The sequence below is a fragment of the Desmodus rotundus genome, chromosome 11 (genome assembly GCF_022682495.2).
Source record: "Desmodus rotundus isolate HL8 chromosome 11, HLdesRot8A.1, whole genome shotgun sequence".
NCBI lineage: Eukaryota > Metazoa > Chordata > Mammalia > Chiroptera > Phyllostomidae > Desmodus > Desmodus rotundus.
Genome location: NC_071397.1, coordinates 12,424,773 through 12,693,062, shown reverse-complemented (window position 1 = coordinate 12,693,062; position 268,290 = coordinate 12,424,773). Strand labels below are relative to the sequence as shown.

Sequence of the window (268,290 nt, the reverse complement as noted above, 5' to 3'; positions counted from 1 at the left end):
TTCATGTATAGAAAGATTTAATATTGTCATGATGTCAGTTCTCGCCAAATTGATCTACAGATTTAATGCAATCCAAATGAAATCCCAACAAGTTATTTTGTGGATACGAGCAAACGGATTCTGAAGTTTACAAGGAGAGGCAAAGACCCAGAATAGCGAACACAATGCTGAAGGAGAGGAACGAAGTTGCAGGTCTCCGCCAGAAAGCTACAGTGATCGGGACAGTGCGGTCATGGGTGAAGGAGCAGCCAGCAAACCGGTGCAACGGCTGGGGGCCCAGAAGTAGACTCAGCCAAGTGTGATCGGCCGGCCATTGACAACAAGGCAAAGGAAATGCAATGGAACAAGGATTATCTCTCCAGTGAATCTGCACACAGTTATTTATAGCAGATTTATTATAACTGGCAACACGCCTTTAAAAATGACAATGCTCAGAAAAAACAGAGAAAAAAAACTGGTAGCCTTGTGGCTGGCTGGTGAGCATCCAACATTAAACGTTTTTAGGGGACAATTTGGTCACATATATTAAAATGTACCAAAATAAACGTAAATTTGGTTTAGAAATATCACTTTTAGTAATCATTTTAACAAAATCATAGATGTGGAAAAAAGATTTATTCTCACAATTATAGTATTGTCTATAATAGCAAAAAAAAATCAAGAACAACTAAATATGCAACAGAATCGGGTTGGAAAAATAAATTAGTTGTAGGTCCAAATAATAAAATACCATGATGTCATTAACATTCAGATAAAGTTGTAAAACCCCCCAAAACCGACTATCAGCAGTGGCTATGTGTGACGGGCACGGTGGGCTGATCTTTCTTTTCTTGGGAGCCTCCTTCTCCTCCTCTGACCCTGAAGCGCTCACACTTGGATTTGGCACCTGCTGCTCTGTAATGTTGCCTTTTTACATCGGAGTGTTCTGCTTCCCAGAGCTGTCGCAAGCTAAATAAGTAAGAGATATAAATGGGCTGCCTGATCGACAATAGGTCAAGGCCGATTCCAGGTCAAAGAACTTTAAAAAAAAATTGAGACAGAGAGCGTAGGGGTGGTTGTCTCCCTGTGGTGGGGCAAGGGAAGCAGATGTAAGTGGGAGACTGACCGCTTCAGTAAGTCCGGACACTGAAGTAGTTCAGAGCACAGGCCCAAAGGCCGGCGGCTCGGCCCGTGGAACGGCCTTCCTTCTCTTATGTAAAGTGAGGGTAACATCAGTGTCCATTTCAAAGAGCTGATGTGAGAATGAAACAAATTGATACGTGCAGAGCACCTAGAAGAGGGCCTGTCCACCAAAGGTTAGTTCTTATTGTGAAGAAGAGTATGTTTCTTTTCTTATAGTGAAAGCAATACGGAAAATTTGGGAAGTAAGTGTAAGAAAAAAATAAGGGATTAAAAATCTTCCATTGCTCAATGCTCAGATATAAAGTTCTCAGATATAATCACTGTTAATATTCTGATATACATCTTTTTCAATGTGCTTCTCTTTCTTTTGTATGTATTCGTATGTTTTTATTAAAAAAGGGTTTCCTACCCTAGTGAACTTTATAAACTTGTTTTTAGTACTTACTATATGGCGAACACTTTTTTATGTAATAAAATATATATATGAACATTTTAAGATGATCTAGTAGTACTTGAAAAACAACTAAACCAACAAAGGCAGATCTGGCGTTTGAAGTATCAAATTCTTTCATATGAACCAATCAAGAGAACAAAACATGAGAAAAATGTAACTTTCTACTCTAAATGTTCAAACAGTAAAATTAGGAAACGTCAAGAGATTGTGCAGAGAGCTTTTAAAGTGCTAAAAATAGTACTAAGGACATTTAAAAATCTAGGCATGTTCTCCATTTAGGAGGAATTTGTTACTTAATTTTATAAAATAAAGTATTAAATTATTTTCCCTCATGTTTTATTTCCTGGATATTTATAGAAAAAGAAATAGTTGTACATTATTCCAAGAACACAGAGATTTTGGAGCTCATGCTTTGAATGCTTTTACAAATTTAGCCAGAACCTGACGAAAGCAAATGCATTCCCCCAGCTCTTAGGGAGTCTTGTCCCAGCTCAGGGGTGTGGATGCCATGGTCACCCACCCACAGAGGAAATACTCTAGTGGCATTTTCTGGGGAAGGAGAGCCTGGTTAGACGACTGGGGGCAGGGGAGGTGGCAGCTGCAATTCTGGTTTGTATTTGGGCTCCATGCCAGGCTCAGGAGCCAGGTGCCTGGGGTCCAGTCCTGCCACTTTCCTAATTCTGTGACCTCAGACAAGCCATTAGCCTCTGGGTCCCTCAGTTCCTCTCCACTGGACCTGAGTTCCAGGGAAGACTACGTGGAAAGTGCCCAGAAAAGGGTCTGGCGTACTGAACTGTGCACTCGGTAAGCGTTAGCTATCACCATCATCCATCCACTCCTTATTACTGTTTTATGATCTGCCAAGGCTCAGCGGGCCGTGCTCTGCTCTGGATTCCCCTGGATGAAAAAGGCAGTCAGCAGGTAGGGAGGCCCTGGACCATTAAGCTGTGTGTGTCACAGAAAAGAGCGGAGGAAAAGCAGCATTCGTTGGCCCCTTCCGCGCTACCCCACTACCGTATGCCCAAACACTTAAGTAACATCACACAGGAAATGAAATGAAGACACTCTAAATGGCAAAGAGCAGAGATGTCAGCAATGGTCAGTGCATGAACTTCCTGGGGACCACGGGGCTCGACCGACTGTGTGTGAATATGTGAAGGGATGTAGGTTGACTGTCAAGCTACGCAGATGAGCCTCAGGTTTATATTCACATCAATTGCTTGAGCCTCTTCTCATCAGTGCCCCCCTGAGACATTGCCTAGAAGTCTGGAGCCTTGGAAATGCCCCCCTTTTTCTGTACCCTGAGGTCCAGAGGAAAGGGAATTTTCAGCTGAGGTGCGAGGAGGGGGGCAAGTAAAGGGCAAAAGATCCAACACTCCAATTTATAACAACAAAAAAAATGTGTGTGTGTGTGTGTGTGTATGAATGTACGTACATATATATTCGCCAAGAAAATGCTAGAGATGTCAGAAGTTGATATTATCAGCTACTTAAATTCTGATCCATAAATCAAATGAGTTTATATCTGGGTCATGTAAAGACTGCATGTTTTGCCCTGGCTGGTGTGGAGTAGTGGACTGAGCACTGGCCTGTGAACCAAGAGGCCACCGGTTCAATTCTCAGTCAAGGCACATGCCTGGTTTGCGGGCCAGGTGCCTAGTTGGGGCACAAGAGAGGCAACCGATCGATGTGTCTCTTACACGTCAATGTTTCTTTCCCTCCCTTTCTCCCTGCCTTCCCATCTCTCTAAAATTAAGTAAATGAAATCTTTTCTAAAAAACTGGAAGTTTTGTGTGAAGACAATTTTTAAGACATATGGGTCCAGTCTCCCATACTTTAATGATGCTACTCTCTGTGCCTTTGACCTGAAAGGTGGTTTTCTTCCCCCTCCTCTTCTGAACTCCTTGTCCCAGAGATCCCCTTCTCACTCTTGGCTTCCAGATGCCCCCTCTCTGTGTATAACTCCAGAATCAGCTTTGATAACTAGGTTCTTCCCTCTGGTCTCAGGTGTCCAGCTGCCCTGGGTATATCCCCCACTCTTGAATATCTGGATGAGGACTTAACCTTTTAAAAACAGACCCCACTCTCTGATTCAAAACAATTTCATTCTAAAAATGGTTTCTGAGGGCAAAACACCTGTCATCCAATTGCAATCCCTAGTTCACTCATTTACCTTGGTCTTCCCCACCAGGTAATGAATGTAGGACCTGTGATTCTTTTTTACTTTGTAACTCCAGGGTCTATCACAGTGCTTGGTAGTGGGTGGGTAATAAGTAAATACTTTTAGAATGAATGGTTGAATGAATGAGTGAATGAATGAATGAAGAAAATGGTATGAAGATGAATGCCAAGCTGCACCTGCCCTCCTCAGGCTCACCTTTCCCTTTGGAAACATAAAATAGGCTGAGACCATGTTGTAATGGAAACACCTGGGAAAAGGTCCAGGAGAACAGGTGAGGGAATATGTTCCATAGAATGGTAGGGTGAATTGGAGAAAAGGAGAGACTTAAACCAGCTTTGAAACACTGGTGCGACCTTTCTCTAATTGCCCACGACTGTCAGTGACACCACCGAGATGCTACTGCAAAATAACATGCTTCCCTAACACTCTTACCTAGACATTCTGGAAACAAGAGTGCTTAGAGGTCATCTGGGCCTGTTCTCCCACTGAGCATATTAATCTTGCCTATAGCATCTGGGGCTGGGGGTTATGGAATCTCAGACCAGACTGTAGTTTACAATTCCAGACCTGGGACTGCAAAAGGAGGCCACGCGGGAGGTGACGATTGTTCTCTCTCTGCTTTAGGGAACTCTAATCCTTGTCCTTCAAATCCAGATTTTTTCTATAATTTTTTTTACTCAAAATGTCTGTGGTACAGTGTTTCTTACAGTGGATAAGTCTCTGTGCCTTTGAACTATGTGATGATAATGAACTGTTTTCTAGTGTAGAAGTGAATACGTATCTTATTTCTAACTCTCATTGAAAATCTACAAAATATATATTTCTGTATCTGTTAGGGCCCTTTATAACAATGATATTCCATGTAATTCCAACTTTATCAAGCAAAAAGAGAGCATTTCTTGGCTTAAAAAATGAAAAGCCCAGAATTTGTGGAGTGCAGGCATGGCTGCATCCAGGGGTTGGGTCAACAAGCTCTTTGGCATCCTGTCTCTCTGCTTTTCCTGATTCTCCTTTCTTTCTGTGTTGGATACAACAAAAGCAGATGCTCTCTACGTTTGTGACCTCCAGAAGTTTGATTCTTAGATCTTTGTAGTTTCAAGTCTAGGGGGAAAAAGAACCCCTTTGCTCAAAAGACCTCAATCTTAGACAGTATCTCATGGGCTCTGATTGGGTCATGCAGTCATTCTGGATCTAATCATTGTTGCCAAGTGATAGGATGCTCTTATTGGCCATGTCCTGGATACACTCCCAGACACATGCTCAGCTCATTGGAATTGTTCCCTCCTTCCCGAATATAGGGTGCTTTTAAATAAGGGATAGGGCAGAGACCCAGGCAACACTTGATAATAACAAATTTGATCTCATTTTCACAAATGACGTATCTAAGACTCAAAACAATTAAGGTCACACAGCGAGAGCAACTGTACCAGCCAGAATCTGGCAGGAAACAGCATCTAGCTCAGGTAGAGGCTAATATGAACTTAGGGGTGCAGACAGAGTGAAGGGAACCAGAGAAGGCTGTTGAAGAGCTGGGAATCCAGGCAAAACAGGGTCAATTTGAGGTCTGAGGTGGATCCCAAGAGGAGAGGCCAACACACAGGAGCAGTACTGGTGGAGGCACACCACCACTGCTAAAAATGCAAAGTGGAGAGGGAGCCTGGAATGGGAATGAGAATCCTTGATTTATCTCCTCTACACCCTGATCTTCTTCTGGGCCCTCCCACTGGGAACCAGGAACCAGCCAGCATGGGATGCAGCCAGGGCACAAGTAGGGCAGAAATGGATGCAGAGGGAAAGAGGGAGAATAATTAAGCAAAATACCACAGACAGCGACGTCAATTTCCAAACCCAGTGCTAACTCATCCAAAAGTTAATATAGTTGATATCTACTCCTCCACCCACCTTTCACATTTATGAGGAGTGTGTGTGGTCAGAGACCTCCAGGTAAGAACCTCTAGATAAGATGCTGCTCCCTGCAAACCAGATTGACAACTCTGCCTTGCAGCTGGCTCCCAGATGCCTTGAACCTGCAGTTTCAGCTGTTTGCCCCTGTGGCGACCCTTCCCCTGGTACGGCTCCTCTCATCATCCTGGCACTGAGGTTAAGAACATTTTTATTTGTTCAGTGCTTCACCAGAAAAACTGCTTGGACTAGGAGTGTTAGCAAGGACACTCCTCAGATATGATCCCCTTTCTTTCATCTGAAGGAGGGTGAATTATCCTTGGGGAAAACTCTGAGATCTGTGCTCAAGTGAGGGCAGACTAGTTGGCTATAGGGACCAGCATCTTCAAAATACGAGACGCTAGGGCTTAAGTTTAAGTACGAAAGTGAAATCAGAATTCCGACCATCGAAGTGAATGGCCACTGCTGGCTAACCCGGGACTCCTGTTCTCCTGGGAGTACTGACACCACAAACGGAATTCAACAGCATGTGAGCTCCCTGAGCTCCTGCGCGATAGGTGCGTGGAGGGTATTTGCATATTTTGACAGGTGTATGGCTAAGGTACCTTTTGCTTCTTTTAATTTCTGAAAAACACTTTGTTTTCTGCCTCGCCAAGGAAAATTACTTTGGGGGAACTAAAGCACATTAGCTATTGGCAGTCTTGATTTGTGTCTTCCTGCTACCAACTCTTCTTGGCATTCCCAGAGGTCTGCACCTGGATGGCGTGGACGGCCAGCCCTGAACCTGGTCTGGAGCTGGAGGGCACACTGAGGTCATCTGGTCCATACTCCCCGAAGTAGGCTGCCGTGTGTTTCTGCCTGAAGGTTTCTCAGAGGTGGAGCTTTCCAATTCACACGGCAGTGCACTAATGCATTTTAAAAATCCCTCTTTTTTAAAAAATCAAACTGGAATCCCTTCCCCATTACTCTGACTGGTGCTTTCCCTGCCTTCTACGTCAACATTGGATAAACAGAGGCTGCCTTGACCGCATTTCGTCTTTCCAAATCCTGAAGATAGCTGTCACAAGTCTCTGGTTTTTGTAAAAAAGCCCAAGCTAAAAATGTCCATTTTTCTCCTGACTGCTCCTAACGTGACTTGACTTCTAGACTCCTTCTGTCCTGGTTTCCCAGCAACAAACTCTTTCTAGTTTATTATTTCCTCCAGTAAAATGTGGCTTTTGCTCCATGAGGCCTGACCTGTGCAGAGCACCATGCGGCCGTGGCCTCCAGTGATTGGCTAAGATTTTGTTTTGTCTTGTTTTGTTTTCTAGCTACTGTGTCATGGTCTTGGCTCACACTCAGCCTGGCTTCAATAAAACCCCTGGATCTTTTCGTAGGGACTCCTGCCAAACCACGGCTCCTCCCTCAATATTTGTGAAATTGATAGTTATAAAAATAACATTCACTTTTTCTTTTATTATATAAGCAATGCACAATAATTGGAGGAAATTTAGAAAATGCAGTTAGCTAATTTGCTGATTTAAAAAAATAAATAACAGCAACAATCTCACTATCCACATTTATCTGCAGCAAATACTTTGGTCTTTATTAAGGGTGCAAACTAAAATGCCAACAGGGCCCCAGCAGCTACTGCAGATTTGGGAAGCAGGCTGAGAGTGAAACAGCAGGGCCTGGGCGGGCTTATTGTCGACCTAGATGGCGGCCATTGTTAGCTCAGGTTACCTACTCCTCTCCACAAGAGAGAGCTCCAGAAAACTAAAACAAGATACTCTGATTTGTTTTCAACAGACACCAAAAATGCAGACTTTCATGAGAAATCTCCTTATGAAGTGTTAGCAACTAATTTATGTTGGACAAAGAACTCATGGCTTTGGCCGCTCTTGGGTCCTCGAGCTGCTGGTGAGATGGCTACTCTCCCTGGGGGATCCTTCCTCTTTGCCTTCTTTCTTCTATCTCTCTGCGGGGAAATGGGCTCATTCTCTCTAGAAAGCAACCCAAACCCCACTGTGGTCAGCTAGGCTAACTCTGGCCCTCTGCTTTAGTGTGCTGCTCCTCATGGAGGCCCCTCTCACTGCGCTTTTGCTCCTCTCAGACTCACTTCTTTCCCATCCGCCACACACTCCTCATTCCCACTGCAGAGCCTGTGCTGGGTTCGTTCTACGCCTGAGCTTCACTCTGTTTTCAGACCTCTCACTCCAATGCCAGCATTTCAAAGATTTTTGTCCCCCAACCGCCTTTCTTTGCTGTACTAACCACTTTCATGCTGGACAAGTTCAGCCTTTGGAATTTGAACAACTTGGATTCAAACCTTCATCTACACTTGACCGGCTGTATAACTCTGGAAAATTGCTTTCACTTTTGTGAAACATTTTTCACTCAGTCATAATTTTGAAAATAATAGTACTAACCCTGGAAAATGCTTTAGAGGACTACTAACAACATATATAAAATGCCTCGAGAAATCATAGCTGTTGTGATACCATTATGCTTGGTTTTAATTATCAGTGGATGCTTATATTAACTGTTCTCCCCAGCTTGATTAGGAAATAGTAGCTACTTTAAAATATTCATTGAATAAATAAGAGAATGAGTAAGATGAAAAGCTATAAGTAGGCTGGAAGATCTAAGTTATTTTTAAAGACAGAGATACAGCAAAGCACTCTAAACCGAGAAAGGAAGGAAAGAGCTTACACTTGGTGACTGGTTCTTTCCCATCCTGTCTTTTTATGTTCCAAAGATATGTTGGCATCAAATCAAGTATCTCGTCAGACTGGTTTTAATAATTAATTACTAAACAGCTGTGGACTCTGATTTTTCAAATATGTGGGGAACAAAAGTCTCCACTCAGACCTCTTGCAAATACTTTATCTTACTAAAGACTTGTCCCTCAGTTATCTAGTGGCAGACCTGTCCCTGAACAGTGGCAGCCCCTGGATAGGCGCCCACCTTGCTCTGCCCTCTGGGAGCTCCACCCACACACTGAAGCCAGAAAATGCCACAAGGTCTGTGAGTGTCTGGTAGACCCAATGCATATTTTTTGAATAAAATAATGGACCAAGAAGAAGTTCAATGGAAAGAGATAAAAGTCTTTTATTCACTCCCTTCTGACTCTCTTCTTTTTACCAGCTGTGTAGCACTGTGGAAAATCACTCTAACCTCTCTGACACTTAGTCTCTTCATGCCTAATACGGGGAATAATGATACTCGCCTCTCACTCTCCATGACCTCCAATATTAGTTAGGTTGCTTTTGGCTACAAGTAAAAGAAAACCTACTAAAAGTGGCTGAAACAATCAGCAAATTTATTATCTCACACGACAAGGTGTCCAAAGGTGGATGGTTCCACAGCTCAGTGATGTCTGGGCTCTGAGGTGGCCTCCCTACAGTTCTCCTGGCTCCTTTCAAGGCCACGTGATGGCTGCCGTCACAACCCCTCGTGACAGCATTAAACACAAAAAGGAGTCCCTAGAAGCTACCAGCATATTTTCCTTTAGGTTCCATTGGCCACACTCAGCCACATACCCATAGCAGTCCTGGCTCATCCCCTGGCTGTGGAGGAGAGAGTCTCCCATTCTCTGAGCACCCTGCATCCCCATATCCAAACCACATGGGATGCTGAACATCCGAGAAAAAGAGGAAATGCTCACTGAGTATTAATGGCTAACCGTGATAGTCTTGAGTGCAATCTATATGCCAAGCACTATGCTAGAGACTGTATCTGTGTGAATTCCTCATCATGCAGCTTTTATCACATCTTATACATAGGGAAACAGAGGCATGAGAGGTTAAATCAATTTCCCTAAGGCACACAGGTAGCAAGCTGGTAAATAGAAAGTCTAGGATTTAAATCCAGGTCAATTGGCTCTAAAGTTGTAAAGCATACAAAACTAACCCTTCATCTATGCCAGCTTCGCACCGCCCCCCCTTCCCCCGGGGGTTTGCCGCCCTCTCCTTTGGGAAAGCAGTCCTGGACCCTCTAAAGTAAGGTCTTAGACACGTGAAGTGAGCACTTGACAGTTGAATAGGTGCTTGAGTGTGGTTGCCAGGGCACATGCCTAGCAGATAATTTCTAATAACAGCAAGAATCATAAAACCTGCCTGTTGACATTATCTCATTTGAGCACTTGATTATTATAACAGCCAACAAGTTTAGTATTGTTTCCCTCATTTTACAGGGGGAAATGAGTTTCAGTGAATGTGCCCACGTTGGTGAGAAACTAGGTTTGATCTCAGTTTCGCTTGATTGTGAGGCCCATACTCTTTCTCCTGCACTCCACAGCCTATAAAAAATTAGTAAATGAGTAGAGCTTATACCTGCATTAGTCAGGAATCAGATGGTACCACTAACATGGAAGGGATTCCACCTCTTCAATACCAACAAGGCTGAGGTGATGCTTGAGGAGGCGGGAATCGTGAAGCACGTTAATTTGTTAACAAGCGGATTTAATTGTGGAATACAAGGGTCAATATGAAGCTGGTCCCTAATATCAGGCTGACGAGAGTTTATTTCCAGTTCCGTTAGAACATTTACTATATTCTGGTCAGTTTATAGTAAGTTTGTTGCTGCTCTCTTCTCAGAATGAGATGGTAAGCTCTGGGAAGACAGTCCCACTTTCCTTATCTCTTGGTTGTCTGTGGTGCCTAGCACAACTTTGTCGTTGCTACACACTCCACAACTATGTGTGGCATTTTTAAAAATAAACTTTATATTTTGGATTAATTTTAGATTTATTGAAAAGTTGCAGATAGTACAGAGACTTCCTGTACAGTCCCCATTCAGTTTTCCTAGTGATAACATTTTATGTAACCTTCGTACATTGGTCAAAACTAAGACATCAGCTTTGCTACTAAATTATCTAAACTACAGACTCTATTCAGGTGTCACCAGCTTTTTCCACTAACATCCTCATTTGTTCCAGGATCCAGTCCAGGGCACTACACCTCACTTAGTATGTGTGATGTTTCATTTGAAGATTTTTCATTACTTTAAGTGTTTAAAGGTAGTAGCAAAAGAATAATATATGTATACACAGTTTCTGTGTATAATAATAATCTTAAAAATAGCCAGCACTTACTAAACTCTTACTATGTATCAGGCACAATTCTGAGTGGTTCCTAGACACCGTTTTATTTTTTCCTCACAAAAACTCTGTGAGGTAGGGGTCATTATTATCTCACTTAACAGGTAGAAAACAGGGGATGCTCATGCCACTTAACTTTGCAGAGCCATGATTAGAACCCAGGTAGTCAGGGTCTCAAGTGTTATATATAAATGCAATACTTGAGAATAAGCTGCAAAGATGTGAAAAATTATTAGGTGACTTGCTGTATTATTGTGTTGTAGTGACAGGTAAGAATGAAAACATTGTTGTTCCTTCCAGGTTTATTTTCCAGGTCTTTGAGTTTTCTACCCACTTCGTATAATGAAAGAGGGCAGCATGCAGGGGTCATGTGACTTGCCAAAACAGAACCGAAGGTCCCGATACCTTCCTGGAGGGCAAACTCCCTCCTTGTCTTATGTACTACAGTGTCATGTCCAAGCCCGGGATGTAAATGATGAGTGAATGTGGTTGGTCATCATTTTTCCCCATCAGGGATCTCAGCTGGAAGAGCAGAGGTGTTGAAAGAAGAAATGGGGGTGAATTGGCACAGTACCATGGAGAGGTTCGAATGGCAGGCTGGCGTCTCCCTGACGCGGGACGTTCTAAATGTGTCTCAGTTACAGTGACTCGAGCTCCTTTTAATTTACAGTGGGAAGACTAATAAAATATTGGCATGAACAGCAATGACAAAAAATCCAAAAAGATGCAAAACTACATTATTCTTTTTTTCTAGTTTTTTTGAGATATAATGGACATACAGTGCTATGTCCATTTTTGAGGTGTAAGTTTGAGGTGTCTAAGTTTGAGGTGTCTATGTCTAAGTTTGAGGTGTACAGCAAATGATTTGACTTACATATATTGTAAAATAAAATTGAGTTAATATCTATCATCTCATGTAGATACAGAAAAGAAAAAGAAAAGATGTTTTTTTCCTAATGATAAATACTGTCAGGATCTGCTCTCCTAACAACTTGTAAATATACCATAAAAAGTATTAACTATAGTCATCATATTGTACATTACATCCCTAGTACTTATTTATCCTTTTAAAGTGACACATAATTGGCATTGTATTAGTTTCAGGTGTTCCACATAATGATTTGACATTTGTATATATTGCAAACAATCACCACAACACGTCTCTTTAACATTCATCACCAGTTATAGTTTTTATGATGAGAATTGTTAAGATCTACTCTCTTAGTAAATTTCAAATATACAATACAGTTTTATTAACTATAATCATCATGCTATACATTACATTTCTAGGACTTATTTATTTTATAACTGGAAGTTTGTACCTTTTTCCCTTTTTTAGAAAAATCATTTTATTGTTGTTCAGTTACAGTTGTCTGCATTTACCCCCTACGACTCCCCAACCCCCGACCCCAGCCATCCCCGCCTCCCTCCCGTGATTCCACCCCTCCTTGGTTTTGTCCATGTGTCCTTTATAGTTGTTCCTGAAACCTTCCCCCCTTCCCCTTAATAACTCCCCCCTCTGGTTACTGTCAGTTTATTCTTAATTTCAATTTCTCATTGAAATTAATTATAATTTCAATGAAGGACATTGAAATTATATTTTTAAGCAATTATATTTTGCTTGTTTGTTTTGTTCCACTTTAAGGTGAGATCATATGGTATTTGCCCCTCACCACCTGGCTTATTTCATTTAGCATAATGCTCTCCAGTTCCATCCATGCTGTCACGAAGGGTAGGAGCTCCTTCTTTCTTTCTGCTGCATAGTATTCCATTAAAACTACGCTATTCTTTAAGCTCACAATTTTTCTCTTTGCTTTTATTCAACACAATAGTCTGTAGAATAACTTCCTGTGAAAATTCCTCTGGGGAGCATAAAGATTGATTGTATAGGTTTATAGTTTTGGTTAGTGGCTGACAAATTACTACATAATAAAATTATTTTTCCATTAATTATGGCGGTGGGACCAAGGAGTTAAGGGGTGGAGTGGTGTCAGGCCAGGAAAACAAGCGTCATTTGTCCACTCGTTTAACAGAATGCTCAGTCCCTTTATGGGCCCGTCTCAGATCACGACCTCTGCAGCTATAACTGGTGATAATCTGTGCTGTCATTCCTCTGAAAGAATTCCAAAGTGCGAGGTTTTACAAATTGGCAGTTATGACCCATGTAGCATGCACTACGTGAAAGAGAACACAGTAATGTTGAAAAATACCTGAGTCCATTGTAAGTAAAAGGATTCTTTGCTGAAACTTTCATTTTAGCAATATACAGGTTGTGTGTGTGTGTGTGTGTGTGTGTGTGTTCGTATGTCTTTATAAGATATGTTTCCTATCCTGGATTACAGTCAAAGTTTGAATATTTGTAGCATCGGTCCAAACTTCAATAGCAAAACAAAGGTGGAAGTGATAAATTTCCTCTTGAAACAGGAAGAGGGCAGATAGGAGGAGTTGCCCTGATGCCTGAGTTGAGTCTCAGATAATAGTGAGGGACATTCTGAACTAACAAGGGCAAAATGGGAAAGGCAGAGAAAGGCCCAACAGCCTGGAATGCTGTGGACACTACAAGTTCCTCCTTTCTTCTGAAATTTGAGAGCTAAGGAGCCTCTGGGCACGCACTATCAGGGGGCCAGAGAGAACTGCTATTCGTGTGTGCCTGAGAGCAGAGCTTCTCAAATTCAATGTGAATACAAATCACCTGGGGATCTTGTTAAACTGCACAATCGGATTCAGGAGGTCTGAATCCTATGTGGGGCCTGACCCTCTGCATCTCTAACAAGCTCCCAGGTGATGCTGACGCTGCTGGCCCAGGGACCCCACTGAGAATGAAGGCCTAGACTTCCGGAATAAGAATGAATTGTTTTGAGTGCCCTGCTTGTGTTTTTTTTGTCCTTAGGCTGTATGTGGTCCTTGCAATATTCCCAGATACAGGCAGGCTTCTGGTGTGTGAGAACATAGGGAGCTGCTGGCCCAAGTGAAAGTGCGGCCTCATAGTCATTGAATATGACCGTCCATGGGCACCGTTCTAAATCGTTATGTGTAGGGTCTCACTGAAAACCTAGAACAAGCCTGAAAGGTAGGCATTGTTTTTATTCCCATTTTATAGATCAGAAAGCTGAGTAACTTCCTTTAAGACACAGGCTGTGGTGGAGCAAGGATTCTAGCCGGAGGCTCTTTACAAGTGCACAGAGCTGGTTTGTGTGCCTAGGGTTGGGGTATATGCAGTTCTGCCTTTTTCTGGACCATCTGTTCACCCTCTTTGGATTTGCATCTTCTATGAATGGGAATATAAGGGCTTACTATACAAAGTGGAAACAATATAATACACACTTCGCTAGGTTGTCTTAAGGGTTGAATTAAAAAATGAGTGCAAAACACTCAGCACAGAGTCTGACACACAGTGAATAGAAAGCCTATAAAACATTATTATTTAAATTAAATAATTGGTTCTCAGACCAATGAAATTCCAAAGGTTCTAGAACTAGACTTTCTTTTTGCTCTACTCCAAACGCTTCTAAAAAAAATTCTCACCCAAGGATATATTTTTATTGATTTTTTTAGAGAGAGAGGAAGGGAAGGATGGAGAGACATGGGGGCTTGGGGGGGGGGGGAGAGAGAGAGAGAGAGAGAGAGAGAAAACAAACACTGATGTGAGAGAGAAGCATGGATTGGTTGCCTCCTGTATAAGCCCTGACCAGGGCTTAAACCTGCAATCTTTTGGTGTAGGGGACTATGCTCCAACCAACTGACCCACCCAGCCAGGACCCCCAATATTCTTATGCAGCTGACCAAGATGATGTTGGGGTTTGAGACATTTTTATTGGGTAATATTTGGGAAATTTTTGTTTTTGTTTCGTTTGTTTTAACTTGGATTTCTTTTTTCTAAGGGAGTGAAAGTAAAAGTTTCTGTTTTTTTCCAGGTCAGAGAACTGAACCTTATTGAAGATACATGGCAGGCAGAGGAAGCTCATTGGATCTCCTTGAGGCTCCTAATGCCAGCTCCAGGCACACCCCAGCAGACAGGGACACACTGCCCTAACAGCTGACAAGGAGTCGCGGGGCTTGAAGTCTATCAGATATCACCAACCCCAGACCATAACTGGGTATTAATAACCACGTCCCCTTACTTCCTTTTCTCTGCACAGTATGACCTTTGGGAAAAGGCATTCTAGAAAAGAAACAGTATATTTTGCTCTGAGCTAACGTCAAATCTATGATGGTTCATGTTAAATTTGTGTTGATTCATTTTAAAGCTTTTTCTCTGAAATAACTTCAAATTCTCTTAAATTATATATTTTTTCTCTTTTTGCCTTCCGTGTCAAAATTCTAATAATTATCATCATCTTCATCATTATTTTACCTCTTGGATCCTTAATTTGCCGTGTGCTAAGAAATGTCTGAACGCCTCAGTGAGTACAGGGCTTGAACTCAGTAAGCTATTGACCAAGTGAAGTTTGGCTGTGGGCAAGGAAGAATTAAGTAAAATAAATTAAATTTAATACAACTGAAACAAACTGTAACTTTTCAGCCTTGGTTCTTCTTGGTGCCTCTGCAGGCCTGAGATGAGATGAGCTCTCTGTATTTCACTGCCAAGTATGGAAAAGGTAGAACAGCTGGTGGACTGGCAAATCCTTTTACAAGGAAGAACAGGGAACCATTTTTATTGAATTCTAAAATATTAGATCTAGAAAGAGCACAGATTTTATAAACCATTCTCCTTCCCCAACATTTGAAAAATGAGGAAACTGAGGTTCACAGAGTCAAATCTGATACCATACCACTAATAATTAATGGCCAAAGGAAAAACTGGAAATTTAATCCTCTTTTACACACTTTTTTAGCAGCAATTTTGTTTATGGCTCTTATGCCAAAATATTATTCTAGGCATTCTAGGGAAGGCAGTTGCAGTTGTCCTGAAGTTAAACTTATACAGGTTGTGTAATATTTCCAAAATCGAGATAAAGCAGTATCAGAGGTGAGGATATGAGCCGATGGTCCAACCTGATCTGGGGGACTCTGAGGTCCGGGGCAGCGCCTGACCGCACAGGTGAAGGGAGTAAAGGTTTCACTGAATCCCAAGTAGTATTCCTTGAGTGACACTTTTGTCTTTCTTTCAAGTGACCAGTGGCCACTAAATTGTGCATATATGGGTGAGGTGGGGGAGGGGTGGGAGTTGAGGAAGGGAGGAGAGCCAGGCCGAGTCCATTATGCTGCCACAACCCAGTCTGACCCCGCAGTCACTGAGCTCCCATAATCCCCCGTTCCAAGCTGGTTGAGTGGGTCCCAGTCACATTTCCCATGGATGCCCATGTAGGCCATCTGAGCCACTATTTCTAAGACAGAGTGTTCTAAATCAGATTTTGTGTTTTGGCAGAGGAATGGAACCCTCTTTTCTAATATTACTTCTGTGGGAAAGTGCTTCTGGTTCCAAACAACTCAACTGATGAATACATTTTTGTAGTATGACATATATGTGTGTATATGAGTATGTGTGTGTGTGTATACACATACATACACATGCTGAGGACTGCCTGTTCCAGGCATAAAAAAAGGTACATGTACAGCTCGGTGAATGTACCAACTGCAGGCATTCCTTATATTGATTTTATTCAAGTAATAGCATATAATGTGTCTAAATTTGGAGTGTGTTCAGGCTTTCTTCCAGAAGTGTTGGCTACAGGCTTAGCAACTCCCATAAGGTAGGATGCTAAGGGTCCATAGAGCCCCCCTTTCTCCACTTATGCCCTCATCTCAGTCAAACTCTGAAATCATCAGTGCGAATTAAGACAGGACTTCTCTGTGTGCGGAATCAGTCTATTGGGAACAGTCTTTTCTTAAACCTGGCTCTTATTTTTGTTTTTACTCTTTAAAATACAGGCTCCCAGGCCCCCTTCTTGGACTCTGATTAAGCAGGAGAAAGTTAAGATTCTGGAAGCTGATTGTTTTTAAAGCCCTCTGGAAAATACTAGTCAAGTTACTTTTGAATCAAAACATTTATTCGTTCACACTGATCAATTCATTCAATTATTCTTCTTTCGCCACATACCACATTTTGCCGGTGACGGCTAGGTACTGGGTGCCGGGGAAAGAATGACAGGGAAACACAGGCATTCTACGAGAAGAGGGTGATATGGGAACTAGTGACATAGTGACATTTGGGCGCCTGGACTCACAAACGGCTTCACAGAAGCATTGATTCAGGAGGTAACAGAGCACAGGTGTGTGATGCACAGGTGTGCCACACAGCTGAGGTAACGTTCTTGAGCTGGATTCAAAGCCCAGCTCTGCTGTGCACCCTCTTCATACCTTGGCCAAGTTGCTTAAACTTTTTGTGCTTCCGTTTCCTCATCTGTAAAGTGGAGGCAACCTTTACTGACTTTAGAGTGCTCTTGTGAAAATTAGATGTGCCGATGTAAGTGAAGCACTTAGAATGGTGGTCTCAAGCTTCAGCAAGTGTCAGAATCCCCTGAAAGTCTTGTTAAAACATAGGTTTCTGGGTCCCAAGCTGAATTTCTGAGTTGATGGATCTGGTGTGGGCCTGAGAATTTGCATTTTAAACAGTTTCCCGGGGTGATGCCGGTGCTGCTGGTCCCGGACAACTCTTCGAGGATCATTGTCTTAGAACATGGTCAGCAGCATTGGTTGCTATTATTTTCAGTTCCTCTTTGGGGGAAGAATTTGAGATTGTCCCAATGCAGAGAGGGAACTGCCAGTGTATAGCACGGAAGACAGGGATGGGGATAAACAGGCTGGCAGAGACACAGGACAACTGTGGCCTCCAGACTAAAGAAACTGGCCCAATTGACATTATCTGAAAGTAACCAGAGAATTATCAGCCATTAGCGCCTTAGCACAAATTCATTTATCAGAGGAGTCTGTCACCTCGTCAGTCCCTGGAGGAATCTCCATGCCGGGCAATTTGGATGACCCACACCACACCAATGAGTCACAGGAATCCTGAGGGTGCTCAGTTGCCCAGATCCCTGTGGGGAGGCCTACCTCACCATGGGACTTTGGCTCTGTGATCACACCTGGAATTGGCCTGTTGGCACCTGCACACTCATTCTCCTGCTATCCAAAAGCATCGTCCTTTAATCTGTAGACTTAAAAACATACGGTAACATTGCAAAGCTTCTAATATAACATCATATCTGTGTATGTATGTATGTATGTATCTTATATTTTTCACAGTATGGGCTGCAAAAGACTTATTTATACACCCCTCTTCTTCTCCATGGACTGTCACAAGAGCATTAAAAATAAAGCAACCCACCCATGTTTTTGTTTTTGTGATTACTTTTCCACTTTTGGACAAACCAAGTAATTCATGAGTTTTAATTTAACAGATTTCCCACATTGCAGCCCCTTGCACCTTCTTCCTTCCGTGCAGGAAACACACACAGATCCACTTAGCTGCCTTGTGGCTATTCTTGTATGTGCTGTTCCATCAACACTTCAACTGTACAACTTTCCATACTCCACAGACAGAGCTGTGTGACCTGTGCGGAGGGTCCCCATGCTTGGTTTAATGGTCTGCTGTCATCATCTTGAAATTCTTATCACTTTTTAATCGAGGGGCCCTGTATTTTTATTTTGTACTGCCCCCTTCCCCAAATTATGCACTTCGACGTACCTGCACACATTTTTCTTGCTACTTCCTATGTCACCCTGCGCTGTGTTCGCATGGGAGTCTTCATAGCTTCAAGTATTGCCACGGTCATCTGACTTTTCTTGCCTTAGAGCAGAAGTCAGCAAACTTTTCCCATAAAGGAACAGAGAGCATTTTTAGCTGTGTGGGTCCTGAGGTCCATTGGAACTACTAACTGCTGTTGTAGGGAACGCATAAGTAGATGAGCGGTGTTCCAATCAACCTTTATGTAGAAAAACATGTGAAGGCAGGATCTGACCTGGGAGTCATAATTTGCTGACCCCTTTCTTAGAGCTTTCTCCTCTTTTTGATGATGATAATGCAGCTGATGATGATGATGATGACGATGACAATGATGATGGCTAAAATACATTGAGGCCAGACACTGGGTCAAATGCTTTATGAGAATTAGGGCATTCCATTTTCACAACAATGTATGACGTGTTACCAGGATCCTGAATTTACAGATGCTCGGAGGAGTACAGTGATTTATTTACTCAAGGACATCCAGCTAGTAAATAGAGGAGTTGAGATTCAAACTTCAGGCCTGTGCCAGGCACCAGGGTTTCCAGCCCTCCACTTCCCCCACCTGGGGCTCTTGACTCTTGCCTGCAGTTCAGTCCCATCCTAGTCTCTAGAATTGATCCAAACTTTAAATGAAAGGGATGTTGTAAGGAGCTCCAGCCTCACTGACAAATTTGCTATCAAGCTGCCCTTGGTTTCCAAGAACCAGTCCCCCACCTTTAGATTCTGGCAATAGGGTCTCTGTCTTGTCCGAGATTTCATTTCTCCAAGCTCTTTTTTGTTTGTGAGGATAAGCCAGCTTCTCTATGTGAGACTTGTTGATGGTAATAATGTGTTTAGACAGTTATTTCTGACCGCTGTAGTGCTCCTTTGGGACCACAATGAGTCTTTTGGACTGGGTTTGGCCCAGTGAGGGAGCCAATCTCTTTCTCCCTCTCCTCATGGATTCCCCATCTCCTTGCTCCATCAGCCCTAAGGGTGGATCTGATGTGGCTGCTGTCCCTCCTGTCTGCCCTGTGTTACAGTGGTTAATGGGGCCGACGCTCATCCTCTTCGGAGTTAGTGTGGTTCTCCTCACACGAAAGGTCCACCATCTTCTTATTTTCTTTTCCAAAGTCATTTTGGAAGCCTGCCCTGGTGCCGCCCTCTATAACATCTTCCTGCACCGCTCAGTACTCCCAGAACTTTCTTTCTTTTCAATGCCCATTGCAAGGCCCCATCTTTTATTTGTCTCTAGTTGTCTTGGGAGCTTTACACTTACTTATTTTTCTTTCAGAAGCTTTTTATAAAGTACTCATATTACTTTCCCTTGTTTTCTGCTCGTGGAAAAGGATGATGGTTATTACTGTATTAGGTACTAGATATTGCTGACCATCAGGGATTGTTGATGGGCTGATTGTTATGTGTGTTTGCCAAGGAAAGAGAGGGCTTATCTATCATAGTGACAATGTCCTAACAGTGAGAAAGAGAGAAGTGGCCCTGACAGTGATGATCTGCCGTGACAGGCACGATCAGCTTGGCTGTGGAGTTACCCTGTAAGTGATATAAACTGTTCCTTGAAACTTCCTAGGACTGTGCTAAACCGTGACAAAGCAAGATCTACAGTCATATCTCAACAGAGGCAAAATGTGAACATGTCCAACCTATAAAAATGACCAAACACTCCCCTATCCTGGCTAACAGGAATGGCTACTGCTTTTTTTTTAACCAATTATAGCTGTAGCCTTGATTCGTTCCTCCAGCCTTATAGATAAGATTTATTAACATTCCCAAGTGAAGAATTACACCTGCTTACTAACAGCATCCATCTAGAGCAAAGCATTGATTCCTCGAAACTTCCCCCAAAGCACTTACGTCCAAATGCTGTGATGGGTTCTTTCTTTTTTTTAAACCTTCACCCAAGGATATGTTTTTATTGATTTTAGAGAGAGAGGAAGAGGGAGAGAGAGGTGGGGGGTGGGGGGGGAGAGAGAGAGAGAGAGAGAGAGAGAAACATCAATGTGAGAGAGAAACATTGATTCTCGTATGTACCATGACTGGGGCTCAAACCCACAACCTCTTGGTGTATGGGATGAGGCTCCAACCAAATGAGCCACCTGGCCAGGGCTATGATGGGTTCTTTCTAATGTTCTCTTACTGCTGTGCCCACCATCTCCATGGCGCATTCTCCCTCATTGAAATGAGCAATAAACTCAACTTGTTTAATTACAGGTGTGTTCTTGGTGCTCTTTGGGTGGAGGATATTGACACCAGAGATTCCCTGAGCTACTAGAAATACGCTCAGTCATCTTGACCTTATTTTTCCCCCCTCAGGGAGTATGAATATTTTATTTTTCTCCTCAAGGAAAGTCTCTAGAACGGTGGAGAGCAACCAAGAACTTTGCCATAGTATCACCCACTCTGTTCCCTGTTTTGGTGATCTCTTTCCACCTCTCCACCCCACTCTAACTATTGTCAAGAGAAGAGTAAAACAAAGGAGCTTAGAATGTTTTAAGAAGTATTTCTTCTGCCTTTTACATTTCCATGACTTGATACAAAATATTGGGAACCCAGAGTGATATACACGGTACCCTCCACTTTCAGACCAGAATCTGGCCTGCTCTGGCTGATTTTAATTGAAAATCCAGCCCATTTTTATATTTGCCACTGCAAGTATGGACTGCTACATAAAGAAACATGCATCTTTCTGATGCGGCATTATAGCTAAACTAATTTAATAAGGAATAGCCTGAAATTTAGGTAAGCTACAAGGTACTGTTCTAGTAATTAATGTGGCACCGGGTGGGCCGGTTTGATGCAAAAAAAACCCCCATAACTTTAATTGAGACTGAGAAGACTGAAATTTTCATCTGAGCTATGTTCTCTAAGCTAAATTCCCTATCAAGAACTCAGCGTATATTGAAAGTACACGCCATGCCAGGCAGTAATTTGTAAACAATACAGTGATGTGTAAACCATGTGTGACAGGGACATACGGAGATGTGTAAAAAAGTGCTACCAGGCACTGAGGAGGCAGGCCTCGTTCACTCTGGGTGGTCATTAAAAATGACTGCATTTTCTTACATGGAAGACCTAACGTCTTGAACTAAGCTACTCGGGCTCCACTCTGCCTCATCTTACCAGAGCCAGTCAGTCTATTCGTGCCTTGGCTTCCTTATCTGTAAAATGGGAATAATAGTTGTACCCATCTCATAGGGTATTATGAGAACACATGAATTTATATACACAAACTGTAGAGAACAAAGGTTGGTGCTTAGTAACCACTTAAAATATACGTTTAATATTGTTGTTTAGCTTCGATTAGTAGTGATAAGTAAGCTTCAAATTTCCTTACACATTTAGACTCTTATAATCTCTTCCAGTGATGAAGCAACAAGTTGTAGATAATCTTTTTGAAAAAAAGATCTGATGGGGTGGGGTGGAGGGATGGGGAGAAAAGGCATACAACTGTAATTGAATAACAATAAAAATTTTTAAAAAAAGATCTGAGTATGTATCTTTGGGAAATCTGAAATCCTTATAGGGTCACAAGTGACTTTTCATAAAATTTACACTTAATAAATTAATTTTTTCTCTAAGCCAAGAATAAAGAATTAGGCAAAACTATGAGGAAAACATTTCACTAAAAAACATGTTCCAGGAGAACAAAGACTTTATCTCACTCAATGCTGTATCTAGCACCAACAGCAGCACAGGGGGTACTCAACAGGTATTTTTTAAATGAATGCATGAATATTTGCCACATAGACAAGTATCGTACATGTTTTAATTTTTTCTGTTACTTTGAATATTCTGTAAACAAAGAGTTCTATATAAAGAGTGCTAATTCTCAATCTATTTTCCCCAATGGACCTAAGAGATAGGATTTGCTTGTTATTAATAATGTTCAAATACAAGAGCACTGAGACTGGACTCGGCATGGAAGGGGAAGGAGAGAAGCATGGCTATCCTGGGAGGTAGGCAGAGCCACAGTGTGTGTGAGTGGGGGAGAATGGGTACTGTGGGAAAGCCCCCGGAGCTCCTGACTCACTCAAAGTGAGCGTAGCCCCCAACTGTCCTTTGACAATCACTGATGGAATCAGTGGAATCAATGGAATCACTTCCATTGACGGAAGTCTCAAGTGTTGGTCCCCAGGCTCTAACCTCGTTCAGTTTTATCAATGATTGGAATAAGGATATAGATATCTATTTTGAAAATTGGTCATTGGCACATATCTAGATGGGATAGCAGGTATTAAATACAGTGAAGAAAAAAACAAAGATCTGAATGATCTCAAGTAGTGATACATTTTAATAGAATTGTTTTGTATAAGAGTTTTACTATAGAGATAGAAAATGTGGGTGAGTTTTGGGGTGGGTATACAGTTTAACAGTAATTCTGAAAAATACAGACAGCCTGGTATACATTAAATTCAACATAAATCAACTGAGTGATCTGAAAGCAAAATAGCCATTTTGGCACTTAGTGGAAACTAGTACATATAGTACTCAGGACAGTGGGTATAATTGGCCCTTTTTACCCTGTTCTAATCAGACTTGACTTGGACATTTGTAGTCAATACTTTACTTAAAAGTCTGCTTCTTTCTTGTAGCCCGGTAGCTGACACACAGGAGGAAGCCTTTTGAGTGGGGCTGGTTCGGTAGGAGCTGAGGTAGAAGGAGGATAACTGACCGGGGCAGTGGCCTGGCAGAAGGTTGAACAAATAGAGAAATACATTGAGAACAACGGGAGCCATATTTTTCCCATTGTCAGAGGAAGGGAAAAACTAGAATAAACCTTACAATTTTAGTTTAGAATTGCAGTACTATTGTAAACCCATGGTTTTCAATCTATAGAGATAAATGTAGAAATAAAGATGTAAATTGGTGTACACAGACATGTAATTACATATATGTATACATATTTGTGTACACATACATAGACTCCCCAGCCCTCTGACTGAGAAGGCCTTGGATAATGGCACCCAAACAGCAACAAGGCACATCTAACATCTAGATCTTGGCTTCTAATTACTGTTCTCCACCAGCAATGAAGAAGAAGAACAAACCAGGAGCTCTCAGAGAAATGGCTGACTCCAAAGTTTGGATTGAGAAAGAGTAAGTCGAGCCTAGAATACCTTGCGCCAGGAAGTAAGAAAACATTCAGTTATGGGGATGTGTCAATGGATACAAACACCAGCTTGAAGAGGCTCCCACTGGCCATATCTGGGGTGATAAGCCTTCAACACAACAAATGATAGTAACAGATTATCATCCACTGAATACACTAGGAATCTGTGAGTGAACATTAATATTATTACATGAATAAATGAGAAGAAAAACTTTCTCACAGTAGAATCTCAACTAATTAGTGTAAAAATGATGAAAGTAGAAAAACATTAACAAATCAACATCACGTATCACACATAAGATACAGCAAGAACGCAGCGTGACTCCTGTGATTTGCTGGCCTACAACATGTAACCACACAGCTAACATACACGAGTGTCACTGTGGGCCAGGCATTATGCCAAGTGCTTTACATGTATTACTTCTCTTAATCCTCACGTGGGGTCTTGTTTTTCTAACTTTTCAAAATTTATGTAATAAATATATTACTTCTATAAGCAGGAACTTTCATTTACAAACACATTTACCAAATAGATCCTATTAAGATGAAAGTCTTCAGGTCAGTGGAGATTGCAGGAACCCCCGAGAGTGAGATTTTGTTTAAAGGCTTCAGGATGTTTTACGCAGAGAGGGGGCTTAGAGTGAGTGAGGCATGACATCCACCTTCACATATGTGAAAGGCAGCCAGTTGGAAAAGCAATTGGACTGTCTCCATGGCTTTGGGAATTAAACTAGAAGCAATGAGAGAAAATCTTAAGAAGGCAAGTTTGAGTTCAATATAAGGAGGCCCTTTCAGACAATTCTATCAGAAAAGTACAGTAGTCCTCCGTTATCTGCAGGGGATATGTTCCAAGATCTCCCAGTGGATGCCCTAAACCATCCATAGTACTGAACTTCATATACACTATCTTTATTTCCTACACATATATTCATACCCATGATAGAGCATAATTTATAAATGAGGCAATTCCATGGATCGCAGATTCATTCTTACTGTGGATCTTATCGATCTCAGCATAAGATTTGTTTCCCTTGCACCTTTTCACTTACAGTAAGCACTTTACATCTTCTCTCTGGCACATCGGAATTGCCAGTACCACTGCTCTTGCACTTGAAGCCATTGTTAAGTGAGGAAAGTGTTACTTGAACACAAGCACTGTGGTACCTTGACGGTGGGTCTGATAACCAAGCTGGCCTACTATGAAGCTAACCGTAGGTAGGGTATACCGCCAGATACACTGAACACAGGGATGATTTATGTCTCTGGGCAGCATAGAGCCTGCCAACAGATTTCACCAAGCTACTCACAATTTAAAACTTATGAATTGTTCATTTCTGGAATGTTCCACTTAGCATTTTGGAACGAGGTTGACCATAGATAATTGAGATGGTGGAGAACGAAACTGTGGATGAGGAGGGACTCTGTAACTCATCTAAATCAGTGGCTATTTACAAATGTATGCATTCAGAAGAAGTGGGGAGAGGAGGCATCTAAGTTCATTTTCAACGCTGAAATCCCATCTTTATTTATATTAATGCCGATTGATCAGAGACAAGAGCCACAGCCTACCTTTTTCCGTTGTTTGTTTTTTTAAGGATGCGTTTCTATATCAGCCTTGGGAAAAAAACAATGTGGTGTCTGAATGAGTGAAGGATAATTGTGAAACTTATAGATTTTCAATCCAATATTAATATTGTCTTAGGAAACAGAAAGGCATAAAAAATAAAAGGGAATAAGGCCTTTTTATGGGCAGTTAGGAAGATAAAACAAAACTGACAAATCTGTTATCATTTCCTCACTGAGATTTGTCTGCACTCTTACCTTCTTCCTTCAATTTTCCCCACTTTCTCTATTATGATCTTTGACATTTTCTTGCCAGGAGACTCAGCTCTGCCCCTATCGGTGACACCCATAAGCTCTGCCCCCATCGGTGACACCCATTAGCCCCTCCGGGCTCTGATTGCCTTATTTTGTACAGCAGACAGTTCTCTTGGGGTTAAGTTTTTTGAGCAACAGATCTACCCTAGATTCCATTTCAAATGCAGCCGTTTCCTGTATAATACCAGCTTCCCATTCCTTGGGTCACAAGCTCTTACACAATAGGAGTCCTTGAAGCCCTTCTGTCCCGTAGGTCTAGTGGCTGCTAATCCTGGCAAAGCTGTGAAACCCGCGCAGGGCACCTTCAGCCTCGTGGGCGGGGCAGGCGTAGGGCTCCAGCCAGAGGGCGCCAGCGCCCACCCTGCGCAAACGCCCCGAGGACCTTCCAGGGGCTTCCCGGCATTTACTCAGGTAGCGGGAGTTGGGGGGCTCGGTCCGCTGATAAGAGTCGTCTCTCTGCTAGTATTCCATATGCACCGTTTGCTTCTCGGCCAGTTTCTTGGCTGTTGCTGCCCAGTCACCCTGCGCTTCATATTCAGCGCCCCACCCCCACTCCAAACCCCAGGAAGCCCCCCAACCCGGCTTTGACCCCTAGAAGCCCCTCCTCGCCGAGGCCGAGACTTTTGTGGCCAGGTTCCTGCGCTGGGTCCCCAGAGGGTCTTCACCTCCTCTTGGGCACCCCCAGTGGAAAAGAGCGGGTAAGGGGCCGAGGGCGCAGTGGGAGCCCTGGAGGTGGAGTAGGCACCGGATCAAGGGGTGGGTGAGGTGGGGGGAGGAGATGAGAGGAGGCCAGACAGGGGCTTTCGGTTTCCTGGGGTCTGATTGGAGGTTGGCCCGATGAGTCGGAGCTGGGGGCGCGCCCATCTCCGCCGGCTCCAGCGAGAGCCGCCGGCTCGGCCCCTCCCCGGAGCCGCTTTGTCCCGGGTGACGGCGGTGGAGGTAGTGGAGAGGAGCAGGCTGGAGGGAGAGATTCACGGACCCACGGACCCGGAGACCAGGAGGCGGGGCGCGAGGCGTACGGCCCTACACCCAGGCCCGCAGGCACCGCGCCCCCGCCGGCTACGCGCGCTCTCACCGGCGGGCAGGTGAGCGGGCAGCGCCGCGCCCGCAGTCGCGGCCCCGGACGGACCGCTCGAGCCACCGTCTGTCTCTGCCCGCGCATCGCGGACACCCATCAGGTTGGTTATGTAACTGCGCCGGCCGGCTCTCCCCTGCACCCGGTCCTGCCGGGGCTGCGTGCGGCTCCGCGACCGCACCGAGGACCGTGGCAAGGGGCGGCCAGTCGCGCCGGCCGAGGGAGTTGGTGGGGGTGGGGGATGGTCTCTGGATTCAGTTGTAAGCCCCCGAAGCGGCTTTGGGGACAGAGGTCTCCCTTGACCCTCTTCTGGAGGGCGCGGGTCTCTAGGAGCCTCTTGCCCATTCTAGTGGCCCCAGGGTTCACCTTCTTAGGAGCAGCAGCAGCAGCAGGTGCATAAGTGGAGGATAAAGAAAGACGCCTCTGGTCTCCGGGACTGAGGTTTGAAGTGGTGGTTAGGGGAGGTGGACTGGACTTAGAGAGCAAAGGAGAAAACGGAGACACTCCTTTTCCAATGCTTAAAAGAAAGTGCTGGGAAGGGGGAAGGTGCTTTGAGGCGCAGCGGTGGGGGGTGGGGGGGGGGTTGTCCTCCCTGGGATTAGCCGGCTTGGGTCATCTAAAAATAACTTCAAGTTGGAAAAGTGAAATAGAAGGGAGCACAGTGTACTGAGTTCCTCCTGCCTGTGGGATGCTTCGCTGTGGAAGTCACCGGAGGGAACAGGCAAATCTCAGCCACCTGATCCCTCTGCTGCCTCCTGGTCTCACTGGTTTCCAAGGTGTCTGAGTTTGACTTTTAGTTAATGATTTATTCTCCAAGGCGCTGCAGTCTTTTTCTTATCCTAAAATGAATTATATAGCACAGTGCATGCTTTGAATTTTCTCTGTTTCCTCCATTGAGATAAAGTGTTTAGTGGACGCTTCAAAAGCCAAAGCTTTTTTAAGTATCGTTTTAGTGAAAACAAAAGTTTCTGGGCTTCCTTTAACATGCAATCCCACAACTGGAGATGACAGGATGCTAGACCATCCCAGCCCTTCTCCCTTCCTTCAGCTAGAATCCCACTTAACCTATCATATGGAGGGGAAGCTTCAGGAAAAGTAGGACATTTTAAGTAATGCAACTCAACTTTCACACATATTACATCAACTTAAAAACAGGACAAATGCATCACAGGCACAGGGCAACGCTTGTTAAGTGCCCCCTCCATTCTGGGGACACAAGGAAGTTGGAGAAGCCTAGAAGCTGGGAAGGATCAAGAAGCAGGTCAGCACTGACCAAGGACCAAGGCAGGGCTGGCTGCTTTTCAGCCTACACATAGATTTTCTTTAGCCATAGAGCTATTCAGTGTGATCAGTCATTTAGTCGAATTAGACTGAAATGTGAGTTGCGCTTGGCTTTCAAATCCACTGCAAATCAAATCTGCATTTATTGATCACCTACTGCCCCAGTCCAGTCCATAGAGTGTTGTGAGGGAAAAGTGTTCTCAACTAAAGCTACAGAATCCCAAGAGTTTTCAAGATGTCTGTGTGTACAGGTCCTGCAAAACTCCACTAAATCTGGAAGGGTGTGGCTCTCTGCAGTGAAGAACATTTAGCAGGCATAAGTGGGGACTTGAGAGCTTTGTCAATTGCAAGTAAATATCACACTTTGAAAAGCCATTGGAAAAATCATTGGCAGCTAGTCATATGTATTACAGAACTGCTTTGCCGAGACCAGCTTCGATGGTTGCCGTGGTCTCGTTCCCCATACTTCTGTACCATCCACTCAGTTTATCAACAGCTATTTGTTAAGCATCTACTGTGTGTTGTGTAGGCCTTGTGCCAGAGACTGAATGAATGAGTTCATGCCTTTTAGAAAATCAATCTAGCAATAAAAGATAAGAATAAATGATATGAGAATAAATGGTCAGCATGGTGAGTGTTTAATGGAAATAGGAACAGGTTCAGTGGGAGCCCAGGGAAAGAAGGGTGGAGAGAATCTGGAAGAGCCTGCAGAGCTCACAATTGGACTGGATCCCAGTAGGCACCGAGAGGTCTCTCCAGAAGGAACTAGCATTCCTCATTGAAGGAAAGGTCATGTTCAAAAAATGTCTAGATGTTCTGAAATGGGGAGGTGGCAGGGAAGTTTGGCAGGGGGCGGGGGCGTTCAGTTCCCCTGGGTTGTGCCTACACCTTGTTGAGGAGAAACCATGCAGTCTAATGGAAAAAATGATTTGACCTAATTTATATTTTCCAAAAGTGACTTTGGAGGTGATGAATAGGTGGGATTACGAAGAGGAATGAGCTCAGATTTTAGACCACTGGAGTGGTCTAAACCAATCCCCTTCCCCCAAAATGCAATGAATTTGCCTGAACCAGGGAGAATACGGAGAGAGAAGCGTGATCTACAGAGAGCGTTTCAGAGGGAGAGTCAGTGGCACGAGGTCATCACGTGGGTGGTGGTGTGGAAGGATAAGAGTGGACGTCTGGATGGGGTCAGGCTTCTAACTGAGTTAGGAAGGAAATGAGAACAAGTAGGTTTGAGCAACATGAGGGATTGCAACCGGAAGCTTTCCTCTGGATCGGGAACGAGGCGAGGGTACCCACTGCTACAACTTTGTGCAGTGTAGTGCTGGGAGTCCTGGCTACAACATTTAGGCAAGAAAAACAATTAAAAGGCATCCAGATCAGAGATAAAGAAGTAAAACTGTCTCTATTCGCAGATAACATGATATTATATATGGAAAACCCAAAAGATTACACATACAAAAACTGTTAGAACTAATCATTGAATTTAGTAAAGTTGTAGGATCCAAACAATATACAAAAATCAGTTACATTCCTATAACTAATAATAAATATTATATGTAATTAAATATATATTATATATCATATATAATGGAATATTATTCAGCCATTAAAAAGAAGTAGATCCTGCTATTTGCGACAACATAGATGGACCTTGAGGGCATTATGCTCAGTGAAATAGGTCAGAGAAAGACAAATACTGCATGATCTCACTTATATGTATGGTCTAAAAAAAAAACAACTGAACTCACAGGTATGGAGAACAGAGAACAGGTTGGGGTGAGGGTGGGCAGAATGGATGAGGAGAGTGAAAGGGTATAAGCTTTTAGTTGTAACATAAGCTCTGGCAACTGTAGTTAACAATACTGGGCTTTATAATTGAAAGTTGCTAAGAGATCTTACAAGTTCTGGTCAGGAGAAAAAAATTGTACCCATGTGAGGTGATTGATGTTAATTTACTATGGTAATCTATCATCTATCTATCTGACAAAATCGTTATGTTGTACACCTAAAACTGGTACATTGTTACGTGTTAATTGAATCTCTATAAAACTGGGGGTTATGAGAGAATAAGCAAGGAAGAATCATTTTGAGAAAGATGGGGAATTTGACTTTGAACATCAAATGAAAATGCTCAGCAGGCACTTTTATTTTCCAAAGGTGATTTCTTCATTCCTGGTGCTAACCTTCTACTCATCTTACTTTCATTCCTGAGATTGACTATGGCTGCCTTGGGAGAAGAGAAAGAGAATTTGATAGCAGGAAGTTTTTTCCTCCTTCTTTCCCAAAAGGGAAAATATTAACTGTCATTTTCTGAACTAGTAGTAGTAATAATAAAAATAATTTAAAGTATGATGGTAACATCTAACATGTATTCAGTGTTTGCTACAGGCAAGCACAAAGAAGTTAGAGCTCTCCTAGATTATCACATTGGATTCTCACGATAACCTTCTGAGGCAGACACTATTATTATCCTCATACAGTTGATAAGGAACTCGAGGCAAAGAGAGAACCTTATCTAGGCTATGCAGTGAGTAAGAGGTGCACCAGAGTTCAAGCTCAGGCAGTCTGACCAGCAAGTACCCTGAATTGCCAGAATGAACTAACAACATAGAAATAATTCCTGTGTAGCCTGGTTTTTTTTTTTTTTTTTTTTTTTTTTTTTTTTTTTTTTTTTTTTTTTTTACCCTCCTGCTTGAATATCTGTGGCTAAGGCTGTAAAACTGAGTCAGGAGTCCTGACTCTCATCTGGGCTCAAGCCTGATTTGTTGTGTGACCTCTGCAAAATCACATCCCCTCTCAGGCTTTCATTATTTTAAATCTGTCTGTTAATTGCAAAAGAGGTTGACCAGATGATCTTAAGAGGCTCTGCATTCTAATTGTCTCCCATCCTGTCTCAAATTTTACCACTGATTTGGGTTAAAATCAGGCTCACCTGATCTCCTTTAGACTAGGAACACTTATAAAACAATGAACTCAAATGGGGCTTGTCCTTATTAGCTTGATATCAACTAGTCCCTAGTGCAGGTGCTGCTGAGGGTCCGATGTTGGGGGGGAGCCTGCATTTCAGAGAGCGGAAACCCGGATGAGCAGTGAAATGGAGGAATCTCCGTAGTCACTGACCAGTTTCTTCGTTTTAGACAGGTCACTTAAATTCTATGAGACTTGGTTTTCTCATCTCTGAGCAATCGGAGGGATTAATATATGTGTCGTAGGGCTGTAAGGAGTGACACAGATAAAGCAGGCACAGCACACAGGTCTGCCTCATTGAAGTTGCTCAGTAAATGGGGGTCCTCACCCTCCGTCCCAGGGAAACAGACATGCAGAAGAGGGAGGTAGCTTCTGTGGGTGGCAGCGAACTCGGAGACAACGCTGTGAAGGCCTCAGCATGCTGCGACCACACAAGGTGGTGGGGTGCTGCCTGCCCCCTCATGCTGTCACACATCACCCCTCTGTAGCATGTGCATCTTTGCACCTAACCCTGTCATTGACAAGTCCCACTGATGATACGTTGTGTCTCATAACTTACGAAGATGAAATCTTCAGGGGAAATATCTACGGTGGCAGGTGCTCGAAAACCCCTCTTCAGGTGAGATCTTTGGCAATGGCTGCACTAGGCCTCCCCCAGTAGGACCCACCATATGCACCGGGGGTACCGGGACCTGACCACTGCGGGCCCCGTCACCCCGTGCTGCCGAGACTCGGGGGCCTGGCACCGTGTCCACACGCACTCAATTCAGAGCATGAAGGTGGAAGAGATTGGGGCCAGCAAACGCCACTGACCAGCAGTCAGGACTCCAAGATCAAGTTCCTGCTGTCCCACCATGTCCTTCTTACACGTGCAAGCCACACTTTACCACCAAGAGGCCCAGCACCTTCTTTTTGATGCAGGGCCCCCCTGCCCAAATAAACTCCTTGGGAAAACTGGGAAAAGGAAAGATCAAAGAAGGAAAAGGGAAGTAGAGATGTCTGAAGAAAAACTTCCTACCTCATGGTTTTGCTAAGGACCACCCATAATGAGCATCAGAGGAAGTATATATCGGAAATACAGAAATACACAGCATGTTAAATTGTGAACCTTCCAAATTGTGAACCGCAATTGCTCATTAATAAATTACCCTCTTAGATATAAACAAGAATCAACATTCCACAACACAAAGTTGTAAACTCTTTTTTTTTTTTTTTTTTTTTGGTCAGCTTGTAAATAGGCCAAGATTTCTGTAAAGAAATAGTATTGCCTAGGGTTGGTGACCCTGGATTCCATGATGATGGCATGAAATATGCAGCAGACGGGATGACTTCCTACTTTGTGTGTGTCCAGGTGCACGTGCTTCTGTCTTCAGGAGGACTTTCTGCCTTTGCCTGTAAACTGCTCATTGTCCTCCTGTCTTTTCTCTTGTTGCCAACTGCCAGGTGCCCCATGCTGTAGGCTATTAATCGGGTTGAGGATGTTTTTTAAAGATGGAAGCAGCTTTAAACCAAGTGTGGTTGAGAATGGTATTTTTTAGAAGTTAAAGAAAAGTTTCCAAATATAGCATATACTTCCTGCATTTCAGAATGCCCATAGACAATATTTTCTATAGTTAGAATGGAAAGGGATTTATTTTCTTACCTGATTTCCTCATACTCAACTCACTTCAAAACAAGGATGAGACAGGGGATTCCGAAGCTTTACAATGTATGCAGGAGAAAGTATTTTAGCGGTAGCTGTTGGACAAAAGAGTTGTGTATTGTGGGACCTGTATCCTAGTTTTTATTCCAGTTGCTTTAGTTCTTTGTGGAAATAACAGCTTTATTGTATGAAGTGATTGAGATGTGCCTTCTATAAAATATGAGTTCTTTGAGGACATGGGCCGTGCCTTAATACTGCTCTTACAGCGTTGGGAATAAAGTATAAAAAGCACGGACTTGGCATGAGAAGGCCTGGGCTCCTTTCCTGGCACTGTCACTTCCCAGCTATGTAACCTTGAGCTTCCCATTGACCTAACAGTCACAGGCGCTGGCATTTGTTGAATGCTGCTCCTGTTCAAGACACTGTGCTCAGCACACTGCGTACGTTATCTCCTGTAATCCCAACAACAACTCCACCCTGTGGGTGTTATCGTCACTATTTACAGATGAGCCCGCCTTGAGGATCAGGGGAATAAACCACTCAGTGCCGGGTCTCTGAGTGGAAATTTTCTTATCTGTACAATTAGGAAACTAATACGTGACCTTCCCCCCTTACAGAGCTGCAAGGCTGAAATGCTGTGAGTCTGGGAATGTGCACTCGAATTCACAAAATGGAAGGCTCCCCACGGATGTTAGGGATGGGTGCCACAGTAGGGACCTCCCAAAATATCACTTAGAGTTGTGCCTGGTTTAACACCAGGTCTGTGAGGGGAGGGAGGTCCACTGTATATGAAAGACTTCTGTAGAATGCGTTAAGAAAACTGTGTGTCTTTGCCCTATTCCTTGGTCGTTTGTCTTATGATACCTATTGCTTTCAAGGGTAACTTGTCAGAACCAAGACTCCATAGGCTGGGCCAGGGGAGGCTGACCTGGCCATGCACCTGGGTCTCGCTGGTGAAGCGGGGCGGAAGGCATGGTTTACAGAGAAGTGGTAACTGCCAGAGAGGTGTTTCGGTATAAACAGAGAAGGCTGAACGTCAAAGCCAAGATTGGGGAAGGCATAGGCATGATGCAGAAGGCAAGAAGTCATCCCTGTGGCTTACGTCTAGTGTGAGTGACAGGTAGGGCAAGGAATCTGCTCAAGAAGGCTAGGAGTATTTCTCCGTGTCTGCCGAGGTCTGTCCACTCAGCGAGAAAACTAAGAAGCCTACTTTTTGAATGGCTTCTCGGATATATGTGCGTTCTATAAATCTTTGGAAAACACAGCGTAGTATAAAAAGAGAAAATTAAAATCACACACATTACCATGAGCAAATGATAGTCACCATTAATATTTTGTTGCATTTTCTTTCAGTCTTTTTATATGCATATTTTTGTAGAATTGGGATCACATTGTGTTTAGAATTTTGCATCCAGTGCACTTCACCAAACATTTTAAATAACTTTTATGCACATCGAAGTCATTGAAGCCTGTTGAGCTACTATAGCCGACTTCAGGTAGAATGCAGCAACCTCTGCTTAAGTGAGAACTGCTTCACTTTGCCTTTCAAGTCCCAAAACATAATATTATCAAGTATGTGCGCTTATTTGCATTAGTTCTATTGCTGCTTTTAGCTCGTTGTCACTGGTTCCCCTTTGACTGCCGACAGGGCCTTTCGGGCAAGTATTAGACAGATACGTCTTTTTTCACCTTCCACAAATGAGATACAATGCAGCAAAAACCATGTTGAGCAAATAACTACAAATCACTGGAATGGTCATTATCATAGAGTTTTAATTGGATGATTAATCAGTCTCTCAAAAAAAAGTCTCTGCATTCCTTATTAGGCTACCACCCACTAAGTTCATTATATTGACCAACTTATAAGGTAAACAGCCAGTTTGCATTATTTCACCCCATAAAATTATCTGAAAGAGCTAAATTAATATAATTTATTTTATATTTTGACTTCTGCAGCTGTTAAAGATAAAAGCCTAGTAATGGAGTCTGGCCAGGACAAATTGGAGTTCAATTTATTCTTCTCTTTTGAGGTTTAATAATTAGTCCAGGAAAAAAAATATTTGTTTGATTACAGGTGTCATCACGAATTCTTATATAGAGGATGATAAATTTGGATCAATTCATGGTAGTTCAAACAAAATGCATTTGCTCAAGAGCTGAGTCCCAGCTTCAACAAGACAAGTGAAAGCCAAGTACTCATTCATGAAAGTGTTAATTTTTTTCCTGCTGTGGGCATTAACGATACTCATTTGATTTTTTATGACGCACAAGCAACCTTTTATAACAAGGTTAAATTTTGGCCATCAACTGACATATCATAAATGTGTTTATTTGGTATCCTTTATTTTCTTATTTTTCTGTCTCTTGGCGATTTCTCTTCCGTACACAGCTGCTGTTTGCATTAAACTTCAAAATTTGACAAGGTGACATTTAGGTGAAGCTCGGATTGGAAACATATGCTCGGTCAGATTTTTAAAGCGTACCTTCTAACCTCGTGTCTAAGTGTCACAACTCTCCGCTCCTCCATGGGGATGCTTGGCTCACAGCTGGACCTCGGTTCGATTTGGCCTCAAGAGATACATGGGTGGGAAGGGGGGATCTCCTTTCTCATTCTGGTTTGCAACTGCACTGGGAGGTCTGCTGTCTTTCTGGAAAGGCACGAGGGTTTTCATAGCCCCCACATGTGTGCAGACCGATTTGGAAAGGTTGTGTCCAGGTGGAAGTGAGGAAATGGAAACCTGAGCTGCTCTTGAGGCTGTATGAAAACCGCTCAGACCATTACCTGGAAACTGAGTACTGTACATGAAGACATTTAGGATGGCTCTAGATAGGCTCAGAAATGTGCTGGTGGAATCATCGAAAGGACATGGGACAGGCCATAGTGCCCTGTGAGAAAATGCAGATGCGTGTGTGGCTGTCTGCTCCTTCGTCCTTCTTTTTATTAACCTAGACCATTCTGGGAGGCCCATGGGCCAGCGCCATAGCGAATGACCCTGTGTTATTCATGTAATGGCTGTCAGGGTCACCCGCTATGGAAACCTCCAGATGGAGTAGCTTCTCATGAGGCTTCTAGTTTTATTCTTGCAAATGCTTTTAGATGTCCCATCGTTGAAGCCGAACTATACTTATCACAAAGGCTTTTGTCTTGGGCGAGAAGGACCAAACATAATACATGCTTTCGGTCTTTCCTCTCACCTTTAATTGAACCTCTTTATAGCTCACCCATTTGTTATCATAACCATACCTGGCTATTGTCTTACAATTCAAGCCAAGGTGTGATACTATGAGAAGGTTATTTAATCTGAACAAAGTTAGAAGTACCTTAATGGATATTAGTGAAAACTAATCCAAGGTATTTTTATGACAGTATAAATTTCAAGAGCACATTTTATAGGAAAGAACATCTGAACACTAATAAAGGTCAGAGACCCTTACCTGACACCAGGTGTTTGGGGCTGTTCCCAGTGTACCTGGCGGTCTGACAGGGCAGATTTCCCAACTGATTATGATAGCGCCCTATTTGCTCCCCCACGCCCTGGACCACGACTCCCTTTGAATTGTGTTATTTCCAGAGTCCTGATCCCAGATCTTGGCAGAATCCTCCCTCTGGCTCTGAATGAGGACTTTCTCTTTACAATCTGTTTTCTTTCCACACACCTTCATCTCAGTGATCATAAGGCTTTGGAAAGGTTAAGATAATACTTCTCCTTCCAAAAGAAAGCAAAAGCAAATAAAAGCAAAAAGAGAAAAAGGAGTTGATGTTCAGGTGGTAGAGTATAAACAATGACCTAAAGGATAATTTTTTAATGTTAAAATACTAATATTAAAACATTTTTAAATGAGCAGTAATCAATTAAAATCATCTAGATTTAAAAACATCTAGTAGAAATGGTTATCTAGTTTGGTAAGCAATCATCAGTGAGATAATAGCTTTCTTTTTATTCAGTTTTAATTATTTCTTTTTTTGATCAGGCCAGTACTTTTAAAGATTTTCTAATGTATCAATGAAATCTCTTGCTGTTAATTTCTACGTTTGAGATATTTATGTGCATCCTTTCTAGTACCCTGTCATTGCTTAAACAAACCAGTCCTATGCTGCCTTTATGGTCCTAGGGTTGCTAATGATTGCTGATGGTTTCTTTCTATACTGTGTGCTGATACTGCGATGAGCTTATCCTTACACTGTAGGACTTCTGTCAGTGATGTCTGTTGTGGATCATGCCAATGGAGATGCTGCCAAATATACACCTTTCTTTTCCTAATTGCTGAAGAACTTTTTTTATGTCTACTTATTTGAGGACCCCAGGAGACCAATAGCAATAATTTGGACATGGCTGCTAGAGCCCAGATATTATTTTTTCAGCTTCCTATTCGGATAAATAATTAACCACTAAGTTACTTATAAATAAATCAAAAGCTTTATAATAAATAACGAACTAAGAAGCAGTTGCATATAATTTACAGATATAGAATGTTATAGAAATGCTAGGCATAATAATAATCAAAATGAGAACTGTTTTTTTAATGATAACTAATTTAAAACATATTGCAATTATATAAAATTATAATTGGACGTTCTCCTATCTTTGCTTCTTGAAATTCTATTCTTCCTTCAAATTCTGTCTTTTCATGATTTCCTCAATCTGTAAGCCATCAAAAGAGCCATCAGTCTTATTTCAACCTGTATTTATAGCACATACATGGTCTAAACTTTATATCTCATTGATTCATATGTCAGTCTGTTCATTCATTCATTCACTCATTCATTTACTCCTACTGTGCACCAGGTGTGGTGCTAGCCACTGGGGTATAAAAAACAGAAAAACACAGTCCCCGTCTTAGCGAGTTAGAGTCCAGTAGACCCCAGCTTCTTGCTTGCTTAGCGGCACCTGCTCTGCGTGGAAAGTGCACTGAGGATGAAGGCCATTGTATGATCCATCCCATGGCCCCGCTACACCTCACAATGGCTTGCGTGTGGCGTGCACTCAGTCGGTGGTAAAGTGAACTGATTTTTATATCCATTCTAACTAATTCAGGAGCACAGACTGACAGTTTCAGCACCTTCAAATGTCTTTAAAGCCTTCGGTCTGCTCACACAGTTGCTAACTATAATACTAACTCCACCAGGTGAGTTTGTCTAGTTTTACTTACGTGTCAAAAGTCCTCTTCTCGGAATAGGATGTAGTGCCGCATCTCTATCATGCACCAAAGCACAGATATGAGGGGCAGCAGTGGCTGAACCTTCCTAAGTTAGACATATGGAAGGCTTTTGTCTCAGATTACGCTGAAGTGCTTCTGTTTTGGTGGGAAAGTGCATCCTTCCCTCTCTTGGGGAGCTTGGTTGTAAAGTAGCTGATCAGGAATAATAGTGGCTATTTTGCACTGATTAAATCCCAGGCATGGGGCTAAGATCTTTCCACATGTTATCACACATAGTCCCCTCAACAGCCCTGTGAGGTAGGGTCTATTTTTATCTCTATTTTATTTAGATGAGGAATCCCCGGTCAGGTAAGTTGATTAACTGGCCTAGGTCTTACAGGTAGGAAGTGGTAGCACCAGGACTCACTAGTGGTCTCTTTGCCTCCAGAGCCCACCACTCCTCGTCCACGTGGGATTTGTGGAGGTGTTCATGGGGAGGGGCATAGGACTTCCATATGATAGTGCTTCAATTTTGTGAGTTTTTTATTTCAGTGATAATCTAAAATAACACAAGCATATTCTGGATCATCCAGAGGACCACCTTATAATGAATAATACTGCCATGTGATTTTGTGCCTGAATTTGTGTTTTTTGTTAACAGTCGAGTTCATGCCAATGCAACTTCAGTTGCTGTGGACTTCCGGGGACGAACTGGTAGACGTAATCATGTACTTTGCTGTAAGTGAAGGCCACAAGACGGCGTGGAGCACTGCCCCGGTCCAGCAATGCTTAGTTTTGCTGTGCGTGCAGAAATGTGGGAGGAGGGTCCTGCCACAGAGTGGTAGGAACATTCTGAACTCCAGAACACCTGCGTTGGAGTTTTCAGTATCAAATTGCAAGTTACTTTTAATAGAACATCATCACCTGAATGTGAAGTCATTGTGGTCACTTTGAATTGGTTTGGCTTTTAAATTTCATTTTTATTTGGTTAGTTCATTTAGTCAGATTTTGATGGTTTTAGAAAGGAGTTAAAACCAAGAACTTAGTTTTTATGTGTGTATCATTACAATAAAAAAACATTAAGTCAGAATTCGGAGGAGACAGTATAATATTTTTCCTTTAAAAAGTGGTCTGCACATGTTTTAATTTTGAACTAACTAAATTCCTCTGCACTACATAGTGGAAACTTTCCTCTCCAGAAATGCTCCTCCATCCACCAGGGAGGATAAGTCTTTCTTCCAATAAAGCCTTGACATCTTTCAACCTGTCCGTGGTATCTGGGGAGGTTACAGTCTGACCTCGGCTGAAACTCTCTCTCCCTTGCTGAGGTTCTCTGACTGGCCCTGTCAACCACGGTGCCTTTGGTTCTCTGTCACTCTCTGTCCTCATTCTGATAACTGACAGTTGTATGCACAGCACCCATGGACGTAAAGGTTTGTCAGTGTGGGCTAGGAAGTGGTACCAGCCCCATCTAATCAGAGAAGATAATGACGATGTATTGGGATTGTCAAAAATGAGTGCATCGGTGATTCCTGGGAAAAGAAAAGGAGAGCCTTGTTACGTGCTGGCAATCAAAGGAAGTGGTCTTTGTGGCCGTGTATTTATCCCTAGCTCTTTGGTATTGCTTCCGGTGAGCTCCTGGTAAGATTTTGGAGCACTGGAACAGAAGACTGTGACTTCTGCTGCAGAGAGAGGAGAGGGTAATTTTGTAGCATGTGGGCTTGCAGAGCAGCTTATGGGCTGAGGGCTTGGAAGCCTGCAGGTAAAGGCTGGATAAGAGCAGCGCCAACCTTGGGTAGCCTTGGGGAGTCTTTAAAACAAAGGACACTTTATTTCTGTGCACAATTCATTGTCTTCTTAAAATTTTAATAACCGAAGTAGAAAAGTGTCGAACACGTGGACATATCCAGTAAGTGTTTTACTGTTATTGCTGTCATGATTATTGTTCCCCGACAGCCTGCAGGGCGCGGGGAGAACGCTGCAGGGGCAGAGTGGGGGAGTCAGAAGAGCTGGGCTTCTGTTCGGGTTGGTAGTGGTTTCCCCATGAGAGACGGCGCCTCCCCTTAGCCACTTTGGCCTCCATTTCCTAGTTTACGTCGTAGAGGGGTGGGCAAAGTGATCACCAAACTTCCTTCCAGCTCTTTCATTCTTTGTATATTCTAGTCTTTGCAATAGATCATTATAACATCCTGAGAGCTTGCGTTTCATTAGTGAGAATGACCACTGGTGGTTATTATTATTGTTATTAATGTTTATCTTTAAATGCAGGGCTATGGTTAGGCAGGGGCTATGGAAATTCTTTTGCCTTCTTAGGTAACAGAGGTATTCAGTGGCTTTTTAGGACATTATCAGGGAGAGCTTGAACCAAAAGCTCATCAAACATTTCCGTATGTTTAGAGTTAGGCACTGGGTGGTAGGAGCTGTGGCCATTTCTTTCTCTAAGGTGATTTTGACCATACTACCTTCTGCAGGGTGCTTTCATCCTAAGGATGGTGAGATGGATGGACCAGGTCTTCAACCGACTATGGGGAGAGCACTGATGTTGTAGGAATCATTAACGTTACCTTATTACTTGTACTTTGTCATGGTTCTGAAGATGTTACCTGGCAAATCTCTTTTCAGTAGATAATGTTTGTATAAATAGGTAATGCCTATCTACTGCTTCCTATGTGCAAGGTGTTGAGTCTTTTGCTCATAACATGACATTTTGATCTACATTTGACAGGTGAGGAAACTGAGGCACAGGGAGGTTTGATAACTTGCCCAAAGTCACACAGCTGGTATATGGAACAGCTGGGATATGAAGCCAGGTATAGTGCTCCAGCATCTGGGGTTTTGACCCTATTTGATGCTAGCTTCTATATGTGTGTATTACACAAAAATGTTACGGACAATGTTATCATTTTTATGAATTGAGCCTTAAAGAGCTCCCCAGGAAGTTTATCCTAAAGAGGATTAAAGTGCTCAGGCTTTTGTGCCCCTGCTTTCCTGTTTTTGGCTTTTTATGTCTAGTAAACAAGCTAGTACAAATCCGTGCAGTGCTTGTATCATTAAGTTTCAGAGTTGGAGAGAGGGGAAGGGGACGATTCTATGAAAGTAGGGATGCCCCTGAGCACTTACTGCAGCCAAGGCCTACTGTTGCCTTCCTCCTCTTCAGCTACTTTCATGCCTTCAGGGGCACAAAGGCCTGCACTGAGCCTGTGGCCAACTCATCGGTATTGAGTGCACAGCCTGGGCAAGGTAGGGAGCACAAGACTGAACACCTTCCACCTCCAGCGGCCTTACAGTCTTTGAGGGATTGTACCATGTTTTGTGATTCACCGTTGTGTCCACCGTACCTGAGCACTTTGAACATCAGAAGCCCTCCTGAAGTATCATTGGAATTTTTGGATTGATTAGATCACTTTTGAGAGCATTCTAGTTATGTTGTTACTGATATTGACTGGGTTGTTTTTTACCTAACTCATCACTATGTGTTTCATACGCTTTATGGATCCTTTGTGCTACCTCATGTGTGTTTATGTGCAAAAAATATTGTATTTTTACTTTACTTATTATTTGTGCCTGGGGAAATGAGAAGAATGGTAGGTCAAGATTCGGGGGATCTTTATTCTAGTTCTGATTCTGCTATTCCAGCTGGCAAACCTTGGGCAAATCATTTGACCTTCCTGAGCCCCAGTTTTCTACTCTATAAAATGGGAATAATAACAACTGCCCTGCGATCTCATAAGGTTGTGGAGGGTCAGACAGTGAGGTTGGTTTGGTGACAACAGATGAAAGGCCTTAACCTTTAGCATCACCCAGCAGCACTGCCCTGTTCTCCACTCCACACTCTCTAGTGATGCTGCTTAGCCCATCTTCTTACTCCTTCCTTCATTTGAAATTTTAAAAAGGAAGTCTTGAGAATACCTGTTCGATGAACACTGAATCGATAAAAGAGAAAGAAGACCCCTTTTTGAAAGAAGAGAAAGAAACAGACTCATAGATCCAGAGAACATTTTAATGCTTGCTGAGTGGGAGGGGGCTGGTGGGGGGGTGAAAATGGGGAAGGGATTAAGGAGAACAAATCGCCAGTTATAAAAACAGTCACGGGGATGTACAGTATAAGAATATAGTTAGTAATTTTATAGTACTTATGTACAGTGTCAGGTGGGTACAGGACTTACTGGGCGATCACTTTGTAAGTTATATAAACGTCTGATCATATGTTGTACACCTGAAACTATTATAACATTGCATGTCAACCATAACTGAAAAATTAAAAATAGTAAAATAAGTATGTAAAAACCACACACACACAAAAACGTTTTTACTGATTCACGACATCCCGGGGCGTTTGACTGTGAAAGGTATGATGGCAGAAGTCTTGGGTGGCTCAGTTTGCTTCGTTTATTCATCAAGCACATGGTAGACCCTTGGTGTGATGTTTCTGAGTGAATAAACAACGCCTGACATCCAGTATAGCGCTCGGCTCTGCCCGGGAGCAGGAGCAACTGTCATCAGCAGACCCTGGAGAGCATCTAGCAATTCAACTACACTGTTTGCATGTAAATACAGAAGCCAGCTGGAGTGGAGGGGACAAGTGGTTATAGCAAAATAAATTTAAAGTTGCAATGGCTAAAGAAGGTCTGAATTACAGTTGTTCTTCCTGTTTAAAGAGAAGGGAAGCCTTGCAAATCATCCTTTACTTCCCTTCAAGTCAGTTGACACTGGACAGGTAAGGGGTGGAGCAGACGGTCTGCCAGTGACCGGCTCTCCTCCTTGCCAAAGAAAGCACCCCCTCCAGCCCCAATGAACTTAACAGTTCGCCCGCCTGAAGTTAAAAATAAGCCACTGGGCTTTACTGTCAAGCAATTAGTCAGCCTGGGCAGAACGTGACTCTTGAATTACCAGAAGCATGCTCAAGTGGCTGTGTTTTGAAAAGGGCAAAGGGATGCTTCTATGACATCCTGTCCATGCTTACTCTTGATTTCTGTAGAAGCAGCTAGGACAGAGTTTCTCCCTCCTTAACTAATAGTCGTCGAGTCCTAAGGAGGACATCTCAGGTTTGTGCATAATGAATTTACCTCCAAACTGATTTCCAGGTGACCAGGTATTAGCAGGCGGTGGTTGACCTCCCTCTAGGACATGTGCTAGGTACTAGAGATGAACTGTGGGCCCAAACTGTGTTGACTCTATGGTCAAATGGGGCCTCTCCTTGTTGGAACATGGATGAAGCAGAGGTAAAAGAAATAGTTAGAAATAAACCGCTTGGGAGTTAATGATGTCAAGTGCCAGGGGGGAAACGACAAAGTCAAGAGCAGCCCTGTCTTTTCAGGCAGGTTTTGAGGTTACTCAATGTGGAATGACAGAGATGCTTGTCAGGGCTTTCTGAGAAATTACTTTAACATCAACTTCAATGAAATAAAGGATCTCAGATGCTTACCTGGACCAATGGGAAACATTTCCAAAGCTTCTGGGAGATTCTTAGGTAGAAAAACAGGAAAGTCATTTTAATCTAGTATTTGTCAGAAATTGAATAATATCACCCGAACAAAACAAATTCTTGGGAAATTCCCAATATTGCCTAAAAGAACTCCCTGCTTTACAAAAAAAAGTATTAAAACACCAAGACAGATATGTTTAGAGAAAAATCAGCCTTGACTTTCTCCTAAGGATGTGGCTGGGTTTTGGCATATCGCTTCTGGAAAGAAAATTCCACACTTTTTGCTGCCTGTGTTGTTTCCCAGCTACTCACTCTTTTCTCCTGTTCAATGTATCATCTGCTCCTCCTTTTTGTAACTTTGCTTTTGAAGGTCATGGAAAGCACAGTGATTTGGGAGTCTTCAGCCTCCCCAACTTCCACACAGCACCGTTCCTGAAACCCACTCCCTCTGCCTCCGTGAGGAGGTTTTTCACGGGAGTCTGCTTCTGATCCATACTCGCCCCTTCTCACTTTTCAAACCTATAATCGCTGTTTTCGTCAGCCAGGGCTGCCAAACAAAGTGACATAGACGGAGTTGCTTAAACAACAGAAGTTTGTTTCTCACAGTTTTGGAGGCAGACAGATGCCGTCTCTCCGTGTCCTTGCATGACCTTGTCTTCGTGCCTGTGGGGAGAGGAGGGGAGGGTGGGAGGAAGGAGGAAGAGAGAGATCCATCTTGCTCTTATAAAGTCACCAATCCTATCAGATTAAGGCCTCACTTAGCCTTAATTTCCTCCTAAAGGGCCCATCTACAAATGTAGTCATACCAGAGGTTAAGGCTTCAATATAAGATTGGGGGGGGGGGCAAAATTCAGTCCATGCCATTCTGCCCCTGTCCCCCCAAATTCACTTCCTTCTCATGTGCAAAATGCACTGATTCTATCCCAATAACCCCCAAAGTCTTAACTCATTCCCACATCAACTCTAAAGTCTAAAGTCCAAATCTTTGTATCATCTAAATCAGACAGGAGTGAGACTTGAGGTGAAATCTTTCTGAGGCAAAATTCCTCTCCAGCCACAAACCTATACAAGTAGACAAGTCACGTGCTTTCAAAATACAACCTTGGGACAGGCATAGGACTGACATTCTCATTCCAAAAGAGTAAAATCAGAAGGAAGAAAGAAAAATCTCACTTTATGAGATTTAGGCTCAAGAATAGTCATCTTTGGCCTAATGTTCTGCCCTTCAGGCCTTCTGGAGTGGTGGTATCATCCCCCTGGGTCTGTGGGGTGGCCCTGTCCCTTGTCTCCATGGGGTGCCACCTGCACAGTTATCTGGGACGGCCTCCCCCCTGTGACTCTGTGCCAGGGCCCAGCCCTCTGACACTAAGGAGGAAGCAGTCTGCCCCTTGGCCAGCCATGGGAGTGGCAACCCTGCTGATTATGAATTGCCCTCAGGGTCATTCTTCCCTTTGCTGAATGATAGACCATGTTAATTCTGTTCATGATTGTTTATATATTCTCTAAGAATATGGCAGCTTTCTTTCCAGCTCTCCCTTTTCTTTCTGAGCTCTCCCCAGAATTGCCTTTAACACCCACATTTCTTCATGACAATCTCAGCCTTGTTTCGCATGCACCTCAGAACTCTTCCAGCCTCTACCCGTTACCCAGTTTTAAAGCCACTTTCATAATTTCAGGATTTGTCACAGCAGCACCCCACTTCTTGTACCAGAACTTGCATTTTTTCTTCTTGGGCTGCCATACAAAGTACCGCAATCTGAGTGGCTTAAGTTTCTCATAGTTTCGGAGGCTGAGAAGTTCAAGATGGAGGTGTAAGATGATTTGGTTCCTGGTGGGGGTTCTCTTGCTGGCTTTCAGACAGCTGCCTTCTTGCTGTGTCCTCAGATGACCTTTCCTTTGTGTGTGGGTGGGAGGACAGAGAGAGAGAAAGAGATTTCCTCTTCTCATAAGGCTCCACCCTATGGCTTCATTTAGGCTTAATTATCTTCTAAAGGCCCCTCCCCAAATACAGTCAGAGTGGGGTTTAGGGCTTCAACATATGAATCTGGGGGGAACACAAGTCATCCCATAGCACTTCCTGCAAAACCCTAGTGATAGCTACTTCGGTGGTCTTCCAGCCACAAAACCCTCTCACTCTTAGCTGAGCTGCTTGGGCATCTCATGAATCTGATGACAACATGCTGCTACCCCAAGAATACTCCTTGGCCCTGGCACTTTTGCCGATCAGCTGGAAGCAGATTTTATGTGTGTGAAATGTACATAACAAGGTGGCCTCCCTCTACCTCTCTCCCAGGTGTCAGTCTGGACGTGTGTAGTTTTCTAAATGTCCCCTGAGCTCTTCCTCATTCGTACAATTGCTCAAGATTGTCCCTCAGCCTGGAATGTTCTACAGCTCTGCCTGGTTCTCTCTCTAAGTGTCTGCCATTTCCTCATCATCTCTTCTCCAGTACTGCCTGCTCCGGAGTAATTTCCTGACTCCCACCTCTAGCCGGATCCCTTCCTCCTAGGAGACCCCAGAGCACGGCCCGTTCATCTCTTCTGGTGCTCACCTTGCCGCTCCCTTCACCTAGGCCTGGCCGTCCCTGTGCGATCGTGGTGCCTCTCCCCTACCAGCTGCTCAGGAGTGGCTCTTTCTGTCCAACTTAGAATCATCACAGGAGTTTGCATGCAGTACGTTCTCAGTACATAATTTTAAAGGAGGGATATACAAGTGTATACGTAATAGTCAAAAATTACAATATTATCTCTGTTTTGTAAATTCATCCTCAGTTCTTTTCATGAGGAGTTATGTAAAGAGTGCTGTTAAAGAATGAAATCAGAGAAAATAATGGTTTAATCACCATGGCTATTTTAAATAAATTATTCAGACCTAAATGGTAACCAGCAGTCTTTCCTTATCCACTATAAAAATATTCCAGTGATTGATGTGACAATTATCATTGAAAAAGTCCCAGGTTAGCTGTGGATAACAACATGTAGTTTCCTCTATGAAAATACTTCTGAGGCCGTGACCTGGCCGAGCAGACACTGTACCAGCGCAACCGCTGGCGTGTTCTAGTTGTGTTGTTACTGACAGTGGGTGGCTGGAGGTGATGTGGAGGAGTTCAGCCCATTAGAAATCTGCGGTTTTATTGGTGGTTTATAAATTATGGTTTCTCATCAAAAAGAATAAAGAGAAGGAAAAAATAGCCCAGGCATCCCGTGAAACAGTTCACTAGACATTGATCGAGTGCCGAGGTGTGTGTGTGTGTGTGTGTGTGTGTGTGTGTGTGTGATATATGTAATCTTTGCCGTTCAGAAGGTACAGAGTAGGGTCGTAACTGATCATCCTGAAGTATCAAACAGTGTACCATGAAGAGAGAAGAGGAAAGCATGGGTAAGCGTTAGGGGTTTGCAAGTTATGGAAGGACCCGTGAATGTAAGGGTGCATTTAAAAATGGTTTATAGAGACAGACAGGCATGCATGCCTGTGACTCATCAAAATCCCCTAAAGCATGATTCCTAAGGGTTCAGGGCTGTGGCACATAGGGACATCACATTGTCATTTAAGAAAAACAATCTTCTGGAAAACTGGAGATTTGAAGCTTAAGTTTGGCACTCTTAGGTGGCCCTCAAGCTAATCCTACGAAGGTGTTCTTTCTCGCTGGGCTTCCAAAAGCCACCCAGGGAGCGCTGCTCTGGGTGCAAGTCCCTGTATCTTATTCCTTCAGAAGAGGCCCAATGCCCCTACACCCTCCTTCTCACATCGATTGGCTTCACTCTGAAAGAATCCTCTAGATTCATTTTTTTCCATGAGACTCATGAGTCCTGGAGTGGGCTAGGACCAATGTTGAGTTTCGAGTTTCCCATTCAAGAAATTCTAGAGATTCTCTGCTAAGTGCCAGATCCTATGGGGACTTCTGGAGATGCAATGTGAACGACATAGACACACCCAGCATTTACAGAGTTACTTGGGAAGAAGGCAACTAAACAATGATACCATATAAGATAAAGGCTATGATGAGGAAATGTAGCATGATAGGGAATTTATCTTGGAGTTGAAAATGATCAATGACCTATTTGTCGCCTGGCTGAGCACTAGGGAGTGAAGCGGGAAGTGGGGAGGTTCCCAGACAGATGTGACAAGGTAAACGAACACAGACACTCCAAAGAGACTCTCGCTGGACTTTATGAATCATGGTTGAGCATCTAAAATATAACTTACGTGTCACAGGACTTTGCTGTTAAAAGGAAGTCCCTGTACATTTATCATTAGAATTTATATATATGTCCTTTTATGTGAGGAGACAATGTGCTTCCTCTTGAATGTAGGTTTCCATTGAGATGTTTGGCATTTGGAGTGTATTTTCTCAGAGAAACACCATAAATGATGACCGGGTACTCAGGCTAGCCCAAAAGCCTATTCTGTGCATGATATAGTTGAGATAACATACCGAGTTTCTGGTTCGAGAGATTTTAGAAACTGTTTATGTTGCTGTGGGAAAGTGTGCAGAATTCCAGGTTGGAGTACAAGTGAGCACACTGTCCCCTCTGTGGCCTTCATGGGGAGAACGGGGTTTCCTTTTTCCGCCCCCACCTTACTGAGCACTGTGAGAACTTCCACCAGGTCTAGGCTGTGGAGGAGACAGAGGCTAACAGGCGGTAGGAGGTATGTAGGCATGGCTGTTGGTTGTTGAAGAAGGCCCCCAGGACTATTTTCATTGCTTTATGGGAATTATCTCATTGAGTCCTTGTAACACAGCCATGAGATTGTACCATCAGCATTCCTGTAAAATGCTGGTCTGTTCCAGGGCTCGGACCTTGGGTCTCTTTTCTCACTTAATTCCCTCATCCAGTCCCATGGCTTTAACTATGATCTAAGACACCCCCTCTCCCCTCAACTCTGGACCCATAGCACCAACTGCTTATGACTTAGGTGAGTACTAGGCATCTTTAGCGTATCCTACAGTGAACTTCTGATTTCATTCCTCCAAACCTGTCCCTCCTATAGTCTTCTCCATCTTAGTAAATGGCAGCTTTGTGCTTCTAGGTACTCAGGTCAAAACCTTGGCGTTGTCCTTGAACCCTTCCCTACTCCATATCCAGTCCATCAGCAAATGCTGTAAGTACATTAAAAATACCTCAAATCCTATTGCTTCTCATTATTTCAACTGCTACCTCTCTGGCCTCTGTCACCATCACTGCCTGCCTGATTATCATCAATAGGTTCCTAATTGGCCCTCTCCTTCCACCCTTATTGTCTTGGTCTGTTTTCCAAATAGCCAGCACAGAAATTATTTTAAAGCATAAGTTAGCTTGTCAAACTCCTTTATTCAAAATCCTCCCGTGGCTCCTCATCCCATAGTAAATAGCAAATCCTCTGCACAGCCTGGAAGGTACCACCTGTCCTGGCCTCCTGCTTTCCCCGCCGAACGCATTTCTTACCACCCTCCCTTCCTCACCACGCAGCCGCACAGGACTCCAACTACCAAGATTCTCCTGCTGTTCGGCCTTTTTTTCTGCCGGCTTCTTTACCTGGCAAGTCTTCCCTCAGATATCTGCATGGCTGACCCCTTCCTTCTTTCTCAGACATACATTCCTGCTGTCCCTGTATAAATATGTAAAATCACAAATGCCTGTGCTATAGTCACACTACACAAGTTTCAATAGACTCGTAGAGTACTCTGAAGGATAAATGCCTGAAAGTGCCGAGGGGTGAGGACGCCAGGGGCGAAGGGGTCCCTGGCTTCGTTTGCAGAGACTTGAGCTTTTTTCTCAGCACTAACGAAAGAGTTGACAAATTTGGACAGGGAGCCTATAATCTTCTTGGGGGTGTCCTGGTTTGCTGGCCTGAAGAACTGTTTTTATTGAATGTGGTTGATCTTCATGAGTTATGGGAGATTTTTAAAGGGGGAAGTGACCTGAACACTTAGCTGTATTTAAGAAGAAAAGTAGCATACTGGATGCTGGACACTGAGGTAGGGATATTTATCCCTCTTTTCCACCTTCCTTTCCTTCTTGCATTCAAAACCCTTACAAGGAAGCCAGTATCATCTGCTAATTCTGTAAGAGGGAGTGAAACCTGCCTCCTTGGTCTTCTGATGAGTTATGACCAGCTATCCAGGGAACCTTCTAGGCTGGCTTTTCTCTCTTACTAAAGGAAATTGAATTTTTTTGGCTGGATTTTCCTCAGAGGTGCAGCATGTGTCACTCCCTGCTCTTTTCCCTTTTCACTCTGTTTCTCTCAGTGTGTTCTGAGTCCCATCTGAAAGCAGAAGATGAAAGATAACAGGATAAACCTTACTTTGGCTACCATAGCAACCTTCACCTGCTTTGCTATTCACTTTTGAAGTGCCATTCTCCTGTGAAAAGTTGTTTTGCATATAATTGTTTGGCTCATCCACAGCAACGAATGAAAGGGTGGTCTTCTTCATACTGGGCTCAAGAATGCATGTCCCACAGTGGTGCAGGCAGAGGGTACCCCACAGAGAGCGCCTCCTTCCCCTTCTACTTCTTTTTTAGGAAAAAAAATGACGCAGGCAGAAATGGTGAATCTGTGACTGCATTATATGGGCTCTAGTTTGAGTTGTCAATGTACAAATGACTCAAGTTTATATTTTTAAATCAAGTTGGAAAGCCAGTTCAATTGAAATTAACATACGAAATTTCTAGACTGTTACCCAGGTAGAAGTGAGATTTCTTTAGTTGATCCCAGCAAAACTCTCTCCATCCTTTTCCATTCTGTACTGTACCCCAGAAGCTGATCCACAGATCCACAACTTGCTTTTTCCCTCCAACTTCATAAAACTTCGTAAGAAGCTGCTTTCTTAGGGAATTGGATTAATTGAATTATTGTCCTGTGGGAGCTTAATATGGAAGAGCGGCTCCAGAAGGTTTCTTGAAGGGAGCCATGAATTGGGAATGTGGATGATTTTCTCCGGCTTCCAGTTGGGTTTGGCTGGTGGAAGGCTGGGTGCCAGCAGACCACAGAAAGAGAAAGGTGGAGATATTCATTCCCCTGGCACTCTCTTCGTGGTGCCACTGTGGACTGAATATATCCCTCAACCAAAGGTCTATCAGGGAACCTTGTCCCAGCTCTGGGGAGGAAAAGCAATTTTCCTTCTCCCCTTCCAAGTTCTCCTGGTGGGTCTATTAATCAAATTGACACAGGACAGTCAAACAGAAGAAACTAAAAGTTTATTTCATATCTACATGTGAGGGATCTGTAAGAATATGGGACCTGAGGACAAATTGAGCAGTTGAGACTTACATGACACCTTGACCTAAAGAGTTGTGATTTGGACTTCAGAGGGTAGGAAAGCAATTCACATGAAGGCAGAAAAGCAAATGTGTGGCAAACAGGTGTTTGCTGGGCCACCTTTAACCATGTGACGCGGAGGACTTTGATCGAAGGGGCCTTGCCAGGTCCCTCCCTGTCTACCGCACATTAGTTTATATTAAACCATGGTGATCTGTGCTGATAGCTCTCCTCCTGTGGCAGATCCTCCAGCTAAATTCTTTTAATAAATTAAGGAAAAGATAAAAGGTTTTTCATACATCTTGTTTCTTGAAAATAACCATCTCTGGATAATCAGTATCCCCAAAAGGCATGGTTTGGGGTAGCAAACTCTGCTTCTCCCCTCAGCACTCTACATCAACCTGTTCTGGAAACATCTCCCTTCCTCTCTGCTCTTCAGGCCTAGGGGTAGTGCTAGCCCAGGATTTTGCACTATCTTTTGTGGTTTTCCATATCCTGCCCACACCTTTGGAAAGAGTCTCTTTATTAAATTTAAACCCTTTTAAAGGATTGGTTTTGAGCATGCTGTCTGTTCCCTGCTGGGCCTTACAATGACCAAAGCTCTTCCCTTTGGGGTGGGTGCTCCAATATTGCTTATTTTATATAATGAACTTACGGTTCATTGTAGGTCATTCTTAGTAGAAATATTTCCCTGTCTTTAAGAACAACCTCCTCACATTTCTGCCCTTCATAAAAGATGATGTTTCCTCTATTTAATGCTCTTCTCTTGAAGCAAGCTTGTTTGAAACACGTCTTCTTGCTGGTGTCAGTTAGGTTTGTGAGAATGGAATACAAATGTCCTGCTTGTCCAGTCTGACCCTGGATACATTTGAGGGTATGCCTTCCCTTTTTATTTGGTCCATTGGAAGAATACACAGAATTTGTAAATCCTCCTGGGAGACTATGGACATTAAAGCCCTACAGGGGTAAAGGCATTATCATGGATGAACTTACAGTGTCATTGCTGCTGTAGAATCCAGTGCAAGAGCAGATGGTGGAAACAACTTGCTTTTCCACCCCTCCAACTTCAGAAAACTTCATAAGAAGCCGCTTTCTTGGGGAATTGGATTAATTGAATTTCTATCCTGTGGGGGCTTAATGTGGAAGAATGGCTCCAGAAGGTGGCCTGAAGAGAGCCCTGAATGAGGAATCTGGGTAATTTTATTGAAACCATGAGTTGAAACTGCATGTTCTTGATTCTTTCCGGACTGATCCCAAATGATATCAAGAACATCCTGAGGTTCACACAGCACAGCAGGTGTGAAAATTCTGCAGCAGAATTAAATAGGGTGCATTATATTTCAGAAAGAGCTCTAATGGATTTCTGTGGAGCACAGCCTAAGAATATCATGTCTCGCCTTTGTATCTCATGCGGCTGGGATGGTTTTTGGTTACTAATATACTTCAATTTCCCTGTAAGAGGGACAAAAATGAGCAAAAGGCCTGGCTAATCCCTAAAATGGTCTAGATATTAAAATACCAAAAGGGATCAAAAAGACCTCACTCATAAGGCCAGACCAAAAATGAAAGCTGATGATATGATTTAATGGTAAGAAAAGTATTGTTATTCATATAAAAATTTTCTTCTAATAAGCTTGTTTTGTCCCAGGTATCTGAAAGAATCATATAATTTTACAATTGAAGGAATTTTAAACACTGCAAAACTTTAAGATGAGGTTTTGTTTAAAACTTTCAACTGCATTCATTTAACCTTACATGGCAATTTTAAAATAGTTATAGGAATATTTTCTCTACTACTTTTTAATGCAACATTGCCTTCTTAGTTTTTACCATTAATATGCAGGCTGACATTGTCATCTTTAAGTTCCTGCACACTAACTAATCTCCCATAATACATTTGCTTGGTTTCCAATCAAAACTGAACTTAAAGTCGGAATGAATTATTCATTAATCATTTTCATTTATCCTGTTTCCTTATTTATCCTTCTTGACTGGCCATAACATGGAATCGAGGCATATTTGTTTCTAATTTGTTGTGCTTTTTGCAAAATGGTTTAGGTTCCTGTTCTTAATATAAAATGCAAATGAATGGAATCTGTAGCATTCTTTTATCTGAGGAAAAATAAACCCAAACTTAAGTTGCTTTTTGTGAGTCTTGCTCATTTTTCTTCCTTTGTGAATCATTATTTCTTATATTCTCACTTTCTAATTTGAGTAACCTAGAAATGAAAAATATAGACAGGTTGTTATGAGCATCAGTTTAAAGGTTTCAATGCTAGAGGCAGCTTTTGGTAAAGGTTGTAAGTTCCCCTTTCTGAAGCATCTTTAAGTCCAGAGATAAACAGATGTCTCTTTTCTTGTGGAATTTCTTTAATTATTGGAAAGATAAAACTCTCAAGGTAAAAGAAGACCTAAAATGAAATGCCAGCCACCCATCTCCTTGGTCCTTGGATCCCCTCTGTGACATTCTGCCAGATGTCCATCATCTGCTCTATGGAGCAGCAATACCAGTTGCTCACTTAGACACGAGGCAAAACATTTCTGTTTTAACTTTAATTTTTAAGACACCCATAGCTCCTTTTATTAAAGTGAATTCTTTCTCCCTCGTTCAACTTCTACTCTCTAAGCTCCATACACCAAATATTTCATTTCCTTTTTCAGGATTAGAAGGCAACTGTGATTTCACTCAAGACTTCTTTCCTACACTTCTCTATGCTACGTCTTCCCATGTATCTTTCTCTTAGATGACATAACTTTTGGCCCCTCATTACATTGGATAGTCCTAGAGAGAACGCTATTTTTGTTTTCCCGTAATGGGTGGCACAGGGAATTGGCCTTGATGTTCTCGCTGTTCTCTCCATGTTGAGATCTAATCTCATGATGAGATTACCAGCACCCTACCCCTTCCGGTGTGGCATTAGCCTTATTTATAGATCACACATCGCACTATTAACAGAATGATCTTCCTCGATGATGAAACTACTATGAGCATCTCCATGGATGTTTACAATTTTGTTTTTCTGGCACGGCTCTTTACCATTCTCATGGGCTTATTCCTAATCTCTCCCCTCCTTTTCTATCCAGTCTAAGCCTTTCTAGGCCAGAACTGCTATAGGCAAATGCACAGCTCCCCACTCTCATGGGTCCTACCCTATTCCTAGAAAGGTGTAATGTTTTAGGCTTCGGTAATTCAGAAATCTGAAATTCATGCATAATGTTAACGCTGGGACAACAGTGATATCCAACAGAATCAGATGTCTCTTTGAGGCCCCTTCTCCTTGGTTTAATTGTACCATATCAATGTTAGGAATAAAAAGAGGGAGTTTTGGAAAAATTAATTCCCTGTGTAGAAACCCAATAATGTCTAGATCATCCATGGTTATTGGGGGAGAGAAAACGTATTAACTATTTATGCAACAAACATTCCTTCAGTCACCATTTCTTTGATGCTGAATAGGCATCTTTAAGTTTCAGGTGGCTAATATCAACGGTAGGAAACATACTATCTCCGTTCTCGGTCTTTTAATGTTTAATAAGTGCTATCAGGTTATCTGAAGATCTTGGATGAAATTATTTTCATGTTATAGCAACATAATGAAATAGTTGAAAATCTTCCTCTCTCCAGGCTCCCCCCTCCATTAAAGTGGGTCAAATTAAATCATTTAAATTCTCAATGCCACTAATTTTGTAACATTGAAACAAACCATTCTACTGGTTGTGGTGTTTTGGGGAGAGGCAGGGTTGTTTGTTTTTTATTTTATTTCTTTAAATATATTTTATTGATTATGCTATTACAGTTGTTCCATTTTTTTCTCCCCTTTATTCCCTTCCTCTCTGCACCACCCTTTAGTTCCCCACCTTTAGTTCATGCCCATGGGTCGTGCATATAAATTCTTTGGCCTCTACGTTTCCTATGCTATGCTTAACCTCCCCCTGTCTATTTTCTACCTACCATTTATGCTACTTATTCCCTGTTCCTTTTCCCCTATTTCCCCTCCTCCCCCTCCCAGCTGATAACTCTCCATGTGATCTACATTTTTGTGATTCTGTTCCTGTTCTAGTTGTTTGTTCAGTTTTGGGTTTTTTTTTAGGTTCGGTTGTTGATAGTTTGTTGTCATTTTACTTTTCATAGTTTTGATCTTCTTTTTCTTAGATAAGTCCCTTTATCATTTCATATGATAAGAGCTTGGTGATGATGAACTCCTTTAACTTGACCTTATCTGGGAAGCACTTTATCTGCCCTTCCATTCTAAATGTTAGCTTGGCTGGAGAGAGTAATCTTGGATGTAGGTCCTTGCCTTTCATGACTTCAAATACCTCTTTCCAGCCCCTTCTTGCCTGTAAGGTTTCTTTTGAGAAATCAGCTGATAGTCTTATGGGAACTCCTCTGTAGGTAACTGTCTCCTTTTCTCTTGCTGCTTCTAAGATTCTCTCCTTGTCTTTAATCTTGGCTAATGTAATTATGATGTGCCTTGGTGTGTGCTTCCTTTGGCCCAGCTTCTTTGGGACTCTCTGAGCTTCCTGGACTTCCTGGAAGTCTATTTCCTTTGCCAGATTGGGGAAGTTCTCCTTCATTATTTGTTCCAATAAGTTTTCCATTTCTTGCTCTTCCTCTTCTCCTTCTGGCACCACTATGATTCGGATATTGGAATGTTTAAAGTTGTCCTGGAGGTTCCTAAGCCTCTCCTCATTTTTTTTGAATTCTTGGTTTTTGATTCTGTTCTAGTTGAATGTTTATTTCTTCCTTCTGGTCCAAACCGTTGATCTGAGTCCTGGTTTCCTTCCCATCACTGTTGGTTCCCTGTACATTTTTCACTTTTCAAAGCCTTCACTTTTTCCTCTATTTTTTGACCGTAGTCCACCATTTCTGTGAGCATCCTGATTACCAGTGTTTTGAAGTGTGCATCTGATAGGTTGGCTATCTCTTCATCACTTAGCTGTATTTTTTCAGGAGGTTTGACCTGTTCTTTCATTTGGGCCATTTTTTGTCTTGGTGTGCCTGTTATGTAGTAAGGGGCGGAGCCTTAGGTATTCACCAGGGTGGAGTAACCCACATCACTGGGTTGTGACACTGTATGTGGGGGAGAGGTCTAAGAGGGAACAATGCTGCTTGCTTGGCTCTTGGCTGGCTTTCAGTCATTTCCCCCTCTACCCACAAGCAAATTGGGTGTTTCTGGTGCTGGCTTCATGGGGGGTGGGGGCGGGGGGAGTGGTTTTGTGTACTTTCTACGACCCTGTGAGTCTCTCCAACAAACTCTCCTTTGAGGCTGGGAGTTTCTCCTGCTGCCTCAACCCCCACAGGTTTTTTCTGTTAGAGGCTTTGAGGCTTTATTTCCCTGCACTGGCACCCTGGGTTACAAGGTCTGTCTCGCTCCCCAGTTGTTCCTCCTGTTTTATCCACACGCAAATGTGGGACTGCCAGGTCCTCCAGCCGCCAGTCCTACCCGTCTGGCCATTCTGGTTGTTTTTTGTTTTTAAATTTGTTTTTGTCCTTCTTGTGGTTGTGAGAGGAGGCACAGTGTGTCTCCCTACGCCTCCATCTTGCTGGAAGTCTCTGCTTGTTTTTTTATGTAATTACTCTCTTTTTTCTTAGGAATATCTTTCCCTTCTAATGTGGTCTCCAACCAGGCTCATATCAAATACTCAAGGGGCATAACTAGTTGTTTCTTATTTTAATGATTTGGGCTTAACCCTCATGGACATCCACCGGAAGTTTGAAGCCTGTTCACACATTTGTCAGAAGTAGATGACCCCTCTGCAGTGCCAGGTTCCTCCCTTATGCACTTGCTCTTGATGAGCCTATACTGGTAATGAATAGCGTTAATTCAAATGTTATTTTGGAGGCTACAGAAGATGTTCGCTTGCTGCATTTCATTTGATGGTCACCATAGACCAGGCCACAATGTTTCTCTGTTTTGCTGACAAGAAAACCACAGCTCAGAAGGCATGAAATTTACGGAAGGACTAGAACCCAAGTATGCACCCCCGCCCCCGAGGGCTCTTCCCAGCACTTCTTAAAGATGTCTTTTCGCTGCATGGAAAGAAGTTTCGAGATTCTCTCAGGGGAGGCTTTTAAAGTGGATAGTGGTTTTCCTTTTCCTGATGCATGTGATGATGGAAATTTATGCCTTCCAAATGCCAAACAACAGAAGAATGGTTAAATAAATATGACAGATCCCTATAGTGGGTTACTATGTGGCTATTAAAATGAATCTTTTCAAAGAATATATAATGATACAGGGAACTGCTCTTGATTATATCAATGTTTTGTGAAAGATGCTGGATACTAAGCAGCAGGATCTCGATTTTGTTTAAAAAATTATACTTGTGAGACAAGCACTGGAATAAAACATACCAAAATATTAGCAGAGTTTTCTCTGTATTGTAGGATTGTGGTTTAATTTTATTTTTCCTTTTTATACCTTCCTGATTTTTCCAGTTTTTTTCCTTCAGTGAATTTATATTGTCAAAAACATAAGTGTTATTTTCATTATACTCCACAGACTTTTTTATTTTAGCTAGAGGAATCCTTTGAGTAATTTTTGCTATCTGTGATTTATAAAATTACATACATCGAAACTAATTGAAATGATCAAGTGCTTTTATTAGTAGTGTACAAATTTGAGATAAATAATATATTCTTAGTGTTTATACTTTATTTTTTAAATTTTTATTTACTGATTCTTACAGGCAGAGGAGGAGAGACAGACAGACAGACAGACAGACGTTGATTTGTTGTTCCACTTACTCATGCACTCATCGGTTGATTCTTGTATGTGCCCTGACCAGAGATCAAACCCACAGTCTTGGTATCTTAGATTGATGCTCTGACCAATTGAACTAGCTGGCCAGGGCAGTGTTTATATTTTAAATCGACCATTATAACTCATTTGCTGCTCTGTTATTTTCTGAAAGTGAGTCCTTTTTACACAATTCTTTAATGCAGTCAAACATCACTTGGAGGGCTTTCTAACTGTACCAGGCTGGAGTTGAAGTACAATGTGCCACACTGATGAAGACGGCCCAGTCTCTGCTCTCAGGAAATACACATCTGGTTTGAGATGGAGACCAGCAGAGCCATTGCAGTGAGAGAAGGCTGTGCAGAACACTCAGGGGCTCCAAAGCAAGGAGGCCACGTTCACAGGCCCTGCGGGCAGCTGGGAAGCTTTCCCAGAAGAGTTGCCGCTTGAGCCTCAGGCAGCTCTTTTCTCTTGAATAACCACCCTCAGATTTAGAAATAAGGACAACACATGTAAATCTTTTTATGCTATGAGGCAATTGTTGCCTCAAAGATATTTACAATAGTTACGAGTTTTGAAATTAATTTAGAATGGTAAACTAATTATTTTGGGCTGTAGGACCTTCCCATTTCTTTAGTAAGATGTTCTAGTCTTCGCAGTTTCCCTTTCTTTCTGTATATTTTGGTTTCACTAAAAATTAGTGGTAATACTAAAGCATAACAGTCTTGTTCTGAGATTATCATAATGATGTCTTTTTATATTACATAGAAAAAGTATCTCATTACATACCCTTTTATGTAGTGGCTAATGCTGATTTTGATCACTTCTTTCATTCCTCTTTCATTCCTCCACCTTTCCGACTCTGTTTTATAGGGGTAAACTGAGTCATAAAATGATCAGTTGACTTCTCCAGAGGATGAAGTGAGTCTGTAATGGAACTGGAAACAGAAGTCAGGCTTCCTTTGTACAAAGCTCTGACTTCTCAAATATTTCTCCGTAGGAGTCAAATAGGTTGCTGGTCAAAAGTGCATTCACCTTTTAAATCTTTACTGAAAGTATTGAGCTTAAAGTCTCATGAAGATAATTGTATTGTTACAGCTTCGGACAGAAGTTAAGGCCATTTGAGTAGATTAAAATGAGCCTTGAGTGAGGCTTATTTGATTTATTTAATTAACTTGTTCAGCAATAGATTTTAATTCTTTTTGGAAAAAGAATAAGTGGAACATTTTCAGACCCGTTTAATAATATTTGAGATCCATTTTGATTAATTAAAAAAATTGCAAATAAGAGGGACAGGATTAAAAATATAATCAGAGTGGACACAATATATTTCATGCTACTGGATGAATATGACTTCATTATCAGCGGGCTTCCTAGAATCCATTAACTGAAAGAATACTATTTTATTGCTCTTAGTTATTATTTTTACTATTAAAATAACTATAATAATAAACATTGACTGTTATGAATATTACCCGAAACTATCTGAAGCAAAAGTATAATTGAATATGAAGGAAAATAAACACATTTAATTATTTCATTGAAGTTTTTCCTTCTAGTTAAAAATATTTATATGTTTTGAATTAACTGTAGAGCAAAACAAAACTTAAAATATGTACTATAGTTTGTATTTAGAATAAATGTCTTACTGATTCTCATACAGAAAATGTTGCATTAATTAGAGTTTTGAGAACTTTACAATATAGAAATGGTACTATTATATTTTATACAGAATAATATTTTTATTAACCACAATTACAGTGACCTGATTTTAGAGTTATTACTTCAAATTCTTTAATTTTTGGCCTTTGTCCCAACCATGCCTAAGATTTTATATATAATGCATTATTTATATTGTCATCAAATATTGCTTATCAGGATCCCACTTAGGTTTTTTTTTTTATTGTTGTTCAAGTACACTTATTTCCATTTTCCCGCCACCACTTTCTGCTGCCCCACCCACCTCCCACCCTTGATTCTATGCCCCTTTGGCTTTGTCCATGGGTCTTTTATACATGTTCCTTGACATAGGTTTTGTTTCCAGGAGAAAAACCCCTAAAAATATATCTTCTTCACGAGGATATATTCAGAGCTCAAGAGTTTTGTATATCTATACAGAAACTTATATTTGTCTGGAGACCCAGACTTTGTATTTGAACTTGGTAAGGGCTGAAGGACATCTCGTGGTACTTGCCGTCCCCTCCTTCACTCTGAGGTTGTCCGATGCTGGGGTTGCGGGAAAGGAGTTCACTGATGGTCCAGCAGCCATGCCCTAACCACCAGTCAGTGTTACCTGTATATCCATGGGCAGGCTATTGGAGCTTCTGGGCCTCTCATTATTGAAGTTGGAACAAAATATTATGATAGGCACACAGATAGAAAAAATGTAGATATACTGTCCTTGAAATATGTGGGGAGATAGACAAAATTTACTGAATTATATACCAGGATCAAAAAAATGGAAAAACTTTCCAAATGGTTGTAGTTGGGTAGAAGTTTGAATGTGGGGGGTAAGGAGATAATGAAATTGTGGAACACAGATGAAATCGATACTAGAAAGCTTCGTGATGGGGGTGATGAGAAAGGGGAATCTATGTACCACGAATCAGCCAAAATTGTACTGTTTTCAAGATCTAGTGTTCACAAATTACTCAGAGTTACCATCCCTTGCAGACGGTGTGTGTGTGTGTGTGAGTGTGAGTCCTCCTTGTGGGTAAACTGTTAACTATTGAGGAGCCATAATCAGGATTCAGGTGGAAATGAAGTAGATTGTACTGCCTTGAATATAGACTTGCACTAGTTTTTTTAAAGAAGATTGTATTTATTTACTTTTAGAGAGAAGGGAAGGGAGGGAGAAAGAGAAGAATAGAAATATCAATCTGTGAGAGATACATTGATCGGTTGCCTCTCACATGCCCCCAACTGGGAACTTGGCTCACCCCCCAGGCATATGGCCTGACTGGGAATCGAACCTGCGACCTTTTGGTTCGCAGGCCAGCACTCAGTCCACTGAGCCACACTAGCCAGGGCAGACTTGCACTAATTTTGATCTGCTTTATTTCTAAGATTTAGAAAAGTGAGCTCTGGTGCCAAACTCCCTGGGTTTGCATCCTAGTCCTGCCATTGACCTTGTGAACATTTCTTCCTTGTTTTGTTCCTCCGTTTTCCCTACTGTAATATGGAGATAATGTTGGAACCCATCTCCTAGACTATTATGGAGGTTAAATGGGTAGGTTAATGCATGTAAATCATTTAGAACAGTTCCTAGAACTCAATAAAGGTTAGGCATTACTGGTGGTGGTATATAATTCATCATGTAACTTATCAAAGCACTTTCCCAAGTGCATTTTTGTCTGAGTCAATTTGATTCTTGTGAAGGAAGCAAAGTCTCAAGGAGCTTACGTAACTTTCCCAGGTCCGAGTCTAGTAAACACTGGGCACCCCGGCTAGAGCCCTTGGCCTCCAACTCCTATCCTGGTTAAGTGCTTTTTGTTTTGGTGTTTTCTTTTCCCCCATAACACTAACTGGATTCTTGCCCAGGAGCAGAGCTGTGTGGGAAATTGTGACTCAGAGGTCAAGGGGATCATATGAACTTGCTGGGTCTCCAAACTTCCAATAGCCCCCTGATTCCCCTCCTAATCATTCTCCCCTGCTCTGCCCCAGACACTCCAGTACAGTCACCTAAACACCAGGTTTTAAGGAGTCATCGAGCTCTACTCTAACACATGTCCATCTCTGCCTCCTCAGGAATGAGGGGAGAATCTTACTTCATTGGCATGAGGAGCCCGGGGCAGCAAGGGCACATCCCAGAAGACGGAGGCCTTTTCTTGCTCTGCTGCATAGACAGAGACTGGGCTGTAACTCAGTGTTTCGCGGAGGAGGCCTTTCAAGCCATCACTGACTTCAACGACCTCCCCAACTCCTTGTTTGCATGCAACGTTCACCAGTCCGTGTTCGAAGGAGAAGAGAGCAAGGTAAGAAGACTTTGCTCCTCCTGAGACATGGGGAGGGAGCTGTGTGGCTCCATCCCAAAATATTTCCATGGCTCATTTGTGATTGATGTTCTGAAGCGCTTGAAAACGTTTAGCTAGCTTTGTTCTTGGCATGCAGAGCAGGAGGAGGAAAGCCTGCTCTGTGATCAGCTCATTTTGCAGGTCTGCATGACAAGGTTGTAGATGAGAAGGTGCGGAGTCAGATCTGGTTCTCTGCGACTCATCGGTCTACCGACACAACGAGTGGTGTTAGGAGTAGTGATTGCAGGTGATATCCCTTGGGCTGGTTAACAGATGTCATTAAAAACAAATTATTTTCCCTTATTATGCCAACAACATAATTTGCCTTCCTCAAAACAGCACATGCTCTCTTTCATCCCCATCCCTCCTGCAGTTTGATGACTATTCTAAAAATAGCTTTTATGCAAGTGCTGCAGCAGTTAGGAGAAAGGTGAGTTCATTGGCCCTCCGCGTCTTGCCCACTGATAGACACCATAGTGGGTGGAATTGTTACGTGTGTGCTGTTAGCATTTGAATGGAAGCGGTTAACTCCTTGGTTTGAAATGATGGGGGAGTGAGATTGGCTATGTGCGAGCATTTTCCAGAAAATGAAGCTTTCCGCTTGAAGGGTCAAACTTGATTGAGTATAAGTATTCTTGGAAATCGGAGTAACTGTTCTCTTTGGGGATCTTTCATTTCGAATTTTTCTGACTTTTTAAGTGTGGTGTCTAAATAGATCAAACCTCGCCCTGTAGACGTGGATTGGATTTCCAATTGTAGAAATCCACTATTACCGTATGTTATAGAACATGGCCAATATTTTGGAGGGAAGGGCCCTTTTTCTAAAACTAAAGTATGTGGCCCTGTGTCAGATGTAAGAGCAGGATTTATGGTTGTTGTTTCAAAAACTGTTTTGGCCAGTTGCTGAAGTCCAAACTCTGTTGTCTGAAAACAATTACTGGAAGTATTTTTTTCTGGATTTAATTGGTTTTGTAAGCAATTCTGATAGTCCAGAGGATTCTATTTCAAGCCATTTAAAGATAGTTTTATAATGATTTTATTTTAGAGTGGAATAATTGAAAAAAAAAAAAAGGACTAAAAATAGCTTGAAATCCAAGGATTTAGATGTGATTGAGACCTCTAGTGCTGTGGTCACCAGACTATTTTACATGAGAAAATAGCAAGCACATAGCCTCTTTGACAGAAACTGAGAATTTAACTCTCGGATTATAATCAGGTTATAACACAGGCTATAATTGACTCACAGCAAGTAATTTCCCCTGAAATCTACCTGACTTTAACCATGAAACAAGGTTTTACGTCTTCTCATTTTATCATCTATTTATTTAAATGTTAACAATTAGATGGATTTTCCTTAGAGGTTTAATGGGGATTTTGATTCTTTCCTGGTTAAATATTTCCCAGTAGATTAAAACAAAAAAACCTAGAAAGGAACTCATCTCATTCAGGGTTGCTGCCGAAGAGGGGTCGATCAACGGAACCAGAATTGGTTACATGGAAAGACTGAGGCTTGGAGAGAGTTCTTGGGATTTGCCCCCATCTATTTTGATAGTCTCACCTGTGATTGAATCATGGATTACAAAATAGTCTTATTTACTTTGAATACAAGGTTGGCACATTGCATCTTGACAAATAGTGTTTGGTTTTAAAATGACCTTGATAAAATATTGAGGTGAAATCAACCAGATACATGTATGTAGTTCAATGGAGCCAGGTTCAAATTATTTAGATCACATTTTTTTCTTAGCCAAGGAGGTAAATTTTATAATTAGCCAATAGCTACGTAATTAAACTTATTAAATCAGATAGAAAATGGAGATTCTGTAGGATACCAAATAATCCAACATAGATTATGTTTTGATTCGTTATATATACACAGTTTAAAGGCGATAAAGCAAGATTATCAGAAACTATATGTGTTGGCAATAGCCAGCATGTATGATCCCTGGGCTTCTAGAAAAAAAATGTTTAGGGAGACTCCTGTCTCTTTATTTTCACTGCCATAGGTTTCTCTTCAAGTTCCAGGCCTTTAATTCTTCTCTTTACCTCAACTTTTTTCACTATCTGAATAAAACTCATTGTCTTACACCCCATTTTCTCAGGACCTTCTTGCCATAATAGTCACAGTTCATGAATGTGAGCCTCAAAGTCTGCAGATAGTTATCTCTCCTGAAGGGTGGACATTTTGGGCATTGTGCTAAATTGGTGGGGAGATATTTTTAGGCGGAGAGGAAGAAAAGCAAGAAGCCTTTTTAGCACTTGAATTTGCTGGTAGGCAAGGCTGACCACGGGGATTGTCTGAAATATTTTGCTTTGAGAAGACGCCTACAGCAGCCTGGACTTACATCAGGGAGATGGGCAGCAGAAACATGCTTAGTATTCATTTCAGAGGTCCAGGTGGGTTGGTGGTAAACGTATATAACTTGTTTTGGCATAATCCTTTTGGGGGGGCTGGTCACAACCTACTTTCAATTCATTGTTCCTTGATATTGATGGGTTAAAATTTAGCTTGTTCCTTGCAATTCTTATAAAGCATACATTTTAACTTTCTTAGTGGGATAGAAATGAACGTTTCTGCTTCTGACTCTCATGAATAAGTCTTGCAGCAATCTCTTCTCTGTTCTGCCACCTGCCTGAGACACCGTTCCTAAGCCCTTTTCCTTTTTGAGGTAATTTGGAAGGTACTAGGGTAACACGCCACGATATAATCTTCTGGTTATGTTTGTTTCTGCTTATCAGAGTGATAAATGCTGCTATGCTTATTTCTGCTATCGTATTTAAGATCTAAGTTCTGAAAGAACATTTTTAAAATAGCTTTGTGCGGGCCTTGATGTCCACTCCTTTTCCATTAGGCAGAATTCTGAGACTGTATTATGATTTGATGCTTTTGCAAGGAGGAGCGCATCCTTCAGTGTGGCTTGTTGTGGTCCAGATGGTTGAGATTTGTTTATATAACACAAAGGAGAACCGGAGCCGGAGGAAATTGGCATCTGAAATCCATAAATACAGATTGGTGCTTGCATGCTGCAGCTTGAAGCGTAAATATTTTTGTGTGAAACACTTTCAGAACGAGGATGTTCACAACTTATAACACCTAAAAGTTACTAGGGTTCGTTTCTCTTTGGCATGCTCCCCTGGGTTTGCCTTTCTGCAACCTGCTGGGCTGCAAAAGTCATCTCGAGACAGGCGAGCTGGGGGTGGGGGTGTCCTATGGGCTGCTGTCTCTTCGTGCTAAAGATAGGTAAGGGTGTGCTCAGTGGGTCCTTGGCACTCACTGATCCCGAAAGGAGAGCAGTGAAACCACCACCATTAGCCAAATTCAGTTTAATACAGAGAATCCTAAAAGGTGTCTTTATAATGGGCTCCAAAAATGTGAATTCAATAATAATAATAATAATAATAATAATAGTAATAATGGCAGCAACAAACACTTATATAGCATGTGGCAAGGTGCCAGGTGTTCTTCCAAGTGCTTCATGGACACTAAGCCCTTTAATTGCCCAGATAACCCTAGGAGGGTGGTGTCTTTCTGCCTCTCTGCCTCCTGGGCCTGTGGCAGGGCTGTGTCCCTGGACCCCTCTGGCTAGTCCTGCACAATGTGTAAGCAGAAATGACCTATGTCACTTTCAGACCAAGCATTTAATTACCAGTGTTTGACCCTGAAGGATGTTCTTTTCATTCCACAAGGGCGACTGGCATTGTGCCAGGTAGTGCCTGCTCAGGCAGTTTGGGCCATGGAGTAAGGGCGAGGATTACACAGAGAGCTGTGACTAGCCTATGATGAACATGTGTGACAAGGAAAAAAAAGCCTTTGTTGCTTTAAGCCACTGGAATTTTTGGGTTGTTGTTACAATATGACTTAGTCCGTCTATGTTGCTACAGTACGTATCCCCATTTTTCAGATGGAGACACTGTGGCATGGAGAGGCTGCCCCTGGTCTCACAGCTACTAGTGGGAGAGCAGGAATTCAAACCTCATTGTGAAGTGATGGTGTCTGTGGTTTTAAACATTGCAGTATTGCCTCTTGATACATAAATATTTATTGAAAACAGGCATGATACTTGGCCCTGTGGATGCAGTGGTGAACCAGACAGCATAAATTCATTGATTTAAAGTCTGCCAAGAGAAAGCAATTCAAAATAAGCAGACAAATAAACATAATAAATGCTCACAGTGATGCTAAATCCAAAGGGCATTTAATATACGAGGTCTGTCCAGAAAAAATCCAGCCATTGTTAATATGACAAGAATGGTTTGCACAACATTGATGTAACCTGGCAGCCAAGGAGAGTGGACTGGAATGTGCATGCATGAACAATGACGACATCCTTGTACTAGTCAGTGGGGGCGGTAGACACCGTTGAGTGAGCATGTGTACTGTGTGACCTTTGCATTCAAAATGACTGAGTGAATAGAGCAACACATCTGCATCAAATTTTGTGTTAAGCTTCAACAGTCCTTTGCAGAAACCATTCAGATGATTCAGAAGGCCGCAGCTATGGGCAACTGGTGATTGGCAGCTTCATCACAACAATGCATCTGCTCACGCATCACCGCTCATGCAGAGTTTTTTTGTGAAACATCAAATCACTCAGGTGACTCAGCCCTCCTATAGCCCAGATTTGGCGCCCTGAGACTTCTGGCTTTTGCCCAAGGACTTCAGACCATCAGTGAGATTCATGAAAATATGATGGGGCAGCTGGTGGCGAATGGGAGAACTGTGTGAGGTCCCTACATGGTCCCTACTTTGAAGGGGACTGAGGCATCATTGTCCTATGTACAGTGTTCCTGGTACCTTGTATCTTCTTCAATAAATGTGTCTCTTTTTTATACTACATGGCTGGATATCTTCTGGACAGAGCTCATATTTTCAGCTATATTCACTGCCTTACACACACACACACAAATAGGCACACATTTTGTTGTTATTTTTGTTAGTTTTTTTTTTTTTCAATCACAGGACATTTCTGCTACCCCTTAAGAATACATTCTACCAGAATGAGCATAAGTAAGAGATCTAGCCCTACTGGTCTGTTAGACTTTGTGCTTCTCATAAATGGATCCTCTCCATAATTGTGCGTGGCTGGAGGAATTCTAATGCTCAAAGACGTACATTTTTCATTCAACGTGACCACTAGAGCGAACCCAGTCCTTTCTTCTCCAGCTCAGCGGAGGAGGCAGCGCGCTCGTCTCACGTTGGCAGCATTAGGAGGGCTCCCTCAGGGTTTCCAAAGTTAAATCTGACAATTTGTGATTTTTCGTTATTCTCCACATAAGATTTGTCTCCACTTTAGTTTGCAGTGAAATGTGAATACGTGGTTCGTACTTCACCGCTGCAGGCCCACTGATCCTTATCTGCACTACTGAAAACTGAAAACTACTGAAAACCAAGACTTCCTTCATAACCCATTTTGAACAAACGCCTTGCTTGACCTAATTCACTCAAAATCTAACCTGTACTAATGGGAAACTTCTGCTAGTGTGAATATTCCTCCTCCTCTCTGCAGAAAGACTCCCGTCTTTAACTGCAGGGGGCTGCCCCAGACCTTGCTGGGGCACCACCCCATGTGAGGCACGTGTACATGTTTCATTTCCAAATCCTCAAATTCTCAGTCCCAAATGTATCAGGCCTCACAAATTTTAGACAGCAGGTTGTGGACCTATAGGACATATAAAAATGTACCCGTACTCCATGTTCAGAAAGAAGAATGAGTGCATCTCCAAAATCTAGCAAGGCAGTGGCATCAGGAAGAGCCGTTAAATCTATTTCCCCGTAATGAGATGCCGGTGTCTATTGGAAATAAAAGACACTTTGCAGCCAGGATGAGCTCTGTGCCTGGATCCTGCCTGTGTGGCCTTCCCGAACCAAACTCTGACAGTCTCTGAGGCTCCTCCTTTGAGTGTGTACAGTGTAAAGCCTGGGGCCTCGACCTGCTGTCCCTGCGCCTGCTGCCCATGCCTCACCTCCTTCCCGACAGTGGTGTGTTCTGGGTCCTGGGGAGACAGGCCTGCGCACCCAGGGAGACAGTGCCTGCTCCAGGTTCAGGCTTCTCTTCACTCCCTAGTGCGTGTTGTAAAACAGTTTGCTTCTCTTCATTTGCATTTTTTCTCTCCAGACTCTGATTTCCTTGAAGGAATGAAATAAAAGTTGAATTCCTCTCTCTCTCTCTCTCTCTCCTCTTTGTATTTCCAGCACCTTGCACCAGGCCTGACACACAGTAGCTACTCAACAAATACTGAATTGAGCCTTCTAGAAGTGAGGTTGGCTGTCCATTAGCATGAACTTCCAAGTAAAGGAATGTTAGGCAAAGAGAACCCAGGTGATTCAACAGCGAGACTCACGCACGCTAAATGTAATAGATGCATTGAGTGCAAATCACTCGTGTAGTTAAGATACAACACTCATGAATAAACCTGTTCTATATGTCAGTTTATATTTACATAGGCTTTAAATATTTTAGAGGTGACTTACCTATTTAGGAAAGCAAGTGAGTAAAAAACTAGAAATGTCTTCAGCACATGTTTTTTCCCTCTTAACTATTTTCAAAGAAGAAAAGGAAAAAGAAAAGGCAGCAAGCAAAGCTGAAATCCAGGGCTCTGGAAAACCTTAGGAAAACTGTAATGGGCATGATTTAGGCTGGTTGAAAAATTCATGCTAAGGATACGTAGCAAAGGATGAGCAAGCAGATGATAATATACTGTAGTTTAAGTGTCACTGAGTATAGGTGAAAAAGATAAAAGGGAACTGTTATGACCTGATGGGGGGGGGGATGGCAATCAAGCATTCATTTTAAATATTAAGGCCGGTAACAGTTAAATTAGACACCAGACATTCAAGGAATACTTAGGAGTTTCACTGTTTGGCTTGTGTTTTTCATCCTTTGTAGGTAGAAGTGACATGTACAGATCGTTTCGTTGTTTTACAGAATGTTTAAATTGTGAAAAGACAGTGCATGTCATTGTACTCAGTAAGTTGGTCCTGTTTTCTCTTTTCTCTGGATGGCGACTGGGAGCCATAATTAGTCACTGCTAATCACTTGGGGACACCTGCCAGATGAGAGGCTCAGCGTGGGGCCGATTTGAAAGCTGCTGTAGGACATTCCCTGGAACCTTAACCTTTCTTGAAGTGATGAAAATATTCCGCAGACATATTTAGTGTCTTGCTTCTCTGCAGCACTGAGTGATCCCCTGGGGCTCAAGAGCTGACAACCACTCTAAAAGTCCCACACCACTCCCTGGAAATAATTGAGGCAGTGGAAAGAATTGAGCCCGATGCCTACAGAGTTGAGAGTATCTGGTTTCTGTGCCCAAGAGCAGGTGAGCATATATTCTCGATGGCACCTGGAGAAAAACGACTGCCGTGTTTCAATTAGTCTGGGAAGGTAGTAAAGAGGGATGTGGTGCTTTTGTCCTTTCTTGGACAAACGAAGGTACTTAGGAGCCCCTTCTTATGGTTTCCATCAGAGCTGCTGCTAGCCTGTAGAGTGGTGACTCGTGAATTGTTAGAAGGTGGCTCCACGCACAGGAGCAGTCTTATGTTATCCTGCCCCGGGGAAATATAGGGGAACTGGAAAAAAAAAACCATGCCCTTTCCTCTGGGCTGAAGGGATGGCCGAAGCCCTGAGCAGCTGTGGGTGGCCTGACAGCGCCAGGCCGTCTGGATTCCGTCCTCCACTCTCGCCCCAGGGCTGGGAGCCCTTGAGAAGTACACCAACCATTACAATGTCCCAGTTGTAATGAGATAATTTTCAGTATCTCAAATTTAAAAGGACATATAAACTCAAGGTGAACTGTTGAGTTCTGTTGCCTGAGAACTTTCATTTTTCAGAGACCATTTCAGAGATGGAACCCAGAGGAAGGATGGGGGAAAATAAGCTTTATTATGATTATTTCTGCTCTCAAAAGCTGAAATGGCATGGGTTTCACCTTGCCTTTCTTGACTTTCTTGATTCAGGCCTCAGTTCAGTAGTCCTGGAATTCATGACCAACTCAGAGATAACCAGAGAAAGTCAGAGAGTTTGGACCTGAACTTTAAAACTCCATCAGCGTGTCGTTCCCAGCAGGCCCGACATTTAGCTCAGTGGAGGAGATCGGTGGGATATAGATAAGCTGAGTGCCAATTCCGGCAATACCATGTGACATTTACTTCGTGAGAGTGGGGTTCTTAGTGTGCTGCTTGCTTGTATTTCATGATTATTTACTCACTTATAATATTATGAGTACAGTGTTCAACTGTACCCTCTCTACCTTTTAAGCAGAAAGTATATATAGAAACAGAACATGTGTAGTCTATTTTTTTTTTTAGTTTGATCAGTTTCTGGTAATATTTTGGCAATGTTATATTTTGCTGGGAATGTTGTATTATTACAGCATAACTGTTGTTTTAAACAGAAACACTGTGGTCTCAACCAGTGCTTTGCGGGGGAGGCCCACTGCATAAAGACCTGACCCAGTGAAGGTTTTTCATCAAACGTGTCAAAATATCATCTTGCACTTTGTTTGAAGCCTGCTCTTCCTCAGCTCCAAAACTGTAGCCGTTACTGTCTTTCAGTGACTTGGTTTGTTGTACTGTATGGACATGGGGCACACCGCCTTACTGACGTCTTACCTGCCAGCCGGGTGATTGTCAAGTACAGGGCCCGGCACAAAAAACGCCCCTTTCTAATTACATGCAAATCTTGTATTACAAAACCATAAGCATGTAGTTCTGTAACGTAACAACATCACACTCAAGCACCCCCTGTGACATTTTAGGTGAAAGGTTCACCTTGCTGCCCATCTCGTGCGAGACACTCACGCACCCTACCGACCACATTCCAGGACATTACTTCTGCCGGATGCTGTGTCTTGAGGGAAGCAGAGCAAGCTGGTTGTTCTTCTGTGTCCTGTAATGGTTCTCAGAGGTCTAGATGTCACATGGACACTTAACAGGCAACAGAAGAGCCCAGGGGAAGGGCTTTGGATTCATTCAGAAGCGGTCGGGTCCAAATCCTTCCTCGACTGCGTACTAGTTACGTGATCTTGGCTAACTCAACTTCTCTGAGTCTCAGGTCTCTCTTTTATAAAACGGGGTTAGCCATACCTTCTTTATAGGCTTGTTATGTGATTAAATGGGGTGAAATGGGTGGAGAAGGTGGCACCATGCTAGATCTTCTTGGTAAACATAGGTTCCAGTCCTCACTCTCCTTCATTCCCCTCCCCACCACTCAAGCCTGTGACTGTCAAGCTCTGGTCCAGGGGAGGAAGAAGGTCTCCTGAAAGCACGTCGACCCCGATGGTGCATGTGCTGTGGAAGCTGGAAGAAAGACTTAACATAGCCAGCTGTTTGTAGAATCCCGATGAAGTTGTGTTTTTATATCCTCACCTTGGGCTTTGGAAAGTTTAATTTCAGCCTTTGCCACGTAGAAACTGTCTCTGCATTTGTTGTAGGGTACGCGTCATTCACTGCTCCCCAGGCAAGGTTCCTGTGATGAGACATAGTGCCAAGAAAACTTTGTTTACCCTGGAGAACTGCCATTTTTCTCACTAACAAAATTATGTAACTTACGTTTCTCTCTCTCTTTGTTTTTTTAGGCTTCCAGGAAGCTCAAATTAAAAATTAATAGTCATAGTCACTCTATTTATACTTTACTGGTCTTGATATTGTGTATCAACCTAATTATGTATAGTTGTAAGAAAATTCAGAATTATTTGATCGAACTTTGTGTATATGTTTATGAGAATTGAATGGTCATTTTTGTACATACAAGGAGGCTGGCCAGCAGTCATTAAGGGTGCCCTTTGCAAATGTTTGAAATTCCACTACAAGTAGAAAAAAGTCACTTGAATTGGTAGATTACGTGTTCTAGAATAACATACACGCAGTTTTCTCCTGTAACTCATTGTTTGGGAGAATACTTTTCAAACACCTTCAAGGAGAAAGCGTAACTTGGCAATCACAATGAACAACACCTCCTACAGCACCTGTGAGCTGTGTGTTTTTAGAAGAGCATCTGGTCCCGTAACCAACCACATCTTAAGATCGTGTCTTAAATCTGATCTTTATCTAATATTAATTGGTGAGAAATGGACACATATAAACCATTTGAGGATATGTGTGTTTGTCTTTATAATATTGTACATCAGTCTAATTTTGAGCCCTAAAGGCCCAGAGCCAAAGTATTTCATGGGAAGGTGCTGTAGTTCCAATGCCTGACCCTTGAGATTTTATTCTTTCCCTCAAATAGATGATTTTCCTCTTTGGTGTTGTGTTCTGCCCAGTTGCAGACCTGGGACCAGAAGTCCACTTAAATTTATTACTGTGTAGATGGAGTTCAAGGCTTTGCAAGGAGCATAGACGAGGGAAGGAGGTTAGCTTTTCCAATAGCTTCTTTTGAAAGTTTCAGAGAAATAAGTCTTCGGTGTCAGAAACTTGGCACTGATAACTGGTTTTCATTAGATCTGCTTCCTACCGACAGTCCTGCTCTAATGTGGGAGTCGGGAGTATGGGGACAGCATGGATGAGAAAGAGGATAGGAAACTGAGTACATTTGGTTTTTCCTAGCTCTGCCTTTGACCTGCTTCCTTTTGACGACTGGGCTCTCACCTCTAGTGGGTTGTCTTTCCCCTAGAGAAACATCTCTGAGTTCCCGTTGCTATGCAAGTAGGGCCCCTTTCAGAGGGACTCCTCTTCTGGCACCACTGATAGCGTGTTCTTTGCATTGCTGTGATCTGTGCAAAGCCTTGTATTCAGGGTGGAAACAGGTCATTCAGCGTCACGTATATGGTGTTTCAGGTGGGTAACCAACCCCAGTAAGATCATTTTTACTTACAAACAACATATACAAAATACCAAGATGAGAAAGACCTGCAAAATAACAGGAATGGTTTTCTTGTGGAGCTTGGGAGCTGACTTTTGGGAATTCCAGAAATACGCGATGAAGGCGTTGCTGCAATGAGGTTGCCTTTCTTGGAAAAGAAACACTTGGTTGTACGTGTGAGACCCCGTGTATTAGATGAAATGCAGAATTCTTTCATTATACCAATTTGTAATGCACCCGGCCCAACTCTCAAACTTGTATTTCTTGCTTTGTCCCTTGCTGAACAGAACAAGCCTTAAAAACAAGAAGACTGGCTTTGCGGTGCAAGCAACTTCCGGTCCCCAAGCATCTCCTGTGGTGGTCTAGCGTCTTTTGGAACTCGAAGGCTATGTTCTGACCAAGAATTCTCTTTTTAGTGAGTGTAACCCTAGGAGACATTATATCCTAAAATATACTTAAGATATATGCTAAGATACCCCAAGATATATGATCTCCATACCCAGGGAAGGGCAGTGACTCATGAATATGCTAGCAAGAGGAAAGAGTACTGCATTAACCGACCAATCAATCCAGTCATCAATTATTTAACTGTTATTGCTCTTGGAACTGGGAGTCCCAAGCTGACTGAGATGCAAGCCCTCATGAAGCTTAATGTTTCCTGGTGAAGTGAGAGATGGAGGCGGATGCAGCACATTCCAGGAGCCCAGGCACTGGGCACCCTGAGAGGGGCGCGAGAGGAAGCTCTGGGATGTGCTTTTGTTCTTTGTTTTGAGCTGTACCTGGCACCTGTACAGGTGTCTCCGTGTGGACCCATCCTTTGCCGCGCACAGGTGCTGGCTGCGGTGCCTTCAGGACAGGAGTTTTCAGGCCTGCCTCTTGTGTAAAAAGCATTGCTGTCCTGTCTCACAGGACCCGTTTTGAAAGGACACCTGATGAGCGGGGGGTGGCTTTGACTGTGGCGGTGACTTCTTCTCCAAACCGAGGCACGGCAACAGGCGATGTGTGGATGGAACGTTCTACCTGTGACCCACGTGTCCTAATTTTCTCCTTCGGTGTGTGAAATTTTTGCTTTCCTCAGAAGGTGAGCTGTGAGCTTGCTTATTTTAAAAACTGCAACCTGTGAGGAGAGAGGCTGTTCTTTGACAACATTACATCACTGAAGCCTCTAGGTGTTGAGTCATCATTATTTTTAGACAGCTCCCTGCTTTTCTTGGTTGCTCTATGAATAGCCCTTGTGCCTGGACTCTACAGAAAGTCACCTCAATGAAGAGCCTGTCACCACCCCTCAGCTGGACAGGAATGCATTCTTAATTTCCAGGTTCAGGCCACTCTTTTTAGAATTTTACCTCCCAAACATTCTGCCTTTTTAGGCTGTCTGTGGACAACAGGAGGGCTTTGTCAGCTCTCACTTGAATTTGTTCAACCCTGTGTTAACTACGTTCATTGTTGTAAATACCAAGAAGAGCAACAAAGTAAAAAGCCCTCCCTCTTCCAGGGCTTCTTATTGTCTGCACTCAGTGCCCCTTTGGTTTGTGAATGCCTTACTTGGTGACTTTACCCACTTCTTAAACACTTCAAGATATATTCCCATGCCTTGCATACTGTGGGTTAGGTGACTCCAGATCCCTCATCTTAGGACAGGGGATAGGGGGCGCTGCTGTCGGCATCTCTGCCGGATCAACTAGAAGCAGCCAAAATCAATGTTGTTACAGCCTGTTAAACTCAATAAGCATGTAAATTGTAAACCACATTGGAATTTGATGGCAGGGCACTAAAGAGGACTGAGTAAGCCCAGAAATGGACCTCAGTGGGTCCATATTGAGGTTGGTTTTCCCCTTGCCTATTCAGAGCATATGCCCAAATATGATCAGTTTATTTTATGTGGCACTTTTAAGCCCATAGGAGTCCTAATGGCTCCTGAGCACCACCAAATGCTTGTGTAACTGAAGCATAAAGGGAAGCAGCTGCTCGGAATAAAATGAGGCACTTGTTTAACTTTACATTGTCGTGTGCCTTTTGTGCCTGGGGGGCCACAGAGAGGCAGTCACGTGACCTGCCCTTGAGTGTGGCCCACAGGACCAGTGCTGGTGATGGGCGTGCCACCAGGTGCATGCTGGGAAGGCTCAGCTTCCTTTCGAGCCTTAGGTACTCTGACAGGGTTGGTTCCACTTTTATTCCGTCCCAGCTCAAACCTCCTCCGCCACCCTGTCTCTAACCATGGAAATGGTCTAGCAGAGTGACTAAGAGAGAAGACCCCAGCATGTCTAAGTTCAGGTCCAAAACCCAATTCCACTGCTGGTTACGTAGGTAACCACGTACAGGTCGTTTAACCTTTTCAAACATCGGTGTCCACACCTACAGAACAGCATCAGATAACAGTCTTTACCTCCCAGGGGAGCTGCCTTCGAGGATATGAATGGTGTAATCTGCAATGCTTTGGTCACGGTAACGGCAAATGTTGGCTAGTGATGATGATAATTTCTGCTTGTTGGTCTGGTCTTTGCATCTCATGTTGTTTAAAACGCCTTTGCTTTCCTTGCCTGTGGTTGTTGCCTAAGTCGCCATGGAGCGGTGCACAGGTCGCCCCCACTGTCTAGTCTCTCTACCCTCAGAAGAACGTCTAGGTCAAGACTGGGGGTAAACCAGATGACTGCCTTCTGAAATGTGGACAAATGCCAATTTATTCATAACAGTCAGCCCCGAGGAATGCCCATTTGCTGTCTACCCTCCCGCTCACAGCGCCTTGAACAGCTACATGTTTCTTGACTGCACCGATAAATCGCCAGTTCTGTGTCCGCATGCCCCTGATACTAATAGAAAGTTTCATTTCCTTTCATCTTGAATGTAAAGTCAGAAAGACTAGATAAAGTCATTTGGCAATTCATTTTTATACTTCAGTGGGAAGCCTAATTAATCTGTACCGGATTTTAAGTTACAGTCCAAACATATCCTTCGAAGTTTTCTGAAAAGATCAGTTAGTTTTGCCTTCATGGATTTTGCCAAGTGGATTTTCTCTCCATTCATTCTATCTTTTCATCAGTTTCCAGAAAAAACTGTGTTGGTCCAGTAAGCCTTCGCTGTGAATAATTAACGTCATTTCAAGTTTTAATTTAGGAAACAAAAGTCTACTGAATATTAGGTATTTTTCTGTTGGTGTTTCTTCCTCAATTTAAGTGTGTGTTAGTTGTGATTGGCAATTTATGCAGGCCCAGTTACTTTAAAAGGGATTAACATTTACATTAGAAAGAGAATGTAAATGAGAAGAGAGACTTTAAAATCAGAATGTGTTTTTTTAATATTCATTGAGTACTTTAAGAATTTTGCTTAGAAGATTCTTCACTTAATCTAAGCATGTTTTTTTCCTGAAGAAAATAGTACAGGAAACATAACAAAGTAGGCAAATGAAAAGTGGCATTTCTTTGGGAGAGGAACATCATTATAAACAGGATTTGAATTTGTATGGATGGCTTTATTACATTTAAAGAAGCAATTTGAAAAAATAATTCTTTTCGAGACTCCTATATACCTGGTGCAGACAGAATGACAACTAATGCCATTTAATGGTAACCTTTTAAAATTTCCTTCGACGCAGGCTGTCATTTGTGTAATAATAATTATTGCTTGGCACAAACAAAGTGTGAGGATTTATACTCTGATCTATACAGAAATATCATCATTAATAAATAATGCATTGCAACAGCCTACTTAATCGTCAGAGCTTGTGTTGCCACAAATAGAAATAAGATGGGGAGTGTCGAACCTCTCAAAGCCTGATCTAGTTCAGGGTTTTTCGGCTGTGGCACTGCTGACGTTTTGGACTGGGAGGCCTCTGCTGTGGGGGCTTCCCTGTGCTTTGTAGAATGTTTAGTAGCATCCCTAGCCTCTTCCCACAAGATGCCAGTAATACCCCTGCTGGTGTGACGACCAAAATGTTTCAGGTCACTGCCAATGTGTCCTGGCAGGCAGAATCACCCTGGTGGAGAAGCACTGGCCCCAGCCACAGATGAGAGGCACTGTCCCGGCACTTCTTAGCACCAATTCCAGGACCTCATCTTACTGGATAAGAATCAGCTGGGTGCGTGTCTGGACGCGGCACTTTTTAAAAAAGTTATAATCCAGTTCTTTACATGCCGTTCGGAGTTCTTCTCTTTCCTTCCTTCCAAATGCGGAGGCTGAAGTTCTTTGTCTTCTCTTTACAAACCTCCTTTGGACAGTTTGTGGCTTATTGACATGGAGGCTCCCATTCCGCAGCCCTCAGAGGAGTCCTTCCTCAAAAACTGCTTTGAAAGATCCCTCGAGAATTTTTGTCCCTTCACGACAGGAGGCCTGTTCTTGAGCTGGCTTCAGTGACCCTGCCCTTCAACTGTCCCCACATTCAGGACACCAGAAATTGTGGCATTCGGGCCAATGGGGACTTTGGTGTGAAGAAATTGGTTTGCTGCATTAGCATTGGGCCAAGCACCCGTGTGGTTTCGTCAAGCCCTGTACACCTTTGGTGCATAGTTGGTTTCCCAGGAAGAGCCTCTGTCTTTGTCAGGCATGTGGTGGGAAAGGGGCTGGGAGCAGGGCAATGCTGGGGTCCTGGCTACTCAGCACATGGGTCAACTGAAGGAAATAGTAAAGACTGAAGATGAATTAATGACCTTATGAGAATCCCATGGAAGTCTTGGGAAAGGGTTCTGCAGGTGGCCTGTGTTGTTAGTGCCATTTTACTGTTATACCTAGTAGTGTGTTGAAGTGGGCTCTGCATGGCTCGACGGGATGTGAGCGGCATTTAATGGCATGGCTTCAAACTGGTTTCGGGACTAGTTACATCACGGAAATGAGCAAACTCTGTAAATTGGACGTAGTTTCCTATTGCTGCTGTAACAAATACATGTACCTGTCTGTCTATCATCCATCCATCCATCTTCCCCTCCCTCTGGCTCTTCCCTCCTCTGACCACCTACCTCCCTAAGTACTCTGTGATTACATCCCGCCCACCTGGCTAATCCAGGCTTCTCCCCACTTTAGGTCCCTAACTTAAATGTATCTGTAAAGTTCCTTTTGCCATACAAGGTAACATAGGCACAGGTTTCAGGCGTTAGGACGTGAACATCTTCGGGGGTGAGTGACATTATTCTATCAGAAGTCGCTTACGAGGGAGCTTCCTTGGGTTTCTATGTTGTGTATTGACGTTCCTCTGGATCTGGGAGCAGGGGCCACAGGGAGATCATACATGGATGGACTCACACCTTCCCGCCGCCAAGGTTTCTTCCTGTGCCATGACTTCAGCACTGCAAAAGGAACACTAAGATCTATTATTGTATGCCTGATCACTGTTATCAACTTAACTTTTAAAGACACCTAGAGTTTAAAAAGTTATTTACCCAAAGCCATTTGGAAAATGCTCATAATTTAGGACTTTCTTAATTGAGGAGCCAAGGTGTGTTCCCCCCTGCAAAAGTAAAATACTTATACTTAAAGATTCAGGGATAATTTTGTTCAAAATGTTACAAAATGCATTCCTGTGTTTTCAGGTTTATATTAAGTGAACTGTTTTTACTTTTGATATAGCAGAATGACATATAGGTGTATATCCCACTTCATGGTTAAGAGGTAAAATGACAGCATCAGACGAGCCTTCAGCTAAATTGTTTATCATCACAACTAAAGATATTTGTGCTGCTAATACCCTTGTTACATATTAATTGTGTAGTTATGATGCCAGTTGAGTGAATGAACACATTGGCCTAAGTTTGCTGGTAATTGTTTTTTTTCCTATTTCATATACAGCACTGTTTCTGAAGATACTGATGAATTTTGAGGAAGCAAGTGAAATAAATAGGATCAGATGATAAAATTAACACACAAATGAGTTATTCTGGTGAATTGGCTTTCATTAGCTGATACAAAGTGTAATTCAAGTTTGTAAGTGCAGCTTGTCAAGTATCTTGAAGAGTAGTGTGTAACTCACTGGTTGGAAAGTTGGGGTAACAGTAACTGCAGGAATTGACTATAAACTTTCTATCTCAGGCTCAACATTTTTGTTTCTGTGTTTACTTTTCCATGTGTCTAATTTTAAATGAAATATCCCTGACTTTGATGTATAACTGTACAGATGTAGCTTGTCATACAAAGTCAATAAATATCAGGGTTTTTTCCTATTTTAATTAGAAAAGGCAAAAGATTTATATGATCTGAAGGGAAACCAGAGTATCCCTATTTTAATTAGAAATGACATGGAATTATTCTGATACTGTGGAAGTAGAAATTCCTTGTAATACTGAGCACACTTTTAACTGTCCCATCAAACACAGGGCTGGGTGAACTCTGGAGTGTGGTTTTATTTCCTTTTAACTCTGGCTTTTGAATAAATGATGGTATAAAAATAAAAGAAGAAGGCCAGTTAATAAATGGTTTAGTGTATGTGAGGACTTTAATACGTGCCCTTCTGAGGGATGTAGAGACCAGTCTTCATATGTCGCATGAGTCCTCTTGATTGTCTCTAGGAACAGGTATCTCTGAGTTGTTCTGACATCTGAGTGCCCCGTGGAGGCCTGTGGGTCGCCGCCGGCTTTTGTTGTTGCTCGGTGCTCACCAGGACGAGCATTTGAATTTCTTAGCTTGTTTTTCCCTGAGTGAATTTATTGAGGACCCATAAGTATTAAATGATGACTTTGGTATAATCCTATTCTTTCTTTAGTGGCTTCACTAGCACTTAAAAGTAAGACTTTTTTTTATTATTATTTTTAAAGATAAGAATCTCCCATGATATTCCAAATTTAACCTGGAAGCTACAAGGACACACACACGATGCTGGGAAGACGATCAGAGAAGAAAGTCGTTTAGTGCTGCTGCCAGTTGCCCGCAGAAAGTCCCTCGGAGAGCACCTCCCGCTTCCCTGTTCTGTGTCTGCTTTATTCATTAATTATTTACACCAGCCCTATTCTTCTCCGCAAGAGATCATTTTCCGGATTGATGGCACCTGGGGTGCCACACGCAGAAGTACTTTAAAGGCTGTATCAGGCAGGATGATTTTTTTTTATTTTTCCTCCTCCTTCTCCCTCAATTTTTAATAACCTTTCGACTCTACAGCTCATAGCGTCCCTTTGTTCCCTTGCCTATTGTTTCCCATTTCATATTCTTCGTACAAATGTGTGGGGAATCTGCTACTGTTCTTCTCTTTGAAGAAAGCAATCTTTTACTTCTCAGTCAGTATAAATAGAGGTGAAACCACACCAGCAGATAATAGGGGGTTGCAAATACAAACCCCCCCCCAGGGGAAGACACCAACTTAGGGGGACTAGGAGGCTGTTTCTTAGGCTATAAATGGGAGTGCATTTTCACTCACTATTCCTCTCATCTTCCTCCTTATTCTCCCCCTGAGCAATTTTATCCAAGTCTTTAATTGCCATCTCCACCCTAATTAATAAGTACCCAGTGCTCTCCCTGATCTAAACCTCTCTGAGCTGGGCATCTGCCATCTCCTCGTGATGTCTCAGGATGTGGAAGCTCGGCACGTTCAAGGCCAGACTCCTGCTCCTTCCTGCTTGCTCCCCAGGTCTCCCACTGCCTGTGTTCCTGGACTGGACCTCCCTTCACCCAGTTCTTCAGATCAGAAACCCTCTTCTCCCTCACCCTCACCATCACTAGCTAATCCTGATGATGGTACCTTCTCAACTTCCCTGCTCTTTGACCATTTCTTTTACCCCCGGTCCAAGTTTCAGGCCCCTCTCATCTGCGCTGTTGCAGTTGCTTCTGTCCTGATCTCTGACTTCGCTTGAGGTCATTTCACTTTGTAGGCTGAGTCTTTGGTTTTGTGGTTTGTTTTATTTATTTCAAAGCTGAAATCTGATATGTGTAAAATCCACCAAAGGCTTCCTTTTCCTTTAAGGATAAAGGAATCATTCTTTAACTTCTAATATTCTTAGCCTGGGACCTAAAGGCCCACCACCTTCAAAGCTTTTCTCTCACATTGTTGCATCCTGAGCTCTCTGCCTCCAGCCATGCTGACTTTCGCTGCTTTTTCGGTTTACAAACATTATTATGGTTTTACCTGTGACATCGTGCCCGTGATCCATAGGTTGTACCCAAACACTGGACACATGACGCATGGTGGTGCCCCAGGGCCTTTGCACACACTGTTATGTATAACCCCCTTCCCTGTTCCTCCTGTGCCAGCCCCAGACCCCATTAGGTCCTGTTATACATGTTTATAGTGTTGTATCTTTCCTTCAAGGTGCTTATCTCACCGTGAATGATACCTCTATTTACGTGATTGTTAACTAACACATTCTAGGGGCCGTGGGGGCAGGGACGTGTCTGCCTTACTTGCCCTTCTCCAGCATTTAGCTCAGTGCCTGACATATATATTTATTGAAGAAATGTGTGTGTGCTACCTTCTAGATTTTCTACATAAAATTATGTATACATGTATGTATATATTAGTACCTCCAGATCCTGCTTGTACTGGCAGAGACACTTCCCACGGAACCGATCTCTCTCTTTCAGGAATTAAAATAAAACAAGAATGGGATAGCTGCGCCTGGCTTAGCCCTAGCAGGACTCACCCCGCAGCTGAACTGGGTCCTGAGTAAACTGGGGCTCTTTTGTTCCCTCCCCAGCGGGGAGGAAGGAGTGGCTTCTGTGTCCGCCACCAACTTCGGTTTTGGATTGCTTGCAATTTTCAATTGCCCACTTGTTGGTTTCTCCCCTTTCTCTTGACCACCCAGAGCCTATCATGGGTCAGTAGAGACACATTGCTTTCCCGGCTGTGTGACTCTGGGAGCCGGGTGAAGGAAGTAGGATGTCAGCAAGGTGCAGTTCAGAAGGCGCACTGCTGTATTCACCTGAGGGGTACGTCGTCATTTATTAATTCAGTACAAATGTTTAGACAAGCCCTTGGGAAACAGTTTAGTGAAAAGTAATTGGTAGTATTTAATGAGCTCTTACTATGTGCCTGGTACTATTTTAATTATTTTACACATATGAACTAACTTGACTTTAAGAATAATGCAGTGCAGGAGGTGTAACTATTTATGCTCACTTGCCAATGAGGAATTGGCAATTACTGCACAGGTGCAGTAATGCATCCAAGGTCAAGTGGGGACGTAGACCCAGAAACTCTGGATCTAAAGCCCATGCACAGAGCCACCAGGCTGGGCTCCTGGGGGAGAAGGGAGTAATTCTCAGGGAATGCCAAATGCACATAGGAATAGGTGAAAGTATGGGTTTTTAAAAAAAGAAATTAACTCTAATTTTTGTGATTATTCATTTAATTTCCTTGAGGTATTTTGGTTTACATAGCTCCTTTAGTCGGTCTGAAAGTCATGTTTAAGCATTCATCAAGATTTCTTATTTTTCGGATTTCTAAATTCCAGTTATTCAAAATTGTGATTATTTCAGGGACACAGGCGACCATCCTGGTGATAGAGCCCCCCTCAGTGAGGTGACTCTTCCTTCTGTAACATTCCCTATGGTCTCACATGGGAGGGCGCTGTTATCTCCATTCTATTCAGAGAAGCAGAGCAGCTTTCCCAAGGTCACACAGCCAGTGAACAAAACGTCTGCTGACTCAAAACTTGTGCTGTGCTTCTCACAAATCTGCACAGGTTCAAGTCCCATCTCTACCACTTACTGTGTGACCTTGAGGAAGTTACTTAATATTTCTGTGGTTCAGTTTCCTCCTTGTCAACTGAATACCTAAGGGTGAGGATTCAATGAGATAATTTATGTAAAGTACATAGACTATGACCCGTTTTGCTATACGTGCTCAATAAAAAATACCTTTTACTGGCTTACTACTCACAGATTTGTTTGTTTTCCTTTTCCCTTCCAGTATGCCAGATGGGTTTGTATTGAGGAATTCTAGCTTTTCACCCTTAGCTCTAGGACTCTCTCATTTACCTTACATACTTGCATAGCCAGGTGCTCCTTTGATTCAAGAGCGTCTGTGAGACGGAGTATTCAGCTGCCAGCTCTTTTCCCATGTAGATGAACTAAAAGTGACTAGTGCTAGAAGTAGTAAAACAAGGTCTTTTTAAAAACTGCTCAATGAGGAAAAGATTACAGTTGCAAAAATTCCTATTGTCTTTAGAAACAATCACTTTACGGGAATACTGAAAGTAAGACTCGGTCCTTCAAAAGTATAGTGAAATGCAATTATGAAACCACTTTAATCATGTTTAGAAACACTCAGAAGAATTTTATTCTTTTAAATTAGCCACTAAATACCAATAAAATTTCTTATAGAAGGAATATGACACACCTCTAACGGAAGTAATCAGCTTCTTTCTGGCCAACCGTGAGAGTTGAAGTTATTGCTGAGTGAAGTGCTGAGAAATGTTGAACATATAATCTTTAGTGGGGAAGTACATTGTATTTCATAAGGTTGTCTGTGCTTCTGAAAACCAAGAGTTAAGTTTTTGATATTTGCTGTTTTTTTAAGGAAAGAAGGCAAAGAAATACACAACTCGAGAAACTAATCATAGGTATTCATACTTGACTTCAAATTGCAATTTAATATTTTCAACTTCTCATTGTTGAAAAATAAGCAAGAAGACATCAGCAGAGATGGAAAAAGCTAATTAATTTTTAAAAATTTAACCGGCTGCCAGTCTAAATATATTTTCACTAGAACAAAAGCTCTCAAAGTACAGTCTTGGTAGTTGCCAAAACCCGTTCAGGGGCATGAGGCTAAAATATTTTTATCATTTTTACTGTCCTTCTCTCACAAGTGCACGGTGGAACTTTCTGGAGGCTGCCTGTGTGATGGTGGCATTGCTCTCTGACGAACAGTATAATATACTCTGTGCGTTCTTGTGCTTCAAAATTTTGTTTTAGTTTTTAATATGGAAAATATCTACTGGTAGACCCATACAAACAAAAGTCCTTTGGGATCATCAGTAATTTTTAAGAACATAAGGGGATTCTAGGGACCAAAATGTTTGAAGACCCCCTGCTCTAGAGAAAGAACTTCCGACAGAGAAGGGGATTATCTTGCAAGTGCTGCTGATGTCCAGCCCGTTGCACACTGGGAACCACATAAATAGCCTTGGAAGTTAATCTTTTTTTTTTTGTCAAAATCATTACTTGATCAGCATCGTGGAGCGCTGGTCTCCCCCACAAGATCACGGGGCCGTGAGGATAGGGGCTTTGTACACCGCGGCATCTCCAGTGCCTGCGTAGTATCCAGAAGGCCCCCCATCAGTCTTATTGAGTGAATGGATTCAAAACCAAGACATTGGAGTATCTACAAACTGTTTACTATGTGCTAATCTTATACCATGCGTATTTCTAATATTCCCAGCAGCCCTGTGTGGGAAATGCTGTTTCTCTCTCCATTCTGCCTTTATGCTTTAAAAGTGAAGTTACTTGCCCCAAACCACACAGCTCGTCATTAACAGCAAAGGCCTGACACGCAAGTCTGCTCACCTGATTGTCTGCTCTGTACCTGAACAACTCTGCTGTGCTGGCTCCTGGCCAAGGCCGGGGAAGTAGGGGTGTGCGGGTATCACAAATCTAAGGAGTCCAGTCCAGAGAGGTCAGCTCATGTTCAGGGAGCGAACAACAAGAATCTAGTGTCAAGGTCAGGTCAAAAAAGAGGCTCTGGAGGTGGATTGATAAACTCAGTCCGTGACAAAGATAGGCCACTCCCTGAATTGTTCTATGCTCTCTGTTAGGGAGGCAGGGCACCATCGTGGCCAGGAAGGGAGGACAGCTGAGCCAGGCTGCTCAGGCTTGAGTCCTGGGTCTTCCACTTGCTGGCTGTGTAACTTTTGGCAAGTTGCTTAAGCTGCCTGTACTATAGTTTTCTATGTAAAGTGAGTGTGATGATAATCTTCCCATCAACCTCCTAGGATAGTTATTAAATGAATTAATGAGATATGTGCAGCCTTTCAGACAGTGCCTTGCACTTAGTAAATTCTACGTATGTATTTGTAAGTGTGAGCTAATTTTAAAAATATTTTATCTATTTATTTTTAGAGAGTGGAAGGGAGGGAGAAAGAGCAACATCCATCTATGGTTGTCTCTTGTGCACCCCCTACTGGGGACCTGACCTGCAACCCAGGCATGTGCTGTAGGCTGGGAATTGAACCAGTGACCCTTTGATTTGCTAGCCGGCACTCAATCCACTGAGCCACACCAGCCAGCGTTTGAGCTACTTTTTTTTATTGGTGATTGTCTGAGAATCATAAATGTGGATTGGGAGCAAAATAGGATGAATCCATGTTCCAACAGAATCAGAGGCAGGGCTGTTAGGATGTGGCATAAAGTAGTTAGCACTCAGGCTCTGGAACCAGACTTTTGCTACTTATTGGTTATAAATCTTGGATGACTTACCTGCCTACTGTGCCTTAACTTCCTTTTCTGTAAAATTGGGAAGATAAAAATGCTCGCCTCAATGAATTGTAGAAAATAAGGAGGTAATGAGTATGAACTATTTGAAAAGTGCCTGGGCCATAGTAAGTACTGGACATAGTTCATACTCTTACCAGACAGGAACTGGGCCCAGAGAAGGTCTGCCTTGGGCTGGCCTGCAGTGTGTGGGTTCTTGACTTTGTGCAGGAAAGATTTCACCAGATTGTCCAGGTGACTTGGAGAGTATGTTTATTAAAGCTGGGGGCAGTGAAATAAGGAAGGGCTTAGGATGGAAGAAGCAATAGGAGAGAGCCTAGGTGGGGTTCCTTTGGCTTTTTAGAAATGTTGTAGGAAAGAAGCGGACCATACTGGGCTGCGTGGCCCACTGAGAAGAGTCACAGTGACAGAAGCGAGCCAAGGTGGGATTGCCGTTGGCTCACTGGGAAGTCAGGAGAAAAGGGGCCTTGAAGGCAGGTTCAAGGGGTTAGCCTGGGACGAGCTGCTGCTGCCCATTGCTCCCCTGGTTGCAAGTCTCCTGGGTCTCTTAGAGTTTAGAAGAAAGACTTCTGGGATACAAGGCAGGGCTGTGCTCTAGCAGAGCAGACTGTGTGTCCTTGTCTTGAGGCTTTTTATCTTTCTTAGACCAGCGGGAGTCCTAGGGGTGGTCTCCAGGGAGGGCCTTAACAAAATAATCCTTAGCTTTTCAGGTGTGTCCTTCAATATGTTGATTCATCCAAATGTGGGTAAAGGGGGGTCAAGGTTACTTCCTGGTTAGTTTCCTTTTAAAGAACGTCATCGTAGAGGGACTGGGACGGAGGCTCATCTGCCCCAGGACGGTCTGGAGTGTGTAAACCATTTGCCCCTGTGTCCTTGGTTAGGGAAGATAAACCTTGTGATTCATTTGCTGCCTGTAAATTGCTCGACTTGTTTGACCGTGTTTAATTATTTTGTCTCAGCTTCTCCTATTCCACTTGTTGCGGGATTTCCATAGCTTCTTACTGTCCGCTTCAAAGCTGCAGCATCAGACTGTGCCTTCAGTGACTGGAGAACAGAAGTTCAGTCCAGTCCCCAGAATCACTCAGAGATGTGGCAAAAATCCTAGCTACTGAGGAAAATTGGATTTTTAAATAGGGCAGTTCAGTCGCAGTAAAAACAAGAGCATAATGGAGCTCCCACAATTGGTGCACAGGATTAGAAAGTGTACGAAGAAGGCCAACCCCGTGCACTGATTCCTGGGACAAAGGGCCCATCTTCGCTGTCCGGACGGCTCTGTGGCACACAAGGAAGAGGTCAGGGCCGGCCAGCACCGAGGTGAAGAGGTCAGGTCTTCACAGGTCTCATCATGTCGCTTCCTTTTCTGCTTTTCCTCCCCCATCCTCTACAGTACTGGAGAGCATAAAACAGAGGGCCCAGAGGACTAGCCAGCTGGAGACCTGGGGGTTATTTTTGGTCTTTCATAACCAACAGAGTGACCCAGAGAAACCACTTGACCTCCTGGGACGTCAGTCTCCTCATTTGGAAATAAGAAGACCAAACTAAATTATTTTTAAAGTTTCCTCCTAGGCTGATTCTGGGAATTCACTCAGACTATCCAGAAATACTAGGACTTCCTGGAATGAAATTAGGAATCCAGATGGTTTAACCTCAATGCTGAGACCCACCCCTCGGCAAGGACTAGATACCCCAACTGGGACATCTGGAGGTCCCCAGGAGCCATGGTCCACCTGGCCCTCTGGGAGACAGCCGGCGGGGGGGGGGGGGGGGGCAGGCGACAGCCTGAGCTCAGTCCGGTTGGTCCTAAAGCGATGCACCCTTAACAAGACGTTAACAGGCACTTGTTCACCTGGACACAGGCCTTGTTCCTTGTGAAAAATGCCCTTGAGAGCTTCGTTTACCCCCTTCACCTCCTCATCAGCGGCTCATCAATAGTACTGTGCTAATGTTCCTGTTATTCATCATGTTGTAAAATTAGCTTCTTAATCCTTTTAATATTTTCAACTTCTCTGCCTTGAGATACGCACCCAGCCTGCACTCGGTTTTGTGCAGCCTTCGTGAGGCATGTGAATAACAAGAATAGATGGCTCCCGTATGTTTGGCCTCTTCACTAGATTAAATGCATTTATTCATGCCTCTTATTTTTATTCTTGGTGAAATAAACCTGAGCTTTCTCAAATAACTATGGCTTGGAGATTCGGTGGTTTATTCTTTATCTTCATTCACTTAGATGCCAGGAGGTCTTTGAAACTTTGTTGGAGTATGTCTGTTTCTGTCAGTGAGAGTATCCTTTTTCTCCGAGGCTTTGGTTCATGTTCTTTTTATTTTACTAACTTTTCTTTCTTCCCAACTCCCTATTCGTGTCCTATCCTTAGCTCTCACTTCTTTGTAAATAGTCTTCCCTGGAAATTGTATCCGTTCACAGCTCCACATTCCCTTTCAGCAGATGACTTCCAGGTCCTGTATTTTGCTGTTAGATAGTTTCTTCATCAGCTGCGTCCCGACATCATTCTCCAGGCATTGACTGAGTACCTTGAGAAGTGTACAGTGCTGGGCTAAGGTCGTAAAGATGGGTGACTTTCTCTACCTCCCACCAATTCTGATGAAGCCTAATGAAAGCGATAAAGCCTGTCTGATAAAGCCAACCAAAATGACAAATGCTAAGAAGTATTTTTTTCGAAGCTGCTTTTGGAACACGGAGAAGGGAGTAACTAAATCCCTGACAGCTGTCCAAGAAACGTTTCCCAGATGAGAGGACGTGGCAGGTGGGTCGTGAAGGTTGAGTAGGAGTGTGTGAGCTGTGACATCTCCCACTGCCTCCTGTTGCGTTTGCTCTGACGTATGTTGTCGCCGCCAACTCAGCCTGTCAGTAGCCCAATTCGTCCTTCTCCCTAAAGGACATTGCCCGGCGGACTTCCTATTTTATTACTCCTCCAACCATCCGTGGAAGACAATTTAGGCATTTGTGTCTCTTCTTCCCTCTGTTGACTTACTGTGCAATGCAAAGGCGTTCGCATTCTTCGTCTTTTCGTTCAGTCATTCCCACTAAGTCAGTCAGTCAGCTCATACATACTCTGTCCGCTCCTGCCTGGGTTACTGCCGTGGGCTCCTAGTTGGTCAGTTTCCCTGCAGTTACTTTCCCAATTTAATCTTTTTATAATATATATTTTATTCTATTTTTTATTTTAGAGAGAGGGGGAAGGAGGGAGAAAAAGAGGGCGAGAAACATCCATGTGAGAGAGAAACATCGATTGGTTGCCTTCTGTGTGTGTCCAGGGGCACTGAACCTGCAACCCAGGCATGTGCCCTGCCCGGGAATCGAACTAGCGAACCAACTGAGCCACACCGGCCAGGGCCCAATTTAGTCTGTCTTATCAATCTTCTATGAACACCAGTTTAATTGTTGTCACTCATCTACTCAGTGTTTAGTTTGTGAGGTGCTTTTCCCTAAGTTATCTCATGTAATTATCAAAATAATCTTGTGAAATTAATAGTATGCTTTTCTGAATAGCTCCTACATTTATAATGCAGTGGTCCGTGAGCTCCTGGAAAACAGACGTTTTGTTCATCTTAGCATCCTCAGTGCCTAGCACAGTGCTGGCCCATACATGGTGTCTAATTGTAACTGTATCGTGTATTTGTTCCTCCCTAGTCTCCACACATCTTTAGGTGCCCAAGAGGAATCATTGCATCAGAAGGCATTGAAATTGAGCCATAAAAAAGATAGTCTTCCCCCTATTTCAGTGATGATACTGTTTATCCACACACGACTCACTCCGCAGTCAAAGAACCACGTGTTTCTGCTGGGACGGCCAGCGTTGCTGAACCGCAGGATTCCCAACGGGCTCCTCACACTCGGTGCCGTGCGCATGCGGAACCCCTCCATGGAATCCCTCCGTGGAATGGCCGCCGTTAGTTATGCAGCCAAGACCCCCCCCCACACACGCACTAGTGTGTTTGTGTCACTCTCTGTGTCTAACTCAATGTAATTGCCTTGCACGGCTGTCAGTGACGCCGTATGATGTTACAGACCCAGAGAATCTGTTCAGACACTCTGGCCTTCCATGTTTGTTTGCAGATGCGGGGGTTCTGTGGCTTGCAATCTGTACTTTTTATTTGTATATTGTGTATCTCCTGTATTTACAAGGAAACTAGTTGTAGAAGCAATAACATAAAAGACACTTAAAAATATTAATCAAGTAGCCCTGGCCAGTGTGGCTCAGATAGTTGGAGTGTCGTCCTATAAACCTAAAGGTTGCAGGTCTGATTCCCCATCAGGGCACATGCCTGGGTTGTGGGTTTGGTCCCTGGCTGTGTGTGTGGGAGGCAAATGATCGATTTATCTCTCCCTCTCTCCCTCTCTCTTACTCTGACTCTCTTTCTCCCCCCTCCTCTCTCACCAAAATAAAATTTTAAAAAAGCTATTAATGAAGTAAAATCTAAATCTGAATCTCTAAGAATTTGAAAATCTTAAACTTACTGTGCCCTCACATGGACCAATTGGCATAAAAAGAGTAAAAGACTTTTCTGGTTGTTATTGTTCTTATGAAACCATAGAACATAATCTGCCCTGCATTTTAAAAGGCAATTTGCTGACACAAAGAATATGATGAACCAGCAAACTATTCAGAAATGTGCTTGACTTTGCAATAAGTTTATGTTCTTAGCCAAAATGCTTTGTGCACATGGTTCTGTTTCCAAGAGCCCCTGCTGCCCCCTGCTGGTTGTATTATTCATCAAACTTCTAAATGGAGAATGGAAGACAGGATTCCGTAAGAGGTGATTTTCAGAAAAAAAAAATTTGTAATTTTATTATGTTATTAAAATTGAAGTGTGTACTAAAATGAGATTAGGTTACAAATAAACTATGTATTATAATGTTTTTTTATAGAACCTTGGAGTTAAATATAAAATAAAACGGATTTACCCTGGGTCCTCAGGAAAAGTGTGTCTTTCCTATAGAGAACCTACCTGCACTGGGTGACATCGGGTTGTGTGAAGCCGAGGAGGATTTAAGGTGAAGCGAGCTCCCTTGTGCGGACGAGGGAGAAATGAGACTGGTCAGTGGTAGGAGGAGGGTACGAAATGATGGGAGGTGAGCAGGAAAGTTCTTGTAATCCATGCTTCTCAAGCTGGAGCTGCCTCACAATCCCCTGCAAGGTTTGTTGGAATGCAGGTTACTGGGCCTCGCCCAGTGATGGACTGGGAAAGCTTTAAAAACTGGATCTTTGGGAAAAGACCTTGATTTGTGGCGGTGTCGGATTCCCACGGCGTGAAAGCCCCCACCACGGTCGATTTCAGGCACCCGGAACGGCGGCGCTAAAGGTGAGGTCTGCAGAGGCGCGCTGCAGCATGGCATTCGGTGGCATTTCCACCTTCACCCACACGAGATGCACACAACCTTGACAGCACAGATACAATGTAGTTATTTGTAGAGAGCGTTGAACTTGGAATACTTATTATGTCCATTTGAAATACAATTGGCTTACTTGAACACATAGTTAATGTTTAGTAACGACCTTGTTGAACTATCAGCTTGGAGAACTGTAACAGTCTGTCCTCCAGTGTGGGGAGGAACTGCCTCCAACTCAACACTCGACTCACCCCGCAGGGGCTGGAGTAGTTCCCTGGCTCTGAGTTGGGGTCCAGGAATTTGCATCTCTGACATTCCTGGTGATGCCGATGCCGACGCAGCTACGGCATGGCCCATACTGAGAACCACGGGGTTAGAATAGAACATTAGAAGGTGACTGGTGTTTCTCCAGTTTGGCTGCTAAGGGAGGTTATGTGAGAGGTGAGCCCTGAGCCTTGAGAAACTTTGGACTTGGAAAAGCTGGAATCCAAGCTGATTCCAGTCCAAACTTTGGACTTGATCCCAGGACTTCCTTGATAGGAGTAGGGTTAGCTCACCCAATGTGACAGCCGAGGAGGCCACATGGGATTCAGACGTAGGGAGTATGTTAAAGTGAGCTTATTCCTGCGTGCTTGCTGCTATATTCCCCATGAAGGATGTGCCTGTGAGTTGGGGAAGAGTCTTGTACATGTGAAATGTGAGATAGTCATTTTGGAACAGGAGAAAAACACATATTCTAAGGAAGTATATACTTTAGAATTGCTGAGCAATGTTAAGTGGCCATTTCAAATTTTTGGTCATGAATGTCAGTTAGAGCAGTTGGCAAGGTTGCGTCACTTTTCTCTAGTGACCTGAGTCGCCAGGTGCTGGTGCAGAGGAGGCAGCCCACTGGGGGCCCCAGGCTGGCCGGGTGAGCGTGATGGAGAAGGGTGCTGGCAAGGCCCCGGCTCCGGTGGTGGGATATGGAAGTCACATGGTGTCAGGAGCTGGGGACGTGGCATGACTCTGATTCTGGACAGTGGGAACATGGGAGCCTTAAAGACCGGAGGGCTGAGCGAAGTGGGGGAATTGCGGGAAAGTCAGAGAAGGGGATGCGTGAAGTGTTTGCTTTAAAAACTCAGGTTATTTTTTCCTGATCTCCTCATAAGTGACTTTAGTCAGCTATAATACTCAAGATATTTTGTCAAGATACTGTCAAATTGCTATAGTATCATAATTTTCCTTTCTTGAAGTTCAAATGAGGATAATGATAATAAATTGTCTCACAGATTATTAATGTCAAGTGCCATACAAAACAGGAGTGGGGTCTGTGGGCTGGAGCACGGGCGTGAGTGCGGCACAGCTGCGTGGCTTGGAGCAAGCGAAAGCTCCACGAGCCTCAGTTTTCTCATCAGGGAAGTGGGTCTGATAGTTTCCTCTAAGACGGCTGTAAGAGTTAGCCGTGGGTGTGAATCGCCTGACTCTTAGGAAATGACAGCTCTGTTCTTACTCCTGTATCATTAGACCTTGAACACAAATAATCAGAAAGGAGCTTTAGCTTGTTTTTCTGCAATACACCACCCCAGGTGAAATGGAATGTGTTGGCTTATGCCAATGAGGTGAATGTAAGGAATCTGAAAACATCAGTACCTGCGTGCTCTACCGTACCTCCTGTGATTGGGGAAGAACAGAGTTCAAAAAACGGCCAGAAGGATTAATGGCTACTGAACGGGAGGGAGATTCTTTCCCTGCAGTGCTTGCTTGTCATAAGCCAACAGCTTCTTTCCTTCTGCCTAAATCGCTACGGCCCTCTGTTGGTTTCACAGAACTAAATTTTCATCTGAGTTCATTTTCATAATCTTTCTTCATCAATTTGTTTCTCTCTATTGCCTTTTTAATCAGGAGTCTTAGAAACAAATCACAGATCTTAAAGGAGAAATCATATTTGAGAGCTCTTTGAGCTAAAATATGCAAATTAATCCAACAGCGAGATACCGGTTTTTATCTCTCAAATAGGCAAAGTGAGTGAAAAGAAAATGATAATACGCAACAGGCAAGAATGTGCAGTGAATCCTTGCTTGAGGGATTGCAAATTGGTACAATCTTTCTGGAAGACCATTTGAAGATACAGCAAGAGTCATAATAATGGCCATGTTGTTTTGAGGCAGCCTTTCCCCATCTAGACATATATTCTAAGGAGACGGTAAAATAGTATACGACAAAGATTTAGAAAAACATATATTTATTAAAATGAAAATAGCCAAATAAATAAAAGGGGGATATAAACCAAAGTCTAGCAATAGTAGAATGACTTTTACAATGATGTCCTATCCATACGGTGGTAAACGCGGTAAGATTGAATTTAAAAAATAAAACAATATACAAAACGGAAGCTTTTGCATAATCCCAATTCTATAAGTAATGAGCACAAAAATAAATAAATGACTGCAATACATCTATCAGAACATCCACCATTGTTATTTCAGTGTGGTAGAAAATCAGATGATTCTTATTGTCCTTTTTTAAGCCTCTTTACATTTCCCAAATACTTTACAGTAACAATGTGTTGTTTTTATATTAAAAATAAAACATTAAACGTTGATGACTTGATTGAGAAAAAGGCCCAAGTTAGATTCTTCCACTTTTCAGCCGTCGTCTTGGCTCCCACGGGTGGGATTTCTGCTCCCTCCCCTCCCCTCCCCTGGCTCTGCTCTTTCAGAGGCTCTTGGTACCTTAGGTTGTCAGCTCCATAGGCCTCGCTTAGCCCTCAGTTTATTTAATTTCTCTACGTCATCTTATGTAATTGATCACCCCTTTATTCCTTTTTAATAGTAGCTCTATTTAGATATAACTCACAGGAGAATTCATCCTTTAAAAATATATAATAATCACTCTTTTAGTCTTGAAATATCTTCTTTTTTAATTTCTGTGTCTGGGCACTGCCCTGGTTTATTAACTCATGTTTTTTAGTCATTGGGTGCCACCTGTGTGCCAGGCAGCAGTTGCCCCGACTTGATTTCGCCTTTCCTTTTGAGTCTTCTTTGCTGTCCTCTCCCTCTGCCCAGCCCTCAAACAGCAGCCTCCCTGAAGTGCTTCTCTCTCTCTCTGTATTGTCCCCACTAGCTTCCCTGTGTAGATGCTGTCGGTTCATCTTGGCCCCGTGTCTCTGGAATCCACTCACCCACACATACCACAAATGCCCAAATGCTCACAGGTCCACAGGTGAACTTACCTGTCTGTGTCTCTTGTTGTGAGCTTCATTTCTGCTCCCCCTCTGTAACCCCAGCCTGGTGAGAAGTGCCGTGGTCCTGCCAGCCGGACCCCGTGGAGGCTCCAGAGAGACGTTTGATTCTATTTTCCCTTGCTACCTACCCTGCCATTTTAAATGTCTTGACTCTGCACCTTGTGAGTCATTCCCATAAGCAGTGCCCTGGTTTTGCCCTTCTGAGCGTGGCACCTCTCCTGTGGGCAGTGCGGTCGTCCTGTCTCTCTTTCATGCTGTCACCAGGCTCAGCTTTCCCCAGAGGGAGAGTCCTGGCTGTATTGCTCTTCTGCTCCAAAGCCTTGCTGTGGAATAAAGCTCAAGCTCCTCGGCTCCACGATAAAAGACATACATGAGCTGGTCCTAGGCTGCTTTTCCAAGCCGACATAATCATACCACCGTAGGGCCCTGTGACGTTCCTGCAGTCCAGCCAGTTTGGGCACTGACGACCCCTGAACACACCCCTTCCCTTAGCCATCATGGTGCATTTCTTTCCATCATCCACTGTCTCCTCCATCTCTGCTGGTTAAAACATGGGCTGTTTTTCGAGACCTGTTCCAATGGTCCAGCTTCTAGGAAATCCTCTGTCATTACTCCACTGAGAGCAACCTTTCCCACCTTTGCGCTCCCATAACATTTGTCTAGAAGTTTCAAGCACTTAGCCCACTCTACAAGGTCTTTGTGTAGTTTTGCCATCTGCTTGTCTCTCCCTTGTACTCATGGTAGCTGCTGCTGCGCCTCATTAATCTTTGTATAATCGATGATACCAGCACAGGGCACTGTGCAACACGGGTATTCAAATATATTTAGCATCGGAAAGTACTGCAACATCCTGGTATCTTAATCTCTGATTTGGTTTCTTCTATATAACGTTCAGGGCCCCCGCTGATTGGCAGATTACCCTTACCTCCATGCTCCCCTGTAGTGTTTTGGAATGTTTTCAGATCTAAAGAAGCACTTAATGACTCGTTTGGAGGACCGAGTGGCCAGCTCCGTGGTCTCGTTACCAGAATCAAACTGAGGGGGAAAACATGAGGGCTGGTCACCGTGCTGTCCTGTGACACCAGGTAGCATCAGTCACAGGAGCCTTGCGGGGGGTTGATCGGCCCAATTTGGTGAGCAGACATTGCTCAGAACTGTGTGCTGTGCTCTGTCATCCCAGCCAGGCTGCGTTTCCAGGGACCTTCGCCCGTGAGCATCCTCAGCAGGAGGGGAAGAGAAAAGGCAGGGCGCTCGGTGCTCCCGCTGCAGTCAGCTCTGATCTGACGGACTCATCGGCCCATAGTCGATCTTGTGTATGTTTTAAAAGCACGTGCTCTTAAAGGCTTCTTACAGCCTCGAAGTGGAGGGGGAGAAACCTCACACGCATGAAATTGCATTCACACTGTTGTCCCATGCTAATGATCTCCTTCAATGTATCTTCCAATTAATCCGCAAGTCACTAGAGGACTCTTAACTGCTCTACAGAACTGGAGGGAGTTTTCCATTTAAAAACCTGAGCAGGAAGTCTCTCGATAGAACTGCACACACTTCCCAATCTAATTAGCTTAATTAATGTATTTAAGTGCTGACTAATTATTACCACGTTTCCAGGATGTAATCCCTTCTTTAGAAGGTACACACACTTCAACTTTGGTATTATTTTTATTTAGTTTGCCTCTGAGAACCTTTGGTCACATACTGGCTCTCTCTTCCTGGGGAGAACTTTTTAAAATACAATTAACTTTTTGCTTCTTTTTTCCTACTTATATATTCTGCCAGTATTAGTGAAAGTGCTTTTCTTAGTAGAAGTTAAATCTTTAGTATTATGCATTTTATTCATTGTATCTTACTCGAGCGACAATTTTGGTTAAAAAGAAAGAATAATTTTTTAATGGAAGAAAAAGGAATAGGAGTAAGCCTAAGAACACAAAACTAAGGGATTGCTTCATAATTTATTCTTGGCTCATTTGGCTAAGTTAGAAATTTGAAAAAATGTGCAAAATTAAGTAAAATGTGCAATATCAACTCCTCTCGATAACTGATGGGAATCAAGAGGACAACTTGTAATATGATCTAGGGATGGGGGAGGGTTGATAGTGGACTAGATGGTACCTGAGTCCCATCCCTGCTCTATGAGCCCTTATGTTGCTATTGATGATGCAGGAATGACCACTGGGACGCCCAACAGGGAGCCTGAATGAGAGGCATGTTGGCCAGCAAAGCCACAGAACACCGTGCTCCCACCCCATTTATTCCTGCCTTACAACCTTACAATGCTTATTTTCTTCTCGTTGTCTTAATACAGATGAAGTCAAACACACCCCCAGAGGTATAGGCGCTTTCTGCCTGTTTTTCCCAACATAGCAGGAAAAGACCCTGCTTTAGATGACCGAATTGTGAAAAAAACTATGATAGTAACTCTTCTCCCGGCCCAAACTCAAGCATCTGGCACAACACAGGAGGACCAGAAGTCGTGAAAATAGACTTCAGAATGAGGGCAGAAGCATCGCAAAGTCAATATGCAAAAGCTTGACTCTCAGAAGGGTCCCTCTCCTGCCGCCTGCGTTCATAGGTCTCAGGACCTGGTCTCTAGGTCCTCGCTACTATTCTGTACGCGGTGACCGTGATAGCTGCAAACAGTTACAATTAGGAGTGTGACAAGACGAGTTTAAAAGGCTGCAAAAGATCAGGAACGCGAGTTACCAGAGAATTGTAACCTGTGGCCACGTAGTGTGGACACAGCCCCCAGCCTGTGTATTACGATGGAAATAATTATAAACAGCAACCAAGACCGAGCCCTGCCATGTACAAAGTATCTCACCTATGTGATCACTGACCTTCAGGGTAAGCGGAAGAGAAGAACATCTCTATTTTGTAGGGAAGAGCTTGGGGATGTAGTATGACTTGCCCAAGGGAACACAGAAAGCAAGCAGAGGGGCTGAGTGCAGTCTCTCAGGTTTGGAGCTGGGGCTGCACTAGGAAGAAGCTGCACTGTGGAGGGGATGTCCCAAGTTTAAAATCTCGAAGCCAAGCATCCTGCTTTTTATCGTCCTTTATCTACATATTTCCACTTTAGCAATTCTTGAGTGCCACCATTAGATCCTTTAGGATAAACCTCCAACGCATCTCTCTTCATGACCTTGCTACCCTTCTCACCAGCTCAAATGTCACGGCCCACGATTATCATAGCTTCCTTCAGAATGCCCGTACTGTTCTTGCTATCCTGTTACAGTCTCTTGGGAGAGGCTTCGCCATGGCTTAATTCATGAGTCTACTCCGAACAGTTGCTGGAGAAAAGTACCAAACTGGCTGATTAGTTCTCACTTTACATGGAAGACAAGAAACTAAAATCAGGCACTCTAATACTACCGGTGTTTCGATGGTAGATGTTTACTTTTTGACTCTTTAAAATAGTTGTTTAACACTTCCCTGTCTTTTCTCCAAACCCAGTCTCAGATGGTGGTGTTGCCTTATGCTTCACTGATAACACAGAAACAAGCAGGAACTCGCCGCCCCCATCTTGCCACCGCCAAGTCTACCCGTCCGATTTCATGTTCACCCAGGCTCCCTGCTTCCCTCCTTTGGCAAAGGCTGAAGCATCTCTGCTCCTAGCAAAGGCCCAACCCCTCCACTGTGCTCAGGGTCCCAACCCTTCTTGCTTCGAATCTTTTTGTACCTACAGGGAGCCTTCTCTCCTACATGATGAGTTACTGTCTCTCTACTAGGTCATCCCTATCAGCACGTAAAGATATCTCCTGCCTGAAAACAAAACAGTCCCATCTCTGCCCTGGGTCTTTTCCCAATATCTCTTTTCCACGTCCAGAACATCTTTTTGAAAGAGTTTTTTTACTATCACAATCTCCCCTCCTCATATTGATTCTTCAGTCTGCTCCCGATAAGGCCTTTGCTGTCCGCTGCTACTTGAGGGTCCGCTGAGGGGGTTGGGCAATGCAGGTACCTGAGCAGAGCTTCTTGCCTAAACCGTGCCTCCCGCCCAAGGGCGTGTGGGAAGGTGTCCTTCCTACAGCAGGGTGGGGACCTCTGTCATGGTCTGGTGCCCCCTGTGCCCTTACGGTCTCTCTAAGGGCAGATCTGCCTTTATCCCCAGGTGATGCAATCACTCACATGTTTACTGCACACTCAGCGTGTGCCGGGCACTGTGCTGGGCACCAAGGCGGCTGCTGGGGCTTTTCGTCCAGTCTCCCAACCTCGGCCACCTCTCGGACCACTTTGTCTGTCTATAACATTTTTCTCACGTAAAAATGTGCCCAAGGAAGAGACTGGGATTTTTTCATTAATTATGGAGGTGGGCTGTTCATGACTTGTATCGATCAGTACGTTCTTGCAACAACCTTTTCATTTAGCTGCGTGGAGCCCATTGATTAATTGGTTCCGCCGACAGTTCCTGAGTGTCAGATACTGAGCCAGATGCAGACAGCAAAACGAACGCTCTGCCTTCGCTTTCTGGAATTAAGTCCAGCGAGGAAAGCCACCGTTCCACTTCGGGGATGAGTTGACTCCCTCACCCAAGAACTAGGGCAGATCCAGCAGATAATCGCACGGCTTTGCAGGAGGCCAGACTTGGGTTGAAAACCCAGCTCTGCCACTTAGTTACTCTGTGTCTTTGCAAAAAGTTCCTCAGTACCTCTGGCTCTTGGTCCTTCGTATGTCAGATGTTGGGATTTGGAACACAGGAAAAGTACAAACAGTAAGTGTTCAAGAAACTGTAGCTAAAATGAAAATAACAAAGAACTGTTATTCCATACTTTTATTTAAATATGAAAAGGTCACTAAGAGTTCTTTAAACAAATGACAGGACACACAGATAAACAAAATTAATAACTTTGTAATGTTTTTTTGTTTGCTCTAGGGGGTTTGTTTGGGAGGCAATTATGTCACTAATTTGGGCTTTCTGAAGTTTTTACTTATTCTATATACAAACTTAGAATCCTACAGTGAAATTCTTGGGCATCTTCACGCGAGGAAAGGACTTCACTGAATACCCATTCAGCCTGCTGATCCTACACTGAAGGGATGCTTTGCCATGTGAGTTAGCCAAGCAGATACACTTTCTCCAGGGTGTCTTCCACCTCCTTCCGGTCCCTCCGGCAGCAGCCTTGGCAGAGAGCAGGCGGATGGGTGACTTCCCTGACACGCCAACCAGCACACCCAAAAGCTACTCAGGGGCCTGGTCTCTTCACGAAACCTAGTCTAGTTTATTATTTTTTTTAAAAAAAACTTTAATTCTAATTCTATGACTAAGTGAGGATGGTAGGACTCTGATGACACTGTAGGGTGAGCCATGTCCTGGGCTCAGCCAGTGACCTTGCCGTTGGAAAGCTGGAGTTTGTATGTGGCAGAGGCAGATACCAGCCCCATAAAACAATGGAATGATACCCTGCTTCACTACAGGAGTCAGAGCCTGGGTGCTGGAGGTGGTCTATGACGTTAAAAATATATTTCACCTAAAGCAGGGCTGTCAGACTCATTTGCACCGGGGGCCACACCAGCCTCATGGTTGCCTCCAAGGGGCTGAGTATAGTTTTAGGACTGTATAAGTGTAACTACTCCTTAACAGTTAAGCGAGAGCTCGGCACTGCTACCAGGTAGAAACAAAGTGCCAGGCCGGATAAAACAAGGTGGAGGCCCGGATTCTGCCCGAGGGCCTTGTGTTTGCCACCTGGGACCTAAAGCAAAGCTACAACAAGCAATGAAAGCCATGTTCTTTGCACATTCACTGGGAAGTTTGAAACGTGCCTTAGTTGGCACGACCTCTGTTTTCTTAGACACCATATCCTCCCTACATCATGGCACAAGATGTCATGTCAGACTGCTCCCAAACATGCAAAACTCCCAGGGAAATACCTCAGTCAGCCAGTGAAGGTCCCGGTGACAGCTTTGCCGCAGAGGGCAGTCACAGGCCCACCACTTAAAATCCCAGCCTTCATCTCAGCGCCTGCTAGGTGAGCAGTGGCCAGGGTAGCAGGGAATGGGAGTTGTTGTAGCCTCTGGGAGCTCTGGGTCACCCCGCTTACCATGGACCAACTCTCTCTCTCCGAACCATTTTTTTATTGTTGTAAAATACATATAACGAAGTTTACCGTTTTAACCATTTTTCGGTGTACAGTTCAGGGGCATCCACACTGTTGCACAGCCACCACCATTATCCGTCTTCCCAAACTGAAACCCCACACCCATCAAAGTCAACCTCTCATCCTTCTTCCCTTAAGTCCCGGTGACCTCTGCTCTGTTCCGCGTTCTGTCTCCATAGATTTGACGACTCTACGAACCTCATTCGTGTTAGTGGAACCATACAGTATTTATCCTTGTGTGTCTGGCTTACTGCATGTAGCACGATGTCCTCCAGACTCACCCATGTACGTCAGAACATCCTTCCTTCTTGGGACTGCATCATATTTCATTTACACACACACACACACATACACACACACCACATATGGCATAATACACACACACACACCACATATGCTGTGTGTGCATGTGTGTGTACACATACACCACACCTGGTGTACCCATTCCTCCCTTGGTGGGCATTCTGTGCACGTTTAAATAGGTTATTCTGGGTGACCTTCCTAGGGGCCATGGGCTCTTCTAACTGGTATTTGAGGTGAGTCTGCACGGGGGTAGGTATTGGCTCAAGGTCACATGCTAAGGAGTGGAATTGCTGCTGATGGACAACCTTAGCCCTACTGAAAAGGCCTGAGTTCCCTCTTTCCCCTGCTTGTGGGCTTCCTACAGGCCCCTTCTGATTGCTGTAAGGATGGCTGACATCATGGCTATAAAAGGACTTTGAAAACCACAAATTGACAGCTTAGGATCATATCATCCTTGTTAACACTGAATTTTTTTTCCAAATAACATTATTAAGTAATATGCTTTTGAATTGTTCAAAGATTCTTTTTCTAAAAGATAGGATTTTTTTTCACCAAGTAAGAGAATCATATTTCCTACAAGCTGTTCTTATCAGGCTGCTTCTCACCTGGGACCTCACCCAGACTAGGCATTCAGGAAATCCTAACAGGCAAGAGGTTCCGTTAAAAGTGGCCGGTTCCCAGAAGTGGTTAAATATTTCTCACGCATGCCTTTTTGTGGTGTGGCCACAAGGTGGAGACATATCCCGTCAAATACTTCACTGCTGTTCCCTGCTTTGAATTTTTCTCACGAAATCCTATCCGGATTTTTGAGCAGGTCCTAATCAACTTCAAATAAAATGGGGTCTGTTGCTGATATAGCTCACATAACTGATATCTAAAAACTTTGGTCAACATATTTTAGGAACTTTTACATGGAGAAAACATTTTTAAAGAAAATGTAAACAAGAGTAAAATGTTCGCATAGTTCCTGACACAAGGCAGGACCTCTCTCCCTGTGTATGGTAGCGAAAGACTGAAGGAATGGCCGGCGCATCTAAGGGCAATTACAGAAGTGATGTTTGAAAAAATAATCTAGTACTTCTGTGGGTGTGAGCTTCAGTCCACCTCATTTGATCTCTACTCTCTTGACGACGTGGAATGAAAGTGCAGAACAGAAGGCTGTCTCTCTAGAGTATGTTTCAGGAGTCAATTTAACGTGTGAATTGAACTGCTGCCAAGTTGATTCAGTGGTATTGGAAGCCTATGAGGAAATTAATAAATCTTTTGAAGGTGAATAATGTCAGAACAAGCTCAGTGTGATAATACTTCTGATTTCATTATATAACCTTTCTGTATCTACTAAATGTGATTTTTACTTATTGAATTCACATTTGCTTGTCGAACTACCATATTTCGCCATGTATAATGCACCCTTTTTGGCCCAAATTTTTGAGGGGAAAAATAAGGATGAACATTATGCATGGGTATAATGATTACATACCATACTTATAACACCCTATATATTATGTGTACAAAAACGAGGGTGTGCATTACACACAGCAAAACACGGTATATTAAAAAGAAATTTAATCTGCAGGACTCGGGTGGGGTGAGAACCTTGAGGAATTGTTTTAGACCATCCTCTTTCTTCACACAGAATTCCTAATACGTGCTCTGGTCCTAAAGACCCCAAGACAACTTTTCACTGACATAAATAAGTGTATAAAGAATTAATTTTATTAGCATACTTAAAAAGACATCAGAGCAGCAAATAATCTTGGTTTTTAGGTTTTTGTAGTTTGCTATATCCCTGTGAAAGTCATGGGCCCTGGAAAGTCTGCCGGGACCCAGATTTTATGAGATGACTGGTCCTTCCTTAGCTTCTTCACGACTCGCTGACATGAAAGAAATGTACAGGAATAAACATGGTGCCGGGCATCCTCAGGAGGATGGCATTTCTCTTGGCCAAATTATCTTCTGTTGGAAAAAACAGTAACAACAAAACAGGTAGAGATTTTATCTTTTTCCCAAGCCCCTAACCAATCATTTTCAAATTCTTTATTATCTGGTTATTCAAAGTGGTCCAGTCAGCCAGTTGGGTCGAGCACCCAGGTAGAGGGGTCCAGGAACTGAGTCCCTTCTCTGTGTCGGCTGGAAGCTGTGCCCTGGTTTGCGGCAGGTCTGTATCCCAACTGTGGTCACTGCCCTGGGAGTCCTGGATCTAGTGTTCTGCACCCGTCTGTCCCCATTACCGGAAATGGGAACCCTGCCGGAAGTACTGAAATCATGCACGCCTCTGTATGTGAGTGGCGGCACGTCCAGTTTTCCTATCACAGCAGGGGCAGGTCAAGCTAAAACGCGTAGCTGCTCAGTCACCATCTTCCAGAGCAGGACCAAGAGCAGCCGTGCTGCAGCCTGAGCACCAGTTGGTACCACCCGCAGCAGGTTGCCTCAGAGAGCCTGCAGACATCACAGCTGCATGGCCCCTGTTTGGAGGCTCTAAATGTGAAAACAGGTACCTGAACAGAGTTATCTAGAGCAGGGCTGTGTCAGGTGCTTGCAGGGAAGTACTAGGAACATCATCAAAGAATCTGAGAACGCTATCTCTTCAAGGATCTGTCAGAGGCTGCCTAGGAAACAAAATATTCATGATTCCAGAAGGACTCTGACCAGAAAACCCCCAGAAGTTGTTTTTATAAAGTTTCCCTCCTGAGAGAATAATCACAGATTTTGAAAATATCAATTTCAACATAGTGATGACCTTGAAAAATCAAAGCTGTTCCTTTCCAGATGAGCACTTTCAGGGTTGGCTACAATGATTCCATTTTAACCTTAATTTCTTACAGTGTTTACGGTCCTTTGGGACACACCAAGGTTTCAATTTTTATGGAGTGCTCATTTAATCCTTTTCACTTTTTCCTCTCGTTTTAGAAGCATGTTTGTAAAGGTCTGCTGCTCTGTAAGATTATGTAATCTCTCTTTTCTTTAGTATTATTAAGTTAGCCATCTATTCAAAATCCTCAGGAGTCATCTGAAGACGCAGCTGGGAACCCCTGGCATCTCTGTAGGCCATTGGTGCTAAACCTCAGCTGTATCCCACCCACCTGGCCACTAGTTAAAACACAGGCTTCTGCCTCAGGAGCTCTGCCCAGGGGCCTGAGCATTTGCATGTCAAATAAGTTGCCAGGTGAAGCTGGCTAAGGTGCTGCTGGTCTCGGGCCCATACCTTGAGAACCACAGCTGTGGGCCCACCTATGGGTTTCCACACTTGGTTCAACATAAAATCACCAAAATAACTTAGGACAAATACATGTTTTCTGACCCTGTCGCAAAATAAAAATGATGTAAAATTATCAATCTTGAAATGGATTCCCTTCCCCCAATTCCACCTCTGTATTTTTCAAGTCCTCATCCTTCGAGGTCTAGCATTTTGCCCATGAAGCCGTGTCCTACACCAAAAAGGGTGCTTTCGTTCTTTTGATCAAAGTATTGTTATTTTTCCTGTTCTTAATGCTATTTGAATGCAGACTTTTTTTATTTTTAAAGATGGTAGCTTTGTGTGAGTCTTCTTGGAACTCTTTGTGGGAACTTACAGAAAGCAGCTATTTTAAAAATGCTTAATTGCCACTTTTTTTCTCATGAGAAATCAAGTTTCATTTCTACTAAGATCTTTAGACTTCCAGTCAAGCCGGCAGCGTAGGTAAACATGGCTCGCCTCCTCACACGACCACATCAAAATTACAACTAAATTATAGAACAACCATCACTGAGAACCGTCAGAAATCTAGTTGAATGGAAATCTGACAAAGACGGAATTAAAGGGACCACATCCATCCAGACTGGAAGGAGGGACGGAGACCTGGAATGAGCTGGTTGCATGTGTGGTGGATAAAAACTTGGCAGGGATATCTCGGGAGTGGAGTCCCAGCCCCACACCAGGCCCCCAGCCCAGGGTTCCAGTGCCAGGAAGATAAGTCTCCATATTTCTGGCTGCAAAAAACCAGTGGGGACTGAGTCAGTAGAAGAAACCTGGAATCCCAAGCAGTTCCTCTTAAAGAACCACACACAAACTTAATCAGATTCACTCCCTCTGAGCTCCAGCACCAGGGTAGCAGCTTGAAAGGCACCAGTGGCACACAGGGAGGGACTGAAGTGTCTGGCATCAAGGTGAGAGCTGGGGGACAGCTTTCTCTCAGACAGAAAGGCGGGCAGAAGCCATTGTCCCTTTTCTGAACCCTCCCCATGCAGAGGCACAGAGCTGAAAGGCAGGTGCCATATCAAAGACTCCATCAACCTGGCTAATGCTGTTTGCCCCACCCTGGAGATCCCCTGAGGGATCAGCTATTAACAGTGGCTTTGCCATGTGAATGGCTGGTCTGGGCTCCTGCTTCACAACTTCCTAAATCCTCTCAAACAAGCAACAGCCAGCCTCAGTGAGCCTTCAGCCTCAGTACCTCTTGTTGAATGGCCCCAGGACCAGCACTAGCAGCAGCCAGCCTGGATTCACAGCTTGGTGTTTCCTGGGAATCTCCAAGCCCAGCACAAGTAGCAGCCTCCTCAGGTTGCTTTACAGCTCAGGCAGGGTGGCCCTGGGCAGAACACAAGTGGGGGCTGACCTTGGCCTGCACCACCTGGGAAACCCCAGGGTCTGCTCACCCAGTGGACAGCCACAGACCATGTCAGAGCACCACCACCCTGCCCCTGCACAGTTGATTCTCCATGGAGGTCAGAGGATGGTGGTCAGTAGTCACAGCCAGTCCTTGCAGCTGACTGGCCTGGGTAAATCCCTCCCATTGACCTGCCAACAGCAACCAAGGCTCAGTTACAAGAGGAGGGTGTACTCAACCCACATGAAAGTCATATCTTGAGTACCCAGCTTGGGTGACGGGGGAGGCTGTGCACTTGGACCCTATATAGGGCACCTACTATATTAGGCCACAAAACCAAGACAAGGAGTCATAGCAGCTCTACGTAATACATAGAGACAAACACAGGGAGGCTGCCAAAATGAGGAGACAAAGAAACACGGCCCAAATGAAAGAACAGATCAAAAGTCCAGAATAAGACCTAAATGAAATTGAGATAAGCAATCTATCCGATGCAGAGTTCAAAACACTGGTTATAAGGATGCTCAAGGAACTTAGTGAGGACCTCAAGACCATAAAAAAGATCCAGTCAGAAACAAAGGATACACTAATTGAAATAGAGAACAATTAACAGGGAAACAACAGTAGAGTGGATAAAGCTGAGAATCAAATCAATGATTTGGAACATAAAGAAGCAAAAAACAAGCAATCGGAACAACAAGAAGAAAAGAAAATCCAAAAAAATGAAGATAATATAAGCAGCCTATGGGACAACTTCAAGTGTTCCAATATTTGCATCATAGGGGTGCCAGAAGGAGAGGAGAAAGAGCAAGAAATTGGAAATCTATTTGAAAATAATTAAAGAAAACTTCCCTACTTTGGTGAAGGAAATAGACATGCAAGTCCAGGAAGCACAGAGAGTCCCAAACAAGATAGAAGCAAAGAGGCCCACTCCAAAACACATCATAGTTAAAATGCCAAAGATTAAAAATAAAGAGAGAATCTGAAAAGCAGCCAGAGAAAAGCATTTAGTTACCTACAGGGGAGTTCCCATAAGACTGTCAGCTGATTTCTCAAAAAAAAACCTATGCAGACTAGAAGGGCTTGGCAAGAAATATTCAAAGTAATGAAGAGCAGGGACCTACAGCCAAGATCGCTCTACCCAGCAAAGCTATCATTTAGAATCAAAAGGCAGATAAAGAGCTTCCCAGACAAGAGAAATCTAGCGGAGTTCATCATCACCAAACCAATATTATATGAAATGTTAAAGGGACTTATTTAAGAAAAAGAAGATCAAAACTATGAACAGTCAAATGGCAATAAGTACATATCTATCAATAATTCAATCTCAAAAACAAACTAATCAACCGAGAACAGAGACAGAATCACGGATACAGAGAGTGTTTTGACGGGTGCCAGATGGAAGGGGGTGGGGCAGAATGGGTGAAGAAGTGAGGGGACTAAGAAGTACAGATAGGTAGTTACAGAATAGCCGTGGGGATGTAAAGTACAGCATAGGACATGGAGTAGCCACAGAACTTATATGCATGACCCATGGACATCAACAATGATGGGGGGACTGCCTGAGGGAGTGGGCAGTGCTGGGTGGAGGGGGGCAAAGGGGGAAAAAACTGAAGCAACTGTAATAGCATAATCAATACAATATAATTAAAAATGAAGAAGGGTTAAAACAACTCGAAGAAAGATCTTTATCTTTGAGTGGTGGCCACCTGGAGAGTAAAGATGTAGTCAGAAATTTGCGGTGTATGCTGCTGTTGACTCGTGGCTGCATTGGCTTTGGACCTGGCTTCAGTGTCTGTGTAGTTATGCTGAAGATGCTTAAGGGAGCCGCCCCGGTGTTGCGTTTCTGCTGTCCATCTCTCTCTCCTCCAGTGCCTCCTCTCTTGTCCTCACCCATCAGTCTGGGACTACTTCACCAAACAACCAAATAATATGAGTGGACGAGAAAAAGAGCCATCGACTGACTGCCTTCCAGGCCCTGGGATAGAAGGAAGTCTCAGACCCATGCTCCAGCACTTAGACAGAGGGATTTCGAGTCACGTTTAGAGGTCTCTGTCCCCTTTGTTAGACAGTGAAGGTCAAGGGGAACCCAGATTTTGTATATTTGTCGCTGAATCCTGCAGCACTTAATTGTATACTTAATTTCCAACTGAAATGCTTTCATTTTTATTTCCCAGAAACCATCACCTACCTGTCTAGTTTCTTTGAAACATAAAATAGAATAAAACACAAAATATCAGGGATTGAAGTGCTGTTCTTCACACTGAAAGGTCCCTGATAATTGGTAGCCACACCAAGGAAGTAGCCTCTGTGAGTGGGAGATGTCCTCCAAAGTGTTCACAGCCAACTGCTGTTCAAGCGCAGGCTGACTAAAAGCAGGCACTGAGACCTGCTTCTCTCTGCGGATCATTTGTCAGCATTAAGAGGAAGAGCTGACAAAAACATTTACTTAAAATTGCCCAGAAACTCAAACAGCTGTCCTTGGTCTCCCTTCCAAATCACCAATGCCAAGAAGGCTGAGTGGTCAGTGAGGACTGAGCTAAAGGTTTATTGCTTTGATAAACACACTGGAAGCCTAGGAAAGAAATGAAAGCAGACCGAGGAAGATCTGCCAGAATTTAATGACATTTGCAGGCACGGCTTTATTTGAGAAAATTATATCTTTTTTTTTTACAAGTGTGAGTGGAGCCCCTTCCACCCAAGCCCCCAGGTCTGCATAGGACAGTGGGGCAGATCTGTGCACATTACAGTTTAATGCCATGTGCAGTTTTTTACTGAGAAGTGGGTTTCACCCAGCGATTGTTTAATATTTGCAATGCACTGGTGAGACCATAGTTTTCTTCAGAAGAAAAATTGCTCGAATTTTGGGAAAGTGCTTTTCTCCCAGGGTGTAGAAAAAATGGAAGAACTGTGGGATAGTTGTATATGGGGTTCTTGCCTTTTCTACAGATTCCCGTGGGGAAGCTGATGCAGCAATGCGACCACCAACCTGCTTCGTGTCGGACGATTCGGGTCTCCGGACCCCTGCCCGCCATGTAACTACCAGGTTGGCCTTGGTCCACCTGGGCAACATTTAGCGCCCCAGAGTTTGTTTGTATTACATTTAAAGAGGAATCGGTGGACACAAAATCAACATGTTTGGTTCCCATCTGAGAACTACATTTGTAAGTTATTAAAGGTATACTTATTTTGTGGGTTCTATTAAATTTGTAGAATAAGTTTTATTTCAACCTACATTTAAGATTTTAGTGTAAACCTAGGAAGGTACTCTAGACCTGGCTGGAGGGCAAATGTTAAGAATAGCTTAACATTTCAAGAACAGCTTTAATGGGAAGGTACCCAAGAGCATGAACGAATATATGCTAAGGTACATACTTTGCGTACAACAAATTACCTTGATGTAGCCCCGTAGGAAAAAGCATTTGGCAGTTATGCAATTATAAAGATTACTATTTCAAGGCAGCATGGTCTGCGATCAAAAGAGTAATCATTTCCCTCTTCCAGATCGCCTCCTGTAGCTTACACCACTGCCTCCCCACATCCCGCAACACCAATGAGAAGCAGCCAGTCCTCTTGCCTCAGAGGCCTGCACACCTGCGCTCCCGGTAGCACTGTGGCATTATCCTGGGGCTTGGGGGACATTTTTTCTTTGGTAAAACTGTTGTTCCTGTTAACAACTCACTTTATAGCAATCTACTTTAGGCAGTACGGGAGCAGGTAAGGGTGGCTGGGGAAGACAAATAGATTCCAGATTCCATCCTTTGTTGGCGCATCCCACTAACCGGAATCGAGCCAGCAGGCCGTGGAAAACACACACCCATCTAGGCCTATAGCACACACTTAAAGTATTTTTAAATAGCACATAAGTGCTTGGTGATCACATGCTTGTCAGTAAGCTGCATCCAGCTTTTTCAAGTTTGTTTCTTGTGCTTGTGCTACTTCAGCCTTTCAGATACAAACAGTCTTAATGCAGGGGTACCTTATTAGTGGCAACATCACCTATTTTCCCAGATGACAAGCACTATTAAAAAAAAAACAACCCTTATGTATGTATGTATGTGTTTCTTTATATGTGCATCTATCCACATTCTCAGATACCTTTCCTGACTCTAGGCCTCTCTTGTGAGTTGTGCAGCGGAGCTTCTGTAAACCTCTGGTTCCAGGGCCTCGGTGGGCTGGGCTTTGGGGAACACAGTCCGACTCCTCCACGGAGGCGGTGGAGAGGAGTTCAGACATCGCACATCCCTGGAGCTCTCCTGGGAAGGGAAGGAAGACATTAGATTTCACAATCACTATTTCCGTGTCCAAGGAGTTACTGTATTTATTATTTAGCATTCAAGTGTTGCAGTTTGCCACAGAAAGACGTGCTGACATTGGTGAAGGCTTCAGGGAAATGTAAGGAGAGATGTTAAATTAACACCAGTGAATTCCAGTTGTAGTTTGCAAGTTGCTTCAAAACGGACCTGAGCCTAGCAGATTGGTGGGCTGGCAGGTGGGCTTCCTTTGTTGTGCAGATGTCCATCAACAGCACGCTGTCTCCTGGGAGGGGGGGTGAGGGGTCTTCTGCTGTGCTTTCCCCTCCCCGGACCTTTCACTGACTTTGATAATTAGAACTGCTTGAGGCATCCAAGGATATTCTGTGAGGGGAGGCACCCAAATTTCAACCCTCTTTCCTCAATTCTAACTGTAAGCAAACCCTTGGGGGTGCTGACAAAGGCCTAGTGGTAAGAATAGGCAACAGATTCCCCAAAACGAAGCAGAAAGAGACAAGACTCCAGGCTGGGTCGTGCCCACGTTGGAAGGACAGAGGAGGAGAGGTGATTCTGGGGCCCTGAGGTTCTGCCTGGAACCTGTGGGCACATTTGGGCTGCACGGAAGTGCTTCCTGAATGAACAGAAGGGGCGGCAACTCCACCCCAGTGGTCAGCATTGGGCTCCTTGACTGAGCCTAATTTAACTCTGAAAACAAGTCTGTTTGTGCCTTTGATTAGGCTAAGCTGGTGGTCCTCAGAATTTGGTGTGTGTAATAACTAATCACTAGGAAACTGGTTAAAAAGCAGAGCCCGGGCAGGGTAGCTGAGTCGGTTGGAGCGTCGTCCCGAAATGCCAAGGTTGGGGGTTTTATCTCTCTGGTAGGAGCACATACAAAAAGCAAATAGTGAAGGCAGAAATAAATGGAACAAATCAGTGTCTGTCTCTGTCTCTACCTCTGTCTCTCTCTCAAAAAAAAAAATGAAAAAAAAAAAAGAGTCCTGTGTCCTTTTCCAGCGATTCTGTAACAGTAACCTGGACTGGGGCTCAGACATATGCATGTTTAACCGTTAACAATTTATCAGGTTCTTTTTCATTTGGGTGATCTGCGGAGGGTGTTTTTTAAAAAGTGCCATCCTGCCTTAGGGACCAAAAGCAGAGGGAAACCGGCCTCACAGCTCTGTACACTGAGCTCTGTGATGTTGTCCCTCACTCGGTCTCACTGAGAAGGTGAAGGTGAAGGTGAAGGTGAAATAGGCCGGCTATGAGCAGCTGTGTGCGGCGCTGGAGGACGACGGGAATGCGTGGCAGTGCTCGCTGCAGCCAGGACATTACGGTGCCCTCTTATCACCGAGACACATCGTTCCTCCTGACTCAGGAACATTTTATATTAAAAGCGCTTTGGTCGACTGATCTGGGAGTCTAACTGTTTTTAATATAATTTCCGTGAGGAAAAATGTATTTGGGGTTCCAAATAATCAATTTCATCCCAAACTTTTGGAGCTGGATCCGCCCGTCTGTTCGGGACATCCCGTGCGGCATCTCCTGGTGTGTAAGGAGCCCTGCCGGTGCCTGTGCAAACACAGGGGGCGCCTGCGACTCCGAAACCCTGTTTCTCGTTCCTGGCGCTTTCTGTTCTTTTTTAAGGTTACCTCTAGATACTTTTTTGTTTGTTTGTTATTATCAATAGTATGAGTTTTGAAATTGTCGTTTTCAAACTTGGCACTTTAGAAGGAAAACGATTTTCGTAGGCCCCCGTCGATTTCATATTTTTAACAATGTGCTACTTAGCTGAGCGCAACAAAGACAAATAAGGCACTAACTCTCTACACTTGTTGCTTTTATATAAGATCAAAACAGATTTATGAATTCAATACAATAAAAAGTAAGAAGCTATAAATATTAATTGAGTGTGACTAACGAGTCTCTTTGCTGAAGTTTAACCGCTGATCCCGGTGTCGATCGGGTACTGACTGCTGAGGGCAAGTTCTTCCGAGTGTGGCGTGCCCGGTACTCTAGGGCTTTCTCCACTGGCAGTTCCGCACGCCCTGATCTGTGTGCAGCGGGCTGTGGCCTCTACAAGCTACAGACACATGGCCTGTTGCCTTTGACTTTCTTTCCTCACTTGCCTGTAAGAATGAGGGAGTAGAGATTGTCAGCCTTGCAGACGTGAAAGTAAATGCAAGTATGAGCAGTGGTCATCGCTGACCTACCGCCATCATGCAGACCATCCAGAATGTCTCTGTGGTACAGGAAGGTTATCAGCTGAAGGAGAACCCACGTCACAAGCCCCCACGGTGGTTGTGGATCACTGTGAAGACATGTTGGGGACTTCATCTACTCACCACCGTTTACAAACCCTGGTCCACAAGGAACTGGGCTGAGCATTATTTTTTCATTGTACATTTATTGCAAATGTAATAAATATTCATGGTAGACATTTTTGAAAATTGAGATAATTCAAAACTCACCACACAGAGAAAACCACCATTAACATTTAAATATTTGTGCTTTCCCTATGCAAATCCATATGCACATATATTGTTGCGGCTCTAAGAATTATTTTTCGCTTAGCAACCATGGAGGACAGCTTTCCAAATAACTACTGACTATTCTTCTTCAGTAACATTTTGCTTGTCTTTAATTTGTCAATTCTGGTTAACTTTCAAAATGTACTTAACAAGCCACCTGTTTGGATGTTTAGTTTCCACTTTTCTGCCATCATGAACTGTGCTGAGATGAATGTGCTTATTCCTAAGTTTTGGCGCACATAAATAATGAGTCTGTTTACTTGTGGGGTTATCTTCTCCTAGTATTAGAACTTCTACTCAAAGAAAATGGAAACTTTAAAAGATTTTTGCACATCATAAAACTGATAATTTTATGAATCAATCATGTTAAAAATGTGATGGTGATAACTTAGAGCTGGACAAAGATCCAGGGCTCCAGGGATAATTAAAAACTATTTGTTCATTATTGGCTACTTTGGGACGGGGAGAGATGACTTGAAAGGTTTTAATATTATAGGACCCTAATTTGTCTACATGTAAAAGGTCTATTATTTTTAAATGAATTAATACATGGTTTTTCTTTAAAAATTTACTTTGAAATAATTATGGACTCACAAGAAGATGCAAAAATAGTACAGAAAAGTTCCATGTACCCTTCTGCTAGCTTTCCCCAAAAGTAACATCTATGCTATTTGTTAGTACATTATGAAAACCAGGAAATGGACATTGAGATTATACTATTAGCTGGATTACAGAGTTTACTGAGATTTCACCAAGATTTTACATACCTTTTTACATGCTTTAAAATACTAATTGGGTGTGGGGGGGTTCCCGTGAGACTGTCCCACGTGCAGACTTGTGTTACCACCGCAGCCACCAGAGAGGACCGCTCTCTCACTGCAGGCGGACCCCCTTCGATGACCCTGTACCGTCTCCCGTCCCCTCAGCCTCCTGGCAAACCCTGGCTAGTGCCCATCTCTATAACTCTGTCAGTTTTAGAATCTTACATAAGTGGAGTCACTCTAGGGCGTTTGTTGGTAAACGTGGTAACTTCAACAGGCCTAGAAGGTATATCCTAGGTTGCTGTTTACTGTCTGGCTATGAAGGTTACTATAACGAGGATCAGAAAGAAGAAATGTCTTTTTGAAATTGTTAAAACAAACAAAAATCCCTGGAAGAAAAATGAATTCTATTCACTTTAGTATCTCTAGCATCATGGATGATATCCATTGTGCGGAACAGCCTGTATGCAACAATGACTGGCCAATCAGACTGGGCCCCAGCTGTAAATGGTCGGCACAGCTGTGCCAATGGATGCAGCTGCATCGCCACCCTGCCTGGCACCTTAGCACAGTGCCAGGGAAATGGTAGGTGTAGTTTAGCTTGGGCTGCTATAACAAAAATACTGTAGACTGGTTGGCTTACACAACAGTTTCTTTTATGTATTTCTCCCAGTTCTGAAAGCTGAGAAGTGTAAGATCAAACTGCTGTCAGATGTGGGGTCTGGTGAGGGTCTACTTCCTGGCTTTGCAGGTGGCTGTGTTCTTGCTGTGCCTTCACATGGTGGAGAGAGAGAAAGGAGAAGCAAGTTCTTGCATCTCTCCTTCTATGGAGAGAAGGAGAGACAGACTAACCCCACTCCTGAGGGTAAGAGACCCTGGGGGAGTAGCCCTCAGTGTTATTCACTGTAATAAAGAAATCCAGTCTGTGCTTGGTCCTACTGCTTCCATAGAACTTAAATTTAATCTCTTCTCGTCAATAAGAGTGATTCCAGCAGATGGCCACCATCCAGCCAAGTAAAACAGAAAAGGACTGTGGAGTTCAATTAGGGAGCAAAGACGTTAGTTGAATCTAATTGAGGGATAAAAGAAATTAGCTGCGACTTGGCTAAAGGTACAGAATTTCCTCTACCTAAATTAGGTGATAAAACATTGAAATAAGCTTATGATAAAAACTGAGTGAAGATATAACTTGAAACATAGTCCAGGAAACGTGTGATATGCACAGCTGTGAAACTGAACTGTGCTGGGATAAATGGGCATAGGGCCCCCTGTTGACATAGCACACAGACCTCAACGGTCAGAAAGCAGTCAGCTTCTTCACCTGCAAGTGGCGGAGAATCAGCTTCGAAATACACAGGGCTCAGATCCCATGTCTTGATATTGAACTCCACAGATAATGAGGCCATAAGCCCTGAACCTTTGACCGAAGGAACACGGCACCCCTGGTAGGATGTTTCCTCCTGAGTTGGAATGACTTTACAGCCCACGGAACGTGTTAAAGGAAGCGAGGAGGTGATGAAATGAGCCAGCTTCCTCAGTCTTCATGCTTTTGTGCTAAGCTTAGGAATATATCTCATCATGATTGATTTTATTTGTGTTATTTCTTATTAAAGGCATTTGAAACAGTCCAACTTGTTAGATTATCTGACAAATTTGCCTTGAGATTTTGATTTAAAACATATAATTAATTTTAGACATGTTACTTTATTTTCAAAGGAGTAAAAGAATTTGGTCACATTGTTTTTTAATATTTAAGAGATAAGTATTTGATACAGCTGATCATTCCTCCCTTGCTGAAACATTTTCTTCATCTGATTCTTGGGTCTACCGTACTCACGTCTTTTTCTTGCTCCTTTGCTGATTCCTCTTCCTTTTCCCAACCTCCAGTTAAAGTGCCCTGGCTTCAGGCGTGGACCTGTTCGTCCTGTCTCCGTGGCCCCATCCCATCTCATGGCTTTAAACACCACGGATACACGGATGACTCACAGACGCTTGTATCTGGCCTGGGTCTCTGCTTTAACTCCCAACTCTTCTCCTTGACATCCCTACTTGATGTCAAGGCCTCTCAAACTCTACAAAACTAAACCCAAATTCACGATCTATTCCCACCACCACCTTATCACAACCCTGGCAACTTCTCTCAAGCCTTCCCCATCTCAGGACCTAGCAGCTCTGCCTTCTGGTTGGTCAGGCCAAAGTCTCGTAGTCATCCCCGAGTCTTCTCTTTTTCTCGTAAGGCACATCCAGTCAATCAGTGAGTTCCTGTAGTGCTGCTTCAAAATAAATGATTCCTGCCATTTTCATCATGTCCGCTGATTCTACTCCAGTTGGACCAAGTACTCATCTCTCACCTGGGTTACCGCACTTACCTGTTAACTGGTCTTCCTGCTCTGTCCTGATCCCCATACAGCAAGGAGAGAGATCCTGTTAAAATCTAAGGCAGGCCCTGTCTCCCCTTAGCTCGAAACCCTCCAATGGCTCCCATCTCACCAAAGGTAGTAGTGAAAGGCCCATGAGGCTCCTTATGGTCTACTTTTATATAGAAAACTTAAAGGGAAAAAGAAAAATAGAGGGCACGCAAAAGATAAAAAGGCTAGCAGCATCTATAAATTCTCTAATAAAGTCAGAGAAGAACTTCCACTTGTTTATTAAGATCCTGTAGCATTGCCTAGATGTAACCCACGTCTGTTCGCGATCTCCAACATGCGTCTGAATTCCTGACTTCTGGACCTGGTTTTTATCCATTGGCCCGTGTTCACTAATTATATACCACTCTGCACCTTTATTCCTCTAGCACACCCAGCCACATTTCAAACTAGTAAGTCCTGAGTGTGGAGCTGGCATAGGCAGTAATGAAAAGTAGTTCAGGGCTTACTCAGCACATTTCAGTTTACGCAAACGCCAAGTCATCGGGACTCCACTGATGCCTCGCAGTTAGGAACTGTGTATAAAGACCTTATGTCAGCACCTTTTCCTCTACATTTACTGCTGCTAAAGAGTAGAGGCCATGAGTTCCGCCAAAGACGTAATGCTGATCACCGTTAATGACGTTACACTATCACTTCCTTACCAAACAAGCATGAGCTATTGTTGGAACAATGCACTTTGAATAGACACTACCAGGCATTGTACAAAGCATGAACCATGGAAGGCTGGCTGGTAGCTCAGCTTTCAAACATCAGTCATCTTGCCCGTTGCTTGAGCAGTCGGACCTGAAGTCACAGGCCTAAGGACGTAAGGTTCTACAGCATTCAGACACGTGCTATTGCCTGTTAAAGAGATGGAGCGAGATTTATTGGTATTAATGTCAAAGGCTCTTCTTTTCACCCAAAGTGTGCCAAGCGTGTTGGTTACGTTGGCAGTGGCAGGCAGGGGAGGAGGTAAGGGGAAGCAGTGCCATTGGTAGACTGACAAGAAAGCAGGCAGAAGGAAGAGAAAATGGAAGGAGGCTTTAGGAGGCAAGAGAAAAAGTTGTAAGTGGTCCAGCATTCTATGGAGAAGCCGGTAAGTGCCAAAGAAGGAGGACAACAGCAGGGAGGAGTAGAAGCCTAGGAAAATGAGCGATATAAGAGGGAAAGAGAAAGCCATCCTTTAGTAACTAGTTGTGACTCTTGTTTACTCCCCTGGTGATAGGGGACAGGGTTCAAGTATACACGCTAAATAAAGCAATCTACTCCTTTGTGGAAATGAGAGTATTTAGAAAATGGTGTGTACTGACATCATTTCCATGAGAGATGCTCGCACCCCGTCATTTCCTGTGAAACAGGAGATCTGACGAAAAGGGGTAGTGGCTGTCATTTTTGTTGAACACTTGTTTCATGCCGCTGACTGCCCTGAGCGCTTCCTTCGCATTATCCCAGTCATTTCCTACAGTACCATGGGTCAGCAGCACTGTGCCCACATCAAAGAGTCAACTGAGGTTCCGAGAAGTTCAATAACTTTCCCATAGCTAGTGTGGACCTTGGTATTAAATTCATGGACATCCACTTCAAAACCCCACGTGTAAACAGTATACTAAGATCTAATAACACATCAACATTTAAAAAATACTGGGAAGAACTTAAAGGTCATCTAGTTCCATTTTCAAATTCTAGTCTCTGAACAATTTTAGCCTGATGGTGAAATTTTTGATGGTCTGTTGCAGAATTAGAAAAATAAGGCCAGTGTTAGGAAATTTAAATATAACCAAATTTACTTAACTGAGAGAAATTTTCTTCTGATATTGAGTCATTCTTTCTTGGGAGGTCTCTAAAAAATGATCTTTCTTTAATAAAAAGATGTTAAATAGTTAGTAGGCTTTTCTGTTAACGTACGTAGAAATAGAAACCCTTAGATTGGATGATGTTATCATTGATCCAGTTTTACTCTCTACTCAGGAATTCCCCAACGGAGCCCCGGAAGCTGGACATGCAGATTTGTTGTGAACATTTCCAGCAAGAGTTCATGCTATCACTTTTCGACCAAGTCCGTGCTCCGTTGGGAGGAATTTCTTCTTTTGATTGAATTACAATCTTTAATTAATAGAATAACATAGAATAAGAATATCCTCCTAGACCTGAAGGCAAATGTGTGAGGGCAGCCACTGTGCGCAGTTCTGTCCTTCCACTCTCAGAAATTATTCCTTGTTTACTTGTCCGCTGACTGTCTTCCCCGTCTTCCCCTAAGTGTCAGCTCCATGAGCACGGAGACCTTTTCCCCAGCAGCTAGGACAGTGCCTGGCCCACACAATAGGTGGCCAATCAATATTTGTAAAATATGCTTTGTAAATACATTTAATACATATTTGCTCCGTTTACCAATACAGCTCATTCATCCTCTACTTGATGACACTTCAAAGATTTAAATGCTTGAAGCCAGCTCTTACGTCCCCAGTACGTGGTCTTCCTTTTTCTGAACTAAGAAGGACCAATCCTGTGAATTGCTTCACCTGCAGTAGAGTTTTCAGACTCCCGCTGGTGTTCCACCATGGTACCCACTCCAGCGAACGAATGTAGTGCCTAAAGCTGAAGGCAGAGCACCATGAGGCTTGGCCATGGCCCGCGCCAGGGTCTGTTTCCTCTCTGAATTGCATAATGTGGCTTCGGTCTACATTTCTAAGTCACATTATGTGGCTACCCATTAAGCTGGTAATTGATGACATCTCCTAAACCTTGCGTTTATTTTCCTGTCAGGCAAAGTCTCTACCATTCGGCAAAACTTAACATTTATCTTTATCACATTCCATCTTGATTTTTGACTCTTCCTTCATTTAGCCTGTTGAGAGCTTTTTAAATCTTAATTTTTCTTTTATGTATTTATTCAACCAATAATTCCTGAGCATCTGCAGAATGTCAGGCCCCTCTTCAAAGCCTCCCTCCTCTCCAGCTCCCTGTTGCCTGTGGACACACTCTGTATTGTCACCTCCCTGACCTGCTACACTCGCTGAGTTCACATCTAATAATCAGTACTCTTGTGGTTCCTAGTTTAATCAGCTATCAATCCTGCAACTTTCGCTGTCCTCTAGGCCACTCTGGTCCTTGGGATGGAATTAGACACTTTCCACGCTTTTGTTAGCTCTTGCTCTCAAGGTTTGGAATGTGGCCCCAGGAACAGAGTAGACGGTCCACTAAAGAAGGGAGCAAATGGCTACGCACTCCACTATTCTACAACCATGGGCTGTAAAGTCATTCCAACTCAGGAGGAAACATCCTACCGAGGTGCCATGTTCCTTCGGTCAAAGATTCAGGGCTGTGGCCTCATTATCTGTGGAGTTCAATATCAAGACATGGGATCTGAGCCCTGTGTATTTTGAAGCTGATTCTCCGCCACTTGCAGGTGAAGAAGGTGACTGCTTTCTGATCGTTGAGGTCTGTGTGCTATGTCAGCCTCATAAACAGAGATGCCCAGCTTCCCCAGGGTCAGGCGCCGTAACTCTCCCCCACCACTGTGGTTCAGCACATCCTCCTCTTGCACCGGCCTGCCCTCCCAGCCTGGCAGCTGAAGCTTAAGCAGGCACATTTCTGAGACCTCATTATGTGCCAGGCACTGTCCTTGGATGATTTCAATCAATCCTCACAATAGCCTCAGGAAGTGTAGGTACCGTTATTATCACCAATTTGTCTGAAAACGCTGTCGTAGGGGAAGCAATTCAGGGGACTGATCATATTAACAAATGGGGAAATGTGTGCAGGGAGCTTGTGTGACCTGCCCAAGTCCAAGAGCTCAAGAAATGGAGCTGGCATATGTGCCAGGCTCCCGACTCCACAGAACAAACACACAGGAGCCTGGCTGGCCTGTGCCTCGGCCTCCTTTGTCCAGGGCTGCCCCGAAGTCCTCTTGTCCCTCCTGCCATTAGTGCGGCTTCCATGACCTCCAGATACTCCACGGGGACCTTTACGTATGTTTTTTCACTCAACGTCCTACAAGAGAGCTGTTATTATCACTATTTTATATGTCAGGAAATGGAAAAAGAAACTTTCTCAAGATCAGTATGCCTCCAAAAATGACTCTTACTGCTCACGTCCCAATAATACACTCCTTTAATCTCCCCACTTCTTAGTTCTCTACTTAAAGTTATTCCCAATACTCCGCCTAGGGCAGTTCCTTGTACGAGGGACAGACATGAGGTTAACATGGCTCAGCTGGACTTCTGTCAAGTAGTGAGTGGTTGTGATTACCATAGATTTTTGCTTATTTTTAATTATAACAGGTCACTAACTAAACAGAAATGAATATGTAAAAAATAAAAGAGGAAGACAGAAAAGTTCCGAATGTCACACTCCATAGAAAGCCTACCTATAATTAATTATGTTTCATGCAAAGCAAAATAGAAAGACTTGATATTCCGTTTGGAGAGGCCCAGCCCTGCTGTCCTAAAAGGACCTGTGTCCTAAAAGGGCCACAGTGTCGTGAGAACATGATCCTGCCCATTTGTCTCCGAATATTTATAGAACATGAACAGTTTTGAACAAGGTTGTCAGGTAGGAACAATTTCACAATGCTACAGAATCAGGGGTGTAGAATTTGCCTTCTCTCCCCATCCTGAGTTTTCTTCTAGATTCTTCCACTTCAGTAAGATTATTCTCTGATATCAATTGCCTTAAAATCTCCTCCGGTTTTCCTATGATCACATCTTCAACTCTTTGGCTTGCAACATCAATCAAACATTTTACATCTAAATATTTTAACCAGAATTTATTCAGAGAGAGTGACTCGGTCAATTTTCAGTTTTCCTGTCTCAGATATGATGTTATTTTTTTTTGTGGTTTCTCTTTGTTCTTATCATTCATAAGGTAAAGGACCACCATCCAGGTGGGTGTTTAACAAAACCACTCTTTATGATGTGGTAGAGAAAGATTGCCTGCATCACTCTAGCCTCCACCCCCAAATCTTCCGCCCTGGTAGTGACCCTGAGAGGCGCTTTGGCAGTCTCGGTACCCACCGGGCTAACATTGCTCTGTCAGAACCTGGCAACCGAATGGAAGGCACGCCTCTAGGTCTCAGTGGAGACAATAGGCAGGCGGCTCTAAGGCCACTGCAAATCTATTTTCTTTGTATTTTCAAGCTACATGGAATCACCAGCTTCAGAACGGCAATAGAAGAGTGAAACAAACACTGATTGTGCACACGCAGACTACGAAGCCCTGGACGAGGAACTGGGAGTGCAGAGATAATAGCAAATCATCAAGCCCTGGAGGAGCTGGTGATAGACCAGTGGGGGAGGCTGGGACCCAAGCAGATACCTTCACCATCATCAGTGCTGTGAGGGGCAAGCAAGCAGAGTGTTAAGTGAGAGAGGGCTTCAGGTTCTGGGGACCATTCCTGAATGATATAATTCTTTTTTTTTTTCAATTACACTTTACCTTCCATACTATTTTGTATTAGTTTCAGGTGTACAGCACAGTGGTTAGACAGACAATCATATACTTTGCAAAGCGGTCCTTCTGATATTTCTGGTGCCCACCTGGCACCACACATAGTTATTACAATCTTATTGACGCTGTTCCCTATGCTGTGCTCTACACCCCCGTGACTGTTTTGTGGGTACCAATTTATAATTCTTAATCCCCTCACCTTTTCTACCCAGCCCCCAGCCCCCTCCCCTATGGCAACCGGCAGTGTCAAGGAGATAATTCCAGAGCTGACTCTGCAACAATGTATAGGAGGAGAAGGGCATTCCAGTGAGAGGGAACAGCGTGGGGGGAAACAGACAACTGTGGAGGCCTGAAGCAGCAGGGTGGGCTCAGGTAGCTGCAGAACATTTGCTATGATCTGAATGCAGAGAAGGGACCAGAAGAGACAGGAGGTGAAGCTGCAGCACACTTCACACAGAGCGCTGCTGCCTGCCCCTGTGGCGCGCCCCTGTTTTTTCTCAAACAATTAGGGCAGTACTTGCCTGACTTTAGTCTTCTGGCTCTTTGGGGTTGGTTTTTGTTTGTTCGTTTTTTCGCTTTCCTCCAACATTGCACAAAGAATTCTCTGCCTCTAGAGTTTTGATTCATTTGCATGCCTTCATATGTTTTACATTTCTGCTTCCTCGTACCAGTGGTGCTCTGCCCTTTCCAGTCCGTGCGTTATTTATAGAGGGAATGCCAAGATGCAAATTAGGACGGGGCGATGGCGCCTCCTCTAGGGATGCTGTTCCTTGCCTGTTGTGGATGCTGCTTGTGCTCCGATTGGCTCCCCAGTGCCCTCTTCACAGCTCTGTACCTCTCTTACCTATTTCCTTGGGTGGAATTGTTCTCTTGTGCTTGAATATACTTAAAACATTTTTGAAGCAAAGCGTTTAGTGAAAGGGCTTGGGCCTTGAAGTCAGAGAAACCCAGAGGTTCTTTCTGTGATTTAAAAAAATGTTTTATTAGGGGAAATTTCAAACATGTGCAAAGTAAGGGCACTATGCATGATGAACCCCTTAGAGCCTTTGCTTGGCGTCAGCGGTGACCAGCATTCGGCCATTCTCGTTTCAGCCATCGTTCCAGCTACCCCTCGTGCTTTACTAGATTTTTTTTCAGTGCCTCATATGCCATATAAATTATATACACATTGTTATGCAAATCTTAACTTTACAATTTTGACAAATGTATGCATTTGCATGCCCCGCCCCCTTTCACAATGGCGGATATGCCTGTTTCTCCAGAAAGTCCCCTTGTATCACTTCCCAAGCAATCTGTCCATCCCCCAAAGGCAAGCGCTCCTTGACTGATTGCACTTTAGATACGTTTTTCTTGCTTAAGGATTTCATATAAATGGAACATGCAGCCTACATAATTGGTTCGGCATCATGTGACAGGCTTAGCTTTCAGTTTCTCTTTGTATCTATGTGTCCTTGGATGAGTTATAAGGCCTCTTCTATCAAAAGTTAAGTGGGCTTTGGGATAATAGAAATGTCTTCTCAAATGCAATCTAATGCTAACAATGTGGCACCTGGGATGTGGGAATATGAACACCTTTCAGGTTTACTTCTTGTCTGAAAAGATAGTTTATATTTGCTAATTTTTACCAATAAATGGTTTGTCCTCAAATGTGATACCTGGATAGGCACATGTATTACTCAGCATCCAGCCAGGAAAACAGTCTCATACCAGGTACTTCAATAAAAGGAATTTAATACTGACTGGGAACTAGTTTAAGGTGTTAAAATAGCTGAGAAACTGAACAGGCCATAGTGAGGCAAACCAGGGATTAATAAAGCAGTAAACCACCCCCTCCCCGACTCCCAAAACTGAAGAGCGTGGGGGAGAGGTGGTTTCCCCAGTGCCCAGCAGGAAAGGCCACCAGTGGGTCCTGGAACCTCGTAGGAAGCCGCTGGGAATATGGAGGAGATGCAGCCACTGCCAGGATGCCTCCTAAAGCCGACATGGGCAGGGTGTGGAGATAGACCCTCCCTTCGTGCCGCACCCAGTGTCCTGCCGATGCATGCAGTGTCCACGGAGCCTGGGAAGCAGCAGCAGGAGTCAGTGATCCACAGTGCAGAGTAGTGCAGGGAGGGCAAGGGTCAACAGGAAAATGATAAGCACGATACATATATTTGCCTAATGTATACATAACACATATAAAATAGGTAGATAATATAAAAATTGTACTAAATAATTAGCACTTGAGATAATTCTTTTTAAAAAGAATTCTTTTTTTATTCATTTATTTTTAGAGAGAGGGGAAGAGAGGGAGAAAGAGAGGGAGAGAAACATCAATGTGTGGTTGCCTCTTGTGTGCGCCATACTAGGGACCTGGCCTGCAACCCAGGCATGTACCCTGACTGGGAATCGAACCAACGACCCTTAAGTTCACAGGCCCGCACTCAATCCACTGAACCACACCAGCCAGCGCTCACTGGAGATAATTCTTACCTTCCACAGTAGTACTGGCCAAGAGACCTTTCTGCCATGAGGGAAATTCTCTGTATCTTAACTGTCCCTCTGATGCTCATGAGCCACGTGAGTGTGCTGAGCACCTGAGAGGTGGCTAGCGCAACTGAGGAACTGAAGTTTTACATTCTGTTTGATTTTAATTATTTACATTTAAATAAATGACTAGTGGCTACTGTATTGCAATTTTAGCTTGCAGAACATCATCCATTCATTAATTCCATATGTATATTTAGTAAGCATTTTTTGAATACCTGGTGTGACCCAGACACTGTGTTAGGACCAGAACTATGCTTCCAATCTTAAGGAACTCAAACGTTTCTTATCCAGCAAGAAGGATTTAAGAAGTTGTATCATAAGAGTTATTTCCTTTAGAAAGAGCAAAGGCTGTAGGAAGAGGAAGCAGAAAACTGCCCACCTTTACGTTTTTACTAGGCTGTTCCTGACCTCCCAGATATCCTTCCTCCCTCGCTCCTCTTCTCTCATTTCACTCTTACAAATTCTACTGCTCCTTCAAGACATACCTCAAGTGCCTCTTCCTCCACTGGTCTCCCCTGGTGCTTCAACACCCCTCTCCCCCTGCACAGACCCACCACTGCCCAGGCTGCACGAATCTCTTCCTTCCTTTGAACTTCTGGGGTTGTAACTCCACTGTCATACTTTAGGTTGAAGTTCTCAACCTAGATTTTTCTTTTTACTAGACTAATTGCTCCTGGAGGGGAGGATTCAGGTTGGCTTTGTCCCACACAGGATTTAGCAACAAATACTGCATATGATAGGTTCTCTGTGCTGTTTCAAGATGGTGCTGGGACCCAGGCTTCAGTTTCCGCACCCGTAGCTATTGATGGGTGAGCACATTACTGTTGGAACCCAGGCCCTTCATCTAGGAGGTAGCTCCGTGCTGGACCTCTCGAGGAGGAAGTTTTCCTCAGGATGTTTTTTTGTTCTAACATGCTCCCGGGAAGCAGTTGTAATGAAAAGTATGCTATCCATTTTAATTTCCATCTGTAGAGTATTCTAGTCATCTACAATTAGAACTTATTTTAACATTGTGTTCTAGACTACTTTCTGTGGGGTCTCATTTTACCTAAAGAATGCAGAAATCCTGTAAAAACACAAGATGACTACAGTGGTATTTACACCAAATCGTGAACTAGAGAACGTTACTAATAGAACCACCTAGCAGACAATGTGGTTTTTCTAAACGGAGCTGGATTGCCTTTTGCTGGGTTTGTGCCATTTGCACACATGCCGCTATATTTGTTTGAGTTCCCTGAGTACAAATGGAACTGTTTTCATTCCTCTGGGAATTGTGATCCTGTGCTCAAGGGGGAGTAGTCTGTCCTACCGTGGCTTCCTGGGGGCTCTAGGGCTTAGCCAAACAGTTTCCATGACTTACACTAGAAAGTAGCTGGAAGATGGATGTGAAATCTCCACTGGGAGCTCTTGCTGTGTGGGAGGTACTGTTCTAGGTAGTGGTGTAGGTATTTAACAAAGAATATCATGTAATACCCCCAACCCCCTTTTACCCAATTTATAGATGTGCAAATCATAGCATAGAGAAGTTAAATGAATGAGCTAAGATCAAAATAACTATGGGAAGGCCATCTGATATTCCAGTCCTATCCTTAACCGCCTCACTGCCTCCCACATGAGCATACAGACCTTGGAAGTCATATGTTGGAAGTTTGGACAAGGTGTGTCACGCTGCTTAGGGGCCGGTTCTTTAATTCCTAGGCAGCCCCCTCTGCTCTGAGTGTGAAGGTGCTTCTAAGAGCTTTTGATCTCTGGACACTGGGAAGCACAGGCCTGGTGAACAGAAGCCAATGCCTCTGGACGGCTGTTTTCCTCATCGGGCAAGTGATTCAGCCAAGAAGCCCTTGAAGACATAGCTTTGACAGATAAGATAAAAAGTACCAAAAAGAGCTTAGACAGGACAGCTGTATGCTGTCACCTCTGGTTCAAGGTGAGCATTGGGAACGGGATGCGGTGACCTAGGCTAAAGTTGAATCATTGGACAGTGGTCCTAGCAGAGAGGAGAATTCCTGTATGGACTGAGCTTTCCCTATGAGATTTTTATTTAATGGGATAATAGCCATTACAGGAAGTTCACTGCATATAAAACTCTTTGCCTTTAGGAGAACCAGAACATGCAGTAGGATTACTTTATGAAGGCTGGACACCCTGGTACCCCATTCAGCTTGTATTCCTGTTACCCACCTGGGCTTGTAGAAAGGGAGACATCTCATGTTCATTCTCACTGAATTCATTTATTGTCACCCCTGCTCTCTGTTTATAGAGTCTAACTCCAGGGGCTGGATGAGTGAACTGAACCAGAAGAGCAGTGCTCAGAGCTGGGAATGGGTGCCCAGAGAGATTCAAGGGGCTTGTCCAAGGTCATGCAGTTCCTCCGTGGCAGACCTGAGATTAGAATTCAGGTTTTCCGATTCTCCACTCAAGACCCTTCCCAGGTATTATCCACCTGCCTGAATTTTTCTCCTTGCTGTTCATAGCACAGAAATCCAGACAGCAGAATAGGTCGTCTTTCAACATTGTCTTCAGTCTTTTCTGGAATGACACGGGGCAGGGCATGTGCAAACGCATTCATGTGTTAGACTACGCTGACTATTCCAATCTTTTCACATATCGCCACGTTGAAGTGCGAGCTGATTGGGAACATGACTGGGCTTCCCAGAGACAGGAAACCTGAGTGTATTTTTCCTTATATCCAGCCAATAATCCTATTTTATTCTTATTTAAAATAACTAATGTGCCCATAGTGCATGTTACAGGATAGTGCATAGTTCTGTCCTTTACAAAGCCTTTTTACATGTCTTATCTCTCTACATCTGTGTAACAACCCCCCTGCATAACAAAAGGGCAAGTGGACTCAATCCCCATTTGTAGATTGAAAACCAAATTACTACAAGATTACGTGTCACAGCTAGTTAACCAGGACTCCGTTCTCTTCACTCCTAGATGGGGATTTATGCTTGAGCCTTCGCAGTAATGGTTCTCATCCTGCAGGACTTCAGAATCCCCTGGAAGGCTTGTTAAACACGGATGACTCAGTGGGTCTGGGGTGGGAGCTGAGAACTTGCATTTCTAAAGAGTTCCCAGGTGCTACTGAAGCTGCTGGTCTGGGGGCCACACTTTGAGAACCACTGTTCTGTGGCTTTGCCGTAATGTCTTTGAACATTTGGCAAGGAGTCAGTCCCTCATCTGCAATACTGAAATCCCATAAGATCTGGACACTTAACGTTTTTCTCCGGAAAGTGGGAGCACACTCCGATGACCGGTACCAAGGTTCAGGAGCAACGCCTGACCTATACCATAGGGGAAGCTATGAAGAGTTTTTCTTTATCTCTCGGTGTGACTGTTCAAACAGTTTGCTACAGATATGCTAATATGCTGGATTAAAAGGGGAGCCCCCGACCTTCCTGGGGGGTGTTCCATGATAGGCATACTATAATTCCTTTTAGAATCTGAAAAACTCTGAGGTCAAAAAGTGCCAGCGATTTCAGACAAGGGACTGTAAATCTGTACTAACCTGACCAAAGGGATTGTGAGCTTTGCTTTTTGGTGCTGCAAAAAAAAAAGCCATTTTTAGACAGCCAACACACTTGAACTCAATAGATACCTTTGAAGACATCCTTTTGGAAGATTTTCCAAAAGCTTTTGTCCTTCAGCTGCAGAAATGTTGCTGCCTGCTGAGCTGCAAGAAAAAGTCAAGCAGTCCTTCCCCTGTTACCTGCGCAAGTCCCAAGGACACGGTGATCTGAGATGCGTATTTCCTGAAGCTTAAGTGCGTTTAACGGGGATGCCATTAATAACAGTACGCTTTTGACCGCGCTCCCCGAAAGCTCTGATGGTCTACCCGAGAGAGCGGTGTCATTTGGCTGCAGATTGGAGTGAAGGGGACAGAGAGGAGAGCTTAGTATTTTTATTTAATAAGGAGGAAGCTTTAAATCATGAGGCAATTATTCAAATCTCTCAAACATCATTTATTATAAATGAGAATGCTTCTTTGAAAACTATTATAAAATCATAAGGAGCATATTCATTAGGAAACATCAACACATATTGTGACTGAGTTACAGAGGAAAAAGAACTAAGCCCCTCAATTCTTTTACCTGCAGCTCATAATTTGTGTTCTAGTCCTAGAATCGTCAAGGTTCTATGTCCCTGAAATGATGTAGCTGTGGTCCCTACCCACGCTTTCCGGAATCCTCTCCTACGGATGGTGCTGGAGAGAGCTGGAATAGCATCTCTCCAGCACCTGGAAAGGATGTCATCGTTGTCAGAGAGTCAGTCGCTTCACAAAGGTGCCTCCCAAACAGAGAGTGTCGTGACTGCAAGCGGTCAGCCGCTCTTCCCAGGAGGCTCTGTTTGCTGTGTTTCAGACGCAGCGGGCTTCCTGTACCCACAGAATCAGAAAACCCCCTCTGCCCTTGGAGACATTTCTCCCAGTGTTGTAATTTTCACTCACCTGCCTCCTCTTTTCCAGCTTCACGTACACTCCTCAGCTAGGGCCAGAAGGAATTTGAATGGATAGTCATATCACCTTACAGAGCTTAGCGTGCCCCTGTTTGGCTACAGTGCTCCGGGAGGCCTATTTTGAATGTCAGGTCACTATTCCATGCAAACGATTTAATTCAGTGTGCACTTTAGGTTCAGAACCCTCTAGATACTCCCAAAGTATGATCCGTCCAATCTCCCCAAAAGAGTACCTCTCTACTCCGTCAACATTACAAGCGAATACATTGGCTGAATACCTCCTCAAAATGTATACCAGTTTTGTTATTAAGAAATTCTGTTCTGGGTTGGGTATCTTCAGCGAGGAATAGGAAGTTTCCGATACTCCAGTGCCGAGCACTGTTTGGTGGGGCTGCTGCGGCACTGATTTGCCCATCTGGCACCCTGGGGACATCCCGGTCCGTGTGACTTGTGCTCTGAGGCCCGTGCAGTGAACAGCCTGCACCACCAAAGGTGGCGGCTCCTTTTACCGTCTCACACTTTGCAAATGAATATTCTGAGAACACAGGATTCATTGAACCGTCATCAAGCCCATACATTCCCCAGACATGCGAGATTTACATAAATCCCAGGTTATTAATACTCTCTGAAGCCTGCCTCTCCATCAGGACAGGGTCACCATGCCAGAAGACTGGACCTCGGGTAGAACGACGATAACAACAGCACCTACCACCCTCCGAATGGCCCGGGCCTTGGGCCAGGTGTTCATTAGCTTTGCTGAGCAGCCTCTGGCTCCAGATGTCAGTGCTGAGTAATGCTTATTAAGTTGTCTTTCATCACATTCCATTCTCTTTCTCATGTTTACTCACTCCTAAGGAGCCATTTATAAAGGACAAGCTTTTACTATTTGTAAACAAACCATGAGACCCATGGCACCTGGAAGGAGAGTCAGCCTCTCTGAACTGGCATCATGATTAGCAACTGAATGGCCATCAGCTTGATTGCAGGAAATTAGCTAATCAATCAGCAAGATTTAGTTAGTGCCTACTGTGTGCAAGCTGCTATGGCATACTGTGGGATGCGGGTAATTGTGGGAGCAGCTGGCGTTTTCTGAGTGCGCGTGCTTTACACAGGTGGTGGTTATTTTAATCTTATAACAAGTTTTTGAGCTCATCATCAGTATCTCTATTTTGTCAATGAGGCGTAGAGCAGATAGAGTAACCCAAGGCTGTATAATTCATCAGCGGTCCCAGGGGGGTTTGAACCCAGGTCTTTATGACTCCAAATTTTGTGCTCCAAAATAGTACCCTCCACTGTTCTTCCCTCCCTGACCTCCTAGGCTGCTCAGCATCTCCCCCTATCTTTCTAACTCGTAGTATAATGGACTGATATCGTTACAGGTAAAGTGAATGCAAATTTTTATGAAAAGCAAGAAGTAAGGTCCTTATTTATGACAACTGAGTAGTATTGATAGCATCAATTGGGAGTGACCTCAAGAGGCACTCTGCCCCACTAGCTAATTTCTGCCAGAAAAAGACAGCTGGGTTCTTTACGTTGATGGTCTCTTTCAGTTAGTTAATAATAAATAATTCTGTACACCAAGTCCCTTGTTCTTTTACCTGGGCTACACTTCGCAGCTGACTCACCCTGCCGGTTCTGCTGGGAATTCTGCTACTCCGATTAAGTCACGTAAGAAAACATGATGGAAGGTTTCTTGCTGCCAGCATGGGGCACTGCCCACTCTGAACATTTTCCAAGCTAAAGTCCTTTCCACTAGGCTCTTTGGAGATCTCTGGGGTCTTAATTAAATCCTTGAACCAGCGCTTGAGGGGCATCCAGGCTTCCACTGCAGCACGCCAGCGACTTAGTCAGTAGGTTTCCCTGAGCATTCTACTGGGGGAGAGTGTGTTTCAGCCCCTGCATTTTGCAGGAGAGAATGTCAGTTCTACCTTTCCCTCATTTACATGCCAGCCCTGGTCTGGAGCCTCCAGCCTATCAAACATGGGCTTCCGACCTTGAAGAAGAAGCATTATGGGAGAGAGGCAGAAGGAGCTGGGTCCCCCACTCTGCATTAGGTATATTCTAAATTGTGTGGTTGCTTCAAGTTAAAGCTTCAGAAGGCAGCATCCTGGGACCTCTTCTCCTCAAGGAATTCCTTTGCATTTCTCAAATTGTTCTAGATACAGCCATATAAAAATCACATCCTTTTTTGCAGTATTAATTGTCATGGAGAACAATACCCTGCCTGTTGCCAAGTGCTCTACACAAATTTCCACATGAGCAACTACCTTTAAAACTTCTGCCAGGAGGGAAAAAGAATCAAAACTTTGCTTCTGTTGACGATGTGATCTGCTTCCTCGTTTCTGATAAGACCTTGTAACTATTGCCTTTGCATTTTAGCGCGGGGGCCCGGAGCCCAGTCTCAGTGATGGCATCGGCCCTTAGGATCTGCTTTTACGTGTCAACTTTTATGGTGTCAGTGCTCTAGTTCATTCTCATTATCAATACTCAAAGAGGATTTTGGAAAGAGGCAAAGAACAGGTTTTTGAAATTCAATAAATGATTATTGAGTGCCGACTCTGTGCTGGGCATTGTGTAGCAGGGGGAAGAGGGTTCCTGGGAGCTGAGTTAGACACAGAATCACAGAGAATCATGACCTAATGAGCTCGCCACATGACAGCAGGCAAAGCTGACCGCAGCGTGCCCCTTGTTGGGGGCACAACCAAAAGGGCTGGGGAGCAGAAAGAAAGGGGCGCAGAATCACCTCTGAGAGGAATTGGTCCTTTTTCCAGGAAATGTGGTATTTGAGTAGGACATTGGAGAATGAAAAGGGATTAATAGATGAAAAGCGAAGAAAGGCATGGCAGGCAGAACAGGTACAGTGTCACAGAACAGAGGTTGGCAAACGACGACCCGTGGGCCACATCTGGCCACCAAATGTAGGGTCTAGTGTTAGGAATGATTTTTATACTGTTAAATGATTGAAAAAATCAAAAGAAGAAATATATTTCATGACAGGTAAAAATTATATGAAATTCACATTTTTGCTTCCAAAAATAAAATTGTATGGGAACACAGTTACACCCCCTTTATTTTTTTATGTATTGCCCGCTGGTACTTTCACACTACGATGGCAGAGTTAGGTAATTTTATTTATTTATTTATTTATTTATTTATTTATTTATTTATTAATCCTCACCTAAGGATATGTTTATTGATATTGAGAGAGAGGAAGGGAAGAGAGGGAGAACCAATGTGAGAGAGAAACATTAGTCGGTTGTCTCCTGTACGCACCCCAACCAGGGATCAAACCCACAACCTAGGTGTGTACCCTGACCAAGAATTGAACCTGTAACCTTTCTGTATATGGGCTCATGCTCCAAACAACTGAGCAACCCAGCCAGGGCAGAGACAATGTGGCCTGCGAAACCGAAAATATTTACTCTTTGTTTTTGTAGGAAAAGTTTGCCTAACACAAGGCATCAATATGGAGTGTTGTTTTCCTAGAAAGGTGGATTGATTGATGAAATTGGTGCATGGGGCACAGAATATGCCAGAAAGGAAAACCACGGCCACATTCGAGAAGGGTTTGAAAGGCGTGACTTTAGGACTTCAGTTTACAGGCAATGAGTTGCCACTGAAGGCTTCTGAATGAGGGAAAGATGCGATCCCGGGGCATGACATGACCATGCCCATGTTTGGGAAGAAAACTATCAGGCCGAGAAAGAGCAGACTTGAAAGAGGAGGCCGGTTATAACAGGTAAGCATAGGAAGAGTTATTCTGGACCAGTTTTAACTTCCGAAGAACCATGTGGTGATTTTCATGGTGATTTTCATGGAATCTCATTAGCTGAACTTTAAACTGTGAGTACCAGAGGTGGAATTTTTTTTTTCCTTACCAGCAAAAGGTGTTTTCTTTCATCTTTCTGTAACCGAGCTACTTGAAAAATATGCATTGCATTTCTGCGGCTTCTAAATGGTACCCTAACAAACGTGGTTTGATAAGGAAAAGTGCTGGGTGGTGTTGAGCAAACAGAGAGACAGGCTTGATGAATTTAAATTTAAAATAGAGTGAAATTTTTGCACTGGTTTTATTTATTTTCACTGTCAAATTTTAGGCTTCTCTACGGTGCTAGATGTATGGAATCTAGAAATCGCTTTTTAAAGATCGAATTCTAGATTCATAGGGCTAAAAATGGTTGTGGGTGTTATAGTCTATTGGCCTCATGTTTTATCCATTCATTCGTGCAACAAATACCAAGCATCTCTCTCTCTCTCTCTCTCTCTCTCTCTCTCTCTATATATATATATATATATATACATATATATACACACATACACATATATACACACACACACAGACACATACATATATATCTTACTATATATACATATATTGGACTCTGTGAAATAGGAAACTAAAAAATAAACATTTATTTTCTGTTCAAGAGCTGGAAGGATACTTATGAAATATTAAAATAATAGTACAAGGTAGAACATGATTGTGCAGCCTTGACATTCAGAGAAGGGAGCAATGGGGTAAGCCTGAGATGGATTGTAAGAAGATGAATTTCCTTGGAAGGAAAAGCCAAGGGAAGGTATTTCATCTCCCCTGTCCTATGGTAGAGGGCATGGCAGGCGAAAAATAAAAGGGGTTTTATGTAGCAGGTACTGGGGGCTCCATGGCAGGTTTGGGGATGTTCACATAGCCAGTGATGTAGTATGACCTATGTACTATGCTACATGATGGGGAAATTAAGATGAAAAAGACACGATCCCTGCCCTCAAGAAGCTTACAGTCTCTGAGGAGCACCAATGAACTAATTACAATATGCTCGGTAATGCAGGCTCCATCAACAAGCTGGGTTGGCATGCTTGATGCACAGGTTTAGGGATGTCACTGTGACGGCATCTGCTGGCTGGAACATCTGGGAGAGACTTCCTCTGAAGTATCCAAGACAGGTCTGGGGTTGGTTCTGAGGGGAGAGGGGAAAGGGGAGCTGAGGGTAGTGCTTTGGAACACAGTCAGGATTGGGGGAGGAGAAACGGAGACAGAGACTGACTCATCTTCTGTCTTCTCATATGTCAAGAGTCACAGTCAACGAGTTCTACCTTAAGCCTCTGATCTGTTCCCCTGTCTTCCCTGTTTGTGCTTTACAAGATGTGTTAAGTGCCAAATCGCTGTCTGCTTTGATTAATTATTTAAAGGTAAGGAAAAATGTGGGCTAATGTAGTGATGCACTTTCTCTTGTTTAATGACTAGTTAATTCTTACTGTGAGAAAAATAAAATACCGATCTAATAGCAGCAGGAAATTATGTCAGGTTTTATTATTCTTGACCCTATGCAAACACCAGTTTATCTGCCAACAACCAAACTGCCTGTTGAACAACAAACATAAATTAACAGTAATTCCTTAGGAACTCAGCGAAAGCAATCTTCATGAAATAATAGTAATTGTCCAATGACCTCACTGTAGCTCACTGCCGGGCTGTGGCTGTGACTGATGGTGACATGCAGAGTGACCCCGGCCCTGCAGTGGGAGCTCTGGGTGCTGAGCCCAGCTCCTCTGTTCACCAGGAGTGGGGCAGGGCACAGGGACTCCACTTCTTTGGAGCTCAGTTTCCTTTGACCTCAGGATCTCTAATGCCTCTTCCACAGCTGAAATACCATTTTGCTTTTATTTTCCTGTAAGCTCAGAACCCTTATCTTACAGTATCCTTGGCTCAGAAGCTACTTTCCTTATTTTCCAAACAGAACAACTTGTCCTGATAGTTAAATGATCCAGTAGGACATTAGTCAAGATTTAAAGGTAACTCTTCTTTTGACAGCTAGTAGTTAGCAATGGAATTGTTTTTCTGGAATAAGAAGAGTCCCGGATGTGGTCTTGATTTATGTCCACAACTCTTAGTTTGAGGGCTGCAGACTGACATGCTTGGGTTTACAGGTAGTCTTGGGCAACGCGCTTGACCCTCAAGCTTCAATTTCCTGGTCTATAAATTGGCGAGGTAGTACCTAGCTCATCAAATTGCTGCAGCGTTTAAATTAAGTAGTAAAATGTATTTGAATGTCCAGCACAGAGCCTGGTGCAATGACGTGCTCAACAAGTGGTAGCTGCTGCTGTTGTGGGCATGGCCGCTTTACTCCGTCCCGTCTGTTTGTGTCCCCAGGCCCCGCTGACTGGTAGGAAATGTGATTACGGTGATCATGTACGAGTCTTCAGCATTACCTTTCCCACGGTTATTAAGAAGCATCCGAGGGCATGCTGCCCGGGAGAGGAATCTTCCTTTGGTTGTATTCCATAGAGTTCCCGTGAGTTAATTTTGCGTTAGGGTTGGAAGGGGTCTCTGAGGTCACCTAGTCCAACCCCAGTTTCGGGCCACGCATTTGATAGTTCCGTACACTTGGTTTCTATTCAACACGTATTAATTGAACATCTGTGCTCTGTTCCTTGTTTATGAAATTCAGCTGATCGAAACTGGATCTCAATGTTAGGCCAAAATGTTATTTGTATAGGAAGGAACAATTTTGAACACAACAACTGTATTGGACTTAGTTTTCTACTTTTCTTTTCTTCCTAGAGAACCCCCCCTTTTTTTCAGATGTACCCACTGTTCTCATTTCAGTGCATGTGCCTCAGGGGACGCTGACCCCATGTTGATCTCCACCATAAGCGTGATTAGTCTAAAAGTAATCCTGCCCGCCCTCAGCAGTGACTGGCTCACTAAAGGGCATCCATGCTTCGAGCTATGTAAACCAAACAACCTACATGCTGTTTAAACCAACTCCAGTTGAGTTTTCTGTTGTTTGAAGTCAAAGGTGTTCTGATACACTCACTCAGTATGAATCGATTCTACTTATGAATGGTACAGAGTTTTCAACTTAGCATTTCACTCCTCTCATAATATTGGGTGGTGTTACCACCCTCAGGACGAAGGAGCAAGGAGGGGAAATAGCATTACTAGGCCTAGGAGGAGCTTGAATAGTCTGCCAGGAGGGAGCTGTGTCACCCAAGAACAAAAACATGTCCCCAACTCCTTTCCTGCCCACTGATCTTCTGCTGGGGCTTCCCATTGCCTGACCTCCACCAGAAACCAGAAGATAAGGGAGCTAGAGGCATGCATTCCATGGGGTAGCTTCCTGGGGCCCAGACCTCGGCAGAGAAGAGTAGGGAATGAATAGAGAAGGCAAGTAGAACAGCCAGATTAGAGGATTAGGCAAAACTAAAAAGAAACAGGCAAGGTTAGGCGTGTGAGTGATGCATATGGGTGCTGAGGAGCCACTGGCAGGGCCTCAATCATGGTGAGTAAACCAGAGACGTGTGCAGAGGTCAAGTCCAGAAGCAAGATGATCTGAGTGTGGAATAACAAAGCCCCAAGAGAGCTTTTAGAGAAAACAATGTGCCCACGCCCGCTCTAGACCGAAAGATAAACAACTTTTAAATTACGTATCCGGATGCTGCGTGCAATTTGGAGCAGAGAGTGGAGAAGTTTGTTGGAGCCAGTGGAATTTGTAGACAAATTAAGGAGAATTTGAGGCAAGATACATTTGTTATTAATTGTCATTTGCCTCATACATGCATTTCAAAATGCTACAATTAATTGCCAGGTATATCAACAAAAATTGTAAATTATAACATACACAGAAAAAGAGAAGAAAAACACATCTGCCTATATATAGTTTATTTGGTGATCTTATAATCTGAGATTATATGTATTTCAACAGTAAGAAAAACTGAGTCAGCAGGACAAAATCCCCATACTTAGTTTGAAAGATGATGTGTAGAACAGATCATGTGCTGTTGATAAGAGATCCAGCAGTATAAAAAAATGAAAGAATGACTCTCCATCTTAACCAAAAATAAAGAGTCAGAATAATACAGTGATTTAACTTGACCTTGAACTGACATTTCATATTCATCTTACTCACCAAGTCTTTGAAGTTCCACAGGGGCATAATGTTAATTCTGGGGCTTTCAAGAGCTTTCTGAATAGGTCAGCTTCTCACATAATCTTCAGGCTGTCAGTAGATATTTGGGGTAGTTGTTGGTAAGAACAGGTGTTCTTTTGAACCTTCTTTAAAAAAACCCCCCATAATTCTAGCCGGTGGTGTGATTTGTTAAGCCTGGAATTGTGTGGAAAAATAACCGGATAAAATGCACTCCTGAGAGCACCTTTAGTCAAGACTTTTCCATTATTTAAACCATTCCTTAAACCATGCCAATAATAATTGACAGGTTGAGATGGTGGCTTCTCTCCAACTGTGAGTCCCCTCTTGTGTTGTAAACAGAAGTCCCTTTGCATGTCCTAATTAAACTCGCATGTGTTAAAAATTGAGATCAAAGACAATTTGAGTGTTACAAACAAGCTTTATTTAACACTTCATGACCTGGACAGTTCCGAGAACTGCAGAATGGGGCCCAAGGCCGGAAGTTTATAGTTGAATTATTTTTCTGAAAATCCAAGTCAAGTTTCACACATACACGGGGGTAGGGAGAAGTCTTGATGTTATATAATCACTCTTCAACCACCATTGTACAAAGTTAATGGCCATTTTAAAACATGCATTGTAACCAAGTGTAAGAATGTACTTCTCCCTCTATCATCACAGGTTAGCCACTTTTCTGGCTTCTTCACCATGGTAGCAAAGCGAAAATTCATTTGATTGCACCAATACAGATTGTGGTTCATTTGCATTTTTGGTCCCAAACAGGTGATTGATTGGCCATTTAAAAGCACAGTGTAACCAGTTGTTCTGTACCTTGTAAGCCCAGCCTCCGCTCCCTTTTATCCTCTAGTTCATAGACTAACAATGTCTTCTTCAAACTCGTTCTTTGGGAATTTTTTCCCCCTTTCTCATTTACACAAAGCTCTCTTTCAACCCACATGTCCTAAGACCTTGGTATGAAAAGTCTGCTTCCTGAGCCAGCAGCATCTGTAACAACTGGGAGCTGGTTTGAGAAAGCAGAATCACAGGCCCCGCCCTAGAATGTGCATTTCTAACTAGATCCCTGGGGGTGCTTGTCACATTAAAGCACTAGATTAGGAAGGCTAGCAGAGGCTCTGAGTAGGTGAAATAAATACGGGTATAGGATATGTTGGAGTGAGGGACCAGAAATATAGTGGACATTTCCTGGCTTATAGTCAGACACACCCAGATTCAAATCTTGGCTCTTGTTGCCGGGGCTCTGAGAACTTAAAAGATTTGTGATCCCTGAGCCTTGGCTCTAACATCTGTGTATTGTAACTTCTGTTATCAAACTGTGTTTTGGAGAATTAAACAAGATATATTTGCATAAACAGGACGTACTCACCCATCCCCTACCATAAGCCTTTTCCCCATTCTCTATGGTTCTGTCTTATGAGCATCCCACATCACTCAAAGCAATGATTGTGCACTTCTTCTGTTCAGACAGGAGTAGTTGTAAGATTATAAGCAAATGCACTGAAGAGTGTTAACAGAATTAGAATGAAGTTATTGATGAAATCAGAACATGCACCAACATTTTACCTTCCTGTGATTTGACTGACAAGTGGCTCCAGGCTCTAGGCCAAATGTTGGCAGAGATGAAGTGTGTGATACCTTCTTCTGCGTCAGCCCGTCATCCTCTTTGCGTTTGAGTGTTCAGTCAGTGTCTCCATATCACAGCACAACCCTCCAGAAGCTGTCTGTGGTGCTGATCCCGGCGGCCCTCGGCAATTCCTTTCTCATCCAACAAAAATGACTTGTTCCGGGCTCTGTTCTCTCTGATGTCGAAGTCTGGTGCCCATGAGGCCTCAGAGCAGTGGTCTCCAAAGTGTGATCTCTGAACCAGCAATAGCATCATTTGAAAATTTGTTAGAAACACGAATGCCTCTGTCCAACCCTAGAACTAATGAATCAGAACCTGTGGGGTTGGGGCCCAGAAGTCTGTGTTTTTACAAGCTTTCCACATGATTCTGAGGTGCTCAAGTTTGGGAATTGACTGCATTAGAAGGAACTGTGGAATGTTAGATGTGACCCCTAGTTTAGAGCCATCTAAACCTGGGGTGTCAAACTCATTTTCCCCGGGGGCCACATCAGCCTTGAGGTTGCCTTCAAAAGGCCAAATGTACTTTTAGGACTGTATAAATGTAACTACTCCTTAACAGTTAAGCTCCATGCTGTCACTGGATAAAATAAGGTGGAGGGCCCGATTCCGCCCTCGGGCCTGGTGTTTGCCACCAACACAGCCAGAATCCTCAACTGTAAAGGTCACCTGGCCATCACCTGGCCAGCTACATAGTAGAATCACCGGGCAGCTTTCAATGATACCAATTGTCTGGGTCATCCCTGGAGATGCTGATTTAATTGGCTTGGAGTGTCTCTGGGACACTGGGATTTTTTCTAAGCTCCCAAGTGGTTCTGATCCACAGCCTGGGCTGGGAACCGCTGGTGAACATCATCATGTCAGCAGAGTGAAATCACCTGGGGGCTCTGACAATCCCCGGGCCAGACCCGTTGAAACCAGATCTCCTAGGACCTAGGTGGTGAAAGGGCCTCTTCACTGATATTCAGGGGATACTGAGAATCACTCATCAAGCTTAATGCCTCACTTTACGGGTCAGGAAACGTGAAAAACTCTCAACAGTCCATGTTCGGGTGCCAGGGCTCACAAATGTCCCACTGTGTTGGGCACTCAGATTTTAACTGGGGCATCTCCCTTAAGGCTGGACAAGATGATCTGGGGTGGGACAATCCCAGGCCCTTTGATGGCCACTGGCAATACCTGGGGGCCTCGGGCCAACCCACCAGGGGTGGGTGGAGTATCTTTCCCTCCTTTGCCACCATCCTAGCCCCAAGCAAGCTGCCCCAGAGAAGCCCTCTGAAGTGTGCTCGCCACAGTGAGTGGGCAGGAGTACCCAAACACACAGTAGGATTATTATTGAACCATGTTTTCCATTGACTTGATAAATTCTGTCTCACCACACAGGATTTACAAAAGTAGGGAGAAGGATTTCTGCAGTAGGGTCTAATGCGGCTTTCAAATGCCACAACCGCCATTCGCAGGGTCGCGAAAGTGCGTTTGCCTAGATAAATGTCATCCCAGACCTAGGGCATCACCGGGATTACAGCATTATTGAATTTTCCGTCTGCACCTCTGATTTGCATGCTGTAAAAATAAACTAAAGATTTTATACAAAAATTAGCTCTGAAGTGACCGAATAGATTTTTCCAGGGCACATTAAGCCTCTGCGCCCTCTGGTGATGGAAAGGAAAGATAATACCGTGGCTGGGAGCTGGGAGAGACTCCAAGACAGCTCCTGAGTCTTTCTGCCCTGGACAAGGTGAAAATTGAAGTACTTTAAGTACATTTCCTTGCCCTGGCCTCTTCTCTGTCGTTGTCTGCATCTCCAAAGCAATTTTTCAATTTCTGTTGCTAACATCCGCCAGGGGTTAGTGCTCTAGTCGAAATGTCCTTAAGACAAAACCATCCCAGCCTCAACACTTACCAGCTGTGTGACCTTGAACATGTCAGTGTCTCTGGGCTTCTGCTCCCGTGCCTCTAAAACAGGGAGAATGCTAGTGCCTTCATCATTGGGCTCCTGAGAGGATTAAATGGTTACTGTGGTGTTTTTTTAAATATATTTTTATTGATTTTGTATAGAGAGAGGAAGGGAGAGAGGAAGAGAGAGAGAGATTTGTTGTTCCACTTGTTTATGCACTCATTGGTTGATTCTTGCGTGTGCCCTGACCGGGGATTGAACCCACAACTTTGGCTGGTGTATCAGGAGGACACTCTAACCACCTGAGCTATTTGGCCAGGGCTACTGTAGGATTTAAAGTACTCAGTGCCTGGATGCAATAAGTAAATGTTTTCTGTTTTATTACCATGACATATTTAAAATCATTAACTAAATGTTACAAATTACTAATTTCTTAACTAAGGAGGGGGTTTCCAAAATGTGGGACTTTCAGTGTTAATACTGGGAGAGCCCCAAGCACTGGGAGATGAGGTTTTCACTCTGTCTTCAGCCTGTGAACAGCTGGCCCCTCCGTGTTGGCAGTGCCAGCGTGGTGTGGCAGCCTGCCCCACTTATTCCTTAGTACTGAGAGAGCCAACTCCCTGGTAATGACCAGCCAGCAGAGCCGGAGAGGATCAAGTTCATCACAATGGAACTTCAAGAAGAACTGAATAAAGACTGGCTTCAGAAAGTAAATGGTGGGAAGACTGGAATGTCCTATTTAATTTTCTAGCTGCTGGAGTTTCTGTTTTCTTATTTGGTAAAATGGCTATAATACAATGTTTATCTCGCAGGGCTGTTGAAAAGACTGCTCCAGACAACACGGGGGGAAGCAGTATCAGTGACCCCCCGTAAGTGTTCATCGCAGAGAGGCAGCGTGCGCCCCTGGGAAAAGTAGGCAGAGGCTCCACCAGAGAGGCCTTTTGCTCATTCTTTGACCTTTGGCAAGTTGCATTCATAACTATTAGTGGAGATACTTGTGGCACATTAAAGATGTAATAATTATATTACTATATGAATTCTACAAGTCATAAACATTACTTTTTTTTATTTATGGCCAAACAAATAATAGGATTATCTCATTCTAAAGCACTAAAACCCCTAAGAAACCACAGCATATACTTCAACGAAATCCTCAAGAAGGTTTTGAATAATACATAATTTCAGATTTGCCTCTATTTATACTTCCAAAAAGAATGCACTCTTAATTTGGCAATAAGAGGAAACAACACATATTTAGTGTTGTTAAAAACGAAACGAACCCGGGGCTAGCTTTCTCATTTTTCTCTTCTCCCACATTGCCTAATTCTCGGAGTATAACTTTACTGATGCCACTGTTACAAAGACACGCTCGCCGGGAGATATTTTAGGACAACCTCAGCCTTGCCCTGGGCGCTGCAGCAGCGCAGAGGCGGGACTGAGCCAGCTGCTGCCCCGACCCGCAGGGCCTGGCTCCTCCACACTCGGTCCTGGAGCAGCCGCAGTCCCTGGGAGTTTGTTAGAGACGGCGAGTTTCAGCTCTATTCCAGACCTCGTGGTCCAGAATCTGCATTTTTACGAGGCCTTCAGGTGAATTGGGACACAATAAGATCTGAGAAGCACGGCTGAGTGTGGTAGAGGGCATGAGTTAGAAATAGTAGGCTTGTGGTGACTAGAGTGGATGATGCTGTACTGTGTATCTGAACATTTCTGAGAGAGTAGATCTTAAAGGTCCTCATCCCCAGAAGAGACTTGTAACTGTGTGTGGTGATGGATGTTGCTAGGCTTGTGGTGGTCGTCACTGACCGATGTGCACAAATAGCGAATCAGTATGTTGTCCCCCTGAAATGAATACAAGGTCACTATCTCAATAAAAAATACCTAAAAACAAAAAATCCTGTTCGCTACTGACTCTGTAACTTGGGCATTTTCCATGCATTTTAGCCTATTTCACTATGTGCTTGGTCCCCACAGATGTTGAGTTTTTGATCCTTGGCCTAGGCAGGGGTGTCCGTCCCGCGGCCCAGGACGACTGTGAACGTGGCCCAACACAAAATTGTAAATTTTACTTAAAACGTTACGAGGGTTTTGGTTTTTGTTAGTGTTGGTGTGTTTAGTGTGTAGCCCAAGACAACTCCTCTTCATCCAGTGTGGCCCAGAGACGCCAAGAGTTTGGACACCCCTGGTAGAGGATTGGGCTGTCCCTTGGCTAACCTCCCACGGTAACTAGAAGAAGAGATCAGATCTAAAATTGGGCTCAGAAAGTATGAATGTAAGTTCATTCCATAGCCCCAGGTTTATTCCATTTAATATACCTTTGAATTGGTTACCATGTCTGCTTGTGTTTGTCCTAAATTTGCCTCCCTGAGAGCTTGAATAAAAAATATTATTTGGTCTTTAAAAAAGGATAGCAGGCCTACTCCCATGGTCTAGCAGACAGCCATTGACCTTGGGCTTGTTTGGTGACTGATGTCAAAGTAGGCTTAGGTTAAGATAAGGTATAAATTACTAGATACCAATATGTGTTTCTTTTCCATTGCTTATCTATCAAATCAGGCATGTGGACATATAAGTGGCCATTATTGTGGAAAGTAATTTCTTTTCTTTTTTAATTTGTACTTTATTCCTCTGGCATAGTCTTACTTCCTATACTGTTATACATTCTCATGCGGAGGACTGAACAGGTGTTTGGTGAGTGGGAGCTGTGTGACCAATTTAGTCTCTTCAAAACCTCTCTGGGTTTTCTGATATGTGAAACATTCTAATGACTTTCTTCAGTCTTTGAAATGTGCTCTATTTTCTCAATAAAGGAAGCAATGACATAATGATGAACTTCCTTCATTTTATGATTTTCCATTTTTATTACAATATTTTCTCTTAACCTGCATGCGTATGGATGTACAGAGGGGATTTTCCAAGTGTATTTTAATAACGAATGTCACATAGGTGTGACACACAGCATTCGGATCAGAACCGTGGAATTAGATTGAGAGATGAAATTTTCGCAAATTCATATTTATTTCAGGCTGCAATCCAGGTGGTATCTTTTGCCTTTATTGCGGGTGTTTGGGGAGACAAATCCGGTCAGCATTGCAAAAGTTTCAGAGTTCAAGCATACCTATTAAACAACAAATAGAACATCCTTGTATTTATACCAATTTTAGCTGTGGGAAAAGTGTTTAGATCTTTATTTGAAAAGATAATTATTTAGGTCTTTATGCAATAATAACATGTGTTCCTGCCCTGTGAACAATCGCTAGGAAACCCTTAGGGTGAGCTGATGTCCATTCAAATACAACCTAGTGATAATTTACAAAGATAGCCTAACATTCTACCTGAAACATACATGTAATTCCCCCCCCCCAAATAGCTGCTGGTTTCCTAGAATATTAGAAAGCTCATGATAAATCTTTTGCTCAGTAATTGAAATGTGCTTAATTACTGTTAAAATAGGAAGCACTGTGTGAGGAGATTATATAACAGGTAAGGATCAGGTGACCAGTTGGACAGGGTCCGTGACTATCTACCTTAACCTTACTTTGCGATCGCCTGAGGGAATTTAAAAGAGGCTGATTCCAGAGTCTTACTCCCAGAGCTTCTGGTTTCATTGGTCCAGTGCACGGCCTGTGCATCAGCATTTCAAAACTTTTTATTTTGAAATAGCTACAGACGCACCAGAAGGTGCAAAGATAAAACGGAGAATCCTCTGTTCCCTCCACCAAGCTTTCCCCCAGTAGTAACATCACGTAACTATAGTCCAACATCAAAGCCAAGAAACTGACATTGGAATCATAATATTAACTAGAAGGCCGTGGATGTTATGTCGATTTTACCAGTTGGGTGATCAGGACGTTCAAAAGGCCTCCAGGTGAGTTTACTAAATTGCGAGGGTTGAAACCCCACATTGAGGGTCGCTTTAGGTCCCTTCCAACTACTAACTGATTCTGTACACACACACACACACACACACACACGGTGACTAGATATATATGTGCGTGTGTGAAAAGTTAAACCACACTCACACATATACATCCGAACACTTAAAACTTTTAATAGCAGATTTCAGGATAAAATGACTGACACTAAGAAGCAAATGCAACTGTCAGCAAAGTGCAATTCACCAGTGTACAAAATACACCCTAGTTTGGACCCTATGTCCCACGAAAGAAGTCCACAATACCTGAGAAGGCAAACTAGGGTTTGTGACACCCAGAATTAAAGTCCATGCGAGGAATGAGAAGAAAATTCTATGGATTTTGAAAATGTCATTTGGAGACATAATTTTAGCTTTAAAGTCTGCTAACATGATAAAAACAACTTCTTGTGTACATACTTATGTGTAAAAAATTCCCATTTATCATGCTTCAAATGCATGATAAATGGGAAATTTATCTGTTGTTCTGTGTAAATAAACCAGTGTTTAATTTCCTGCAGAGTAGGAAATTAAACACTGTCCTGGGCAAATTTCCATACCTTTTCTCTTTAAAAAAGAGTTGAGATGGTATTAGTTAAGCAGTGGGAACAATGAATAAACCTCACATCTCATCCTAGTGTCTATGGTCAGGTATTACCTGTGAACTTAAATAGGGACATAAAATAACCATGACAAACTCTAAGCTGAACCTGGGTTAGATCACAAAACTTGCCCTGACCTTGTATGGAAAGATTTCCTCTTGTTTTGGGATGAAACTTTCTTCAAGATAACAGAGAACCCTGCTACAGTGTCTGTGGTTGAGTTACCCGAGGGCGTCTGTGCAGGACTGGCCAGACGCCACCTGCTCGGCTCCAGCCGAGCTGACTGCATGCACTGCTGGTCTCTCCAGGTCTTTTGGGATGCCTCCGGCAAGGAGCAGATTATGGCCGAAAGTTTCACATGTGGAAGGAGTGCCTCTTGTCTTTGGAGGCCTCTCTGGACAGACTTTCTGTGTGTCTTCTTCCTTTTCAGTGACAGAGCCCCTCTTTTTTCCCTGTTCCCTCCCAGGTAACTCTGCGTCCCCGAGTTACCCAGACCAGTTCCTATTCTGGTTCTGGCCCCAAGCCTGGATCTCCCAGGGGAATTTTGCTTGGACAGGTCCATGAATTTACAGAGCACAGTGAATGTTTGAGTCAGAGCTTTGAGAATATTCTTCCTACCTGATATTTTAGGGCAGGGGTGTCAGACTCATTTTCACCGGGGGCCACATCGACCTCACAGTTGCCTTCAAAGGACCGAATGTAATTTTAGGACTGTGTAAATGTAACTACTCCTTAACGGTTAAGCGGGAGCTTGGAACTGCTGCCAGGTAGAAACAAAGTGCCAAACCAGATAAAACAAGGTGGAAGGCCGGATTCAGCCCTCAGGCCTTGTGTTTGTCACCTGTGTTTTAAGGAGAGGTTTCGGTTTGCAATGGCATTTCCAGGAGCTCAGGGAGGCCTGCTGAAGGCCCTGCAGGGTCTGTGTTGGAACCTTGAATGCTTCAGCCCAGGGAGCCTCAGACACAGACTAGGTAACTCCCCGCTCTGGGCCTAGGCCCCTGAAATCCAGCCTAAAAGGAGAAGGAGGATGGGATGGGAGGGCAGGAAAGCAGACATTCTCAGAGATTTTGGTACAAATAAGTGTGTCCTCCTCTTTTTCCATCCACTGATCCATCATGTTTTACTTAAGCTGTGAACTTAGAGTACCCTTGGTAAAGTCACTGGAACCTATTGATTATTGTATCTCAGCTGGATTAAGACAGTAAGATTTGCTAATTACTGTGCTTTCAGAGAATCCATCAGGAGTCTACTCCGGAATTGCCTTCCCCTGATGGAGCATGCCTTTACAGTACATCTAAATGTACACCTTTACGCCCGTGATTTATGCTTACGGAGGGACTGTTGACATCCAACTACAACATGAGTTGGGTGACATTATTTTAAAGGGAAGAGTCCTTTCTTTACAGCATCCTGCTAAGTGTCTGGCCCTCCTAAAAGCTAGCATGAGCTAGCGGGAGGAGATACAGAACAAAGGGCGCTCCAAGTACACGGAGTCCTGAGGACACGGGAAGGGAAGTCTGTAGGGCTGGTTACTGCAGAAAAATGCCGCTCCTCTCAATTTCCTGGCTTCCCACCCACCCTACCTTAAGTATAAAAATAAACAAAAACAACCTGCCACATCACCTCCCCGGACCATCTAGTGTGCATGCAGGTGTATTTTGGTTTGTTCATCCATCACTGCCAAAGGTATTTATTATCTGGGTCCCGCCGAGTCACTTATTTTCCTGTCCGTGAACTGGCCTGTTTTGACAGCTTGGCCGTGTGTGCTGTTTACTAGAGAAGCTATTCAATTTCTCACCCGTGTATCTGGTGAGAGCTGCAGCAAGAAGATAAAGCCTCTTGGAGTGTGGAGCGTTGGTATGTGAGGAATTTCAAGGACATGGCTTCCTTCAAATCCCTGCTAAGGAATCTCAGATGAGAACCAAAATGCAGCATCAATACTAGCTGCCCTTATTGGTTTCAGCACTCTGCCATCAAAAGACGTGTTCCAAGCTGAAACAGTTTGGCTAGAATGCTAGATCATCAATGGGTTACGTGCTGAATGCCCGAAAAGGAACAGAAAGCTTTGATTGAGGATCAGCTGGCAATATCTAGCAAGGGTATAAGAACGAGAGTTTTCAGGCCAAACCTAGCTGGGTTAAAATTCTGGCCCCACTTGCCAGTGAGGTGACTCTGGAGAAGTTCGTTAACATCTGTATTTGATCCAGTAATTCCACTGCTAGGAACTGATCCCACAGTATAATAACAACAGGAGATGTTTACTGTATGCCAGGCTCCTTTCTGAGCGTGTTACATGAGTTAACTCATTGGAGCCTCATGCAGCTCTGGGAGGTAATACTGCTGCTATCCACTGAGGCACAGAGTGCATGACCCGCCCAAGGTCAAGTTAGTCGGCAGTCTCAGGAGAGGCAGCGTGCAACGCAGTTAAGTGCGTGGGCCAGACTTTGTGGGTTCCACTCCCAACGCTGCTAAGTAACTATGGAAAAGGCTAGAGTAGTGCTTGCTACATAAAGACTCCCATGTAGCATTTTACTCTGTGGGAAGTCAAATCTTCCCTTATGTCACTGGTGCATGCAGTGTCTGTGGATTTCAAAGTAATTTCTGTTTGCAGAAACAGGAACCGTTCAACTCGATTCCTAGAGCAGCAGTGAATCCTATAAATCCTCTTCAGTGGTTATGTTCGGCCTATAGCTTGCCTCAGCATGTGAAGAATTAGATTGGTTTTACCATTCCTATTTTTAGAATCTAGACCCAAATGCCCAGAAATAATGTAATTTATCCCAAATGGCTCACGTTTCTGGGATCACTGGCCCCATGCCCCTCTTCCACTCTAGAGCTGGTGGTCTTGTGTGCCCTGACCCCGGGGGACCTGCCTTCATCATGGGATGACCACCTCCAGCTCAACCAGTCACTCTCCAGACACCTCTGTCCAACCTGCTCAGCTGCTCGTAAACTGAGCAAAATCTTTTACCATCAGCCATTACTCTGACAGAGAACTTAGAAGTGTGGACATGCATTAAAATACAATAGTCCTTCATGTTATTCGCTATCAGGTTTTTCTCCAATTCCTAGCTCTCTTCATTCATTCATTCATCCATTCATTCATTCATTCATACACTGAATAAATTTCATTGAAGAGCTGCTCTGTGCCTGCCACACACTGTTGTAGATTCTGGGGATACAGCAGTGAATGTGTGAGCATTAGTGTCCCTGCTCTCATAGATCTTACGTTCTAATAGAGAAACCAATAAGAGTATAAACAAATTTATGACGTGGTAGGTGGTAGTAAGTGCTATTGCAAAAAATAAAGCAGAGTAAGATTTTAGGGAATGGGTAGGTGCTATTTTAGACTGAATGGTAAGCAAGGGCCACCCTGAAGAGGTGACATTTGAAACCAGACCTGAGTGAAGTGAAGGAGAGAGTCGGGGGAAGGTCTGGGGGAAGAACTTTCCAACCAAAGCAAAAACAGTGCAAAGGCCAATGTGCTTTCGAGCTGATGTTGACAGAATGGTAAGGGCTCGTGCTGGCAAGATCAGGTGGGACAGGGAGAAACTCTGTGGGCGTGAGCAGGGCCGGGAGTGGGGCTCCAAGATGGGGGGTGGGTAAAGAAGCCCGTGTTGCCCCCAACAGATGTCTCCTATTTCACAGAGAAAAAGTTGGCTGTCATCTAGGATTCTTAATTCACTTGATGACTATTTAGGGACAAAGGACATATACATTAGCCTCCTTCATCCACTCAAATCATGGAGGATGTGATTTGACATCTTAATCCTGCCGTCGATGTGGATTTTTTCTCCTTTTATGAAATAGTTACAAAGTTCAAAAGCACTGTCCCATCGCCTGCTGAATCTGGGTTCAGTCCCCTCTGATCCATCACGAAATGGCCGTTTAATTTCCTCAACACAGAAACTGACACAAACACTATTTCAGGTGTTTTACTAGATGTGTCATCGCTGGAAATCTAGCAGCCTGTGTGGTGGAAAATGATGGATGATTTGGTTTAAATCACAGTGTTGTATTCTGCTCAGGACTTGCAGATAACCGAGCCATCTTCTCCAGATTTTGAGCAGTAAAAGGCCGTGCTCATTTATTCTCTCGCAGATTCGATTTATTCATTAATACGCCAAGAAAGAAATACGCCTTCTGTCTTCGAAAAGTTTCTGTTGAAGACATATGTCTTAGTAAGTCACCAGATTCTGCATTTGAGGGTGGTCTTTAAGCTGAGCCTTTCATGGAGTGAAGCCTGAGCACTTCGAACAATCACTGTTGTGGGCTTTTTGCCGAAATTCTTTAACAAACCACTGAGCTCTTTATGCAGTTGATAATTCCAATTTTAATAGATTGCCTTAACTTGAGATTTCAGTGAATTGGAGTATTTTAGGTAACACGGGAAAATATTATTAACATCAAATAGGAAAAATATGCATCTCCTCATAAAATACATAAAACTTAACTTATTCCACCCAAGCAGTTGGGGGTAAAGTTAGAGCGTGAACCTGGTTTTTGTTGACATTGTTAATAGTATACTTTTAAGCATAAATTCAGATACGTTACATTTGAATTTATGGCGTGAGCCAGAATAAATCTCCTGGGCTCACAGGCTGAAGAGCATTGATTAAATCTGAAGGATTTTCATGTACCAGGTAACAATGTCATTTTCTTTACGTTGTGACCTCAAGTGAAAGGCATGATATTGGGAGGAGGGGGATCCAGATTCTAGACGTGATTCTATCACTAACTTGATGTGTGACCTACGTGCAATAAATGTGTCCACCCGGAAAAAGGACTTGCATTTCCTCATTTACAAAGTGGATGAGTAGGACTAATGAATCTCAAAGGTTCTTCAGAGAAATATCGTTCTGTGAATTATGGTGTTGCATTATCTAAGTGTTTTTTGAATAACAGATTGGATTTTTTCTATTGTTAAAGTGACACATTTACATTGCAGGTGATTTAGGAAATACAGCAGTAGAAGAAGAAAAAAATATTGGTAATCCCTCCGATTCAGAGTTAAGCTCTACTCATATTTTGGTGCATTTGTTTTCAGGATTTTATATGTATGTATGTGGCATACAATAATGAGATCAGACTATATATTTTTTACGTATGTCTTTCCCACGGCATCATTTTTTTGCAAACATACTTTAATAGATTCATAATGTCTCATCCTATAGACTTATCATAATTTATTTAACTAGGCCCTAGTCACTGGATATGTATTTTTGAGTGTTACAACTCTTGCACTTAAATATTTATCTAAGTCTCTGATGATTTCTTTGAAGAAATTTCTAAACATATTACCAGAAATATATTATACATATTTATTTTATATCTTTAACAAAATTTGGCATCAGGATTATGCTGTCTTCGTAGAAGGATTGTCAAGGGTTTCTTCCTTCTCTATTTTCTGAAAGATGTTGTGTAAAATGGGGGCTGATTTTATTAATTTTACTCTTCTTATCAACATTGGCATTCAAAGCTATGTATTTTTCTCTAAACACTGCTTTAGCTATATTCTACAAATTTTGATATGTTGTTTTCATTATCATTTGTTTTAGAATATTTTTAAAATTTTTCATTAGGTTTCTTCTTTGACTGAAGAATTATTCAGAAGAATCTTGTTTTATTTCCAAATACTTGGAGGTTTCTAGATGTCTTCTTTTCATTGATTTCTAATTTAATTTCACTGTGGTCAAAGAACATGTTCTATATCAGTGGTTATCAAAAATTTTTATCTTACTGCCTTTATACTCGTAAAAATCATTGAAGACACAAAGAGCTTTTGTTTGTGTGGGTTATATCTGTTTATATTTACCATGGTAGAAATTAAAACTGAGGAGTTTTTTAAAAAGTTTTTTTTGCTGTTTAAAAATAACATTTTAATGTAAATTACATTTTTATTAAAAAGAATTATATTTTTCAAGACAATAAAAACATAGTGAAAAAAGTGGGATTGGTTTATGTCTTTGCAAACTTCTTTAATATTGGGCTTAAAAATGACTAGATTTTCACATTTACTTCTTCATTCAGTCTGCTGTGATGTCAGAAGTCATTCAACCTCTGGAAAATGTCACTGTACACTAATGAAAGAATGGGAATGAGAAAAGCAAATAATGTTTCAATATTTCAACAATAGTTTTGACCCAGTGGACCTCCTAAAAGGGTCTCGGGGACTCCTTGCACATGGAGGTTTGGAGAAACTCTGATCTGCATGAATTTGATCCTTTTCAATTTACTGAGATTTTTTTTATAGTTTAGCATATGGCCTGTCATGGCGAATGTCCTCTGCCCTTCGGAAAAGAATGCATACGCTGCACTTGTTGGATGCGGCGTTCTGTAAATGTCAATGGAGTCAAAGCGGTTTGTAGGATCGTTCAATATTCTTTACTGATTAAAAAAAATTATTATCAGTTTCTGAGAGGGAGGTATTGAAATATCCAACTGAGAATGTAGATCACGATTTCTTCCTTTAATTCTGTCAAATTCTACTTCTGTATTTTGAACTTTTTAAGTTAAGTACATTCATATCTGGGATTGTTACATTGTCTTGACTTTAAAATGATAAAATATATTTTCTTATCTCTTGTAATTCTCTTTATCCTAAAGTCTACTTTGTGACTAATACAGATATCCCAAGGTTCTTATGCTTTCTGTTTGCATGGTTTATATTTTTCTAATCTCTTTTACTTTTGACCTGTCTGTGTCTTTAGATTTAAACTGTGTCACATACATATGTGTGTGTATGTGTGTGTGTGTGCGTGTGTATATGTATATAAATATATATATGTGTGTGTATATATATATATATATAGAGAGAGAGAGAGAGAGAGAGAGAGAGAGATTCAACTTTCTTGCTTTTCATCCAGCCTCATAATGTTTGCCTTTCAATTAAAGTGTTTACAGTCCATTTACATTTAAAGTAATTATCAATATGGTTTCATTTAAGTCTACCATCTTGGCATTTGATTTTTATTTGTTCCAGCTGGTTTATGTCTCTCTGTTCCTCTTTTCTGCCTTCTCTTGAATAAAACAATTATTATTATTATTTTTACTGTTGTTCTATTACAGTTGTCCCAATTTTCCACCATTGCTCTCCCCTGTCCCACCCATGCCACCCCCCCACTGCTCCCACAGTCAGTCCCCACCCTGTTGTCCATGTTCATGGGTCATTCATACATGTCCCTTGACCAGACCCTTCCTCTTCTTTTCTGCTTCTCTCACCCCCTCCTCTCCTGTGGTCACTGTGAGTCTGTTCTTTTCCATGCCTCTGGTTCTATTTTACTCTTTGTTATTTTGTTCATTAGGTTCCTCTTATAGGTGAGATCATGTGATATTTGTCTTTTACCAACTGGCTGTTTTAACTTCGCATAATACTTCCAGTTCCATCCATGCTGTCACAAAAGGTAGGGGTTCCTTCTTTCTTTCTGCTGTGTAGTATTTTATTGTGTAATGTTCCGTAGTTTTTTGATCCACTCGTTTACTGATGGGCACGTTCCAAGCACTTGGCTATTATACATAGCACTGCTATGAACATTGGGGTGCATAGCTTCTTTAAACTTTGTGTTTCAGGATGCTTAGGGTATAATCCCAGCAGTGGAATTGGTTGATCAAAAGGCAGTTCCAGTTTTAGTTTTTTGAGGAAATTCCATACTTTTTTCCACAGTGGCTGCCCCAGTCTGCATTCCCACTAACAGTGCACTAGGGCTCCCTTTTCTCCACATCCTCTCCAACACTTGTTTTATGTTGATTTGTTAATGATGGCCATTCTGACAGGTGTGAGTTGGTATCTCATTGTGGTTTTTATTTGCATTTCTATGATGGCTAGTGATGCTGAGCATCCTTTCATATGTCTCTGGGCCCTCTGTATGTCCTCCTTGGAGAAGTGTCTATTCAGGTCCTTTGCCCATTATTTTAGTTGGATTGTTTGTCTTCCTGATGGCGAGTTGTGTGAGTTCTTTATATATTTTGGAAATCAAACCCTTGTCTGAGGTATCATTGGCAAATATGTTTTCCCCTACAGTTGGTTCCCTTTTCATTTTGATGATGTTTTCTTTAACCATGCAGAAGCTTTTTAATTTGATATAGTCCCATTTGTTTAGTCTTTCTTTTATTTCCCTTGCCCTAGAGTATATATCAGCAAAAATATTGCTGCATGGGATATCTGAAATTTTACTGCATGTTTTTCTCTAGGACTTTTATGGTGTCACGGCTTATGTTTAAGTCTTTTATTCATTTTGAGTTTATTCTAGTATATGGTGTAAGTTGGTGGTCTCTCTAGTTTCATTTTTTTACATGTACCAGTCCAGTTCTCCCAACACCATTTTTTGAAAAGGCTATTTTTACTCCATTTTATGCTCCCATCCCCTTGGTCAAATATTAATTTACCATAGAGGTGTGGGTTTTTTTCTGGGCTCTCTGTTCTGTTTCACTGATCTATGTGTCCTTATGCCAGTACCAGACTGTTTTGATTACAGTGGCCTTGTAATATAGTTTGATATCAGGTACTGTGACCTCTCCTACTTTGTTCTTCTTTCTCAAGATTGCTGAGGCTAGACATTTCACTTAGGTCTTCAAATTTCTTGGCATATAGTTCTTTGTAGTAATTTCTTACAATCCTTTGTATTTCTGTGGTATCAGTTGTAATCTCTCTTTTTTTCTTGATGAGTCTGCTTAAGGCACAGGTGGCAAACACAAGGCCCGCAGGCCAAATCCGGCCCTCCACCTTGTTTTATCCAGCCTGGCACCTTGTTTCTACCTGGTGGCAGCACCAAGCTCTCGCTTAACTGTTAAGGAGTAGTTACATTTATAGTCCTAAAATTACATTCGGCCCTTTGAAGGCAACCACGAGGCTGATGTGGTCCCCAATGAAAATGAATTTGACACCCCTGGCTTCAAGGCTTGTTGATTTTGTTTATCTTTTCAAAGAACCAGCTCCTGGATTTATTGATCGTTAGAATTGTGTTTTTAGTCTCTATGTCGTTTAATTCTGCTCTGTTCTTGGCTATTTCCTTCCTTCTACTTGCTCTGGGCTATCTTTGTTGTTGTTCCTCCAGTTCTTGTTCGATCTTTTGAATGTACTGCTGGATCCGGTTTGCCAATATCTCGTTGAGGTTTTTAGCATCTATGTTCATCAGCTATATTGGCCTATAGTTTTCTTTCTCTGTTGTGTCTTTACCTGGTTATGGGAGTAGGGTAATACTGGCCTCATAAAATATTTTGGGAGTCCTCTCTTCTTGATTTTTTGAAATAGTTTGAAAAGGATAGGAGTTAGCTCTTCCCTAAATGTTTGGTAAAATTCACCTATGAAGCCATCTAGTCCAGGGCTTTTGTGTGCCAGCAGCTTTTTTTGATTACTGCTTCAATTTCACTCATTGTTATCGGTCTATTCAGGCTTTCTGCTTCTTCTTGATTCAGTTTTGGAAGATTGTATGTTACTAGAAATTTTTCCATTTCACCCGGGTCATCAAATTTCTTGGTGTATAGATGTTCATAGTAATTTCTTAAAATCCTTTGCATTTCTGTGGTATGGGTTGTGATTTCTCCCCTTTCATTTCTGATTTTATTTATTTGGGTCCTCTCTCTTTTTCTTGATGAGTCTGGTTAAAGGCTTGTAGATTTTGTTTATCTTTTCAAAGACCCATCTTCTAGATTTATTGATCTTTTGAATTGCTCTTTCAGTCTCTATGTCATTTAGTTCTGCTCTGATCTCTATTATTTCCTTCCTTCTGCTTTTTCTGGACTTTGTTTTTGTTCCTGTAGTTCTTGTAGATGTAGTGTTAGGTTGTTTATTTGAAATCTTTCTATCTTTTTTAGATCGGCCTGTATTGCTATGAACTTTCCTACCAGGACTGCCTTTCGCCTGTCCCACAGGTTTGGGGCTGTTTTCAGTTCATTTTCATTTGTTTCCAGACACTTTTTTAATTTTGTCCTTGGTCTCATTGTGAACCCATTCATTATGTAATAGCATGTAATTCAGTGTGCATGAATTTGAATATTTTTGAGTTTTTTCCTTGAGGTTGATTTGTAGTTTCAAGCCATTGTGATCTGAGAAGACATTTGATATGATTTCAATTTTCTTGAATTTGTTGAAGCTTGTGTTGTGTCCTACCATGTGGTCTATCTTTGAAAGTGTTCCACGTGTGTTTGAAAAGAATGTGCATTTGTGTATTTTGCTTCTTTGGGGTGAAAGGTTCTGCATATCAATGAAGTCCATTTGATCTAGAGTATCATTCAGTGCCACGATATCCTTGTTGATTCTTTGCTTAGAAGATCTATCCATTGTTGACAAGGGGGTGTTAAAATCTCCTACTAGGAGTGTGTTGCTGTCAATATCTTTCTTGAAGTCCTCCAAGGTTTTCCTTACATATTTGGGTGTGCCTATGTTGGGTGCATATATGTTTACAAGGGTTATATCTTCTTGATGAGTAATTCCCTTCCCTTATGAATTATGTAGTGTCCTTCTTTGTTTCTTTCCATGGCCTTTGTTTTGAAATCTATTTTCTCTGATCTAAGTATTGCTACCCCAGCTTTCTTTTATGTCCATTTGCTTGAAATATTTTTTCCATCCTTTCACTTTCAGTTTGTTCTTTTGTTCTTAGGTGGGTCTCTTGTAGACAGCATATATGCAGGTCATGTTTTCTTACCCATTCAGCTACCCTATGTCTTTTGATTGGAGAATTTAATCCATTTACATATAAGTTTATTATTGATAGGTACTTATTCCTTGCCATTTTCCCCCCTTTGTACCTGTGCTCCTCTCCCTCTCCCTCTCTCTGTGTCTTTCTTCATCTTCTTAAATCAGTCCCTTTAGCATGTCTTGCAGTGCTGGTTTTGTGGAGATGTATTCTTTTAGCTTTTTTTTTTTTTTATGTGGGAAAATCCTCATTTTACTTTCCATTTTAAATGAGAGCCTTGCTGTGTAGAGTAGTCTTGGTTGCAGGATTTTGCTTTTTATCACTTGGAATATTTCTTGCCATTCTTTTCCGGCTTGTAGTGTTTGTGTTGAGTAATCAGCTGATAGCCTAATTGGAGCTCCCTTGTACGTTACTTCCTGTTTCTCCCTTGCTGCCTTTAACATTCTCTCTTTGTTTTTAAATTGTGTCATTTTAATTGTGACGTGTTTGGACTGGGCCTCTTTGGGTTCATCTTGATTGGGACCCTCTGTGCTTCCTGGACTTTGCATGACTTTTTCCTCTCAAAAAGTTAGGGTATTTTTCTGTCATTACTTTTTCATACAGGTTTTCTATCCCTTGCTCCTCTTCTTGTCCTTATGGTATCCCATTGATACAGACAATATTATGTTTCATGTTGTTCTGCAGCTCCCTTATACCCTCTTCGTTCTTTTTGAGTCTTTTTTCGTTTTGTTGCTCTGTCTGGAAATTGTTTTCTACCTCATCCTCCAGCTCATTGATTCAATCCTCTGCTTCATCTAGCCTGCTTTTAATTCCTTCTACTGGGTTCTTCATTTCAGATGTTGTATTCTTCATTTCCTCCTGGCTCTTACTGATGAAGTTTCTATGTCCTTTTTCATGCTGTTGTAGTTCACCGTAAGTTCCTTGTAGCTTCCCTGGAGTTCTTTGTAGTTCTCACTGAGTTCATTGAGTAGCCTTATAACCATTATTTTGAATCAATGTCTGATAGTTTGCTTGCCTCTATTTCATTTAGCCCTTTCTGGGGATTCCTCCTTTCCTTTCGATTGGGGATTGTTTGTTTCTCCATTTCAGGAGACTCTTCTTGTTTGTTTCTGCTTCTCAGATTGATCTGCTTTGACTCCCTGTGTTCGTGATGTGACCTTCTGAGGTAGGAGACCTGTGGGACTCAGTGGTGCAGTCTCCTTGATCTCCTGAACCTGATGCTCTTGGGATGCCATTTATGCCGTTTACGTAGGTCGTCTGGTTGTAATTGGGTTTTGGTTGTTGTTGGGCCATTCTTTGCTGGGTACTTCCATCGGGCTGGGTGACTGAGAGTCACTCTACCCACCATCTTGCATGCTGTTGTTCGGGTGTGTTTTCTCTTGCTGCATCTGCTCCTGCTGATGTCAGATGGTTCCCAGTCTGGCCCTACACAGCCTGTTCAAGGCTACCAATGATCCGCAGTCTGTGGCTACCTCCTTCTGTTGTTAATCTACTCAGTCTGTAACTAGCAGTCATGCTTAAGCAGCACGTGGTGGAGCAGAGAAATTCCTGTTTGCGGGGAGCTAGTGCTTCCCCTCAGGCTAGTGCCTCTTGGAAGGGAGTGCCCTGCCTGAGCAAGATGCCCCCTGCAGTGTGGGGAATGACTCAGCACAGGGACCTGGCAGCTGCTCCCACAGTTCTCTACCCAAAGCCACCATCCCCAGACTCTCCTCCAACATCTCTAGTCCACTGTATCCACAACTTTGTGGGAGTCCAGGGCAAATGCTTACAAATTACATTGTGCACATCGGCCCTTTCAGAGGCTCTTTGTGTCGCCAGTGGTATCCTCCTGGCAGCTGGATGGTATCTGGGCCCCTTTCTTGCTCTGGTGCTATAGGCTGGGGAGCCCATCCCCATACTTCTCAGGGGGAACCCCCCAGATGCAGAAATTTTCCCTTTGGCACTTCAGCTGTCACCTGTGGGAGCCCAGCCAGCCCTCTTGTCTCTCTTCCACATTCCATACCAGTCATGTTGTGGTGAAGTGGTTTCTTCTGTCTCCAATTATTAGTTTAAATTATTCCATTGGATTCTCTTCTGTACACTTTCTAGCATGTCCTCCTTGAGTTCTTTTTAATGGTTACTCTGCCTTAAAGACTACCATGTGCATCTTTAACATACCACAGCTTACCTTCAACTAATATTATACAACTAATAATATACAATATTATTTCACAAAGATCATCACAACAGTATGATTTCTCCCTTACCTACCCAGTCTTTTTGCTCTTATTGTCATATACTTAACTTTGAAATGTGCTGTAAACCCCACAGTTCATTATTGTTACTTTACTTTAAATAATTAATAGTTTTTTTAAAGAATTTTAAAATAAATATAATACTAAGAATAATATATCTGTGAATTCACCCCTTCTCGTGTTCTTGATTTATTTCTGCTAGTGAGAATTTCACCTAGGAATTATTTCCTTCTATTAGAAAGATTTTTAAACATCATTTCTAGGAGTTTAGATAGGCAATTCTTGCATACTTCTGTTGACTGTTTTATGTTTTGTCTTTACATTGTTTAGCAACCTTATTAAGGCATAAATTACATGCCATAAAATTCACCCATTTTAACTATACAGTTCAATGATTATTAGTAAACTTATAGAGTCATACAATCATCACCACAATCCAATTTTAGAATATTTCTGTCCCCCACCCAAAAGGCCCCTAATACCCATTTGTGGACCATCCCCTTGTTCAGCCACAGTTGTAGGCAACCACTAATCTATGTTTTATATATTTCACATAAACGAAATTATACAACATATATCCTTTAGCTTCTTTTCATTGGCATAATTTTTGTGAAGTTTATGCATGTTATAGTATATCAATAGCTTCATTTTTATTGACCGATAGTAAATATTTTCTTGTATGAATATAATACATTTTGATTATCCATTACCATGTGATGAACATTTATATTGTTTTCAATTTGGGGGTATTATAATAATGCTACTATGAACCCATGCACACAAGTCTTTTGTCAGCCTGTCTTCATTTCTTTTGGGTAGATATCTTGTAGGAGAATTTCTGGTCATATTTTAATTTTATGTTTAACTTTTTAAGACACTACAAAGCTATTTTCCAACGTGGCTGCACCATTTTACATTTTCACAAGCAACAGATAAGGATCTACTTTCATATTTGAAAGTCATTTTTGCTGGATATCTAGATCTAAGTTGATAGTTTATGATTTTTTTCTTTATTTTAAATATGTTGTTCCATTGTGTTGTGGCCACCATTGTTTCTCATAAGTCAGTCATCATTTTCATTGTTATTTTTCTGTTGTAGTATGTGCTTCTCCTCTTCCTGCTTTTAATATTTTCTTTTTAATTTTGAATTTTAGGAGTTTAACTATGATGTCTCTAGGTGTGGTCATCTTGGGGTTTAATGAGCTTCTGGATTTAGGCATTGATATCTTCAATCAATTTTGAGAAAATTTTGGCCATTATCTGTTCATATATTTCTTCTGCATCATTCTGTCTTCTACATTTGGGACCATTATTGTACATGTGTTGGAATACTGTATATTGTCCTACAGATCTTTAGTTTTTGTTTGGGTAAATTATTGGCTTTACAGAGTTTCTCTCAGTACTTTATGGGATTCTAATCCATTATTCTAGCCCATGTGGAACTCTAAGTTTATTAAGATTCCTCTGGTTCCTCCTTATACCTGTTTGGTAAATTACTTTTCCCACACAAAACATGAAAGCAGACATATATTTCTTTTCTCACGTGAAGGGCTCATCACGTTATGGAATTCAGTTCATTTAGGTTTCTTTTTCATCACCTTCTGACAAGGTTTTAAAAATTTGTGATTGTGTAGTGCGTGTGGCTTTTTCCTTTTGAGAGTAGCACAATGGTTTCCTACAACTTTCTATATTTAACTACAAGTGGAAGTTTCTCTATGCTTATTTTTTAAAAAGGCTTCTGCATTCCAGAAAGATTTCTGAGTTATATTTTCACTAACGTAGTGTTGAAAACTCCATTTATCCTGTGCCAAAAATAACAATACCAGCCGGGTGTGGCTTAGCTGGTTGGAGCATCATCCTGTAACCAAAAGCTTGTGGGTTCGATTGCTGGTCAGGGCACATGCCTAAGTTGCAGGTTCCATCACCAGTACAGGCACCTATGGGAATGAAACAGGTTGATGCTTCTCTCTCGCATCAATGTTTCTCTCTCTCCCTTCCTCTCTCCAGAAGCAATGGAAAAATGTCCTGGAATGAGGATTAAAAAATAAAACCACCAAAAATTTAAATGCATATCCCAGAGCCATGCTCATTGAAAACTTCCTCTTTAATAAATTTACTTATGATTTCACCACTGGAATTCTATGTCTTTTTACACCTTGCTTTCAATAGCAGATGTCCCAAAGACGAAAGCTCCACCTAAATGTGCAATATTCATTTTTTGGGGGGGACTTGCCCTGAGACTCTTTCTCCTTACCTATTCTTATGAATTAGTCTGGCTAACTTGAAAATCTCTTTGCCCCTTGTTTCTTTGATCCTAGCACCAGTACTCCGTGGAGAGCCTCTTGTTTTTTGTATTCTTGACACCCCAACTGTATGGAAATACTCAAAAGACATAGCTTAGTCAAGGAATGTGATTTCCCACATTTTTGGACATTTCCAAAGTTACTGACATGCCCAATAGACACCCCGATCCCAAACCCCACTCTAGGTGATAAGAATGGGTGTGATCAGCCTGACGTCTTCTACCGGAAACTGTCCTTTTGTGCATTTGCATGTGGCTTCTTCCCTCTTCCTCTTCACCTTCCTCTGTTCAAGCCTTTGGACTGACCACCAACCGTCTTGAAAAGGGAGGCAAATGAAAGAATACATGGGTCATTTGAGAGTAAAGGAAGGTTTGCTTTTTTAGATGCATTCTTTAGCCTTAGAATGGTCAGAAATAGAGAGCAAGTCACTGGATGCCCTTACCTCCCATTTTTAGGTAGGTGGTCACAAAGTACAGAGCTTTAGCTGCCTGCAGCTTGGCAAGGGACAGTGACATAAGCATAATATATTTATAATATATGTTACTTACATGTAATCTTATTTGTTTATTTATTTGAAATCTCACCAATGGTAGTGAGTATCTATTACTAATTCAGCTGTTTAAAAAATTATGAACTTCACCAGAAAATCTTTTATGATCTTACCCATTTTACCCTTTTGGCTTTCCAGTTCTTTTCTCCACCACCATTTTCTCCCTTGTTCTCTATTTTGAAACATTCTAACCATGATATATCAAATAACAATGTGACTACCTGCTCATTTGCTGATTTAAGACATTCAAATTAATTTTAAAATCAAGGAGTTCCACATCCAAGGATTAAATCCTCTTCTGGCTCTGTTTCCATTTGGCTTTTGATTCTGAACACTGTAGGAAACTGGACTTTGCATTCCGAGAAGACATACTTTAACACACACACGTACACAGGCATGCTGTGTGTGTTAAGGTAACGCTGTCTGCTGTACCAGATATGCCCTAAAGTCTCAGGGACATACCCGAGAAAATGCTTATTTCCCATTCATGGAAAACCCCACTAAGAGTGTGATCGGGGAGGAGGATGACGGAAATGCTGCATGCAGTCATTCAGAGACCTAGGCGGATAGAGGCTCCGCCATCTTCAATACTTGGCTCCAAAGATCAGTTTGAAGAAGAGACACAGGGTTCTGCAGGGAGCCCTTAAGGGCAAGCATGAGCGTGTCATACACTCATTCTGTTCCTACTCCATTGGCCAGAACTCAGTCACAGGATCCCTCTTGGCCTGGGAATGGAGCCCTGATTGGGACAGCACTTTCCAGTAACAGATTTATGCTATGGAAGGAGTATGACCTTCAGTGGACTTTCAGCCCTCTCTATGCACAGAATTACATGAGGCCTCATGCCTTGCTTCTTAGTTTTTCTTCTGTAAGTCTCCAGGGCTCTTAAAGCTAAGGAGACAAAGAATAAGGGCGGTGGGGTAGGAGACTTCCTGCTGAACACCAAGTACTGAGGCTCGTGCAGCTGCTACTAGAAATAGACTGAATTAGAAATAATCCATTCATGAAAAGAAGTGAGGATGGCATTAGCTTGTCTTGCCTTTTACTTATGCATTCTTTCATCCATTTGTCAGACATTATCTTGATTACTTGCTTTATGCTGGGCAATGTGCTAAGTGCCGAGGATACAATAAAACATTTAAACCATACAGCTGGGTAAGTGCTATAATGGATTTATGTGCATCGTGTATATGGAAGTAATACGCATTATTTTAGTGGAAGAGGCTGGCCTTTTACTAAGGCAGCATGGGAAATTCTCAGCACGAGGTCTCAGAGGTCTATTTGCCTGTTGGATTTCTAATATTGCTTACTACAGTAAATCCTCACTTCACTTCATTGATAGGTTCTTGGAAACGGTGACATTAAGCAAAACTACATATATTGAAATCAATTTTTACCACAGGCACTGATATAAACAAGAGTTGAGTTCCTACAGCATATATCTGGTCACAGAAACATCACCAAACTTCTAAATAAAGAGCCTGAACATTTCTAATCTTAAACATTAAAATAGATGTGAGAAAGTAATAAAAACAAGTAAGATAATTATTTTACAACCAGCTTATTTCAGTTCAGGGTCACAGTGACCAGAACTCAGGGCACCAGGTGGCTCCCACCCTGGACAGGACGCCCTTCCGTCACAGGGCGCATCACGCCCGCCCACACTCCCTCAGGCTGAGATGATGTAGACACTCAGTTCACCTCTCGTGCACATCTTTGGGATGGGGAAGGAAGCCAGAGTACCCAGAGAAAACCCACGCAGACAATGGCCCCGCTGGGAATTGACTCTTTTTCCTCATCAATGATATAATGAAAAAACTTGAATGAAATGATGTTATTCGAGGCCTTGCTGTGTAATCTTTGCATGTGTGCAGCTCTGGTTCCAATTTTACCCTCCACTCTCAAGTACAGGAAGGTGATCATATTTCCTTAGTACAAAGATCTCTCTGGCCACAGTTTGTTTGCAGGATGGATTAAATAGCAGTGAAGTTAGAGGCAGGGAGAGTTAAGATGCTACTGTTACAGCCTTCAGTGGTTCTTTCTTCCTATGGGACAAAAGGTAAACTCCTACCCATAACTCACAAGCCTTTACCTCACAGTCTAGCTGTGTTTTCCATGGTTTTAACCCCTAATCCTCAACACTGTCTGGAAATTTCTGCAGTGTTGGTCTACTCATAGTGTCTCATCCTATGCTCTGACCTACTCTTAAAATGTCATCTCCCTACTTGTTTGCCATCTGCCTCTTAATGCTCAGCAAAATGGTACTTCTTTAGGGAAAGCTTCTCTAATGCCCCCTCCGTGTGGCAAACTTAGATACTCCTTCTCTTAGAATGATCCTGAGCTTCAGAAGACACAGTCAGAGAGACAGCCCTTTGACAGACAACCTCACTGATCCCCTGGGCCAGCTAGCCCTACTCCCTGGTCAGGATGTGGACTGCTGACGGAAGGAATCAGAGGTGACTGAGGCTGTGGTACAAGGCGACTGGGTGGAAGGAGGTGCCACAGTTGAAGCAGAGAGCATGAGAAGACTAGCAGGCGTAGTGGGAAGATTAGAAGTTCAGGTCCCAAAGTAGTACCATTGCTTTCCTGGAAGTATTTTTTATTTTTCCTCCATAATTTTTAAATTTCCAATAAAGAGTAAGATTCAACAAATGCTCCTTGTATTTACACCTCAAACAAAAATCTAGACCTTTCTAACAGAGAGTAGAAATAGTTGCATAGAAGGAGCATTCATTATTCATAGATTTGATGTTGTTTTTCCCATGCTTTAGGTTTTAGCATGAGAGAACAGGATAGGGTGAAAAGGAATAATTCGTGAAGTCTTAACTAGTCAGAACTATAAGAGCTTTGTAATCATGTCCATCCTTAACTAGTAACTAAAGACTAGTACCCGTTACCACTGTAAGTCTTAATCTGAGTTTTTCCCCTTACTCTCCCTTTTTGCCATCTTACTTATGTGAAGATTAATGATAATAGCTGAAGTTTGAAATGAATGAATGTGGACTGGGTCTCAGTGTCATGGATGTACAACACTGATCACAATTTGCTCTGGTCACCTATGTAACTAAGCTCTTTCACACGAAGTTACCTCTGTCTACTCAGGCTTGGAACCTTAGAGTCTCTTCTCCTCCTGCCCTCCCTACCTCCATCACTCCTTTTCCTGGTACCTCCAACCTGCTTGCCTCCCCACTCCGACCATTACTTTGACAGCCAGTTAATTGTTAAATCCTGAACATTCTATTTCCATGGTGTTTCTCATTTCCTAATACTACTGTTGCATCTCCATAATCCAGCCCCTCATTGACTTTGGAATTACCAAAATTGGCAATCCCTCTCCACTCCAATTCAACCTAGTGCACACTTTTTCTTTTTCATAAACTTTTCATAATTGAATGAAATATACTTGCTCTTTGCCTTGGCATTCAGTTTTTAGCTATGTGCCCACAACTCTCCCTTCCAATCTTATAATTCACCATCACCTTGCTTGGCTTTACATTCCAACTAAATGGGTTACTCACTGGTCCTCAAACAAGCCTCTTGCTCATATGACCTTGATTCATCTTAGTTTTCCCCAGTGTCCATATCAGATGCCCTCCTGTTTCTTTGAGGCTTTCTTGATTTTGCTGGTAGGTTGGATCTTTCATCTTTTTCAGGAACCCACCCTTGCAACTGGAGGTAAGACTATGAAAGCTCAGCTGTGCCGTACCTCCCTCCCTGCCCCTGACACTCCCCCCTGCCCCACCCAGTGTGGTCACTGAGATCTCTCTTGTATTTCTACAATGTCTCCAGCATAGCTCTTGCCTAATGTGGTCCCTCGTTGCCACTGGCTTGGACAATTCTATCAAAAATGCAGCCGAGTTGATATCTGCCCTTCTAAAGTTCCTTCGAGGTGTCAGTTCCCTTTGCTCCTGCCTTCGTTCCTTTCCAATCCAGCCTTGACGCCACTACTAAAGTTCTGTCCATGGTGCAGATGTGTTTGTGTTCTCTCCTCCAGAACGTTCCAGTCTATATAGCAGAGAAGTTAAGAGCTCACACTTTGGAGGCCAGCTTACCACTTCCCAGCTGTTTGGCCTTGGGCAAATTACTCTCTCATCTCTAAATGGGGCCTGTTGTGAAGCTTAAGGAGCTAATGGATTTTTGCAGAGTGAATTCACAAGGTTAGCTCCAAGTAAATGATAGTGTGACAGGATGTTAAATTCCAAGTTTCAACTGAGACCAAGATAAAATAGTAAATGTGACATTCCAAACAAAGTTAGGTACCAGATCAATACACAGATTTTCAAAGCAGGTGGCCAAAAGCTAGGTAGCCGCGAGCTCTAAAATCTGAAGGATGGACAGTAGGGTAGGCAAGTAGGGCAGACGAATAGGGTGAAGCAAGTGGAGACGGTTCTGTGAGGAGGTTTGCTTTTTGCAGAAATCCACCCTGCGACTCTGCTGTCACCCCGGGAGGGAGGTTTAGGATGGGGCCACTCCCTCACCTCAAGTCTCATTGGGGAAGGAGAGCATCTCCATGGGACCATTTGAGAACCTGAATGTGTGGCCCCTGAGGAATATCTGCTACTTTATGGTCCCTTGTTATTTAATCGAGGGCTCTGTGTGTGTTTATTAGCTAGGACGTTTCCGGTTGTTAGTGACAGCAACAGTATCTGAATTCGGATGGGAGAGAAGGGGAGGCATTGGTTGGTTTAACATTAGAATATCTGACGGAACCAAGGGAAGAGTTGAGTAAGTGACCCACAGAACAACAGGGTGCCCCCGGGCCTCGGGAGCAGCTGAGGGTGAGGACTCCAATGCTTCCAGGACTTCTTTTTCTTGACTTTTGTCTGTTTATGTCTGAATTTGGCTTTGTGATTAAAAAACTTGGCCAGCAATAGTCCCAAGCTTCTGACACCACAGGGGACTGGCGCTCTTGACCCAGTTTTGGTTTGGAAAATCCTTACGCAACTCTGACTGCCTCGGCCTGGTCAGAGCCTCCCTCAAATGAATCTGAGGTGGGGGGAGGAGGAGGAACAGTTTGATGCCCAGAAGACGGGGTACTAAGCAAACACCCTATCTATGTCCATCCCTGTAACTTGTCAAGTGTGTCAGCTTCTTGGGCACAACACTGCCCAGTACAAAATGCACCATCCAGCTCAGATGTGAAGGAGGGAAAGGGAACTGTGTCTTCCTAATGGGTGGATGAGGGCGGGGAGGAAACCCCGGGAACTGGGAAGGAGAGCGAGGCAAGGAAGAAGTGACAGTGGCTTCTTCAGAGTGTCACTCAGGGATTAGCCTTAGGGTGGCTGTGGGGCCTCAGCAGGTGCTCACTGGGACAGTCCCTGAGTCTGACTGAGGGCGTGGCAGTTGCCCCTTAGCTGGGACTTGTACAGACAGGGGGGGGGTTTGCATTCTGTGTCCCTCCTTCTCTCCTTCCAGTGACCTTCTCACTTCTTAGGGAGCTCCCCTGCCATCCAGGGACTGAGGCACCTTCCTTTGCTCACCCTCCTTTCTCAGGTTCGCTCTCCTTTCCAGGGGCCCATTTCATAGACTTATTTCTGGTCCATGTCCCCAGCAGCTGGCTCTCAGAGCAAAAGGGTTCCACTCGTTCAGTGATTCATTCCCCCAAAACGCCTCCATTGAGCTCCCACTGTGCAGGACACCACAGTGAACAAGATAGAGGAGCCCTGCCCTCCTGGAGCTTGCATTCCGATGGGAGAGAGAGACAGAAATGACACGGATAACTATGTAACATTGGTTAGTGATAAGGGCTTTGGAGAACGATAAAACAGGGCAAGGAGACAGTGAGTAGAGTGCTACTTAGCTGATCAGGGCAGGGGCATCTGAGCAGAGACCTGAATGCCGTGGAGAAGGGAGCCCTGATCAGATTGGGGGAAATGGCACTCCATGCAAGGGAGGGTGCAAGATCCCCACAGGAGGATGTGTTTGGCATGTGATGACCAGACCTGAGCAAGGTATTACAGAAGAAGAAAGGCAAACGGTTCTTACAGAAAAACAAATGCTCCACGTTGCTCCTAATAGATTAATGCATACTAAAACTCCCTGAGGAGTGCCAGTGGGTGTCTAGGATGTTTTGTTTACTCGGGCCAGACACGGAATCTGAAGTCACTGGAGAAAAGATAGTTCACATATAGAAAGATCCTTAAATGTGCCATTATAAGGAAATGCAAGTCAAAGCTAGCTGAGATAGCTGCATCTTACCCACCAGATGGACAAACGTCCAACACATTCTGCTGTGGGGAACCACGCTTTCTTATAAATTGTTGCTGGGTAAGCAAAATGGTACAACAACTATGGAGAAGAATGTGGCTGGATCTAGCAAAATTACGTAGACATTTGCCTTTTAACTCAGCAATTCCACTTGTAGAATCTGTTCCAAAGATAAAATGGCAAAATATGAAAAGGCATGAGGAGCAAAGTCTATCAATTGCTGTACTGTTGACCCAGCAACTCCACTTCTGGGAACTTATCTGAAGAAACCCGAAACACTAATTTGAAAGAACATAAGCACCCCTATATTCTTTGCAGCAGTTTTTACAATAGCGAAGATGTGGAAACAGCCCAGATGTCCACCAGTAGCTGAGTGGATTAAACAACTATGGGACATTTACACAATGGAATTCTACTCAGCCATTAAAAAGAAGAAAATTTTACCCTTTGAGACAACATGGATGGACCTGGAGAACATTATGCTCAGTGAAATAAGCCAGTCAGAGACAGACAAATACTATGTGATCTCACTTATAAGTGCAATCTAATAAACAGAATAAACTAACAAGCAAAACAGAACCAGAGACATGGAAACGTGGAACAGACTGACAGCTGTAAGAGAACGGTGGACTGGTGGAATCTAATGAAGAAACCGAACTAACAAGCGAAACAGGGGCAGACCCATAGATAGAGAGCAGGCTGACAGCTCTGGGGTCAGGGGTTAGGGGTGGAGGGAGTGAGCGGAAAGGAAAAAGGACTCGTGGACACAGACACCAGTGTGGTAACTACAGGGGTGAGGGGGGTAGTGGAGGTGGAAGAGGGTATGAGGGGGATAAATGGTAAAGGGGAAAATACAATAAAAAATAAACTATTAAACTGTAAAAAGTAGTTAAAAATAGCAAAAGACTGGAAACAGGCCCCCATTAATAGGGGCTAATTACAAAAACTTACTAAACCACACAGTGGAAAACTATACAGTTGTTAAAAAGATATGGGGGTATTTCTACATATTACTATGGAGTGCTCTCTAGGGTCATGTTATTTATTGATTGAGTGATTGATTGATTGCATTTTTTTTCATTACCTTTTACCCCCCTGTAGGTCTCCACCCCCACAATCACCACACTGTTGTCCATGTCCATGAGTCCTTTTCCCTTTTCGCTCACTCTCTCCACCCCCTGACCACCCCCATAGAGTCGTGTTTTTTAGTGATAAAGGCAAGACAGAAAAATATGCCAAGTATGCTATTATTTGTTTAAGAAAGGGAAGGAAAATGACATTCATGAATATTGGTTAGTATTTTTAAGTATATTTTACTGATTATGCTCCTGCAGTTGTCCCACTTTTTTCCCCCTTTGCCCCTGTCTACCTGGTACCTCCCTTCCATCAAGCAACATCCCCCCCAGCCCCCTCACCCCCGCACTTAGCTTGTGTCCATGGGTCATGCATGTAAGTTCTTTGGCTTCTCCATTTCCTATACTATTCTTCACATCTCCCTGTCTGTTTTGTTCCTACAAATTATGCTTCTTAATCCCTGTACCTTTTCTCCCATTGTCCCCCTTCCCCTCACCCCCCAGGTAATAACCCTCCAATGATCTCCATATCTATGATTCTGTTCCTGTTCTGGTTGTTTGCTGAGTTTGTTTTTTTGTTTTGCTTTGTTTTTTGGATTCAGTTGTTGATAGTTGTGAATTTTTTTCCTTTTTAATGTTCATGGCTTTGATCTTTTTATATGTTTAAATAAGTTCCTTTAACATTTCTTATAATAATGGTTTGGTGATGATGAACTCCTTGAGCTTTACCTTGTCTGGGAAGCACTTTATCTGTCCCTTCATTCTAAATGATAGCTTTGCTAGATAGAGTAAGCTAGGTTGTAGGTCTCTGCTTTTCATCACTTTGGATACTTCTTGCCAGTCTCTTCTTGCCTGCAAAGTTTCTTTTGAGAAATCAGCTGACAGCCTTATGGGAGTTCTCAACCCCTTTAAGCAGGTAATTATCTGCTTTTCTCTTGCTGCTTTTAAGATTCTCTACTTATCTTTGGTATTTTAATTATGAGTGTCTTGGTGTGGTCCTCTTTGGGTCCAACTTGTTTGGTATTCTCTGTGCTTCCTGAACTTGTATGTCTATTTCCTTCACCAAATTAGGGAAGTTTTATTTCATTATTTTTTCAAATAAGTTTTCAATTTCCTGCTCTTCCATTTCTGGCACCCCTATGATTCAGATGTTGGTACATTTAAAGTTGTGCTCCTAAGCCTATCCTTGGGGGTTTTTGTGGGTTTTTTTTTTTTTTTTTGGTTCTTTGTTCTTCTTTCTGTTCCAGTTGAATATTTATATCTTCCTTGTGGTCCAAATTGTTGATTTGAATCCTGGCTTTCTTCCCTTCACTGTTGGTTCCCTGTGGATTTTTCTTTATTTTACTTAGTGTAGCCTTCATTTCTTCCTTTATATTGTTGCCATACTCAATGAGTTCTCTGAGCATCCTCATCACCAGTGATTTGAACTCTGCATCTGATAGTTTGGCTATCTCCATTTCATTTAGTTCCTTTTCTGGGGTTTGTTCTGTTCTTTCACTTGGGCCATATTTCTTTGTCTCCTCAATTTGGCAGCCTCACTATACTCATTTCTGTGTATTAGGTAGAGCTGCTTTTACCCCCTGTCTTAGTAGCATGGCATACGTAGAAAAGGCACCTATCACTTGTGTGGGGCAGAGCCTTAGGTAATTGCCAGGGTGGTGCAACCCGCTTCCCTGCTTTGTGGTTCTGTGTGAAGGGCAGGCTCGGAGAGGGGAAAATGCCCTTGCCTGGCTTCTGGAGGTTTGCCCGGCACTGGCCTCACCTCATTTCCAGTCACTTCGCCCACTTCCCATATGCGACTGGCACCCTTCCAGGTGCTGCCCTGGTGATGAGACCTAGAGTGGGTGGGTTTGCATACATTCTAAGCCCGTGTGGGCCCTTTAAACAGTGAAAATCCAGCAGCTTCTTCCGCTGCCCCAACCCCCATGATTTTTACAGCCAGAAATAATGGGGATTTATCTTCCTGGTGCTGGAACCCTGGGCTGTGTGGCCTGGCCTGGGGCTGGGATCACCCACTCCCAAGGTATCCCTCCTGATTTTTACCCACCATACTGGAATGTGGGAGCGGCATTCCACCACCGCTGCACTGCCTCTCTGCTGTCTCCGGGACCCTGCCCACCTACCCGTCTGGATGAGGGTGGCTTCTTCAAATCCTTGTTGTCGTATTTCCATACAGCTTGATTTCCTGATGGTTATGGGTGCTATTTGTTTTGAAATCTGGTTGTAATTCTTTTAGGGTTGTACAAGGAGGTGAAGCATGTCTACCTACACCTCCATCTTGACCGGATCGGTTAATATTTTTTTTTAATGAGAGAATGCATAAATATAAAGATAAAATAACAATGACCCAATAGGGAGGGAGTGGAGTATAGGATATAGGAATAGAAGCTAGATTTCTCTGTAGATTGGTTTTGATTTTTGAGCCATGTAGTATTTTTTATGAAACAAAATTAAATTTCATGGGAAAGGCAATCCTTATGAATCAAAAGATTTTACTTTTGAAAAAAAGTAAACACATTTAGAAACATTTTAGAAACAAATGAACCTTTCAAAGTAAACATTTCTGAAAGTAAACATTTTAGAAACAAATGAACCTAACTTGGCATCTGGTTGATGGAACAGAGGAGCTATTCCAAATGATTGTAAAACACAAAAATTTGTACCCCCTTTATGAGCTATACCTAAAGGACAAAAAAAAAAGATTCTGGAAAAAATATCTTAAATTGTACCTGGTGGTGTTAATAATGTGATTCTGAGGCTGCTGCACACATACTATAGGATAAGGCAAGTGAGTAACTATGTTGCTGGTAAGGATCAAGGTATTTGATGTGGAAGCAAGAGGATGCAGATATAAGATGGGTAAGTTTCAGCAAAAATGCAGTCGTCCTGTGTTTGAATGGGAATTATCAGTTTGAACTCATAATGTATGCCACCTTTAAAATATATTTGTGTATTTCCCAGCTCTGTCCACTAAAAGAGGTTTGTAAACAGTAACCAACCCAGTGCAAGGAGCATTTCTCTATATAGCTAAGTACAGATAGAGATTGATTAGGATATTAAAATATGTTGAAGTACTTACTAAATGGAACTGGGGTTCATTGGAGAAATGGTTGATCCCTTACCTGAGGCGGGAAATGGACAGCATGAGCCTGGAACTGTGTGTCGTGCCAGCGTCCCCCTCAAAGATGACCGGGACTGCGTCAAAAACACACAGGAGCCAACCGGGTCAGTCAGGCTCTCATCAGCCAAAGATGGACAGTTGAAGCATCAACAGCAAGTTACAAAGGATTTAAACCCCTCAAATACCTTTAGTGAATCCGTAATGACACTTTAAAAACAACCCTCAATGATCTTCTTTGACGGATAATAAGGGAACACATCATTTGTAACAACATCAACAACAGACTTGTTAATGAAGGAAAAGAATCAAGTGTGTATTTTGCCCGTCATACAAAAATGTAGCTCAGGGTAACTACATGGTAGAGAGAAGTAGTTCCTTTTGATGGAATAATCATGAATAAACGAAGAAGAAATACCATCGTGTTGAAAGGTTGAATGCCTAATGAAAGAGTGAATCCAGGCCTGAAGCAGGAAAGGCTGCTAATACCACAAAAGAGAGACCGCCAGAATTACATGCAGCCCCTGACGGAAGTACACAACACCACGTAGGAAGGAGTCCTGCCAAACCTGAATCTAGCAAGCCTCCGGTTCTAACCAACAGGAGCTACTGGTAGTGGAGGAATGGGTGGAATGACACTGTGGAGTCCATGAAGAAAATTTAGGCTGGGGAAAATGCTACAGAGCAAATATGGTTTCAACAACAAGAAAGTGCAAGGAAGAAAGAAAGAAGAGTTGGAGGGAGGACCCTATGGATTAAGAGATGCGAGAGGTACTGTAGTTCAAGGAAAACTGTTTGGGGAACAAGCAGAAGAATGGGCCTGGGGAGGGGACGGGGAGCAGAGAGAACCTCTGCAGTGTGGTTAGTGATACGGGAACACTGGCAGGATATTTGATGGTATTGAGGAATTATTCGTGCTTTTTGGGTTTCATGATGATAGCGCTTGTGATTTCAAAGTAGGAGCCTTTGTCTTTTGGAGACATATGCTGAAATATTTACAGATGAAATGATGGGATGTCAGACATCTGCTCCAAAATAACCTGGGGTGAGTGGGAGAAAGGGTGGGGACATGGAGCAGGGGTTCTCAGCCTTGAACTCGCATCAGATTCACCTGGAGGGCTCGTTAAATTACAGATACGGATCCCTTCTTCAGAGTTTTTGATTCAGCCTTGGGTATAGCCCAAGAATTGGCCTTTCTAACGAGTTTCCCTGTGGTATCGATGCTGCTGTTGGTCTGGGAACCACACTCTGAGTCGACCCACTGACAGAGAGGAAGTTATTCTTGTACCTGGGTGGTAGGTACATGAAAGCTCATTATAGTATTCCCTCTACTTCTGAACAATTCGAAATGTTCTATAATAAACAGACTCAAGTGATCCAAAAAGACACATAGAAGGAGTGAAGCCTTTGACAACCCATCATTGTAATGGGAATATCTATGCTCGTTAGTAAAACAGACTTGGCTGCTGGCCTCTGAGTTGAAAGAGGCACATCCTCTCCTGCCCAGGTGGAGGTGAGTGCATCAGCTCAGCTGTCAACCCTCTTAGAGAACAGCCTGGCCTGAGGGGCAGGGAGGTGGCCTTTGTCTAAAGTGTCTACATCAGAGGTGGCAAACACAAGGCCTGAGGGCCGAATCCGGCCCTCCACCTTGTTTTATCCTGCCTGGCACCTTGTTTCTACGTGGTGGCAGTGCCAAGCTCTCGCTTAACTGTTAAGGGTAGTTACATTTTTACAGTCCTAAAGTTACATCCGGCCCTTTGAAAGCAACCACAAGGCTGGTGTGGCCCCCAGTGAAAATGAGTTTGACACCCCTGGTCTGTATCATGTTGCTTTCATATCCTCAGTTGGTCAGTCATGGGCAGAGCAGCGGTTTGGATGAATCCTAAGACTTTCTGGCCACTTCAGCCGGGAAGGGTGTTCTTGAGCAGAGCTGTGCCAGCGGGTTCATCTGGCAGAGACGATGTGGTTACTGAACTCAGAGCCCACGTGTCCTCCTGCACAGCCCTTCCTGACATGCCTAGATCAGGAGCCATCTCTTGTGGTTGCAGTCCCTCCACTTGCCTGTTAGGATCCATCCATTTACTTATCCACTCACACTCCAGATATTTACTAGTGTACCTACTAAGTGTAAGGCATTTTCTAGCCCCTAAGAATACAGCAGGGAACAGAATAGGCAAAAATCTCTGCTTTTGTGGAGATTAAATTCTGGTTGGGGACCAAGCAATCGACAAGTAAAGAGCTATATGAACAGAGTAATTTCAAACAGTGAAAGGCGTTAGGAATTGAAGTGCAGGCACGGGGATAGTGATCGATGCTGTGTGTGTGCGTGCACACGTGCACACATGCATGTGTGCACGTTTTACTTTAGATGATCAGGGAAGACTTCTCCGAGGAGATGATGTCTGAGCTGAGAGCTGGATGAGAAGAAGGAGCCAGCTTCCATGAGAGACCTGGGTATTTTCAGACAAAGTCAATGGCGAGTGGAAAGGTTCTAAGATGAGCTTGGCATTTTTTTTTGGATGCCAAGAAGACCAGTGGGCCTGGGACACGGAGAGCAAAGGGCAAAGTGGCCTGAGGTGAGAAGTGAAAGGAGGCAGGAGCCCGGGCATGTCAGGCCTTGTGGCCCTCAGCCAGGGTGCTTCTGTACCCACTGCAGACACTTCCATGGCTGCCAGTCATCCCCTAGCTATAAGAAGTATATTTTCTCTAGAGAAACAGGAAGTCTTAGGGGCCCTGGTCTAGGAAAATGAGTGTTTTGTATAGCCAGTTGAATTGTACATCAAATTTGTTGCACCCGCCTATTAAAAACCCCCCAATAATTTCATTTCAGAATCACTATATGCTCTTGATGCCTTATAATTCCAGCTTAAAAACACCATATACTCAACTTAAGATTCAGTCCCCTGCTGAAATACAGATTCCTCTGTGATGGATAACGCTACAAGTTATCAGTCACTTCGTGCTAATATAAATGAATTGATAGCTGTGTCCTTGAAAAGACATTCTAAAAAAGAAAAGTGTAAAGCGGGTGGATTCTTGAGTATAGGAAGGAATCTTCAGGGCAGAAACAAATGAGAAAGGAGAAACTGAGGATACATCAGAAAAACTACTTATTTTACGGTTTTGAGCTGTGCTCTGCTTCCTGGATAGGCTAATGTCCTCCTGCCAAGACTTATTATAGCAAGGCTCTTTTTCTTGAAATAACACATGGGTGTCTTTTAATAGCTCTTTCCTAAACAGGAAGTGTGAAGTACTTCGCAGAGCCCGGTGATTATAGTGCATTGCTCCTACTGCCTTGATGCTCCTTGATGCTGCGGACCAATGTTTTAATGACAATGAAACGTGGTGAGCTAGAGGCAGCTCGAGCAGCTGGTGTGAATAGATTACAGGCATCACTTTCCAACTTTGCGTTCAAGGGACTTCGTGTTGGTTGCCTGAAGTCAGCCATGATAAGATTGTTTACACCACAGACAGCAACACTACACACTGGGTGCTTTTTTTTTTTTTTTCCAGAGAGCTGATTGTTAAACACCAGCTCGCCACTGCCATGAAACCTTAAAAAAAATATTTTAGCATATGCCACAGCATATGAAAAAACAGCTATTTCTTTGTTTTGCCTCTTGAATTAATGGTGTTCAGAATCATATTCATCTGTACGATTTAGCTATATTTATGTCTATATAGATCCCGTTAACTTTCTCAAAAACTTTGCCTGGTATTCCATGGTTGACCAGATAGACATCCAGGGCCCCTTATGGTTTTGAGTCATCTGACTCTTGCTGCCTTGTCTACCCCCAGCTCCAGTCAAATTTAACCTTCAATGTGCCTCGTCCCCCAAGTACCCTATTTGTTCTTCTGGACGTTTCTAGTCTGTCGCTCCTACCTGGAGGGCTCTCCTCACCCCGTCTGTCTAGCAAAGTCTTACCCATACTTCAAGATCAGGGCAGAGGTCATGTTCCCCTTGACGCCTTCCTGTGCTCTCCCACAGCTCCCTTCATTGTCCTTTGCTCTTCCTCCAGCGCTGCCACCCAATGCCGGCTGTCCTTCCGCACTCACCTCTGCCTCATCGAGTAGGCGTTGGTCTGCATGTCTTATCTCCTCCCCTGGAATGTAAGCCCCTTGAGGATTGTGAATTTCGCTTATTCATCGTTTAATCTTTCATAGCATCTGGTGCAGAGCTTTGCACATAATCACTGCTCTGCAGGGCTAGTTCAGTTGTCTGCATATATGCCTTCGTATTCCCCACAGTGCCCTGGACAGCACAGTAAGTGACACACACACAGTCTCATCAGTCTAAATATTTGTGCTTGTGGACTGGCTTCATTTAGCGTGGGAAATGCCTTATTGAGGGGAACACTAGGCTCAGATGTAGCCCAGGGAGGACCGATGACCAAACTTCTACCTTCAGTGAGGAATGTCACCTCTCTCATCTGCGTGCAGAGTTGGACCACTGTGCTCACTCATGTGTTAGAAAGGCGCCAGTCTGTTACAAATTGTGACACTCTGAGGGTCACCAAAGATGCAACTGTACTCCTCCTGGGGACAGACCCTGCTAGAATGCTAGTGAGTTCTACAGGTACTTCTATATCTAATAATGAAATGAAAACTAATCTGACATTTCTCCTTTTCTCACTCCTACTGTGATGTGAAAGAAGCCTATTCCTCGTCCGTTGTTCATTCATTAAGCAGTGACTGCGTTCTCATGCCGGGCACTGTGCTAAAGGCTCAAGATCTAAAGGTGACTTATCCACGGCCCTGCCCGACAAGGGTTCACAATCAGAAAAAGAGAATAAGCAACAGGATGTGTTCAGAGTCTCAGGCAAAATAGAGCCCCGAAGCGCTGACAGTGACCCACATCTACGCGTTTGCCCATTAGACTCTGCCATCTGTCCCCACAGGAGACGTTTGCTGTAACTCTTTTCCACGAGCCACTTTTGGTTTGAATGACCTTGGAGACAGCCTGAAATGCCGAGCTTGGAAGAGTGCTTTTAGAGTTACTGGTCTGCACTTACGGGCTTCAAATAGAATTTCACAAACCTCTAATTATCTCCTCTTACCAGGCTGCCTAAATGACTGACGACTAGCTCTTTAGTCACTCCGAGAATGGATTTCTATTCAGCCGGTGCCCGGGATGCATTAGGATGCCCGGAACATGTGTGGCAGCTCTGAGCAGTACAGGGCGATTAACAGAAGGCAAGCAATTTGCAAAATGTCTCAACTTCCTGCTCATCTCGGAGGCAGAAAAATTGTCACACCTTAACCTCAGGAGGCTCATCTGCAGAATTCTTCCCCCCCCCCACACCCCCTTCGCCAAACAGAGCCTCTGGTGTCAGCCTCTCCTCCCTGCTTTTTGCAAACATAAGCACTCGGCTGAAACAACAGCTATGACTCAGTTCCTAGCTAGCGCTGCCTGAATTGATTTAGTCTGAGTTCAGATTTAGCACCTAATCATGTTCAATTTGCTCCACTGCACTGCCTAGAGATAAAAGGCATGGGGGGGAAAAAATAGCTTCAGCCGGTGTCAGTCTTTGTGGTGATGTCATTGCCATGAGAAAGCCGGCCCTTCCTGACTCTGCTGTGCTGCCTCAGACGCGGCAGGCTGTGTGCGTGCAGCGGGAGTGGGCTCCAGGTGCCGAGCTCGGGCGGTGTCCAGGGCAAGACAGCACCGCCGGCCACGGCGCCATCCACCTGGAGGCTCTGCCCATCACCCTGTCACGCACGACTCGGAGGCTGCCTAACTCTTTTTGAAAAGCAGGAGGGGGAATGCCAGCCCCTAGCATGGACTGTGATGTTTCCACTCTGGTCGCCTGTGTGGTGGACGTCGAGGTCTTTACCAATCAGGAGGTTAAGGTATGCACCTGCAATCTCATTTTTCATTATTGCTGTTCCCGAAGCCTGAAGCAGTGTGGCAGAGCCTTTGTAGCTTAAGGAAACGAGACTTCGTTGAGCAGTTTTCAGCTCATGGTCTGTGCTAGAAATGCATGTTGTGAGTGCATGGCTGTATTAATTAGAGTAAGTTAGAAGAGGGACTAGCACGTTAATTTTGAATGCGATAAAGTCACCATTGTCTGTTTTTTCTTGCCTTTTCTATTAGGTGATTTCACAGTAGACATGTTTTTGTGGTCTCATATCTGTGTCAGTAAGGAGAATTGGTCACTCCTTAATGTTGAGAGGGGTTCTGAATCAGCAATTAAAGGAAGAAAGTGTACATAATAAACCTTGCACCCGGGACACCCTGCTAGTGGGATAGTAACCCCTTCGTGGCGAGTCACTTAAAGATGCCACGACATGGTCTTCAGATTGACTAAAAGCTGTTCTAAGGATGGCAGCTTCAATCTCCAGCTCCCTGGGAGTCAAAGTTAGAGAGCTGCTGCCTAAATTTTAAATTTTTTTTTTATGTCAAGCAAAGGAAGCAAGTCATTTCCCTGAGCAGTTGTCCAAAAGAAAGTTCAAGGATAAATAAATTTTGCATCTTAAGATTTTGTATTCCATGGCGCTGGTCCTCACTGCCTGCCTGCAGAATTGTATAATTGTCATGGGTCATTGTCCCCTGATGGCATTCATTCTCTTTTATTTTCCCACTTGGCTTTATATTATGAAAAAGATCCCATGCTTGTGAAATGAGAATTTTGATTTCTTCTCTCATATTTAATGTAAGAATGAGCAGAAGCTTCTTATTTAAACAGTTTACACACACACACACAGGACAGTTGCTCATTTCGTGATGAGAGGAAGAAAAGGGGAATTACATTGCATAATCATTTCCCATCCTTGCCTTAGTCTTTACTTAAAGGAAGACCTTCAATTCTTTATTGTTGACTGTGCAGGTGATACCCTGGTACTTCCCAGGTGGGGATTTATATGTTCACTAGCATAACGCCTGGCTCTGTCACTCAAGATTTGGGTTTTGAACATTCTTTTGAAATAGACTTTAAAAATCGGATCTGTTGTTTCTGCGCATTTTAAGTGTGTGGCCCTGTGTTTACCGACTCTTATGCCAGTGCCATAGAAGTGTCTACCATCTGTCATAGGGAGGTCAGAAAATTAGAATACAACGGTTTACTGCTACCTGTGGTTGCATCGGAATGGAAACGTGCAGGCAAAGACTCACAGTCCTTCCTGTTGTACCTGCCATAGCACTTCAGAAGGGAGAGCAGTCGTCAGAGCCCCTCCAGTTTAGAACCAGTTTAAAGTTTGCTGTGGGGAACTGGGTAGAGACATCTCCCACCAACTGCTGGAACAGAACTAAAACTTTGTAGCTCTCTTCTGTCCTCAACAGTTCTGTTGTTTACATGCTTGCTCTGCAGGCATCATAAGATAGTCTGAACTTTTTTGGTTCAAGAAATGATCATGAAAAAATATTGATTAGGCATGTGCAATATGCTGGGCATTATGCTTATACAGAAAGGAGTTTAATGTATGCTTATATGACCTATGTATCTGTGAGATAGACATAAAAATAACCACTCACCTAATATTTCTTAAAGACAGAGAGTGTCTTGTGGAATTAAAGGAACACGACATTCTTCCACGACATTTGAGTGGTTGGGATGGCTGAGCAGAGAAAATAGTATTTGAACTTGATGATGGGTGGATTTTGATAGAGAAAGAGGGAAGGCCTGGGGATGTGGAGGAATTCCATTTTGCAGTAGAGTGAGTCAATGAATTTGACTGCAGTAGGATCTGAGAGATGGGAGGGGAAGCAGGGGAAGGAGGTGAGTCAGGACCAGATCATGGAGCAGTTAATACAGTTCACCAGAAATTTATTGGGTTTTTCTGGGAAGGCTCCCACCGGAAAGATGTCTTTATGTCCTTACTACCAAAAAGCTTTAAAATCACAATGGATGTCTCTTCAGGACAGTTTACCTAATCTTTCTGTGCCTTAGTTTTCTCATCTGTAACATGGGCATAATAGTAGTTCCTGTCATTGGCTTGGTAAGAGGATTAAAGATAATTATACATGTAAAAATGTTGACACAGTGCTTGCCACATAGTTAGTGTTTAGTCAGTGTTAGCTATTGCCATCATCATCGTCATCTTTTTAGACATTCTCTGAAGGTGATAGGTGACCTTTTTTGCCAGTTTATTGGAATGTCCTAATTCTGACTGAGTTTGCAATGACAATCCAGGACATAGAAGGTGTTAACATGGACACATGTAAACGACACACCCTGGCAATTTAGAAAACCGAACCCTTCCTTTCAGACATTTAATCATTTAGGGTAAAACAGTGACATTAGTATCAAGCTTAGATTTACTTTGTGCTTGCAAGAAAGGGAAAAAATGAACAAAGTAAGGTAGGTCAAGAGGGTTTGTTGAGTAAACCTGTATGTTCCTTGTTCAAAAGTGGGCACTGCTCGTTGTCATGTTCAAGTGCAAAAGTCTGGCACCAACGTTTCCCCAAAGGTAAACTTCATTAATTGCCAGTAACAGATACCTGGCAGAACCAGAGTTCTTTTCCTCAATGTCTTTAACATTTGCTGTCAGAGGAAAGGGTGACCTCTCTGAGGGTTTGACTCACCTGCCTGCTGCATCCAGCTTACCTGATCTCAGTCTCGTCACAGACCCTCCCTTTCTACATGTAGCCCCCACGGAAAAGCAACCACCTGGGGTAGGCAACCAGCAAGCACCCTTTGTTAATGCAGTGGTTAATTTGAGAGGGGTGGAGGCCCGTGCAATCCAGTGTCTGATCTTGACTTAGAAAGCCTTATCTTCAGTGGAGGATATTAGCTGGGTGCACTGGGGGCCTTTCAGACTCCAATTTCCTACATTTCGCCAAAGCTGCTAGAGCAGTCGTACTGAAGAGAGGAGGAAATCGGGCAAATGGAGTTCTGCCATATTTATCTTTCTCCAGAAATTCCATTGGTGGTGTCTTGAATTCAGCTGCCTGTTTCGTGGCATGAGTACTCAGAGAGATGAAGAAACGTGAAGCTCTTAACGGAAAAAAAATGATATGATGAACTGAAGTGTGTGTGTGTACATGTGCAGGGTTGATTTTTCTCAGTATTCTTCTTATCTTTGTGAAAACAGTCTTCTCTCTCCCTGAGGAGCCAAACTCTTGGGAAAATGAGAGGGATCTGAAGATGGGTAATGAAATTTATATTTTATTTTAGTCCAGTGGTTCTTAAACCTGATTTCACTTGGGTATCCCGTGGAGAGCGTTTAAAAATATTGATGCTGCCCAGGCCGCATGCCCAGAACTTGCACGTTGGCTGATCGGGAAGGAGCCTGGTCACAGATTATCCAAGAAAGTCAGTGTCCGTGTCCTGGCTGTTCTGGACACGGGCGGGTGCGGGTGATGGCAGTCAAGGAGCTGCTACAGTGACCTCCGCTCAGAGCCTTTGCTCCAAATCCCCCGAATGCAGGCTTGGTGTGTGCGGTTGGGGCAGCAACGTCTCTGAGCTCTCCAAGTGCTGAGACTTACCTAACAGTGCTGGATCATGGCACCAAGGAATGGGAAATCGGGCAAGTGCAGTTCTGCCATGTTTGTCTTTCTCTAGAAATTCTGTTGCCCACGTCTGAATGGATGGCCAGTGGAAGCATCTCTGGGGAGGTGACAGTTTATTAAATGTCACTGTTCCAATGTCACTCAGAAGTGAGTGAGAGAGCCTTGAGTTGACCTGAGGGAAAAGCTTTTCAGTAGAGGGAACAGTGGTTGCAAAGAGAGACAATCTTACCTGATGTATTCTTATCCAGCCCTCTTTTCACTTATTTTAATTATTTATTAATTCCGGAACCTACTGAGGCTGTCACTATCTTATGGCATATTTTATTTTATATTTTAAAGGTGTTCCTTTTTAGAAATTGTGCTTAACCTAATTCCCACATGCTGTATTTTAAGCCTGTTTGTTTCCATAGGGGAGGGAGAAATATAAGCAGATATTCATTCTCAGTGTAATAATTCTTTATATGCTGAAATCTTAGGATTTTTCTTTCTCCTTCTAAAAAGCCAAGACCCTTTTAAAGTGACTCATAGCCCTACTTTCTCTCCTTTGCCTTTGAGACTAATCCATATTACCTTGGGAAAGTCTCTTAACCCTTCTGGACATAATGAGAAAAATACTGATCATAATGAAAAAAATACTCGACTGCGTTGTATTTGTTTTCCTTTTCACACAATAGTATCATGACTGACTCATAGTCTGTGTCATGCTGCTGTGTGTGTTATGAAAAAAAACCCAGCACATTGCGGTCCCTCAGTACAATGAAATCTCTTTGTCATTTGAACCACTGGCGATTTCAAATTACTTGTTTTGTTGGGTGGGAGTCATATGAGAAGAAGGATGGAGCAGAGTTGGTATCACACATTTTGCACCCTGGTTTGAAGAGAGACGAGCGACACACATAGGAACTGAGTATCAGGAACTGATTTGGAAAAGAGACTTGTGGGTATTTGCCAGGAGAGCTGGTGAACCTTCATGCCTATTTCTTATGCTTATTGCAAATGCAGTGCTGGGGGGAGGATCTGGCAGCAGCCATGACCTTAGGGCTGTGCATAACTCTCATGCTCTTTCAGTATCTTCAGAGACCATGTGTTCACTCAGTAACATAGAAGACTTTGAATTGCATGCGATTCATTCTCAAAGATTGAAACCCCGTAGAGATTCATGGTAACTTTTAGTAACCACAATGCTAACTTAACAGAAACTTTCATTTTCTATTCAATGACTGCAATATTAAAAAAATATTTATTACATATCTCCAGACCACCTTTTAGTTTCTGAAAACCAAAAGGGAGTGAATGGGAGGGTGGGGGTTGGGGGTGGGGTGTCACGTCATAACAGATACTAACACCCGAGCAAACAAATACTTGCTCTTTCTCTGACAATAAAATAGACTAGAATTGAGGCCATTTTGAAAATAAATTAATTATGCAAAACTGAATGTTAAAAATTAAGCATAAGAAATACTTTAACAATTTTGAAATTCTTAAACATGCAATATAAAATATTTTCTTGCCTCTGAAGAAAGTAGCAATCATTTTTCACATTGTGAGAAGTGATTTTATGCAAATAATAGATGCTCCCTGAGAAGGAGGTTAATAGGCAGATTTCTCAGCCACCTGCCATGTTAGGGAAAGACATAGTATGGTCTTCAACTACTGACACTGTTAAGCAGGAAAGTCAACTAAAAACTTGCTTATCTGTTTAGAGTCTTTGAACTTTTGGAAAGTAACTAAGACACTGACAGATGCCCTAACTTGGTGTCAGATTTATTTAAAAACAGCAAAACAGCATCTTCATTAACATTGTTCTCCTAAAGACATAGATTTTAATGTAAAACTCAGGGAGTTCCATTTACATTCTTCATTCTGTTTGAGTACCACTATCAGTAATTTATAATGGGCTTTTTAGTACTTTCTCATGAAGCTTAGAGTTGACACGTAAGAAAAGATATGAGAGCATAAACCTTATCACTTTGATGTGTTTAGGTTGTAAGCTTAGTAGGCATTACAGCTTTGTGGTGAATAGCCCAGGCTTCCAAGGTATTAAACTCTCCAACACATGCCTGGCCCCACATGTCTTTATATAAAGGGACAATTTCCTGATGTATTCTTGATGTAAAGGGAATGTGGCCTTTCCCAGCTCTAAATCTAAGCTGTTTCCAAAATACAATGTAAAAATATAGAGATCATATAATGAGGATTTCAAGCAGAGAAAAAGTTACATACTGTCCACTTCATCTAGAATGGAGAATTTAAGTGTATTTGAGAGTAAAATATCCATGAAGTCAGACCTTTCCTAGAAAATATTTACTACATGGGCTTTCATATTCCTCTTTTGGGGCAAATGTATCCATGGGGGGGAATTATATATATATACACACACACATATATATAAAATTATAGAGTATACATATACACACATATATAATTATATATATATATATGAAATATAGAGTGGATACAAGCAGACATTTTCATATGTATGCATGTATCTACTCTATATTTCTCTTTTCCCCATGGTCATGGGGGGGTTTCCCTGTTCGACTCCAGTCAATCTAACTAGCTATTATGAACTAGATTTCTACATTTAGAGCCTGGAGAAGGCTCCTGGCAAAATAATTGAACGGAAGCCTAAAAAATTGCTAAACAATTCATTTGGGGGGAAGATACTAAGAAATTAGCTTTTTTTAATTGTTATAATATCAAAGGGGTGTTTACATCCTTACAGCCTAATAGCATAATTACTCTCTCCAGAATCTAACATACAAGCTCTGAACTATGAACATTTTTTAAAGGCTTTTGAAAAGATCTTGACCTTTGAGCTTCCAGAAAGATGACTTTAGCAAATCTACCCTTTACCTGCTAAATTGGACTATGGACCAGGTTCATGCCCGCCCATCCCTCTGCCCTGCCACCAAAGAGCATCTTCTACTTGTCCCAATTATAGTTTTCTGCTTAGTTGTAAGATCCCTCCCCCAGTTTCCGGTGGTTCTGAAGGAATATGTGAACTGTGTCCATGTTGTGCTCCAAAGATTTGACCTTGGGGGGACATTGACTAAATTAAGCACCAGACCATCCCACATGATGACAAACGTAAACCCCCAGAGATGTTCATCTCTATGGATCAATATTATATGTTATCAAGATGGGCAATTCAAAACATTCTAACAGCTCTTTCCATTTAGTAAATATCTCTAAGTACCAGGTGCCTGGCACACCCACGTACTCCTTGTCATCCTCACAATAGCCCAATGCGTCTCTTTATCTGCCCCATTATAAACAGGTTTTGGATCAGAGAAGTTAAACTTTTGTGCAAGATCACACAGCTATCGACAGAAGTGGGACTCAAAACTGTAGTCTGCTTCACTTTTTCCACTACCAAAATATCCCTAAGCATCAATTAACAAGCTGTCAATCTCTCAATCAGTTACTGGGGGGAAAAGATGTAAGTCTTAGAACCTAAGACAATGAGCTCATATATAATATTTACTCTAGTGTTCAAAACACTGTTTTAGAGCCCTGGCTGGGTAGCTCAGTTGGTTAGAGTATTGTACCTATACACCAAGTTTGTGGGTTCGATCCCTAGTCAGGGCACATACAAGAATCAACCAATGCATAAATAAGTGGAACAACAAATTTCTGTCACCATTCCCCTCTCTCTCTAAAATCAATAAATAAATTTAAAATAAATTTTAAAGACATCACAAAAAAACATGTTGCTTTTGTCTTTTTTTTTGAATTATTTAAAAAAAAATTTATTTTTGTTCAGTTACAGTTGTCCCCATTTCTCCCTCATTACTCTCCCCTGCCCTACCCGTCTCCCATCTTCCACTCTCAATCCTCCTCCCATTGTCTTTGTCCATGGGTCCTTCACACATGTTCCTTGACTTGACCCTCCCCCTTCTTTCCCTGGTTATCTCCTACTCCCTCCCCTCTGGTCACTGTCAGTTTGTTCTTTATTTCCATGTCTCTGGTTCTATTTTGCTTGCTTGTTTGTTTTGTTGATTAGGTTCTATTTTTTATCAGAGGTGGGAGTACTACTTTTACCTAAATCAGTAGTTGAGATCATTTCATTTTTCTCCATGAATTTAACATTGTGGCAATTCTAGGTATAGCATCTGTTTTGGATTTTGTTTCCAATTTTTAAAAAATATTATGCCATCTCGTTGGAAAACAAAAGATCTGCTGGAAGAGCCAGGGCCCACCAACGAACTGATAAGACCTGGTGTGAGAGCCCCTCCACCTCTCCCCTGATGTCTCCGAACTTTCTCTGTTGACTTGGTGAGCAGCGGTCTATGAAGAATTGTAGGAACATGGTAATAAAACTTAATTGTAATAATGATGACATTATGCTTTTAGGCAGTGCTTTCTCAGTTATACAAAACCCAGCGTTCTCACAGGAGATCTCGAGGTGAGCAAGACCACACAACTCCTAAGGGGAAACTTGGACTGCGGTTCTGTCTATGACACAACGTCTCAGCGTATTATTACAGCCTGCATCACTAGTTTGCCTGATGGAATTGATTTCCTCTTCTGTGACTTCACTGGGCCTTTAGGTATTGACTCAATCATCTCAGGGCACCTTTCCTGGAACAGGAAATGCAAGCGATGAGTAAACTTAATAATAGCAATAATGTATTGAGCACTTACTATTTGTCAGGCACTATGCAAAGTGCTTTTATTCATTCATTTATACGTCAAATATGTATTGAGTGCCTTCCATGTTCAAGGTCTCTCACTGGGCTCTGGAGATATAGAGAACAGTCCATTGGAGGCAAAAGCCTGTGCTCTGTCATTGTGCAATGCTGCCCCTTATTTCCCTCAGTTCCACTTGTCCCAAAAGGGACAATGCTGTTTTGACCTCTAAAGAGGTCTCCTTTGCTGACATAGGGCATGTGAGAAGGAAGCAAGCAAGTGCAGCCTCCAAGTCAGACATCCTGATTAGAATTCTCTATCTGCCCACTTGGCCACTTACTGTGTGACCCTGAGCAAGGATCCCTGCCTGTTTGCCTCAGTTTCCTCAACTACAGAGTGAAGAAATAATGTCTACCTTATAGGTTGGTGGTGAGGATTAAATGCTTTGAGTCTATAAAAAACTTAACAGTGACTGTCAGACAGAACATGCACAGGTAATGTTAACCCTTGTCATTGTTGTCTTCATCATCTCCATCATTGTTACTGGTAGCAGACTTCTTAGGTGGAGTTTTGAGTTTTCTTGCAGGGCACTGTATTTTACCTGCAATTTTCAACTCACTTTTGCACAGGGACAGCAGCGACATACCTCAGTGACACTCTGAGGTCACAGAACCAGAGTGCAGAGCAACTGGCTAATAAGCAAGGGAGTGAGGAACCACAGAGCTCAGGCTATGTCTCTTCCCTTGTCTGTGACTTCTCTTGTCTTCCCCAAGTCTTCCAACTGTGCCTGCACAGGGATCCCTTCACAGCAGGTGGCACCAGGAAGTAAGGGGTCTGCATAAACAGGAAGTGTCCTCACTCTGCAGCCATTTGTGGGGTGGGGGAGGGGTATAGAGATAAAGCCCCAAGGAAGTTGCTGATGTTGATTGAGTTAATGGAAAGGGAAGGAGCCTGAATAAGCCTCCCACCCCCACGTGGCCAAAATTTAGAGGCTCAGTGGCTCTCATCTCACTCAGAATAAAGCCCAAGTCCTCGCTACAGTCCTTAAGGCTCATTAGACTTTGCCCCACCTGCCCTGCCAATCTCATCTCCTCCGTGTATCTCTCTCTTCCTCTCACTCGGCTCTAACCACCCTGATCCCTGCACATGCCAGCATCCCCTTGAACTCGCGTTGCTGTGCCCTCTGCCCGGAATGCTCCTCCTCCTGGCATCCACCTGGCTTGCTCCTCATTCATCACAGAGCTCTTCCTTGACTGCTGACTCTAAAATAGCACAGCCTGCTGGTCACTGTCCACCCCTCAGCCTGCCTTGTGTTTCATCACAGCACGGTCACAAGGTGACATAGTCTGTTTATTGGTCATTTCTGTCCCCCTCCCTTCACCCCTGAATGCAAGCTTCAGGAGGGCAGGGCCTTTCCCCCTTGTCCACTTCTGAATTCCTAGAGACTCCATGCAGTAACATCAAGAAAATGTGTTAACAAACATGATCGACTCCAATTCTCCGTAACCTTGAACATGCTGTTAGACCACCTTCTTTGAAAGGGGTGGCCTAGATTTCCAGACTCAAGGCCAGGTTTATACGGCAGAATACGTAGGTTTTCAGACAAGATGCCCATTAAGGAAAATGGAGATTGAGTTCAGAATCAGTTTCTTCAAAATATATTTACATGTGTCTCTGAACAGGAATTTTAAATGGAGTTATAGACTCATTTCATCACAGTAAGGTTAAATTGTAATTGCAGTATTTTTAATATTTACCTTCGCTTCCCATTTCTGCTTTAAAACCATGGAGTTAGGTGGAACTTAGGTTAATTACCCAAGCTGAGCTCAATTTCTCTTTTGCTTAGTAGGCGTTTTGCCCTAGAAACTGTATTCTGTCATGCACACCTATCTCTGACTGTTTATTAAGTTCTATCATAAAACTAGTAAACAATTCCATGGTACTTAATAAAAACAAAGACAAAGACTAAGCTAAACATTCTACTGTCCATTGCTTGAATGAATAAGCAGCAGGTCTGAATTATGAATGAGAGGGATAGTGGATGGTCTATTTTATATTCTCGTTTTGTAAGACAAAGTGCTCAGCAAAATAATGTTGTAGTGTAGTGCTCAGCAAAATAATACTCTCTATATAAACAACACTTAGCATCAATGACCATGCCATTTACGTAAGCCTCAGAAGACTGGGTCCCCCTTTCAGTGGTTGCTTCCTCATTTCCCCCTTCCGATGTAGGGGGAGTATTAGTCTCTCAATGAGAAATTCAGGTTAGAAGGATGCACCCAACTATTGATCCAGTCGATAAAGAGATTACATTTTGCTCCTTTCGACTTCGCACTTTTATTACATAGTTCTAGGAGGTGGAAGTAAGAAGCAACTCGATTTCGTGGTTTAGTGGAAAACAGCTTGGTTTTTGGAAGCAGAAAGTCCTGAATTCACACTACTTCTTATTTATGATTTTCTTCATATGTACGGAAAGATGCAGATTTATGTTAAGGGCTGCTAGAACGCAGGTGATCAATAAATTATCGCTGGTGCATGTATACAGCATTATTGAGGCATCTCATCCATTCATTCCACCTTTAGCAAACATGGCGTTGCAGTTGTTAGGTAGTAGGTACTGCTTTAATCCTTGGGAATTCAGGAATGGAGCCATGCCTCCTGCCCTCAAGGGGTTCATAGGCTGATGGTAGAGGAGTGAAGGTTATGAATAGATACATGGCGTTTAGAAAATGCCATGGTTTGAGTAAGCCTAGAGGGGGGTGGTCAGGGTTGATGAAGAATTACCCACAGAGGTAAATCTTGAGTTACAGCTCGACAGGTTAAGTAGGTGTTGGACAGGTGAAGGAAACATGGAAGTAGGAAAGGGCGCCTCTGGGAGAGGGGGGAACCTGCACCAAAGCAGAAGTGCCAGGGAGAGTGGTAACTTCTAGGAAGTAGAGGGCTGGGTGGATGTGGGATTATACAGAGGCTGAGCCCACATTATGAAGGAGCCTGGACCTTATCAATTGGACCATCAGAAGCATCTTCAGCAGGGGGTGACCATCCACCTGGTCTGACAGTGGCCCTCTCTGGTTGAAGCGTGAGTGTGGCTGCACAGAGATTGGGAGGGCTGCCTCATTCCAGCCAGACAGGAAGGGGGCCTGCAGGACTCAGCCGCAGAGTCCAGCATCCTTGAATCACATTGATTATCTTTTGTTATTCCTCTGTCTTTATTTTTTTAAGAGGAAGGAAATCAAAACATAAAAGCAGCCATCCTGAGTATGTCGTTAGGTTGCCATTCAATGAGGTTGATTTGGGGAGCAGGAAGGGCATCTGTGTTATTGCTGCTCCTAGGGGTGTACACTCCTAGGGTGTGCAGCAAGTGCATTCAAGTCAGAGGGCATGGATTGATTGTCTTCTAGGGCCAGGAATCTAAAATCAAGACCCCCCACTCCCAAAAAAGAATAAGGACTCATGGACGTGGACAACAGTGTGGTGACGGGGTAGGGGCAAAGGAGGTAGAGGGAACTAAATGCTAATAGAAAAAAAATACAATAAAAAACACAGAAAAAAATTAAAATAAATAAAGCCAAGACTCCAAACCCTGCCCCCTGCCCTGGAGAATCACCTCGTCTGTGGGTGAGGGAGGCAGACTTGCAATCACAGCCAGATGTCCTTGACCCAACAAGTCTGTCGTGCTGCCTCATCAAACTTCTGACTACTTGGAATAAAGAGTCTGTGTTAAATGCTAGAACTAGAATATTTCAGCACCCCCCCATAAGAACAAATACACATGCAAAAAATCCTCAACCTTCAATATTATTGCTGAAATATGGTTATGGAGGCTCACACTCCCTGAGCTTATCATACACAAAGCAAGAGAAAGAGCAGTTGGATGCCATGCCCTTGAAGTTCCCTGTGGCTGTCATGCCAGCAGTCTTGCCTCAGAGCAGTAGTCTTCGCGTAGCAGATACTCAGTAAAAGTTCGATGAGCGAGCCAGTGAGTGAATGGTGCTTCCGTTTGTCGCAGGCCTGTTGGGCAGCGGGAGGGAGGCAGGGGGTGGGGTGAGGCTCTCTGTCTGTCAGGGCAGGCTCCAAAAGTTGCACCCCTCCCCTCCTCTCAGATCCACCTGGGCAGACACGGGCACATGGACACACCCACACCGGGGTGCGGGAGAGGCTGAGAATACCACCAGGATTCTGTGATGAACAGAAGAGGGAGGCCGATATTGAGGGAAAGTAGCAATTGCTAGTGCAGGTGACGAATGTACCCTTCAAACAAATAACTTGAGAACTCGAGTCTCAGAATTCACATATGTTAAATGACAGCCCAGAAGGAGCTAATGAACTCTCAAAACATGCGTTCTTAGGAGAAGTTTGTCAATTTTCACGGAACAGGCAAGCTTTGATCTGGGGTTTGAAAGGCATGGCAGGTGTTAGACACTCACCAATGTGGCTGCTCCCTTCTAGGTCAGCTGGCGAGATCCGGGCATGCGGGCTGCCTGTGCAGTAACACCCCCATGCCTTGGCACTGGCTGTTCTTCCATGCCGATGGGGCAGTCCACACACTTACCTGGCTTTACGTACTGCTCCCATCCAGCAGGCAGTCCTCTGCTGGCAGAAAGATTTCTAGTCACACATGGCAAGACCATCTCTAATCAGATCCAGAGTATCATTCAAACCCTCTAAAGACAGGGCTAGAGTTACGTGAAATAAGCCAGCAAGCTGCTGCCCATGTGGGTACTACGAGGTCTTCAGCCTTCCTGCATCCGTGCTGGATGCAGCAGGACCCATAATGCAGCCGTTGGCCGTGGGAAGATGGAAGGAGGACCGAGTCAGGAGGCAGAAGCTCTGGGTGCACGGTTTGCAGGTCGCTCACTTTGGGCAAGTCCACTGCCATGTAAGATGCCTGGATGAGCAGTGGGCGGTACGCAGAGGGAATGGATTTTAGAGCCAGACCAGCCTGGGCTGGAACCCTGACCCCAACAGGTACGAGTTCCACAGTCTTGGGAAGTTTTCTTTATCTCCGAGTTACACTTTGCTCCTCTGTAAAGTGGGTAGAATAATGTTACTCTTTAGGGTGTTGTAGGTAAAATAAGAATGTACTGAACACAGGAAGGCACTCAGTACATGGCTCTTACTTTTCCTTGCCTTTTTCATCTCTAAACTTTAATGATGAAAATCCCTTAAAGTCAACTGAGTCCAGTAATGAGATTTAGCTGTTAAAGGCACAGGAGTGCTGCTATATTGAGAATCCCATGTTAGCTTCTTCCACAAAATTATGTCATTTTTCTGAAATCCACACAATTTCTGATTAATACTCCTGCATAAGACATCATCCAATTTAGTGAAAAGTCCACCCAGTCTTTCAAGAGTGCAAATGCTGATATCAATTGCTTCCTTTGACTCAACACTGTGGCAAACATGGAAAATTGTTAACATCAACTGTTATTTGCTGGTACTACAGAGAGATAAGCAAGCAGTGATCTTGTGTTACGTCTACTAAGAGATTGCTTTGGAGGGAATATGAATCAGTCTTTATACTGTATTTTGCCATGTATAATGCACACCCACGTTTTTGGCCCAAACTTTAAGGGAAAAAAATCCTTCATTTTAATTTTTTAATTCAATTTTTTGTTTATTTATATTAAGAAACAAAACTGATTATCATATTCCAGCATATTATTTTGTATACAGATATCATTATTGCTTTCTAAAGTTACACTTTTAATGCGTAAGCATAAATAAAAGAATTAAAAGCATGTATATCAATACGGAATTAGCACTACCCATGTATAATGTGCATCCTTATTTTTCACTCAAAACTTTGGTCAAAACAGTGTGCGTTATACATGGCAACATGCAGTCCTTTTTTTTACAAATACTGGGAAACAAAGTTTCTTCACTGAGTCGATTAGGACACAATGAGCTCTCATTGGATCCTCCTCCTAATACATATTATAGAATGGAAGTTCTGAGCACAAAAATTTTGAATTCTTGATGGCGTTCCAGCAGATGGAAGTGAAATAAACTCAAAAGGACTTTAAGCTCCTGAATTCTGAATGAGCACGATAACAAAGCCTCAGCTTTCCCTCGAACCTCCTGCTTGATCCACCGAAGCAGTTACTCCAGGCAATTACTGTCACTACCTGGGCCTAGAATCTGGAACCCTCTTTACTCATCAACCCCTTTTAATTCACTTCACCTGTAAGCAAAACCGGATCTTTTCAGGTCTTTTTCTCTGAAGTCCAAGTTCCAAATCTGTTCGTTAAGCACTTAATATGAATGGAGCATTGTGTAGTCCCCCATAGGGACTTGTTAGCTTAAAATCATCCAGCCTGGCGGGGCTGACTAGTGTCACGAGAAGGGAGCACATTTCATAACATGACTCGCTTCAAGTTGGGCAAATGCGGACCAGCTTCATGTAAAAGGTAACATTTTTAGATCAGAAGTTGCAACATGCCCACCTGCAAACCAGTCCATAGGTGGGTTTTATTTCTCCTGTATAGTGTTGTTTTATAAAATTGAATTTGTGTCTAGCCTTTAAGAATTAGGGAGACCTTATATTTGAAATCTATACCCCAGCTTGTCTTCGAAGACTGATAGAACCGACATCGCTGAATCCCTCCCTGGACTACGGTTAGGGGCAGGCAGAGCCACATTTTGGACCGTCTTCGGGGACTATGTTATGATCACCTCATGACTTCATTTCTGTAAACTTCTCTATCGGCAGGCTCACCTCCATCTCTTTTCCACTGATTAGTTTGATTTTATTCAAATTATTTCCAAGCTTGTAACCCTCCATCCAGGGCTTACTTTTTTGCCTCCTTAATTGAGGCTTTAAGTCAAGATTTCAGGGTTGGAAACGACTTGAGAGACAACTAAGGGTTCCTTACTTAATGTAGCCATCTCCCCCCCCCCCCCCGTATTCCAGCCTTTCCTTGATCCCCTGCAGCGATTGAGCCCTCCCTCCATACTGAGACTCTTTCCATGATTATTCACTTCATTTTTCCCGAAACCCTGTCACCTCAACTCATTTACCCTAATGGTAGTGTACTCTGTGGGCAAACCAAGCGAGTCTGCTCTTTCTGTGCCAGAAAATATACTTCTGTTGTTTGCTGACAGCTATTCAGTCTTCCCCCTACTTCCAGATCTCCCTCTCTGGACTAAATTCAAAGTTCCTGCAGGTTATGCTTTATATGATGTGGTCACAAGGCCCCGCCCGCGTCTGCAGATTGGCCCAACTCACACCGTGTTTCAGTCACGGTGCTCTTCTCCCGTGCCTCTCTCCCAGCAGTTCTGCGCCTGCACTTAGGTCGCATTCTCCCGTAGACTGTGTCACAAGAGCGCCCGGCCCTCCCAACCCCATTGGCCTCTCCTTGCTCTTAACTCAGACTTCTCCCATTTCGTGCTGCAAAGTGGGCCGATTGGTCTAAGATGAGAGTTTTATGTTCTCCAGGGTCATTGAAGAGGTCACCTTTGGCTAAATCAGTAATGTTCAACGTTACTGAGGTTTCTTTTTGGTTTTTTAATATATTTTTATTTTTAATTATAGTGGATATTCAGTATTATTCTGTATTAGTTTCAGATGTACAACATAGTAGTTAGAAAAGTCACATACTTTACAGAGTGGTCCCCCCAATAGTTCAAGTAGCCACCTGGCCCCATTCTCCTTGTTACAATGTTATCGACTATATTCCCTATGCTGTACTTTACGTCCCTGTGACTGTTCTGTAGCTACCAATTTGTACTTCTTAATCCCTCCTCCTTTTTCACCCAGCCCCCAAATCCCACCTGTCTGGCAACCATCACTCTGTTCTCTTTATCTGAGTCTGTTTCTATTTTGTTTGTTTGTTTTGTTCTGCAGATCCCACCTATGAGTGAAATCATATAGTACATGTCTTGCTCTGTCTGACTTACTTCACTTAGCATGATACCCTCTAGGTCCACCCGTGCTGTCACATAAGGTAAGATTCAATGAGATGATGTGGGAGACACACGTAGGTACAGGGATAGCGAGCGCTGTACTTAGTGTGTTTTCATATCATCTCACTGACTCTTCACACTGCTATGCAAAGTACTGTTACCACCATTCCTCTTGCACAGCTGGGGAGAGTGGGGGTTTACAAGATTAATGAACTGCCCTAGTCAGCCAGCCAGGAAGGGGCGGAGCTGCCATCCCAGCCCTGGCTGCCTGGCTCAGAGCTTGCACTCCCCATCGCTGCTCTGGCGTTCTCTCAGCATCTTCGTCTGATGCCTGTTTCTGAGAGTCTCTTCATTTGTTTATTTGTTGTATAATTACTTTAGGCTTTGCACAGAATTTAATAGAAAGTGTAATTATGGCTATCATCACTGTAGTTCATGAAGACTTCTTTTCTTCCTCCTGCTTGCTTCAAAAAAAAAAAAGCCTCTAAAATCATAAGCTGGTCTCCACCATCTGCAGGAAGGCTTCTAATAGAGGATATTAGGGGATTATCCGAAGAGAGGAGCTGTGCTCGAACTCTAAGCAATGCATTTCCCCCGCTCTCCTCATCCCCCTTCCTTGCTCTGTTTTTTCCCTCGCACTTATTTTATAACATATTATAATTAATTCACTGATTTATTGTGTTTATTATCTGTCTCCTCTCATGGAGGAGAAATACAGTGTGCATGCTAGGGAGAAGGTGATTTCCATTAAACTGTCCGTTGACAGTTCTCATCATTTGGCTCCTTGGACGTGGAAACAAGCCAGTCCTGAGCCACACAGCCCCTAGGTGTCACACTGCTATTGGCACACTGCCGACTTCTCACCACGTTCCCTTTCCCCGGTGGCACTTTGCACACCACAGCCCCCGTTAGCATGCTGGCTCCATCGCAGGGCACTTTCCTTACTGCCTGTGCCAGCACCTCCAGAGACTCTGCGGCCACCTCGGCGACATGTTCTGAGCACCTCAGCTTCCCGGGGGCCAGCTGCACAAAGTGGCAATCGTGACCAAAAGGGCCTCCAATTAGGAACAGGACTGTGCCCCATTTGTGGAAGCAGATGACAAGTCCGCATTTCCTGGACAGTCAGCTTCTTACTGTTTCTCACATAATGAATTGACTTAACTGAGTTCAATGCCTTCATTAGCTCATGAACCAACATAAATTTTGATTCTGGTTTTGGCCCCTGTCCAGCAGATGTCTTAGGAGAAACATTTTCAGCTCTGTGGCTAACAAAGAATCACACTGATTCTTGAATAAATTTCCCATGTAGCTGATTTGTGTACCTGATTGAATTTAATTCATAATGATACCTTTCCTGTAAAAGGTCTGAGTCTTCCTTTGACATTATAATGGTGTAAAATTGATCCACATTGGAAATCTAATGAAGTAAAATCAATCAAGCAAAAGTCTTAGTAAGTGCCCTCTCCGCCTGGGTTCCCCAGAAAGCAGAGCCTGAGACAAAAGCTTAATTCCAAGTGTTTTACTGGGGAGAGGAGCCAAGGAGCAGGGGTGGGGGCCAGGTGGAGAGGCGGGAGCCAGTGCAGAGATAATGGGTAGTGGAGCTGGCCTCTGCTGTGGTGCCTGCTTGCTGTATTCCAAAGAGAGCCTGACAAGCCGTATGATCTGTGGTCCAGAACCTTCTGTGCAGGGTAAGAAAAAGGGAAGCCCTTACCATTGGCGTCCAGCCACCACGGGCCCCAGTTTCTCCCCACAGATTGATAACTAACTCCTATGACCTTTATGTTCGTGTGTGTGTGAATACCAGGCATGCCTCCCTCTATGCCAGTAGAGAAGCCTGGGGTGGAAAGAGACAGGCTCGGAGGTGAAGCAAGGCCCTCAGGCTGCAAACTGCTTGGAGCTCATCAGAACACACGACACTGGTTACTGCAGCAGTAGCTGGAATAAGAGACAGGTGGGGCCAAGAGAATATGAGGTAATGTACTAGAAGTATCCAACACGAACACTGGGTACTTGTGACTATTTAACATTTATTTATAGTCCTCTCCTTGTTCTAAGAAAGGCGTAAGGTTGCTTGCACACCTACCGTGGTACAGCTCTCTGCTGGGACCCTTCTCTAAATCTGATCAGGAAATTGCCAGCCGCTGCCCAGGGAGGTACTGACTATTGCATTTACCAAGAGCAGGTGGATGGTATCAGTTCAGGGCTCGATATAGATTAGATGTGTCTGATGGTTGCTACTGTTATTTTCTCTCAGGAAAACTTCCCCCCGCCAGCTCCAATCCTAAGTCCTTGATTGCCGCCTGCCTCCACGAGTTTCCACCTGCTTCGGCAGCATTGTGCTTTTTTCCTTCTGACTTCCCAACATCTTTCCTCTCCGGAGCCTGAAAATAAAGCTTCATTGTCAGCATTTTCCAGGCCTGTCAAAGACGCAACTTTTAAATGGCTTCTGGGTTGCTGGTGTTTAAAAAGCCAAGGTGTGGAGAAGGTAAAGATTTCTTAAACAAGACACAAAAAACACCATAATAAACAGATGGATGGACTAGAATGTATTAAAAATTAACAACTCATATTCCTCAAAAGATACCACTCAGAGAATAAAAAGACCAGCCACAGACTGGGAGAAAACAGTCCCAATACCAGCATCTGACAAAGGACTCGCTTCCAGAATATATCAAGAAATCTTAGAAATCAGTAAGACAAAGACACACAACCCAATTAAAAATCAGAAAAACCCTTGAACAGACATTTCAAAAAAGAAATAGCCAAATGGCCAAAACCATTATTTATCAGGAAAATACAAATTAAAACCACAATGAGATACCATTACACAGCCAACACAGTGGTCGAAAGCAAAAGCACAGTCGATGCCAAGGGCTGGCGAGAACGGGAACAACTGGAACTCCTCTGTTGCCAGCAGGAAGGCAAATTAATCTGGTAACTCTGCTTCCCTGAGAAATGAGTGCATGTGTCCACCAGTAAATATGCTGAAGTATGTTCATAGCGGCCTTATTCATAATAGTTCTAGAGGGGAGAATACCCAAATGTCCGTCTATCACCACAAGGATGGACGGACAAATCTGGCCACATGCATGCAGTGGGGGGCCACACAGCAATGGAAAACAATAAGCCACTAAACGCAGCACCACCATATAGAGTAAAAGAAGGTAGATTTGGAAAGTGCATGTTTCTTATTCCAATTGCAAAAAGTGTAAGAACAGACAAAACTAATCTGTGGTGATAGACAGGACAAGAGTGGCTACCCCGGGGGCGGGGAAGGCGCTCACTGTCCAGAAGGGGCAGAAGAGCAAGCGCTCTGTGAGGCGCTGAAAGCAGTTTATGTCTGGAGCTGGGAGGTCACTGCCCTGGAGGTGGCTATGCTGTAAGCATTCATCCAGTCGTACACTTCAGACTGTGCATTTTATGTTTATATGTTACACCTCCATAAAAATAAATTCAGAAGGGGCAAGGCTGAGAACAGAAGGTCGATGGCCCCCGCCCCCACTCCCCAGCAGGCGAGGTTCCCAGTCTCGTTGTCAGGTGGGAAAGGGGATAGCACCACAACGAGACTGGGAATTACCGAATAAGACGTAGGCTCAAGAAACCTGCTCTTCAGATTTTCATTCTTCTCTCATTAGCTAGTCATGTGATCCTGGAAAATCACCTATTTGGGTCTCACTTTCCGGATCTGTAAAATGCCCAACTGCTGAGGATACCCCGTGTGCTTCCGAATCACAACATGCCAGTATCTGCCTCCCCCGCCCAAGGCCAAGGTGAAGGTCCGGCCTTGTGCTGGTTCTGCTCTGCTGGAGGACTCCGAGGAACAGAGCCCCGAGCTGAAGAGGACGTAGAGCTCCCGTGGCGGACTGCGGGCTGGCCGACCCTGCAGAGACCCCAGCAGGTTGCTGCGGTTCCTGGACCACCACCAGAGGGGCCGTGACCATTCTCTCGGGTCCTCACTGCATCACTGCCTGTCCCGACAGTGCAGCGCGGTGGTTACTGAGGCACTTTGGGGCTAACCTGACCGGGGTTTGAAACCCAGTTCTAACACTTACCGTCTCTGTGACCTTAAACAGTTGACATCTGTCCTTGAGCCTCAATATTCTATAAAATAGGATAGTTACCACCAGGTTGCCACCAGTTCAGAGGTGTTGTTTTAAGGATTAAATGAGACAAAGTGTTTCAGCGCCCTTAGTGCCATGCCTCTGTCCTAGCCAGTACTCAGTAAAGCGTGGCCATTACTCTTAGCGCAGCTCGTGCCTCTTCACCCACCAGGACACCCTAAGTCTTAGATGCCACCGTGTTTAGTCATAAAATGGCTTCTTAGCTTCATAAAATAGTAAAGCAGGAAAGAAACTGAGAAATGATCTTGTTAATCACCAAGGATTTGTTAAGGTCCTTTTGGGGCTGCAAACAATAGATGCTGAAATGCTAGCTTAAGCAAAAACGGCAATTTATTGAAAGGACGCAGGAGCATCTTATGCAACTGCTGGAAAAACTAAACGGCAAAACTGCAGAACGGCAGAAAGGGGGGCCACTCTGTGGACAGCAGGGCTTGCGGATCCTCTCTTGGACATCGTCACTGCTGTGACTCAGCTCAAATGTCTCCCATTAGATGGCACTCGATGTCGAACACAGCATTCTTACTGAACCTGGCCACAGCCGAGCTCTGGGTTAAAAATAAAACAAAAACCTGCCCCATTTCAGGAAATTGTACCGTCAGCCACCTAGTCACTCAGGTCACAAGCGTGGCAGTCTTCCTTGGCTTCGTTCTGTCCCACACTCTCCATATCAGCAAATCCTATGGATTTCACCTCCAACGCCGCTTCTTGCCCCTCCACCATAACCTTAGTCCCAGCAGCTTCCTTCAGGACACTGATGTCATTTCTAACAGGTCCCCTTATTTCCACACTCGCTCTTCTATAGTCCAGTCCGTACGCAGGTCTCTAGATCACTCAACCACCGTGATCTTTTGAAACCACAAATTGGGTCATGTTACTCTGCAAAAATCTTCCAACGGCGCACTGTTGCTCTTAGAATAAAATCCAAACGCATTACCATGGCCTACAAGGCCTTACATAACCTGATCTATTTGTCTAAACTCACTCATCTCTACTTTGCGCATTCCCTCCCTCTTCATTCTACTTCAGGCCGTGCTGGTCTTCTTTCTGTTTCGGCCTGGAATGATTTTCCCTTGATTTTCTACCTGATTGGCTCCTCTTCGTCACCTCTCCAGAGATACTTTTTCTTACCACCCAACTAGAAGTAGTTGCTCGCTTCTCACCATTGCAGAGGATCTAATATTTTCTTGTTGGTTGGTTGGTTGTCTGTATCTCCCGATAGAATGTAAGCTGTGAGAGGATAATGCCTTTGCCAGCCTGGTTTCACAGAGACTAGTACGGCGCCCTTAGCAGGCACTCAATAGATATCTGTTGCATAAGTGAATGGGGGAGGGAATGAATGAATGAACGTGTGAACTGGTTTGTCAAATGCCAGATGCCAGAAAGGATATGATTGCCCCATCTTGGAGGGTATGTTGTCTACCCCTAGATCACTGACTTCGGGCCCAGGGCCCCTGAGCACGGGTGTGGCCATCTGGAGGCCCAGCCCTGTGTATCTTCGCAGCCCCGACAGCCATCCTGAGACGGCTTTTTTTTTACAGATGCCATCACTGAGGCCAGAGTGAAAAAGGGACATCCTCAATTATGGAATCCCGCCGGTTTCTATGTTAGCAGAATGTGCTTGTTGAAACATTTCCACATCTCTTTTAAAAGCAATGGTGTTAACTACATGTTGATAAATATTTTCCATCATCTACACCTACTCCATTTTAGCACTAGTGCAGGAATTCTCATTTCCTCCTACAAGGAAGAAATGTGACCCAGATTTCCCAGATTTCCACTGTGGTGCAAGATGTTTCAGCTTTCCCATGCTAGGTTTGGGGGGGTTCTGGTGGGGGGGGGGCACTTCTGATTATTTTAAACAATAAAGCCTTGCTGTCCCTTTAGTCACTAAAATCTTAGTTTAGATAGCTATCTGTTTTGTTTTATTTTGTTTGGTTTAGATTTAATTAAGGCCTAGCACTAGCTAGCAACTTCCCAAAATAGGATCTCATTTTAGTTTTTAGTATTTTTTAACCAAATAACATCTTTACAATGTGGTCATTTAATAGTGAACTATGTGCCTCCTCAGTGACAAGAATTCAAATTTGATTTTAGCTCGTTAGGATTCATATACAGCTTTCAGTCCAACATTTCTGCTCGGTGATCATTCGACTTTATCTGAACTCCATCCAAAGAAATAAATACCATAACATATGCTTTCAAAGAATAAAATAAAAAGATGTAAATAAGATTGGTATGGTATCTATAGAGCATATGGGGCAGGGTATTAAGTAAAATTAATTCAGTTCTACTTCCTAGTTTTATTTCTCAGGGATCTGTGAGTTTTTCAATAGGGAGATAGAGAGCTGGAGACAAGAGATTTAGATATAGATATACTTCTTATATATTTTACATTTCGTGTATTCATTTCTGGTTCCAGCCCTGGGTCTACAGCAAGCCACTCACCATCTCTCTGAGGCTCACTTTTCTCATCTATTAAATGGGGATGGGACCTACCTCCTCTGCAGGGTTATAGGGATGAGATCATGCAAATTACATATTTGATGTAGAGTAGGTACCCAAATGGTAACCCACTTCTTATTATTGTTGCTGAGAGTGATCCGGAATCAGGTTCTCCGTCATGAACTACAAGTCCTAAACATGTTTGCCTTAGAGGGACCGGTCCTGGTGCCCTTGGGAGCCACATGCATTGCTGAGAGAATCCTGACAAAGCAGCCTTCGTACCTGCACTGCACTGGTATTGGGAGGATGCTTCGGTTTCTGCTACAGACTGAATGTTTGGGTTGCCCCGACGTTACTATGGTGAAAACTAATTCCTAGGGTGATGGTATTTGTTGGTGAGGACTTTGGGAGGTGCCTAGGGTGGAGTACTCATGAATGGGATTAGTGCCCTTATAAAACACTGCCGAGAGCTCCTTCCCCCCTTCCCCCCTGGGAGGACACAGAGAGAAGACAGCCATCTGTGAACAGGAAGCGGGCAGACCCTTACCAAGCACCAAGTCTGCCAGCACCTTGATCTTGGACTTTTCAGCTTCCGGAACGGTAAGAAATAAATTTCTGTTGTTTATGAGCCACCCAGCCTGCCATACTTTGTTCCAGCAGCCTGAATGGACAAAGACAGTTTCTAGTCTTGCTTAGAGCAACTCCAGCTGTGATTGTTTTATGTAATATCTGCCAAAGTGAGGGAAAACCTACTGCATTGTGAAAATTGAGCTGTTAGCAGAGGATAAAGTTCAAAATCAGTAAACCCAATCCAGACCTCGGGAAATGTGGTACCTTGGTTTGCTTGAGTTGCCCTCTCTCCTGCCCCCTGCCCAACAAAATGATTTTTATTGAACAGTGATAGGATGCTACTGCCCTACACTGACCAACATCTGTGACGCTCACATAAAATCAGTCATGTTTACAACTAGGAGTACAAGTCAGTTGAGTTGGGAAAGTATATTAAAATATCTCCAAGTGTTGAAGGCAAGGTATTTTTAAATTAATTTTTAGTATTTTTTCTCTTGCAAGCTGCCGAGAGAATAACTGCATTTCAAACCACAGTATTGATGTTAGATACTCTGTCTTTAAGCAATTGCATAGACCTCGTAGTGCGACTTACGTGAACTAAGAACTCTGTTGTGGTGTATGGTGAACCTTCAGGATTCGACTAAAGCTTTCAAGCCAGCTTGACTTTGGTGAACTATTGAGAAGGCAAAATTTGGTTCAAGGTGTTCTACTTCTTTTACTCACTTTGTCCACCCCTTTGGGGGAAGTTCTCACCTCAGACTATTAGTTCTTTCTCTGACCATTCTCCCTATGAAAATGTTTTTGGGCTAAAAGAATTATAGCAAAGTGACTTTCACAAAAAACCAGGATTTATTCCTTTATTTGAACTGCTTTTTAACAAGAAGCATTCAGAAAATGTGTTATGTGTGTCTGTCTTAATAAACAATATAAATGAAAAAATAGATTTTTCTTATCAAGTCAAAGAATTAGAGACCGTTACCTCTATTTCCATCAGCAGATTATATCAGCAGTGATAAATGTTTTAGAATGCACAGCCAAGTTCACACTTAATTTGGCCCTTCAGGGAATCTGCAGAAAAGTATATGTTCTGTGCCTCTGCCTATAGGAAATCGTAGCACTTCCTAGCATTTCTTCTCCACATTACTACTTCTCCTCCTTCTCCTTCTCCTTCTCCTTCTTTTTTTGGTTGATTCTACCCATCTGGGCTGTGCAGTGATTGTCAGACTGTGGGTTGGTTGGCACCCCTGCACCCTCTGGGAGGGAAAGGAGAGGTGCTGGTTGTATATAACCCCTTTCACCATTCCTGGGCTAGAACTGTACACTGATGATTTTTTTTTTTTCTGAGAGTAGCTGGGCTCCTCCTCTGCCCCTTGAAGTGACAAGAGGCTGCATCTTCTCCTCTAGAAGGCTAGCAGAGCCCATGCTGAGCCAATCAGTGTCCGCAGAAGCTTTGCACTGAAGTCCTTTCTTGCAAAAACCGGAGGCCCGCAGGGGCCTGCTGCAGTGAGAGGGTGCCAGCTCTGCAAGGCCCTGTAGGTTCAGATCAGGCCCTTCACATATGACAAAGGGACACTCCTAGCAGTATCGAGCTTATCACAAAGTTCTCCTGAAGAGAGTTCAGAAATGAGAAAAGAATTTTCAAAGAATTTTCACTGTAAGGAAAGAAAATGAAGAAGGAAGTCAGAGTGTTTTGGGTGATGCATCAAAGTGTAATGGAAAGGCTTGGCTTTGAGTCTTCCCTGTGTGACTGAGTACCTATGTGGCCACTCCATTAAAAGCCGAAACATAGTGGGAAACATTTATAGGCGATACATTTTTTTTAACTTATTGCATAAATGCTTCAGTGTTGGAATGAATCTTGTCATGGGTAGTCGGTCATTTCTTTATGCAATTTATCTTTTCCTGGACATTTTCAGAACATTGTAGACACATGTTCAGAAAATTATTTATGTATAAATAAGAGGTCAAATGGCATGACCTCTTTGGTCAGATGGTCAGATGGCCTCTGGGTATCATACAATTTATTCTCCTATTCCACCTTCTATCATGATTTAATGTTTAATGACTTAGAGTGATGTAAATTATTTTAGAACTTAAAAATATGTAATAAAATGTGAGCTTCAGTTAGCTACAAAGAATTATGTATTAAGTAAATGCAACCTTAAGGAAGGAAGAGAAACATAAGGATCTATTTGTTTATTATTTCCAAAGGTACCTTCAAAGTCAGATGGGATCTACTAAGGATCGATTAAACCTTTTGCCTGGGGTAATTATTTTTAAGTGGGAAGGAACTTTGGTGCCAAAATATGTCATCAGAGAAAGCAACAAGAACTGTCCTGGGGGGACATGGCATTGATGAAGTCTTTATTACATTTCAGCAAATGGCCCTCCACTTTTTTGACTGAACATTCCAAGAATGGATAACTCTCTCTGGACCACATGCAAACTCATAAGAGACTGAGGTGTAAACTGTGCAGCTGTTTCGCTATCGTGATGTGAGAAATAGAACCACTGAAGCAACTAGGTATTCATGTGCTCTGACCAGCTCCCTCGTAGGGAGGTCCACACAGCAGGCTGAGATCATCCCAAGATGGCCTGGTGATTGCAGAACAGACCAACAGCTGCGTGTCTTATGGCTTAGCATTATGGCTACTGTATTAGTTTGCCAAGGCTGCCATAACAAACTCCCACAAACTGGGCGGCTTCAAGAACAGAGAAGCGGTGTCTTACAGTTCGGGAGGCCAGAGTCTGAAATCGAGGGGGTGACAGGGTTGCTTTCTTCTGAGGATTGTGCCAGAGCATCTGTTCCCTGCCGGTCACCAGCGGTGGTGGTTTGCTGGCAATCTTTGGTGTTTCTGGGCTTGGGGAGCATCCCCCCAGTCTCTGCCTTTAGCTTCACATGTCGTGTGTGTGTGTGTGTGTGTGTGTGTCTGTCTGTCTGTCTCTAAACTTCCGTTTTTCATAAGGGCACCGGTCATCCTGGGATTGGGTCTACACTAATGACCTCATTTTAACTTCATTACCTCTCTAAAAATCTTATCTTCCAAATAAGGTCACATTCTGAAGTACTGGGGGTTAGAACTCCCACATATATTTTGGGGGATGAAGCACTTCAACCCATAACAACTGTTATATATCCTTTTCTGTATTTGAGGCGTACCTGCAGGAGACCTCAGCGTCCGCCCCCTGTGGGGAGGGCCCAGCAAACCCTTGTCAGTTCCTGTGGGGTTAGCAGCAGCTCCAGATATGTTCAAGTTAGGCACAGGGCTCCAGATAGGGGGCACTTTTCAGTTAATGTCTCACTGCCTGGCTGTTTTGGTGACTTTCCATAACTCATTCTTAAAAGCTTTTCTGATATTTAATGTGTGTTGGGTTTTTTTTGGGGGGGGAACCTTGATTTTATTCTTGTATAATTAAACAGTCCTATTCTATTAAGCATTTAGGTGGCTTTCAATATCTCACTATTATAAACAACACATCAATAATAGTAAGACTTATTGAGTGCTTACTATGTTCCACATATTAAATCATTTATCATCTTCATGAACAGATGAGGGGCCAGTTCAATATCATGCTCATTGTGCTCAGAGGAGGAGACTGAGGCCCAGAAGGGTTCGGTGTGGTAGGAGCAGGACTTGCACCCAGGCAGCACAGCTCCCAGGCCCTTGTGTAACAGCTGAGTTGTTTGTACCACCTTCCTGCATCTTAGCTGTGTGGTCGTAGGCAAGTCATGAACTTAGGCCAATATGTAAAAAGTGGGGCTAATAACACGACCTACCTAGTAGGATTGTGTTTAAAACAATCACTGCCATATGGTTAGTGCTCAGTAAGTGTTAGCATAAGCAACCCCGTCCTCTCCTTGTATCTCCCGCATCCCAAGTAGAGATGCTGGAATACAAAGCCAGGCAGTCTGACTCCATGGCACAGGGGTTGACCTTAGAGTCAATGAGAAGTGCTGTTAATAAAAATTTGCCTCATTCCTTTCCCTTATCTTACTGTCTCTCCCACGGCCTTCCTGGACCCATCACAATTCTTCTCCCCCCTGAATTATCAAGCCCCCGCTCCCTGGCTCCTTCCTCTCAATCTGCAAACTTGCTCAGGTTTCTTCCATGAGAACAACAGCTGTAGTCTGGAAGCTGAGCTCCCTCTGGCCACTTCCCATCTTTTTTCCCTTCTCTTTACTATTAAGGGTCTTTAAATAGTAGACTGTGTTTTTCTGTTTCCTTGTCTCTCTGTTGCCCTGTCTTCTTCCCCTGCCCACAGAAGCTGACTTTGCTCACTGCCAACTCTGACGGACACCGCCAAGTCTAGATCTTGCCCCGCCCTTACCTTCACACAGGTGACCCCTCTCTACTTCTTGCAATTAATATTTTCCTGGGCTTTCGCCAAGCTCTTCTTTTCTGATTTTCTTCTCTTTCTTATTTCTCACCTTCATTCTCACCTTCTTTTCCATTCTTCTCTTCGACATCAGTCTTCCCAGGTTCTGGCCTTAGCCAGCGCTCCTCTCTCTGTTCCCCATCTCAGATTTTGGTTCAGGTTTCATATATAATCCTGGTGACTTCTATATGTGTCTCTTAGGCCCAGATCTCTGGAAGGAACTTAGAAGTTGATTGCTTATAACAGTTATTAGACATAGCCACGTGGGTATTCAAAAGGCACAGCAAACAAAACATGTCCAAAGTGGAGTGTTTCATATCTTTATTCCTGCAAAGTAGCTGCTCCCCCAGATTCACCAAGAATCTGGGAGCCAGCCGATCCTTCCTTCCTCTTCTGCCCCTGTGCCAAGCGATGTGGATTTTTCTGAGGCTTCTTCCCCCTTGCCATCTTTTGATGCTTTCTTTTCTTCGCTGAGCTTCTGCCACGAACTTGACCCAGACCCACACCTTTTCTCTCTTGGATTACTGCAGCAGCCCCTGAGTGGCTTTCCCGTCTTCATTCCCCATCACGCTCTACTTCTGTCTCCACATCATAGAACACTTAGCATTGCCCTTTTTAAAAATAACACTTTTAAAATAGCAAAGTCATATATGCCTCCACTGTTTTTCTTAAACCTTGGAAAATGCCTTGGAAACATAAAGAAAATTTTTAAAAAGTTTTTCATTTCTTAAAGCTCAGTTATAACCATTGTAAACATATTAATGCATCCTTTCAGTTAAAAAAATGTATAATTTTCCTAATCATTGTTCTATATGTCATTTTATTGCTCAGTTTCTCCCCACAACACATAGGGCCTTATCTCATGTCATTAAAAAGTCATTTAAAATGCAGATATTAGTGTCGTCTAGAAAATGAAACAAATGAGCTGTAATTTACCTACTCCTCTATTGTAGGGCATTTGGATTGTGGTTTTTGTTTCTTGTATTTTAACTAATACTAAATGAATAGCTTTGTGCTTGAATCTTTAACTCTTACCTTTTATTATTTCCTTGAGATCAATTGCTAGAAGTGAAATTATTGGGTTAAAGAATATGATTATTTGTGAGGTTTTTGACATATTTTGCACAATGATTTCCCAGAAAAGAGGGGACAAACTATTCCCTCTGTATTACCTGAGACTGGACATCTCACGCATGCCAGAATTGAATGTTTACAATTAAGTAATATATTTCTGATTCTGTGATTGAAAATTGAAACCGTGGCATTTTCTAAATGTAATTGGGTGTGTTTTCATATGCTTATTATGTGTTTTCATGTGTTTATTAGCTATAGCTATTTGTTATTCTGTGACTAGCCCATTCATGTTTTCAGTTTGTTGTTGTGTTAAGGTTTTAGTATTATTATTATCATCATCATTATTTTGCATGAATGAGCAGTCATTCTGAAACGTAAGCCTTGCTTAAACATCCTTCATTGTTCCCTGTAACTCTCAGGGCGAAGTTGAAATCCCTTGGCACGCAATGCCTCCCATTATCGTGCCCTTGCCTGTCTGCCTTTTCTGCGCCCAGATGCACACAAATACACCACAGGTTATTCTGAACTACTTTCCGTTCTCAAAATAATGCTTTTGTCCTTTATGCCTCATGTCTTCAACACGCTCTTTTTTCTGCCCAAATCACCAGTCTCTACCTGCCTGCTGTTTTGCCTAGTAAACTCCCATTCTCCTTCAGACTCACTCAGGAGTCGCCTCCCCTGGGTGAGAACCGCTCTTCCCCTCTTGGTCTGAATCACGTGTCCCTGCTCTGTGCTCTATAGTATCTGGAAAAGCCTGTTGCAAAGCCCTCACTACACTATACTGTCTCTCCTGTTCACAAAGAGGGCAAGTCTTTTGTTTCTGCTTTCCCAGGGCCTAACAACAGCTAGCAGATAGGTGATACTCTATAGAGGTTGATGAAATAGAGGAAGAATGATAAAGCTGTTATTCTCCATCTAAAAAGAGCTATATTTGCTCTGGGCAGTTTACCTAAATTTAAATCTCTTATATGAATATTGCAATAACATGTTCTATACCCTTCATAGATTCCCATAGGTAGAGCTATTGTATTGTCTAGTTTAATAAAGCCCTAGTAGCTAGGATGTGTAGTTACATACATCTAGTATGCCTATACATCTCTATAAAGCTGTCAAAAAGGAATTATTTGGCATGGATTTGATTGTCTCCAGAATTTATTTACTATTAAGCATTTACTATAAAAAATGGAAATTGTAAGTATATATGTTCAGCTATATAGCATTTGATTTCTCAGCTTAATTCTACAGAAAATACAGTGAAATGCTAAGAACATGGAAAATGGCAGGATGGTGGATGGATGGATGGATGGTAGATGGAAAATAGATCTAAAGTTTATTTGTTGAGTAGAAAACATATTCATTTGGGAAAGATACATTTATCTATTGTCTTATTTCATTCGGGCTTCTGTAACAAAATACCATCAACTGGGTAGCTTATAAACAACAGATATTTCTCACAGTTCTGGAGGCTGGGAAGTCCAAGATAATGGTGTGAGCAAATTTGGTGTCTGGCAAGAGCCTGCTATTTCACGGACAGACAACTACTCTCTGTGACCTCACGTGACAGAAGGTGCATAGGGAGCCCTGTGGGGTCTCTTTTATGGTAGGGTACTAATTTCACTCATGAAGGCTCATGACCTAAATACCTCTCCAAGTCTCTGTCTCCTAATACCATCCAGTGTAAACCTATGAACTTGGGGGGAGGAGATACAAACATCCATACCATATCGCTCTCTATAATCTGAGAATGCTTCTATGTCATTTCAGCAGGCCATTTGAGGTTCAATTAAATTACATGTTAAAATAAAAAATGTAAGTAAATCTCTAAAATGGAAGCTGACAAAAATTTTAGCTGACAAAAAGCTGTGCATTTAGGGGAAAACAAACAAACAAACAAACAATAATCACTCCCAAGAATCAATCAAAAGAATAGCATGACAAGTATATCCCAAACCAATGAATTATACTAGGAAGCCAAAATTCACTTTTTAAACACATTTATCTTAGAGGAAATTAAAATAATAATTTCATGCCTATAATTTACTTTATGAGTTTGCTTAATCATTTGGAGACCAACCAATCTCTCAAGTATAAAGTTGGCCAACTTTGCTATTGTCCACAGCCTCACCTCTTAGAGTTTTCCAAGCACTACCTTTTTCTTTTCTCTTCCCAATAAAACAGGAAAGAACTGTGGTTGGCATTATCCCAATTGCCTGACAGACTAATCACAATTTAGTGTAATAAGTTTGCCGATGGGGCAGTTTCAGGAGGTATTTGTGTTTTAAGCCTTTTAATTTCAGTTTGGGGATGTAAGGAATTTTAGGCATCAGTAAGCAGGTAGAAAGATCGGAGCTGTTTGTGCTCGTTGCTCAATACCGCCTGCTCATTCGTGCCTCTGTGCCTTTGCAAGTACGGGTCTGTCTGCCTAAAACACCGCTTAACACTTCAGATTCCCTCCCCGTCCTCCACTGGTTTCTAGTGGATAAAAAACAAAACAAAACATATATGCTACTGTATGACTAGGGTTCATTCTTAGGCATAGAACATAGCAAAACTGAGTTTCAGGGACAGGTGTATCCTTAGAAGACATTGATTTTAAAAATCCTATGAAAGTAAGGCTATAGGATTGCGAAACTTTTCTGGTTATAAAATGAAAAGTTGTACCCTTGCCTGGTGTGGCTCAGTGGACTGAGCGCTGGCCTGAGAACCAAAGGGGTTGCGGGTTCAATTCCCAGTCGGGGTCTGTGCCTGGGTTGCGGGCCGGGTCCCCAGTAGGGGGCACAAGAGACTCAACCACACATTGATGTTTCTCTCCCGCTCTTTCTCCATCCCTTCCCCTCTGTCTAAAAAAATATGAATAAAATCTTTAAAAAAATGAAAAGTTGTTTTATTTGTTGAGGTTCTTTTAAAGGCTGTGAAATGTTCTGTTGTTATTTGTTATTGGTTTTCTTAAATTTATTTTTCAATTACAGTTGACACACTGTAATTGAAAAATAAATTTAATTAAATGTATAAACAGAATAAATGTAATTATTCTGTTTGTTTCAGGTGTGCAACACAGGGATTAGACATTTATACAACTTGTAAATGATCACCCCGATAAGTCTAGTACCCATCTGCCATCATACATAGTTATTACAACATTCCTGAGCAGGGTGGGTGGAGACGTGAAAGGCCTTGAGAAGTACAGATTGCCAGTTATAAAAATAGCCATGGGAAAAATTTTGTCGTAAGTGAACATGACCTTGTCTATGGCAGAAAATGTAGAACTGAGGTGAATTTTTTGTGTGACTTTTTTTAGCTATTAAGAGAAAGTCAAAAACAATCATCATTTGGTTTCCTTCTTAACTCTGAGATTTAAGCACCGCAGCAGCTGGGGATGTTGCGGCAGGGGCGGGTACAGGGGTGGAGGGGGGGTGGGGAGAACTCTGAAGCTGATGGGGCCTGATGGAGTCTGATCCCCTGGCTGGTAGGCAGCTTTCATCCTGTCACTGGGCCTCCCTGGGGCCCCGGAGCCCTCTGACGTCACACCGCGTGTTACTCAGTGTAATGAAGGCACACTCCTTTCTTCCCTCATCTTCTCTCACCCCTTCTTTTTCTTCCACCTTTCTTGCTTTTCTTTCAAAAGCAAAAACAACACCACTGGAAATACTGGTTAATTACATTTAATGTCTTTCATTTCAGCTGATTCAGCTTTTTTGAAAAACTCTTTTGTTAAGTGTTTAGGATATAAATAAAAAGTTCTCAGAAACACCAATTAAATCTCTCCTTCTAATTTTATCATTGAAGCTCTTCTTGTCCTCTTCTATTTTTTTCTAGACCTCAGGAAGCTGCCTTTTACTTCCCCTGAACCTTTAGTTCTTTTGACTCATGAACTTGGGCCTGTCCGTTGGGTGCAGGGTGTAACTGGCCACAGTTACTGCGTGGCATTGCTATGTGATCTGGCCTGGTTGTGCTTTCTGTGATGCTTTTAGGCCAGGGATTGTGAAGAAACAGTATATCAATTTTATGATTCCCCATAAGTTTTCATCAGGATTCCAAATTCTACCCAGAAATTACATGATTTTTCTAAAATACAGTTGACCCTTGAGCAACATGGATTGGAACTGCGTGGGTCTACTTACATGTGGTTTTTTTTGGGGGGGGGGTTGATAAATATACAGTTGGCCTTCCGTATCCCCATGGATTCACATGTGTGGATTCAATGAACCAAAGATTATAAAGTATTTTCCGTCCATAGTTAGGAATCTATAGCTGTGGAGGGCCAATTGTCTGCACTGTTCTCCCCCACTGTTTATATAAGGGACCAGAGCATCCATGGATTTGGTGCCCTCGGACGTCCTGGAACCAACCCCCTGCTGTCACCAAGGGATGACTGTAGCTCAGTTTTGGGAGAGTCAGAAGTTATCTGTGGATTTTTGACTGGACAGGGGAAGGAGAGTGTCGGTGCCCCTGACCCCAGTGTGGTTCAAGGGTCAAGTGTAATTTTACTTAAACCTGATCACCATGATCTCGCCGCTATATTTCCTCATACCTTTAGGCTTCCATCTTCATTTTTTTAGTCATATATCCTTGATTATTAACTTGACAACACCATATTAATACTGCTCTGATGGTTCATTTCCCTCTCCACTTTTCCTGTATTTGCAAGTCAAGTAATTTTTCCATTTGGGTTTTGCCCTTATTATTTTAGGCACAATGATTCACTGATATTTGAAGTTGTTCTGGAATAGTAACTCACACAACACTCCAGGGCGACTAGGAATAACATGAGAGGGGAGAAGGAGCCCGGTGCTGCAGTTGCGTTTGTCATTGAACTGAACAACATGCCAGCAACAAAGTGGCCTCCCGGGAGCCTCGTTCCAATTAGTCTTTCTGTACTTTCCTCTTTCTCATCATTTAACATCTTGGCACAGAGCGATCCTGTGTACTGCACAAGATATCGTGATTGTTAATTTCACCTACCCAATTGGAGTTTCTTTCCTTCTTTCTCTTAGTTCATGATTATCCATGTTTTTCCCAAATGTGCAAGAGTGCTGGATGGATAAAATCCTACACTACGGTCCAGGCAGCAGGCCCTGCCAGGCTTCTTACATGGCTCCACCTCTGAGTCCAGGGTGGCTGACTGCTTCAATTTTCTCTATTTCCTGGTTCAGGAACCAGCTTAGGGGAAGGTAAAACATGAAGTAGAGGACAACCAGGTTTCTTTAAAAATGAGATTGAGAAGTTGCTTGTACTATTGCACTTGCAGTCCATTGGCCCAAATGTAGTGATACGGCCACACTTAGCTGCAAAGGAGACAGAAATATAGTCTCGAAATGAGTAGCCATGTTCCCAGATGAGTATCCTAGTCATCCAGCATCAACCTCTTATCATCCACAGTTAGAGGGGGTTTAGAAGGTAAGCGAACTCAAGACCCAGCGGTTACGTCCGGGATCCAGGGAGCTCCCTCTCCTCATTTCCACTACTCACTCCTAGTTTGCCGGTGCCTGGATTCCCAAATGGCAGCGAGTCCTCCCCAGAGTTAAAGCTGAAGTGCTAACAAAGCTGGCCTCCCCTCCAAAGCCACCTCCATACTCACTTATTTCTTTTGTTTCATTGAGTTGGCTGTTTTGTATTGTTTCTTCATTCCAACCTTTTACGGTATGTGAAAGTATCTCTCGACCCCAGCTCCCTGTTGCCATAGTTTGAGAATGGAGGGCAGAGAAAAGAACACTGAGAGACAAGGGGCTTGGCTGCATTTTTATTGAAATTCTAGATTATGGAGAACTTTCAGGAACATGTTCATCCAATGGATAAGAGTAAGACCCCCCACCCACCCACCCATTCTCTCTGCAAGAAAGAAAAAGAGGGTGGGCTTTGGGAGTAGAGGGAGGAAAAAAATTAATATTCTCAATTTGCTCCTTACAGAGCACTTTGATATCAAATACTTTTCTGATTATTGTAATAACCTGTTGAAGCAGGCAGGGCAAATATAACCCCATAGATAAGGAAACTGAGATGTAAGAACAGCCATTTACTCACAGAATCCGTAGCTTCTTTCAGGACTCCCACACTCTTCCCAGAAAAAAATACAAGGAGGTTGCAAACTGAGCCCCAAGGAAAATCTCACAATGTGGCCTTCCAGCTTAGCTTTGAGTCATCCTTAAAGAGGTTAAATTTATGACAGCGAAAGCCTATTCAATGTGCGTATACTTGAGGATCATGAATATTTTATTTCTGTGAAAGCTTTTCAGTATGAAGTTTGATAAGAAGTTAAATGAAGAGGGACCTGAAAGGGAGGTCCTATCTCTGATAATGATCTCACAGGACAGAAACAGTAGTTCCATGAAATGTTCACCTTCATCTCTGGTGGAAGATGTATGTTTGCTTCAGGGCTCATAGCGGGAAAAGGAAAAGTCGCGTATAACCACTAAACCCTCCCAGGGTAGAGGCCTGTCTGATTCATCTTCCTCCACAGAGAGCCTAGCCTAGTGTCAGAACCCAGCTCCGTAAATGGTCGCACAACCTCCGTGTTCTGCTCTTAGCTCTCCCAGGTGATTCTTACATTCCCAGAGAATGCTGCCAAGCCCACAGCAAGTAGCAAATAGCTGTTGTTTCTCAAAGTGTGATCTCGGACCACTGTCATCAAATCACTCAGCGTGATCATGTAAAATACGGAGTTGTGGACTCTATCCTCGGCAACAGGGTAGGGCTCAAGACCTATTTATACTTTTAGATATACATTTTTATTAATCACTACAAGTTACCATTATACACAATTACACACACACACACACACAGAACTAGGGGTTCAGTAGGGTTCTAGGTTGTATGTGTGAACGTTTATCCAGATGAAGGTAAAGAAGTTAAGACCTGGTGTCTAATAGAGATCCGGTAATCGATAAAGCAAGGCAAAGGCAGACTATCGTTCAATGAGTAGACACTATAAGACAGCATATAATTAAATACCAACTGTGTGGTACAGAATCTGATTCCATTAGGAGTAGATAAGAGGAAACTAAGAATCAGTTGGAAGAATCACTTTGTTTTTATGATGGAGGGGTGTCTCACGGTGCGTCTAAAAGTGCAGGTATTTAATTCTTTGAAACTTCAAATTAATGAAGATTGCAACGGCATACTGTTTTTCCCAAATAAACGGAAGTGAAGACTCATTCCATCAGGAGTTCAGAGTCACGGTTCCAGGAATGCAGTAACCAGGACTGGCTAACCCTGAAGTGATGCAGCAGCGGACGCCCCGGGGTTGCGGCTCCCTCTACCTGAATGACTCACTCGGCCTCACTCTATGCATCAGCCTTGCCGTCACTCCTGACTCAGGCCCGTAGTATCACACTCCCTCAGCAAGATTTCAGCTGCTCCATGTCCTAGAGCTGCAGGGCCATTCAGGGAGAGTCAGCACTCAAACGTCACTCTCTCCTTCACTTAGTGTCTCCTGCATGGGTGCCTACAGATTCTGATCTGTTAAATTTCATTAAAATCAGTTATATTTTTCTCTCCTTTACCAGTAGTCCATGTTTGCAGAGCACTCCCATCTAGACACTTGGGACCTTCTGTCTCTCTTCTGGGCCAGAAGGAACAGTTGGAGCATCCTGGCTGGGCTGGGTCATTCACCACTATCCCCTCGGCGCTCCGCTCCCCCCAGCCCCAGGCACTTGGAAGTTCCCACAGCTGTAGTCTTGGCCACTCTGTCCACCCTTACCCTGGCCTAATGGGCACTTTTGGGGTCATCAGCCTTTCACCTAAATATTCCAACATGTGTTATAAATAAATATCACACATTTGTTTTGCCCTTTTGTTTATAAAGGGGCAACTCTGATTAGTGCAACCGTCTCTCTGTCCACCCCCAAGCTTCAGTCAAGCACTTCTTTTAACTCTCCCTAGAAAATTCTAGTTTGAAGCCAAAAGTCCTCTGGGGTGTGAAGGTAACTTTTGGCTGAGGCCACTTATGATCACAGGGCTTATGACCAACTCCTTCCAGGTGCAGCTGTGCTTACCTCAGGTCTCTCCTCCCCAGACTACGGCCAAATCATCCCCTCCCCCCCCACTACCATCGCTGTCACCACCATAACTTCTTAATGGCCGTCTCCCGGCCTCCCCTTTCTGTTTCCAGTTATGTTGGCAGAATCTCAAGAGGAGATTAAGAAGTGTTTCTTCCTTTTTGTTATTGAGACTTCTCAACCTTTCACTGCTGTTTTTAATGAGAAGGGACAAATTTACTGCTCCTGTTTATATCACCTCTGTCCCTTTACGCTTTAAAACTACATATAGTTTAAACTGCTCCTCAATTGTAGAGAAAGACAATAAAGTATACTCTAAGCATAATTTTAAAAATGCATACAAGTCACATTCCCCCTTTTTTCTAAATCACTTGGTAACTGCGATGTGACCAGCTGGCCCCGGGATTCGATGTCCAGATCTTTCAAAAGGTTTGTGGGGTATGACAGAAACCAGGCACCCAGTAGGTCTCAAGCCAGTGCCTATCAGTATGTGACTTCTACCGTGAGGAGGGCCCACCTTTCTCTTCTCCACCTGTGATCCATGGATGATTTTGTAACACTCATGCTCATATTTAGTTATAGTCGTAAGGAATTCTTTTAAAACATTATAATCAAATGGAAAAGGATTCTAATCTCTCACTTAACCAACCCAACAGGAACCAAGGTGTTCAAACTATAACCAAAGCATCGTTTAGTGACAACCCATCGCCAAGGCAGGCGAATGTTGAGGACAGAGAGACAAAGTGGTCTTGAGGGGCGTCAGAAAACCGGGGTTCTTGTCCCTGCCACTGACTTCCTGAGGTTAAGTCACTTTTCCATTGTGCCAAGACCAATATTAGTCAGTACGCACTGGGATGTCTGTACCTCTTGTTTAAATTATTAAAATACTTTTATATTAGTTGGAAAACAGCCTTTGCCCAGGCCCCTTGCAAGGCCTCTTTGGCTGCTTTCCTGGACCAGCCTGGATTTCCCTGTGACCCGTCAATCAAGGCCTATCGCCTGCCCCTGCTGATCATTGTGGCTGTGGAAAGGTTTTTGGGGAAGCACCTAGAGCGCCACACCGACTCTGGGCTTGTGATTTCTTATCTCTGAAATGCAAAGATAGATTAGATAATCCCTAAACTCTCTTCTAGCTCTGAAATCCTGAGGTTTAATTTTATTTGTTTACTATTTAGAAAAAAAAACGGACAGACTTGACTTGGAGCCAGAATTCTGGAATTGGCTTTTGGGAAAGGGTGTGAAGTTCTGTTTACATTGAAGGTCAGAAAGAGCCTCAAAGCAGTTCTCTGCCAAGTTGACGGGGAAGTCTGTGGTGTATCAGAAATGCTCCCAGAGTGAGATTACTTGTGGCACCGTCACTGTGTTATAAAGACAGATGGCAGGGCTGTAGCTCAGTGGTCCACAAAGCAGGCTTTGCTTTCATGGTGCAATTCAGAAAATGAACACAGTACTTTCAGTAGATGAAGATAGAGGGCTTCTTTGCAGAAGAACCTAAGGGTTAAGCCTGCATCAGTTTCTCCTAAAACATCCGTGTGATCTATTTTGAGTTACTGGCATCCACAAGAATAGAGCAGTAGCCTAAGTTGCATGGGAGCTATTTAAGTGGTTTCTTGTTGATAGGCATACTTAAATCATTAAGGAAAATGTGAAGTATTTGTACTAAAATACACATTTTAAAGTTTTTGCTTATGCAATTAAAATTTTTTAACTGGGAAGCTCAGGATTCTGGTCAACTCAAAGAAAATGGAAGTGAGCAAGACAGAAATGGCCCCTGGCCTCATAGTGCTTCCAGTATATTTGGTATTCAGAGAAAGAAAGTTATTGAAAGTGATAGTGGGAGGCCAGTTAGTGGTTCATGGTGCAGGCTCTGGAGAAACACTGCTACTTATTTAACCTCGGTCAAATTCCTGGAGAGGAATCTGTGTTTGTGACAAGCAAACCGAAGGTTTCTCATGCTCAGACCAACTATGGCCACAAGTTTGAGAAACTGCTCTTGAGAGCCGGCCTTATGAATCTGTGCTTATAAACAAGCAAATGCCATAAGCTGGAAATGTGTCCAGCGCTGGTATTAGCCAGCACACATCTGTTAAAATATCAAGCTCATTTCCTACTACCACTCCTAACTAGCTGCTGCCTACGGTACTTGAGTGCTTCTCCTCACCCCCTCATTCCCTCCCACCCCAAACTTCAGCTACCTGACCTTTTTCAGGAGGCTCCCAATCCATGAGCAACCAACCCAAGAGCCTAGCACAGCATGGGCCTCTGCTAGAGGGAAGTGGCTGAGGTCTGTTCTAGAACAGGACTGACAAATAGTTTTAACATTGTCCTTGGAAATGACTGAGTATAGGGAAAACATGACAGCTCTGTTTCTAGACGAAATACACACACACACGCACACACATACACACTCACAGTCAGCATAACGTACCTCCCCACAGACCTCCCCAAGGCATCTACAGCTTGCTAACCACTTTGCTAAGAGTCTTTCAGTATAATTAATACCCAGCTTCATTACTGAAGGGGAGAAAGAACAGATGACAATGGTTATGATGAATGAACTTCCCTGGTCTATTATTTTATAAGAAGCCACAGCCTTTTGGCAGTAGAAGTAATTCTCCAAGGCTCCATTGGAACCATCAGAATCCATGTCAAAATACAGCTCTGTAGGGAGAGCAAGCCTTCTTAGTTCTTATTGGGTGCCTCCTGGGGATGTCTGCTAATTGTTTTTTTGGGCTTCTAGCCTGAAGAAGCCCTATTTCCCATGTTCATCTGTCTATGTCCTCATAGACAAAGATCCTTTTAACAGTTAACCGTTGACATATTATGAAGCTTCTGTGCTCTGGTATGCAGGTTCTTTGCTTGAAGAGATGAAAACTATTTCTAAAATTTTTCTGTTCCCTATTTAAAAATTATTTTCAGGAGATATTAATTAAAGAAGGATTCTGTGCCTTTAAATGTTCCCTTGGACAGCACTAGCTGTGACTTCTCCAATTTGGAATGATTAATCGCCTCACCCATGCTGCCAAGTCCTGGCTATTACAGCACTGCCCAGAGCTCTCCTGGACAAAAGTCTCATCTCCCTTGGGATTGTCCTTGATCCTTCAAAGTTTTGTGCAGGGTAAAGAGCATTTGACCTACTGAAGCATGGATTTGGCCTCTAGTTCTACCACTAACCAGCTATGTGACCTTGACCAAGACTCTTAATCACTCTGTGGTACAATTTCTTCATCAACGAGGATGATGATAACAACCACTAATATCTGCTGAGTTCTTATCTACCAGGCACGTTCTCGTCTCTTTACATGTTCCATCCCATTAAGCAATGATTGTTTTTTTAGCAACTACTCTTTACCAGCTGCATTTTATGCAGTGTCTTACTGAGTTCTCACAACAACGCTGTGAAGGAGCTATTCCTGTTATTCCCATCTTGCAGAAGAGAAGACTGAGCATTACAAAGGCCAAGTTCCCTGAGAAAGGCTTTCCTAAAGTGAACCCAGCAGAGTGTGATAACCAAGCCGTGGATGTAATTACATATATGCTATTCTGCCCCAATTCAGCTGGTCTTAGAGGACCAGTGGACTTTAGACACGTGGAGATGAGAGTCAACAGTAGTTTGACCAAAAGCCTGGAGGCAGGGAAGTCTCAGCCAGTGCTTCTCAACAGGGGATAATTACCCACTCCAAGGGGACATTCAGCAATGTCTGGAGACACTTCTAGATTGTCGTAATTAGGGGATGCGGCTTACATTTCATAGGTAGAAGTTATGGCTGGCCCTAAACATTCCACATGCATAGGACAACCCCACGACAAAAAGCTTTCTGGCTCCAAATGTCCGTAGTGCAAAGGTTGAGACACCTTGCTCTAGGGCAAGACTACTCTGTTTGTACTTCCCTGAAGAAAGAGACCACTGGGAACTCTCCTGGTATTGCTTGGCTGCTAACGTCTCCTTCTGTCCACCAGGAAATGAAGAATTCAAACTATTAGGAGGTGGGCTACAGCAAGGGTCAACAGGTCCCCTTGACAGCAAACAAGACTTTGGCTTTTAGTAATGAGTTTAGTGCAAAAATGGGTTGAAAAACAGATCTTCTAACTATGTGAGTTCTCATGTTTCCCAAGAAAACTTAGCACCTACTCAGAGGGGAAAGAGTTCCTGGATGCACGTTAGAATCCTCTGGGAAGGTTTTTTAAATACTAGTGCTCAGGTCTCATTCCAAGAGATTCTGGTTAACAGGATCTGGTGTGACCTAGCTGGTCCAATGCACAGCCAAGGTTGAGAGTCACTTGCTATACTGGATCAAGGTGGGCTGTTGAACAGGACCCGGATGAAATAGTCTCAGAGATGACTTTACCGTCAAAAACAAAGCATCCAGTGCATGGGACTTTACCATACTTGCAACAGTCCCTGGCTGGGCGGCTCAGGTGGTTGGAGCCTCATCCCGTACGTACACCAAACATTGATCGGAGGCAACCCATTCAATGGTTCTCTCTCATATTGATGTTTCTCTCTTCTCTCCCGCCCGCTAAAATCAGTAAAAACATGTCCTTGGGTGAGGATTAAAAAGTAAAACAAAACAAAATAAGATAAGATAAAATAAAATGTAAAATACTTGCAATAGCCTTCCAGAAATGAATTACTTGAATCTAACCATGAAGAAATAGCAAACAAACCCAAAACAAGGGACATTCTATAGAACATACGGTTTGTATACTTCAAAAATGTGAGTATCAGCCCTGACCGGTGTGGCTGAGTTGGTTGCATGTTGTCCCTCAAAGCAAAAGGTCGCCGGTATTGGTTCCATTCCCGGTCAGAGCACATGTCTAGGTTCCGGGTTCGTTCGCTGGTCAGGGCGAGTACTACAGGCAACTGATCGATGTTTATCTCCCTATTTTTCTCCCTTTCTTCCCCTCTCTTTAAAAATAAAAAGTGAATATCAAAAGCTGAGGAATGTTCCAGACTAAAAGAGACTAAGGAAACATGGTAACTGAATTCAACACACGATGTGGATTTTCTTTTGCTATAGAGGACACTAATTGGTAAAAACTGACAGTGGTTTGTAGATTACTGTGTCGATTTTAACTTCCTGGTTTTGATAACCATAGAGCGGTTATGTAAGGGAATGTCCCTGTTCTATTAGATATACACAAAGCTTTTAAAGTTAAAAGCACATTTTATCTGCAACTGCTCAAGTGACTCAGAAGTGGTGTAGGGGGCGTGGGGAGGGGAGGATCAAAGGATAAAGCAAAGGTGATAAAATGTGAACATTTGGAGAATCTGCATAAAGGATACATGGGAGTTCTTTATATTCTATTCTTGCAACTTTTCTATAAATTTTGAAATTATACCAAAATACAAAGTTAAAATACTTCAAAATAGAAAGATTTCTGTCTCTGAAGTCCCTTGGGACTAAGATCCGTGTCCATTTTTCATTAATGACTTAGATGACATCTTCTATGCAAAGAAAAAAGAATGGATGGAAATGCATATGAGGTAGTCTGAAGGTTATGGAATTTTTTTTGACCATCAGAGAAGTTCCACTGTGGCTTCTAAGCTAAGAGATTGCCTCTTGTGAGTGGTTCCCCTGATAGAGCCAAGTCATCTCTTCAGAGCTTCATTCTTTGAACAGCTAATGTTGAATCAACTTCATCTAAGTCAACACTATGGCGACTTAGTCACATAAGTGCTGCCGCTACTTTTAGCACTTTGTCTCAGAGAATCCAGGCCTCTTCTTAAATTCTTTGTTCATATTTTGGGATGGAAGGATGGGGGAGTGGCTACTCAGGAAGAGAGATATAGATTAGTTCATTAAATACTCGTATAATCCTCCAGAACACTTCCCTTCCCTTCCTGCCTGCCTGCTTTAGAGTCTGTCTGGCTGCTATAACAAAAATATCACAAACTGGGTGGCTTAAACAGTAAACATTTACAAGAGGAGGGACCCCAAAACCCAGAATTTATTTAGAAAAAAATGTGTACTTATGTTTAAACTTCAGTCGCCTTCAAAGTACTCTCCGTTTGATGCAATACAGCTATCAAGATTTTTTTTGCACTGCTCAAAACAGTTTTCAAACTTGTGAATTTTGACGCCTTTTAGGGCTTCTGCCACTTTTTGTTTCATCTCTTCCACATCGGCAAAATGTTTCCCTTTGAGGACATTTTTCACCCAGGGAAACAAAATGTAAGTCGCTTAGGGCAAGAACAGGTGAATAGGGAGGGTGGGGTATGGGAGTCATGCCATATTTTTGGTCAAAACTGCTGAACACTCAGAGCGGTGTACAGGTGTGCTCATAAATCACCCATCATGAAATGGGCAAACGCATTGAAAGACTCTTCAAAAAAATTCACTGAGGCCAAATGCAGCCTCTCACAACAACGCCAGCTGGTACACTGATCCAGATGGGTTCCTAGAACACTCACCTAGCAGGGCAAGCCTGTACTACAAGGAGCCTGTCCTCCAGAAGATAATTCCAGTTTTGGGGGTCCCCCCTCATATTTCTCATAGTCTGGAGTATGAGAAGTCCAAGATTGAGGCACCCTAAATTTGTTGTCTGATCAGAGCATCTTGGTTCATAGATAGCCACCTTCATGCTGTGTCCTCACAGGGCAGAAGCAATGGGAGGGCTTTCTGGGGTCTCTTTTATAAGGGCACTAATCCCATTCATGAGAGCTTCACCCTCACCACCTAATCAGTCCAAAAGCTCCACCTGTAAGCACCATCACATGAGGGGTTAGGATTTGACATATGAATTTTGGAGGGACACAAACATTGTTTATAACATTGCCCCATCTATGCCTCTCTCTGGCATAAATTTTAAAAAATAGGCAGAGGAATGGGTACAGGCACTGTTCCTTCTTTATAGACAAGTAGATACGAAACAAAATAAAACAACTTTCCAGAAAGTGAACAAGTGAAGGAAATGAGCATTTCTCAGCATAAAGGTGATTATTTATTTTGGAGAAAATCATTTTTTAACTGTTCTCTGTGATGCATGGGAGGGCGGCCACACATCTCACTTAGCTCAGTGCAGGCCTGGTGGGTAGCAGTCCTCCTAGCGTAATTAGCAACGCCTCCTTTTATACTCAGACTATTTCCCAGTTTGGATACTAACTTCTACAGTCATCTACCTGTAGAGAAAGCCATTTCCGTCTCATGTGGGAGAATAATTTACACCAAGGGTGGTATTACTCAGATCATTTTGCCTCGTAATAGAAAAATTAACCTGTAAATAACCATGTGGAAATCTGAACCCATTTGGGATAGAGCGGAGATGGATATAAAAATAGAAAGTAAAGACATTCTCCAAGTGTAACAATGAAAGACTTGAGGGCAGAAAGTCAGCTGAATCTGACTTCCTTGTTTCTCTGTGTTTTTTCCTTCACCGCCATCCTAAATTGTTTTTATGGAACGAAGCCTTGTTTCCTGCTGGCCCTTGCAGACAGAGCCTTGTGTTCTCAGCCCGCACTTGAGTCCTGTTTCCACAAAAGGGTCGGACGGTACTGATAGTATCTGCTCAGGACGTTAATGAAACTCACATCGAGCTTTAGGGGAAGTCAACCGAATGTCTGTTAACAGGAGGCTGCCACTCGCTGCCTCCTTGGCTTTTGACCAACTCCTGTCCCTGTCTAGCTCACAAAATGATGCACACACCACCTGGGAAGCGAAGGCTCCATCGAGGTGACATAAATTGCAGCTGAGGCACAGCCAAAGGGATGATTTAATGTAGTCCAGAGAGTTTTCAGTGCAATTTTCACTCCCATTCTTGAGCTTTGAAAAAGTGTGACTGCAATTGAAATTATTTATGAGAGTGTGGGACGGCTTCTTTCAAACACAAACAGGCTTTCGTGTTTAAAGTGCTCCCCGAAGCAGCATTTGGTGGGAAAGGTTGTGTTGTAGCTCATAAGATCAGAGAGAGGGACGGTTTGATTGTGACAAGATCAGAATGGAAACACACTCATCCTGGTTTAGACAAGGTAGATTACCATGTCTCATGGGTGCCTCTTTTGATGGAGGAACACTTAACTCCTGGGGTCACAGAGCCCCCAGCTGTGGCCGCACCTCATCTGCTCCTTGCTCCTCCAGGCGGCTTGGCTCTCCTCCAAGATGATATGGTGGCAAAAAGATGCCCTTCCACGTGCACTGCTGATGTTCCTGACTGAAGGCAGAGGTTACAAGCTCTGGTCTGACCCTTAGGATATCTCGTATGGTGTATTAAGATATCCAGTCAAATTCTACCCATCAAACCTTGACCCATATTTTTTTTTCCTCTTGAACACGTTTTATTTGGGAAAAGAAAGCAACTCACTGAAATGGCGATGAACTCATAGTGAATGTTCCTTCTCCATGGTTATATTTGGGGAACATCTTCCACATTTTAAGAAACTTCCTTAATCTGTTTTTATTATTTTTAATGTGTCCTTTGCATGGACGGAGCATAAGAAACCAGCCAGGCTCCGAGAGCCAATGGTGGGGAAGAGGCTGTCTCAGTACCCGAGTGGCAAAGTGAGGCTCCTAGTCCTGTGGTCATCTCATAAGCTTCTTGTCACCACTGGCCTCGGACAGGTTTGCTTTCTCCAGAATTACAGAGTAGGCGATGCTTATACCAAGCTACCAAAAAAGCCTGCATGACTTCGTGACAAGCTAGTGAAAGAACAACAGTGATTAGGTGTACCACCGACAGCTTAGACGAGGCCTGTGTTTGGGAGAAGACAGTGGAGCCAAGGCTGGTATTGGCAAACTCACCAACTGTTTTGCACTGCGAGTACATTCTCTCTAGAGGGCCATGGAAGGATAGACGTCATGGGCCAGAGACTCAGGGATTACAGGCAAAAATGTCCTCTATTTTTGGTAACCAGAATAATACCTGCTATGAAACCCTAGACTGTTGATTGTCAAAACATAATCTTAGCCAATTCTGCCTTTTCTTGTAGTTGCCACAGAGCTTTCTCAGTCAGTGTAGACTACCCCCAGACCAACGTCAAGTTAAAAGCCCTTGCACTTGGCCATCAGACATCCACTACTGTATCCTCAGGCTGCTGCCCCTGCCGTTTGCGTCTGTCTGTCCTGGCATGAAGTGTCCATTGCTCCTGTTAAAAGTCTCTGAGGTTACTCTCTAGTCTTCTTGTCCCGACAACAATGTAGGGTTTCCTGCCCTCCCCTACATCTGTGCTCCTCTTGGAAGAACCCAAAAAAGTAGGTTCTTCCATGACTCTATAGCTGTGGGAAATCTCTGCCTGAACATTCCACACACCATGTCCAATCTGCTGTTCCTGTACAGACTAGGGTGTGGGAGGGGGTCCTGGGCCTTGCTGCTTTCCTAGACACCTCTCTCCCCCAGGTGCTATCTGTTCTCAGATCTGTAAACTCAGCTGGGGATCTCGGAATACTACTCACCCCTGGGAGGTCTGACCAGGATTGAAGTAGGATGTAGGTCCCCAACTCAGACACATACCAGCCGATAACTGTATTGCTCTCCTCTCCAACTTTCTAGTCTAGAGAAATTTATCTTCTTTGATGGGAACTGACTCTGCACATGTTCTTCTAAATGTTTTATATTGAACTTAAAAGCTGAGAATCTGACCCCTTGGTTTCCTGCCTCCACAGTTAGGGGGGCAGGTGACCTGCATTTAGTACCAAATAGAGTAATGGGATTCAGAGAAGAAACTATCACGTAGTACATTCCTCAACAAATACAACCAACATTCCAAAACCAGAACTTTAGCGAACATGTTGCTGTGTTTATCAATGTTTGCAGATTGAACCCCTCCTTGCTTGAACTAAGCTCTGTGTTAATCTTTGAATCACAAATGGAAGCTGAAATGCTGCTGGAAAGGAGATGATAAAATAATCACAGACTGTATTTCCTTGCTGCAAGATCCACAGGAAACCTCCATGCTGTGCCCCGCTCAGCCAAACCTCTCGTCGTCATCTTTCTCAGCGTTGTGTGCATCCGGCCTTTCGCAGAGCTGACTGCAGGCCACCTGTGCCCTAGGAGCCGAATGCAGCCGGCTGGCTTGTTCACAAAAGAAACACACAAATCATGGTGGGGTTTGTTTGTTTGTTTGTTTGTTTGTTGCGCCATTCTTTCAGCTCTTAAATTGGAGATGATCATGATTAACACAACAGCCGCAATCCATTCGGAGAACATGCCCACGCCATAGATGGACGCAGCCATTCAGCTAGTCTGTGTTGACTTTTTTACTTTAAGAAATACTTTTTTTATTGTTGTTCAAGTACAGTTGTCCCCATTTTCCCCCCACCACTCTCCCGCACCCCATCCACCCCCACCTCCCACCCTCAATCCTGCCCCTCTTTGGCTTTGTCCATGGGTCCTTTATACATGTTCTTGGACAACTTTTCCCCCATTTCTCCCTCCCCTTCCACTCTAGTTACTGTCAGCTTGCTCTTTATTTCAATGTCTCTGGTCGTATTTTGCTTGCTTATGTGTTTTGTTGGTTGGATGTGTTGATTGACATCTTTTCTGTACTATATAAGGACAAAGTACCTTAATGTTTGTGAGATATTTATGATCTCATTTGTGTCTGTGTGTGTATATGAACCACGCATTTTTAAACTCCTGCACAAAAAGATGTTTTAAATGTAATCAAAGAAATATGGTAATAACTTTCAGTTATTCTAACTAGAATGAAGAGATCAACTCCAGCAAAGGAAAATTACTTAAGCTCCTTAAGTCTTATTTTCTTTATCTGAACAGAGGTAATAATAATAACAATGCTTCCCCTACATACCTAGGAGGCTTGTGCACATTGACAATATAATTTATTAAAAAAGCTATATAAAATATGTAAAAGCAGTGTATAAACTCTGAGGTGCAAAATCCTGCTGTGGATGTTACCATCATCACCATCATCAGCAGTGAGCAGTACATAGACGTGTTTTCACGGGCGGAACTGGGAGAGCAGATAAATTCTGAATTCCATGCCTTCATCCTGAGTGAAAGGAGAAACAAATTTGTGAAAGTCTGTTGGCCCAATTGCTCCAGTGGCAAAAACAAACAAACAAACACCCGGAATATTGGTCCATCGGGAAGGACACTCGGAGAAACAGTGTGGGCACATGCTGTCCACTCCAACATCTGGAACACCAGGCCTGAAGTGAGTGGCACTGACACAGCCGGGTTGCCGTTCCTGGAGAAAAACTGAGCCAAGGCCAACAAAACCACTGGACAGCTGAAATATTCTAGACTGTTTTAAAGCATTAGGGACCCTCAGACTCAAACAAAACACAAATGCTAGAATGGAAGATGCTTACCCAGGGGACCTGCATAGGTGAACATAGTCATTACTCATAATATCTCAGCACAGCAAAGCCGGGAAACCTCAATTTGAAACTTACAAAACCAGACCCAGGACCAAAAAAAAATCTATATTCTTATAGAAGAATCTACTGAATTTGGAATAAACTTACAGAACTAATATTTTCTATGAGTGATAAAGGCTAAAAGTATCCTTCTAATTCAAAAAGTCTTGTTTTACTTTTAATAACATATATGTTTTACTAATAATGGAAACATCACATATTTATATAAAAATGAAAAATATACCAAAAATGATAAAGAATATTAAGTTTTATAACAAAAATATTTTCACATCTTGATGTGCATTTTCCTAATTGTTTTCTTTCTTATGAAATTTATTACATAATATTTATATAATATATATGCAACTTGTGAAGCATAATAGAATAAACCCTTAGAAGCCTACCGCCTTACTCAGGAATTGGTCATTGCTCCTTCTCTCAAGGGGCTAATGTTGGCGTTTCATGAGAGAGGTAGGAATATAAAAACAGGTGCAGCCAGTATGGAAATGATTATGGAGGCCCCTTTAAAAATTAAAAATAGAAGTACCACACGATCCAGCAATCCCATTCCTGGGAATATGTTTGAAGGAGAGGAAATCACTGTCTCAAAGAGATGCCTGCTCCCCCAGGATCACCGCAGCATGATTTCCAGTCTCCAAGGCACGGGAACAACCTAAGTGTCCATCAACAGATTAATGGATAAAGAAGTGTGGTATTCATACACAGTGGAATATTATTCAGCCGTGAAAAAGAAAAGAAATCCTGGCACTTGTGACAACACGAATGGATGTTGAAGACATTATTTTAAGTGAAACAAAGAACAGATTGGTGGTTGTCAGAGGCAGGTCTGGGCTGTGGGATGGGAAGATGCTGTCAAAGGGTACCGACTTCGTTAAATGTGATGGGTAAGTTCTGGGATGTAGTGTACAGTGTGGTGACTACAGTTAATACTATTGTATTGTATGTTTGAAAGTTTAAGAGGAGAGTTCTTAAAATTTCTCACCACACAAGAAAAAACAGTAACAATGTAAGGTGACTGATGTGTTCACGAACGCTCTTGTGGGAACATTTTGTAATACATACATGAACCATTATGTTGGACAGTTGAAATTTATATAATGATTATATGTCAATTATGTTCTGAGCTTCCTGGACTTCCAGGCATTCTTATAGCTAGCTCTCAGAGTCTGGGTCTTTTCTCCAGAGTACCCAACACACAGTACTGAAACCTGCCTTAGCAACTTTGACTTGACCTTGAGTTTTCTGGAAACACACACACACACACACATACACATGATGGGACTTTATATATAGTGATGTGATCAATGTGTTCCTATTCATCCTCTCTACACAAAGAGTGGCCACAGTCCGTCAAATTCAGGACTCTGAGCCCTGTGCTTCCTGCTGTGAAATAACTTTCTTTTTTCTTGGAGTCTTCCTCCTCTGATGCATCCAGAGCCCAGTTGTCCATGGGATCAGCTCTTGTTGTCTCACCTCAGCCAAGCGAAGGGTGGGAAGCCAGCATGGGCTGCTGAGGAATTCTGCCTCAGCAGCACCTTTGTTGACTTTAAAGCAAGAGGGTGTTTTTTCAAGGACAGAACACGCTACCCCTGCTGGTGGGCACTAGCTTCTCAGAGGGCAGGAGGGAATGAGGAAGGTGTTCTCCCAGGAATCATGTGCCACCACAGGACTGAGCACCCAAGGAGACAGCTTCTTCAGCTTTTTCTTAGCTCCCTAGAGCCCACACTCACACAGCCACCTCCCCCCAGGGGTCCCCATAGCACGTGCCGGGCTGAGTCAGGCGGTCCCCTGTGCTGGTCAAGGTACGCTCCACGGACACTGGGGTTGCACCGTGAAGCAGGCGGGCTGCCCACATTACTGCCGTGCTGTAGAAATCAGTGAAATAACAGGAGGGAGTTCCTGGTATGGCGTTTGACATTATGTTGGAACTAAATTATAAGTTCCCTCCTTGGAACTGAAACATGACTAAATAAAAAAAAACACTTTTTAAAAAAGTTGGTGGTTTATGCTGTCTTTAAAGGGAGTTATGAAGGTATTCCTTGGTTTATCTGGTTTTTTCAGTGCCCTCTGGACTTAATGTTAGATTGAGCCACATGAAATTGCTAAGATTTGAAGGTTTTTAACCTCCATAAAATGCAATTTCATGTGGTTCCACGTAATATAGTCTTGTCAAGAAATCACTGGTGTACTTCTGGCTACATGTAGCAGGTTTAGGAGGCGTTTAACTTCTCTCTCTACCCAAATCTCTCTGAAATGGCAGGAACAAAATATAATAAGAAAAGCCAATCTATGGCATTGGGAATAGGGCAGGTGCCCCAAGCAGATCAGAAGCCCTTTTGGAAGACAGCAGGCAGATGGGCTCCGACAGGCCAGGCCGGAGGCTGCTCCTGCAGGGGTGGCTCCCGATCCCAGAGCCCGAGAGCGCCCAGCTCACTGAGGGTCACCCTGGCTACCCAGGTGAAAGAGCACAGCTTCCCCAGGGCAGCCACCTTTACACTCTAGGTCTCAGCATTTGCTCCCAGGCTGACCCTGTGAGCAAACAATCATTAAATGAACTTGAGGTTTATTGAGGCTGCAGGGAAATTCAGACTTGAGCCTGAGGCAACTCGAGGCCAAACTACTTCCAAAATGACTCCAGAGCAGCTCTGCCCACAGCAGGCTCCGCACCGGGCTGGAACAAACTCACCCTAGTTGTCTAGTCCCGGGATCCTGCACTCACGTGTTCTCCCATGTTCTGTGTCCTGGAGCCTGTCTGGACATCCCACCCAGGAGCTCTGAGTCCTGCAGGTCCTCCTGCACATGGGAGGCATGCATTCCCCAGTCTCTGAAGTGTTGGCAGCTGAAGGCTCCCAGCTGAGACCCCTGTGGGAATGGACTTCAGCCAAGGAGAGTGGGGAGTCATCTCCCCACAGCCACCCCCCTTCTGTGGGCACAGCCCTCATCCAATGTCAGTTCTAAGGGAAGCAAGGTCCTGAATTGGGGCTGCCTTTGGAGGGCCACGTCTCCCCCTCTTGCTGCCATGGGACCTGTTGAACCCTTTGTCGGGACTGCCGGTCTATTGTGATGGCAAAACATTTGCATATTGGACTATGGGGCGACTCAGAATGTTCACCTTTGTGTGGGAAGGGGAGTGTTTTCCCACATGCCCGAAAACGGTACTCCAAGAAAGAGGAAGATACACAGAATGCTAGAAATAGCCCAGGGTTGAGATGAAATGAAATTTTGTTGTGATCGTTGTATAACAGGCCTCAACCTTAAACTGAACCGGTGGAAAGTGGACCAGCAATTCAGAGGGTTCTGTGATGAAAGATGCAAATTATATAACTAGGAACCTGGAGGTACAATTTTCGGGGTGTTACTAATGAAAGGAAGGCTTATGTCTCTTCTCTTCAATAGAAATAGAAAGGCATTTACAAATTCTAGAAGGAAAAAAATGAGGTAGTTGTGAAAAATGATGAAACAACAGAAATTTTATGCCATTGACGAAGTGAAAGAAGTAGTGTTTTCTGAAACAATAAATCCAAGCTACAGGTTAGGAAATTTATGAGTAAGGAGAACTAGTAGTGTGTGAGTAGTTCTGGCCAATCTGTTGTATGCTTATTGTACATAATGATTGCAGCTACTTTTCTATGCTATTTTTTTCCTATGAGTGTTTTTGTTACTTTTACATATTTGACAAATGTGTTTTCTGTGATTTTTTTTCTTTAGTAGGCATAGGTTCTTTTTCAAATTAGATAATAGGGGTTTTAAATTTTTATATAGAGATCAGCATTATTTTCTGATTTTCATGACACATGACTTAGATTTCAGACCTGAAAACATAAACTTATTTTTTCTTAAGACTTTTTATTTAAACTTTAGAAGGTGTGTTTAGGAAAATATTTCCTGTTTTGAAGAAGGCTTTTTTTCTGAAAGTCAACGATGTCTTATTTATCTATAATTTTTTTCTGATAAGTTGAAGTAAAATTGATGAATGTAATGCTTTTATTTAATAGAATGTTAACATGATTCTCTTTGATGGAGGGGGTCATTTTGTTCCTTATATTTGTATGTGTTTTTTAACCGGTCTACCACGACCATGTGACTTTCTAAAGAGAGCAACAGTAATCCTTTCAAGTGACAGATCGGGTCAGAACTAGAACTTGGCAAATGGATATGAATTAGGGGCCTGGAATAACTGCCACCCGTCCTTAATCTTTTCTGAATCACTTAACCTCTTTTGGCCTTGATTCAGTGAAATGGAAAATTGGGGTGAAATATATATTTGAAGCTTTCTAAAAATAATTGAATGCCACAGACCTGTGTTTCTTAGGGAATATCTGATTTCCAGGAGTACAGCTCTGAAAATCTTTGGATTATTCAAAGCCTCGCGTCATTCACAAGGTCAAGATGTGTCAGAGAAGACCCTTGGTACTAAACGTGGCTGCAATGGCTTTGGGTTTCCTGTGTCCGAGCACTCAAGTCCCAAGTTTCAGTGCAGTTTTGCCTCTGACTAGCGATACGGCCTTGGGTGTGTCGCCTCACGGCTCTGTGTTTTATGCCTTTCAACTCTCGGGCAAAAGGGTTGGAGTAAATTACCTTGACTGTCCCTTCTAAAAATAAAGGTTAAAGTGATGCCGGAGAGAAAACCGGAGCACTGCGAATTTGGGGGGAAAGTAATTAAAACTGAATGCGATAAGGAGGTTTGATGCTTACACTCACGTTGAGTATGGTGTTATTCATATGTTTATACTTCTTGGTCTCAAATGGACTAAGTGACACGCCCCAGAAATACATTGTCCTGGGTGTGCACAGGGCAGATTGGGATTCACAGTGCTGACTGGGTGAGGCCAAAGCTTGTGCCTTTTAAAAATCTTTCCAGATTTTTCTTCACTTTTTTATGGGAACCTCCAACACAATGCCTCACCTACCCAATGGGTTCCCTCCTATATAGTGGGAAAAGAGCCCATTGAAAACAAACACTTGCAAAGAACACAACAATAATCAAAGGGAAAAAGCCAATATAGCGATTGTAACTATAAGACAATGAACAGGAGTGATTGCTAGGCTCAATTCTATAAATACATGAGAGAATGCAAAGGATGGAAACCGACTCTGTGTGTGTTGGGTGCGGCGGTACCCAGAGTTGTGCAGCACATTTTTTTAAATATCTGACTAGAATCCTTTGATAAACTCATTTATGGATTTTAGTAACCCCTAAAAATTGGCTCTGTGATTCCCTCATTGGATTACAATAAGTAGACCTTAGAAGGAAGAAAGCCTATGGTATGTGCATGGTTTGCTGCTGGGAACTGCAGGTGAGGCTTACCTGTTCAGACAGGAGCCGCCCGTTAGGGGGGCCACCACATCTTTCTAGTGGGCTGAGGACCACAGTTTCAGAACCAGTGATTCAGGGATTAGCCAATTGGTGAGCCCATAGCCAGTGTGCCCAGGATGTCCTGAGGTCACAGCATTATCAATAGCAGCCAACCCTCCTTCAAAGTCTTGGCTTCAGCCATACCTTGTACAGTGATCCTAATTATTAATTATTTATCTGTGATGACAAGTTACTGGCTTCATCAACTTGCTGCTTCTCCACAAACTTTCTATCACATGCAGAGAAGAGAATTCTTAACCAAATCATCCCTCTTGGCTGGCCATGGTTTTGGCTCTAAGTCAGGCTTATGTTCAACAATCCTGAACTTTTGTGTGTAACACACACGTGTGTGTGTGCAGTGTGGAAGAAACATAGTTTGTTTCATCACTGTGTCACAATTGCAGATGCTTCTAGTCTGAACTGCCTACGTGAAGCTCTCCATTTTGACACGCAAAGCTTCTTCTAGGGTTCCAGCCATTTCTCTAGGATTATACAGATTCTTCACACTGCTGCAGGTCCGGGAGATATGTCTGAGCAAAACTGCCGAAGACAAAAGATGTGCCCATCTCATTGGGTGAGAGGCAGCAATAGGGGTGAAACCATATCAGCCCCACCTCTCCCTGCCAGAGGTGGGGTAGCCTGGAGATGAAGACTGTGTCTCCAGGTACCAGACTTGCTGGAATAAGATCTGCATTCTGTCACTGACTGGCTGGCCATGTTAAGCAAACTGTTGAATCTCTTTCACCCCATCTCTTTATCTGCCTCATAAGCTTATTGTGAGAAGGAAATGTGTCATCATCTGGAAGGGGCTTAGGGAGGGTTGGCACATCAAAAGCATTTGCCCCTTAGCCCTTCTTAGTCATACCTGTAGTACCTATTTGCTGTCTCATAAATGTCTGAGTAAAAGTATAACCACTGAGCAAAATTGCAATCCAAAATTATGCTAAGTGTTAGCTACAGCTCCAGAGTTGGTCCACATAGTTGCTGGTGACGGTCATATTTCCATTTGGAACAATGCCTTCTTTGGGTATCTTGCATCCCAACTTTGTGATGGGTTGAAACGATCATTTGAGATTTGAGTTTCAAATCTAAAGGAATTTGAGCATAAGAGATTTACTTTTCTATCAGGTTTTTAGTCATTAACATGTATTCCTTTTAAAGAACGGAGAGCAGAACCTAGACAAAATTAAAAAGGTATAATTGAGAGGAAGAATAGGAACAGTAAGGAAGGCCATTAGGAGCAAAACCAACTGAGGACTTGCATGTAGGTAGACACTCCTCACCTAGTTCCACAACCATGAGAACAAACACAACTAACTTAAAAATAAAAAAAACATGCGGGAAAATGAGGGGCAACTGTAATTGAACAATAATATAAAAAAATACCCAGAACTGTCAGAAAATCACCCAGAAAAACAACCAGAAGTGTATGGAAGTCCAACAACCAGGGATTTAAAGCAGCTATATTCATCCAGATGGGGAGGAGGGGCTAAGACGCGGAGTCCGGGTGGAGAGGATTTGGTGTGGTGATGGCAAGCCCAGGGTGGAGAGGCAGAGAGGAAGTGGCAGCTGGTGGCACAGGCTGTCCCATACTCACTTGTGGTGGATAAAAATCAGGAAGACGCCTCGTGAGTGAGCAAGCCCAGCCCCAGGCCAGACCATGCAGCTCAGGACTCTAGCAATGGAATGGACCTCATAACTTCTGGCTGTAAACCCAGTGGGGTTTGGGATGGTGGAAAAACTGTCAATTTCTCAGGACAGCAGATGAAGGGGCACCAGTTGCATATGAGAAGTGGGTGGAGTGACTAGAAATGGGACAAGAGCCAGGCAAGCCCCCAGAAATCAGCCAGCAGTGGCATTTCCCCCTCTTTGACTCCTTCTACACACACAGAGCCGTGGTTGCCCTGCCCTGGTGAATACCCAAGGCTCCACCCCACACAACTTACCAGGTATGCTAAAAAGGAATCAAAGCATCTCTACCTAGTACACAGACACAGGGAGGCTGCCAAAATCAGGAGAAAAAGAAATATAGTCCAAATGGGAGAACAGAACAGAACCCCAGAAAAAGAACTAAGCAATGCTGAGATAGCCAACCTATCAGATTCAGAGTCAAAACACTAGTGGTCAAAATGCTCAAAGATCTCAATGAATATGGCAAAAGCCTAAGGGAAGAAATGAAGGCTCTACTAAGGGAAAGAAAGAATAATCCTCAGGAAACCAATAGTGAAAGGAGGGAAGGCTGGATTCAAATCAATGATTTGGAATATAAGGAAGAAATAAACATTCAGCCAGAAAAAAATGAAGAAACAAGAATTAAAAAAAATGAGAGTTTAAGAAGACTCTGGGACATCTCCAAAAGGGCCAACATCCTAATTTGGCAAAGGAAATAGACATACAAGTCCAGGAAGCACAGAGAGTCCCAAACAAGTTGGATCCAAAGAGGTCCACACCAAGACACATCATAACTAAATGCAAAAGGTTAAAGACAAGGAGAGACTCTTAAAAGCAGCAAGAGAAGAGAGTTACCTACAAAGGTGTTCCCATAACACTATCAATTGATTTCTCAAAAGAAACTTTTCAGGCTAGAAGGGAGTGGTGAGAAGTATTCAAAGTGATGAAAAGCAAGGACCTACAATGTAGATTTTTCTATCCAACAAAGCTATCATTTAGAGTGGAAGGACAGATAAAATGCCTCCCAGACAAAGTAAAGCTGAAGGAGTTCATCACTACCAAGCTCTTACTGTATGAAACGTTAAAGGAACTTATTTGGAAAAAGAAGAAGGTCAAAACTATGAACATTAAAATGACAACAAACTCACACTATCAACAACTGAATCTAAAAAAACAAAAACAAACTAAGCAAACAACTAAACAGGAATAGAATCATAGATATGAAGACCATTTGGAGGGTTATCTGCTGGGAGGGGAAAGAGGGAGAAGGGAAGAAGGTACAGGGATTTAGAAGCATAATTGGTAGGTACAGAATAGCCATGGGGATGTTAAGAGCAGTATAGGCAATGGAGAAGCCAAAGAACTTACATGCACAACCCATGGACATGAACTAAGGGGGGGAATCGCTAGAGGGAAGGGGGAACTGGGTGGAGGGGGCCAAAGGGGGAAATTGGGAAACTGTAATACTATAACAAATAAAACCTACTTTAAAAAAAAGAACCAACCAATGAATAAATAAGTGGAACAACACCAACAATAAAATGCAAATGCCAGCTCCATATCATGGGAAAAATAAGTTAAGGGTACCGCGCTGCCTTTGAAAACCTGACTTTGTCTTATGCCAAATGGCAAAGTGAATGTATTAAATTTTAAATTGCCTCTCTTCAGAAGGGTGTGATATGGGACATATTTAGGATTTAGCCCTTTCATTTCACATTAAACATACTAAAAATGTCCTCATCAATTATTGACAGCTCGGTACGAAAACAGGGGCCTCACTTCAGTCTTGAGACGATAGAACACTGCTTGTGTTTAGAAGTACATTTCCTACCTCATTTAACCACAACACGGTGTGGCGTTCAGGAAAGAAGTAATTTCCTGAATTGGAGTTCGCGCTGGTGAGTCTTTGCCCTGTTTGCACCGGCAGGCCCATGACCTGTCTCATTCAGAATTCAGATGGCATGCCGTCAGTGGGGCATATTGCTAGGGAAATAAATGTTGCAAGAAACACAAAGGACCTTTAAAATAATAAAATCTCAACTCTCATTTGTTTCACTTTTTGTTGCAATTTCCTAGTATTTAATAGCAGTGTGAGTGGCCGTGCCTAGGGAAGCAGTGGCTTCGGGCCAACTCGTCTTTTTGTCCTCTTCTTCCTCAGTGCCCTGAAATACCTTTTAGATGTATCTGCCCTCAGATACACCTAGAAATCCTTTGACATTGCTGCTGTCCTACTGGGAACAAAAGCTTTCTCCAAAGGCTCCCACCTCCACACGTCACAATTCCACCCATCGTTCATGCACCGTTTCTCCTCCGAAGCCTCTCTTGACCCCCCTCCCTGTACACACACACAGATGCTTTGATGATGTTATTCTGAAAGGGGATTCACAGTGTTTTTTACAAATTAAAGGAAGTACAGATTAAACCTAGGTGGAGGAAGGCTGTACAGGGAGAAGAGGTCAGGAAAGACTTCTGGGAAGAAATGTGTTCGGTTTGATTTTCGGCTTCCTAGTATAGTATGGAGAATCTTGATCCATGTGTTTAGTAGGTATTTGTTGCTTTTATTGAACAGTAGCTCTGAAGAGAAGGGAAAAAATACCCAAAGGGGGAGAGGGGAGGACTGTTGCATCCACGTGGCCTTGTGCGTTTCGTTGCCACGTGAGCAGCCCTTGCCACGGGCATCCTGCATGGGGCACAGTTGGCTCGCAATGATGAACACGTGAGCAGAGGACACAGGACAAAGAAAATGAACCATTCTCGCCCTTGAAGTTCTTACAGTCGCGTTGATGAGGGAGCAGTTACGAACTAGATAATCTGTTATGGGAGCACCGGGGAAGGTGTACAAACCTCAGAGGGATTCTGGAGGGATTTCTCCGATAAGAGATCTAAGCTGGGACTTGAGAGGCAACTGGAAGTGATGTGATAGGGATGCAGTAAACAGCGTGATGACTACAGTTAACGCAGCTGGATTGTATACTTGAATGTTGCTAAGAGAGTGGATCTTAAACTTCTCGTCACAAGAAAAACTATTTGTAACTATGTGAGTGGATGGATAGTAACTAACTGTATTGTGGTAATCATTTTGCAGTATATACATTTATGAAATCTTTACATAAAAACCTTAAACTTACACAATTATATGTCAATTATAACTCCATAAAACTGGAAAAAATAAGAATACAGAAAAAATAAGTTATCTAAAGGAAAAGGGTGTCACTGGCTGAAGAGAGAACAAGTGAGAGAACGCTTGGAGATAGAGAACAGCCCGCCTTTGGGGACCTGGAAGCGCAAGTCTGGCTGGAGCATGGGGACAGGTGAGGGGAAAGGTGGGGTGTGAAGTTAGCAGGGGGGGGGTGATGGCATTTTATTAAGGGCCTTTAATGCTAAGCCAACCGGTATTCAAAAACTTTGTGAAGCAAATGAAGGATTTTATAGAGGAGGTATTCCGAATTTTCTCGTTTAGCAAGACCTTCTTGCAGCAGACTTTCAAGGGGGATTCGAGGGTAGCCGGCCTGAAGCTGGGGAGACCCAGTGCAGTAATAGTGGTGAGCCACAGAGTTGGTGGAAGGATCGAGGGCAGTAGTGAAAGGCAGACAACACTGGGCTTGTTAACTGGTGGTATGTGGGGTGAGGGAGAGGGACAAGATCAGGGTGACATTCAGCTTCCTGGCTTGAGCTGCTGGGTAGCTGGGGGCCATTTGTTGAGAGAGGGGAGGGGCAGCAGATTTAGAGGTCCCCACCACTGAGTGTAAAGCACCTGGTGGATATCCCAAAGGAAATGTTCAGCAAGCAGTTGAATATAGAGAACAGAGTTCGTGGAGACAGTTTTGTCGAAAAGGTGGTTGAGGTGTGTTGGGACAGGGAAGGAGTCGGGTGGGAGGGGCTTAACACTTCTCTAAGGTGTCTGAGTGTCAGAGATTTTTACTGGTGCCTGGCATCTGTCATTTGCTCACTGACCTTCTGAGCCCCAGCCCCAGCCACAGCCCCTGTGGATGGTGCAAGACCTCCATAGGGAAGGGCTGAGAGGAATTACCCAGTTGATTTCCGCCTTAGCATTATTTAATTTACCATGCTGGTTTTGTAAGGGAAACTTTTAAAGCTTAGCAGCCAAGAAAGAAATCTTGGTGGTTCATTTGGCCTCTGCATTTTAAGTAAGAAATAGCATTAATAAAATCATGTTAGTCTAATTCAACTTAATTTATGTGAGGTATTTCTCCATGTATTCCTTTCATTGCTCTTTACAGTCTTTAAGGATTGGATCCAGGCACACGTATAGATACAAACACAGATAGATGAAGGAACAGATAAAGATTTACTTGGATTATGTATCGAGAGATTTGTACAGCCAGAGCTAGCAGGCCAAATATAGTCATAAAAACAAAACATTGCTCAACTTCCAGTCTGGGATTTATAATAGTAACAGCTCACACTCACTCACTGTGTTCAGCAACTTTCTAAGTGATTTAAAAATACTGATGCACTTCATGCTCAGGATACACCAGTGGGATAGATACTGTTACTTCTCCCCATTGTAGAGATAAGGCACCTGAGGTGTCAGATAGGTTGCTCAAGGTTGTGCAAATCCTAGGTCCAGGATCTGAATTAGATAGAGTGACTCTGGAGCCTGTGCTAGTAACATGGCTTTATACGGCCCCTCGTTACCTACATGTGATAGATAAATGAGTGCGAAGATGAATTTGCAGTGCAGTGTCCGACTCACGAGACTGGGTAAACCGCGAAGGAGGCTGTGCGCTTCATGAGTGGCACGCGCGCAGGGAGAGCATATAACTAATCAGGCTGATGGCAGCCCTGGGCACTCTTGCAGGCTGATGATCGGAGAAGAGGAGGTGCTTGCCCAGAGAAGGACGAAGCTGTCATTAGCCTTCAGGAAATGCCCTGAGCCAAGGCGGCCATTGGAATTGTAAACTGAAATGTGGCAGCTACAAAAGGGCTGTCAGGTCGTTTCTTTGCATTTATAACCATGCAGGCTTGTCTGATTTTGTGGCACATAAAACAGATCCGTGCTCATCACTGCCCTCTCAGAAGTCCCAGGTTCTCCTGGTCCACCCCCTCCCACCTCCCATACATGGTCCTCCCTGAGAATTCCCAGGTACTCAAAGACCCACTGGGAGCTTACAAGTGTCGTGGGAGGCAGGCAGGAAGCATGTACGCACCTGCAAATGGTGTCTTGCTTGGCACAACCAGACTCTGTAGCCCTGGGCACTTGGTGGGGACAGTGAGGCCCACCAGAACAAACCCTGGATTCAGGTGCTAGGAGGGTCTCACTCATCCAAAGGGTCCTGGGCATGCAGATGGTGCCACCCGCAATTTCCTCTCTCGGTCCACTCATCTGGCCCTTACTGCCCCTTACTGAACCCCTGCAGGACAGGTTTCAAGCCCCCCTAACTCGTTTCTCCCCCTTAGTTCTCCATCGGGGGTATTTACAAAATGGGTTCAAATCAGGCAGCCAGAGAGCCATCTGTAATAGGATACATGGGCTGAAACTTCGCGGATGCAAATCTCTTGGCTCTCATTCCAGTGATTCAAACACTTGGGGACATGAACCTCATCGGTAAGAGTGATGTAAGCAGTGCACTGATTTCAGCCGTTCTGAAAACCTAGACTCCAGACTGCTTGGTGATGGCACAGCAGACTCAGTCTCTTAGTCACACTTCCTAAAAAGTGACTGATACATCCTCATTGTGTGGGCCTCTACCTCACCCTGCAGGGCCCGGGCAGGGTGTTCATGTGGCCGTATGTTTTTTAATAAAATTTGCAAAAGTTATTCCTTATGATGTTTTTGTTCTCATTCTAAAAAAAAATAAAATCTCTCTTTGGTGCCTGATTTGGCATGATTTTTCCTGAAAGAGGGCTTCCAATGTTGGCAAAGCTCCAGGCTCCGCAATACTTAGAGGCACCCCTGTTCAGAGATCATTCCAGTCTAGAGCCCCTGTACACTTTCTTTGTTTTGGAGGAGGGTTTTTTTTTTTTTGGTTTTTGTTTTTCCAGTTCTAAGTGCGTAGATGGTGGCTCGGTGGAATCAGAGAAATGGGGACTTCCGTAACTAGAGAGAAGTGAAATGCACTCTGGCGTGGCGATGCTGTCCAGCCCGTGAGCTCTAGAGCATCACCGGGAGGGAGGAATGGGGTCGAACACAGACCTTGGAAAGCCTTCTGTGGAGAGAAATGAGTGGTGAATCCGTAAGGTCTGGGGACCAAGCGGGTCCTTTTAGAGTTTGGGGTCAAGTGTTAGATCTCTCTGTCACAGGGACTCCAGGGAGAGAAGGGATAAAGGCTTCGGTGCCTTTATCAGGGAAATACCTTTCCTCGAAGCAGTTTTGTGACATGAAGTCAGTCCACTTCTCTTATCATTAAAGAAGGCCTCCCTTTCGTGATGATTTTTTTCATTTGGAAATATCGAGACCACCAGTGGAACAACGCATAATTTAAGACAAGTCCGCCTGGCCTAAGAAATCCTGGCATTTTACATCTGCATTTAAAATGCAGGTGTAAATCCCCCCTGACCCCCCCCCCCCCACGCAGGCCTAGTTACTCCCTTTACGGAAGGAGTCTGCGTTGTGGAAGATTTCCAACAGCAGCCCTTTGGACGGGAGGCCCTCCTGAGTGGCCTATAAAGTCCAGTGTGATCCTTCAACTGGGATTTGCGCGTGACCCGTCCGTGGTATCCACTGAGAGGTGATAAACCTACATGAATTGTCTCATTCTTCGGCAGTTTCTGGGAGGTATTATCTGACAGATGAGAGCCTTGTGATGTTGAGAGAGGCTGAATTTCTTATTAAGATAATTTATACCCAAAGAGATGGTGAGAAAATTGAAAAGTACACGAAGGCACTCAGCGTCGTTAGGAATGAAGATAAAGTCGCCGGAGTGCTTAGCAGCCACGTCTCCCATGACAGTACAGTCCTTTCAGAACGACAAGGAAAGCTGAGGTTCTTGGTTTTGATTTGCAGCTTCTGCCTTGTTTGTACCTCATCAGTGCTTTTATGTAGTATCACCAACTGGAGCTTACTAGTTCTGGATTTGCTGACTGGTTAGTTGTGGACTTGGTAACGGTCATTGACTTCTCTGGCTTTCAGTTGCTTCCTACGCTGCTCACATGTAATAGCAACTCCAACTCTCCCTCAAAGGACCTGTTCCAGAAAGTGAGGATTCAGTGAGATAGTATATTAGACGGTATTGTTTATCTGCAGCCAGCCTGGTTTAGAGTTACATCAAAAGTAATATTTCAATATTCAATACTTTGGGGTTTTGTATCAACTCATCAAGTAGAATACACCGAATGCTCTTTCCTCTTGTTCCTCCTCCCCTACACACACATGTGTACACACCCCTGTCTTGCACACCCCGCCCTAGAATGACCCAGCTCTCTACTTCCTGCTGTCCTAGCGGGGAAAATGGCATAATTGTGTTGACTGGCGCTATTCAAACTGTGTTGTTCCCAGGCCCAGGTGGTCACCAGCACTGCATAACTGCCTGTATTAGTTTCCTAGGGCTGCTGGAACAGAGTCCCGCAAACTTGGCAGCTTAAAGTAACAGAAGTTCATTGTCTCACTGTTCTGGAGGCTGAAAGACCAAAATCAAGGTGACGGCAGGGCCATGCTGCCTCTGGAACCTCTAGGGGGTCCTTCCTCCTCTCTTCTTAGCTTCTGGTAGTTGCAGTCTGCTGGCTGGTAGAGGCATCACCCCAACCCCTGTCTTCGTGTGATGTCCTCCTCATGCCTTTCTGTCTTCACGTGGTGACCTCTCGTAACTACAACAGTCACATCGGATTAGGGAGGGGCCCACCCCACCCCACTCCAACATGGCCTTGTCTTAACTAATTACATGTTCAGTGACCCTATGTATAAATAAGGTCAGATTCTGCGGTATTGGGGACTTCAGATTATCTTTTTGGGGACGTGATTCAACCCCTAACACAGTCTTCAGATTCAGCCACACTGACTCTCCTTACTTCTGACCACGGCAGCTGTTCTGCATCTTCCTCAAGCTCCTCAAGCTCTGTCTCCCTTCTCCTTCTCTACTCTGAACAGAGGTCCTCACCTTCCATTTCCCTAAGATTTAAAAAAAAAAAAAAAAAAAAAGCAATTTAGTTCTGCTTGTTCTATTTCCAAACTCATCCACCCTCACCTAGTCTTCACAGGAAGAGAGGCGTACAGCTCTTTCTGAAGCCCCTTCTTCACGCCCCCACCACCCACTTCCCTCCTGTTTCCTGTCTTTTCTCTCTCCTTCATCAGTAGTTCCATTTCTTCAACAAGTGAGTGACTCCCCACACTACTAAGAATTTTTTTGTGACCCTAACTTTCCACGTAGTTATCGCCCCAGTTCCTTCCTTGGCATTGCCACACTCTCTTTCTCCAGCCTTTCCCCTGCCACATTCACTCCACAATCTGAACAGCCTGTGATTCACCGCCACGTCTTTTCAAATAGCTTTCGGTAGGGTCGCCAGTGGTCTCCTGTCTGCCTTACCACAGCTGTCACCTGCTGTCATCGCTTGTCCTGGAACAGTCTCCCTTATCCTTAAGATTCTCACTCGCCCTCCTGTCTTCACCCCCCGCTGACCAAATCCTAACCTTTTCTGAGATTCTGTTGCACAGCAGTTCTCAAAGGATGGTCTGCAGACTCCTGGGAATTCCCAAGGCCATTCCCCTTGAAGGCAAAACTACCTTCATAGCAAACTAGAACACTTGCCCTTTCAGCCGTGTTGGCGTTCACACCAACTGTGCAAAAGCAGCAGTTTCTACGGGACACAAGTGTGTGCAGCCACTTCACACTGTCCTGGTGGTGTTTGTGTTCTTCACGGCCTCACGCTCGTGCTTTAAAAAAAAAAGGAAAAGGAAAAGAAAAGTAAGAAACAAAATTCCAGTTTCACATCCAAATGTCCTTGAGCCTTTTGAAAAAGCTGAATGACAAGACGGGGAGCAGACATACAGCCCTCTGCAGCACACCGAAGTTCACCGTTGGACTTGAGGAGACAGACTAAGCTCTTCGGAGCTGAACCGGGCACTAATTTCCCTCACGGACACCACTGTGACTTGAAAAAACATCTCACAGACACACGACACTTGTGCAGACCTTGACAGTTGACAGCCATTGTCTCAAAAATGAAAGAGTAAGCAGGTTCCATCAAGGAATGATAAACTTTCCAGCAAAAACTTTGGGAAACTTGTATCTACCAACATGAACCGGACAGCTTTCCCATCTCTGGACACCTTGATAAGAGAGGCAGTGATACGAATGAGTGGGATTTTTGATAATGTGTAATGAATGTGTCAGCATTTGGAAAAGCTGTGTAACTCAGGGACCCTGTACTTTCCGAATGACCAATGCACACTCTTACAGAACATACATAGGCCAAAAAATCCATCAAATATAACAAATAGATAAATGGATTTTGATATATTCAAATAAACATGGTATTTGGTTATGGCTTCCAATTCAGCATTACAATATACTTTAAGAAAATATCACTTGTTGAGTTTTAGTGATGTATCAATAAAGAATATTCACAATTATTTGCAAGGCTATTAAAATACTCCTCCCTTTGCAACCACGTATTTGGGTGAGGCCAGCTTTTCTTTTCTTTTTTTTTAAAGTATTTTTTATTGATTATGCTATTACAGTTTTCCCAATTTTTTCCTTTTATCCTCCCTCCTCCCTGCACCCCCAACCCTCCAGCATTGCCACCCTTAGTTTATGTTCATGGGTTGTACATGTAAGTTCTTTGAGTCCTCTGTTTCCTGTACCATTTTTTATCTCTCCCCGTCTATTTTATGCCTACTAATTATGCTGCTTCTTCCCTGTACCTTTTCCCCCCATTCCTCCCTTCCCCCTCCCCACTAAAATCCCTCCATGTGATCTCCATTTCTCTGATTCTGTTCCTATTCTAGTTGTTTGCTTAGTTTTGTTTTCATTGTTTTTCTTTTCTTTTAGGTTCATTTGTTGATAGTTGTGAGTTTGTTGTCATTTTATTGTTCATATTTTTTATCTCCTTTTTTAGATAAGTCCCTTTAACATTTCATATAATAATGGCTTGGTGATGATGAACTCCTTGAACTTGACCTTATCTGGGCAGCACTTTATCTGCCCTTCCATTCTAAATCATACCTTTGCTGGATAGAGTGATCTTGGATGTTGGTCCTTCCTTGCCTTCCATAATTTCAAATACTTCTTTCCAGCCCCTTCTTGCCTGCAAGGTTTGTTTTGAGAAATCAGCTGATAATCTTATGGGAAATCCTTTGTAGGTAACTGTCTCCTTTTCTCTTGCTGCTTTTAGGATTCTCTCTTTATCTTTATCTTGGGTAATGTAATTATGATGTGCTTTGGTGTGTTCCTCCTTGAGTCCAACTTCTTTGGGACTCTCTGGGCTTCCTGGACTTTCTGGAAGTCTATTTTCTTCTCCAGATTGGGGAAGTTTTCCTTCATTATTTGTTTAAATAAGTTTTCAATTTCTTGCTTTTGTTCTTCTCTGGCATCCCTATAATTTGGATATTGGAACATTTCAGGCTGTTCTAGAGGTTTGTAAGTCTCTCTTCACTTTTTTGAATTCTTGTTTCTTCATTCTGTTCCAATTGGATGTTTATTTTTTCCTTTTGTTCCAAATCATTGCTTTGAGTCCTGGTTTCCTTCCTGTCACTGTTGGTTCCCAGAATATTTTGCTTTATTTCATTTTGGGTATCTTTCATTTGTTCTTTCATTTTCTGACCAAGCTCAATCAGATCTGTGAGCATTTTGATTACCAGGGCTTTAAATTCTCCATCTGATAGGTTGGCAATCTCCTCATTGCTTAGGTCTGAAGTTTTTCTCTGTTCGTTCACTCAGGCTATATTTCTTTGTCTTGGCACACCTGACAGGTTGTAAGGGGACGGGGCCTTAGGCATTCACCAGGGCGGGGCAACCCTCTTTGCTGTGTTGCAGCGCTGCCTGTGGGGGAGGGGCCAGAGAGGGAGCAGTGCAGCTCGCCTGATCTTCTCTAGCTCACTTTCCACCAGACTCCCGTGTGAGACTGGGAGTTTCTCCCACCACTGCAACCGCCGTAGTCCACAGCCACCTCTGAGTCTCAGTTTCGCCTTCAGCCAGCCCCACCTGCGTGGTCCACTGCCTGTCGTGGGTTCTTACCATCTGGTTGGGCTGGTTGACTTTTTTTTTAAATTTCCTGGTTGTCGGAGTTCCATGCACTTTCATTTTCTGGCACTTCTGGTTGTTTATTGATTTTAGATTGGTGGTTATCCTCCTTTTGGTTGTGCGTGGAAGTGAAGGGTTTCTACCTACACCTCCACCTTGGCCGGAACTCTGCTTTTCTTTATACCCTGTGCAGACAAAACAGCGTAGTGTTAACAGATTGAAAACACAGATGCAGGTGTGAGATTCCAGGTGTCTTCTACTAAGTTAGAAATTATAGAAATTTGTGAAAAATGTAAAACAATGCCAATCTTCTTATTAAATTTTTTCTTGTTTTGCAAAGGTTATTGTTCAATGAAAACATTATTTTAACTATAATTGTTTTATTATTATTACTTTTAATGGATTTATAAATAAATATTTTTTAATTTCTCCGTTTTAATTTCTAGTGCAATAAACATGGATAGATGAAACCCACATTAACAAGCGTTCTTTAGGATCCTCCATAAATTTTAAAACTATAGCAAGGTCTTGAGACCAAAATTTGAGATCACTGCTGTAAAACTTTGTTTAAAACAGTGACTACAAAAGAAAACTAACCGTTGAGAAAAATGAGTAATTTATTGGGTTTGTTGGGTAGTAAACGGGAGGAAGCTAGCAGACAGTGGACAGCAAAACATTGCTGCGTGCCTGGTGGGACCCTGCGCATTGAGACCACGGGCAATCTGCTGTCAGGGCAGGTGGAGGACCCCTGCGGCTGGCTTTCTTCTTGGCACCGTTTTGCCTAAGGGCACATCCGGCCAGGAGTATGTCAGGTAGGTTCACTGTGCTAAATCTGCCTCTAATCAATTTGGTCCGGTAGCACATTGCCTCAGCAAATGAAGTGTGTGTCATGTCACTTAGGGAAAAAAAAATACAGATGGCCAGCAAGTCCCTACTTTTGGGCCAGGTTTTACCTCCTTCCTCTCCCACCTGCCCCTGCAACTCCCAAAAGACCTGTGCAGGGAGAACACATCAGGTGTTGTTATTATTATTATTATTATCATCATCATCATCGCAGAGTGTGGGCCCCAGATGGTCCAGGGAAAACCCTGGCCTCTGAGCTCTGGGCAGCACACCAGGATCGGTGAAAGGGCTCTCCGGACTCCTAGGCCTCAGCCCCAAACAAGGGATGTCAAAGAGATTTCTGTCATTCGCCAACTCCAGCTTGATGGTAGTAGCTGCCTGGGTCCCTCTTCTGAGGAACAGTGGAGAAAAAATTGCATTATTATCGTTATTGATACCTGCCAAGGCCTCTCAGCAGAGGTGGCACAAAGGTCATTTATTGTCACCTCTCCCCTAAGCCCAAGGCCAGGACTCCTTGATTCCTTTCTCCGAGATCCAGGCCCCTGAGGCCAAACAGGTCTGAACAACTGAGATGTGAGGCATTAGGGAGAAATAAAGAATGAAAAGTAGTGACTTGGACACAAAGGAAATGAGCACCTCCCCCCACCACCCAGTTTTTCTTAATCTCAATGTTCCTGCTGAGGCCTTGGGGGTGGGCATAGGGGGATGGAGCTCCCAAACTGGACATGGAAAAGCATAGAGCCACAGGGGTGACCCAGGGATCTTGTCCTAAAGAAGGCGATACTCCATGTAGCAATAAGAGTGTTTAGCCTCTTACTTCCTCCCGTTCCTAAAAATTCTCCAAGTTAATCAAACAACCAGCTGTTATTTGACCAGTTGAGAATGCCGTCATTGTTAGGGGCCAGAAAACACTGCATTCACCGGGATTTCTGTTCAGGAAAGCACGGAATTCCACGATGAGCCCCCTTGGAGGTGTGTAGTTTAGGCCCCTGGCCTGGGAGTTGGCTGATCCCCAGGCTTTAAAGATGAGAAAAAACTTGCCAAAGGACAGACAAGGAAAGATTGTGGTTTTGCTCTTGATAGGAGCAAATCTCCATTCATTCATGAAACAGAACAAAACAAATAAAACTTGCTTTGAGTGTATTCTTTGGGGTTCTGGACTGAATAGATATGGTGTAAAAGAGAAAGTGTACAGACACAGGGGTCAAAAATGGGGGTACTGTAGAGAGCCACCCCTGGGGAATCTCAGAAATGGGCATTTGGAAGGATTGCAAACCAGGGACGTGAAGGTCGGAGATGATTTCATCTGGATGCCCCAGAAGACCTTCAGTGACATGTGAGTTCCTCTTCCTATGCAGCCTCGAAGTTGATTCCCTTAGATGCAGGCACACGTGACCCTTGGGTCAGTTTGTTGCTCTCTATCTCTTTCTCTCTTCAAAGCATCTATCTCTTCCTCTCACCCTAGCAGTGCAATTTTTTCTGTAGCCAAAAGCATCTTCGTATTCAGGGTTTCAAGGACTTTGGCCAGCGACGCTCTGCGCAAGTCCTTTCTCTGTAGACCCCGCATCCTGATTCGTAAAATGATAGCGGTGAGAAGGAAAAAGTTGAGTTAATGATCCCTTAGGTCCCTTTCAAATCAAAATTCAGTGAGTCTCACAGTATGAATCTTTTGTGCATCTTCACTCCCACTTATACGCACTCTTATGACAAAATAACTTTAACTGTAAAAATAAAAGAATCAGAGAATTTTTAATAGAAGTTATGTCTTTAGTGGTAGTTGCTCCATTAAGAACGATCGGTAACTTCGCATGCACTCGTTTTGTTACTTATTATAAGGATTTTTTTTAAAGCTAAGAGGAACCAGACAGATGGTGTTAATGCATAATTTTTTTGGCTCTCTCTGTCTTTTCCTAATCATATGAGCATTCTCTTATTTTTGTCTCTGTCTGCCTCTCACATTATGTTAGATCACTGTGAGTCAGAATGAAATGATACTCATCTCTGTATCCTCCTAAAGCCTAGAGACCATGCAGCGTACAAAGCAAACCTGTAACAGAGTTGTCAATTGAACCGAAAACTGCATTGAATCAAAATTTTTAAATGATTGCTTTGTATTGAATCAAAAAATTTTAAGTGAGACTTGGTTATGCTGCGGGAATAAAATGATCCACAAATCTCAGTGGCTGAACACCATAGAGGGCCTTTTTTTCCCTTGTCAAAGCAAAGTCATCTGCAGGATGGGGCGAGAGTTAGGCAGAAAGATGTTTGTGCTCCGCTCAGAAACTCAGGCTGAGGATCTCCCTGCTTGCGACTTTTGCGCCGCCTCACACACAAGGCATCTTCAGAGAAAAAGATGGAAAATTTTCTCAAGAGCTTTTTCCTGCCTTCTGCACACATTTCATTGACCAGGACTAATCACATGACACTTGAAGAGTTTGGGGAGTGTGGGCTGCCATCCCTTTAGGCAAGAAAAGTGCCACCAAGATCGAGAGTCACTGACGTCTGTCACATGCTTTTCACTCAGTTGCCCTAATAGTTTGGAAATAATGGGTGTCTTTGAGAATCTTAGGACAGCTATGATCCCTCCCCCGAGGAGAAAACGCGTGTACACAGAAACTTACTAAATGTTTTGCATAATGCTCAGATTTCTCATACACTTTAAACCCCATTCGCTCGTATTCTACGGATCCCTGGAGCCAGGTATGGATCCTTTGCTGAATCCACAGGCCTGTTTGGCACCCGGCAGCAGACTGACAGAAGAAACAAATACAGGACCAGTGCTCTGTTTGAATTTCATGTTGGGAACTGCCTGTTTATTTGCTTAGTCCTTTGTTTTCGTCAGATCAGGCATCATGTAAGATACCTGACCAATGGACGTGCCTCTGTGTTTGTTTTTACCAGGAAAAATTCGAGGGTCTGTTCCGGACTTACGATGACTGTGTGACGTTCCAGCTATTTAAGAGTTTCAGACGTGTCCGGATAAACTTCAGCAACCCCAAATCTGCAGCCCGAGCCAGGATAGAGCTTCATGAAACCCAGTTCAGAGGGAAGAAATTAAAACTCTACTTTGCACAGGTAAGGTAATTTTTACCCAAGTTAGTCCTTTTGCCCTACGTTACTTCTTGCCTTTTAAACAATGTAAATGGAACTCTTCTCTACTTTCAGATTGGTTTGTAGTCTGTAATTAGTCCACTGAGAAATAAGCCTATGTCACGATTCCCAGGCTGGGGGAGCATAAAGGTTTAGAGAGCAGGCTCTGAGGACCGACAGTCTGGGCTCTAACCCGGATTATTGCATCACTTCTCTGGGTCTCAGTTTCCTCATCTATAAAATGGGGATGGATATATATACTCCAGACTGTTGTTACGAGGATTAAATAAATTACTGGGTATTAACGTGCCTCGCATTCAGTAAATGCATAAGAAATGCCAGCTAATAGTTGTAAAGAATGCTCTAATCACAACGACCCCTAACCTTCTGGCAAGGTCATAATTAAAACTTAAATTTTAAGGCAGTTTTAGTGGACTGCATACCTTTTCAGTGACTCACATTCAGGATAAAAGGTACAAACATAAGGACATTAATTTTTTTTATTTTACTTAATCCAAAATCAAATTCTAGCTATTCCAAAAATGAATGGGTGATTCTTGGCAACGCACACAGCGTCCACACCGTGGACAGTCCGTGGCCATAGTGTGCCGTCGGTGGATATTTTGATCCGTCTCTTATTGGTCGGGAAGCGTGGTTTCCGCCCTCGGACTCCACACGATGGTACGGTGAAAAGAACGTAGATGTTGCTTCTTTTCAGGGCTGCAGAGCATTCCGTTGTATGCAGACTCCACATTTTCTCCCTCGGTCACCTGTCAGTGGGACTCGGGCTGGTTCCACAGCTGGCTGTTATGTGTAGTGCTGCAGTGAAGAAGGGGGTGCCAGTGTCTTCTCAAGAGCCTGCTTTTCATTCTTTTGGGTAAATACCTGGAAGTGGAATTCATGGATCATATTGTGGTTCTATTTTAAGTTTTTTGAGGAACCGCCGACTGTGTACAAGAATGCCAATTTTTCCAAATTCTTTCCAACACTTGTTGTGTTTTTGTTTCATTTTTGGTTTTGGTATGTTTTTTTGAAAAATTGCCATCCTGACAGGTGTGAGATGATGTCTCATTGTGTTTTTGAGTTACCTTTTCCTGGTAATGAGGGAACTGATTTTTCATACACATATTGGCCATTTGCATGTGTTTTTTGAAGAAATGTCTATTGAAGTCTTTACACCACTTTTTAATCATCGGTTTTTGTTTGTTTTTACTATTGAGTCATAGGAGTTCCTTATATATTTAGGGAGTAGCCCCTTACCCTATATGTGGTTTGCAAATATTTTCTTCCAATCTGTAGATGGCCGTTTCACTTTGTTCATTGTTTTATTTTCCGTTCGGAACACAGTTTGATACAGTCCCACTTGTTCATTTTTGGTTTTGTTGCCTGTTTTTCTTTTGGTGTCATATCCATGAAATCATTGCCAAGGCCAATGTCATGAAGATTTTTCCCCAGTATTTTCTTCTAGGAGTTTTACAGTTTCATATCTTACATTTTAGGTCCTTAATTCATTTAAATTAATTTTTGTGTTTAGTGTAAGATAAGGAGCCAGTTTCATTCTCTTACATGTGGAAATCAGTTTTCCTAGCACCATTGTTAAAGAGACCGTCCTTTCCGGATTGTGTATTCTTGACACCACTGTTGAAGATCAGTTGACCCTCTGTATGTGGATATATTTCTGAGCTTCCATTGTGTTCTATTGTTCCCTGTGTCTGTTTTAATTGCAGTACCATACTATTTTGATTACTATAGCTTGCAAATATATTTATTTTATTTTATTTTATTTAGATTTTATTTATTTATTTTTAGAGAGAGGGGAAGGGAAGGAGAAAGAGAGGGAGAGAAACATCAATGTGTGGTTACCTCTCATGTGCCCCGTACTGGGGACCTGGCCCGCAACCCAGGCATGTGCCCTGACTCGGAATTGAACCAGTGACCCTTTTGTTCACCGTTTGCACTCAGTCCACTGAGCTACACCAGCCAGGGCTAAATATATTTTTAGACTAGGAAGTGTGATACTATTTCTCTCAAGATCGATTTGGCTATTTGATGTCTTTCATGGTTCTATATGAATTTTAGAATTATTTTTTCCTATTTCTGTAAAAAAAATCACTGGGATTTTGCTAAGGATTGCATTGAATCTGTGGATTACTTTAGGTAATGTGGACATGCTGCAATGTGTGACAAGGTGGATAAACCTCGAGGACATTAGCTAAGTGAAATAAGACAGTCATAGGAAGACAAATACTGCCTAATTCCATTTATATGAGGTGACTAAAGTAGTCCAGTTCATCGAACCAAAGTGTGGGATGATGATAGCCAGGGGCAGGGGAGAGGGAAATGGGAAGTTCCTGATCCACAGGCACAACATTTCGTTCAGGCAAGACCAGTAAGCTCTGGGGTCTGCCCTACAGCTCCGTGCCCGCCGTCCACAGCAGTGCATTGTGCAGTTAGGGATGTGGTAAGAGGTTAGACCTCATGTTAAGTGCTCTCACCACAATGAAATAAAATAAAAACTACAAAAGAAAAAGAACTTAGGCTTTGGACTCGGACCCTTGTTCAAATCCCACACTGCTAATAACGTGTGTGACTTGCAGAAACCTCAGTTTCCTCATCAGTTAAAACCCCAACGTTTCCTTAAAAGTTAAGCATAGAGGTACCAACTGACCCAGCAATTCCACTGGTAGGTATTTATCAAAGAAAATTGAAAATTGGTGTCAAAACAAATACATGCATACATGTGTTCATAGCAGCGTTACTGAAAATAAACAGAAGTTAGAACCCAAATGTCCATCAGTGAGTGAACAGGTAAACAAATTGTGGTCCATTCATTCAGTGGAATATTAGTTGACCATAAAAAGGAATGAAATAGCGACACATGCTACAACATGGAAGAACTTTGAAAACATGCTAACTGAAAGAAGCCAGACACAAAAGGTTACATGTTCTATTATTCCATTTATATGAAATGGTCAGCATAGATAAATCCACAGACGTAGAAACCATATTGGTGCTCGCCACACTCTGCCGGGAGACGAAATGGTAGTAACTGGGTATAGGTTTTCCTTTGCGGTGATAAAAATGTTTTGGATACAGACAGAAATGGTGGTTGCAGACATTGGAAATGTACCAAATGCCACTGAATTACTTCGAACTGGTTACTTTCATATTATGTGGATGTCACCTCAAGGAAGAAGGAAGGGGCGGGAGGGAGGGTCTGGGGTGGACCTGGGAACTGCAGCATCAGTCTCACCCGGGAACTTGTTAGCCATGCAGATTCCTGGGCCCCACCCCAGATCTACTGAGTCAGGAACTCCAGTGTGGGGCTCAGCGATCTGTATTTTGGTAAGCTTTCCAGGCAGTTCTGATGCTCACTAGAGGTTGAGAGCCACTGTTTTATGATAATTGAGCACATGGTGGGTGGTAAGGAGTAATTATTAAGGCTAAAAGTGAGACTCTGCACCTTGGTGTACCAATGTGGTGCACCTGAGCCGTGATGAATCCTGTGTCTTCATTTCTGTTCTGTCTAAAAGGTTCAGACTCCAGAGACAGACGGAGACAAACTGCATCTGGCCCCACCACAGCCGGCCAAACAGTTTCTCATCTCGCCCCCTGCATCTCCTCCCGTTGGCTGGCAGCCCATCAGCGATGCCACCCCAGTCCTCAACTACGACCTCCTCTACGCCGTGGCCAAACTAGGACCAGGTAAGTTCTACGGCTCTTTCAAAAATGAACATGTGTCAGCAGCCCAGAAAAGCCAAATGAGATTAACAACCTTGAAATCCTGGGCTCATGGTCATATCTGCATTTCTAATGGATTCATTGCTGTGTGTGGACAATGAGAGGCATGAGGAATGAGAGCGCAGCATCAGACTTTGTAGCTATATGAAAGCAACTCGGGAACCAGTTCTAAAATGTGGCACCTGGATTGCAGTGGAGACAGTTTAAGATTGGGAAAAACTACTTAATTTTTATGGGATTTCTCTCTAAACCACAGTAAAGTTATTTCCTCAGAACAAGCAACATGAGCTCTAGCAGCTGATGTGAGGCTCCTATGCTGGGTGACTGTTTTATTGCTGTCACAGTTGTGCCCAGGAGCCCTCTGCTACAAGACAGTCTGGTTGCCAAAGTGAAGCTTCCAAGTCCCTAAGAAGTTGGTCACAGTAGCTTCATACTTTACAAAAATCCTACGGTCACTTTGTTCCAATGTTGGGGTGTGTATCTGGGATTCACTCGTTTTCACTGCAGTATAATATTCCATTGGGTGAATAAACCCTCACTCCTTATGCATCCATTCTCTGGTTGATGGACATTTAGATTGTTTCCAGTTTCTTGCCATTACAATTAAATCTACTGTTAACATGCTCGTGCATATCTCCTGTCCACTTTTCCCAAATTTTCTTACCTGTTTTATGCCTAGAAGTGACACTGTCCTCAATTTCAGCAGATGTGGCCACCCTGCACTCCAGAGCTGAGGTTTTAGGCACTGTGGATCCCAAGGGAAGACATTGCATCTGCTCCATTTACCAGTAGTTCTCCTGGTGCGAGGGGGCTTTAAATACGTAGCCCCAATGCCATGACTGCACCCCAACAGATTCTAATTTCATTGATTTGGATCAAGTCCAGGCATTAGCACTCTTTTTTAAGGCTTCCCAGGTGATTCTGATGTACAGATGAGTTCAAAAACCACCAGTAGACAAATGCCAAATGCCAGGGATGCTAAATTTCTAGGTTCTATTCCTCAGTGTGGGCAGGAAAACACTGGGACCAGAATCACCCACCCCAGAAAATTGCAGTTTTCATCATCACACATATTGACTCTTATATACACTGAATTTTGAGAAACTGGTGAATGAGAGCCGCCCACTGTCCTGTTTCGCCCAGTACTGAGGGGTTTCTGGGAACTTTCAGTGCTAAAACCAGGTAACTGACAGGCAAAGCAAGAAAAGCTGGCCAACCTATGGGAGCCTCAAATTAGTATGAGGCTAATTTAATTAATAAGCACTCCCTGCAAGAGAATTCCTGGCTGTCCCACGTGTGCCCTAAAAGTTGGATTATGGGGCTCTCAAGAGCAAGCTCTTTGGGGGTTTCTTCGAAATCACCATCGAGTCACTCAACTTCTGGGGCCTTTAAAACGGCCACTGTTTTCCCTCAAAGAGCCATTGTGCGAAGCAGGAGGTGTCTAACTAAGGTGGGCGGATGAGAGAAGCAGTGTAATAATAAAGGAGATATTTGTCAAATGTGATTTCCTTGAAAGTCCGACTCACAGACAGGAATCCTGAGCGTGTGCACTGCCCGTCCCAAGAGAGCCGTGTCTGCGATATGCGTAAATGTCGAGTGTAAAAGTTGAGTCTGCTCAAGTCAAGCCCGATGGAGCCATTTCCCACCAGGACGCTTCACAAACAGGCGAGCACAGCCCCCCAAACGGGCCAATCAGGGCCGAGCTCCTTGGCACTGCCTGTTTGATTCCCATGCACAGATACTGACAGGGAACACATTTGAACACTTCGTGCAGTTGATCTGAAGGTCAACAAGTGGAGCCCTTCATAGAATCCCTAAGGTCTTAGCTAGAGGCACTAGGAGTCACTGGCCGACTTCTGCTTTGCAGGAGGGAGGCCCAGGGGCGGGAGAGGTGACCTGCAATGACAGGGCTTCCGATGCCATACTCCTCCTGCCGCAGTGTCTGGAAAGGCGGCCCGGCCGAGTCAGACTTCTGAGCAGCCGAGCCCAGGGGCCTCCTGTCCGCTCACTTGGAGCTGGTAATTCAATGACTTCAGATCACTTTGTATCCAGAACGGGAAAGAAAATTCATAAGTAGTTCATGTTCACAAAGCTTGATGCAAAGGCAAGATAAGGGCAAGTCTCAGACCCCTCACGGCTAATGGAGCTGAGTCTGGGTGTGGAGAGCACTTTCAGGGACCAGGGTGACCTGGAGCTGACGGGGGCAGAAGGGACGGATGGAGTGGGAATTTGGCCTCTGAAAGGATGCACCCCAGCCTGGCGTGGAGGAGGGAGGAGGAAGAATGAAATGGTCTTAAGGAGGCAGAGAAAAAACAGGGTTTTTTTAGGGTTGTGCATAACTTGTCAACAGTGATAAAAATGCATTAATTGGGCTACTCACCTATGAGCCTCACCGTTCCTGTACCGTCATTTCCGAAGTGCCCTGCTGTGCCATCAGCAGGGACAGGAACCCTCCCATTTTACTGATCAGAACACTGAGCTGTAGAAAGGCGAATGAACCAACTGGTTGGTGGCAGAGGCTAATGTCAAACCCAGCTCTTCTGACTCCCCATTTGGCCAGATTCGGTGGCCTTTAGGCCCCCTGTGCTCAGACACGGGCAAAACGTTCATCCTGCCCCTGAACTGACAGTTATCTGTGACACCACTGTGACTTCCAGGAAGTCACTAACTAACCCAGGGTCTGGTGAGTGTGCAAACGAGGCCTGTGCACTACATGTGCAAGAGCGAATCTCACGGGCTTCCTGCTTTTTAAGGATGACTCACATTGCGTGCCATGGAACAGCTTGTAATTTGGATGAATTCCTTGGGTTAGCTTTCTCTCCATTCCTTGACAGCAATTTGAGGCTATTTCTCTTTATTTAGTCATCCATTTGTCCTTTTCCTGTGTCCTTGAAGCTTCTGCATCCCACGAAGATGAATGATTTGTATCCAGGGTTCAAGTTGAAAATATCAGAGTTCAGTTAGAGGCCTGGGCCTCTGGCAGCTGTCTCAGCTGCAATGGCGAGGCAGCCTCCTCCCCACCTGCCTCTCTGTCCCCTCCGCAGGGGGTGCCAACGTGCGGAGTCACGCCTTCAGTCTCCTCGTGGCACTTTGCACAACACTCACTTCTCCTTATGGTACTTTATCATTTAAGTTACCATCTTCCCTGCTTTTTGAGGGGAGATTGTATGTTTTCCTCATTTTGGTATTCCTGGTGCCTGATGGCACCTTGCACATGGCAGATGCTCATACATATTGAGTGCCCTGGCCGGGTGGCCCCGTTAGTTGGAGTGTCATCCCGAACACCAGAGGCTTGCAGGTCCTGTCTCCAGTCAGGTGCGTGAAGAAGGAAACCGGTGGGTGTTTCTCTCTCCCATTGATATTTCTCTCTCATATCGATGTCTCTCTCCCCCTCTCTCTCTCTCTCTTTTCCTCCCTTCCCCTCCCTTCCTCTCTCTCTAAAATCAGTAAGCATATCCTCAGGTGAGGATTTAAAAACAAATATTGAATAAGTGAATAGATGGAGCTACTACCCTACCTAGAGATCATTTCTTCACTGGCGAATTTTTGCTTTCTTATGGCTTTAGCCAAATCAAGCCAGGCAGCACTAAATGAATGTTTTTGTCCAATGAGGGGACTTCTAGTATTTCAATATTTTAAAAACAATGATTTAGCAAAATTCATTTTTAATCCTCTGGCAGAATCATTTCAGTACCAAAGTATAATGTGTTCCATGGGAGGGGATGACTACCTCAGTCCCAGGAGCACAAAGACAGGTTAGAATGAAAGCAGAGAACAGCCATTCAAACAATGGAAGGAGTGGGGTCTTGCTTCGGAGGAGTGACTGATAGCACTAAATTGGCAGAGGAGATGCAGAAATCCAAAGGCGCTAACAACAGTAAGTCTAAAGAAGGGGCATCCTGGGGCTGGGATTCGGGGCTGGGGTCTGGACCTCTTCAGCAAACCGCTGGCTTGTGGGAGCTCTAACATCTAAAGTTGTCAATGATGCGCCTTATTAAGACCCTTTCATGGAGGACAAAGGTGGGGATGAGGACACGAGACTCAGCTTAGATAAGCAGGGCGAAACAGCACCCCTGTTCTTTAAGAAAGGAACACTGGTGGCCATCGTCCAAAATGCCCTGGGACTTCTAGAGAGGCTCTTGAAACGAGCATGGGGAGGACAGAGCGATTTCCGAGGAGCCTCGATCGACCCACACCTGCGGATTGCCTTCAAAATCCTTAACAGGATGTACAGTGTGAGACCAGAGCCCCCTAACACTGAGGCTTCTCTCAGTTCTGTTTATCAGAGAGAACAACTTTATATTCTGGAAAATATCCCCATGATTGTACGTTCTGTTTTGGATCCAGAAAGTAAATACACAGGTAAATTAGGGAAAAAAATTAAATAGAAACAATGACTAAAACTTCATGTAGGGCTTACTGTGTGTCAGGCACTGTTCTAAACACGTTACTATATTATCACATTTAATGCCCAAAGCAATTCTTTGAGACAAGCATTGTTATTTCCCTCATTTATTCAGTCAGGGAATGTGAAGCACAGAGTGGTTAAGTAATTTGCCCGAGGCTGCACAGCTGGTAAGTTCAAACATGTTCCTCTTCCACTGGCCAGAAGCAGAACGGATTGTTCACGCCACCCCCCTTGCCCCGGGGAGTAAAAAATTTGAGAAGCCAGGGAGACTTCTTGAAGAATAAAATTAATTTATCCTGAAATATTCAAGATCGTTGCAAAGGGAAATTTAAAAAATACAAAACAACTTATGCATTTGGTTCCTGCACATTTCATTTCTCTGCCCATTGGTACCCCACAACACACCCTGCGGCAGCTCGGCATTTCCTCTCGTGTCCAGGGGAGCAAGTGGAGCAGAACGTGCCTTCCTCCTCTCTGCTTAAAGCACAGTCATCACCTCTATAAAACAAAAGCTTTTACATTTGTATTAGTCCCTCTGGTGAATTTGGAGAAGCCATCATTCAACAATGACCTAGACAAAATAAGACGGACTTTGACCAGGGGCAGAAAGAATAGAATGTTTATGTCACTTTATTGTCTAATACCCATTGTTCCTGAGTCCAGAGAGAGTACAGTGCTGTGTTCTTTTTCAATGTAAAACAAAATAGGAGAAATAAAAACCCAGCCCAGCAAAAGAGTTATCTCGACCAATCAGCAAAAATGGCAAAATGGAGATGTAGGCCGCACTGAATGGGCGGTAAATCAGAGGCGGCCGGGAAATGCCAGTCTGTGTTCAGCTCTCTAGGATGGCTCTGGAAGGTCATGTTCATTGTCACGGAAAATGCCTGCAGGGAGCGATATGAAAAGTCATTGTCTAGTCCCTTTTTTCTGCCTGCTATTTTTAGCTCTTGCTAGGGAAATCAGTTTCAGTTAACTGCAGAGGAAGGCTTCAAAAGGTGCTCGAGTTTCAAGTTTTGTACCTCTGCTATATTTATTGTTATTCCAAATTCTTCCCCATCAAAACATGTCATAGTAAAGCCATTTTGCCAGTTTGCTGCTTGGTATATGTATTGTTTTCTCCAAATGGAAAATATATTTCATGAATCCATGTCAGTTACCAGACAATTTTTAAATCCCAGGCTCATTGATTCAAGGGGAGTGAAAATTTCATTTTGAAAATATACACGAACGCCTGTATTTTGGGTGCATGTCAGGTAACTATTATAAAAGCCTTCATTCTTGTTCAACAATTACTATTTTCTGATCACGAATATGAAAAGCAAATAAAGCAGCTAGTCTCCAGTGCTGCAGTTAGTGTGGTCTCGTTGGGTCTCTCCTCACCCACGGGGCGTGGGCTTGAGATCCTGGAACACACGCTCGTGTTTTCCACGTCCTTCCAGTGAATTTTTCCTGGAAAAAGGTGTGAAGTGGATTTTCATCTCAGCATGTAGTACACAATTATCTTCAGTCGCTATTGAGTAGCTATATAAAATGCTTCCTTTTTTTTAAGTTCACAGGTAAAACATGCACATTGTAGGAAAATAGAAGACATGGCCAAAGCTATTCCCTCAGCCAGGCCCCGATACTGGAAAAGGTAGAACAGAGTGACCGTTCCTGGGGGCGGGGCGGCCTTGTGACCCTGTGACCAAGCACACAAAGAGCTCTGACAGACAGCTCTTTCTTCTCTTATGTTGGCTACTTTCCCCTCACCCCATGTGGACAGGCCTCACTTCACAAGCTTCAGAGGGCCCCTTGTTTCTGGTCAACCTTGACCTTCCCAGTCCTTCTCCCTCTCTGGTTTCCTTAGCCTTTCTCACCCTTACCTTTCTTCTAGTGTTACAGAACAGACCCAAGGTGGGGGGGTGTATGATATATTATTACCAAAAGGACCCCCCCTTTACCTCCAGGGGTCCCCCCCGCCACTAGGTTCGCTTTGCCCACCACCAGAGGAAAGATGTCTCTCAATGCCAGAGACTAGTGAAAAGGGAAAGGAATTATTTATTTAAAAGTTATACAGACTTAGAGTAATGACTTAATGTCTTCATTAAAATACTAAAGTTCTTTAGAATGCCCACAAATGCACACAGTTCTTCCTTCTCCCCTCTGCCCAGTCCAGGGTCCCGTATTTCAGGAAAAGAAGTAGAAGTCCATGGTTCAGGCTCCCAGCACTATCAGCTGTGTTGCTGCCACGATCTCCAGTTAATCCAGAGCCATGTGGCACCTTCTCACGGCCCACCAGCAAGAGTCCTTTCTCCCCTTGTCTTCCAGGCAAAGTCTATCCTGCTTCCTAAGCCATGTGGCAAAAGGGAGCAACCCAAAGCCGTGTGGTCCTGACTCTCACCCAAGCTGCAGGGTCCTCTCCTACTCTGCCAAAACTGTGTGGTCCTCTGTTCGCATGGCTGCCACGCCTGCGTTTAAATCCCAGCACCAGTCTTCCTCTGCAGCCCCATTTCTCACTCCTCCTACAATCAGTTACACCTGCCAGCATTCCTGTATTCTTCCAGCTTTACTGGGCTGCCATAGTAAGTCTGGGCAGGTGTGGCCCCATGGCATGGAGCCAATCTTCTCCAAGCTCTCACACAGGCCCTGTGACCAGGGGAAGTTGCCTCCCAGTTACATCTTGGGTGGAAGTCACTTCCATCCCCCTGGCTCAAAGCATGGCCACAGCTATTTAACATACCTATGAAACCAGTTAAAGGTTATAGATATGTTAAATGACCATGCCAGGGGTTAGCTGCACAGCTGTTGCTGTACAAAACAGCTCTGACTGGCCCTGCTCCCTGTGTCCCATCCCCCAGCCCAGACTTGTGGGGGTGAGGACATCCTGTATGTATATATTTTCTAATATTTCCTGAACACCTTGACTTCTGGACCCCATTACAAATCCCTATGTGGGCCCCCCTCTTGGCTGCACCCTGTTACTCTAGGGCTCCACCTCTTTGTTGTAACACTAATTCAGGTCTGCAGTCAATCAGTTGTCCCACAAAGTACTTTAAATCCTAAGGAGCTCAGGAGGGAATGAAGACAAATGCCCACCCTAATCCAGTCTTAGAGGAAACCCCCCAGAAGATAAGCACATTTTCTTTAGTTGAAATAGAGCACCACTTACAACAAAACCACAGAAGTATTCTCTCCCTCTCTCCCCCACTTCTACTCTCTCTTTCTCCCACACCTTCATCTTTCCAAGGACCCCTTCTTTTTTCCTACTTTGATGTGGGGAAGGACTGAGGATATAGGACAGGAAGAAAGACTGCATTCATTCACGTCAATAGTGTTTTCTCACTATAGGAAAATACTAGACCTGCCGAGGCAGGGAAGTCGATAGTCCGCGCCGTCCCAACCTTATTTCTAAACATCAGAGCCAATGTGGTGACCGTGCTTTGACCTCCGCAGACCTCAGTTGGAGTCCTGGCTCCACCACTTGTGTGTGGTGACCTTGACCAATGTACTTCACCCATCAGGGTCTTTTTAGTAATGGTAATTATTTGATGATTTGCAAGGTCATCTTGAAGATGGGATAATTAATTCGTGTGAAGCACATACTTGGCCCAGGGGCTGGCACAGAGACCCCACCACCTTCACGGTGGCAATCACTGTCCTCTGAGCAGCACAGGTGAGCAGGGCATCCTCAGACAGGTGTTCCCTCTGCCGCTGTGTGAATTAAGGGAGGCAGAGCTGTGTCTACCAGCCAGAAAGAACGATATGCAGGTGGTGATGAGTGTTATTTAAATGTGCCTGTTCTCTGAACTGCCAGTGAAATATTTAGGGTGGTCTATGCTTCGCTTCATCCTCTTTGGCACCCTGGCTTACTGGGCGTCCTTTGACAGAAACAGCAGGTGCACAGCGGAAAAGGGACAGAGCTGCTATGGAGTGATGACCCCACCCTCACATCCAGGCCCTACCAAAATTAAATATGGGCTCATGGAAACCCAAAAGAATTAGAGAGGAAAACATTTGCAAAGGACTTTCCTCCCTGGAATCCTGCAAGATTTAATACTAAATCACTCTGTCCAATTCTACTTAGAAATAAGTTCTTTCTCCACCTTCATATCAAAGTTGTGATATTAATTTCCCAATAAACCCATCTGCCCTGACATGCCTCCTCTTTTTACTTTTTTCTGTCCCTGTAAATGACGCTCCAACAAAAGGAGAGGTATTTCTCTTGCTTTAGGATGAATGAGTAGAACTCAGGATGTGAGTTTGAATCCAGACTCAACTTTTGAGTAGCTATGTGACCTTGAGAAAGTTTCCTAACCTCTCTGTGCCTCCGTGTCCTCAAGAGTAACATCAGATTGTTGTGAGCATCAAAAGATATAATCCGTATACATCCGTATGTCCAGCCCTGGACACAGCAAATGCTCAGTGTGTGTTACCTATGTATTGTAACTTGCTTTGCAAACCGTGTCCTCGTCTCCTATTAAAATGTAAGAGCCTATTTTAATCTCTTACCTCAGTGTTTCTCGACGTGGTATTTTGGAACTGACTGTCCTACACATTGCAGTACATTTAGCATCCTCGAGCATCCCCTACTAAAATGCCAGTGCCCACACCCAACGCAGTCCCTATGACAAAAAGATCCCATCACATTTTCAGGTGCCACTGGGAGTGTTTGAGAGCCACACTAATTACACTTCAGCAGTGTTTACTAGGTGGTTCTCAAATGTGACAGAGACAGAGGCAAGGGCTGTCTTGTAAGGAGCTAGAGGTGCCAGTGTGGAGCACGCGCACACACACACACACACACACATTCTCTCTCTGTCTCTCCCTCTTTCCTTCCCTGTGGGCAGGGCTCACGAGGACAGCTCATCTCTGCTCTGTGCATTGTTGCTGGGAGGTGGGACGTGGCTGTTGGCTGCGAGCTCAGGAAGGCTGTGGGTCAGGGGTCCTGGTGCCTCTCCCTGTGAGCCCTTCATGGGCTGCTTGGGCTCCCTTACAACATGGAGGCGAGGTTCCAGGAGTGAGCACGCTGACAGAATAATGTGGAAGTGTGTGGCATTTTTGTGACCTGCCTCGGGAGTCACACTGGTTACTACCACTGTAGTGTTTCAGCCAGGGCAGTCTTAAAGGCCTGCCAGGTCTGAGGGGAGAGAGCGCAGCGGGGACAGTCCTTCACGAGGAGTGGCAAAGTTACTGAAGAGCACTGTGGGCAGGAAGTAGTATGACTGTCTTCACAAAACAGGAATAAGCTGCTACAACCCATGACTTTCCTGTTGAGAATTCACCTTTAATATGAAAGATAATAAATACCCTTAAAGCAAGAAGGGAACATAGAGGGTCTTTTTTCAGAGTCCGAAGTCACGATAAGAGATACAGATTAACTCAGTCTCTAATTTATAGTCCTTTCCTTTTTATAATTTATTAAATGCTCTCTTTTGAGAAGATTCATTGCTTGAAGATCATGCCTAGAAGAACTGGCGATTGGCCAGACAAAGAGGCAGGATGCAAAAGGATTAAATACTGTTTCTTTAGCTAGAGAACAAGTATTCACTGAAAACACGAGTTGCCATGAAAAAACGTATTAAAAGTAAGAGATAAAGCGAGGCTCCCTTTCAGCAGAGTCTCTCGCACAACAGGAAAACAGCGGGAATGACGGGAGTGGTGATGAGCTGCATGTCCTCTGAAGTCGGTCGGGGTTTGACTGAATTTGACTGAATCCCGGCTCTGCCATTGCCTACCTGGGTGATCTCACTTTCCTCCTGTATGAATAAGACATTATAAACCCCACGTGACAGAACTGCCATCGTAATTAAATATCTACTTTACGCGAAGCACTTAAGAGCTGGGTCTGGCATTTGGCAAGGGCTCCGTGAGTAGTTGTTGCGTTTAAGGCAGACGGCAAGTCTCTCTGGCCTCGCACTGATGGCCCGCTGAAAATGAGGGAAATGCTGCCCCTTGAAAGTTTTCAGCTCGGCTGAAAAGCTAAAACTTACACATTTAACTTAGGAGAGAAATTCACTGTGCGCATGTACTAGACGTTACGTAAGTAGGTCGTAACAGTCGAGCCTGAGGCCTTCCTACATCAGTAATGTGTGTATTGAGAGCACTTACATACACCGTAAATTGCAGCAGTCACAAAAGAAGCTCAAGTCCAGGCTCCCATGGTTTGAAACACCACCAGATAAAAGAATCAGTAATAGAAAAGGTGATCCAATCAAGCATTATAAATGAGTGGTTCACACTATCTCAGAAAAAGAAAATCAGAGATCTCATTAAAAAGGCGACTTGGAAATGGGTAGGAAGAAAGAAGGAAAAGGAGAGGAACTCACCAATGAGGAGAGAAGGGGATAGGGGTCAAGGGGGAAAGGATCATTCCATTTTGAGGATCAGAATCGATGACACCCACTGTTACTTGGGACCCAGGAGGTCACCGTCCACCCCTTACTTCTGTTTCCAACAGGGACTCCGCTGAGTCAAAGCGCTTTGCAATTAGTCAGCGGCTTCTTTCTTTAACTATTGTGTAGTATAACTAGACTAGTTCATCATGTTGAAAACCAGAAATTATTTTGGAGGGCAGCACTGACCACAGTGTCACGTTAAATAATTGTATCATGCATTTCAGGGGGGGCTGTATAAAGTATTTGACACCTAGTTCTTTATTTTGTAGTATCCCAGGGATGTGGTCATTCCCCATTTAACTGGTGAGGAAACTGAGGCGTGGAAATGTAGAACACTGAGACTCACATCACTAGCAAGTGAAAAGGTGAAGCTTCCAAATGTTCTGAGGAAGTTTATTCTGGCAGGGACGTTACCTCCTGTGGTGAGGAAACCAGCCAAGACTCCTCTGGGTGGGAGGAGGTGAGGGTGGACATGGTGTGTGGAGGGCGCTCACGAGAACTCCTGTAAAGAGATATTCAGCGATGCTCTCTACTTAATTACAGTGGGTGAAAGAAAGAGCGGGTTCAAGGATGACTGACTCTAACAAATTGCATCTAGAAGGCTCTGAGAGAGGTGGGATAGCTGGGACGTGAGCACAGATTGGCAGGGAGAAGACATCGTTCTACTTTAGATGCGTGAGTTCAGAAAAGAGTAGGAGACGTAAGTGGAGATGTCAGGGCGTCAAGTGTGCGATCGGGCCTGAGTATGTACGTAGCTTCTCAGAGGGACAGGAATCGGGGGCTCATGTTGTTCCAGAGAAAGAATCTTCCAAGAAGAACAGCAGTAATGCTGGGGAATGAAGCAAACCTCCGTCTTATGCCTGCTGAACTTTGCTGTATTTTGAAAGCCTCCAGGTTAGGGGTTACATCTATTCCTGGGAAAAGTCATATAAGGACTTGTTCTGGGAGGCGCTGAGCTTTTAGGAAGGCTTCTCTTGCCCTCCATCACAAAACTTTTCTTATGAGGAATATGAACAGTCTCCACTCTGCTCAGTTACACATACATGTAGTATTATGTGTATTATCAGCTCACTCTTAACATGTCTGCATTATGCTGATTTTTGCAAACCACACATAATCACACTGGTTATTGTAGAAAGAATTCAAGAAGGGCCAACTCATGGACCATACGTCAGAGATAATGTGATGGAGAACTTCCTGGGCCACTGGGACCAACGATTACCAACACATTTCTCTGTGAGTGTGCCCGAACATGTCACAGTGTCCCCCAGCCGCCTCCTCAGCACGGGGACTCAACCTCCTCCCTCCCGAGGACAGGAAGCAGCCCATGGGCACCTCCGCGTCCTCCAGGTGTGCCGGAACAGAGACTTCATCCGCAACCTGTCTCCATCCACTCAGGAAAAGAGGAGACAGAACTTTGGCATCTATTTTGAGCCGTGGCCAAGCCTATATCAATTCCAAAGGCCTGAATGAGAATTTAACTTTGACCGCATGCTAGAGGACTTTGCATTTGTGTGTCTGGGAATTTGTTTCATGGGGGTGGCTAGAAAACCCTGATCAGTGCGATTTCTGGGGGGCTTTTGATCCTGGCCTGCTTCCTGCTCGCAGGGGAGAAAGGACAGTTCGAATACAGACTGAAGGAGTGAGTGTGCTGGGTGAAACTCTGCTTTTTTCTTCACGAGACATGCTGCTCTGCGTGGCCCTGCCCACCGTACAGGGGCGTGACCTGCCCGCCCTGTGAACATGAGGCACCATGGGCTCTTTGTCCCCCACTGAGCCCAGTCGGCCCCAATGCAGGGTGGGAGTATTGGCATCAGCCCTCATGGTACAGGAGGACTACGCTGAAGCCCAAGGGGAAAGAGAGACCCAAAAAATAAAAGAGAAATTCAATCCAGCCAGACCAAAGCTATTTCTTACTCCCTGGGCTCTCAACAGCTGTTTAGCTTTGCTGGATTTCGATAGTAAGAACATTTCCAAAAATAGAACAGTGAAATGCCAGAATTAATGGAGTCACGGCAATAAAATCTCTCTACTACCAGGCGGATCTGACGTTGGGCCCTTGGTGTGGAAGTTGTCCTGCACGGGGTGTCCCCCCACAGGGTGCCCTGCATGGTGTGCTTGCCCCTCTCCCGCTCTGAGTGGGCCCCAGCGCCCCCAGACCGAGAGGAAGGCACCCACTTTTGAAGAGTAAACACACCGCAACTAGGGGATCTGTAAGGGAATGTTCTTTACCCAAGCCAGGGCAAGCCAATGGTTGGATCAAAAGGCTAGATTCTTATTGTATATTTTACTACTACTTTTTAAAAAAGCCAACTTCTTACCAACAGATGAGGAAAGGGGCAGGATGTCTGGTCAGCCCCCTGGCCAGGGTCCCTGTGTCACCTCCTCATGCCCAGGTCCCACCATGTCCACACCCGCTCTGCTCCGACTGACTCTCTTCTGTCATCCCCGCCTCCGAGGACAAGAGACGGCTGCTCCTTCTTCCCTGCGTCACAACCAGCAGAGCCGTGAAGGACACTTTGGCGGCCACCTGTGTTTCTTCAAAAAGCACTTCTCCCAACGTGTGAACTTTGAAGCAGTTCTTCCCACAGACACAAGAGCCACCTCATTTGATCACTCGGACATCACTTCTTCCTCCACATCTTGTGTGAGAGAGTCTCTCATTCAGAACTGGGAAGTGTTCCCCAAGGAAAGAGAAACCTTGGATTCAGTGAACTCAGTCACCGTTTGCTGTGGAACTTTCTAAGACGTCCTCTTCTCCCAGAAAAAAGTGAGGGTGTCAAAGCTGAATTAGCTCTGATGGCTGGGGTGGCTGCGGGGCTGACCTGGGCTCCCTGCTTCTTTTCCTTTATGCATCCTCAGCGCCCCTCCTTGCACTGCCCTCTGCCTGCCCCGTTATCATTTTCCAATGGAAAATCGTGATGCTTCGTGGCGGACCAGAGGGGTGCATTGCGGCACACCAGGGCCCTCCGGGACCACAGCCTCCTGCCTGCCGCACAAAGTCCCCTGACCGTGGAGCACCTGGGGGTGTGGGGCCCCCATGCAGAGCTCACTAAGTCGGGATTGGCAGGGTCCATCCGCATACTGGAAAACTCTGTTTTGAACTGTAAGCTGTCGGGTAGGAGAAGCCCCGCTCAGAGGCGCCGCCAGCCGGCCTGCCCACCCCTGGCCCAGGGCCTTCTGCGTGCCTCTGCGAAAGAGCCGGTTCATGTGGGCTCCTCCCCTTAGCAGTATCTGCAATGGTTCTTCTCCCTTGGGATTTTGACAAAAGTGACAAAACACTGTAAGGAGAACAGAACAAACACATGTGAACGAGCTGCAGGTAGCATGTGTATGTGCGCCACAGCTGCAAGGATATGTACTATAACAGCTTCAGAGTGGCCGGCAGTGCCGTCAACTCCTGTTCTCCGGGGGGGGGGCCAAGCGGGACCGACCCGGCCGCGTATCTCCTTCCCGGGGGAGCTCCGTGCGCCCGTGTGTGCCGCTGTCCTCCCTGAATCCACGTCAGAGATTTCATACTTGTTGACACAACTCTCTCCACCTACACTTTCACCAGATCTGGACGTCAAATAATAAATTGTCTGTGTGAGCCGTGCGTCTGTGGCTCCAGTTAGTTCTGCCTGTCTTTGCTACTGCCAGTGTGCAGGGGGATGCTGCTGCAGGCGTCAGTCTCCGCGTTTGTGAAGTTTGTGTTGCCCTCGCCCAGGAACGCCTTGCTCCGCGCGCCAGGATGTCCAGGGGGACTCTTCACGGAAAGAGGGCGCTCTTAACAGCGTGGGGCTACATTGCTTTGCTAGGGCTGCCATAACAAAGTACCACTAACAGGAAGGCTTAAACAACCAAAACTGAGGGACCCCACCTCTGGAGGTTAGAAGCCCGATGTCAAGCTGTTGATGGGGCCATGCTCCCTCCTGAACGTGCTAGGGAAGGACCGACTCCAGCCTCTCCTCTGGCTTCTGGCGGTCCCGGCCTGTGGCAGCGCAAGGCGCTCTCCCCGCGTGCGTGCCTGCGTCCTGTTTCCCCCGTGTTTATAAGGACACCGGCCGTTTAAAATAGGGCCCACCCTAATGGCCTCGTTTTGACTTAATCATCTGCAAAGATCCTAATTCCAAATAGGTCACATCAATAGGTCCTAGGAATTAGGATTTCAACATCTTTTTTGAGGGGAGCAGGGGGCACACACAATTCAGCCTGTAACAGTAGCTGACTCTGAATGTTTAAATCCTTCGCAGCGGGACTTAGAAGAGCCTTAGCACTTACTGCACGGTCAGTGTTCCTCATTCGCCGGTGTCAGCACCCAGAATTTAACACTGTACTCTGCTAGAGGCTGCTGTTTCCACCCAGCTGTGCACAGTAGCACATAAATTGGACCCTCGACCCGGAACTGGCAATCCTTGCCTAGTGGCCCAGAAGGGGCACTTCCCACTGCAGACTGAGGATGACAGGCAAGGGTCCTGGCCTGGGTGGTGCCTGGCTGTGATCCTGGAGGGGAGGCAGGATTCAGGGACTCTCAGAGAGAGGTGTGGCTATGCCCAGTAGAAGTTGTAGGGTTGGTGGGTATAACACGTGGTTGTCACGAGTAGGGGCCGGCAGGTAAGCCAGTCTGACCAAAGCCAATAGGGAATCGATGGGGGTAATGTTGGAAAAGAGTGAGGATGTTATACAGTCTTCTGTCCTAGTCTATAAAACTAGGACTTGATCTTTGTGAGAGCTGGGGACCCACTGAACGGGAGTGCGCCTGGGAGACATCGCTTACAGATATTTCTTTTGATTCATGAAGGACAGGAAGTACAGGATGGGATGGCAGGAGAAGATTGAGAGGAGCAGTTGCAAGCATGCAGCATGAGAATGCCCCTCTTCCTGCTCCACCACCCGGAGGTCTCCTTGTCTTTCAGACCCGGGTCAACTGTCACCTCCACTGGGCAGCCTTTTAGAGTCACCTGCTCCTTACAGTTTGGTACCACAGTCCCTGACGTATATCGCCACCCAGCACTTACGTGGAAACTTGTGACACTTCCTGTTTCCACATGCCACCACTGGGCTGTGCTCTTGTGAAAGGCACAGCTGGTTTTGCTCTGCTTTGTAGCCTTTATGACTAGCCATGGGCCAGAACTGGGAGACGCTCAGTCAGTCCTCCTGAAGTGACAAAAGACAGAAAGAATCCAACTGGCTGACAGCAATTTGATTGTAAGATAAGCAAGTTAAAATGGTACACTTTTAGGACTGAAAAGGACTTGATAGTCACCTGACTCAGTTCCCCCAATAACTTCGACAAACCCTAAATGAGCCTCACTGCCTGCTCCATCCTGGGGCAGCTCTTGCTGTAAGGCATGCCCAGCCTGCGAACTTAGAGACCACCTCATCCAAAAGGTGAAGACGTGAAGTGATTGGCTCAAGGTGACTCCGACATTAGCAGCAATGCTGGGAAGTCAAAGAGAAACCGGTAACTCTCCGACAGACCCTTTCAGGCCTCACCCCAATCCTACGGAGTGGAGGCATTGCCATTTTGGCGTTTCAGTTGAGGACCTGAGGCTAAGAGAGGTCCAGGGGCCTCTTCAGTGTTGTACAGTTGATAGGTGACAGGGCTGGGACACAATGACAGGGGATCACATTCCACTCCCCAGTGCCCCTGGGTAAGATGCCAGGTCTCCTGGGACTGTGAATTCTTCTCACTTCCTAAGAAAACCTCCCCAAAGAACCTGTTTCTCACGCCCACTTTTCTCGCTTTTCAGGAGAGAAGTATGAGCTCCACGCGGGGACTGAGTCCACCCCCAGTGTGGTCGTGCACGTGTGTGACAGTGACATCGAGGAGGAAGAGGATCCAAAGACTTCCCCAAAGCCAAAAATCATCCAGACCCGGCGTCCCGGCCTGCCGCCCTCACCCTCCGTGTCCAACTGAGCTCACCACTCCGCCTCGACGATAATATCTGTCTCCTCTTTATCACGCTTTTCCCCTCCCGTTGTTTGTTGAAAAAAAAATTGCCTTTAAATCACTGGGTGTTCGGTTGTTTGAGATTCCTCCCTTGTAATCAAGCCTCTCAGACAAAAGGGCTAGGAAAGGTGATATGTTTCCTGATCATATCATACCCATCAAGTGTAATCCATTATTTAGGTAGAAGGTTCTAGGGGGAAAAAGTAGTATTTTCTTATTAAACAATCAGCACAGCCTGTATCTTCATTCTCTCGTGGTGATCCAAGCCAGAGACATCAGTGACAAATAGCACCTGTGTTGTTTGTGAGCTGTGACGGTCCCAGTCCTGGTGTGTGTGTGTGTTGTTTATTCCTGGCCACTTAAGTAGGACCATAATTAAACTTGACTTTGACTGCATGAGATATCCCTATCTGGTCTCACTCAGTCCTCTGCATCCCGACATTCCCAGGACATGCATGATCACCAGCATTTATTTTCATGATTTGAGGATGTACTATTAACTCACAGACTGTAAGCATCCAGCCATGTCCTATGTAGATTAGGAAAATTATCAGCATCGTCCAGCTCAACAAGTCTGAGTATAGTCACTATTCTGAGTCAATACTTCATAGCTCTATCAGAATTCCTGGAGGCAAAATTGAGCTTGGCCCCAAAGATACTCCTCAGTAGATTTTGAACACCACTTCCACACAGAACTTTCCCAGCCTCGATGGGGAGGCTTGTCCAGGGTGATAGAGACTGATTTCAGACAAACCTATTTATTACAAAAGTTTCATGGTGTCTGAACGATTGTTTTTTTCTCTTTGTATATTTGTACAAATGTGTCAGCTGTGCTTTTAAAATCTGGATGTTTTTTATTTAGTGATTGCTCAGCCATTTGCTGCTTACAAGCATAATCTGTGCATTGCTGATGAATGCATTCATATACTAATACAGATAATCAGATAATATTACAGTCTATTATGGATAATGCTGAATTTTGAACGGGCAAAAAACTTCTCATGCCAGTATATAAATGATTAGCCAACATCTTTGCTATCAAGACGCCTTGTGTTAAAATAAAGATGCTGATGTCAGTTGTAGACACTTCGGCTGAAGCCAAATCTGCAGAATGCAGCAGCTGCCGAGCGTATTAAAAGGTGAAGGATGGTAGGTAACACTACTCATGCAATGCCCATATTGCCCAGAAACCTATTTGTTTTCGTCACGTGTGACTTTTCTATTTCTCTAGCCCAAAGTGCATTACAGAACATACACCTATAGAACCATTACCTTCTGCTACATGTGCCAGGCCTCGTCTACTCCTGTACTTCAATGAATTACTTTAGATGCTAATGCCAATTACGACGAGTGGGGAAATACTTTCATTACCCAAGCCTCAGAAAAAAACACGCGAGAACAGTAACACAGCCGACCTATGGCAGGATTGTTGTGGTTTTTGACTAAGGTGTATGTTAGTTTTATCAGAAACTTAAAACATAGACTGATCACTCAGAAATTCAAGTCCGTTCTACTGTGAATATAGCAATATAGTACTGGACACAGTATAGGTGAAACTGAGGACAGCATTGCTGGTCAAGTCCCGAGTTTTCATAAGAAAAATGAAGGCTCCTCTTGAAAATAAGATCTGAGCAGTGTACAATAAGCAAATGCTTCTGACTTTCCTTTGCTGTGGAGGTTTTCATGTTTCGGTGAGGAAGGAGAGATTGGACGTAGTAGTGGGGAGCTGTCGCCCTCTAGTGGAAGACATGCCGCCCTCCGCTAGTGAGATGGGCAGAGAAGGGCCCAGTGGGTCGTTTTGTGCTGAGTCTTCCCAATCACCTGCCGGTTGACTTTGTGAACTACTCGGAATGTTCAGAACGCAGGTGTTAAAGAAAATCTGGGTGAGAGAAAATATCTGGAAATGGATTAACAATGTTTAAAAACAGGTACATCAGGCACTTCCAACCACATTTAGTAAAAGTTGAAACCGGTCTGTGTAGCCATAAAATAAAAGCTCAGTGGAGCGTGTGGCCTAAACGGTTAGCTTTGGTGAACTTGACTGCAAAGTGTCCATGTGAGTGGGCCTCCGACGAAGCAATTCTGTCACTAGATGGGGCTTTGGGAGGGAGAGGAGGGACTTTTCGCTGGAGGCGGGAAGCGGTTCGGAGGATGTTCCTAGCACTGTGCAAGTCAGAACTGCCTCAGCATTTCCATGACGCACATTATGCAAACCTCTTTAGCACTGTTTTACGTTTGAAGAGTTTAAATATGGGGGGAGGGGGTGATTTCCACCAACTGAATCATTCGTGCACGTGTATAGCTCACAGAGCTTCTACTTCAAATATACCTGGTGAATGACCCTGTCCGTGTGGTTGATTCCTTGCAGCCGGCCGCGTGGGGGTGGTCACGGCGGGGATCGCGCGCTTGCCGGAGCTTTCCCGGGTGTGCATGGAGGGAGAAGCTGGTCGGCCACCACCTCCTGAAGGAGGAGGACTTGGGACAAGGCTGGGCGGACGGGTTGGGCTCTGGTCAGGGAGGTGGGACGGCCCATTTATCGTCAGCTTTGCACCTTCTTCGTCCGAAAAGCCATCTCAAGTGTACTAGCACCCTGGAGACTCAGGGTGGGCAAAATGCCACATAGAAGACAAAACACTATCATAAAAAATAAAAAAAGATGGGTACACTGCATTTCATTAAAATTAAGAGCATCCGCTCATCAGATGACGCTTTTGTAAGAAAGGAAAGCCACAGACTGCAAAAAGATATTTAGATATTTGCACTACGTATAGGTGTTAAATAACTCATACCCAAAATGTACAACAAACAAGCAAAAACCCTCCTACAAGTCAATAAGGAAAAGGCAGGTAATTCATTTTTTTTATGGTCAAAATACTTAATACACACTTTACATATGTTGGCAATTTATGCATACACACTCATACCTGAAATACCCATGTGACCCTTACACATTATAAAGTGTTCAGCGTCATTTCTCATCAGAGAAAGGCAAATCAAAATCTCGAAGGGCTACACCACACACCCATCAGAATGGCTGGGATTGCGTATGGGGACATGTGAAGTGTTGGTGACAACATGGAGCGAGGCCCAGTATGGGCTGGTGCCACCACCTTGGACGACTGGGAATCTGCACCAAGGCTACGCAAACACTTACCTCTGTGGGAGCCGCTCACTCCAGGGTATACGTTCGGCAGACACGGGTTTTCACATCTGCCAAAGCAGGGGCACAACAACCTCCCCCGGCAGTGCTGCTTAGGGGAGCCTGCAGCAGGCCACAGCCCAAACGCCCTTCCACAGCAGAATGGGTAAACGAGCACGGGTGCATTCACACAAAGGACATTGCGAAGCGATAAAAACCATGAATCACCAGGACATCGACCTCAAAGTCATCCTTTTGAGAAAAAAAAAAAAAAGACACGAAAGAGTGCATGATGTATGACTCCACTTACGATGGTAAGAAATAGCCCTGACCAATATCGATAGAAATAACAGTGGTTACCTTCCAGAGATAGTGATTGACAGGGGACACGTGGGAGCCTTCTGGGGTGCAGTGAACATTCTACATCTCCATCTAGAGCTCTGTGGAGGTGCACACCTGTAAAATTCATTTAAAATTGGGGCAACACCGTGTGTAAATTATACCTCAAGTGAAACAAACCACCGTGAGAACAGGCGGAAGGAGCCATTAGCTGTGAAAATAATTTGGAATGTCCCCTCATCCTAAAAATACATCCAGCGTATGTCTGTGAGATCTCTCCGTACATACGAAGT

At 43.5% G+C, this 268,290-nt stretch overlaps 1 protein-coding gene and 1 pseudogene across 4 annotated transcripts; both read left to right on the top strand.

The window, feature by feature from the left end:
• Positions 1-25,681: 25,681 nt before the first annotated feature.
• RCAN2 (regulator of calcineurin 2) lies at positions 25,682-266,864 on the top strand. 4 transcript variants are annotated; one of them, XM_024557691.4, is made up of 5 exons: positions 25,682-25,805; positions 60,654-60,880; positions 243,876-244,049; positions 247,598-247,769; positions 264,320-266,864. In XM_024557691.4, the coding sequence occupies exons 2-5, from the start codon at positions 60,656-60,658 to the stop codon at positions 264,484-264,486; spliced, it is 738 nt and encodes a 245-aa protein (XP_024413459.1). In that variant the 5' UTR covers positions 25,682-25,805; positions 60,654-60,655; the 3' UTR covers positions 264,487-266,864. The 4 variants fall into 4 exon arrangements, with proteins under 4 accessions (XP_024413459.1, XP_053770209.1, XP_053770208.1 ...); XM_053914234.2 differs by lacking the exon at positions 25,682-25,805 and adding an exon at positions 26,072-26,092; XM_053914233.2 differs by lacking the exon at positions 25,682-25,805 and adding an exon at positions 26,219-26,572.
• On the top strand, positions 30,646-31,928 carry LOC112302412 (large ribosomal subunit protein eL20 pseudogene; annotated as a pseudogene).
• Positions 266,865-268,290: the final 1,426 nt, after the last annotated feature.

Coding starts and splice junctions, on each gene's coding strand:
- RCAN2 (XM_024557691.4), top strand. CDS start 60,656: ATGAGGGGAGAATCTTACTTCATTGGCATGAGGAGCCCGGGGCAGCAA. Junction 244,050..247,597: donor TAAAACTCTACTTTGCACAG/GTAAGGTAATTT, acceptor TCTGTCTAAAAG/GTTCAGACTCCAGAGACAGA. Junction 247,770..264,319: donor CGTGGCCAAACTAGGACCAG/GTAAGTTCTACG, acceptor CTCGCTTTTCAG/GAGAGAAGTATGAGCTCCAC.